The sequence below is a fragment of the Netta rufina genome (assembly GCF_964035555.1).
Source record: "Netta rufina genome assembly, chromosome: 3".
NCBI lineage: Eukaryota > Metazoa > Chordata > Aves > Anseriformes > Anatidae > Netta > Netta rufina.
In genome coordinates, this window is record NC_140125.1 from 101982991 (window position 1) to 102271348 (window position 288358).

The 288358-nt window shown below is 36.2% G+C and overlaps 2 protein-coding genes across 4 annotated transcripts; both read right to left on the reverse strand.

The window, feature by feature from the left end:
* Positions 1–269: 269 nt before the first annotated feature.
* On the reverse strand, positions 270–86750 carry PXDN (peroxidasin). Its single transcript, XM_084283550.1, has 23 exons — positions 86481–86750; positions 61587–61658; positions 60389–60460; positions 52910–52981; positions 42567–42638; positions 42024–42095; positions 40578–40747; positions 39235–39352; positions 36041–36210; positions 35270–35542; positions 33805–33921; positions 32455–32613; positions 29893–30005; positions 28884–29040; positions 25595–25703; positions 24999–25156; positions 21101–22604; positions 20110–20244; positions 17096–17304; positions 7839–7959; positions 5133–5265; positions 3709–3822; positions 270–3110 (listed from the first exon to the last, which is right to left on the reverse strand). The coding sequence occupies exons 1-23, from the start codon at positions 86696–86698 to the stop codon at positions 2988–2990; spliced, it is 4461 nt and encodes a 1486-aa protein (XP_084139676.1). The 5' UTR covers positions 86699–86750; the 3' UTR covers positions 270–2987.
* A 16703-nt stretch (positions 86751–103453) lies between these two features.
* On the reverse strand, positions 103454–235764 carry MYT1L (myelin transcription factor 1 like; the record flags this gene model as incomplete). 3 transcript variants are annotated; one of them, XM_084283981.1, is made up of 20 exons in its annotated part: positions 103454–103594; positions 103912–104055; positions 108574–108677; positions 109530–109621; positions 128332–128553; positions 130017–130100; positions 134957–135019; positions 160608–160676; positions 161621–161742; positions 163497–163733; positions 166009–166256; positions 172130–172341; positions 175528–175635; positions 177892–177982; positions 180544–180678; positions 185383–186354; positions 207144–207514; positions 235115–235177; positions 235494–235527; positions 235710–235764. In XM_084283981.1, 20 exons carry the CDS (start codon positions 235762–235764, stop codon positions 103454–103456), a joined length of 3567 nt encoding a protein of 1188 aa, XP_084140107.1. The 3 variants fall into 3 exon arrangements, with proteins under 3 accessions (XP_084140107.1, XP_084140106.1, XP_084140108.1); XM_084283980.1 differs by having other exon boundaries at positions 185377–186354; XM_084283982.1 differs by lacking the exon at positions 103454–103594 and having other exon boundaries at positions 103900–104055; positions 108568–108677.
* Positions 235765–288358: the final 52594 nt, after the last annotated feature.

Here is a 288358-nt window from a genome sequence, read left to right on the forward strand (position 1 = left end):
TAGATGATTTATGTGTCATAAAGAATCTATCTACATAATTCATTAGCTCATTCTTTTTTTATTGGAAATGGAGTCGTAACTATCCTGCATAAGAGAAGTGCTATAGTTCTTTGAATAAAATCTTCATACTGGAATCTTCAGCAATTAATCTAAACAATATATCTATCAAGAAGAAATCATGTTTACTTGGAAATGTGGCCCATTTTATTTTAACTGAAAAGCATTCATTATACAGTGCAAACAGTTCTTTGGTAAATTTACTGATTAAAATAAAAACAACAAAGACTTTGCTTTAGGTAACATTAAAAAAAGAAAATAAATATGTAAATTTTGCAACATATTACAGCAATATTCTCACAGTGGATACTGAGAAAATGGTCATCTAGCCATTGGCCACTGTTTCAGAAATGTTAAAATTAATGCTGATTCTGCAGACATGACAATAAAACAAGCACAATCCATGACTGATTACACTTTAAACTGCGTAAAGACGTGTTTTTCCTGAATGGTTTATAATCCGATGGACAGTGGAAAATAACTCAAAATTACACTTATTTAAGCATATCCAGACTCCTAAGCCCATTTTATATACCATATGAATAAACAGTGAACATCGAAGAAAGCCTCCCTCTTTATTCTGGAGGCTGAAGAAAATGAACAATCGGATATATGTTACTATTTTATAATGTATAAATGGAAACTCTTTTCTTCAATACGTGGAAATTTTGAGAAAGTTTATTTAATATGAAATTGGAATAAAAGAATGTAAGTAGTAACCAGCTGGATGTATTACTGATTTATGTATCTATTTAGACAGTTAAATTATATTTGGTTCAGCTCCGCAATCCTTCCTCTTTGAGGAATTCCTGCTATAGGTCAATGGGAGTTCCATCTGAGTTGGACTTACAGGACGAGACATGTGGTTTGGACTCTCAGTAAAAGTCAACAAAATACCAGAGTATCAAAGAAATACAGGAATGACAGCCTCTAGATATGATACTCAAACATGCTCGCCACACACAATTTCTGAAAGTATTAAAATAGAAAATTACATAAGTCAAAACATTGTATATAAAATCAATTAAAATATTCTAAAAAATATAAATTGCAGTTCTATGTGTACCTTCTACCACACATCTTTAACACACCACTCACATGTACATATTGTTCTTACTATAGTATGAAATGATTTTCTTTAGCAAGCTTTAAAGATACACCAGAGTTTGAATGTGTGGCATGGTATCTGATTATCAAATTTGAAATTATTAATGTTAGTAATCAGAGAAATTATGTGCCAAAATATAATACCAGAACTTATTTAGTTGTGCTAGGTTAGTTATTAGACAGGTATTTGACTTATCATGCAATAATTAAGTATTCAGTTTGTTTGCATAATCTGAAATGTTTAAGATGAGAATGTTAAATTTTGTGCAGAGTTCTTTGATTCCAGATCTCTGCTCCCTCAGTTTGAACAAAAAATTCAGAAGTCAGTGAAAACCTGAAGAGCTTGGTTCATGTTAGTCCTAACTTGGGAATTAAGGACAGAGCCATAAATTCTAAAATATTAAGTAATTAGGGAGAGAATAATTTCTGAATAAACAAAAAACAAACAAACAAACAAAAAACTGTAAAATGAGGTATGATAGTTGTCCTTCACTGAATATAATATATAAGTCCTGGTCAAAAATATGCAGTTTGTATTCTAAAAAGTATACAACTTTGAAATGCTAGTGTAGACATATACTCTATTATGTTAAACATTTATTAAATGGGAACTAAAGTCCATTGGCAGACCATTTTTAACATGAACGATAAAAATATGAGGTAAAAATATATATGCATTAGATGAAATTGAACAAAAAAATAAAAATCAAATACCTTGTCAGAAAAAGTAGTCAATCCACAATTAATCATGATGCTTGATTTAGATTCTTTTTTTTTTTTTTTTTTTTCAACAAACAGTGCCACAATATAATCAGGAACATATGTCTATTGACAATATGCACAGAAAGTCAGTAGGTATTTTTGTATATAAAATGGCATGTGACGTGGTTTCACATTCTCAAAACAGGGCCATACAAATATGTGAGCTGATCTGAGATTAAGAGAAGCATGCTTAGAAACGGGACTGGATGGTCATGTTACAATGATTTAAAATAGATGAAACAAAAATAAGTTGCCAAGCAATTACATATGTTTTGACATAAAGATTATGTTCATGTTAAGATCAAATGCTACTCTGCCATGTGTGTTTTCCTAAAATGAGGAACACTGTCAATTATACCTGTAATATACATTCAATTGCTTTTTCTATCTTCCAATTACATTTACTCATGTTCCCCTAGTAATTCCAGCCTTTCTAGTTCGAAAATATTGAATAATTTTGCTCAGTGAACAAGAGAATGTTGAAAGGTGCACTCTGTTTTTCTTTATTTTCTTGATGGTCCATACGTAGAAATGATAGTGTGATTCAACAGCATTTCCATGCATATGTGGTTTGCAGAAACTGGTCCTCTATTGCATTGGTTTGGGTACAGTGAGTGACCTTTTGCTTTCCCATCATTTACTAAGTAATAATAAAGAGCTAAATTTCAAGTCAGACTGGAACTGAAAATGGAACTTTCAACATTACTAATCATAGATGGGGGAAAAGTGTTCATTTTAGCCTAAGTCTGAAGCCCAGTCATTTTGGATACCTAAAACTACCTGACAGTGTTCTCTTAAAGTAGCACCAGTTTTTAGTTTGTCTAACCTGAGAAGCTTAACACACAATTAACTTTGACCTGTTTGCTAGTTTCCCTTTCATTAATTTTTGCATTGTGATTACCTTCATGGGCAGAAAATACAATGATACATTATGTTATACTGTTACAGCACCATTAGAATGTTGTAATCTTGATTTCTTGCTGTTTTAAGCCTGTAGTTTTTGCCATCAGCAGGCATTGAAACAAAGAGTATGCACCCTAAAATCTAAAAAAAAAGAAGACTTATGGCTTCTTTTTATTAATATTTTCTTTTAAGCAGACTGGACAACAAGCTCCTTTAATCTTCACAGGAGCTTCACAGTCAGCTGGCGGGCACGACTCCACAAAACAGGTAATCTGACCAACCTGTGTTGGGAAAACAAGGAATGAAACCAGACCATACTTAGCTACATTTTCCAATCAAGAAGTATCTTTTTTCCCATTATTGAAGCATGTGTTTTCATTCATCCCCTCTAAGATCTTGGTTATTAAAAAAAAACTTCATATAGTTTACTTCAGTATCAATTGATATTGAGAAGGCTTTTTGTATTATACCTTCTTATTATGCCTTATAGTACCTTCTACATTATACCTGAACAGTATGTCATCTTATTTAACATTCAGGCATGAAACTGGGATGCCAAGTGCCCCCATATTTCTTTGACTACATTTTTTAAAATGCTAACATAATAAAAGAAAATGAAAATTTAGCAATAAGCTAGATATGCTTTTATTGTTTTTCAAGGATTTTAACAGACTTTTTCAAGAAGTGCAATTAATTTTGTAGCTAATTTTGCCAGTACCATCCATAAAAATGGAAATATAATAAATATTAAAATATTTAATATTTAATAAATGGAAATATAATAAATGTAAACAAGAGGTGGATTTAAAAACATTGTAATGGGCAGGGATATGAGAACAGAATCTCTTTTTGCACCAAATAACTGAAGTACATACTTACTTTGCATTCACACACAGTACAAGGGTCCCTTTTCCAGGTTTCATTGCTGGAATATGATTTACCCTTTTCATCAGTGCAATCAGTTTTACTGAGGCGTGATTCAAGTTTTTTTATCTGTAAGTATTAAAAAAATGAGTAAAAGCAAAGTTTTTATTTGTGCAAGGTATTCTGTCTTCTCTCTTATGCTATGCCATGTATGATAAATACTTGTCTGGGTTTTTCTTCTATCTAGTTTGCATAATGCTAAAAACCTGGAAATGTGTAATGAATATGTAAACAGACTTTCAAAGGAAACCTAACAAAGGATACATCTTTCCTACCATTGGAATATACATCTTGAACATACAAAGACATGCAAACTACATCTGACATATATATATACTAAGGCAAATATAAACTTTCCAAAAAGTCTGAATGAGAAGGAGCTAAAAACCCCCATAACCTTAATTTAAAAAGTTATCTTGGATCTTTGACTGTATTTTTTTTTCTTAATGATGAAAAATAGGGGTTATATGATTAGTATAGCTAGCTGGTTGTGTGCCATTTGAGAACAGTAAAGGAACCATCTTTAAAAATCCCTTGGTCCTTTTGACATCCAAAAAAGACAGAAAAACAGAATGAAATGTAATAAGACTTAACTTGGCCTACCAAAGCATTTCCACTGTCAGAGCACTCATTGATGATGAGTGTAACAAAGATTAAATAATGCCATCAAAGATGGAAGCAATCTGCTATGTAAATAAATACACGATGTATATTTATAAATTACATTGAAAAGCTAGAGCTTACTTTTCTAGGCAAAATCTTTGGCCTATTTTGGATTTATCTGTCCTATACAGAATCCATTTTTGAAACCAAGTTCTTATATTATTTTGATATTGAGTCATTATGTCTGAGTTATTCTGAATGAGGAAGCTATGCTGCATCGTAAAAGTAAGTGATCTAGATTTTAACTATGGCAATCTGGCATATGATTTCTTATGGACTCCACATTTTAATCATAGTTTTACTTAGATTCTATGCCCTGAGCATAGACTTAAATTTAGAGTATAGACTTAGAGCACTGATTCTATGCACTATGCATTGCATTTCAGATTTAAAAAAGAGATTTTTTTTCAACTACACACAAATTTTTAGGGCAAGATTAATCTCATGTTTAGAATTCAATGTTTACAGAAAGCTTCAGGTTCAAAAGTCAAAAATATCTATAGAATAGATCAAATAATATTTTAATATGATTTCAGAAGAATATAGAAATAAAGAATAATCACACACCATGTTCTGTGTTGTGTTTTGTTTGAGATACTATGTGGTGGTTTTTGGCTGCAGTGGATGTCTAAATATTAAAAACATAAGACAAGTGATGTTAGGAGAACATTGTAAATTAAATCTAGAGTTAGAAACTATTCTGTATAGCACCTTACCTGGTTTCTGAGGCTTGAAATAGTTTTTTGCATTTCCAAAACAAATTCTTTGAAGTCATTCACTATGGGCATGTTTGCATTTTCATCAGATGCTGAGGTGGCATTACGAAAATATTTACTCTGTTTCATAGAACTGCAAGAAATTGATGCCATGTCAATTCACCTAGCTCATTTCTATCTGTCTTGATATTTTAGAACACTTAGCACAAATGTAAAGAGGAACCAACAAGTGTAGGCAGTTGGCCACACTGAACACCAGTGAGCCACAACAGTACACCAGACCCACCAGTGCTGATGACAGACTCAGGTCAGGTGAGTTATGGATTACTGTTGATGTCACTAGTGACAATGAATTTCTTCTGCTGAGAAGAATAATGTATGTACACAATGCACGGGGAAACACTAAGTTGTCATTTGTGACACTGTAGAGCATCACCTTAAATCATTGGGAAAAGAGCCTTAGAATCTCTTGAGCCTTAAATAGAAAAGCAGACTAAACTGAAAGAGCTTTAAAAAGTGTTACTTCAAAACATGAAATTCACCTTTCACATTAAGATTCATAGTTTTTTTTTCCTATTTACTCATTAGCAAACAATGTATTTAAAGAAATGTCTTTAAAAATAAGTTGGTTTTCATACACAGGTGGGAAAAAGCGCTTTTAGATATAGACACGTTCCTGTGTCCAACGTGATTAACATTTGAAATGAATGCTGTTTATCATAGACAAAGTCTAGAGTATTCTGACTATAGCACTTCTAGCATTTTCCTGATAAGCGTCATACAACACTAACTTGTGTTACTTGATTCTCTCTGTTGATGGGAAAAATGTATACAGTTATGAAAGGAACTGTCTATAATATATAATACATTATTTGGCAAGATTTAAAAAAACTAATGTATTCAAAACCAGGAAAACACTAATTACACTTATTACACTAAGATCTCTGAATCCATACAAGCATTCCTATTCTGTTAGCATGTCTTCCCCAGAGCTAAGGGATACCCAAAGAATGAACCTGCAAAGTACTCTTTTCTATATTAGGACTCATGATTTATCTTCCTGTATAAATTAAAACTGCACTTATTGGCAGGTGTTCAAGCTACTTAGTTTCCCATACTTTTTCATCTAAATTAAAGAAAAGGAACTCAAAACAACATAACATGCCAAAGTTCAAGTAAACCAGCTGCTATTTTGTAACTAAATGTTTAATCTTCCCCACCTGCTTATGTTACTGAAAATGAGGAGGAAAAAAAGAAAAAAAGATCTCACCAGAAATGTAATTTAAATACATAAGAATTGACAAGAATGTTAAAAGAATGTTGTTGCTCTAGCTTTTTTTATGCTTTAAATAAAGTATTGTAACTTTACAATTTTGTAGTCCTAATTAACACTTTGACTGTTGTAGATCTATGAACTTCATTTCTGAAAAAGTTAACAGTGTGTTAACAAAAACGAGCTGTTTCTCAGATACATGTTTATATGTTTATATTTTCTTGCTTACGTTTTTATGCAATTTAACCCTTCTGCAGCTTTATATAATTATGGGACTATTTTTTTAAAAAAATGAATTACATTAATTTGTAAATTCAATGGCTTCTAACTGTTCACTTGCATAACCACATGAAACATCCTCATTCAAGGGTTCCTTCCAATGAGTCTTTCTTTTCTTCTTCTATTGTCTCTAAGTAAGCTTAGACTTAGCTACTGCCTTTTCTTGTTTAAGATTAGAAACCTTTTACTCTTAACATCTAAGGGCTCTGTTTCTTCAGAACAACTTCCTACCAATTAATTGAACTATAATGCTGGTGTATCTTCAGTACATTCAATTGAATATTTGAAACTGCTGAAATAAACATAACTTTCTAAATATCTATCCAGATACTTTCCTTGCCTTGAGTGGGTAGACTCTGGCTGAATATGAACCAATGTTCTTCTCAGTCAAGCAGATAATTTTATTTGCTAAAAGAACACATATATATGGAAACAATGAAGAATGTTCGGTTAAATAAGAGAGTGAAGGATCTCCATTTATTTTCTTTATAAAGTGTCCAAGCAGGACTCATTTCATCACACTAAATCAAAGATAAGTTTTGGTTCCTTGGAAACTGTAGGGACACTATGTAGATTATTTGTGACATTGTGGTTTACTTCCTTGCTTGAGGATTGAATTTTGAGGACCTTGCTTGAATTTTGAGGACCATAGAGTTATAAACAGCATTGTCTCTCTGCAGCACCCCTGCCCTCCACTGCTTCTTTGAGGTACTAGAAGCAATCTCTATTAATTCTATTAATCTCTATAATAAATGTTTATGTTCGTTTTATCTACACTTGGTTTCCTCTTACTGTAGGAGGACCTGGCAGCTCTGAGCAGAAAAGGAAACAATACAGTCTGGTTGCTACAGGCACAGCAGGGCTGTGGGATTCCAAATCCCTCAAATTACACTTAATACTAGCTTTTTTTCCTGTACAGCACAGGAAGAAGTACTACACTGTGTCACACACAAAGAGACTTAAACAATTTTGAGCTTGTAGTGGCTATGCATGCATAAGTGTCAGAATGAAATACATCAATGATAAACTGAAGAAAGCAGAGACTGGAAAAAAAAGCGGTATGCACTTATAAAGAAATACATCAGTTTCATTCCATTTTGAAAACAAATGCTTTCTCTTACTTTAAAAACAAAACAAAGCAAAAACCCTCTCACCTTACTGTTTTGGAAATTTTCATTTTCTTCAAGGGCTTGTCCTCTTGAAAGCTGTAGTCAAGAGAACGTCTTCCCCGAAAGTGATATGAAAATGCATTAAACTGTCCTCTAGTTCTACAGTCTGAAATTAAGCAAGAAATTAAACATTACAAACCATACTATATATAATATATTTTAATATAATTTATATTATATTAATATATTTTCACAGTATCTTCTGAATTGGCAAAGGCATATCCCTATGGAATCAGCTTGAAGGCAACTGAATATCTCTGAGGGATGCAATACTTAAGTCAGCTGGAAGTAGAAAATTTTATTATTCACAGACCAGCTTTTTTTGCTATGAAACAAAGGAATAAAGATTTTTTTTTTTTCCACAAATGTATCACTACTACTTTAACTGTCCTTTTCATATCCAAAATTTCCACTCTTTTGGCTTTTAACTATTTTCTTCTTTTGGAATGAGATAGTTACATATGGAGGAAAACAATAATAGAAAAAACAGCCTGTTGCTTTCTCATCTATTCCAGGTTTGTTATATTTGGCATTTGAAAGAGAATATTTAATTAAATCCTGAAGAACATCTGCATTCTTTATTGGTTGACCAGCCCTATGTACAAAGGTAAGAGATTTGAAGGTATCACCAGTCACTAAGAACTAAAACACTTTATTCAGTAGAGTAGAAGTCTCAAGCCTGAGGACAATTATAACAGAAATTTTCTCCTAAGATCCAAAGAGGATGACTTCACAGGATGAAGTATGTCTTTCCAGTTATTATTTAGCCTTCCAAAAACAGTGAGTATTTGAAAGGAGTCCCATTTAAAAATAAATAAATAAATAAATAAATGGAACAGCACTTTGGAGAGGAGAGAATAAGAAAATAGAAGTTTTCTTATTTCTGTTTGCAGAAGCTTTAAAAACAAAAAGTCATCGCAGGCCAGGATGTTTCACAAACCAACAGCACGTTCAACTATTAGAACCAAAGAGTATGCTAACAAAACAAAATGGAAAGCTGAATAACAGGATCCCATGGATGTATTATCCCAGTTAAGCCTGGTATTAGCAGAATGAGCAATGAAAGCAACTGAATAGGGGAAGAAGATATTTTCTTTGATGTTTCTCTTAACATGCAGCAGAACAAGTTTGGTTCAAAAAGGCAGTAACATCTTAGCAAATACTCTTTTCGAATTTAGCAGTACCTATACCAAATACTTAAAGTATTAACACAAATCATTGCACAAGTTTCAAGTCAAGAAAGAGTCTCAAAACACTGTTGAACTGAGCAATGTGAAAAACAAATGTAAAATTCTTGTTCCATGTAAATTAAAGAAATCATAGAATATCCCTAGTTGGAAGGGACCCACAAGGATCATCAAGTCCAACTCCTGGCACCGCACAGGTCTACCCAAAAGTTAGACCATGTGACTAAGTGCACGGTCCAATCACTTCTTAAATTCAGACAGGCTTGGTGCAGTGACTACGTCCCTGGGGAGCCTGTTTCAGTGTGCGACCACCCTCTCGGTGAAGAACCTCTTCCTGATGTCCAGCCTAAACTTCCCCTGCCTCAGCTTAACACCTTTCCTGCAGGTCCTATCACTGGTAATATATTGGTTGCTCTGTGCTTATATGAAAATATGTATCTTAGATTATTTTTATTGTTTTTGACTTATATTTAAATAAGACATAATCTCTCTGTTACTTTAAAAAAGTTTGTTCATGGTTTGATATTAATGAAGACGGGGGGAAAAAAAAGCCCTGATTAATTTTCAATTTGAAAGCAGTACCTGCAAATCATTCTTGAACAGTTTATCCAGTTTATCAGTTCTCCTTCTCTTTTCCTTCCTTTCAGCATGTTCCCTCCTTGATTAAATTTATTCCCTTCCTCCTATAATAAATGCAGCACTAAAGAACTACATGATATTGGCTGCCAACATATTGTTCATTCTTCTTGTGTGTTCTGCTGCTTCTCACACAAACGTCTTGCTGCTCACTCAGAAACTAAGCTCTTTCAGATGGGAACAGACTGCTGTGTCTGTAAGATACTTGCCATGAAGACATTTTTGATTACCCCTAGATACTTCTATATTTAGTGTGATGAGAAAAGGGTCACTTTGAAGGGTCACTGGAAAAAGAACTAGTTTTGGTCAGAAGAATTTTTTTCTTAAAGCAATCTGTTGCTTAAAATTTTCCTGAATGCCATAGAAATTTTAGCTTCTTTTGGAAGTCATTTCTGAAAAAAAAAAAAAATCACCTTTCTTTAATAGTTGCTAAGGTCTTCTCTAGATTTTTCTTTGGTACAAAAGCACAATGGCCTATTCTTTATTTCTCATCCTAAACTGGTGTTTACAATCAAAGCACCAAAATCCTGGGAAGGATTTAGCGCCTTACACGGATAAATATGAGAAACATATGTTCAGGGGCAACTTCAAGTACCCAGACCTGACATTTCTGTAGTTTTTAAGGACTTAAAAGTGTCAAGTTGCCAAATGAACAACTCTAGTTCTTGGTTTCCATTTCAGACGAATAAGGGAGAAAATTGTTATTGCTGAGAGGTGCAGGACAAAATGCTTTAGCTTTCAGAAAGCCTTAAACAAGAAGTTTATGTGTGTGTGTGTGTGTATATATATATATTATACATATATATATATATACATATATATATGTATGTATTATATATATGTGTGTATATATATATATGTGTGTGTATACATATATATATGTGTGTATATATATGTATTATATATGTATATGAACATCTTATCAGTACTGGCAAATTAGAAAAATCAGCCTAAAAATCAGCCTAAAGTTCTGCTTAAGTTCTGCTTTTTTTTTTTTTTTTTTTTTTTCAGTCTACCTAAAATTTGCCCAAATTAGCTATAAGCAGACCAATTCATTTTCTGTACAAAAAATGAACAGGAAAATAAAGGAGAACCTTAGGTTATTGAAATAAGGAAAAAAAAAAAAAAGGCAAATATAATCTTCTCAGAAGAAAAATTAAAAAAAATATAGTTTTAGAAAGTTATGCAGATTAAAACCACATATCTTTGGACTACAAAGAACAATCAGAAAAGGTGGATTCAGACAGACAGATAATACATGGGCTAAATAGAAATTTGCAAAGCAAGAAATTTGCCAATAACTGATCTGTACATAAGACTGTGATGGTATAAGTGTCTGAGAAAGATAGTAACAGTTCACAAATAAAGAGACTCAGATTGCCTTGTTTTGTTACAAATCACTGAGACACCTACATTAAGATGCTTTCCTACAAATGCTTCTTTTACAGTCAATGGACAGAGTAAAAAAAAGGCAAAGTAAAAAGGAGATTGCAGCCTGAATTGTCCTGTAGAAACACCTCTTTCTATACTGCCTGCAGTTGACTTCAAGAGACTGGGGTCTTACCTCTGGGGTTCTGGAGTGTTTAAATGGAATAAATGTCAGCCTACTGCTTCCCCTTGCTTTTCACTAGCTACAGGAACTACTGGCATGAGAATCCTGCTAGCAAAGATGCAGTACTGTCAGAGGACAGAATTGTAGAACTGTATGCTACTCACCATAGGTAGAAAAAATAATTTTCTTGATTGGATGAAATATTAAAAAAATATATACATTGATTCTCTTAATAAAATGTGTTATCATGCAGATATGATGGACTATAATAAACAAAATTCTGTTCAAAGAAAAAATAAGGTTTTTAAATGGTCTTAAAAGGTCTTTAAATCTCAGACCACGGAACTTCATTTTAGTAGTCTGATATACTTAGAAGTTTTCTGAGGCTAATAGACACTGTCTTTAAATGTACATTTAAATGTAAGAAGGTACATTTAACCATAGAAGACACATATAAATAAGATATGACAAAAGCAAACCTCAAGATCTCTGTGAAAAGAAAACATGGCCAGGCATGAATTGTATTTTGATATTTTGAAGATCTCTTGGTAAACAATTTTCAGTGTTACAAAAGAACTTGCATTCTCACCTTGAGACTGCTGTTAACATTTCAAAATTTGTAAAGTCTTCCACAACATTTAGGGCCTAGCCCAGTGTTAGTTGGTATTTTCATTGAAGACAAAAGGGCATAATAAGAAGAACGTAATAAGATATGATATTAGAAGTAAAAGTCAGACAAGCTGTAGCTTGGAATAAAGCACAATAGTTAAAACAAATAGTTGATGCCTTCCTGAAAGACATGCTTAAATTAAAGAGATGAATGTGGTCAATGCAAACATAAACTATGACATAATTCATTGTCTGGTTTTAAAATGCAAGAATCCATAAATTTAGGTCTATCCCACTGGAAGACCATATATAAATGGTCTCAGAGGAAGTATGTGTCTTAACCGGTGGGATTTAAATATGTTTAATCCTAATTTTTATAACAGTGTCTTCCAGAATTAATCCAAAAAGATCATTATCTGATTCAGAAGATATGTTGGTTGCTAACTGACAAACTGCTAAGGAAAATTGTCTTCCTAAACCAGTTTATACTTAGGGGGGTAAATTGTGCCTTGACTGAATCACTTCCTACTGGGTTATTATTTGACATTAAAAAAAAAAAAAAAAAGAAAGAAAGATTAAAGATATTTTTCATTATGATTTATACAAATTGTGCAAAACTTTTAAAGACTCACAATGGACAACATTTCCACTTTACATATTTTGAGTAAAACCATGTTTCCATTTGAGCCACTCTGTTTGCACATAATCTCCGTTCTTCTTTTTTTTTTTCATGTAAGTCATCTCAGAAACATTTGTCATGTTCAGAATAATATGCTCATCTTTGAGGAAAGAGATAAAAAAAGTGGAAATAAAAAGTCAGTAACAGTAATCACAGAAACTATACTGAGTACTTTTTAAAAAGTCCTTTTTACACTAAGCCTGAAATAAAGCACTAAAAGTGCTTCTTTGGAAAATCTGAAGTTTGGATGCTCTTTGCTGAAACAAAGAGCTGCAATAATTCTTCAGTAACTTCTGTCTCCAACAATATTTTCCAACAACATAAAGAAAGATAGAAAGTGAAGGAAACCAGAAGAAAGTCTTGTGTACTTCAGTGGAATTCATGTGTTTTTTTTTCCACACCATAAACTAGCAATTCTGTTGTATGATTTGTTAACTGAAATGTAAAGGTAATCTGGTATTGTTATTATAAAAAGGAATAATGTTCTGCTTTATAAGAAACAAACACTGGCTTTACTCAAGAAATGTAAGAAGTAGCTTTTTGTAACTAAGAAGTTCTATTCTTCATGTGGAAAAGTATTTTGACATTAACAAAACAGGAAGGATAACAAAAACAGATGTTTTATAACCAAACTAACACAGCTGAACATATGGGTCACTTATTAAACATACATAAAGTGCAATGATATATTTAACTCAGTACACTCTAGAAGAATTTTAATTATAAAATAAGCAGTATTTTAAATATGGAAAATGAATATGGTTTAATTTTTTTCATCTAAATAAACAAACAATAGTAATAAAATCAAAGAAACAGTACTGGAAAATCATCAGTTTAAAAGCCAAACTGCAACATTAAATCTTTTTGCTGGTTCATTTGTTTTACACTTTTAATGACACAAGATTGTTGTCATGGTAAAGACATAATAGAACAATTCTTCATTAGTAACTGTGTCTGTACTAGGTTGAAGGGACATCCTCCATCAGTTTACATTTTACAGTTAAACTGTAAAATTCTTGAATTCTGAGATACATCACTAAAAGACTCTCTGTTCCTCAGGATACTTACTTTTTTTTTTTTTTTCCCCCAAAGGAATTAAACATACACTACTGTGTGACTGTGTGACTGCTGTGAGTGTGACTGCTTTCTCAGAAGTACAGTCCACTGGTTCTTCATCCATGCACATCTTTTCACTGAATTTTACTAGCTTATTCAGCAGCAGTAAATCCAAAACAATCAGCAAAAGAAAAGATGAATATCTCAGATCAGAATATCTCAGATCCAGGTACCTCTCATCAGTGTTTCCACATACTACTTGTATTGAAAGTGAGGTTTTTACTCAGTAAATTTTAAGATACTAATAATCATGAACAGATAATACCATTATCCTTTGTAAAATTATTTATTTATTTTTTTACAGTTAGTAATTTGTTTGATGGTAATTTCTAGATGAGCAGAGTTCCACAGAAAACTTCCTGACAGGTGTTACACAAATCCCATGCAGTGGTATAGGCTTGGGGAAGTGTGGCAGCTGGAATACTGCCTGACAGAAAAGGACCTGGGAGTGCTGGTCAACAACCAGCTGAACATGAGCCAGCAGTGTGCCCAGGGGATCAAGAAGGCCAATGGCATCAGAAATAGTGTGGTCAGAAGGACTAGAGATGTGACTGTACCCTTCTACATGCACTGGTGATACCGCACATTGAGTACTGTGTTCAGTTTTGGTTCATTCACTGCAAGAAAGACACTGAGTTGCTGGAATGCATTCACAGGAGAGCAATGAAGCTGGTAAAGGGACTAGAAAACAGGACATGAGGAGCAGATCGGGGAACTGGGCTCAGGGAACTTAGTTTATTCCAGAAGAAAGGATCTTGTGTGGAGACCTCATAGCTCTCTACAGCTACTTGAAAAGAGTTAGAAGTGGCAAAGTTGTCAGTCTCTTTTCTCAGGTGAGAAATGATATGAGGAAAACAGCCTCAAGTTGTACCAGGGGAGGTTTAGATTGGATACGAGGAAGAATTTATTCTTGTAAAGGGTGGTTAGGTATCAGAACAGGCTGTCCAGTGGAGTTGCTACCTCTGGAGGTACTTAAAAGATGTTGTTAAAAGATGCATTTAGAGATGTGGTTTAGCAGTGAACTTGGTATTGTTAGGTTGATGGTTGGACTCAATGATCTTAAGTGTCTTTTCCAACCTAAATAATTCTATTCTATGAAATTCGTGAATCTACTTTTTCAGACATGAAGATAACAATCAAGCTTCATCATGAGAAGATAATACTGTCAAGGAGAGCTCAACAGAGAGATGTCATCGTCCTCTGAAGAATGTTGTTGTTGATGCTACTGCAAATCATTCCGTAAATCTGTATGATGCAGAAGATACTCTTGGGAAGGGATCTTCTAACTGTGTGAAAGATGCAGTAACATCTGATGTGCTGATGCTTAAACAGAGGTCATTCTGAAAATCTGTATGCAACATGGGTTAGAGGCCAATATTTTGGCTACCAAGCATCATGGGATTCTCGATTTCTTTTGCTACATGACAACAGTGCTAAGTAAACTCTGTTTCTGGGGAAAACTCCACCTATTGCTGAAGAAAAAGTTTTCCCTCTGTCCTAAAAGCTGAAGGAGATGAAAATGAATAGGAATGTTTGTCCACAAAAAGAGGAAGACAGGAAAGCAGTTATCTACAACATACACTGCTCAAATCTATGTTTACCGTGTGCAGTTTAATATATGAATGATCACTCATTACACAAGGCTGGTGGTAGCTGTTTAGCTGTTTTCACAGAATCACAGAATTGTCTAGGTTGGAAGAGACCTCAAGATCATCGAGTTCAACCTCTGACCTAACACTAACAAGTCCTCCACTAAAACATATCACTAAGTTCAACATCTAAATGTCTCTTAAAGACCTCCAGGGGTGGTGACCCCACCACTTCCCTGGGCAGCCCATTCCAATGCATCACAACCCTCTCAGTAAAGAAGTTCTTCCTAATATCCAACCTAAACCTGGTGCAACTTTAGCCCATTCCCCCTCGTCCTGTCACCAGGCACGTGGGAGAACAGACCAACCCCCACCTCACTACAGCCTCCTTTAAGGTACTTATAAAGAGCAATAAGGTCATCCCTGAGCCTCCTTTTCTCCAGGCTGAACAAACCCAGCTCCCTCAGCTGCTCCTCTTAGGACTTGTTCTCCAGACCCCTCACCAGCTTCATCGCCCTTCTCTGGACTCTTTTGAGCACCTCCATGTCCTTCTTGTAGCGAGTGGCCCAAAACTGAACACAGTACTCGAGGTGCAGCCTCACCAGAGCCAAGTACAGGGGGACTATCACTCTATCACTTCCCTAGACCTGCTGGCCACACTGCTTCTTATACAAGCCAGGATGCTGTTGGCCTTCTTGGCCACCTGAGCATACTGCTGGCTCATATTCAGCCAACTATCCACCAGTACTCCCAGGTCCTTCTCTGCCAGGCAGCTTTCCAACCACCCCTCTCCCAGCCTGTAGATCTGCTTGCGATTATTGCGCCCCAGGTGCAGGACCCGGCACTTGGCCTTGTTGAACTTCATGCAGTTGACCTCAGCCCATTGGTCCAGCCTATCCAGATTCTCCTGCAGAGCCTTCCTACCCTCGAGCAGATCGACACATGCACCTAACTTGGTGTCATCTGCAAACTTACTGAGGGTGCACTCAATGCCCTCATCCAGATCATTGACGAAGATATTAAAGAGGACTGGCCCCAGCACCGAGCCCTGGGGAATGCCACTAGTGACCAGCCTCCAACTGGATTTGACTCCATTCACCACGACTCTTTGGGCCTGGCTATCCAGCCAGTTTCTAACCCAACGAAGCGTACGCCAGTCCAAGTCAAGAGCAGCCAGTTTCTTGAGGAGAATGCTGTGGGAGACGGTGTCAAAAGCCTTGCTGAAGTCAAGGTAGACCACATCAACAGCCTTTCCCTCATCCACCAAGCGCGTCACTTTGTCATAGAAGGAGATCAGGTTCCTCAAGCAGGACCTGCCTTTCATAAACCCATGCTGACTAGGCCTGATCACCTGCTTGCCCTGCAAGTGCTGTATGATGACACTCAAGATAATCTGCTCCATGAGCTTCCCTGGCACTGAGGTCAAACTGTCAGGCCTATAGTTCCCCAGGTCTGCCCTCCAGCCCTTGTAGATGGGCGTCACGTTTTTTATCTTATTTCATTATTAACAAGGAAGGAACATTATTACACTTATTTCCTTTAAAGCTTTGCAGTTACAAGAGATAAAAAGGTGATCTCAAAGAGATTGTTCAGCATGAAAGCTGATCAGTAGCAAGAGAGAATCCATCCATTGGTAGAATGTCAGATGAATAGACAACTCCTTAAAGAGGACACTTCAGTAAAAAAGAATCTTCCCCACTCTTTTTCTTTTTTCTCTTAGGAAGTTAAATAGCAATGTGCTCCAAATCTGAGTTTGTAACCATGCAATATATCTTAACAAAAAGTGAATATGAATCAAATATCTTCTTAAAATGAAACGAACCAACACCAAACAAAGCATACATTAATACACTAAAATCCACCTGTGTACTGACCTTCACAACAATCTTGCCACATCCTGAGATCCAGTTTAGGAATATCTTCACAGCTACTATATCCATGTGGGAATTCAGCCACCTTAAAGACATCATGTTGTACCCGGGTTATGTTGTCACCATTGTCACACAAAACTCTGGCAAGAGATGTCTGCTTGATCTGAGTGAGTTGAGCAGGCGTGAACACACCCGGGTTCTCATACCATAACCTGTAATCTCACAGAAAAGACAGGTTTTCTAGTGAAAAAAAAAAATACAAAACATGCACAGATTTTGCAATACTGTATTCAGAATTAAATTAATTATTCTATAGGTTCAGTTACCAGATATCTTTACATTAGAATAGAATAGTTCAGTTGGAAGGGACCTTCAAATATCATCTAGTCCACTGTCTGACTTCTTCAGGACTAACCAAAAGGTAAAGTATATTAATGAGGGCATTGTCCAAATGCCTCTTGAACACTGACAGGCCTGAGGCATCAGTCACCTCTCTAGGAAGCCTTTTCCAGTGTTTGACCACTCTCAGTGTATGGAGATTTTTCCTAATGCCCAGTCTAACCCTCTCCTGGAACAGCTCTGTGCTGTTCCCTCATGTCCTGTCATCGGTGACCAGGGAGCAGAGACCAGCACCTCTATGCGTCCCCTCCTCAGGGAGCTGCAAAGATCACTGATGCCGCCTCTCAGCCTCCTCTTCTCCAGACTGGACAACCCCAGGGTCCTCAGCCTCTCCTCACAGGACATGCCTTCCAGCCCTATTACCAGCTTTGTTGATCTAATCTGGATGCTTTCAAGTATCTTAACATCTTTCTTATATTTTGGAGCCCAGAAACACACACAACATTTAAGGCGATGCCATATATAACTCTTTGGGTTTGCATTAGCCTGAGCCTATGCTCCTTGGTTCTTTGGCCATAATGGGCACATAGTGGAATGTATCTGAGGGTATGATCCAGATACCTAAAGGTAAGCATTTGGTGTCACTTCAGCCCCACTTTGTTTTGGGTTGAAACTCTGAAAGGGACCAATTTTGTCAACAAAATCTTTGACATATTTTCTTGCTCCATTTTAATGTCTTGGATACCTTCAGACATCTAAAATGCGTAGATTTAGATGTCATCTAGACTACCAGGTTCAAGGTTCTTTTAGGGTAGTTTTAGATTACCATAGATTTTTTTCCCAGACAACTTTCCTATAGGTAAAAAAAATATACATACATACATATATAGATAGATAGATAGATTAGTATTATAATATAATATAATATAATATAATATAATATAATATAATATAATATAATATAATATAATATAATAATAATATAATAATATAATGTAACAATATATTATTATATATAGTATATTACATAATATATTATATAGAGAGAGAATTGCTGAGAAGATATGTAGATAATGGCTAATCTACACATATTTTAAGATTAAGATAACTGAGATTGTTAAATTTACTACAGAAATTTATTGTATCATTTTCATAAGGTGTTGGATAGTAGCCAATGTAATTCCAAGCACCAGAATCAGAAAAACAGATTAAGGAATCTCCATCTTGACATCAAATTAGGCTCACTTCAAACATTACTCCTTTTCCCTGCACAGGCACATTTGTTTTGCGTGGTGCTGACAGCTTTGATCCTCTGCCCATTGTGAGGGTTTTTCACAGTGAGAGTTGCTTTCACTATGTCTAATAATATTTTACTATTTGCTGGCAGGTTGCTTCAAAATATTTGTATTCTTTGGACAGCAGAATCCCATTTCCTAAATATTAAATGTTTTCCTATAGTTACTAAATATTGTTTCAGGGAGGGGGAGAGAAATCTTTTTCTGGAAAAGTGCACACAGACACAAAAAAGCAGTATCATTATCCTGTTGTGACACAAATAGGTACTTGTCACCAGCAATCTGGAATACATAATACATATATATCTACTTTTACTCTTTCTGCCTCCAGGCATGAGATTTTTATGTTTTACAGTTTAACGTTAAAACAGATTTTATGTAAGAAAGTTGTTTTTACAAAAAAAAAAAAAAAAAAAAAAAAAAGCATACAAAAAGACTTTTGGTATTGACTACAGAAATAAAAAAAGCCTTTATACTACCTTAAGTAGTAATTATATAACTAATGTAAAGCAAATAATATTAGATAAAGTAAATCACATCTAATTTCCTAATTCATCCTCTATTTCTTTTTCAACTAGGACAGAACTAATCAGTACAAGTCTTTCAACCATCATGCCATGTAAAAAACAGGATTGTAGGTCACAAATGATGTCAAAATGAGGAAAATGACTTTCAAATTCCACATGTGTATGTTGAATTTACCCAGAGGAGTTTGGCTGTGGTAACAAAAGCAATGATTATTTATTTATTTATTTATTTATTTATTTATTTTTAATTCCTGGTACTGTAGAAACTCACAATGAGAAATTGTTCATAATTTGCATGTAAAGTAATTTAAGAACAAAAGAACAAAGAACAATTATTCAATTGTGTATTTCGGGACAACCTGCTTTTAATGCACTTTAAGTGCACATACTGCTTCTGCTTCTACTGAAATATATGGTGTGGTCATATACACAGAAAAGTACTTTTTTAACCTAGGCTTAGCAGCAGAGGTGACCAAGGGGTCTCAACTATCCCAATTTCTCTGCAAATAAAATAATTAAACACTAATAAAAGACAAGTAACACCCACTTTGCAGAAACTTAAGTGACTTGAATAACTAGTAACAGGAAAATCATGAATGAACTTCTAGCTTACAGAACCATGCTTGATCAGCATATGTTGGCTGTGGTGTTTTTTGGAGCTTGGATACATTCATCATAAAAAGTAATAGATTTAAAAAATGAATTAATCACAGCTTGTAACAAAGTTTTAAACCTCATTTCTTCACCTTTCCAATGAAAATAAGAAATGTGGTTTGATCTTGAAACAAGACATTCAACTACTGTTAAGCGTCCTCTATTTAAAATTACTTTTGGTTTCCATGGTATTTCAATTTACCTGTCTCCATCCCGAATACGCCTGAACTGGGTGCTTAACAGACACATCAAAGTCGGCCCCAGTCGGCTCCCTGGAACTAAGTCTTCTACCATTAAAGCAGGAAATAGGTCTATGTTCAGTGGGGAACCATACAGCCTAAAAAAGAATAACATGAAGATTTAGTACCAAATATTATTCATTTACAAAAACAAAACAACAGTAAGTAAGAAAACTAAGGGGAAAATATATGAATAACACACAATAAAAAATGACAGTGGTAGTGCTACATTTTTTGTGAAGAACCTATGTTCTGGTGTACTGAAATCCAGCAATGTACATTGCATATACATGAGCAGTAGCATGGGGGACTGTATGTCTACTCCACAATTTCATTTCTCGCAGTAGATTTCTTTTGATTCCTAATAACTTCCCTTTTCAATAGCTTCTCTTTCCTGCCCCTCTGAACACTTTTCCTTTTATGCTACCAAAGACTTATTCTCTTTTATTTTGTGTAGATAAGCAAGAGATGGAAGGTAGCTGAAGGCTTAGTTTCAGACTTTGATCCTTCTAAAGAAGACCAGATTACTTGTGGTGAAGGATGTACACATGAAAATACAGTGAAAATAGAGTGATTGATATTCTTCTCTTAGTTTAGTTCTTGTTTAGTATGGAATGGATGAAACAGAGCATGTAAATCTTTGCATGAGACTGGCATTAAATATGACCTTACCTTAAAATAACATTCATATTTAGCAGCAGTTATAAAAAGTTGTTTCAAATCAATACTTTCATGAATGCATGCAACTTCATATTGTTCACTGGGCTCTAGAAGTGGAGTAATTAAATGCATGTGGGAATTTTCCACATCTGTTTCCTGATATGGTCAGAAGTTTCTTTAGAAAAATCTCTTTACCACTTTCTTAACAAATATTTTCTTCCAGATAAGACATTTAGCTACTAATTTCACATGCACACTTAGATAATGGATTATTTTTCTTCACCTCAGGCTCACCTGCTAAGTTTCTCCCTGATTTCAGGATTCTTAATTTCATTTTTCAGATCTTCAAAAGTCTGAGCTGAAGAAAGATTACAGTAAACTCTAAAATCATGGTAGGGAGGAATTCCATGATCTCTGCCTCTCTGAATATTCATAGCTGCCAGATCTAAAGCCACAGTACGTGCCATGGAGAAGAGTCTTTCTGTTAACTCTGTATTGAGTAATTGTGATGGGACACGCATCTTACCAGCAACACCAAACAATCCCCTTAGAAGTGGATCAATGCCTCCTTCATTTACAATCCGAAATGGAGAGAAGAATGCCTTATGAAGAGGTAGATGGCCTTGTGGAATAGGTTCAAAATTTTCATCCAGTCGATACAGAAAAGGATTAATGAGTGTGTGACCAAACCTAAAAGCGGCAGTTGCAAACTCATTAGTTATGCCAGAATTAACACTGGGATCATAACCTTTATATTCGCCAAGCATCTTCATGCCTACCTCTCCAAAGATCTTAGGTAGCCAGTGGCTAAATGTTATGTGTTGCATTTCTGCACCAACAATTTTGCGTGTTTCATGATATATTGTGTCACCATCCCAGTGTGGATTGAGTTTCAGTAGCTCTGTGGCAATTCTGTTGTGTTCTCTAAACCACAAGGTGTGGATACTGGTAAGACCCAGCTGTTCATTAGAACGCTGATCACCAGCTAAGAAGCAGGGAATTGGGCTCTCATTTTCATCCCTCATACATTCTGTTGGTGGGCCAGTAGCAAATGGAAGAAGGGGTTTGCCAGATCTTTGTACAATGCCCTGTCTCAGAAGACCCCTTTGACTTGCCAAGTCTCTGATTTCTAGTGCTTCATGGTCTGAACTGCCATACACATTGGATGCATCAATATATGAAGTCAGCTGGTTGATCTGTTCTCGTGGGTACACAGAATTCATCAAGAGAGATGTCATGCCACTTCCACAAACTGGACTGGAGCGTACAAAAAACATGCAGCGTGCACCATTTCTAACTCTGGGATCATTTGGTGGAATCATGATCGAAAAGCATGGAGGATCATTTGTGCAAACTGAACTGCAATGCTGACCATCTGAAAACCTGGCCTCACTTAGGGCAGCAACGGTGAGGTCAAGGTCATGATCAAGAAACTGACCCCACTGCATGAGCATGTGAGTGTACTGGTCATCAGGAGTTACAGTTTCAGTTCCAATCAGAGTAGTTGAAACCAATCGAGGCATTGGGAGTGCATATCCATTAGAGAGCCTCCTGGGTTCGATTCCCCGAGGCAAATTAAATCCATTTTCATAGACTGATTTTAACAGACGTTCAAAGGCTGTCAGAGAAGCGCCCCACATAGGATGCTGCAGGTTGTTGCATGTTCCATCGTGTGTCCTGTACTTCTGGTGAAAGCACATATCTGAGCAATTGTTCACTCGTCGGTGGGCTGTACAGCCTGAGAGATTAGCTATCAAATTCAAGTACTGTGGAGATACAAGGTCATTATAGTGATAACCTGAAACCAGAAGAAAAAAGAAAGAAAATCAAAGATTCATAGACTCATAGTCGCCAAAGATCATGTGTTTCTTTGGAAAGTTATTTTATAATACTGTACTGTCAACATGATTAATACCCTTACTGTTCAGAAAAAAAAAAAAAAAAAAGAAGAAAAAAAGGAAAAAAAAAGAATAATCACATACATATATTAGAGCATTAGGTCATTTGGTCATTTGAGCAATGACTAATATTAGGTCAAGTTGAAGAATTGCAAGAAATTAAAAAAAAAAAGAACAAAAAAACACATAAAAAATTATGACCAACTTAGATAAACAGAGGAGTGGTCTCTTAGACAAGTGATATGGAGTAATCTGCACTCACGTTATTCAGAGCAGTCCACTGTAAAGAAAATTATTGTTTGCATAACACTTGACACAGATTTCCTCTGGGATCCATACTATTCACCTTTGGGACTATGACATATATATTGCTTCAAGTTCAAATTCAAGTGGGAGGTGACATCTCATCTATAGGTTAGATTCAACGGCTCCTGCTTGAAACAAGGCTGTCTCTAGCATCAGGCCAGCTCAGCTGTACCTTGTCTAGCGGTCTTGAAAACCTCCAAAGACTGAGACTACTCAGCCTTTCTGTATAAGTAGCTCCAGTTCTGCATTGGCCTCCTGGTGAGAAAGCGTTTCCTACCATCCAAGCTGAACCTCCCAAGCAGCAATTTGTGGCCATTTCCCTTGTTATATTGTCTGGCACTGTGGAGGAGAATTTGGCTCCATCGTCTTTCCTTGCAATAGTCCAAGATTTTTCATAAAAGTCTCTGAATAGGAAATTGTCGAATTTCTCAACTATTCCCAATGCAAACGTGCTAAATAACACATTTCATTGGGCCCTGCATTTTGAAATAAAACCAAGTAAGGACAAATATGAATACCAAAATCTGAATATTAGGCTGTTTAAATGAAAACAGATTTATTTTATTATTCAAGTTTCTCTAAAAGCCAGATTCTATAGATTTTGTAGGGCTGAGAAGTAAGTTTTGGTTGTGAACAGAATTTGCAGTTTGCAGAATTCCCAGAAAGTTGCATGATTTTGTGTTCATTACCTTGTATTTGCATGCTTTAATGATAATTTTTAAGGTGATGTAAGCCTTAGGTGATTGATTTCCTCTATTACAAATACTAGTGAAAAGCAGTCAAGCTATCAGATTTTAGATATCCTTACTGTTACAATGCGCTGTGTCAGTATTATATTTGATATATTTGCACACCCACCTAATCAGATAGGCAAATTAAATTGTGTGCTCTTATAAAACACAAACCTTTAAAGAATTTAGTATAAGTTTTTGTGGTTAACTTTATCACAAATTATTTACTCAGCTCTAATAATGAGTAACAAGCTTCTTTTACTATCAACTGTTACAGTACTCCACAAAGCCTGCAGTCTTTGGTCTTATAAATACTTGACTAGTTCAGGGTCAGTCAGAGTTAACATTTTCGGAAGTTACAATAAATACTCAATTATAAACATCAAAAGAAATATAATAAGAAAAAATATTTCCTCTAGATTTTCATTGTCGCTTTTGGCTATGTTTCAAGTCTCAAAAGCTCTCCTAAAACTCCATCATTATTTCCAAATACTTCAGTCCTACGTTTCAAGCATTTCCTCACACATATCTACACACACATGCTAGTTATATATGCTCCATCTGGACTTCATGAATTTGTACTTGGGAGTTCAATACCTAAAAGGTAGAAATACTAAATACTGCATTCTTGCACTGTTTTTAAAAAAGCAGCAAAAGAAATGTGGTTTTCAATACATGAGATCAGAGTTAAAGCAAACAATTAGCTTAATTTGATACAGTACTTAAAGAATGAGTAGCAAATAATTCTTTGAATACTACTGAGGCAATTGTGGAAGCACTGTTTCATAAATAACATAAATCCTTCTCATTGTATCTTTATTTTTTATTTTTTTTTTCTGCAAGATGATACCAAATTTTTACTTAAAGAAATAGCAAGTACTGATTCTTAATACATAACAGAGGTTTGCAATGAAATAATGATCCTAATGAATTAACACACAGGATACATTAGACAAATCCATTATACCAAATATGATCAGAAGAAGAATCTGAACACGACTTTTTCCCTAATATGTCAATGTGATGAAAAGTAGAAGCACTCTACTAGGAGAGCTCAATCAAATCAAGCTTGACCATAATGTAGCAGTGTGCAAAACAAAGACTGAATAACATAAACATATTTCTCCTTGTTTTGTGAAATCATACTCCACTGATTTCAACGTAAGGGTTCTGCAATTGGGACCCAGATTCTGAAAAATCTCTTTTGAAGATGACTTAAGAAACTTCATCACTGAAAAATAAGGAAAGAATACTGACTTGTTCCATTCAGGTCAACCATTAGACCATCCTGTACATGATCTTGAATAAGCTGTAATGTCCTTTCAAATATTTCCCCAGCTCTTGCTTGCTCAACCGTGTATGGATCCCTTGGGTATCGAAATAAGGCGAGCAAATCATTTGGAGAACGAGGACGACTAATAGATAATTTGGAAAACAAACAAACAAGTAAGTGCACACAGGAGTTGCAACATAACACTGCATACTATAAAAGTTCAACATGATTAGAACATACCTTGGTCACTCATCTCAAAATGGAAGGCAAACAAAAACAAACATATATGTTTAATAAAAGAATATGGAAGTAAACATTTACTAGACTTTTATAACACACTGTTTCCCCAGAAAAACTACTTCAGTGAATAGAGATCTCAACAGATAAAAAATTTGTTCTCAGCAACTTAGTGTTTAAGTAATAGGGATCTTTCCATGCTAAATGACTACTATTCCCAGAACTAACCAGATGTGTTAACATTGTCATTTCAATAATAAAATGGCTTCTTGCTTACTAAATGTTTCATTATTCCTACTATATATATTAATTTTGACTTCTCAGTTAAAAAAGAAGGGGATACCTGTCAAACAGGTGTGTACGTGTTGAATTTATAGCTCTGTCAACAGTTGCAATTGCTTCCACAATTGATGTTTGTACAAAAGGATCTCCATTTCGGCTGACATTAGGGACTACAGGAAGAGGAATTAAGGTGTTATTGCAAAAATTACCACACACAAAAAGATACTTCTATAAGACAGGGTGTAGACACGATATCATTTCAGGTGTGTAAAATAAACTTCTGTTCTTAAAGCATTAATGCAAGAATTTAAGGGGTTAAAATGAATGTCTTATGAGAGGAAAATACTTATATAGATATAATAGTAATATAGTAATAGTAATAATATAGTATAAAATACTTATAATACTTATATACTTATATAGACTTATTTTTTCCTTTTAGAATATATAAATCACAAAAAATGGAAGAGATTTCATGAAAACATATAAAACACTGAAAATTAAATTGGAAAAAAAAAAGGGAGGGAAGGGGGAATACAGATGTGCATATGTTCCCAAACAGCTACAATAATTACCACTGCTCCTGTCATGATTTTACTCTGATAAGCAACACATAAAAATTTCATTTTGATCACTACTTTGTTTTCCATTTAAAAATTATCTAATGTTATAACACTACATTAAAAATCACATGCTTCTATGATTCTATTTACAGCTCTTCTACTCATAGTACAGGAACGTTGAAGCATGGGCCTATTCATCTGCTTTTTTATGTGCTGCTCTATTGCAGCTGGATGTTTGTATAGCGTATCTAAGACTAATAACCTTCCATTCAGCCTAACCTAAGAACTACCAGATCCAGGGGCAACAGCTAACAATTTCCAGTGTTTGTTTAGATTGGAAAACCCACACAGGAAGAAGGGTAAAGTAGGGAAAACATCCAAAGCAAATACACTGAAATAAAATCAGCAGATGTACAAAATCAGCTGACAAAAAAATTGTTGTTTACACGCTTTTCATGACTTTTTTTTTTTTTTTTTTTTTCTTTTCTCTCTCTTTTCTAGGCAAGATTTCATTAATCCTTCATTACTGGCAGCTTAGGTTATATCTATACAAGTTTCAGAGACTAGATCTGGGCAATCAAACTCTACCACCTATAAAAAAAAAAAAAAAAAAATCAAATAAAACGGTCGCTGGCACTGTATAGGTGGATTTGGTGCCCCTTGCTCTGCTCTGAGGCCAGCTGCCTTAGGCTGTTGAGAATACACTCTCAGCATCCAAAATGGTCTGACCTAATGGCAATAATCCTCGATCCATGCTAATTACCAACTGCCCTTCTTGCTTGAGAGCTTCATTTGCATAACAGCCACATAGACACATAATGAGATAAACCACCAATTTTAAGAAATATTTACAGCTTTGCTACCTTTGTTTGAATTGTTTCAGAGAGTGCTTGCATGCCACGAACCTTTTTAGCATTTCAACATTATACATATAAAAATCCAGTGGCTGTTTACCTTCCCTGTGGCTGCTTACACTATGTGTAATCTCAGCGTTGACCTTAAATACGTCTCCCACAGGGTTATCTTTCTAATTAATGGTGCATGTGGGCTGAATCATAAACCTTGGTCAGATGTTAACTATACAAACCCTTATTTTTGTATGAACTATTTGCTGCCAGTAGCTCAGTTTTTAGACTAAGAAATATTAAAAGTTAAAGTTACATGCAAGCCTTTCAGGCCTTGCTTTTTTTTCAGGGGAAAAGAAAAATGGCACTTTGTCTGTTAAAAGCAAACTAACAGTTTTTAAGCAACAAAAACATAATCTACACACACCCTGTCCTAAACTTAACCTAGAGGCTTTTACAAAACATCAGCAGATAAGGTCAGAAGAAAATGACAAAAGAAAAACATATTTAAAATGTAATTAAATGTAGCCAGCAAAAACTGCCCTGCAGCTTATATGCATTTGATTTTTTCCATCTCAATGGTAAGAAAATATACCTATGTATTAGAAATATCTATAAAACAATAACTTTTTATAAAAGAAATATTGATATGCAAGTTTTTACATGCTCCTGGCTACATCATTATTAATACGATCCAGATAGCAAGTACCCAGTACTGATAATCTGCCCATTTGTCTCCTTGATTCTCTGACAGCTTCATTTTTAATGGCAAAACCAGAGAAGCAGTATCTGATATCCCACTAATTTTTAGAAGAAACATCATTTACAGTTACAGATTGATTGCAGATGAATCAAACTACCCATCCTTTTCTTTCTTTGCATCTCCAGAATGGCCAAGATGAACTGAAATTTTATGGACTTTACTACATTCATACATTCGCACACTATAAATGGAGATGAAAACTCATCAGTGAATGATTCCCAGCCCTGCAATTTTTCTCTCAGAACTCAAGATACCAGGTGATTGATATCTCATGATAATCAGTACATTTAAAAAAATCACTGATATTTATTCATTAATATAGTAAGCAAAATACAGAACATTAGACATACCACTGGGAAACAATATCCAATATGTTAAAGAAATCATGCTCAATAGTCATTTTCAATGATACAGAAATATCATGTTATTTCAGTTTCTACTGAAAGAAAAAAAAAATCACATGATTTCCTTAAGATTTTCAATCAAAATAAGACTGGAAAATCTGTTTGTATGATGAGTCAGGAAAACACTGGGATCAGTCTATGTAACAAAGCTGTTTCCTTAGGTTTTTTGACTGCTTTATTACAAACAATTACGTATAATAGTTGATATTTATTATTCATCATTATTACTTTCAAATAATTATTATAAATTCATATTTTCTGTTTTTGTTGTTGTAGTTTTTTTCCTCTCTATTTTCTCCTTTAAATTCTTAAGAGTATTACAACTTTCCTGAACTCTGTCATAGTGGTTGCAGCCCAGTTTTTAACCAATAGCTGTAAAAGTCCTTTGAAAGATGTCATTGGAGTTTCAGTCAAGTTATCCCTAAAATTAGACTGTGTATTCAACAAGAAAATTTGAACTGGTCCAAAATAAAAATCAGGAGGAAAATAGCATGACTAACAGGAGCCCAAAACATTGTTTGTTTTGAAGCTTAAGTCCTAGAGACATTTTGGCTGTCATATTCCAATCTTACTCACATCTGTGTGGATAATTGCCTGAATTAAAAATAAATAAATAAATAAATAAATAAATAAATAAGAGAGGTTTAAGGGAAAGGTTAAAAAAAAAATGGATAAAAGAAAGAATTTAGCATTTGATGAACTTTTTGCATCTTACAAATAAGCCAAATTCTAAAAGTAATCTAGTTCATACTTCCAACTGATTCATATACCTTACCGTTAACACTAAGCACCATGCTAACAGAGGAGTATCCTATGGTATTCCGGGCAACACATTCATATCGACCTTCATCAGCAGTTCCAACATCACGAATAGTAAGAAATCCCTCTGGACTAACATGAAATTTTCCACTCTCAGTTACCTGTACTCCATCCTGCAGTAAAGAACAGTGTTTTTTTCATTCTGATATATCCAATCCTAGTTTCCAAACCTGAATTTCTGTTCTCTTTTTCCTCTAAGAGTGAGTTAGTAAACAAAAAACAATAGTGAAGTATATAAATTTATATAAAATTCAACACACGGTTGTCATGTGTGACAGGAGGACTTGCATGTAGATCTAAATCATACAGTGTAATAGTTTACTTTTAAAAGCACTCATTATTATAAATGAAAGTATTTTTAATAGTTTTAGGCCTTCACCACATAGAACATAAGCCCCCAAAATAAGATAGCACCTCTTGAGAATATGTACACATTATCTTACTCAAAATTTGTCAATCTTTTTAAAGATCTCCAGAACGCATGTCAATTCTTCATATACTGTGCATTTAAGATACATTAAGGTACATTTATTTTAATGATCACTAATTGAAGATAATCAAGAAGACTGAAGATTAATATTAGAAACCCTTTAATACACCAGTAATTCTACCTTTATAAATGTTTAATTTAACAATTGTTGCACTGACGGAAGTCAAACCAAGAGCTGTCACTGAAATATATAGGACTATTAATATCTATATTACTGATTCTGGTCTGTATAATGTTTCCAAAAATTTGCGTAACCATATATATGTCTGTGTATACACACACACACACACATATCTAAAATTCAGGTTTGGTATCTATATACATACTCTGTATTACAGCTGATTTGCTGATCAGACTGAAGGTAATGTTTTCAGAATCAAAGTGATCATTGTGTTAATTTGCACCTTAAGCAGTTAGTTATGAAGAGATGGAGAGGCCACCGCCTTTATGAAACAACCAAAGAAATATCTGTTACCTTATTCCATGTAATTACTGGCTCTGGCTCTCCTTGAGCACTGCATGGGATCTGCACATTTGTGCCAACTTCTACCGTCATGTCACTGGGAACACTGGCAAATACAGGAGTCACTAAAAAAACAAATGACACATTGATAAGGTATGAAATACAACTTCTACAAAAGATGATCTAAAAAGGGGTCATCATTGTTTATTTCTTTCAGTTATCCAACATTTCTTCATTTATAATCCTATTCTGCTTGCAAGTTTTACCTGATTATAACAATACCTTAAAGACAATGTTGCTTATTTTTAGTATCTGCTTCAGACTGATTTTTAAGTGCTCTTAACTTGTAACAAAACAGGCTAGTAGTTGCCAAAAACACTAAGTTCTGTACACTAATAGCTCTGAAAAAAAATCTGTAAATAGGTACCTTTGAACAAAATCACCAGAATAATAGGAAATTCCCCATCAGCTTCTGCCATAATTTTAAACTTTCAAGTTTTAAATAGCAACAACAGAGATTTCTCAGATGATTAAAAGCAAAACTTTCCAGAACTCACTCAACTCTAAGAGCCCCAACTTGATCTGCTGGGGTGTTAAACCTTCACAAAACTGCTGTGCATCTGAAACCAATGAGCCCTGGGCCTTAAACATCAACTGACCTTTGATTTTAAGGGCAGAGGGTGCACAACAACCTAATTCCATGGTGAAGAAAATTAATGCATTTTTAATCCTAATTTCCTTCAAATCCAGATGGATGTAGATCCAGCACTCAGATGAGTTTCATGAGAAGCATGTACAAGATTATGAAGATGCTTACAACTGTATTTCTACTGGAACATATCAGCACTTTGCAGGGAGGAGGAATGGGTCTATGGTTCTACCAAGAAGCATTTGGCCACACAGCCTGCTACCAAACAAATCTGGCCTTGGTGTTAAATTGTTTGTATGGTCTCTTGCAAACGAAGCATGGTTATTAAGGAGTGGAGACAATTTCAAATAAATTGTCTGCACTGGGATGTAAGTGTCTAGGAGGATGTGCGGTATGTCTTGTTGAGGACAAACAGTCTTGAACCTTTAATCTGTATTCATTAATACAGATTTAGCCACAGTGAGCACTGACTAGACATTCCTGAGATGAAAAGTCCCTTTGTTATAAGCCCAAAGGAAAACGTTTTCTCTTGTTGCACAATTAAAAATATCATTGCAATGAATGTATGGAGAGCTCCAATTTCAGGAACATATATGTAGCCTTCAATCTTGTATCTACTATCTTTTGATGACTGGATTTTGCAATCTGAGTTGCACAAAATTAATTTTATTAAACTTAAGCTCAGTGAAGTTTAACACAACTGGAAACCCATAAAACTTTTAAAAATAGTTTTGTTTTGTTGAATTTTATCCAGCAATTTTATGTAGGTGAACAAAATCTGTACTTTGACAAATCAATCTCCCGTTATTATTTTTAACTAAGAAAAATCAATGGATTTTTTTTTTTTTTTGGACAGATGTCTTAGTTTAGGAAAACTACAATACTCTTTTACTGAAAAACTGTTTTAGATATGGTCACTACCAAGAAAGTCTTTTAATTAACTGTTTAATCTCCTTCAATGTAATTTAACACCAAAGTACTTAACTAAATTATAAATATTAATATGATTCTCATTATGGAAGTAGCTTACTTAGAATTTACTTGAAGAAAAAAAAAGAAATTGTAGGGTTTTTTTTCTGTGTTAGCTTATTTTAGGTATAAGCAATGGCATTTCATTGTGAAAGTCATTCTGGTGTTGTAAAATGAACCGTTTTGTTTCTGGACATTAAAACATTACGTTAATAACACTATTTAGTTAGCAGCATAGAGTCTTATAAGAAGTTAGTCTAACATGCACACAGAAAAAAGACAACATTTTCACAAGAAAAAATACTTTCACAAGCACAGGAATACAGTCATCCACAAAGCAAATCTCCATTCTTTAAAAACAAAAGTAGATCAGATGAACTTGTTTCACAGAATACAGTTTGTTCTAAAGAAATGATACTCTGTTCAAATCCTAATAAGTATCCATATGTTATTTATTAAAAAATACCCACAAACTTTTTTTAAAAAAAAAAAAAAGATATGCTTAGAAATAATGATCAGAAATGTGAAATATGTGCAACACCCTGAACAACAAGTTTTCTAAATAACAAAAGATAATAGTCCTGTTTTAACAAGCTCTTATCAAAAAAGGCCAAGCTTAATTACAAGGCTATGTATTCTCCAGATGACTTCGAACTAAGTCTGTCTGGGCACACTGACCCACATGCTCAATTTATAAGAGCTAATAAGACACCTTATAGTGCAAATCCAGCAACCTAGAATTACTGTAATATTCAGTAAAAGTTCTAAAGAAAAACCCAAGCACTGGGTTTATTTAAGCTCTGCTTCAAAAGCTTTTTTACTTCTAAACTAAGATAAATTTAACCTAAATTTAACTTCACATTCACATACATGCCATACTATGCCATCAAAAATGATTAATTCTGATTCTTACATTTTAGAAAAAGAGAAGAATAAATCAAATATGGAGAACATACCTCTAGGCTGCACAGTCAGGTATACAACAATCCTCTGAGATCCAATAATGTTGACAGCTTGGCATTCATACTGTCCCTGGTCATGCAGGGCTACCCTGGAAATCCTTAGGGTACCAGAAGATAGAACTAAATGTCTTCTGTCAACAGACAACTGGCCTCCTGAAACACAGAGCAATAGCATTTTGGTTTTTACAGCAGTACAGAACAAAGTCTCTTTGTTTCAGAAAAAGGGAAATCTGGAAGTATTCAAATTTGATAAAACATTGGAAACAAAAGTTTCTTAAAAAGACAGAACTGGTGAAACCTTGAATTCACAGAATACGAACACACAAATATATGTATGCACACAGTCATAATCCTGATCTCTTCCCCTTCTCCATTTGTGGCAGAGAGAAGTATTTCCATTTAAGGAGCACGACAAAGCATCTTAACAAGAAGGCACCAGAAGAATGGCAACAGGTATTACTGTTAATTTCATATTATTGTTAAGTATGAAAGACACTCACAATTCATCTGCCTAGACCATCTAGACAACCAATAGAAAAATACATACAGCTCTGAAAAAATGGAGTATAATACAATACAATACAAATGAAATGAAAGGCACAACAGTGTCTGTACCCTGTTCTTCCTTTCTGGACATTTCATTTGATTGGAGCAACCTTGGCAGAGGGAGAAACAGGGACATTATCAGCATTAAAATGATCAAGAGTTTGTTAAAAATCTGCTTTATGTACCATAATTTAGAATTCCTTAGGAGATGCTTTTCCTTCTAGAGCTGCTTCACTTGACTCAACTGGCATACCTACTTACATACAACATCCACTGGAGTATTTCTTCCCACTGCATTGGGCTCAATGCCTTTACAACCCCAACCTGATACAGCAGTCAGCAGAGTGAATCCCAGTGTTCCTGTCAATCCCCGTTAAGTGACAGAAACACAGTACACAGAATTTGTACTGATGCCAGGATGGACTGTTCTGGTTTCTGAAGAGGGCACATCCAGACTTATTTTAGATCTCATCAGTGATGGTCACCTCGATTTCTGTAGTAAATTGTCAGTAATAAGTATTGCCACATGTGATTTGGCTTGCATTTCTTAAACCTTTATTAGCAGGAAATTGTGATGGAGACATACATTTTAGAGACTCCTTTTTACTCAATACTGAAGAACACTTGGACAACTAGCTTCTGCTGGATATTTTGCCTTTTCTAGCTAAAGCAGAAAAAGATGAACCCCATTTCCTTCAGGACTGAAGTGTCTGAACAAATACATGAATTTCCTTTCAATTCAAGTGTCATTACAAAATCTATTCTAGCAGATTAAAAGTACGTCCAGAACAAATTTACCTCCTTTTGTCCAGGCAATAACGGGCTGGGGATAGCCTTGTGCTTCACAAGGGAAGTCAACAGTTTGTCCCTCAATCACTGTTTTGTCTTGAGGAGTGACAGTAAACTGAGGTAGAGCTACAGAAGAGAAAATAAACTGGTAAAAAAAAAAAAAAAAAAAAAAAAAAGAACTGAAAAATATATGACTGTATGAAATTGCATACAATTTCCTGCATGATGTGAAAAGCTCATATTGGTGGGAAATGGGATGCTGGTGTTTTTACATTCTATTTAATGTAGAGCTGAGATTTAGGGTAATCCCTTATGCAATAGGAACATCCCCATCAATCACATTGTGCCCTGGTGTCAGTGAAGGTCTCTGGTATCTATTGCTGTATAAGATACACAGTAAGACTTAAAGACTGTAACATGGAGTGTTCCCTAGATTAAAAATACTTTCTTCTTTTTCTATCTTTCAAAAATTCCTCAGCTAAATTATGAAGAAAATGTAACATAGTCAAAATCCTCCTTAGCTGTTTTGTTTGTCTTTATTCAGAAGGAAAACAGTAAGTGGAGTGCAGGACAATTTCTGCATCATGACATTATCAGTGTGAGAAGGAATTTGTTCAGCTCTCAAAACACAATAATCCACTGGTGAATGATAAATGAACAAAACACATGGACAAGTTATTTTGTGTAGCTTTAAAAACTGAACTAATTTACAAAGCATTTGCAACCTGAACTGTTTGTCAGAGATCTTAATGTCTTAAAACAGAAATTAATTTAAGTTGCTCAAAACGTTTTGCAAATAAAAGTTCCAGCACTAAAATGTTTGCAAAAGAAATATTCTCCACATATATGCATAGAAGGTTTTTTGATACTTTGTCCTTAAAACACCTTATATTCTTACTACTGACATGCAATACCAAAGTTATTGTGGTCACAATTCATTAGGAATTCTCTGACTTTCACTTCGCAGAAACGCCTCAGCTGGTAGAGTGACTGTTTCCATGAAACTCAGAAAATGTGCCCACATTCACCTGGCTATCTACAAGGGAAAGGTACCATGGATCTATACTCGAAACTCCAGTCTAGTACTCCTGGTATAAATCCTAAACTCTAGGACTGCTACTTGTTACAGAAAAAAAGTACACAAACTGGAGATTGCATGTTTTATTCATACCAGCAAACTGGCAAAAAAATTAAAACATTGCATGTTTTATTCATACCAGCAAACAAAACTATAAGCATTTCAAAACACAAATGTTAACTTCAGTAAATAATCAATGGAATTTAACTTTCAGAATATTGTCTTACTCTGGGTGAAATATACAGCAACATTACTATGGTTATATAGTGTAATTAAAAGAAAAAATCCTTACGGTTTTAGTTTGGCTATGGCAATTCCAAAAAAAAAAAATTAATACTTGAAGTAATATACTCTTCATAATATGTTTTACAGCATGTCACTGCAAGTAATACTCACCTTGGACTATGATGTATGCAGTTGCATGGATATTATCTATGCTGTTAGTTGCAAAACAGGTATACTCTCCGCTGTCCTCCTGCTTCACATTTTGTATGTAAAGTCCTCCTGATGGAGTTATCGTGATGCGAGGGTCACTTGGTAAAGGGGTTCTGTCACCTTTGGTCCATGTAATTCGTGGCTGAGGGTGCCCAGTTGCACTGCACTCCAAGGTAACACTCTCTCCAACTAATACCTCTGTATTTTGTGGGTGAATCACAAAACTTGGCCTGGCTGTGAGAAAATAACAATGCCTAAATATGACTTTTAGCTGAGAGTACTAATTTGGCTGAATATTGCAATAGTTTGGGGAACCAAGTTGTTTTGGTTTTCTATTTTAATAATAGCTCTGTTCCAATGTACCTCTAATCTTGGTGCAAACTCTGCTTGCTTTAATCCTAATCTTTTTTCCTTACCCCCGCCCCCCGTTTAAAACAATTATTAATCATATCCTCATTTACTGATGTTTAGAGACGTAGACACTGAGACCCAGAAAACAATCTGGCTAAAAGGTGCTATGGGGTGCTCAAAAAGAAAGAAATTACTAAGTATTTTTTTCCCAACAGCATGTATACATTTAAATGACATTTTAAGTTCGCCTGGTGGTGAGTATACAAACAAAATTTGTCAATGTCAAGAAGATACAAGAAGCAATACATCTTATTTTTAGCAATCTTATTAAGAAAACAATTCTCTTTAGAAATGCAAAATCCAGACTTTGTTTTTTTTTACCTGGTGATCCAAAGTATCTAAGAGTAACTTCCTGAGTTTTCACTTCTCCAGCCACATTTTTTGCCATGCACTGGTAAATGCCCTGGTCTGTTTCTTGAGTATTCTGAATCATTAAGGTGCCATCATCTAGCAAGTTTAGACGGGAATCTTCTTTCATACTGAGCTCATTACTGTGAAGAAAAGAATCTGCTGGAGTTAAACCTTTAAATCATGAGCACAGAAAACTGTAAAATAATAAAAACTTAAATATATTACCCAAAATATATGGGAAAAAAGTAAGCTTTACCGTGTTATGTAAAATAATAGAACTTTTAGTTTTCTCCTAAAGAGAAGAAGAGTACAAACAAAAAATGAATCGATTTTGCTTATGCAAGTATTACACCTTCAAAATGAAAAGCCAAAATATTTTTATGAGTAAAAGCTTATGGGGAAAAAAAAAAAGACAAAATACCTGGTCTCATTCTCTTTTAAGAATACAAGCTGTTCTAACCAGTAAATTGATTTCAAATGTTTCCACTGGAAGTATACTAAGTTCAATACTCAAAATACATTCTACTAGAAGAGGAGTTAGTTGCTTAAATTCCTGGTGCCAAGGTCTCTCTGGATTTTTCAAGGAGCACTTACGAACATGATTGTAATTTGCTTTGGCTTGAAATGTAAATTAAAATTAGCTCATTGTGCTATATCATGGGTACAACATTTCTGTGATACGATGTAAGTATATTTAGTGCATTTTATTGAAGGAAATGTTTCTCACTTCATCCCTCACATGATGAGGAAAGCACAGAAGTGGGATGAGGAGCTCACCCTTTGTGTACAAAATGCTGAGCAATTATTTATGCACCCCATCCCTCCCTGGTGGTCTAGTGGTTAGGATTCGGCGCTCTCACCGCCGCGGCCCGGGTTCGATTCCCGGTCAGGGAAAAGTTTTTTGATGGGCAGAGGCCAATGGGATGAAGTCCAATGTGGCTAAAAGCCAGGTCCTGCAATTTGTACACAACTACCCCATGCAATGCTACAGGCTTGAGGCAGACTGGCTGGAAAGCTGTGCAGAGGAAAAGGATCTGGGGGTGTTGGTTGATGCTTGCTTGAACATGAGCCAGCAGTGTGCCCAGGTGGCCAAAAAGGCCAACGGCATCCTGGCTTGTATCAGGAATAGTGTATCCAACAGGACCGGGGAGGTGATCATCTCCCTGTACTCAGCTCTGGTGAGGCCGCACCTTGAGTACTTGTGTTCAGCTTTGGGCTCCTCAGTACAAGAAGGACATCGAGGCCCTGGAGCGTGTCCAGAGAAGGGCTACGAAGCTGGTGAAGGGCCTGGAACACAAGTCCTATGAGGAGTGGCTGATGGAATTGGGCTTGTTTAGACTGGGGAAGAGGAGGCTCAGGGGAGACCTTATTGCTCTCTACAACTACCTGAAAATAGTTGTGGGGAGCTGGGGGTTGGCCTCCTCTCACAGGTAACTAGTGATAGGACTAGAGGGAATGGCCTCCAGTTGTGCTAGGGGAGGTTCAGGTTGGAAATTAGGAGATATTTCTTCTCAGAAAGAGTGGCTAGAAATTGGAACAGGTTGCCCAGGGAGGTTGTGGAGTCTCTGGTCCCTGGTGGTGTTAAAGGAAAGGTTGGAAGTCGTGATTAGGGATGTGATTTAGTGGGTATTATTAGTGATAGGGTGATAGTTGGACCAGATGATCTTGGAGGTCTTTTCCAACCTTAATGATTCTGTGATTCTGTGTGATTGCTGATCTACTCAGCATTCAGCAATTGCTCAATAGGTTAATGCCTTTTGACTGATCTTGCCATATTCAACTACCTTGCAAAGAGTTTTCTCTCATTCATGCAGCCAGGAAACAAGCCAGAATCAATAATCCCACACCCCAAGCTCAAATTTCCTCTTAAAACTCTTTCATATGTGTATTCCGAATAAGTTTTCTTTGTTTATTATAAAAAGTACATGAGCCAAAGAAAATTTTAATGAAATAATTACACCATCCAAGTTTAAGGCTCTGTTCTTTGCATACTCCATAAATGCTCTACCCTTGCCTCACGCAGGGATCTTACTGAAATCGGCCTAAAGCTACAGAAACAGGACTCTATGTTGTTCCATTCTATCAACAACTAACAAACTAAAATGGTTCCCTTATTAATATATAACGTTAAAGAATTTGTTTTCCAGATCAAGTTCTTCATTTGTGTAAGAGAATTACTCAGCCAAAGTCTGATTAAGCTGGTGGTAAACTCACAAATAATGTGCCCGCTGTAAATTCAGGTCAGTTTTGGGGAGATGATGTGCTGCTGTGTGGCTAGTTCAGCTATGATGTGCGTGGCTCTGCTGGAGCAAGCTGGGATCTGCTTGCTCAAGCAGCCAGGGTGGCTCATTGGCTCCCAAGGGACACACATCCTTTATAGACCCTACCCTCCTAAACAAGGAGAAGCATTTGAGCAGGTTGCCCAATGAACTTGTGCCATCTCCAGCCTTGGTGGTTTTTAAGACCCAAATGATATAGCCCTGAGCAACCTGGGGTGTTCTTGTAGCTGTCCTTGCCTTGAGCAGAAGGCTGCAGTAGAAATCTGCTGAGGTTCCCTCTAACCAGAATTACCCCAAATAATCCTGTGACATAGGCACTTGCCTGCCTTGGGACTGATATCCCCTTTTGTAGGATGAGCTACAGCTCAGATGAAAGTTTACTGCTTTGGAGGTGGGGTTCAAGGAAGCCTCTGAAATCTAACTCTTCTCCAGCTGGAGCCCTTTAAAAAAGCAGCTATCGCTCTGCCTCAAAATGTAATATAAACAGACCTAGGCAGCATATGCAAACACCAGCTAAGCCCACAAACCACATGTGTGACATCTCCTTGTTGGATTCTCTGGTACTTACATGTAAGTGATTTACAGTTTTACAGTTGTGAGCAACTTTGTATTTATAACTACAGTTGAAAAACTTACCAATAGTATTATATATATGTAGTCATAAATTAGGACTTTCTAAAATCATCAGTTCTTAAGAGTTTAGAATTACTAATAAAACAGATCTGGGCCATTATTACTCCATATACTTCTTTTTATTATAATATGTTTCTGCTGTTACTATTCCATATGTTAGCATGTAATGTGTATGGCCATGCATCCAGAAATGTACACACACACAGACAAACATACTTACATCAAGTTTCTCTATTCCTCTTTTAAACTTACTTGTTTCGAAGCCAGATAATTTCTGGTTTAGGATTGCCTTCAGCTCTGCAAGTGAAGTACACTGTATTCCCTGAGGTAACGTCCACATCCTGAGGCTCTGATGTAATTCTTGGCCTCTCTGTATCAAAAATAAAATGTATAAGGAATCCTTACTTGTTTCAACACTACTAAAGAATGGTAAATAAATATTTTTTTCTATATACCTTGTAGAAAAATATTTTCCACAAATGTTTTAAATTAAAATATTTATAAGCTTAATCAGGATTAAACAGAGTTTTCTTCATGTAAAAGTGACGGCTGCCTTTCTGACCTCCATTGTTTCCTAGGAACTTTTAGCAGACTGGAAATAGATTGTGCAAATTTGTATCAGGTTCTAAAGTAGCTGTTTTATTTATTTGAACAAAGGCTCAATTTGCTTATGAGGAACAAACTTTAAAGCAGCAAGCACAAGTGCCATTTAAAATAACTTCCTCTAGATTAGTATCAGAGCCTAACCTACCTCCTACAGAATAATTCGTCCAGCTTGCTTCCTGCAGTTTCCATATTCAGGCTGCTTAGATGTGCAGAGAGTTGGGAGGATGCCATGTGAATTATTCTCGCACCAAATCCCCTTTTACTATCTTTTCCAAGAACACTGTAGACACTTATGATTATAATTCCCCTGATCAGAATTATACCCAACATATAAATAAAAGGTCTATTAGTTATTTTATATCTTCTGAGGCAAACACCCATTGCACGGTGGAAAACCTGCTTTATGGATTCAGAAAAGGAGAGGTGCTGAGGCCTGAGCCCTGGGGTGTCCATTAATCCTGCAGTGACAGAGGATTTCAGTGCCCATATAGGGCATATAACCCAATAAATACAGATGATTGTAAAAGAAATCCAGTGACCTAACCTAACAAAGTCAGCAAGAGTTTTAACAATAAATTCTCTGAAATTAGAAGCAATTATATTTGTTTTCATTCCTTCTTCTCCTTTATGTAAAAGTGAATATGGGACACCGACAACTTTAACATAATACCAAAGACCCTAGTTGACAATCAAATCTGAAATATAAAAAGGAAAAATAAACTTCTTCTGGATAGTCACATTTAGTTTCTTAATGACAAACTCCAAACACATGTTTCATTATACTTGTTTCATTAAATATAGGCTCAGGGATAAAAATTACCAATTCTGTAGGAAGAAGACAAAAGACCGGGAAGGAACACAGAGAGAGTTCTGGAAATACTCAATATTAACCAGAAGTAGTCAGTGTTACCAAAGAGAACAGAAGAACAAATTCTAAGCCTGGGTGTGTTTAACACATTAAAGAAGTCAGCACGAAGTGGCAAACCCACCACAATTAAGTTCCTCTGGTGTTATCGTGGCCACTGATCGTCCCTGGATCCTTCGTGGATACTCGCAGGTAGCGGCTGCCTGGGCATTTCCTGACTCCGCATACGTCTTCAGCAGCTCCGCTAGCCACAGGATTTCACAGTCGCAGTGAAGAGCGTTTGAATCCAAACGCCTGCATAAAACAAGAAGTGGCCACCGATCTTATTAGCAAGCTTGGGCTATTTACAGACAGAAGGCAATCTTGAATGCAGTTGGTGGTCACTTGCTTGTATGCATTCTGGCAGTCTTTATTACAAAAGTGCATATAATTTTTACTGCACGGGTAGAACTGTGTTCAACCTAGCAAGCATATGAACAAGACTTCTTTTCTAACTCCACATTCAGTGAAAAAAACTGAACTTATTCAGATGTTGTACAAACCTTCCTAAAATAAGCAGCATATACAATTCTCCCCCCATTTTTTTCCTGCTTAATACTTATTCATGCAAAAGGATCAGTTAACTTGACTTTTTTACAACTTTCCATTTTGTTGGTAATGTAACTGAGACAAAGACCCACAGTTTTATTTAAGTGCTAAGCTTAATAAGTTGCTCATTGAGTTCAGTTAGTAACCTCCTGCAACAGGAGCCTATAACAAGATCCATAAATTCTGTTGACTTTTTCTAGTTACTATGTGGGACATTGTGCTTTCTAGTGGAAGGCCCTGTAGGAAAAAAAAAAACAAAAAAACAAAAAACACAAGTATGGTAATCTGTACCATTAAATATATGTACCATTAAATATGTAAACACTGGAATAAAAATTGCATGACAAAGTGACTTTAGTGTATATTTGGGGGTAGTTACCTTTTTGATTATTTTGACTAATATATTGACTAATATATTTTCACTATATTATAAATATATAATATATATTATAATATACATATATATATGTATTTATAATATATTTATAAATATATAATATATGTAATATTATATATATATAATATATATTTGTACTGTATAAATATATAAACATAAAGATTATATTATATTTAATAATATATTAGAAAAGCAATCAAAAGAAAATATCCAAATAATCAGATACATCATGTAAGGATAACCTAGTAAGACATAGACAAGAGGGTAAAAAGGAAGGAGCTGTTTTGTATATTATTTAGTCTACATAACAAAGTTCTGATAGTGAACAAGACCATACGTCTACACATAATTTGAAGACAGTAAACAAACAAAAGGAATTAGTCACTAGAGATGGCAGGATATGAAGCAATGGTCTCACTCTATGTAAGTAAACAACTGCAGCACCGTTTAGGAAAAATGATTTAATATTTAAAATACTTCCATAACAAAAAACCTTGTCAAAAAAGATAAACTTTGCAAGATGAGATACGCTATAATTAGATTATTCAAACTTTCTTTAGTTTGATAATAGTTCAATTTACTTACAGTCTCTTCATAGATTCTAAGTGACTAAATGTTCCAGGAATCAAATGAGCTATTCTGTTGTTATGCAAAAATCTGTCAAAAAAAAACAAAGAAATATGCATGTAATAATTCAGATTTTGACATGTACACATTTTATTTATATTATTCTTAAAGTTAATTAATGGAAAATAATTTTAGAATTTTTTTTAAAACGTTTTCCAGCAATTCACTGATTGCTAATTTTTACCTAATTTCTAAGGTATATTTGTTGATCCCATATGGGAGAAAAGAAGCCATAGAATGATAAAACAACTAAAAAACTAATATGGAGTTCAAAAGCATTCAAATGAGCAACTCAAAAAAAAAAAAAAAAAAGTCATTCTGCTAAGGTAAGCCTGAAAAGATTTTATTGGAAAAAAGTTACTTAACAATTAAAATAAAATTTTTAGCCTAGAAATAATTTACAGGATGATAAGAACATTATTTTCTGATTTTTAACATTTGATTTTATTCAAAGAAGCAAGGTGACTCTTCTGCATCTTACCCCAAGGTAAACAAACTTACAGCCTTTCAAGTTTTGGAAGATGGGTAAAGGACTCAGGTTCCAACGTTTCTATTTGATTAAAGTGCAGATACCTGAAAATATGTCAAATAAGAAGAAAAATGCTGAAACAGTTTCCTTAACAAAGGCAAAATATTATAAAGCATTTTGCTACTGTTTACATGTTTTACACATCTAAATGATGACCATGATGCAGTGGCCTAACCTTCTTTTGATATCACCTGAACTCTGTACTAGAAAATGAAAAATACAGGAAGACACTAGCAAGAAAGTTTAAACACTGCTATATATCATGTGTGTGTGTGCACATATACTTGCAAAAAAACTGTCTGATGACTTTTACTTTGGAGATTTTGGAGATACTACTTTGAGCACTCTTTTGCAAAGTCTGGTATGCATGACTATGCATCCTTGCATATATGAAGAAAATAGTATTTTAATAGGGAAATGTTGCATATTCTTTTTAAAGATATTTACAGTTTCCAGTAGGATAATGTATAAATTTCAATAATAAAGAATACATTGAAAATTTCAAGATGGTGAGAATGCTATGAATTTAAAGCATTTAAAGCTACTAGGTCTCTCAACAGCTCAAAAGACAAAAAAAAAAAAAAATAAATCATAGCATAAAACCTGAATCAGTCCTAGAGAAAGGGTTCCTAGCAACTAGTGTACAATTAACCACCACAGCTGTGCTCTGGTTGATGCTCTGTTGATGCTCATGCAAGCTCTTAATATTATACAGCAATCTATACATACAGCTATTAATCCGATAACATGGAAAGAGTTTAATGGAATGGGGTAATCAACCAGATTATTAACCTGCAACTGGTATGGCAAAAAGGACTTCAAAGGCAGGCTCATACCAGTCCTGGCTGTGAGGACTGAGCTGTGTAGATACCCCACAGCTTTGCAGAGGAGAGAACAAAAATGAATTGATGGAATTGTGAGAATGATTTATAGACTTCGGATCCTTATTATAACCAAATGTATCCTCTAAAAGTTTCCTGTCTGACTGCTACCTCTGACAAACTTGGAACATCTGGAGAGATTGTATACGTAGCAATCACCATTGGCTAAAGAATGATAAAGCCCATCACTTCAAAACAGAGAGAAAATCTCAGACCACCCAATCTTCTGAAAAATAAATAAATAAACAATCCCACTGCACAAAAAGTAGGAAGGCGGCGGCCATGGGAGCTCCCTTGTACTGCTCTGCTCCCTGACCTAAGCTGCACGGCTGCACAGTGCAAGGCCCAGAGGAGATGGCCGTGGATGCTCTCGTTCCGGCACAGGCTGGAAGACGCGTGGCGTGCTGACGCCAGGCACGTGCCTGGCAGCCTCCCAGCTCCCTGCCAGCAGCACGGCCAGAGCACAAGCCAGTGAGCGATGCCAGGCAGCAGTGAATGGGGATGGCAGGAAAAATAAAATAAAAAAGCCAATAAAGCGGCACGGATGTGATCAGACACATCGGAGTGTCAAGCCTGCTTACTGCCAGTGCAACGTGTGGCCACGGATCATCAACAGATTTTGATCCTGTTTGCATAAAGAAACAAGAAATGTGTAATCATGCTGTGCCTGCCAGTCTTCAGCTCCGTTTTGAAAATACTGGCCAGCTTCATCTAAATTAAAAAGACAGACATCTCAAAGGCAGCGATCTCCTGCAAACTTCATTCAAGTCAAGAGCGGAGAGAAGAGTGACCCTGGCTAGTTCCAGTCCTGCAGAAAGGCTGATGGGACAGGGACGGTGCCTAAGCCTCAAGGCACTGCTCTCCCACCTCCACCGCACCAGCAGCTCACAGCTAGACAGAAGCAGGAGTTGTGGCTTCTTCTAAAGCAGCTTTGCTTTTGGATAAAAAAAAAATAAAAATAAAAAAAATATTCCAGGCACCATTTTTTTCCTGTACAGAGAGCAGGGTGGTTTTTTTGTTTGTTTGTTTGTTTGTTTGTTTTGTTCGTTTGTTTTTTTGTGTTTTTTTTTTTTTTCTTTTTTTTTCCCCCTGTTTTAACATAGTTAATTGTCTTTGCATTTTTATCATTCAAGTATCTCTTGTATTTCTTTGGCACTAACAAAGCAAGATTTGTATGCATGAGCAATACCTCTAACTAGAACTAACTAATAAAGGTGGGGAAAACAGGCACACTGAAGCACCCAGTACCTTCCCCAGGTCTACAAATCAGAAGTGATATTAGCAAAGACAGAAAAAGAGAGGGCACCTCTCTCAGACTGTTTAAGTGACACATATTTAATTAAACCCAAAGCAACACCTCCTAACTGCTGTTCAGTATTCCAGTCAACAATAATTAAAGATGTAAAGGATAGCTTTTGTGCACAAAAACTCATTTATTTTTTCCAACCAAATTAATCAGTTTAATTAAAACAATACCTCTGTTACAAACCTTGCCTTGTTTATACCCTCAGATCATCACAGATACAATTGCAGTGATCAAGGCACTGGAACACATTGTAACCGTCAACTTTACCTCATCAGAAACCATGCTGACTGCAGTAGCACAAAAATCAAATAATGAAGCTCAGCTAGGGAATGCTCTGAACTGCTTATATGCCTACTTAAGCAGGGCTTTGCAAGCTTTTAAAGGTCTCAGCCTTTTTTGAGGTCTCAGGCTATTTATGAACAGAATGAGGTGTTAAGTATGTAGACAACAAATGTAACTGCAAAAAAATAGTGGCAGAAACTAGACTGTATTATAGGTCACACATTATAAGTACAATAAAAAAGAAAAAAAAATTCCTGGCTGCATGATCTACTCTTAACTCACATTTTATCATTTAGTTTACTTACATTCTTTTTTTTGTATGAACCACAGTAATGCTTTTTTTTTTTTTTTTTTTTAATGGATTTTATTTTTTAATTAATATAAGAATTTCTTGGGACTGGAAATTCATCCAGAATGTAATCATATTCAAGAAATAATCTCACATTGTCATGTCTTTATAGACATCTTTTATATTCAAAGTGTAACAAGCACTTGAAAAAAAAGCAGTATGATGGAATGAATTTGGTATTAAAATGCTTTCATACTGCAAATTAAAAGAAAAAGCATGCAAGACTAGTTTTTAAAGATTTTTGTGTTTTCCTTTTTTTTTTTTTTTTTTTATTCTGAATTTGTTATCAAGTAGGAAACAGAAGGAAAGGAAATATTTAAAGAAAAAAAAAAAAAAGAAACACCTAGAGGAAAATAAAGATTTGATCAAATAAGCACAGCACAGATTTTTTTTTTCTTTGTTATCATTAACCTTGGAGGATGAACTGTATTTTAAATTCAATATTGGTGGCATTTCTCTTCTTCCATAGGAGTAAATTTCAGATCCTATCTTCCTTCGTAATATTATTGTAGAGGATTACTTTTACCATATATGCCAACTGTTCATTTCCAATAGTATAGCCACTTCTTTGGAAAGTACTTAAAACTCATCAGTAACATATCAATTATGTTCTAAATAAACAGCTTGTTTGCCATTTTGATTATTTGAAAGAGAATGAACAAACAGATTTTCTTGCCCCTCTCAGGCATATGACAAGAATTAACAGCTTAAACCACAAGGACAGAGATTCAGATTAGACATTACAATAATGGTATAAAGTACTCAAACAGAATGCTTAAGGAGATTATTGAATCTGTTACTTAAAGACATTCAAAATAAGGCAAGAATCCAGCCATTTACAATGCATGACCCCAGCTAATCTTATTGTAGAATAATAGTTACTGTACTTCACATAACCCTCTCTCAAATTATTTTATTTTACTTTATTTATCTCGTTTTCCCTACCATAAGCATTTTAGCAGTACATCAAGACATTAATCAAGCTCCACTGTGTTAAATCTACATAAAACCTCACGTTTATGCAACAAGCAGGAACTCGTTGTAATATAAAACTTTTAAAAAACCATAGCAGCTTTTGACACCAACTGAAAATTGAATTGAGGGAAATACATAAAATAAATAGAAGAAGCTGCATCACGGCATGTAAGATAACAATTTTATATGTTAATTTCCCCAAAGACATGTATATATGAATACAATCTGCAGCATAATTCTAGCAATATCTTACAAAGAACAAAAATAGTATGTTACTGTGAAAGTTAAAAGAAAATGAGAAATTAATATTCCACTAAGAATAAACATTTAAATTATTCTGTGAATATCTGGGACTCCCACTAGCTGAGGACTGCAAAGAAAGCATGTTGTATCATGAAAATGTCTTAAATGAGATATTGAAAGTATAGCAGGAAAGCCAACTAACAAGTACATGCATTTGGGAACAGACTGAACTTAGAGCTCAAATTTACAATCCAATACCAAAAACTCGTAACCTCCCAAGGCAGGTATTTGTGACGTTTCAGGTGGGAATCAGTGGTCTATGACTAGAGGTCTATGCACTAGTGATGTAGGCATAGAGAGGCAGCTTTGGTTTCCTTTCAGGCACCCTGGCTGACTTCACAGAATCACACAGAATCACAGAATCACAGAATTTTCTAGGTTGGAAGAGACCTCAAGATCATCGAGTCCAACCTCTGACCTAACGCTAACAGTCCCCACTAAACCATTTCCCTAAGCTCTACATCTAAACGTCTTTTGAAGACTTCCAGGGATGGTGACTCCACCACTTCCCTGGGCAGCCTGTTCCAGTGCCTCACAACCCTTTCAGTGAAGAAGTTCTTCCTTACATCTAACCTAAAACTTCCCTGGCTCAACTTAAGCCCATTCCCCCTCGTCCTGTCACCAGGCACGTGGGAGAACAGGCCAACCCCCACCTCGCTACAGCCTCCCTTGAGGTACCTATAGAGAGCGATAAGGTCGCCCCTGAGCCTCCTCTTCTCCGGGCTGAACAAGCCCAGCTCCCTCAGCCGCTCCTCGTAGGACTTGTTCTCCAGGCCCCTCACCAGCTTCGTCGCCCTTCTCTGCACCCGCTCAAGCACCTCGATGTCCTTCTTGTAGTGAGGGGCCCAAAACTGAACACAGTACTCGAGGTGCGGCCTCACCAGAGCTGAGTACAGGGGGACGATCACCTCCCTAGCCCTGCTGGTCACACTGTTCCTGATACAAGCCAGGATGCTGTTGGCCTTCTTGGCCACCTGAGCGCACTGCTGGCTCATATTCAGCCGACTATCCACCATCACTCCCAGGTCCTTCTCTGCCAGGCAGCTTTCCAACCATTCCTCTCCCAGCCTGTAGCTCTGCTTGGGGTTATTGCGCCCCAGGTGCAGGACCCGGCACTTGGCCTTGTTGAACTTCATGCAGTTGACCTCAGCCCATCGGTGCAGCCTATCCAGATCCTCCTGCAGAGCTTTCCTACCCTCAAGCAGATCGACACACGCACCTAACTTGGTGTCATCTGCAAACTTACTGAGGGTGCACTCGATGCCCTCGTCCAGATCATCGATGAAGATATTAAAGAGGACTGGCCCCAGCACCGAGCCCTGGGGAATGCCACTAGTGACTGGCCTCCAACTGGACTTGACTCCATTCACCACGACTCTTTGGGCCCGGCTATCCAGCCAGTTTCTAACCCAACGAAGCGTGCGCCAGTCCAAGCCAAGAGCAGCCAGTTTCTTGAGGAGAATGCTGTGGGAGACGGTGTCAAAAGCCTTGCTGAAGTCAAGGTAGACCACATCCACAGCCTTTCCCTCGTCCACCCAGCGCGTCACTTTGTCATAGAAGGAGATCAGGTTCGTCAGGCATGACCTGCCTTTCATAAAGCCATGCTGACTGGGCCTGATCGCCTGCTTCCCCTGCAAGTGCTGCATGATGACTCTCAGGAGGATCTGCTCCACGAGCTTTCCTGGCACTGAGGTCAAACTGACAGGCCTGTAGTTTCCCGGGTCTGCCCTCCGGCCCTTCTTGTAGATGGGCGTCACGTTTGCTAGCCGCCAGTCGATTGGGACCTCCCCCGATAGCCAGGACTGCTGATAAATGATGGATAGTGGCTTGGCCAGCTCCTCTGCCAGTTCTCTCAGTACCCTTGGGTGGATCCCATCCGGCCCCATCGACTTGTGCACATCTAAGTGCCGTAGCAGGTCACCAACCAGTTCTTCATGGATAATGAGGGCCACATCCTGCTCCCCATCCCCTTCCACCAGCTCAGGGTACTGAGTATCCAGAGAACATCCGGTATTGCCGCTAAAGACTGAGGCAAAGAAGGCATTGAGCACCTCCGCCTTTTCCTCATCTCTTGTAACTAAGTTTCCCCCCGCATCCAGTAAAGGATGGAGATTCTCCTTAGTCCTCCTTTTTGTGTTGATGTATTTATAGAAACGTTTTTTGTTATCTTTAACGGCAGTAGCCAGATTGAGCTCCAGATGAGCTTTGGCCTTCCTAATTTTGTCCCTGCACAGCCTCGCTACTTCTTTAAAGTCCTCCTTAGTGGCCTGCCCACTTTTCCAAAGCTTATAAACCCTCTTTTTCCTCCTAAGATCAAGCCACAATTCTCTGTTGAGCCAGGCCGGTCTTCTTCCCCGCCAGCTCGTCTTTGGGCACGTGGGGACAGACCGTTCCTGCGCCATTAAGATTTCCCTCTTGAAGAGCGCCCAGCCTTCCTGGACTCCTCTGCCCTTCAGAACCGCCTCCCAAGGGACTCCACCAACCAGTGTCCTGAGCAGCTCAAAGTCAGCCCTCTGAAAGTCCAATACAGCGGTTTTACTGGTCCCCTTCCTGGCCTCGCCAAGAATAGTGAACTCCACCATTGCGTGGTCACTCTGCCCAAGACAGCTCCCGACGATCACGTCCTCCACCAGTCCTTCTCTGTTTGTGAAGAGAAGGTCTAGCGGGGCACCACCCCTGGTAGGTTCACTAACCAGCTGCGTCAGGAAGCTATCTTCCACGCTCTCCAGAAACCTCCTAGACTGCTTTCTCAGGGCTGTGTTGTGCTTCCAGGATATGTCAGGGAAGTTGAAGTCTCCCACGAGTACAAGAGCTGATGATTTTGCAACCTCTGTCAGCTGCCTGTAGAATTCCTCATCCGTCTCCTCATCCTGGTTCGGCGGTCTATAGCAGACCCCGACCAGGACACTAGCCTTGTTGTCCCTGCCGATCCTAACCCAAAGGGACTCGACCTTGTCATTCCCAGCCTCGAGTTCTACAACCTCGAAAGACTCTCTAATATAGAGAGCCACACCACCACCCCTTCTGTGCTGCCTGTCCCTTCTATAGAGCTTATAGCCAGACATTGCAGCACTCCAGTCATGAGACTGGTCCCACCACGTCTCCGTGATGGCAACCAAGTCGTAGCCTGCCTGCCGCACGATGGCTTCCAGCTCCTCCTGTTTGTTACCCATGCTGCGTGCATTGGTGTAGATGCACTTCAGCTGGGCCATTGCCTTATCCTCCGGCCTTGCCATTGTTCCCCCTAGCACAGCCCCAACAATCCTAGCCTCAGCCCCATCCCCCTTCCTACCTAGTTTAAAGCCCTCTCAATGAGCCCTGCCAGCTCCTGGCCCAGGATCCTTTTTCCCCTAAAAGATAGGGACCCGTCTGCGGCCATCAGGCCAGGTGCTGAGTAAAGTGCCCCATGATCAAAAAACCCAAGATTTCTGCGTTGGCACCAGTCCCGGAGCCACGTGTTTAACAGGTGGGCTTTCCGTGTCCTCTCTGAACCCCTCCCTGCCACCGTAGGGATGGACGAAAACACCACCTGCACTCCTGCTCCATTCACTAACCGACCCAGTCCCCTAAAGTCCCTTTTGATAGCCTTGAGGCTTCTCTCTTCGATGTTATCACTGCCCGCCTGGACTATCAAAAGGGGGTAATAGTCAGAGGGGCGTACCAGGTTAGGAAGCTTCCTGACAACGTCCCTGACCCTGGCCCCAGGGAGACAGCAGACTTCCCTACGGGAAGGGTCAGGCCGACAAATAGGGCCCTCTGTTCCCCTAAGAATCGAGTCACCAACAACAATAACCCTCCTGTCTTTCTTGGTGGAGGCAGTCCTGAGGCGCGGAGTTGACCTCCTCGCCCCAGGCATCCTCCTGGGAACATTTGCTACCTCTTCCTCACACACCGGCCTCTCAATCTCTAGGGCCTCAAACCTGTTGCGTAAGGGCACCTGGGAAGGTGGGGCCGGAAGGGGAGGGCATCGCCTGCGATGTCGAGCAGGGACCTGTTTCCATTCCTCCTCAGCTCCCAGATCCCCTCCCTCTGCCCGACGGGGACAGGGCAGGGGGTCCGCCCCCATTTGAGGAGTCTCACCTCGGCACTTCATTCTGCTGCTCCAAAAAATACAGATTTCCTGCAAGTTTATGTCATATTTTTCAGACCCAAACATACATCCTGCAGGTTGAGAAGGGTCTAAACTGGTCTTAAGTAATCACTTTTAAACAAATGTCTTTCTCCCTCCACACTCTGCAATGGCTGAAGAGTTAGGCAACAAAATATGCATGGCTCAAGTTCTCAGTGTGTTCAAGCACCCAAAAAAATGCCAAGTGTTCTCAAAATTTATTCTACCACAAGTGAATTTCAAGGTCTGATTCAAAGATCTTATTGTCCTGGCAGAAATTTCCAAGGAAAAAGATATTTCTACTACATCAGCAGCAAAGAATTCTGTCGTGGAGGTTTAGTGGGATACTGCCAGCAGCAGTATTTGCGGCTGCTTTTCTTTTTCTTCCCTTATACATGCAACAGTCCTCTTAAATCAAACTGTACATACAGTTTCTCTCCAGTATTACTACTGAAGAATGAAAAAAAAAGTATAATTATATTAATTAAAAAAAATCAACGGTCAGTTTCATTCTGTTTCATTGGAGCACAGGAAATTACTGTGAAACAAGTGTGTTCTCCTGAGGTGTGGAGCCACAACCTCTCCTCTGAGAACCTGAGCAAGAAAGGAAAAGAACATTTGGCTGAGCCAGTGCATGCAGGTTGCAAAATGTCTTTTGACATTTTTTGTGCAGGTCACAGTAGCCTGCAACTTGGAAATGTCATACTGAAGAACTGACACAGTCCCAAGGTGAAGCTGGAGAAATTGGGAAGGTGTTGTTTGGTCTTGTGAACACAGTATCTTTCCAAAGATAATGTGATAAAGCAGATCTTGTACAGCCAGGACCTATTTACGAGACTCTAACTTTGTTTAAAATTTGATTTTATGTAGAGTAACATTGAAGTGATTCAATAAATATACCTCAGTGTTTAAAATTCTACACAGAAAACAAGAATTGCTATTAGCATGCAACTAAGCCCTACCAGTTGCTGTCAATATGCTGTAGTAATCATTTCTAGAGCAGGAGGAAGAGGAAGAGAAAGGCGTTAAGGGAACAAATGACATTTATATATGTTTTATAATCATCACTTTTGTTTTGTGCAGATGCTCTTCCTTCAAAAGGCATCAACTGCCTTCTAAAATGAGCTTCCATGATTTGTACACCATCTGAAGTATTATTTTACACACTATGTCCACTAACGTCTGTTAGAGGTTTATACTACGAAGGAAACTGGTACATATCATAGTAGAAGAGATTTTCAGCCCCCAAAATTCACGTGCTACAAGACTCGTCAGTTTAGAATTGTTATTTGGCAGTCGGATTCTGAAATAGCGATGCATTTCTGTCTCCTTCTGTTTTTCTAAACATTACCATCATGCATACTAATGCTTTCTGTTTATAAAACAAAACATAGTTAAACCTAACAGAACCAATACAGTCAGTTCTTGTAATGCTACTGCCTGCATTTTCATTTTCAGCAGAGATTTATCTTCAGTCATTATAGAGGAAAAAGTGTAAGACTAATCAAGCTAGAAGACAAAGATTACTGAAACAACTGCATTACAAACAATGAACTTTCTTACTTTCTAAACATCTGTATATGGCAATCATTAACATGTATCAATAATAGTAAGGTCTTAATTTTAAAATCTCTAATTGTTTATAAAATACAACAATACTGAGATAAACTTCAGTAGACCAATTCAGCTTTAGTTACAGTAAAAAACAAAGTAACTGCTGTAGTCAAAGGAATTGCAATGTTAAAAAATCTACAGAAATGAAATGAAAATCTTTCTCTAAGCAATACACATTAGTTTTCAACATTTTCCACAATTGTGCTCTTTCTTTGTCAAAGCTATTTCATAATGTATAGGGACACAGGGAATGCAAATCCCCAAAAAAAAAAAAAAAAAAAAAAAAAAAAGACAAACACAGAAATGAGGAATTTGACACAGAGATCAATTTTGTTTTTCCACATGTCCACATGCAGGTGATTACGGGGCTCTCTGACTAACAACCCATTGAAGGCAGACATGCAAAGCATGCAGGCAGGATGTATGGATCAGAACGTGCACTTTTCCTCTGCAGGGGAACCATGGAGATGACAGCACAGAAGAGAAAAGGCACTTACAGTTGTTCTAGAGAGGCAAGTCCTTTAAATGCTTGCCTGTCAATTGACTGGATTTCATTCTTGTACAAATAGCTGAAACAAGAAACAATCAGTAATATTAGTACACAAACAAGAGCTACATGAAGGTGGAAAAGAAGAATTAAGTTGACACATGAAGACAGTTTTTCCACTACATATTAGGAAAAAAAATACAAAACAAAAACTAAACACATACACATAAAAATACTTTGTCCTTGAGAATTCATTCCAAATGTTTGCCAGGAAAAACAAAAGTCTGGGGCCTTGTAGGCTGTCACCCACATGGTCTTTGGCTTCCCAGTTCTCACTGTTATTACTTACTGCTTCTTTGCCCCTCAGTTTCTTGGTAGGCTTGCCAAAAGTCAAAATAAATTAAATTTAATGGGGCAGAATTGCATCAGGCTGCCTTTTCCAAAACACACCAGGGTTGCCACTGGCCTCTTGTTTTCTTTAAAACATTTCATATGAGTACTGGTACAAATATTCATGTTATGATGGAATTTGTCTTTTGACTCAATTTAGAGAACAGTGAGAATTTCGATAACTCCATCTGTGTCACCTTTTGAATAATTACAAAAGAAAAAAGTACAAGTCAGAAGATTGCTATTGCATCAATAAAACAGGATTGCATATTTGTTTTATCATTTATAAAAGATGGACTTTAGGTTGCCATTGATAATATAAACAGAATAAACATATGCAGAGTACCAGTATGTTCACAAGTGATATCCATAATTTTTCCACAGAAAAAGTCCACTGGTTCTGGATGGATCAGTGTATGTGCTGAAGTTCATTGAGCTTTTAACATTAAGGACAGATGGTTTAGCGAATATGTTTGAGAAAAATCACACAGTTTAGCTGATAACTTCAGTTTCTGCATGGGGAGTTTCTGCCACTCTCTTTTTGTGTTAGGTTAAGAACAGGTTCTCAGTAAGAACTTCCTCACAATTCAAACAAATGGTTTGAAATTGAGTTAATCAGGCATGGATGTCTATGAAAAAGGGATGACGAGACTTGGTACCACAAATGGCTTTATTAGCTTTATTAGTAGTGTGTTTGGCTTTTCTATTGTTTGACTTTTGGTTACTTACTAGAAACACCGAAAACTTCTTTGGAACTAGATGATCTTTAAGGTCCCTTCCAACTCAAGCCATTCTATGATTAAAGCAACAGATAAAATACTTGCCCTGCTGGAGCTGGTGACAGCTTTTACACCAACTTGAAGGCCAAAACTTTACAATAGTCCTTAACAAGAAATAAAGTTGTAGGCATCTGATGGTACCTCAAGACAACTTTGGGGGATGATATAGTGTCTTTCCCTTGAGTCTTAAGTTTTCCACTTGACAAGGTCTGAACACAATAATAAATCAATAGTCCTCAAGAATTCAAGAGTTCTCCATTACCATAGACATGCACCTTAACAAAAAAAGTACAGCTCCTCCAATGACAGAATAACTATCAAGCAAAAAATTGTGAGGTTTTAAAAATGTCCAAAATTCAGAACAAATTAAACCAGAAAAAATAATACCATCAACTGAAATGCCTATAAAAAATAAAAAATAATTTGAAAAGAAAGAGAATAAGTGTATCAGGCTTATTTTGGATGTGGGATTAGTTTTTCTTCTATTTGGGAAAAAAAAAAAAAAAAAACGCAGAGAAACTAAACCAAAAATCTTTCATAATCTTTCATTCAAATGTGTGTTTAGACTAGTGTGAGATTTACCAACTCATCTGAGTGTCAGTAATATTGCATAGTCATTATGATTTTGTATCTGTTTAATTTTCCTGTCTATTCAATATTAAATTCCTACCTTTTTCTCCAGTGAGTATTTTAAATACACGATTTCTTCTCACCGATTAGAAAATTTCAATGACTGAACAGCCGAAGTGCTATTTACCGTTCATAATACACTCTGTCTAGCAGTTTGGAAATTCCTTATTCCTCTGAGTCCTAAACTTCTGATCAGAAACAGGAACAAGACTTATTTTAGATGCCTTGACATCTTAAGGCATCTTGACATTTGCATTTTGCATTTGAATTTGAAAAATTTTATTCAAGAAATAGAATGAAACTGAATCCCTCCCCCCCAAAAACAAAACAAAACAAAACAAAACAAAACAAAACAAAAAAAAACTTTTATTAGAATTACTGCTGCAATTTTTATTTATTTTTCTGGAGACCAAGTAAGGCAGAGTGAAGAATAAGGGGCAGTTAGTGAAAGACTGAGAAAATGGCTTGCAGTTTTTCAGACATTTAGCACCACAGTGTCGGGAACTTTTTTGTCCACATTTGGAGCTCTTACCAAGCCCTAGTGGTGGGACTTTATTCAGGATTCAGCTTTAAACTACATTTTTTTTCCATGTTGATCAGAAAACCCTCAAATTCAGGACGGTCAACTGACCTCAGTCCAGCATGTTCCCCAACCACAGAGAAACCTCAGCAACACCAAGGCTACAAAAAAGTATATATGTCCTGTGACATACAATAACCACACTTTGATTTAGTTGTGTATATGTTTCCCTGAAAGTATCAACAGAAAGACAAAAAATAGACTAACCTAATGAGGAAATGAGGAGAGAGGTGGCAGAAAACAAAATGCAACTCAAAAAATATTTGTCTTTCTAAAATGCTGCTTTGTCTAAGCAGGAAACTTTGCAAACATTGCACTAATTTTAATTCAAAAATAAAATAAAATAAAATGTATTATTATTATTTTTTTATCACACTAGCAGAAAAGTGATCTAAAGTAATATTAGGCACAAAGTCATTTATTATTTGATTTACATAAAAGATTGACTAATACAACTAAATCATTGGAGTTCTTTAGAGGATGAATAAACAGTGAATTAAGATGACAAGGGAATATCTTCTATATGGATATTAAATTATTTTCTGGCAGTTACTAGTATTTTCAGAAGGGTTCACAAAAAAATAGCTCTTTACAGAAATTCAAACAAGGCTGATAGTGGCTAATTACTGGTCATAGACTTGGGAAATGAACAAACAAATAGGTAATCAGTTATCAAAAAATTAGAAAAAAAATAGCGCTTTTTTTTGTTTGTTTAAATCTGTTAGATTTATGAGAAAAAAAATATTTTTTATGGACTATCTAAAAAGTCATGTCAGCATGAAATGCAGAGAAATGAGATCACAAATAACGGGAGGTGTTGAAGAGAAAAAGTACACGACCGTGACAGCAAAAATGGCAGAAGGCACAGAAGCACATGTGACGTAGTGTGATTTTGGGAAGGGTGAGGTAAGCGAATCTGCAGTTTGGCAATCCTACAATGGATCTTCTATTTTGCACTATTGCTTCATTCACCAAACGCAAAACAAATCTCACTGCATGTTCCCTCTTTGTATTTCCAAAACTGATATGTTCCATGCAGTCTCAACTCCCATTTACTATTTGCATAGTGCAACTTTGTCATGTCTGATTTCTGACCTTTTCATTTTTTATTAAATGAACATGCCTCAACATTGTTGCCAAAATAGTTTTTATTCTCCATTTTTATTTTTGAAACTGTCCCCCATGATATCCTTATCTCTAAATTGGAGAGACATGGACTTGACAGATGGACCACTACGTGGGTAAGAAATTGGCTGGATGGTCAAGTCAAAGAGTTGTGGTCAACAGCTTAGTGTCCAGGTGGAGATCAGTGAGGAGTGGTGTTCCTCGGGGGTTAGTACTGGAACAGATGCTGTTTAACATATTTGTCAGTGACATTGACAGTGAAATTGAGTGCACCCTCAGCACTCAACTGTCAACGTGCTGGAGGGAAGGGATGACATCCAGAGGGACCTGGACAGGCTTGAGAGGTGGGCCTGTGCAAACTTCATGAGGTTCAACAAGGCCAAGTGCAAGGTCCTGCATCTGGACTGGGGAAATCCCAAGCACAAATACAACTTGAGAATGGACTGAGAACAGCCCGGATGAGAAGGACCTGGGGATGTTGACTGATGAGAAGCTCAACATGAGCCAGCAGCGTGTGCTTGCAGCCCAGAAATCCAAGTGTATCCTGGGCTACATCAAAAGAACTGTGGCCAGCAGGGTGAGAGAGGTGATTCCCCCCCCCACACTCTGCTCTTGGAGTCCTGCACCCAGCTCTGGGACCTCCAGCATAAGAAGGACAAGGAAGTATTAGGAGTCTGGAGAAGGGCCACAAAGATGATTAGACAGCTGGAGAACCTCTCCTATGAAGAAGGGCTGAGGGAGTTGGGGTTTTTCAGGGGAAGGGAAGGCTTGGGGGAGGCCTTATAGTGGCCTTCCAGTACTTAAGTGAGGCCTACAGGAAAGCTGGGGAGGGGCTCTTTTTCAGGGATTGTAGTGATAGGACAATGGGTAATGGTTCTAAACTAAAAGAGGGGTAGTTTTAGATTAGATAATTAGGAAGAAATCCTTTACTGTGAGGGTGGTGAGACACTGGAACAGGTTGCCCAGAGGAGCTGTGGATGCCCCATCCCTGGAAGTGTTCAAGGCCAGGTTGGATAGGGCTTTGAGCAGCCTGGTCTAGTGTTCAAGGTGTCTATGCCCATAGCAGAGGGTTGGAACCAAGTGATCTTTAAGGTCCTTTCCAACTCAAACCATTCTGTGATTCTATGATTTCTATCACTTCCTTCACACTAGCTTCTAGTTTACTGCTCAGTAAAATACATTCTCTTTACCTGAAAAGTTCTTTGTAATTGCTAACCTATATTTTACATTTTTCCATATCTCCTCCCCAAATCATTTCCTTTTTTTGTCTTAACCTCACTCTTACCACTACTGATTGCAAATCTTCTAACATCTCATACGTCAAAAGCATATTCCTTCAATTCCCAATTGTCCCCTGTCTTGGAGAATAAGCTGTTGACTTTCAGGATCATGAAGGATCTTACACAGTTTCCATAAACCTGCCTATAGCTATGTTAAAAGGCTGGGTAATTTTTCTTTCTCCTCTTCCAATAATAACTAACTCAGTTAACTGAATAAGCATAAAGTTGTTCAGTAAACTGAACAAGTCAGAGGAAGTCAATTAAATATATTCAGTGTACCATATACATCATGGAACAACATGGTTGTATATGTAGCAGCAACAAATTACAAACATTACCAATTGTTTTGCTCATATTAATACAACTTTATAGAAGTTTATTTTATACAGTAGTGTTTACATTGTCCTTTGCAGAAGGGGGAATGAAAACATTATACAGAATTACTAAAGTGCAGAAAAAAACTATATTATGGATGAGGTCCAAGCTAATAATGCTTTTTTCATTCTTTCTAAGGAACCAGATTGCCAATACTAAGGTAAATGAAATAAGAATGGCAGAAAGGCAGAAACAAACCTCTTGGTTTCATAGCAAAACAAGGATAATGACATATATTACTTTCCAACTTCGTGTATATGGATTCAGACAAATTATTACCACAAACAGCACAGCAAGATCATGAAAAACTTAGGCTTATAGAACTTCAGAACATGTTTATATAACTGTAAAAAATTCAAGTACATCAAGAAAAAGAAAGCAAATAATCCTAAAAAAATAAGCATCCAAAATTGTATGTAAATAGTTTTGTTTTTATAATTTAAAGACCAACTTTTACAATTTTTTCTTCAGACAGATAATTCTGAAAATAGGCACACCTCATAAAGCTATAAGCTCAGTTTTAGAAATGAATAGTACAAAAAAGCAGTTGACAATTCTGAGGCTTATTTGAGATTTCCTTGGAAAAGTTTTGTCTGAAAGCTAAAACTGATCTGCAGTAAACACACAGGAATGGGCCCTGATGTCTCTTATAGATTGGCTTACTAAATTTTTATTATATATGCTGTATTATGTTTTATACTTGCATATTTTATATAGCAGTATATATTTGCAACTATTTTATACATACTTATATAAATGTATGTAAGTGTTAATAAATATATTTCACTAAATCAAAACCATTGAGAAATGACAGACTTTTTAGAGCCTGTGAAGCCCAAATTTTCAAAACCATCTGCCACCCAGTACTTCAGTTCTCATAAAGACACATGTAACACCATGGGCTAATAATATCATTTTATGAAATAGAAGAATACAAGTTGTGTTCTTATACAAATATTCATAGGATCATGCTACCCAAACCCACAATTATTCTGGATGATTTGGCTACACAATATTAGATTCCAAACAATATTATAACTTTGTGGAAATAATATAGTCTCTCCCCCTAATTTCTACTTCAGTTGATTGTATTGGGAAAAAGTCTGTTTTGTTTCCTTTGTTCCATAGAATACACTTAGCATGTGCTTACTCAACTGAACTTTTCACAGCTAAACTGTATTCATTTCGTACATTTGAGCCTTCTGTGCTGATATCTGTTCAGTACCAGCACTTTTATAATGCTACAGCTGTACAGTCCATTTATATCACAGCCAACAAAATAGGCAAAAACATACTCTTAAAGTCTATTTTTTAAAAATGGGCAATGGTTTAAAGAAGAGCTCACTGTAATTCAGTGAACTACCACATTTAACTTTGTTTTCAAATCTTACAGTGAAGAGGAAGAGAAGAAATCTTCCTCTTAGCAATGTAGGTATCGTTTAATACACAGTATTATAAGTATATGAAATCAAGCATATTATAATATAGTTAACTCTTTTCAGTCTTTTATTAAACTGAATGGAGAGCATAGTTCAGTTTTATCTCAGATTTACTACAGCTTTGCAAAAACAAGCATGTGAAAATAATGAACTAGTTTGAACAGATTATTCTAATAATTAGAACAGCTACTTCTGCATAGCTGCTGGCTATGGAAAGAAACCTAGACATCCTGAGTTAGGAGACTTTAAGTACTCCACTACTAGATAATTTGTATCTCAACTTACAAAGCACCAGATTTACCACACAAACATGTCTTGTAAAAATAACGGATCATCATGAACTTTAGTAATTTATTAGGGATGCTCTGTTCAATATCCTCTTTCCTCCATTTCTATGGAGAGTACACAGCTTTATTACTGCAAGACAACACATATAAAAATGAGACCAGGAAATTTGGGGTGCTCTTTGCTTATCTGGATAATTAATACACTTGATAAGTCTGTTAAAATCATTTATTTATTTAATATTTTATTCTCAAAATAAACAGGTTGCCTGAAGACATAAACCTTGTGGTCAATCATATAGGTAGTTTTTCATTTTGTTTGACTTTTCTCTTATTTCTAAGTTACATATAGTTAATAGCAACTAGTAAGTCTTTCAAAATCTACTGCATACAAACAGATGTTGAAGTCTAGAAAATTTCAAATCACCTACTTACAGAAATGGGTTCACAGTTGTCCCTGCCCCATAAATTAATTTCACTAATTTTCAAAGCAGTTTATCACCTTAGATAGTAAATCAGATTAAAACTCAATATCAGATTAAAACGCTTCCCAATAAAGAAGTTCAGTTATGTATTGATACAAAAAAGTGATATTCATTTAACTTACAGATATTTCAGATTTTCAAGGTCTCCAAATGCCCCACTCGGTATTCTTTTAATTTGATTGTTGTTTAGAAGCCTATGAAAAGAAATAAAGAAAAAAATATTTTAGCATACAAGAACAGTATGAAAAAATGTGTAATGGTGTAAATGTAGCATGAAAACGTAAAAGAAATAACAAAACAAAAGACTTTTTTGCTAACAGTAACTGCTAGAAGAAAAACTGCTAAGTGTTTACAGATCCTCAGTCACTGCCTTGCAAGAGAAAAGTCTGGACAAAATAAAGAAAAAAAATCTAAAAACTGAAATAACATTCCTTAGATGAAGGAAAATAAAATCCTGGTGCCACAATTACACAGAGGGCTGAATTTGATAAAATTGACATTATCAAAGAATTGTCATTAGCAGGTGCATTTAAGTGACTTTCCCTGAATATTTCTTACTATTCTTCTATGTACTAAGGTCTTCACATCACACACGAACACAACTGTCTGCATTCACAAATGTGCAATCACCTATCAGAAACATGCTTGCAGCCATTTCAAAAGTGATGTTTGAAGGAAATACAAAGGAAATACTAAGTAAAAAAAAAAACTATAATGCCCATATAGTGTTATGGATGTGTAAAAAATGTCTTTTACAAAACATGGTCTTCTCTTTACATACATACACAGTAACCGAGATCTCAAAAGGAAGCTCAGTAGGAATAAAACTTTCCAAATTCTGCCATCCTGGCTGGTATTAGAATAAGAAAGTTCAAAACATTAGAAACAGAGCTTATCAAATATTTTTTAACTGCAACACATTTGAACACCTGAACCTTTGAACAGCTTTGTTGTGACTACATATTACATCATATGTGATATTACAACTAAAATATTTATCACAATTTAGAAACAATGATATAGTAAAGTTGTGTGGTGTTTTTTTTTTTTTTTTTTTTTTTGTATTTGCAATTAAAGAATGTTTTAATGTTAATAAAATATTAGGATGCAAATACTTTCCTTTTTTATTTTAACAGACATATGCCTGGTGTTGCTTTCAAATACTTTGGACTTAAACGTTATTTCCCTCACCTGTGTAAATACTACAGCTGAAATTTGTTAGACTACTTACCTGTGAAATGTGAGTAAATTTGGCACAGTATCAAGTTAACCATATTAAATCATAAGGGAAAAGGGCCTTAGGGTTGAAAAATAACTTACAGTGTGTTCAAGTTTTTAAGCCGTCTAAATTCTCCAGGCTGGATTTCTTTAATCCTATTAAATCTTAGATCTCTGTAGAATAAAGAAAAAAAAATCATGTTATTTAGAGTAAAGCAAACAAACAAAAATGATGTATTTTTTCATAAGAAAAACTGAACTAAGCACAAGGCTTTGGGGACCACTGTGACCAGTCTCCATCCATAAACCTTAAATATGGATAAAGGCAGAAGCAAAACAATTCTAGTTTGACAGTGTTTAGCAGAGGATTCACCAAATACAGCCTCAGCAGTCAATGCTTAAGGCTGCATCTAGGCTATTCATGAAGGATATTCTTTTCCACAATGAAGCATCTTGTAATGGGATGTTGGCTTTTATTTCACTCAGTGGAATTGTCTTCATATTCTGAAAGCTGCTTGTAAATAACAGAGTAAAACTCTAGAAAGAAAAAAAAAAAAAAAAAGATCAGGAAAAGGAAAAGGAAAAGGAAAAGAAAAAGAAAAAGAAAAAGAAAAAACAGCTTTCAAGACTTCTAAGCTACTCCACTCTTCTGTTCTGGATAAGGAGGCATGGGTGCCTTCTGTTGGCCTGCAAACCTGTAAATCCAGTTGCTTGAATTTGTTTTCTTATTTAATTATACTTTCTCCTAACTTTTAATATGTCTTCAACACCTTCAGCTTCCAGCTATGAGAATTTAGCTTATAGCTTAATGAGAGTTTCTCCAAGAAGCAAACTCCAATTTTTCAGGTGAGATGCTGAAGAGAAAGCAGTGACATGGAGCTCAGAAACAGATTCAATCAACTCATTTTGATGATCAACAGACCCATGCAAAAGAAAAAGAAAAAGAAAACCAGGAAATAATTTTCTGCCTGATTAGCATATTGGATTGGCTTCCTGGAAGGTCACAAAAGTGAGAGAGGGACTGCAAGGAAAGAAGAGGACCTGATCTGGTCTGCCATCTTCCCTAGCACCTGATGATGGATGTGCATAAAGAAGGACCATGTCATCTCTGGCAAGCAAACAGAAGGGAAGCAAATTGAAGTATGTAAAATCTGAAAGATCACAACCATCATGCTTATTGCACTGTTATTTTTAGAACATTACCAATTGCTTCAGATAAAAAATATAAAGAATACTCCCCTTTTTTGTTCTCTAAATTGTTATAATTATGCTTCATGAGCTATTTCTTGTACACAGAGAACAAAAAAAGCAAATTCATGACCACTGTAGATTTCTCAAGAACTGTTTTTTTCAAACTGTCTTAATTTCCATATCTAACAGGATAATAAACCATGAACAAGGAAATAAGAGTATACATTATGCACGTTAGTTTGGGGTTTTGATACAGGCCATTTATATAAACAAACCAGATAAATATGGCTTGGAGGAAATTTCTATAAAACAAGTGTAAAACAAAATTGGCAGGAAATAAGATAGAGAATAAGATTAGTTACTGAACAGAAAAGCCGTATCAAGTAGGACTAGGCAGAAGTCTGACATAAGGTATTAAATATTTCAAGACAATGATGGTAGAAGGAAAAAGTAAGGTTAAAAGTAAGGTTCATACAGATGCTGACAAGTTTGGAGTGACTAAAAATATTTTGGAGGATGTTTGAGATGAGAAACAAGCCTGAAGTTATAAATCCCTGAGAAGTGGAAATAATTAACTGAACAGCAGTGAGACAGTGAACTACCAGAGAGCCACTAGATTTTCAAGTCAATAAAGGCTTGCGTAAACAACAACAACCAGCCTCAACCAACAATGCTGTACCAGAGTGGAGAAAAAGCATGTACAACACAAAACAGGAGCATTGTTTCTCAGGCCTGAAGTATCATCCTCCCATAGGTCATGTTCAAGATCAGCCCTGAAAACTGCTTTTCAGGCGACAGGAGCAAAAAGCAAGGGACCTGATCCCTTGGATGGCAGAAATAAAGACTGTGTTAGACACCTGAATAACAATTTGGTAGCCTAAGTAAGACCATTATGATACAGATCTCCAGAACAAGTATATTTTGTGTTGCTGAAATCATGTGGTTAATCTGCAGGATGAGGTTCTTTGCCCCTTTTTTTCTGCCCAACCATGTTGCCTACTTTCCTGTTACTCCCCAAAGCTTGTTCCCTGTCCATTTGCTTCTCTTTCACCTTTATGGGTTTTCCTCATTTTGTCTTTACAAACCAACTGAATCCCTTCTGTATGCTCAGCATTCCTGACATCCAAATCCTGCTACCTGCCAGATAGCAATGGATAGTGGAAGCCTGAGGCAGTCCACCTCAGTTTTTGACTCTTTTTTTTTTTTCCCTTCCTCATCAGTTACCAATTATTACTGAAAGGAAAACAATAAATGAAACTGTCAATAAAAATAATGCACTTATGGTGACAGCATGGGATTTTAGAATACTATAATATTTTTTGAATAAATATCTAAAACTGTTATATATTCATTTCTTGTACATAGAGAATATGAACAAATTTAGTATACCTGCCTCCTAATTCAAGTTATTGCCTTTATTACATATTTACAGTGAAAATATTTATTCTTTTAAATCATACCTAGACAACACAGAAATACTTTTAGGGAAAAGGAGGCTACTGCAACTTTCTTATATTGAATTATCTGGGCTTCTGTTCCAGTACCTAAGCATCTTCCTTCAGAGCAATTCTGCCTGACCTCCCTAAATGCTTTCCTAATATTGTTATTTCTTTGCTCTCATTTACAAACAGTGTCAACTATGCATCGTAAACCAACAACTCCCAGGATTACTTTCCTGGCCCTGCGTCATCTGCTCCGTGCTAAGTCATGGAGCACGAGCAGGAAATGATCGGGCAAGCGTGAGGTTGCGGGGGCCAAGAACGTGCCAGGGAGCACGCTGACAATTTAGCACTTGGACGCCCTTGGAGGCGCGCTCCAGCGCCTGCAAGCAGGCTGGGTCCCACAGCTTGCAGATGCCAAGCAGCACGCAGCAAAGGGAGAGCAACAAGCAGCTGCTTAGCAGGCTTCCTTTGCCCGTGTTTTAATGCAGATCTCTAAGATCTAGTTGTATAGCATGTAAACAAATGCAAAATGAAATAATAGCTCTAAATAAAAAGTTGGTTTCATATGACACAAAATGGTGAATGCTGTATATCTAACTTCAAAATTTGCTGAACTATCTGAAATGATGCCTCAGGTTTGCACTTTCTTTGTGATATGTTAAATTTTAACACCAAGTATTTTTCTTTTTTGTGTGACAAAGAGCTTGTATTAGTAAGCAAATGAGTTGGGCTGCAGATACATTTTGTCTGGATGAAAATAAACTCTAATAAATTCCTTATTTGAAGGAAACTATTTTTAACAACAGTAGACATATTTCCAAATTAGCGATCAAAAATAACTTTTAACAGTATTTTTATATAATTAAACAAGATGAAAATTTCTAAATATATAAAGAATATTATGCAGCTCCTACTGTCATACATAAACTAGTTTTCCCATGGCAGCTCTTACCACTCCACAATAAATTTAAGTTTGCCCTGGCAGTACACAGTAATGAAAACTGAGCTCTCTGTTAACACATTCTAATGAGCAAGACAACATTCAGGCATGTAAATGCATTGCAAGTTTATAAAAAGTATTTTATAGAATACATCAATATATACTGAAATGCATTAATGACTATTTGGAGCATGAAAATCACACAATCGAATATACAGTGAACTATACAGCTTTGGAATATACTGAACTTAAAAATCAAGCAACTTACAAGAAAAGCCAATTTAAAAAGTTTGTTATTATACTCTGAAATACAGGAATCCCTCCCTACAAAAGAAGTGCTTTTATTCAGAACAAACCATGCACTAAAATTAAAACAAACTTTATTTTTAAATAACTTTTTATTTATTTATTTTTTAAACACAAAATCTACACTGTTTTTGTTTATCCTTTTCTAATTATTGCAAAACAACGTCCTAAGAAGAGAGTTAAGGCTCTACATTTCATTAGTTTTATAAAAGAAGAGACTTGGTGTACTTCAATAATCCTACTACAGATTCTTTTTGGTATATATTTGACTTTTAAAGGTGCTGTTTTATCCTCAAACTAAAACAACAACAACAACAAAAAGAACTGTTCTAAATAAAACTGGCTAGGCTGTCAACATGTCACATACTCCCATCATACACCTCAAAATGTGGTACCCCGGGCATCCAGTTGCGTATATCCAATGTCAAAACAAGTCCTCCCCCTCCAGTTGCTGGTGGTAAGCTATTTACTGCCAGGTAATAAGCACTCACTAAGCAGCAGCTCATACAAAAGCGGTGTCCCCAAATGGGGCAAACAGGCTAATTCCTCATTAAGTGCAGAGGAGAGCACCAGGACTTCTCCTCCTGCTCCACCCCTGCCATGACCTTCTCATCTCAGCCTACAGACTAGCTACCCTGGCACTTCACTTTCCACAAGGGATTTCTTTAAAATCCCTTAACAGCTTTATACAGAGTATATTGGAAAAGACTTTTTATGTTTTTCAGTTTTAATTCATGTCAGAAATAAAGTGATCATGATGCAAAACCATATTAAGATCTTTAATAAGAAAGGAAAAGTAAAAAATAACCTGTTAAACTATTGTTTCATTCATAGATCTCTCTCTCAATATATATACAAACATAGTTGGCCGATTTTTATCCAACTTATGGATATATAAACAATGTATCATGTGATGATTTACTTTAAAACATATCTTGTGGCATAGTGTATGTATGCAATCCACCATCAGGGCATTAGTAAAGAACTCTACATCTCACATTCGCACCTGAGAGAAATGGTGAGATTAGAAAGATTTCAAATCTTGTATCACAACTACAGGCATTCTTTCCATTGTTATAGGTTATACACAACTTTTATATACAGTGTTCTATGAATTAATTACATTGCACTTAAACCTCAATACAAAAGCCTTAGAACATTATCATTAAATAAAATATTTCATAACAGCAAAGACAGCTGAAAACATTCAGAACTTTGGTAGTGCATCTTCCTGGGTGCAAGATGGAAACCAAAGCAAAAATTAAACTGAAGGCTCATTGCTAGATATAACAGTAAGACTTACAAAACATAACATAAATAAATATAGATTCCAATTTTAATAACTGGAATCACCAATATACCTCTCAATCAATGATGTCTTCAGAATATTAGACTAATGGAAGTGATAAAACTGAGTTTACTTTGGTCACTTTTTGTTCTACTGTTACAGAGTGCTTGACAGTACTTCTCTATATTTAAGTGGAAACTTTTAGATATGATATGTAATTTCACCATCTGTTTACAGCTCTCCTGAATTTGGTAAAGATGAATGTAAACCTACACTACAAGCCCTGCTTCCCCTGCAGATGAGAGGATATTTTTTGAATAATACATTTATTTGTTATTGTTTAGTGTTGTGGCTAACCAAGCATGGCTTGTACTAGCTTCAAATAATTCTGTGACATGAGACACTTCCTTTTTTAATACTTTTTGGTACACCTGCTGTTCCACATCACCTATACTACCAACCTGTAGAAGATCCCTTTAATCATTTGGAATCTACCAGCATTTTTCATAATTTTTTCTTGTCCAAAAATGAAAAAATATTACTTTACTTTAAGAAACACTGCATAGCAATTGGATTAAGTGAAACAAACAAACAATCAAAAACATAAGTTCCAAACAAACGTAGAACTACTAGGTTTCTGCAAGAACAGCTGCTGTTTGAAACATGATGATGACACATTAATGACTTCTATTATCTTCATTAGAAACCAAACCAAACCAAACAAAACAACAACAAAACACTGAAATGAAATTAAATCTTGAATCTTCATTAGCAGTGAAGGTAAGTACCTCATTACATACATCATTTCACAGATTAGATGGTATTTTAGCATTGATTTAGGATATGAAAGTTTTTAAATTCAAATCCCTGCCAGGTATTTTCCTGAGATATTTTCCTGAAATATATTTCCTCAGTTCAAGAGAAACAGAATCACCACAGCAGCAAAATGGAAATATCTAGAAAAATCCTACTCTCCTAAATATCTTAAAACCTGGAAGCTCTCAAATGCAAAGTTTAGACCATAAAAGTACAAGCCCTACACCAAAACCCCACCCAGAGTGAAAATCTCCAGTGAAAATCATTTAAAGCTAAAGGGTTTGTAAACTGCATACTAATATAATGTTTATCACTTAAATCTGAGAAATTAAAAGGAGGTGGTGGCTTTGGTTTGATAAGAATCAACAGGAATAATGCAAAATGATTTCAAACGATGGTGTCCTTGTTACTATAATCTCTCTGAAACTCAGAGATATAAAAAGTCTGGAAGAGATCTAGGTGTGAAAGCCCATGTATTCACTTGCTCATCTGTTAAGGGTAGCTAAACAGCACCAATAATAAAAGCCAAAACAGAAAAATAATAAAAGCCAAAACAGAAAAATAATAATTCCATCAGCTGCATAATATACACTGAATCAAGAAAAAAAGTGCAAACCAGTTATTTTCTTTCTCCTTTACTGAAAGAGGAAACAATTTAATAAATGAAATAAATATTAAATTGTTATATCTATTTGGTTTGATAGGTTAAATTAATAATTTTATTTAAAGAGTGACTATTGCATTGATCATTTGTTTACCTCCCTTTAGATGTTTTGAAAAGGTAGGAATTGTCATAAGGGGATCATGTCACCAGTGGCAAATTCAAAAGAATGTTTCAAGAGAAACATTATTTTTTTTTCTAATAGTTGAAGATTAGTTACAACCCAGCAGAAATAACCTATACCATAAATGCCAAACTACTATGTTTCTCAACACAGAACAAAAGAATTGCAAATGCCAGCAAGACTACATTGCTTATGTCTACTTTATTCTTATTCTTTTTTTATTCAAGGTCATCCCAGCAGGAAATGAAAAACAGCCATCAGCATAGTAAAAACATTCAAACAGAGCAGAGCATGAAAATTGCACAAAAGAGGTTATATAATCAAGTCAGAGCAGTAACTGGATGATGTCAATGGCACTTTAATGCTGCTTTAACTACTGCCCTGTAAAAAAATGTGTCACTTTGTTGAACAAACAAAGAGAAGTCCTCCACTTTAAAAAAATAAAACCCAAACCCACTTTCAGCTATAGCACTACTTATATTAATCCTCCCTATGAGCAACATGCCATTTTCTAGAATACCAGAAGAACCAAGACTTTTTTTTTTTTTTTTGCCTGGTTTTAAGATTTGACCTTAGTGATTCTTTTAGAAACAAAATTATATTGTTCTCCTTTTCTTGGCAATCCCTTTTCTGGATGAATTCTACCCCAGTCTAATTACTACATATAGTACATGATTTTCTCTAATTTGCATTGGGAGATTTTATTATCTGTACATCACCATTCAGCACATTAGATAAAGCCACTGAACTTTTATATGGAAAAGTAAAACATAATTCTTGCATGGTAAGTATCTATTACAGTCAATATTATTTATTTATTTATATTTATTATATCAATTATATTTATTTATATTTATTTTAGTATACCATAATTCTAGTAAGAAAAGTGAATGGCTGGATCATAAATACGTTGAAATTTGTCGAATTGGACAGAGAAGATTTGGCAGTACTCACCTTGATAATAAAACCATGCTTACAAAATATTTTTTAAAAATCTGGATGATATTATTATTATTTAAATAATGCCTGATTTGGTCAAATATGTAAGATTTGTTGAAAGGGACTTTCAATTTATAAGCCTTAAAAAATATCAGGTGCAGTTTTGGTGAATGTAAAGCTTATGATCTCCAAGCCTTCTCTAAGAGCTGAGGATTTGTTTTAACTAACAATTATTTTGCCATTAGAGTTGAAAGGAAAACATTTAAATGTGAACTCAGTGAAACGCAATGCAGTATTGTCTTACTAAGTCTGTAGATCCCTTTGCTGCCTTTGTTGCCAATTTTTCCAACCAGCTATGCAGTACCATTAATAAGACTCAAGTGGGATTTGCTGGTTCAAAGTTTTAGGCACATAGGCTTAACTGACATGAATTACATGTGGAAATTTTACTTGGTGTGATCTTTGTCTTATCTACTTTCAGAGTTTTCCAAAATCCATCTGCTGCAGAAACACTGTATTTTGAATGTATAAGTTTTATTTTGTAATTGTTTCTAATTCTCATGCTATATTTAAGGAAAAAGAGAGAGACATAAAGAGTGTGAGAGATTTAGGGGTATGGCTAGAGGTAATGTTATTTGTGCATCCTGAAAAAATAACAAGGCAAAATCTAATTTTAGTGCTCTCAGGGGTCACTGTTTCTAAAACCAAACAATTAAAAAGGTTATTGATACTACAGTCATGACTCACAGCTGATTATTTTTGACACAAATATCCTCAGGAAAGGGCTATTTTCTTGCCCTGTGCTTATGCCATGCCCAATAAAATTGGCCAGAATATCTGTGCATGGTGCTGCATTAAAATAAACACTAGATGGATAAGGTCTTGGATCAAGTGAAGAATGAACTGATGGTTGGCAGAATCAGTATTGCAAAGAAATATTGATACATTGAAAAAAATTAGAGAATTAGATAGAGAGCTTTTCAGTTTCTTTCTCAATATCTACCCTGTTTCAAATGTACTTCTCAATTAAAAAAGGAAAAAAGTTTCTTTTCTACAGTACACTACAGAAGGCAACAAAGAGGGAAGTGTATGGCATAGCAGGAATCACTGACACAAGTGCTGCAATATAGTTTTGTAGTTAATAGTCATCTAAGTTATTACAGTGAAAAATCCACAAAAATAGTGCTTTTATGTTATGATCATATATGAGCATTAGTTCTGATATCTACCATTGTGCAAAATAATATTTTTGCACTTTTCTTCCTCGCAAAGATGCTTAAGTTGAAATTCTTCATCTATGAAATACTGGTATTCTCAGAGGAAAGAACTGAAAGCCAAAAAGAAGCATTATCATCCTCTGAGTTCCCACACAGGACATGTCCCAGAACAGTAGAGAAGTTCCTGTCTTAAGACAATTATTTCTGATAGCGCTGAACTACGCCTTTGAGAAAAATATAAAACTGTGATTCAAAAAGACTATGAATCAAGTGAGAACCTAAAGTAAGTCATTCTGGTAGTTAACTTTGTTCACTGTTAAAAATGGGACAATCTGACCTTCCTTCCAGCTTGAATGGGTTTATCTTCAGATTCCATTCACTCAAATTAAAAAGCTGTAAGTGAAATACAGCATTGATTATTTTTTCTTAAAGTACATCCAAAGGAGTTAAGGAATGAAGTTCATGCGTCATATTTTTTTCAGTAATTCATTAAGACTAACAAAGATAAATTAATTTTTAAAATATATATCCTAAAACACCAAAAAGGTTGAGCCGGAAAATACACTTCCAATCCTTTGTAACAAGGGTTTTTCTGATTTTGCGCTGTGGGGGATTAATTCTTTCTTTCCCGTCAGGAAAACGGATGCAGATGCATTACAAGCTACTGCATGTTCATAGTCACAGAAGAAAACACGCACTGCTACACAAGTTACCTCAGTTTCACCCAAGCGCCAGAAGTCTGATCCCTTCCTAAGCCTCCTTGTAGCTCTGCCATTTCAGTCTCCCTTACAAGGGTACTCAGGCCATGGATGGAGGGCAATCAGCTCCAAGTGTCAGCAGATCTTACGGCTGAAAATGTGGACGTAAGTGAGAGCTGAGAGATGTAATGAATGGCAGGTAAACTAAAAAATATGAGCACAAATTGTCATTTTTCCTGTCAGTGCATTTTCTGCACTTGTCTTTCATCAGGGAAGGCAGTTTCACTGATGCAGTCCTGTGATCTTGCATTATAGTCATTATACCAGCAAATAATGTTCCATATCTACAATGCCAATGACTTTCCTAAAGAATGTCTATTTTGCCTCCTTCAATTCAAAGTCTTTTAATACAAGATCCATATCAAGCCAAAGGATGGGGAAAACTGAAGGGATCACTGCAACTAAATCTAACATCTAAATCTAACTCAAAAGGCTTCATTCATCATAAATCCATGCGTCACTCTCCCTCCCTAAAAGGCAGATTTTATCAGAACATATTTCCAACTGTTAAGTACTTTCCAGTAATTTCTAACATAGTGATAGTCGTATTGTGTTCAAACAGACTCAGAGGTGTTAGAATTTATCCGGATGCTTGTTGTTAAGGAAACAAAAGACATTTTACTATTCCTATGAAAAGCATTAAGATCAGAAAAACAAATGCAGGTATTCTGTCACTTGGCTGCAGCCTGTCTTCCTGGTACCTGACAAAGCGACTGCTCTTTGTTCCACTTAATGGAAAATTGCAGGTCAGCTCACTGAGAAAGCTGCAGCTCTTGGGATTGAATTGTCTGCTTCCTGAGGCTAATGACAGGCTGCCAGAGTAGATAAGTTAGCAACTTTCATGTTCTGCCTCCCACTCCTCCTGCTCCTGGCCAGGCAAACTCTGAGCAAGAACCAGGAGCGTTGAGGCTGTTAGGCCTCCTCCCAGTATTTATCTCCTCATTCCTCATCAGTGCAGACAACCTCAGCACAGGAATCTGTGCATTCCTCCCTCTGAGGAGGAGAGAAGTTGTTTTCTGCCTATAAAGAGCACTGGAAAAAGACTTTTAACTGTAAAATACCCAATGGAGCAGTTTTAGGAATGGGAATCTCTAAGAAAATCTAAAAGGATTTTCTTCTTGCTAGGTCCATTCTAACACCTATATCAAAATTCTAATAATAACAACAACGAAAAAAAACTTTAAAAGAATTTTAGAGTCACTTGTCATTTTCCACTACTGCTCATTTCCCACTCATGTTTCCTAATCATCAGGAAACAACCCATGTTACAGAATGTATCAAAAGAATAAATATTAATAAGAAATATTACATTGTATATGTTTTTATCATATTCCACATATTCCACATATTCGTAGTGGAATCAACATACACCTCATTTTACCTCTCAATTCCTGAAAACTGTAGATGTGTCTGAAGTTTCCAAATCAGTGTTACTAGTCTTGTACGTCTTCGTTAGTTTTTCTACATTACAATAGTCTCTCAGGAGATGACATTTGTCTTAAATCATGCACCCTTTCTTGCACTTCTAACATTGCCACTACTAAGTCAACAATTAATTAAAAACATTTTTTCTTCTTTTTTCTTTTATATTTCTGTAATTATTTCTTCACTTTAACAAAGTCCTAAAAATACCAGAAAAAAAAGTATGAAAGCTAGATAAAAATTGTTTTTACATGTTATTCCTAAGGCAAAAAAGTTAATTTCTGAATATAAGTGAAGGTATCTGATAGAATACACTCTGCTACTGCAGCCTTCACAGTTTAATGCCATTTTAAAGTTGTAGTTCAGTCTGATGTTTCCATTTTGAACATATTTCAACTTGTTTTCATCGCTCCTTACCAGTTACAAACCAACTAAGATGATATAAATATCACTTGGGCCCCAATGCTCTCATTGAGTCTTGAGCTCTCAATGAATCTTACTGGTGTTCAAACAGAAAGAAAAATGCTTTCAACAACGTTCATATGCAACAAAAGAGGAAAAGTCAAAACATTTGATTATTCTTGAAAAAAATAGAATGAAAATAGTAGAAATACACCTGAAAGGTTAATTTAAACATCAACCTGCATTTTAAAATATGCAGATGTTTTCAAATATCCACATAAAAAATACCGAGCATAATAACTGGGAATAGTATTAATTAAAAATGAATTTAGGAGTCAAAGCTGTAGACATTTCCAAAGCAATAAATTTGCTGTTCCCAGGCAGCAGGCATGAGGAAGTGATGAGTCTCATCAACACAGGATGAGACCTCTTTAGCAAGGAAATCCTCAGCAGTGCCACTTATGATTCCCATCCCTCTCTCTGCCTGAACATGGCTCTCCAAGTTGTTTTCCAAAGCTGGCTTATTTTTAAGGTTTTCCCTGAGGTCAGGACTATTTTGGTGACAAAGAACAGCCTCATGGACCAGTTAACAGCTTCCCTCAGTGGCAGCAGTGGACGATGGAGTTTCTTTCCTCTTGCTCCTTTCCAGGCCACCTCTTCACTGGGGCTATTACCATTGTTCACAGGTATCACAGCACACAAAGATCAGGAAAATGATTCAGAGTGAAGCCACATATGTTTTTCCCTTGTTTATTTTTCAACTAATTCCACAAACCAACTAAGAAGACAAAGGACAGAAATGAGCAACTACTGCTGGCAGCCAGCACCCAAAAGAAACTTAAGAACCTCTCATAGGGTGACTCTGTGTTATTGTTTCTTTTTTTTTTTTTTTTTTTTTTCTTGTTTTCTTGTTTTTGTTTTGTTTTGTTTTTCAGTTTGGTTTTGTTTTGTGTTTAACTGCAAAGAGGTATAATCTCTATTTTATAAGTTAAAAATGATGCGATATTTCCCAAACCACCAAAGAGAAAATTCAAACAAATCACACAGGCACATACCAGTGTTAATAAACTAAATAGGCAAGCTTTTTAAATACATCAGACTTACAATTTTCTTTTAGGGGTTGGACTCTATGTTCCTTGTGGGTCCCTTCCAGCTTGGGATATTCTATGATTCTATGATTTTTAATATACAGTATAAATAGCCGTCTCAAAATATATATACATACATATGTTCATGAGTACTATCTGCAGCCAAATATTAAAAAAAACTTAGTTTCAGTAACAATATATACTCACAAATTATTCTCAGCTATGACTAATAGGTCTTTAAAGTTACCTTTCAAAATGATATTTTTACACATTTTGATGTGTAAAAATGTGTATAATTTGCAAGTACTCCATTTGACTAAAAACACTGCCATACTGCTTAGAAAACAATGAAAACATTTTTATTTTTTATTTGCTAGGATTATTTGCCAAAGTTCAAGTTCACCTGAAAAAAATCCCCTGGACCTAAAGTACCTTTGCAGTAAAACTGGTCAGAAGGACAAATATATCCTCTAATCCAGAGGCATACAGATGCCAATTTTAAGGTTGGGATTTCCAAAAGCACTTAAGGTGTCTACCTTAAGTAGAATTTAAAATGCTGAAGAGTCCAAGCCACAAAACCAGCACTTAACGTCTTAAGCACATAAATTTCTACTGGTAAAATTTCCTCAGACATCAGATGCTGTGCTACTACAGCAGTAATGTCACTGAAATCTCTCCTCCTGAGGCTCTGCCTGCTCATATGCTTGCTCTGGTCTCCAGAGGGACAGATGCTTCCCATGCCCAGACATAGGGCTAAAGACAAGCTTGTGCTGAATGGACATTTTATTTCCCAACCACTGAAGCTTTGCTGATTTGCAGTTAAAAACACCGGATTTATGAAGCCAAAGAGACACCAACCGAAACAAGATTTTTTTTTATATATATATATATTTTTTTTTAAATACAAGGAGGCATTCAACAATTTTTTTCAAATCCTGATGCCATTGGAAATTTGTTGCATGTTGTCCTAGACCTTAAAAATAATATAACTTATGGACATCTACCATCATGTTCAATTATCTCCAAAGTTCAAAAGTAAAATAAATAAGTTCCATCCAAATCATCTGCTTGTTTTCATAAGATTTTTCATTTGTTTGTTTATACTGTCCAGAAGATTGGCACCTGAAATATGAAATATCCCTGTGAAGAAATCCCTGTGACCTTTTCAAAACAAATTCAGCCTGCAAAAGCCGGTAAGTAAAAATAAGATATTTTCATATTTAAGGAAATTATATTTGTACTGGGTTTACATTGCAAGAGTTTGGTGAGCAGAGCCCAGAAATTGCCCCACGTCAGATCAGAGCCAGCTCCAGCCAGCTCCAAAAGGGACCTGCCACTGGCCGCTGGGCAGAGTTGAGCCAGGGAGCAATGCTGGATGGGCCTCTGGGTGAGCAGAGTGATATATATATATATAATATATATAATATCACTATAGAATATAATTATAGTGATAATATAAAGAATATCATTACTGATAGCTATGCCTTCAATCTACATGTAAAACTTGCTTTATCCATACATAGACATCTAATAAGTGAACATTTTACTTGATTTACTTCAGCTAATTCTACCCCTACCTGGGTGCTATTATAATTACTAAAGCTTCAGCTAGACCAAGAAAATTGAATCGGTAAATTAATGACTTGAATCTGGCTGGAGCAAACCACCTGTTCCCATAACCACTCTGCTCTTGCTGCACTTGGCACCCTGTCACAGCTTCTCATTTCTTCCTACCCATTTCTGGCACTTGAAACCAAATGTCTGGGTCTTCTCATATGGAGACTGAAAATGTCACCCAAGTCAAAAACCTCAATTTTATGATTCAGCTTATGTCTTGAAAAAATACTCCTACTTTTCAAGTTTCTCAGAGAAAGTTTATCAAAATGCCATCAAACCAAAACCTCTCTCTTGAACTCAAATTACAGTTGTTATCCCCAATCTGAACAGTGACAACATATCCCCTAAAAAAGGCACCTTGCTCTGATAAGCAGCCTCCCATCAGTGAATAATCACTCTATATGTTTTACATGCACATACCACACCACCACACTACTGCTCCAGCTTTTTGCATTATCTGAGCAGACAGTATAAGGAGATTGACAAAGGTTTTTTTTCGTTTGTTTGTTTGTCTGTTTGTTTGTTTTTTGACAGGCTAACTAGAGTTACCTGTGCACTAGACCACACACTGCTCTCTGGTCTTTTTTTCAAAAATACTTTTTTCAAAACTATTTTTGAAAAATGGAGAAAAAATGTTTTCTTACCATTATAAGACATTATAAGACATTATAGACTTATAAACATTATAAGACTTTGATTCAGAGACACACTTTAAAGATCAGAATATTGATGACAGGTTTGCTGAATCAGGCATAAAACAGAATCCAACATCAGACAACAAAAGTATGATTTTATATACAAATGGCTGATCAAAATCATGAAGAGACAAAATATTTACCTTCTGTAGAGCACAGTGGACCTTGGACAGAGGCTACAAGCCTTTGAATTTAACTATGTTGAGAAGTCTGAAAACCTGCACAGATTTTCATGTTGCCCTAGCTATGATGCTTATGATAAGCTTATGTTATGATAAGCTGAAGCAAGCACAGATGTACTTATGCTATATTTTATCTCCTATATGGGAAACTGGCAGCCAAATAGCTATTAAAAGGCTACTGAATCCAAGAGTCTGGCTAATGCAATGCTGACACTAAGCAGTCATCATCCTGCTTGCCAAAAGCAGTCATTACTCTTGTGTACAAAGTAATACTGTTTTCCTTTTTGAGAGCAGCCAGGCAATGAGCAGAGTGTTGTAATAGGTGATTTAAGGGGAAAGAATGCTTATACAAGAATTTTCAGAAAGATCTGGGGAGTGGTAATTGGAAAGAGAATAAAAGATCTAAAAGTCCAAAGAACAGATCACACCAAAAAAAAGGAAAAAACAAAATAAAACAACAAAACAAAACACAGAACACTACAGAACACTGTACCAAAGCTTACAGCATTCATTCTACAAGCTTTTACAACATTCAAGAAGCCATGCCAGGAACTGCACAAACTTTTAAATGCCCCAATCTTTGCTACAAGTGACTCGTACCTGTAAATATACATTAAACAAAAAGAAAGGAAGCTGAGAGCCCACATTGATCTTGTGGTCTTGTATCTTTCTCAAGAGGCTTGACAATCTTTGTAATTTACAATAAATCAAACATTTATTTTTCTTTAAAAAAAAATCACTTGATACACGAGCAACAGTTATAATTCCATGCCAAAAATACATAAATAAATAAATAATCCCTCAGCCAGATAAGCAAAAGGAAGCAAAAGGAAATATTTGAGTCACTGTTCCAGCTCAGCCAGCCCTCATTGTACTATCTCTGTGGATTGCCTTGAAACTCTGCCCATCTTTACAGTAATAAAGCCTGAAAAGTTATTTTTGTTTTGTTTTCATCAAATCCAAAATGGAACAAATGATAACGACAATTTGGCTCAATTGCTTCCATTTTACTGTGCCTATATGCATATACACACACATATATGCTATATGTGTAGCATGTATATGTATAAACATGTACATCACACAAGTTTTTAAAATATTAACTTATTTGTATACATAAAGTTCTCCAGAAAGATAAGCAACTATAAATACTTAGCTTGTGCAATACAACTTTTTAAATGTCACCTTTATAAATTGACCTTTTTTGTAAGGTGAAGTCATAGCCTATGAGGACATAAACACATAGTTTGACTTGCCAGAAAGAGAAGCAGCAAATATCCAGGCCCAGGAAGAGTCAGAAGCCTGGGCATTATTCACGTATACAAAGCTAAGCATAAGCTCACATTTGCAAGATAAGAGCTAGAGTGTTTTGATCACAAAATACTGTATAAAGTGGGGAATAATACTGTAAACAAACTACAATAATCTTTAAGTCTCAGAAATATGATTCCAACAAGAAGTAACTGAAACAAACACCATTTTGAGAGATGAATCAAGATGAGTGAAAGTTTACAGTTTGTTTTTCCATTGTTCAAAATAAGATTGGGGCTTGAAAATATTATTTTAACATTTTCATTATATCCATTACACAGAGTAAAATTTTCCTGTAAAAGTACATTTTGTAATTCAGAAAACATAAAATTGTGCAATTGTGCACATTACAAACACTATTTCTCTTATTTTGTTATTTTCTGAATAGTTGTTTGTTATTTTTTCATTTCATAATAGCAAGAACAATTTATTTTATTACATTATGGTGTTTCTTTCCACAGCTTCTGTCTTTACCCTGAGCTCTGTTCTCTTCGTTGTCAGCTATACTTTCTGCTTTATTTCTTCTAGACTCCCAATGCTTTAATTTAAACTTAGTTTCTTTACAAGCCAATCCATGAGCACACATAAACAGTGTAATATTTATTTAATATCTAAACGGCCAACTTACATGCGAGAATGGCACAAAGTTGCACCAGGAGAGGTCCTGACTGGACATTCAGAAAAGTTTTACTGTGAGGGTTATCAAACACTGTAACAGGCTTCTTAGAGAGATAGTTAATGCCCCATGCCTCTCAGTGTTCAAGTAGCTTTTGGAAAATGCTCTCATTAATATGCTTTAACTTTTGGTTAGCCTTGAGAGTTCTGATCTTTGAAGGTTCCTTCCAACTGAACTATTCTAAGTTTCCTGCTTGTTAATGACACCCCCATCTTACCTCTTAATGAGCACTGACCTCACCTGGGAGATAACTCAGTAAGAGCTGCTCAGAAAATGGAGGAGGTTGGAATACTTATTAGTCATATTTTTCTCTTAGGCTTGTATTTACCAGAATGTTAGATGAGACATTCACCCCTCTCCTTGTGTCTTGGATACAGCCTCTCCTGATGATGCATGGGATAGGCACCTCCCTGTTGTTTTTCCACCAGTCTTCATTGGGAATTAGGACAGAAAGAGTATTTTCAGTCATGTCCAAGCATTCATTTCTTACTCTTTCCAGTGAGTAATCCCATGTTTGCCTATGCAACTCATAAATTTCTTATTCTCTTCAGTGTCCCTCATGCTTGTAAATTCCCCAAAGCAATGTTGAAAAATAATATAACTCATCACTTTTAATTTTGTTGTTGTTTGGAAAAACTGAGTAAGAGCAGAAGCACTGAAACTGTGTGTCAGCAAAACTGGGAAAACAGAACACTTAAAACCATGATTTTGAAATGTGGGTTTAAACAGCAACAGTAAGTGGTCCACAGATACAAATCACCTTTCTAGCCTTCCAAAATGTTTTAGTAGAACAAATAAAAAAATCTTGGACTGACCATAGTCCAAATTCCCAATGATAAGCTTTTGAAGCAGCTAGAAAGCAAATGTCCTACACAGTCCAGATGATCATATGAAGAGAAGTTGGCAGTAAGTGGTAAATTTTCATAGGGGAAGAAGGTCACCTGAAGAATTTCAAAGATCTGTGATGGGTTCTGCATTGTTCAATGTATTCATAAGTAGAAGGGGGGTGAACAATGAGATGATAAACTGCTGCTTATCATATTCATCTATTTTGACAAAGTCTGACTAGGAAGAGATGGACCTGTCATCAGTCCACGAATGGCTATTAAAGTGTAGACCTAATGCATGTAAATACAAAGTAATGCACATGGAGAAAACACTCCAAACTTCCCAAATAAAATGGTGTGCCTAGACCTGATGATTACTACTCACAGACAAGATCTTAAGCTACACTTGATGATTCCATGAAAACAACAGTTCAAGAAAAGAAAATATGATGCTGAGGATGATTAGGAAAGAAACAGAAAATGGAACAGAGACCATCAGAGTGCTGCTTTATAAATCCCATTAGCTCACGCACCAGATCTGTCCTGCAAATACTGTGGAAATGTATAATTCTCTCACCTCAAAATACAGTAGAGTGGGAAGGGGGAAATTCAGATGAAAGCTCAGTAACACTGACCTTTCAGTGAGAAGAGTACTTCAAAAACAGGCTGGCATTGAGACAAAGGAAAGGGATTAAGCATTCATTATTTCTTCCAACAGAAGAAATCACAGAATCCTATAGGTTGGAAAAGACCTTCAGATCATCAAGTCCAACCATCAACAGGACCTTCCAAGCCCCATCGTATCCCTAAGTGCCACACCCACACATCTTTTAAATACCTTCAGGAATAGCAACTTCATTTCTCTAGGCAGCCTATTCCAATACCTAACCACACTCTCCATGAAGAAATTATTGGAGAATAATGTTCAACCTAAACCTTCCCTGGCACAATTTGAGGCTGTTTGCTCATGTTCTATCCTTCATCACCTGAGGAAAGAGACCAACACCCTCTTCACTTTAATCTCCTTTCAGGTAGTTGTAGATAAGGTCTCATCTCAGCCTCCTCCAGGATAAACAACCACGATTCCTTCAGTCACTCCTCATAACTCTTGTTTTCTAGTCCCTTCACCAGCTTCCATGCTCTTCTTGGGAAACACTCTCAAGCAACTCAATGTACTTCTTGTAGTGAGGGACCCAAAGTTGAACACAGTTTTGGAGGTGCAGCCTCACCAGAGCTGAGCACAGGGGGACAATCACCTCCCTGGCCCCGCTGACTACACTGATACAAACCAGGATGCCATTGTCCTTCTTGACCACCTGGGCACACTGCTGGCTCATGTTCAGGTGAGCACCAATCAGCACCCCCAGATCCTTTTCCTCTGCACAGCTTTCCAGCCACTCTGCCCCAAGCCTGTATTGCTGGATGGGGTTGTTGTGGCCAAATTGCAGGACCCAGCATGTTGAACCTCATCCCATTGGCCTCTCCCCATTGATCAAACCTGTCCAGGTCCCTCTGCAGGGCATTCATGCTGCTTATTCTATCAGCAGGAAAGACAGATTGCCAAGAATGGCTTTAGCAGGATTCACATACTACATATCCTCCAAGGCTGTTTTTCTAGGGAGGCTTGGTGTCCTTTGTAGCACCAATTTGGTTTGTTGATACTCAAAGAGTATAGGGTCTAATGGACATGCCAGCAGAAATATTCTCTTTTTAGCTACCTTTAAAGTAAATTACTTTCTTCATTGTGTATTCCTGAGCCTCTGACTTTTGCAAGTAGCCTGTTTCTGTGGAAAATATTAAGAAAACATCCTATTCTGAAAATATATTAAGATTCTGTTCAGACAAATAAACATCAATATCTACATATAGATATTTAAACTCCCATTATTGTCAACAGAAGACTAGTCAGCAGTCAACATAGGCTGGAAAATGATTCAATTGCCCATATAGCAGCAGCTTGCTTCAGTTGCCCAAGCAGTTTTTTCTGCTGTTGGCCTAGATGTCATAGGCTGAAACATCTGCTGGGAACAAACAGGTATGACACAGTGACACAGGCCCAATGGGAGATCTATGTTCTTTTCAGAGGAGCAGATGTAAACTAGAAAAGATTCCATTAGACAAATTCAAATAGACCTAGATACTTACAGTTAGCAAATGAATCAAGTCTTTGGGGTGGCCTGATTCTTGCTCCAGAGTCAATTAACTGCAGTGGGTAAGTTAGGGAACCCTCAGACACCTAAGATGGCTGTGAATTCCTAAGCATAGACACATAAATGTAGGTGTTTTAATCTTAAATTGAATTCTGCACTTGGTCATAAAATTACTATGAAGGAAGACCTAAGATAATTTTATTGAAATAAACTTATACTTTCCCCCTGCTTTGTGTAATTTGAGGAAATCGTTGTTGGCATCTACTGCAGTTTGTGGCCTAGCCAAGAGTCTGACAAGATCTATGTCTGCATTCAGTTTTTCTGAAACACTTCAAGTAAACCTCCAGTATCTATTCATCTTTTCATCTTTTTTTTTTTTTTTTTTTTAATGTTAAGTATATACAGACCTTCATGTTTTAACTGAAATCTTATACTAGCATCACATGTCTTGACTGTCTCCTATATGTGAATTGATACTCAGCAGACAAGTGACTGAGCCTACTCACAGCCCAGATATGACACTACAACTCTTTGTCCTTCCATGTCAAGGTGTAATTATTTGCTGTCTTGATTGTTTAGTCTACAAAAAGTTTCCTAAAAGACTTTCAAAGATCTTACATGGAACAATCCTGCATTTTTCAGATGAGAATGACGTGATGCTTTGTTGACTGTTAGCACACTGTTTGCAAATGGCAGATCTGCAAATAGCATGCATCATTTCACTATGATAGCCCAGAGGCTCCTGCACTGACAAAAATCATACATATCACCCATTTCTTTTCCTTAAATGCCTCTTTTAGGAGGGATGTTATCACAAATCAACAAATCAACTTCAAAATGCAAAATGTCATTAAGTTTTCATTACCCTTACCTCTTTGGTAAATCATATACACAAATCACACATCTCTTTGGAGTGTAATTATTATTTTTTTTCTTTCCTTTTTTTTTTCCTTTTTTTTTTTTTCAATTGTATTAAGACAGATGCTCTTGAAAACCAATAATGATTTTCACTGGCATTCTGAGTGCACAGCATCTGATTCCATGAAAATTATCACAGATCTCTGAAGAAAAGGTAAGTATTTCTTATCCTGCTGTCTAGAAACTTGGAACTGATTTTAAAAATCTAGCACCTTCCCCTTTCCCTTTGGATGGATCCTTGACATTTGCACTACAACCCAAAAGTTAAAAATAAAAATAAAAAAGGAAAAAACTCTCCAATTTATATAATGTGTTGGAATCATGTAAACAAAAGCATTACTGAGTGACACCGTTGCCTACAATTTCATCTCAGTGACTACCTTCAAAAGCTACTCACGTGGAACAATTGTGATTACAATTTAAAAAGTCCTACTAAGCTCTGACCACTTAAAATTATACTCACTTATTGAAAAGGTATGCTATTCATAACATACATGCAAGAAAGCCAAAAGTAATAATTGCTTGTAGCAAATATTCTTACAGGTGACTTATTTTGAAATGTAATTTTCTCCTTAAAAATTTCTATGCCATTCTTAATGCAGATCAAGTCCACTTGCTTTTGTGACACATATTTTTGGTCAATTTTAACCTGGTCACAAAACAAGTGAGATTCTCTTGTTCAGCCTTTGAAACCCAACTGCAGTGAATTCAATCATGCTCATTGAACTAGCAAAAATATCTGAGAGTGTCCACTTGCTACAAAGAAAAACAATGGACAACTTTTAGTATTGGTCTGACTAGGTGTACCTATGCCTGTAGACTGACGAGTTTTGATCATGTTGAGGCAAGGCACAAATATTTTTTTTTTGCCTCAACACTTAAAGGCCCCCTGTCAGAATTACAAACACCATGAACTAGAAATGGCTGTAAACATAGAAATCCCTTCTGGATTTAAAATATCTTCCAAATAAATGTTTATTTAATATCTAATAATAAGATATTTATATATTTAATATCTAATAATAAGGTACAATCAGGGGACAGTAATAGTTTCATATCCAGAATTTTGCATTCCTCAGCCAGTTAAATAGCCTAATACAAATATGTTTCAGCAACTCCTGTGAGTACACCGGCACTCTGTACTCAGGGATGAAAGAAACCTTCCAAGACAATGCTGAAGGCATGAAGTGGTTTTGCAAATGACTCCGGAGGTGGGTCTCAAGAGACAGCAGCCCTGCTGCTACAAAGAGGGGTACATCCTCTGTATATGTAGGAGAGCAATCATATACTCTTGGGTGGAACCACATGCTTGCACAAGGCTCCACAAGCACTTCTGAAGCTGGCAGAAGCCACTGTGCAGAAATCTAAACCATGGATCCCAGCCTGCAGCAGGGAAGGGGAAGTGCCAGAAAGTGGGGGAAGCAGGAGAGAGTGAGAAAATGTACAGCCAGAAGTAGCACTGGCAAGGTCAGCAACCAGTAATGTTATGAGCAGTTTTCAACAGCGAGACTGAGATTAGGAGTAGACGTTTTTGATATGTGGGGGGAAAACATTTGGCTGCGGTGTTATTCTGGCTCCATGCTGTTTTAGTCCACAGAACAAATTATATGTGAAATAGACCAAAGTCAACTCTGCTTCCAAAATGGGACAGTTTTCAGAACCAACACTTGTAAAAAGCAATATAAATATGTTTATACATATTTACAAGAAAAACAAGAAAAAACTTAGTAATGTTTTTACTTCACAAATAACCTGTGTCTTAAGAAAGAAAGAAAGCAGACAAGAATGTGTAATTTACCAATGCCAGTAAAAGGGGGCTTAACCCATCAGCAACACAGTTTGCAGGATTTTGTAAGGCCATATTTTAAAGGGGAAGCTGTTCAATTGAAATTAATTCATTGTTTCTAATTGTTTAGCTATCATCACCACCACTAAAAAGAGTGTACTTAATGGAAGCTCTAAATGGCAGACAAACTGTGACAATCAAACTGGCAATGAAATAAATGCTTCATGATTCCATGCTTAAAAAAGAAACTACTCCTGAATGTAGGCTGTTGATTATTGTACTCTGTGGCTGATGGACTACCTCCACAAAGTGCAGGTCTACAGAGTAGTAAGGTAAAAATTGTTGGCAAACTACAGAGTAATTCAATGAGTACTTCAGACAGATGCAATATTTTTTCTCAAGCACATCCTATAGCTAAAGGTAAGCCCTTTATACGGAGTAGGCAAGCTATTTATGTACAGATGCTATCTTCAAACGACTCATTATTAAATAAGTTGTATCACTGTTCTTTGTCCCAGAGATACGTATTGCCTAATTACCTTCTGATCCATCTCCTCCCCATTCACTGCCATTCAGAAAGAGTTATTGCATCTTTATAAAAAGTTGTATTACCAAAGACCTTAATTTATTTATGTGTCCCCCAGTCAGCTGGCAAAAAAGAATACCAACAACCAGACGAAAAGTAAGGCCACCATTGTGTTTTGAAGAACGCTGGTCATCCACAGGCCTATTTTGAGAATTATTTTTCTTTGTCAAGCTGGAAAAAAAAAGTAACTTCTTTTTAATTGATTCTGTTGCATTGTAGGTTGCTTTATGCCAGAATGATCATTCAGATTTGGGATACTAGACAATTTGATATATTAGTGGGGTTAGACGAGTATAATGCTTTCATTGTTCATACATTCTGCTCTGAGTCACTGCAAGATTATAAATACCCACCGTAAGGGGAGCTCCACCCTGGCTAGGTTCATCTAATGCTTTTTGCTGTTGCAGGCCCTTCTACTGCTAACATGAAATCAAGCCATTAAGATTTGACTCCACATTCTAATGATTGCTTTTTTTTTTTTCTTTTCTTTTTTTTTTTAATATCCTTTTTCTTTTCTTTTTTACATTTAAAATGATTCACACAACTAGTTTTACACAGTTTCCTGTAATCTCAAGGCAAAAGGTGCTCTGTAAATGTACTTTGTTTCAAATGTAAGAAACATTAACCGCCCACTTCCTGTATTGTTCCCTAAAAGGTTTACAAGTACTGCAGGACTAATCGGATTCTGCCAAAAAGGCTGAACTTCTTGCCAAATAGGGACTCAGTTAATGCTAAATGACTGTAGTCTTCACATTAAATAATACTTGGAAGCTAAAACACACCGAGGCTTTATGAATCCCTTTTGAAAATATCTGACAAAGTCGCAAGTCAATTTATTACAGGAGGCCCTGCAAGAAAATTCCCAGGGCCAAGCTCCACTCGGCATCCAGGGCTGCGTGTGTGCAGGGGAAGGAGAGGGCTGATGCCAGGAGCCTTCTGAGCCCAAGCAGCGCAGAAGCGGGTCAGTGGAACAAATCTTGTCTTCACAGCAAGCCTTGAGACAACACGGCATGGGGTGTTCAGTTAGGTCTTTGCGTTTATTGTAAGGACAAAAATGGATGGACAGGCAATCGTTTCAGTGAAATCCATGTGATTGAGGTTGATCATCCACTGAGTTTTATTACCAGCACAATGCTGCTCAAAATAGTTGAGCCCGCGGCACTTCGACTGCCACTCTGGTCGCGCCTGCTTTAAAAAATAGGACTGCGGGCCGTAAGGTCGCATGTCCTTAGGCTCTTGCGGGAACTCGAACCGAGTGAATCTTCGGCAAGCCGAGAAGACTTGGGGTCCCGTGGGGGTCTCGGCTTGCTGACCCACCGTCACCACGCCTCGGCACCGAGCAGCCTCCCCATCCCTCTGCCAGCCGAACGGGCTGAGGGCACGGCAAACTCCTTCCAGGGACCGCGAAGCCCGCAGTGCCCTCAGGCTAACCAGGATGCCTACCTCTACCCGCACAACGCCGGGCGGGGAGCCCCGGGGCTGGGGCTGGAACCGGGAATGGGGGGCGGCGGGGCCGAGCCCCCTCCCCCGACCGCAGACAAAGAGCCGAAGCTCCACCGCCCCCCAAAGTGCCTCCCACCCCAGGTATTCCCTCCTCCTCCTTCTTCCTCCTCCCTCCTCCTCCTCCCCGCTCCCTGCCCGCCCGGCTACTCACAGGATGGTGGTTTGGGGCGACACGGCGGGGACGCTCTCCAGCATCAGATGCATGCAGCGCACGGTGGTGCGGAAGCAGAGGCAGCGGCTGGGGCACCAGACACTTCCCCGCTGCGGCGGGGGCTGCGCGGCGGCCGGCGGGGGGGTGGTGAGCCCCCCGCCGCGGAGCAGCAGCAGGAGCAGGAGGCAGAGCCCGGGGGGGGCTTCGCGCCGGGCCATGCTGCACGGCTGCGGGGCAGGAGGAGGAGGAGGAGGAGGAGGAGGAAGAAGAGAGGGGCTCCGGCAGGTCCGCGTCGCGCCCGGCCGCGGCTGCCGCTCTGCTCGGCGGCAGAGGGGCGCTCCCGTCCCCCCGCGCAGGATGGAGGAGGGGACGGCGGTGGGACCGCCCCGGCCGGCGGCGGGATGGGACGGGACGGGCTGGGCTGGGCTGGGCTGAGCCGTGCCGGGCCGTGCCGGGCTGGGCTGGGCCGTGCAGGGCGACCGCTCCGCCGTGGGGAGTTCCCCCCAGCCCCCCGCCGCTGCACCCATGGGTGCTGCGGGAGCCGTGCACCGGGCCTGGGCTGTCCCCAGGGAGGGGAGAGGAGGGAGGAGAAGGGAAAAAAAGGAAAAGGGAAGGGGAAGAAAGGGAAAACGAGGGGAGATGGAAAGGGAAGGGGAAAGAGAAGAGAGGAGGAAAAAAAAGACAAGGGGAAGGATAGTAAAAAGAAAGTCGGTGGTGATGCCCAGATACCCCGCATGAACTCTGCTCATGGCCAAGCCTCATATGTCCCCTTTGCTCCCGGTCCCACGGGGCACAGACAATAACAGTGACCTCACATTACCCTTATGGGAAGAAGCAAGTTCCACACAACTAAGTCACGCTGCTATCCTGCTCTGGCATCATGGACACAACTCCTGGACTGCCTCATCTTAGCGCGCTTAGTGCTGGCCTGGGCAAATCTGACGGATTTCACCAAAATTACACACCACTGATGTGTTTGGGTATGCTGGCCAGGAGGTGTAAGCCCACCAGAACATATTTGTACTTATGGGAATACTGTTTGCATCCTCAGCTCCCACAATCTCAACACTTCCTCAAACCAAATCCTGCAGAAGAATACAAAATTAGATTCCCTTTGAGTTTCTTTCATTGCCCTAAAATCATTGTCATTCTTCTGTGGAGTCAGTTCCAAAGTAAGCAGACTTCAACACTCTCCACTCTGACTATCCTGGGTGAAGACATTGATAAGTCATTTCTGTAACTACTGTGGTCACAGCTAACCTATTGAACGTAACAAAAACACATTCTTTTATGAATTACAAGTGTCAGCACCTCCAGTTCCACCCCAGAAATAACTCAGGATACTTCTGCAGGGTTGCCTCTACTCCTTTTTCTTCAGGAAACCACATAGAGGCCATTCTTATTTAAAAACACCACTGTGATTCTTCTTGCTCTGAATCTCACTGTGAGAAATTGATTTTAGCATGTGAGTCAGGTAATGAATCTACTTCACCTCCCACCCCTTCCACCCCCCTCCCCCCACCCCCCCCACACGATAGAATACCTCATGTGAGAAATCAGAGCCTGGAAGTGTGCTACAAGTGCTGGAGGTCACCTATGGGCTCAGTCTCAGAATCCACATATGTTGAGATAAGTCATTTTCTGCAGCTTGCTTTCTGCATAAATGCATTTGACTAAGTTTTTCCTGAGACATCACATCTCTCTTCTCTGAAGTGTGATGTGACTCTCCATCTCTTAAACAGGAGTTAGCTGATGGAAGCATGGATGTTTTTTTCTCATTCTAAAGAGCCCTGAGCCCTTTAAAACAGCCTTCAACCCTCCTCGAGCAGGAGGCTAGCTAACTGGCCACCTGCAGGATCTGCCTGGAGGAAGACAGGGGATGCTCACTGGTGTGCAATCAGCAGTACTGTTTCTCGGAGAAGAGGCTCCCAGAAGACTCTTGTCACTCAGATACACTTCTGAATTAGGCACATTTCTAAATGCTGATGCAGAGCTGGGCTTAATCTCTTATTTCAACACACTGATGTGCTCAGAAACTCATATGTCAGCTGTGTCTTACAGTGGAGGATATCATACTGAAGTAGAAGCGAGGCTTGTGAGCGTGTACTGAAGCAGCAGGTTAAAAGGTGCATCACCTCAGTGTCAACTCAGCAAGCAGCTGCTATGTATATTGCTACCTCCGCATTTGTAATCAGTGCTGGGCTATGTGCATAACCTGAAAATTAAATTTGTTTCCTGGTCCAGGAAAAGCTCAGACACTTTTGACCTACAACTTGCAAGTATTGGCACAGTTGCCGGAAATGCCACTCACATTAGGACATCTTGGCTGTCATCAATCTGCTGTCCTGCAGTGCCCATACTAAATGCAGCAGAACATCTGAGGTTAAATAATTAAATGCAATAATATAGAGATATCACTAAATAGGAATATTTGTAACATTTACAAAAATATGATAGTGGTTTACTTTGTGGTGCTGTGGTACTTTATGATGATTCTTGTCCAAAAATAAAGTACACAGTCAAAGCTGATTACGATTTCTGCAGAATGGTTCTGAAAAGTTTTTACTATTTGGGAACTTGCTAGACTATTGCCTTATGCATTGGAAATATCTATGTTATACATATGCAATTCCAAGTGTAAGATTAAAAGGATATGGATATTTTCCTCCTAATTAGGTGATTGAGCCTTAACATGTTACATAGCATCCTTGCCATTTACTTTATGTTGCATGTAACCTCCAGGCTCTTGGCTAATCTATTATGAATTCCTCACAAGTCATTTCCTTTAGACTTTTTTCATGCCCTGTGGAATCTGGTAATGTATGGGGTGGCATGCAATTAGCTCAGCACTAGACACTGGGTAGCATATTAATGCATCTAATTAAAATATAATGCAGATTAATCTGACATTCATTGAGATGCTGAGGCAGCAGTCAGTTCTTTCCCTGTCAGTGCACTGATGAAAGACCCAAACATAAAGACTACATTTTCCAAGGCTAAGAACTCTATCTTGTTGTCAGTCTATAAAACACTAGCTTGGCAGGGAAAAGAAGAGAGAAATATGGGTAGATTGAGAAGTCATCTTGGACATAAGTAAGAAGGTCCAAAAAAGCTTTCAAGAGATTTTCTCAAGTAGCAAAGGGGGAGTTTAAAAAGATGTTTAAAGAGTGGGTTAAAAAGGAAATCCATTTTATTCAAAGCTGTATAATAACGCTATCTACAGTATTATGTGTCAATTAATCTTTTTTTTTTTTTTTTGAAATTATCATAGTTTCTTAACTGTTCATCATAAACTTTCTTTAACATGAGATGTTTCATCCCCAAATTATGATTTATTTTTTGAAATAAAAAAAGTTAGAGTCTTGTGGAAAAACGTATTTTATTATGCAACTGAAGACTATACCAGTTGCACAAGGGAGAAGACAAATTTCTGGTGTTTCCTAAGTTTTTATGTTGTTTGCTTTTACAACCTCATAATCTTGTCTATTTGTTGTTGTTGTTGTTTTGTTTTGCTATAAAGTAACTAGAGTAAGAAGTTTGTTTTAATCAATCTTGAGATGCAAAGTGTTCAGGGCTACTATAGCTGAAATCAATGAGAAACAGTTCAGTGACTTCAGCAAGAAGATAATCAGGCCCAAAGGCTTCTTCTATATGACAGTTTATCATATTCATAAAACCGTAGCATGGAAAGATTGGAGAAAACCTTATCCTTCTGTGAAATTAATTTAAATCTCTTTTTTTGATCCTTGCATGGTTTTGGTGGTACAAACATAGACACCACTATGTAGTCTCCCTTCCCTCCCAGTAAAAAAATAAATAAATAAAATAATTTTTTAAAAATCTGGTTTATTGACATCTTATTTTCCTTCCATTTGAATGCATTAGGGGAAAAAAAAAAAAAGTATAGAATATAGAATAGTAAAAATATTTGTAAAATGTGTAGGGTCATTTCTGTTGACCCTACATATAAATATCCATGAAAAAAATGACCTCTGTTTCTGATTTCTCTAGTTGAGCAGTTCACCTATCAAATATATATATATATATATATATATATATATATATATATATATATGCTGGAAATGACAGACCTTTCTTTCTGAGTGCTGGGAGAAATATTTACCTTACAAATAGATATAGTGTAAACCTCCATTTCTTTTTAAGTTTCCTATGTCGAATACATTTTAAGCTTCCTTTGTCAAATACTGCCACTTGCTGGTTTTATTCCATACCAGTAATTTAGTTTTATAGCTTTTGCTTAGCTGACGTAGTGAAAAAAAATCTTTTTAAAAGATCAAATAATTAATATCTTTACCTTTGTTTTTGATAAAAATTCAGGTATAAGAAATACAGGCACAGATCCTCTTTGTTTTAGTTTATACAGTTAATATTCTATCTCTGGATATGAAATGAGGCATTCAAGACATATTGAAATGTCTTCAGATATGTGACAATGGAAACGTTCCATTGACTGTGACAGACACAGAATTGTGACCCCATTTATTGTTTAGGTTCATTTTGGTCATCAGTGACTATAACAGTTAAGAAGAACAGACTGTAAAAATAGCTGATAAAAAAAAGCACCATAAAAACACATGTAGTGTTTCTCTTATAATATGCTAGCAGAGGACTCTGAAGCTTAAACACATCTGATATTTAATCTTCCAAAAACAGAAGCAAAACTCATGGTTTTTGAAAGAATGTAATCATGGTTTTTATTTCTATTACATATGCAAGTGAATGTTGTGGTGAAGCTGGATGGCTTGTGAACAAGTATGCTAAACTCAGGGTACCAGCCAAGTCAGTTATTTAAATTCATGAATACTTGTTTGTAAGTTTTTCTCAAATATCCAGGAAAGCTTATTTTATGCACAGATACATACTTTATGAAATAGTGCATGCTTTTCCATAGTCAGATTAGTCAGAGGCAATATAACTTCTCTAACCATGAACTTTCAAGAGTTTATGATATCTGCTGGCCCAGCAAAGGCTGAGGATGTTGCCTCCACAGAAGCTGGATTCACATACCCTTCTTCCTCTCAGCTGGGACAGCGATTATGTTGATATCTTTTAAAGGTAACATTTTTATTTCCTGTGTATAAAGTTAATCTCCAGGGAAGATTGCATCTTGCCCAATTACATTTTAAAAAGGGTTCTGTCCCAGTTCAAACAAGAATGTACTGTTCTCTCTGGCACGTGCTAGGACATCTGTAGTTGCCTCATGTTTTGGAGATCATCAGAACATACATTGTTAGTTTCTTTATAACAAGAAATTCCTTGGACAGATTCTATATAAATTGGCAAAAAAAGTACAGGTTCTCTTCCAAAGTATGTTCATCCAGCCTACCCGGTGCTAATATATGTGCCCAAGGAAGGATTCTTATTGTATCTTAAATCAACCAGTGGTAACTTATGTTTGCCAGATATTTTGGGGTTTTGGACATTCTTTCTTAGTGTGTCCTCACTTTCAAAGACAGCATTTTTTAGGAGTAGCTATGGTAGGAAACAGACCTCACTAACCCACTATCTACTATTTAGTGAAACACCCATCACCCATCGTCTTTATTTTTGTATAACTGTGCAATATGAATCTATGAATCTACTAGATAGGTTTATTTATTTATTTATTTATTTATTTATTTATTTATTTTGATATCACAGAGAATGCACTGGGAGTAAAAATATCAGTTGGAGAGTCAGGTAGTCAGGTTTGAAAAGTAGATAGTGCAATAGGATAACACACTTTCTATCCTTCTGTTTTTTTAAATGATGGACTAGAAAAATAATATTAAATAAAAATGAAAAATAATACTAGGAATAGCTTTAGCAAGCTGCTTAAAACTTCAGAAACCATAGGTCCTTGCTCAATAGCTAGCCAACATATTAATGGATGAATTTTCCTAAAGGAAAATAAGAAAAATCCCCTGAAGAAACTTTCCCAAAGAAAAATGCACTCACACCAATGAGCTCCTGGTTTACCACACAGTAGTTTTCCTTAATATCAGCATAAAGGGAAATTGGGTGTTAGTAGTTTAATCCATTGCTTACACTGAGGAAATACCTTACCTGGAAGAGATTTCAGGCTATTATTTGTTCTACAGCTGTGCCTGGAGGCTTTAGCAGAAATCAGAACCACCGGGCCACATGATTCACAGACATAAATGAAAAACAGTGCCTTCGCTGAAGACAGACAGTGGAGCAGGACTGTGCTCATTTCTTAGATGCTTACTGACTGTCACAGCTCAGAGCACACACCCCCTCCGGGGCATGTGGCTGCTGGTATGCAAGGCCAGCCTGTGAGAAGCAGAGTTGGTCCCTAAAGAGAGAAATCTGCTGTGGGGAAAGTCAGAGCACTCTGTAAGGGTCCACAGCATTTGATGCATGTGAGGCTGCACCTGGAAGGACACATCCCTTCCTGGGCTCTCCAGATCAAGGGGGATGTTGAGAAAACAGCAGAGGACTACTCAGATGTCCAAAGGCCTTTAGTGCATGACCTATGAGCAGATGCTGAGGAATCTGGGCTTGTTTCATCTGTTGACGTGGGGGCAAGGTTAGTCATAAGCAACCTCACCAATATGACACAATTTGAGACAGGAATGGCCTTCTCTAGTCATCATGGTCTCAGCTTCCAGAGAAATGCAACAGTTCTTCTGGAGATTTTAATCAAAGTAAAACAGTTTGGTTAGAGTAATAGTTAAAGAAAAGTCTCTGAGAAAATGAGAAGTATTGTAATATTTCAGTGTGAGATTCAGATGATTTTTATTGTTGTTGTTGTTGTTTTACATAGATTTTTGTAGTTAAACATAATAAACCAGAAAGATAGAATTCTTTAAACTTTCAGATTATATACCAAACTGCACTGAGATAGGAGGGTGTGCTCAGAAAGCTTGCCTGAGATGTGGGCTATCAGCAGACCTCCCTCAACTCATCCATGTTTTTCTAGATGATCAAAGTCAACAGGATGGTTCAACTAGGGTGGGCTAGTTCAGTCCTGCTCTCTCCCTCGGGGTAGTTTTGATGTCGTCTAATTGCTCCCTGGATTACCTAATTCCTGTTTGATCTTTCTCCTTTAGTCACCTTTGAAGTTCTGTTGTTGTTTGTTACAGGATCTCTGTTTAGGATTAAGTCATTTTAGAGAGTAAGACATTCCTGCAAAGTGAAATACAGACAAATAAGTGCTAAAAAGAGAACAAAACCAAAATGTGTTATTTGCTCCAGGTGGCCAACTGAATTACCATGTTTGTGTTACAGGAGGAGTGAAAACAGGGGTCTTGACTTGTAACTGAGGTTTTTGTTTCGTGCCTAAATTTCAGGTCCACTCAGTTAGGCTATCTTCCTATTGGCACTTGAATTCTTGAATGGCCCATCAAAGAGCACAACAGTCATTCCAGATGCCAGGTTTAGATAAGACTAAGCAGAACAGACAGCCTACTCAAGAAGTAAATGGAGAAAAAAACACTAAGCAAAATAGTAGCAATGTTAGTCTCTTTTGCATGCAAATCAACACAATGGAAAATTTTCTTCAGTTACATAGACAGCAATTATTTTCTCAATAATCCACTTCCCTCCACTAATAATTTTGTCCTATATTCATCCACAAAATAGACATTAAACTGTTTGTTGTTGTTGTTGTTGGGTGGTTGGTTGTTTTTTTTTTTTTTTTTTTTTTTTTTTTAATTTGTTTGTTTGTTTTCTTTGCATAGTCTGTGGAAAGCAAAACTATTCCCATCTAGTTCAGATTGGAAGTGATGATACCTTTAAAGTGAGGTTGGGTATGGGAGTTAAGTATCTATCCCTAGCATCTAACTTGAAACTTCAGTTACCTAATTTCAGTTAGGTAAAGTCTAATCCAGAATTTTGTGGAGAAGGAAACACAGAAAAAAAGCATCTGTTCTTTGACAGGAATCCATTAGCAAACCAACTACAGACTGGCATTTAAGTACAAAAAATAGACCTTAAAATAAAAGATAAATCTCAGTATCATTCATAAAATCAGCATGAAAAACATTCTTTCAGTATTTTAATTTGTAACTTTTTCAGAGGCACCAGGATTAAAAGGATGCAATCATTAATTCTTCATTTCAGATTTTCTTTTTCATCCTTCTTAATGTTTCTCCTGCCCTTTTTCTCCCAGGCACAGAGTTTTTAGGTCTTAGATTTAATAAACAGAGTATTAGAAGGTGCTCAAGTGACTCCTAATTCAGTTTCTTAGTTTTAAGTCACAGTGCTCATTTTTTCTCGATTGTTACAAATTTCTGTTATTAATATATATATAGTGGGGAAAGTGAAACCCAGTGGCCCAGAAGCAGAGGAGTTGTTCCTTCTTCTGGAAGCTGGAGAAGCCAGAGGAGTCATAGTAAATTGCTGAGAGCCACGTCTCAGAGAGGGTGCAAAGAAGCTTCCTGGGACTAAGGGACCTAAGAAAGGAGAATGAGACTCAAAGAGTCATTGCTTAGCTTGGAAGTAAGGACATGGGAACACATGGGAACATCTGTGTAATCCTTTTCATTTCTCAACTAGGTGTTCTGAGCCTCCTCTGTAAGAAAAAAAAAAATATATATATATATATATATAAATTATTTTTTTCAAAACCTGTCTTCTTGTGTTTAATTTTTGTTGTTGTTGTTCTTTGGAGACTTTAACATGACGAGAATGCCTAGGCAGATCTTCATCAAAGCCAGCCACAATCATGTTTTGAAGTCCTGCTCATTAAATTCATTGTTTCTCTTGACTTCAGTGAGACTGGGGGTGTATGGGAGCACTTGGTATGTTTAAAACAGACTATTTATTAGAAGAGTATTAATAATAACATAGCATATATATTTTATCTTTTATCTGTGGACTTGTTTGTAATAAACATTTAATTAAGTGTATCACATCTCTTATGAAATAGTGGGTGAATTCAATGTGCATTTTGTTTTGCACATTTGCACAGTTTATCCAGGATTTTCAAACTGAAGCATGTAAGAACAATTTTCCAGGGTGTTAAGCACCTCTGTTCAGACAGCTTCTGATCATGTGTAAACAAGATGTACATGGGATGGTTTGCATGATTCTATCTATAGATAAGGTCACATCATGTGCAATGTTAGCAGCAGCGCTTGAATCAGCATGTTCAGTTAGAAATACAACCTCTTCCATGAATATCACTTCTTGATTATTTACATACCTACTCTGAAAAAAAAGATTATTTTTTTTTTTCTGTGCTAGGTAATTCAGAAGGGATTATAACTATGCATAGTCATAACAGTAATGAGTACACAAACTCAGCAGTTCAATTGATCATGAAATACCTGTTTCCAGACATTTTTCTATACATATATCACAATTTCACTCTTCATTCTAAATGTTGTGCATCAGCTCTCTTACAATTGCTTAAAAAGAACACTCCTTTCTTTCTCAGGGAATGAAATATTCTTCCAAAAAGTATGTACTCCATACCTGCCTCCTGGTACATACTACTCCTCTCCTCTCCTCTCCTCTCCTCTCCTCTCCTCTCCTCTCCTCTCCTCTCCTCTCCTCTCCTCTCCTCTCCTCTCCTCTCCTCTCCTCTCCTCTCCTCTCCTCTCCTCTCCTCTCCTCTCCTCTCCTCTCCTCTCCTCTCCTCTCCTCTCCTCTCCTCTCCTCTCCTCTCCTCTCCTCTCTCCTCTTGTAACATAGAAGTAAGAAAGTGAGAATAAGAAAATTTGATGCCTGCCAGAACAAATTGAACAGGCTTAAATTTGTTAAATTTACTGCTATTGCTGTTGACATGTTGACATTTGCCTGGGTGGAACTGCAAAACTAGATTTTATTATGAACACTTCCTTCTGCACTTTACCAAAAGTACCTACCTGTGTGAGTGAAACGTGAGCTAAAAAATAAAGTTCTTTTCCTTATCCAAGAGGTATACCTGATCCATCTTTCCTTAAGAAACTCAGCTCGAGTTGTGGGGTATTAGTATATTTCATCACATATTAACTCTAAAAATGTGGGTGTATAGACATGAGAGGTGAACAGGTACACTGTCATGTGTAGTCAAAAGAGCTGAAATGCCTATTTCAACAATAAGGGTTAGATATTACTCAAGTCAGAGCAGAGTTCTTACTTTTTACCTAGGCTTCAACATGTCTGTTGGTGGAGATTTTATATATTTAAATATGAATGTGGCTCGTGTCTTGGGCATTCAGCTGGGCAGAGCCTCAGGGCTCTGGGGAATGGCTAGGGATTTTGTGAGCAGCACACTCCACAATTTGGGATTATGTGCACATATTCACACACTAGTCTTTTGTGTTAATGTTACAAGGAAACATTAAATTTATAGTTTCAGGCATGTGAATAATAAGTCTCTTTAGGAACAATGCCTCAGGCAATGACAACATAGTCCAGAATGAGAAAGATTTAAATGTGTAAAACTCTCAAAAACTGCCTCCATTTTGCTACTTCTCCTTAATGTATAAATCCAGTAATGACTAGTGCACTACTGTTGTCTCTTTGTTAAAGCTATGGTCAGTGAAGAATGGAATAGAAGCAAATCTGTAAGTTAAGATGCCACTGAATATCTCATTCTGTATAAACTGTTATTACTAACAGCACACTCCTCAGATCCTATTGAATATTATGTATTTACTTATACTAATTCAAGTAACAAAACTATTTAAAATGACCACAACCAGCTCATGATCATCACAAAAAAAAAAAAAACAACAGAGAAAAAAATGCAGCTGCTTGTACTATTCCAATTATAAGTAGTCTCTGTGTATAAAACAATGACACTTTTTCATGACAAGTAACCACAGAGATGAACTAAACTAAAAGTGTTCTCTAAAGCCTAGTTTGAAGCAGTTAGTGCTGTGGTCATTCCAGTGCCTCTGCCACAGCTGCTGGTGTCCCTGAAGCTGCTGCAGGTCCTACCCCCTCAACCACTCCCGGACCACTCAGTGCCTGCAGCCCCAGAGCTGGTGAGCCATAGCAAGACAAGCATCACTGGAGGAGTCAGGAGCAAGGGACATTCTCATGTGAGGCTACATGACCCAATCATCCTGGTCCAAGGCTCTGTTCTTCAAGGAGATATTAATTCTTTCTTGAAATATCAAATGAAAATTGTGTGCTTTAGCAAAATTGTAAGTGCCCACTAGTATAGGTTATGCAACACACAGAGTGTCTGGGCTGCAGAAAGAAGCTGTTAATCTGCAATCCCAACAGTACAGTTGGTTGCTCCTTAGATGTGCTCATGTAGAAGTGTGTGTGGCCCTAATGTCTGGTGTACAGTGGGAAACAGTTGTTTTTGGTTTGATTTTCTTTTTAGCGAAGCATTGTTTGACTTTTCAGTGTTAAGATCCTATTTTCAGATCATAAGGAGAGGACCCATGTGAAGCTAAGATTAAAGCTTTTCTTATTGACAGCCTAAACTGTGTAGCAAAAGGAAGAAAAATTTCAGACTGAGCAGAGCCCAAAGCTTAATGCAAAAACAAGTAATAAGTGCAAGTGTTAGTATGTGAATCTCAGAAAAACAAAATTACTTTTAACAACTTGTACTGGGCATATGTCTGCATGCTTTTTCTTCTCCGAATAGTTTTGAAACTGCAAATGTTTCTGTCTTTTGAGTTCCTTTCTCCAGTTTTTATGCTGAAAAGAATACCCATATTTTTGATGGTCTGACTCTGTCCCCTTTCCTTTGCATTTTACTGACCCTGTGTACCTGTTCTTCAGCTTTTGATGTCTCTGTTTTGATCTTTTCCACAGACAATTTGGCTGCCCATGATCTTTGGAAGCATTTGTGAGGAATGACTTTCAATGTGCAGCCAGTGAACTCCAGGGAATCCACAAGTTGCTCCTAACAGTCCATGGGAGGCAGTTAAAAAAATCAATTCTACAGTTGGCAGGGTTAAATGTTCCATTTGAGATCAATGCTTCCATTGAAAAAAGTGTCTGCAATGCAAACTCTTGCTCTAGATTTATATTTGATTTTCTCCCAAAAAGCTGTTAAATGAATAACTGATTCCACATGCAACATTCCACATCATCTCTCCATTTATGATGGAAGTAAAACTTCTCTGCATATACGAGTGACAAGAAAGGGTTTGGAGTTGTTTGTGAATATAGTTTCTGCTTTTTTTTTTTCTTTTTTTTTTTTTTTTTTTTCTGGTTTTGGTATTATTGAGGCAAATAATCTTATTTGTGATCTTAAAATTAAAATCCATGAATGACCAAAAATGATACATTATACATGAAGAACTTTATGACTTTAAATAAAAGGGGGAAGACTGGAAGGCTTGGGGATAATACAAAATTCTTGCAGTATTCTGAAATATGATCAGAATGTAATGGTTGATCACAGGTCTAAAAGCCATTATTAACAGACAGGAAAGAGAAAAATATAGTCTTGAGGGTATAAAAACATGTGGGAGGTTTCTGGGCAATAGCAACAGAGGGATTTAGCATAACATATGAAGGCATTGCTTGGTATACTGGGCACAGTAGGCTAAAGAAGGATTAAATCAAAGAAAATTCAGGAAGGATTAAGTCCACAAGCACAGAGAAAGGCCTGTTGATCACAACAATGGGCAGATAGTCTTATGAGAGTAGAAGAGTTGGCTCATGTCCTTTGGCAAAGGGATTTCTCAGAGGAAATACTAATGCATGCAGGAAACAGAAACTGGGGGTGGGCATTAACTACTTCTGCTACCACTGATCAGTTGATTACAAAGGTAGACAACATGCTACTATGTGTACAACATGCACACCATAACGAACTAGCCCAGTGGTGTAATGAATTAGGTTTTGTTGGATGTACTTGTTCACTTGGTCACTGTGCCCAGTGGTGATTTTATTCCATTTTATTGGAATGAGGTAACAAAATTACAAGCTTTTATTTATAGCTAAGTATATCTTTATATTTGATATACAACGATTTGCCTGTTTACCAAGATTGAACACTGACATAGTTAAGCCATTTTTCCTGGAGCTCTAAACTGCATGTGAAGTGTTTCCTACTGTGAGAACATTATGTCATGCATTAACAGTAATAATTCTGGTAGTCAGATAAAATCAGGAATCATTTTATAAATATATAGGTATATGTGGTGCAAAAATATTTGTTTCTTGGAAAAAAAAAAGCCTCATGCAAGAAGGCAGAATCAAGTTCTAATGTGAAAAACTTTCTATTGCTTCATCTATAGCAGTTGGTGATAATTCCATAAACCTAACAAGAAACAGAAAAGATCTGGAAGATAATGATTAATAGTAAACTTTTATATATGGTGCTAAAAACGGTGAACAACTTTTCTAAAATGTTGACTTACATACACAGATACAGATATACACTGCATTGTGTATACACAAGCTCATGTACAGAATTATATTCGTTCTTTTTGTGATGTCCTTAGTTAACTTACTTACATGACTTTACTTGCCTTTTGATTTTGCATTCTATTGTGCAAATTGTCCTGGACCCTCTGTATCTACTCTCTTCCCTCAGCTGACTAGTGTTTGCTAGGGTCAGAGACAGCCTAGAATTTGCACAGCAGTTCCTGTCTTGGTCACTTAGCATGATCTCAAAGGAATTCAGTTAAGAATAATGGCATGCAGGGATAATATACAGAATTAATTATTGATACCACTGCATAATGCCAGACATAATATACAGTCAATATATGAACAAAGCACGTGGTAAAATTATAATTAAGATCATAAATCAATTAATTGCTAATCCCCTGCATAATTACTTTTGTTTGTTTCACAGGAAAATGTTTTTTAATGAGATTGTTTAAACATGATAATGAAATCTAAACCATTTGTTAGGTAATGTCAGTTATGTCATGGTGCAGACCATGGTTAATATTACACATGACTGCAGATACTGATGGTCACTCTTCCTGTCACAGGAAGTGCCAACCAGAAGTGTGAACTGACTGCTGTCATTCGCCTCTTCTGCAGGCTGTTTTTAAACGTTCTAGTGCAAGTGAAAAGCAATGGAAAATCTTTCCATCTGAAGTTCATTTTCAATTGGCTTATTCACTATTTTTGAGTCTTGAAACTTAATTATCAATGTATTTCATTTTAAATATACTGCACGCAATTCTTCAGTTGCACTTCTCAGGCCAGGAAAACACTATTAAATTACTTTCTAGGAAGTTCTGAAATGTTAGAACAAACTTCTCCTTGGTTTTACACATTTCTGTAGAGCAGGAAGTGCATAAATCAAAGAGGCAGTCTGGAGAATTCAAGAAATCAGTGACCAAGACTCCTTGTTAAAAAAGGTCTTAGAATTTCTTTGTTAGCGATGCCATGTATTAAATAAAGTGGAATTTTGAAAATGATCATAGAACCACTGTGCTACAAATGTGGCAACACATTTTTTTATTTATTCAGAGTAAGATGTGTTAACATCCAGCATGACAAAATTTGTACAAAGTTCACAATTTAAAAATGAAGTATCACAGCAACTTGTGATTCCACACATTTATAGCAAAATTAAAATGTCAACAAATCCATGCCGTGTAGTACAAAAATAAATCAAACTTCAGTTCCACAGAGAGCACAATAAATAGTTTATACAAAATTCTGTCTTAATAAATGATTACTTAAATTAACTTAGAAATGAATATGAACAATAAGTTATAATAAATAAACTCTGATGACTCACAATAATTTAATATGAAAGGTCAGCATTCTAATATGTGACACTTTTGTGATCCCTATATAATAGTCACAGATAACTTTTGATTTGATATTATGTACCAACATTAGATGAGCAGCAGATTTGTGCTTAAAATCCCTTTCCATTGTACATAGGTGATAACAATAAGAATCCAAAACTGATACTATCTATTACTCTACTGAAAGCATTACTATATTGGCAAAGAAGCTGCAGACACAATGCAGTGGAAAAATGCATATGCCATTATGAACAATGAAAGCCCTAAAAGGAGGCTAGGGCAAAAGTACAATATATATGGCAGAAGGTGAACAACAAGCACCTTGCTTCAGCTCTCAAAAAGGCAATTCTGAGCATGGCAGCTACAACTAATAGCACAACAGAAAAAGGGCACTGTACAGATAAGATACTGCAGAGCCCCAAAGTAATTACATAATCTTTTCCCAGCTAGTTATTAAAGTCCTCGTGGAAAACTGTAAGCTTTTGTACAGTGAATAGTATAAAGTGCCGCTGGGATATACATATATTTATACATATATATATATACCGAGGTTGAGTATTGTATCAGAATATTTGTTGTGAGATCCCTGTAGTCTCCCTTAGCAATATTACTGGATTGGCCATAATGGCTTCCACTATAATTTGTTCAGGTTTAGTGTCACAAGGCTAATGACACAAGAAATTGCACACCTCCGTATGGATATATAGGGCAAGGTAAGTGCAAATAGTCAACTGGCACATTGTGGGGACAATGACCCTGTAAGTCCTGTTCTGCTAAAAATATTTTATTTTTTACAAAACCCATCTTTTTCATAACAAAATTTTAAAGTACTTTTGTACTTTCTGCATAACATCAAGACATGGAAGGAAAAGATATGCTATCAAATTTAAATAAATTCAACATCTGTAAAACACAACACATCACCAAATTTACTACTTAAAAAAGAAAAATGTAGTAATAAAAAGTGGTCTTATGCATACATATAGTGCAGTCATTTTGAAGAAAACAATCAAATCTTGAAGGTACAAATAAGTTTTATCTTAAAATGATCCAGTTTAAAGCAAAAAAAGTGCTGAAGTATATTTAGTTACATTAAAAATTTGATTGCATTCATTTTTGCAATAGGTAATAGTAGAACAAATACAAAGCATATGTGAATGCTGCAGTAATGATTGTTCTCCAACTAAAAGCAAAACATAAATGCTGAAATACTAAAAATGGGATCAAATGTTTGGCAAAGCAAAAGGAAAAATCTTTACTGAACTGCATTCCTACTACAGAGAGCAATGAATACAGTTCAGTAAATATAATAGATGCAGATCATTTGTGTTTATCCCAAAATTAAAGATGTGAAAAGGCAATATTAATTTTAAAATATTGTCCTCCATCTTGAATTGAAAACACAGAATTTCTGAAAGATGAACTACATTGCTATAACAGATAGTCAGAGGGGCACTAGCAGTCCAGCCGAGATAAGAGAATGTTGGCTCCAAAGTTTATTTGAAAATAAAAGCTGAAATCTTCACGTTGTCCACCTCTGATATAGTTCTTTTCATAATGGAAGTTCCCATATTCATACCATGTAATGCTTAGAAGTTAATTAAAAAGTGCTGTTTAAGCTGCTTTGAATCTTCTGTCAAGTTTCCATGGCTTGATGTTGTCTTACAATAAATTACCCATTTTGTATCTTACATCTAATCCATGCCATTTTCTTGGAATTCAAAAAACCTCATTTTATTGCCCCCACCACACACCATCCTCCAAAAACAAAAGTCACATAATATTTTCAAGCATTGTTCAAAAATAAAGCATTTTTGCAACCAATTCTTGCTATGAAACAATATGCACACAAAATGTATTTCTTAAATCCCATAAAATCCTCCAACATGAGGCAAAATGATAGTGTTTAAAAAGTGGCTGCAGACCGCAACATTGTCATTCAAAGCTGTTTTTTTTTTGTCCATTTCAGTTCAAAATACTAAAACATTTAATCACTAAAGCATTAAAAAGAATTTACACTCTATTTATTTTGATCAGCTTACCTCTTCAGAAATATATATACCCCAAAAATGTGCATACATTAGCAGCTATAAACATTACATGGCATATCACACTATGTCAGCTTATATGAAAACGTACAAAATGTGAATGTATTCAAAAAACTATTCTGCAGTTACTATCTTTAAAGCAAGACATAAAATCATTATGAAGTCTTGTAAGCATAACACTGTCTCAAACAGAAATAAATATATAACACTTTCTGGTAAATTACAGCAGCAAAAAACAAGAGGCATCCTTTTTTTTAAGCAAGACTTTCACCACTATAGCAGCTGTTCAGACCTGAATTCCTCTCACAGCCTGCTTTATATTTTCCAGTAGGGCTTTATTTTCTGGACTCTGATAACGATCTTGATTTGTATACATGTCCGTCAAAGTGGTCACGTAAGCATCAAAATTTTGTTCATTGATTGGTTCCTACGAGATATTAAATAGTAGTTCATATACAACTTTTATTTTCTTAACCATATATTCATTTAAGCATAACATATTATCAAGGCATATTGCCACCATTTTTTATAATATTTAAAATGCCTATTTAGTTCTTACTTAAATTTACAGGATACACTGGAACAGGCCCTCCATGTCTTTGTTAGCAGTTAAATGTATCTTTATGGTTTCACTGTTGTTACCACAAATATCCAACTGGTTGATATAAACATAAAAAAGACATCTATTGTATGAAGTGAACTGAAGATCGCCAAATTCCTTAACTTGTGCTCTCAATCACTTACCATATGTGGCAGCTGGATATTAGCTAGACTATGAATTAAAGACTGGCTTAAATTGGCCAATTCATGAAGAAGAGACTCATTTTGCTGTTCAATTACTTTGTTCTCCTCTTCTATCGTCTTCAGGTTGCTCTCCATTGTGGTAATCTAAAATGGACAAATTTGTGTACAATGTAATATAAGGCAAACTATTATTAAGCATGTGCTCATCAAAGGGAGTGATAACAGATATACCAGAGAAAGGAGAGAAAAATTGTAAGATCATTCACTCAAATTAAAAATGGCTTGCTTGAGTCTACAATTCTTATAATTGTAAAAGGTTTCTAGTTCCAACTGTAAGTTGTTTAATGGCTTGTCTTTTTAATATTGGCAATAATGAATGGACTTGGATTTTTGGATTTAGTTCCATTGGTTTAGAGCTTTTTTTTTTTTTTTTTTTCAATTGAAAGACATTACAATGGACCTTAGCTCTACACATTTCTCCATGTGGTTTAACACTTCCACTCCTAGCAGCCTACCATGCTCTTAGTCAATGGGACATTCTGCAGGAAGTCATTTATTTCATATATTTTTTGCAACACATGTTTTGCTAGTTAAACATGCACTCCTTGCTGCCCAAATGCAATTACTCTTTGGTAATTGTATTTTGATTCTGTGCAAATTCACAGGGTTGCTTTTGAAAGCTGAACAATGCACAATATTTCAATATATATACAAATTCTGAAAGTGTTTTAATAAATACAACTTGCAAAACTGAAGAAAATTTGCACACAGTGAAGTGAGTGGATTTTTTGGAGCACATCCACTTTTACAGTTGAATACAACTGAGTATGTGCTGCTGGTATTCAAGGTGACCAGCCACAAAATATCTCCAGTCTTGTGTGGGGCTGGGCTTGAGCATTGCAGAGGCAATTTACCAAGCTCATGTAGAGCATAGTACTAAGAAAGCTATAAGGATTTCAGATGAGCATTGGATTATGTTCAACCCATCAAGAGCACATGAAGAGCTCACTCGTACCTGTTAACGTTTTTCTTTAGAGACTTGTCCTTACTTTCCACACTGGATGACAACTGTTAACAGTTATTACAAACTATGCAGTGTGTGCTTGTATATGTAGGTTAAAATAAGCATTGACAAGAGGGCAGAAAAAGAAGCCAGAGAAGTGGAAAAAATGCTAAAGAACACAAGGTTTTAAATTCCCAAAATAAGCTTAATCCATTTCTACTTTGGCATAGAGGGTGAACAGTGGGAAGAATCAATAGAATTTAAACACTGAGCTAAAGTTTGTGTTTGTGCAGTAGTAGCAGGCAGAAGGGGAAAAGGTTATGTGAATATTAACTTGACCAGGGTCACTATATTTTGGCAGTTTCTGTCATAATCAGGTTGTTAGATGCCTCGAGTTTTATTGTAGATCCAGAGTTTTACTCTGCTTATGGAAATATAAGTCATTGGTTGATAGACATAACTTTGACAAGAGATGTGGCAACATAATCTTTAAGTAGCTCTGACTTTGACTACAGTTGTATATATAGCAATTAATCCAACCTGTCAGTATTGCAGGGGCTTGATCTGTCATAATTAATTGATGTTGAGTTATTTCTACAACATATTATAGTAGACAAAATACTTTTCTTCAGCGTTGGAACTGGAAACACATTCTCCTCTCTTGTTTTGCTTTCAGTTTGTGCATGTTAGAGAGCAATTCTGTATGCAGACACAAAGCATCATTCATAGGTGCTTGTTAGTCAGTTGTGCTCTGATATATACCCTAAAAACTTTTTTATATTACAAACCAGCACAAAGAGCTTGAGGTCAATGAAGGCCCATTTAAATACGACATGGTGCTGCTGTCTCATGATAATTTAAGCAGCTAGAAAATCTATAAAAATTTATAGTTGAGCACTGGCACCTGAAAAGATTTTTTTTTTTTTTTTTTTTTTTTTCCCACTGGGTTGTGTCATGTCACATGATGACTATCTGAAAATAATTTGAAGATTTTTCTTCCCCTCCTTACCCCCCAAACATATGTGTTTCTACCCCTCTCATACTTTCAGACTGGAATGTTAAATTAAAAAAAATAAAAATAAAAATAAAAATAAAAATAAAAATAAAAATAAAAATAAAAATAAAAATAAAAATACTAGAAGATATTAATTTAAAAATGCTTTTTTTTTTTTGAATTTTTTTCAAAAGGGCAACTGAGTAGAGGAGAGTGTTATAAATGTCCCAACTGAGAAAAAGTCTGCAGCATGACTTCTCACTGTATTTAATATAAAAAATTCTATATGGAAGGGAAGTCCCAGGTGTAGGAAAAGCTTTCACTAGCATTTACAATCATATGGAATGAAAATAAATATGAAATGTAACTTTTGCTAGTTCTGGTGTTCACAGAGTTATCACTATTTTACCATTGTGCATTTCCCACCTGTTAAGTTTTATTAAAATACAGGCAGATGCAGGCGGTATGTTTTTTTTTGTTTGTTTGTTTGTTTGTTTTTAGGGTTTATCAGTAAACATTTTATTTTACTTAATATAATTTTACTATTGAAAAAAGAGGGAACTGTTGACTTGGATCTTCTTAATAGATTGATAATGACTATGATATAACTATGTGTTGGAAATGTAAATTTCTTATCTTAGGAGAGTGCAGTAATTCAAAAGTGAAGCCTCCGAATTTTTGTTTGACTCAGCTGGGATTTTCCCAGCATCAGCTGGGATTTTCTGATAGTCATCAGTAGCTACTTGGGTTAGAACTGCTAAGTATTAGACCAGACTGGCCAAGGTGGCTGGGGAATCTCTGATATTGTAGGCAGTAATGAACAGGTAGAGAAGCATCTGCCAGAACTGGCTTAGGAAGAGCTACAGAGCAGGGAGGGAAGAAGACAGGTGGATAAAATAACCTTTCAAGGTCTCCTATAGCTCTATTTTCCAGAATTCTAATTATTTTAATTTATTTTAATTATTCCATTGCCAATCATTTTACCCTTTTCCTTAATTTGTTGCACCAAGGTGTGAAAAACATCCTCTGAACTTGATCCAAGTTCAAGTAAAATCATCAGTTGAGCGTTTTTTGTTTTGTTTTGTTTTTCCAACACTATCGAGTGCTCCCAGGTAGGGCCTTATCTGATTTCCTAAGAATATGCAAAGTCTGAGGTGTGAAAAAACTGGATTTGAGATTACTGAAGTACTTTTTCTGTACTCATTTCAGGTCAAAACGTGATGTGAAACTACTGGCTAAATCTATTAAAATTTATGCATATTTCATGTTTGTGATAGTGTCTTCATGGCTTTATTTATTTTATTTTTTTTTAATTTATAGGGGCACAAAACAAAAATGCAGAAAGTTATTGAAACTAGAGCATTTACTTCAAATACATTTTAAGTTAGCTAAACTGCTTCAAGTTTTTAAAAATTTCTATTTGAATAGCACCTAAAGCACAGTATTAAGCAAAAGAAAACAAATGGCAGCTTCCAAGCTGCCAGATTCAAAACTTGGGACCAAATCCTGCCAGTATTATATATATTGTTTTCTGCCACTGATTAGTCTTCTTGCTTTACAGTTTTGCAGATTTTGTCCTCATTACCCTACAATTATACTTGATCACATCAGAAAAATGTGAGAAACACAAGTCAAGTGTTATATAAAGTGCAATATAAATTTGGCTAACACTGGAAGTCAAAGAAAAATAGGCTGAAAGGGACATACCCTGCCCCTGCTTATGAGTATACAAGAGGATGAGGACAATGGACGTGAGACTCTTCTCTGCAAGCAGTACACAAAGAATTGGCATAGAAGAGTCACCTCTGTTTTTATCAGTATCAATGGGCATTCAATTACTATGATCATGGACTAAAGACTGATAAACAGTGAGAACTGTAGCAAAGCTTACTGTTACTGTCTGTATTCAAATCATGCGTAGATAACAGCACCAAACACTAAGTTGGACAATGGAAAATGTCAGGGAAGGAATTCAATTAATTTCCTTCTTTTTCCTTTTCCATTCAGTGTTAGGACTGGTGAAAAATGAGAGTAAAATGAGGCTTTAAATAGTCTAATGTTAGCTTTTCCTTGTTTTTTTTTTTTTTTTTTAACAGATTTATGGGAAACCTAAAAGGATTTAAGCTGGATCTGTGAAACCACTTTTCCTGCCAATGGCTGTACTTAGTGTACTAAACAATGAAGTGAAACAGGTATTCACTTCACTACCTAAATTTCATTTGTAACACAAACCTGACAAAAGCCATTTTATTCATCTGGGCTCCTTTGTCTTGCAACTTATGTTAATGACCATAATCCAACCTAACATTTTAACTGCTATTAGAAATCACAGAAACACAGAATTGTAGGGGTTGGAAGGGAACTCAAGAGATCATCGGGTCCAACCCCCAAATGTGTATAGAGCCTTAGCAAGGGGAAATGCAAAGCTGAACTGGCCACTGTTTTAGACAGTATAATTTGCTAAGGCTTTTTTTCTTGTTCCCATAGTTGTAACTGATGAGAAAATTGCATAATGGATAGTTTACCGATTTTATAAATCACTCACATATAAATATGTGAGGCATATGGAAGCATATATGAGGCATATATTTCCCATATTTCTTTTATTTATTTATATATATTTTTTGAAAAAGCATCTGAATTTAGGGCTTCATAAAACTGTTACCTGAGTTCTGAGTTTAATCATATCAGCTTCCATCTGGGAGTTGGATTCATTTAGTTCCTTGATTTCTTCGTCTAACTGTTTAATTTCTTCATCATTTTCTATACCTATGTGATATAAGAATAAAAGGGATGTTAAAATAACTAAGCTTTAAATTGTAGTTCAGCAAATTAATTATTTCCATATTTGAAATTAAATTTATTTCAAGTCATAGTACAAAAGAAAACAAATATATAAATAAAACATTCTTCAACCTTGTGTTCTGAAGTTAAAACAATGTGTTTTCCCACTACTTTTAAAAATTGCAATAATTTTCCAAATAGAGTGATGAAAATGCCCAGAGAATCAATTACACCCTTTCTCTTTTTATATACTGATTTTAACTTTGAATTAAAAGAATGATACCCGTAGCAACAAATTCTGCTGCACTGTCATAGTTAACTTATTTGAAAGATTATGTCCATTTATAGATCTTCCGAAGGAAAAGAAAATATCTTAACATGTTCTCTTCATATGGCAATGTTTTCAAAATAATTTGTAACTAATTTAGAAGATTTTTTTTTCCATAACACTGTGAAATTTTGTTGATGCATTAGGATATTGTGATTTGTCTGTTGCTTTTAATAATTTAATATAATTTTAATAGTTTTTGAATCCTGCAACAACATACGACCACCTATCCACCTTGGTGAATGAGATATGAACTGGAAAATTACAATCATATATTTTACTTAGAAATATTTTAGTGTTTTAGATCTAGATAGGCGCAACAAACCTGTCTGTCCCACTCCACTGTAGGTTCAGATTTCCACTTCATAAAGCCCAGTTTTAATTCTACTGACAATGAATTCACTGTTTTTACTACAAAGATTTACACAAACAGAAAAAAACCCATAGAGTAGTGATAACTTTAGCTTACAAAGAAATAATATTTAAAAAGGTGATGATTAAAAATTTACCATTACTGGCCCGCTGCTTTATTGTTAACATTTGTTCTCCAGACAGCTTTGCTTTCTTCATTGCCGAAGTAGCTCTGGGGCATCCTGATAAACTGTGAACAGTAAAGAGCCTGTTAATTTCGATAGGTTATTGAAAATAAATGTGTAATCCAAAACTGTAATAAAATCAGTATTAGAGACAGTTTATTGTCGCTGCACAGCACTGAAAGAGTGTGTTAGTCAGAAAAAAAAAAAAAAGACTTACCAGTAGAGATTTCATGGTTTTATTCTTCCATCCAAATTCTTTTTGTATAGACAGCTAATATAAAAGTCAAATACATCTTGTAAAAGTATAAATAGGGAACAACAATCCTATGTCCTATGTTCTAAAGATGCAATGCTCTTATTAAAAAGATGTATTTTAGAAATGTTACTGTGCAAATACTGCCCCTCAGATTTACATGCCCACTCTTTGAATTTCCACATATTTTAATTCACGCGTTGAAACAGGCACCTGAATGCTGACAGAAGGGGACATGAGCTACTGGTTGCATCCAAATAACTAACCCTTATAAGCTTTGCTTCTCTTTGTGAATATCACCTAAGAAGCTACATAAATTGATTCTTGAAAAAGCAGTAACTGCATGTTAGTTTTTCTGCTGAACCCAAAGAAAAGTCATTGCCCTAAAAACAACCTTGCTTTGGGATATATCTCTCTTATAATGTACATTTGTTACACTTATATATGTAGACTCAGTTAATGCTCAGTTAATGCTCATTCCCCATGTTGCCAAAATATTAAGTTTTTTATTACATTGTACAAATGTAATAAAAATTTGATAGCAAATGTGATCTTAGAGGGCTTATTGTTAAATTAAAAATAATGATCAGAAAGTGCTCCTATTTCATGTATAATTGTATACACCAAACTATCCTAATTTTCAAAATCACGTCCTTAACACACCATCACAAGTAAGATGAAATACATATCCAATCTATTTCAAGATGGAAAACTTTTGAACCTTGCTAAACAAGTCCATATTCCTTCAACATTCAAGATTTCTTAACCACTGAAACTGAATAATGATACACACATCTCAGAGCATACTGATAATATCACTGCAATATGGAACAAATTTCTGAGGAAGAAAAATTAAAAACATTTATTTAGGTATAGACCCAGCTAAAAAAAAAAAAAAAAAAAGTCTTCTGACTTAAGCATAATGTTAAATTATTGAAAAGGTTTCTCTAAAAAGCCTGGGCTACTATTATCAAGTGCAGCCATCTAAAAGAAGTAAACTTTTACCAGAAAAATGTCTAAAAATTAAATGTTTTCTCAGAAGAAAAAATTGGTTTTTGTTTGTTTGTTTGTTTGTTTTATTAATCCAGAGACATTACTGAAAAGATATGTAATACAACAACACTGGTACTATCAAGAAATAGCAAGACTTAGTAACTTTTTACTGTTGCCTAAGCGGTTGCACACAAGACTATTATTCCAAGCTCTGCTACAGCCCCACTGCATAACGATAAACTAATTTCCCCTTGAAGTGTAAAAGGGAGTCTTGAGGAAGGAGGAGAGGAATAGGCATTTGGGGAAAAAATCATCGATGCAGGGACAGGAATGAAAGATAAGAGTATATGCAAAATTTCTGCATCATTTAATTGGCTTCATTTTTTGTATCATCTTATTTAATGAATTTCCTCATATTTTTCCTTACTCTTTTTCAGGAGTTAGGATCATTAGGCATTGTAACAACTGCATTAGTTTACTCTTATTTTGAACCTCAGCCTTTTCCTCCCTAAAGGTCTTAACAGCTAGGTAAACCCTCAAAATAAAACTATCCCCCAAAACAGCCCATAAATTCAGTATTCCTACTCTATGCAGAGCAACATGAAACCTGGGTGCCTGAATTGCACATACCTGAAATTATGGAATAATGAAAGAAAAAGTACAGTCACAAGTATCAGAAATTTACTGTGACATTCAGTGTGCTTACATACAACCTTTCATGCTTAAATCCCATCTTATTCCCAGGGTCCAGTCAGACACACCTAGCTTGCAGGACTGCCTAACCTTCCCAGCTTGTCTGAAAGGCTACCTCCACTAGCGTGTATACTCCGGGCTTCTCAGATTATGCTCTCGTGCTGTGGCCCCAGGCATAACGCTTTATATTTACACTATAAAGCTTTCTTACTTTTCAAAAACAGAGCGGTCACATTCCAGCTACCTAGTATAAGCAGTCTCTGGCCTGTGCTGTCACCTTTGAAAAGCTATCTGTTGGAAGGGTAGGATATATGCCTCTGCTGCAATTCAGGCATATTGCCACTAGGTGTCTTCTGCCTGAACTTGAAACGGAAAGAGCTGGGTCCTGCAAGAACTGAGGGAGAGTTGCTTTACATAGATTTCTTGCCTTCTCCTAGAGGCGCTGTACAGCCAGATGAGACATGGGCTAGTGAGGGGAAAGGCAGAAGGTCTGCTAGGGAAGATGCAGAAGGCTTCTGTATCCTGCAGCTAAACTGATTGTGTTCTTCCTCACTAGTGATCTAATAGGCACAGATGGAGGATGACTTTGACAAAAATGTCTTTCTTTCCATGATACCGTGTCCCCAAATACCTGACTAGAGCCTCCTTTGACCTTTTTACCCTTTACACACATGGCTATAATATGTGCATCATTGCAGTGCTATGAATACTTTTAGTTTGTTGTGTTATTGTCTTTAGAAGAGGTCATACATGAACAGAAGCTCCTGACTTTTCCTGTAGCTTTGCTTAATTTAAGAGAACATTCTATACTCCCAGAGGCACCATATTCAACACATGGGAAGATGCCAAAGTCAGACCATGCCATCAACTTCCTCTGCAGGTCTTTATTATCAAATCTGTACCTCCACTAGTTGTATATGGTAATGTAAGTGGACTAGTTCAATTTCCAGGCACTTAGGAATTCAATGAATAATATACTAAAGTATATTTCACTTCACTACATTCCTCAGAAATAGATAAAACAAGATAGTTATATGCATCCTCTTTGCTCAGCTATGTTGTTAAGTTACCTAAAAATACTTCAAATCATTCAAAAAGTAGCTGAGGACTCTGGGGAGTTTCTGCTCTACAAGAACATTCTACCACTTCCTTTCTATCTTCTTGACTATGCTTACTTGTCCTAGAAAAACAACCAAAAGAGGACAGGACATATGGAAAGATAAGAAGAGAAGAAGGGCTAAGTCAGCATTACACCAGAAGCAGGCTGTTGTACAAAAGCTGAACCTCACTATGTGGGAAATTACCCAAAAAGCTTCAGCTGAGATTCCTGTGAGACTGGGAGTAACTCCAGATTTCTAGGAGACTACTAGACTACTGGGGATAGAATAAGACAGAAGACTACTTCTGGAGACAGAAAAAGAGCAGGTATGATTTTATTTGTCTCAAATATCATTAGATTTTATTTGTACAAAAGAGTAGAAGTGAATTCCATTTCAGCACTTCAAGAGTATACTGGTTTATAGTATACTGTTTTTATTACTGGTTTTAGAGTAATTTTCTTAGTAATTTTCCTAGTAGCTCACATGATTCCATGTTTTGGATATGTGATGAAAAAGTGGTGATAACACTTTCATGTTTCAGTTGTTACAGAGCAGTGCTCACACAGAGCCAAGGACTTTTCTGCTCCTTGTGCTGCCCAACCAGCAAGGAGGACAGGAAGGCACCAGGAACTCTGAGGGGACACAGACAGGACAGCTGGCCCAGGCTGACCAAAGGAATGTCCCACAGTGTGTGGCATCATGCTCAGCAATAAAACTAGGGGAAAGAAGAAAAAAGGGGAGGAAGTTGGGAGTGATGGCATTTGTCTTCCCAAGTAACCTCTATACATGATGAGCCCTGCTTTACTGGAAAGGGCTGAACATCTGCCTGCCAAAGTGAAGTATTGAATGAATTCCTTATTTTGCTTTGCTTGTGCACACACCTTTTGCTTTACTTATCAAGTTGTCTATCTCAGCCCATATCTCACTTTTACCTTTCTGATTCTCTTCCCCATCCCATTGGGCAAGGAGCGAGCAAGTGACAGTGTGGGACTTACCTGCCAATTGGCATTATACACAAGAAAGAGTTAAGGAAAATATGCTGTAAGAATCTAAAACAAAACAAAACAAAACAACAACAACAACAAAAAAAGACCAAGACAAACATGCTAGCTAGTAGTTTTGATAAGGATAATATCAAGTTTAAAGTCTATATAGTTGATGCCTGTGTCATAGGCTTTCTATTACAAGTGAAATTAGTATGAAATCCTGGTTTGGTTTATATTTTTATTTTTCAATAAAACTTACACTGACTTTTAAACAAATATGGAAGTCTTCTGCTTGTTTACTCTAGTAAAGAACTTGTAAAATTAATCACAGTTATCTTCCTTGCTGCTGCCATTATTCTCATACACATGAGAAATCATGCAAAAGAAGACATAAACATAATTGAGCTTTCTTTTTGTAATAATAATAATAATAATAATAATAATAAGTCTTTCAACTGTCATTGCTGGGGGTATGTCTGTAATAAATACAGTATAAAGATACTGACTGTACTGGCTCTGTACTGGGTAAAACCACCACATTGACACAGCATTTCTCTCTGTCAGATTGTGGATACCATAGGGCTTGAAGTTACATCATTTTAGGTGTGGCTGTGAGAAGCACCAATACCCAGCTCTTTCTTCCCTCTGAATTTCTGATTCAGCAGGAGCTGTGAGCTGCTACTGCCACAGAGACAAGTCACCAACAGCCAGCTGGTCATTAACACCATGTCTTCTTAAGATGCCATGCCTTTTGGTTCTCACTGAATTTCTACTGTCAGGTTTAATCTCTAATGTGAGAGAAAACAAAACAAAACAAAACAAAACAAACAAACAAACCCCATAAAAAGTGCAGTCTGGCATATCATCCTAGAAAGACAACCTCTGCAATAATTCATAAAATACTGTGATAAAATACTGTGAAAACAGGCACAATCAGCATGGGTTCATGAAAGGCAAGTCCTGCCTGACCAACCTCATCTCCTTCTATGACCAGGTAATCTGCCTGGTGGATGAGGGAAACTCTGTTGATATAGTCCACCTAGACTTCAACAAAGCCTTTGACACGGTCTCCCGAAGCATTCTCCTGGAGAAGCTGGCAGCCCATGGCTTGGACAAGTACACTTTTAGCTGCATTAAAAACTGGCTGAATGGCCAGGCCCACAGAGTGGTGGTGAATGGAATGAAATTCAGCTGGTGACCAGTCACCAGTGGTTGTCCCCAGGGGTTGGTGTTGGGACCCATCTTCTTTAATATCTTTGTTGATTATTTAGACGATGGAATTGAGTGCACCCTTAGTAAGTTTGCAGATGACACCAAATTGGGGGGAAGTGTTGATCTGCTGGGGGGTAGGAAAGGCCTGCAGAGGGACCTGGACAGGTTGAATCAATGGGCAGAGGACAATGGGTTTAGGTTCAACATGGCTAAGTGCCGGGTCCTGCACTTCGGTCACAACAAGACCATGCAATGCTACAGGCTTGGGGCAGACTGGCTGGAAAGCTGTGCAGAGGAAAATGATCTGGGGATGTTGGTTGATGCTTGCTTGAACATGAGCCAGCATTGTGCTCAGGTGGTCAAGAAGGCCAACGGCATCCTGGCTTGTATCAGGAATAGTGTAGCCAAAAGGACCAGGGAGGTGATCGTTCCCCTGTACTCAGCTCTGGTGAGGCTGCACCTCGAGTACTGTGTTCAGCTTTGGTCTCCTCAGTACAAGAAGGACATCGAGGCCCTGGAGCATGTCCAGAGAAGGGCTACAAAGCTGGTGAAGGGCCTGGAACACAAGTCCTATGAGGAGCAGCTGATGGAACTAGTCTGGAGAAGAGAAGGCTCAGAGGAGAACTTATTGCTCTCTACAGCTACCTGAAAGGGAATTGTGGGGAGCTGGGGGTTGGCCTCCTCTCACAGGTAACTAGTGATAGGACTAGAGGGAAGGGCTTCAAATCACGCCAAGGGAGGTTTAGATTAAAAATTAGGAGATATTATTTCTCAGAAAGAATAGTCAGGCATTGTAACGTGTTGCCCAGGGAAGTGGTGGCGTCATCATCCCTAGGGGTGTTCAAGGAAAGGTTTGATGTGGTGCTTAGGGACATGGTTTAGTAAGTGATGTTGGTAGTAGAGTGAAGGCTGGACCAGATGATCTGAAAGATCTTTTCCAACTTTAATGATTCTGTGATTCTGTGAAACCCAGTCATCTGCAAGTTATGCAGAAAGACTTATATGCACAAATTAGGATAAAGTATATATATATGCACCACAAATATGTATATACATATATATGGTGATCACATTTGTTAAGAGTTGAACACAATGGGAATAATTCATTTTATTTCTTGTTTAGGAATCTGGTAACATTTCTGCAACCTATGCCTAGACTTATATTCACAGGATTTAGAAAATAAGGTGAAATTAGTCCCCAGATAAAAGGAAAATTACTGGAAGGAAAAAAAAAAAAAGTTTGAAAGGGATATCTCAGTCTTAGTACAAGTTTACCAACAAATCTAGTTTAAAACAAATGTGAGCTAAAATGCTGAACTGCTTCAAGAATGTAATTGCACTGTATTCAGGGATACAAACAAGAAAGGCTAGCTGAGTAGAGGGATCATTGATCAAGTGGAGTGATTGTCTGGGTGACTGATTTTAGTTATCTGGGTTTCATCTGTGCTCTGTTAACTTTTTTTTTTTATTATTATTATTTTTATTTTTTTTTTTTGCCTCAGCAGGCAGATGTAGTCTGGGTCTATCTTGAAGCTGAAGGAATTGTACTCAGCCTGTCAAGTGAAGAAAACATTTCCAAAGAGGGAAGGAGGGATGTGGGAAAGGAGACATAGGTCAAATAAAAGGCAACTTTTTTATTTGGTGTGTGAAGTGCTGAATTTTACAGATAAAAAACAGGAAGTAAAGAAAACAGAGTCTTAATCTGGAGTAAGCAAAAAGCATCCTGAGTGATAACTTTATAAACATTATAAGATCTTAATGGATTCACTACCACAGTGTTTTTTGTTTGTTTGTTTTTTCAATCTTAAGAAAATGAAACATTTTACCTGACAAGTAGCGTCATCCACAGACTAAAGAAAGAGAATGGGACCTCTGCTGACTAGAGATAGATCCAAAACAAGCCCCACATTAAATCCTTTTGAAATGCTGGGAAATATAGATCACACTAAAAACTACTGCTTCATTTTGTTAATGGATGAAACCTTACTCTTAAAACTAAGCTTCTGAGCTGTTTGGTAATGTTTGAAATTCAAGTTAAGTGATCAAACTCAGTGATCAAAGTGGCCCTTTCCTTGGTTTAATATTAAACACATCAGCCATTCATTATTTTTCTTTCTATATTGAGGAGTATCAGCTGTAGAGATTTCCTTATTCCCGTGAGTAAACTCTGCTACACACCTGAAAAGATGAAATTCTCTATGAAAAACTCCAGCAGAGATAAAAGAACCCTTCCTGCCCAATATTCATTTTTATTTACACTCAAGGGTGACTGACTTATCCCCAGCTTCTTGCTGAACTGAGAAGTCCAGACTGAAGGAGTCCAGAATTGTTAGCAGTAGAGAGGTTCTGCAAACAAGGTAGTTTTGTTTGTGTTTCTGCCTAAAGAATTTTTGGGCGCGTTTCCATTTCACGCCTGAATGCTGGCGTAGAAGAACTTTCAGTTAAATTTTCAGTCATGAGGAAAATACAGGCTAAGAGGACTAAAAGCCTGATGCAATGTAGAAAGTGGCAGCTTCTAATCCAAGCTGTTTTCTGAAGCTGCTAAAGAATGATGAGATTTGATTTTGTTTAAATAAATCTTCTGGAACTTAGAAGCATCAAAACACAACTCAAGTGGCTAAAGAAGAAATATAGGTATTATGATTAAAAACAAAATGTAAACTTCTCAATATTTTAATGATACCAGATCGTTGTTTGTGAGAGACTTCCTATAATGAACTGCGTTCTTATCTTGGAGGGGAGGGTTAAAGTAGCATTAAATCAGGTTGGTCAAGTAACAAATGGACAACAATAGAGTGAATGGTCATGATACCCACAAGCTGAGAGAGTATTTTTTTTTTTTTTATTCGAGATTTAAAAGGCAAAATAGTTTTATAGTTTAATTATGCCTACCCCCCTCCCCCCCCCAAAAAAAAAAAATATATATAAAATAAAAATCAAGTTATAAATAAAACAAAATAGAAAATATGCAGAACTGTTAACATTGCCAAGCTGAGAGAAAAGGCTATGGCAGAAGGCTTAATTTGAAAGGAATCGCCCTGGGGCAAAAATATACAACAGGAAAGAAAAGAGTTATTGAATCTCAAAATGCCGCAACTTTAAGAACACTGCCAAATTTGCCCTTCATCTGGGCATGGCTACTCCTGAGGCAAATTTACATCAAGTTTTGTTCATTGAAGTTGCTTACTCAGCAAAGAGGCTCTGTGTGTGGGCTTCTCACATGTGCTAATGAATGTTGACCTGTATCATCCCTGAACAGGGAAAGGGTTTTTGTCTGTTGTCCAATGATGTAATAGCTGTGTCAAAAATCCCTCATTACTCTCAGGTGAGGGAGGAAATGTTGCAGCATGTTCTGTGATTTGCAGGTGGCCCTAGCACCTGTTAAGTTGCAGGAAAGGAGTGTGCACTTAATACAGCAGCATTGAGCAGAGTCTCTTAGGAGCTGGGGGACCAGCTTTGGCTACTGGAAAATGTATCAACCTTGCTCCTGTTTTATGACTGCACATAACAGGACAGATGACTTGAAGACCAGTGAATTTACTGGTCAGTCAAACAGGGCACATAATGTTGTGAAGGAAAAGATAGGCTGAGACTTCCCTGTGTATAAATAGGTAAGGTGTATCTCTAGCTAAATGTCTCTGATTAATGTGCTTGGGTGAGCAAAAATTTCAAGTAACCTGTTTAGTGAACAAGCCCTGCTAACTTTAGACGCTTAAAATGAAGCACAGTTTCTCTAGGCATGACACTAAACAACAGAGAGAAAAAAGTACTTCAAGAGGAAAATTTGTCACACATGAAATCTAAAAAGCCATACAATCCATACAGTGATCTCTACTTTTTTTTTTTTTTTTTTTTTTTTTTTTTTTTTTTTATGGGCTATGTCTGTAATGAGGACAAACAGGCTCATAACCTGAGAGCTTCTGCTAAAGTGCCTGGAATCAAGGAGATGTGCCACTGCAAGCACATGTACAAATTACTCTCTGCTGTCATTTGTCAGCTCTGCTCAGCAAAATGATTTTTCTTGTTTATATTATGCTGTCTGCTTTTCCTAGCATGAATTTCATATTATTTTCTCCTTGACTTTCCCAAGGTAAATAAGCCTCTTAAGTCCTTTCAGATTAGCTCTCTGTTAGGAGTCTTTCAGTTTAATAGACTGTATATTTGATTATAATGTTATTCCATCCTTCTTCTAAATTGTAATGAAAAGAGCTGGCAGAATGACCCACAGTTTAAGAGCCCAACTCCTTCAACGACCAGGCTTTGCTTTTAGTCACTCCTGACTTATGCCTATTTTTAAGTGATCTGACTGCAATCATCCACACTAGGTGTCTGCCTCAGGATCATTTTTTTTTTTTCCAAATGTTATAGGAAAAAAATAAAAATCAATTTCTCAGAATATATTTGTATACCCTTGTTTTGGTAATATACACTGTCTTGTCCATATTGAGGGGGAAAAAACAATAATTCAGTGAATATTTCTAATTGTCTATAAATTGGAGTAAGACCTGACATTTCATGAGGTCTTGTTCTGAGTTTAGAGATATATTCTGCTGTCCTCATGAAAGTGTACATGGATTTGGCAGAGTTATAAGCCTCTGACTGGACATGTTCAGTAGATAAGTGTTAGCATTTGGGCGCTAGACACTTGGTATATTTTGTGTGCATGGCAACTGAGAGCACTCCAGGCCTTTCTCTGCCATCAGGTCTGTCCAGGACAGCAGGGTGCAGGGAAGAAGGGTGCTTGCTAGGAACAAAGTTGGTGAGACCAACTGACCTGTTTTGCTGGTGCTCAGAAGAAACACATTAGAAGACTGATGTCTACTCAACCAGACAGGGCCTGGACATGGCCTCAAGCCACGTCTAAGGCTCAGGCCAACTAGCACTCTTCCCAGCATTGTTCAGGCACCATTTTAGTACATTTAGTGGATTTAGTAGACTTTATTGCAGTCTACGGTCACCAAAAGACAGCTTATATACAGCCACTATAATTCTTATGTACAGGAATGGGTGTACAGACATGAAACACTGCACATCTGGGTATAAAAAAGTACAGACATGAGACACTGCACATCTGGGTATATATGCTCATTTTGGCATAGCCTGGGAGTCTGATTTTAATACCTGATGAATGGAAATCTGGATCAGACTGTATTTTTTTCTTTTTAGTTTAATATTTTTCTTCTTTGTTTATATATTATTACACTCAATTTCCATGTTTCTCTCCTTGCCTTCTTAGAAATCTGTCAGCACATTTGCATGTCTCTCATCTTTCCATAATGTCAACATAATGACACTTGTCACTGTTGTAATTACTGTCAAATACAGTGAGTTTGGTTAATTCTTCTATGCTCTTAACACTGTATGACTTTCTCCTGCTGAATTGCAACCTAGTGCTTCTAGGGAAAAATATAAATAAGTAGAAAGCAGCAAAATAAACCTATGGCAGAGAGTGAACAGGCAGATAAACAAAGAACAACAATAAAAAAAAACAGATTCAAAAAAACTACTTAGTGAAATAATAATAATCAAGAGTGAATTAATGTTGGCTCAACTGTGGAAGTGTATTTGTCAACTTACTGTACTAACAAATAAAACAAAGGACAAGAGTTGACTTGACAAGAGGATTGGCTAGAAATATTAACAACCAAATAACTGAATGAATTGCATATTAAAGTCTTATATATCTGTAGCCTGACCGTATTTATGTTTAATAAATATATGAATGAAAGCTTTCAGCATCATCTTCAACATAGCATATGAATAGCTTTCATAAGTAACTTTTAATCTTTTTATTCCCCATACATATAATTTCTGGACACAAATTCCGTATAAGTGTGATGTTTTGGAAATTCAGAGAATTTGTTTATGTTTTTAAGAATACTCACAATTATTTCTTTGTTGTTTTTACACACAATATTTTATAATGAAACACATCATTTTTGCACTATGGCTCACAGCACTGTAGCTGTGTATCTTCTGATGTCTTTAATTTGGATTAGTCCACAGTACTTTGTATCATATATATATATGACCTGATCTAACTTTATATATATATATATATGGTTTTTTTTTTTTTTTAACTTAAGAATCTGAGCTTAACTAAAACCTTAACTTAAGCATCTGAGCTTAACTAAAAGTCTTTTCATTTATTTGCAAACAACAGATTTTATTATTATTATTATTATTGTCATTGTTATTATTTACATTTTAGCTTTTATTTCAAATAAGCTTTCTATTCTGACAAAGAGCTGATTCCTGTCAGGAACTGATTGCCTCCATCTAAATTCTAGGCACTTTCATTTCACTATGAACTGACAGGAGAAATGGAGAAATGAACTGAGATACTAGCTTTTAGTATCTCAGATGACTTAAGGTAATGTAAGTCCTGCTGTCTTATCTACAGGCCTCATACTATACTGCATCAACACAAATGCTATTTCAAGTCCAAGGCTCTGCAGGAATGTTTTTGTTAAAATGACAGAAGTTGCAATCTTATATAGGAAACATTAAAAAATCATAATAATCTGAATTCTCCTCAGGCTCAGTCATTTAACAAGGGGCAATGATCAACTTCCATATCCCTCCTGAGCATTTTTCTTCTAGGCTGCCACTGCTCCTTTTCTCTGTCTCCAACTTGACATGGGTGACTTCCCTCCCACACTTCTGTACTGGGTCTGGTTGGGATGGAGTTAACTTTCCTGGCAGCAGCCCATACAATGCTGTGCTCTGCACTTGTAGCTAGAACAGCCCTGTTATCACATTAGTGTTGTGTCTATTGCTGAGCAGTGCTGGCACAGCACCAGTATTCCCTCCAAACCCCCCAGAGCCAGCACGATGGGTGTGGGCAAGAAGTGGGGAGGGGATATCACCAGGGCAGATGCCCTAAAGCAACCAAAGGGATATTCTATGCCATATGGTGTCACACTCAGCAATAAAAGGTGGGAAAAGGGAAGGAGAGGGGGGCTCTTGTAGTGAAGATGTCTGTCCTCCCAATGTGGCTGAACATTGTTCGCGGGTGGGAAGCAGAGAATATTTTTTTCCTCTCTCTGTGCTTCCATGTGGCCTTTGCGTGTTATTCTCTTTTTCCCCTCTTTCTTTTTCCTTTAACCAAATTATCCTTATCTCAACCCATTAGCTTTTGTTTGTTTGTTTGTTTGTTTTGTTTTGTTTTTTGTTTTCCTCCAGTGTACTTCTCTTCCCCTTCCTTCTTTGAAGGAGGGGTAGTGAGAGAGCAATTGTAGTAAAGTTTGATTGCCCATCAGGTTAAAGCCACCACAACTTTCCACCTCTACATGCAGTCAGCTCCACACAGAGCCTTCTCTCATGGTCTGCTGCTGTAGCCCTTTGTAATCAAATAGCTCATTTCTAAATGCTTCATTCACTGAGCTAATGCCAAGTATTTTCTTGCTTTCAAATGCCAAAGGTGAAAAACACTGATGATAAGAGAGGATATGACTTCCAGCACACAGATTGAAAGCTCTAAACAACTTAGAAACAAATTTGCAGCCACTAGCACATGTCCGGAGGTGTGAAGTGTCTGGATTATCGACCTACTTCCCCTTCAGCACTCTGCATGCAAACAACACCCACAGATAAGCCCGTTGGTAAAATGTTCTTTGGACACAGGCTCAAATTACAGCCCTGAGCACCAGATTTGTCCATAAGCAGCACTTGCAAGCCTGCCCTTCAGGAACTGGTCACGTTAAAGTTTTTTTTTTTTTTTTTTTTTTTTTTTTTTTCAGACAATATCTGTTTCTAGCAAAAAAATAATGAGAAAAAGGATCTGCATATGAAATTTTACTGTTCCATCCTTCTTTCCTGACATTTATCATTTCCTGGATGCTTTGGGAGTTCAGGAACTCAGTAGTTCTCTGCAGATCTATGTGAGTATAGATGTCAGTCTGCTTCTAGCAAGCAGCTGCTGAAGACAATTCTTGCCTTGAGTTTTCATCTTTTCCTAACCTGCCTGTTTCCAGGCTTAGCAATGCAACTATGCTGCTCAGAGATGTGACCAACCTAGAGTTTTCAGAGGAAATAAGCCCTGGTGCTCCTTCGCCTCAGGATGTATAAACAAGATGCTGAATGAACTGAATGCACTGCTATTATCTTCCTACAGGCTTTCTGACAGCGTCACAATTAACTAGGTCTTCCTGTGTATAAAGTAAATAGCCCAAAACAGCCCTGTGTTTCTCATAACCACATCTCAATTTCTATTTACATTTCTTCCAAAGAGAAAAGGCACTGGATGATGTCTGCAACCCCTTCCAGCATATTTAAGCATTTTGCAAACCTTGTGGTGTGCTCTTGCTGGTCAAACACAAATCCTATTCTATAAACTTGTTTACAGATCTTGGAATCACACTGTCCTCAGTCAGGATACACGTACACTAAAGAAAAATTCCCCTTCTTCTCATTTTAATTTCTGTTTATTACTGACATAAACTTTAGCTTGTAATGGGGAAAATACTTAAAAATTAACAATCGCTGATATATTGTAGCTCTACCAGAATATGTTTTCCATGGTAAAGGAAATTTGAAAGCTACATTACCAAGTTTGAAATCGGTGAATACTGATTAAAATAAAAACAGGCACAGGGACAAGAACGTTGTCCTAGGCATTTGTGACTGTAATTTCCACTGAAGTCAACCCAAGCCCTTCAGTGCTAAGAAGCAGGACTGCTATATCCAAACATACTCTGAAAATGTCCCAAATAATTGTAGTATTAGAAACGATTCAGTCCAGAAAAATCTTAAATAAGATGATGCAAAGGCCTGTTCAAGAACCAATGTGGAAAGCTGCAGTATAATAAGCAAGTTACATTTCATTATAATATATTTCATTTACCTATTTACTGACTCCATGATTATATATATGCCTTTATATATATATGCCATATATATATATATATATTTATATATATATTTATATATATGCCATATATATATATATGCCTTTCAATTACTTTTCATATCGTTAATAGGTCACCTTATTTCACAGTGGCCTTTGCTGCTGGCACTGGCTCCTTTGTGAAGCACAGTGCTCCATGTGATAAATTAGTAGGGGTTTGTTCATTGTCCTTGAGAATTTAAAGAATCTACTGAGGAGATAAGGTTTCACAACTCACGGCATTGTAACAAGGGGACAAAGCAAGACATCCTGTTTTGCCCCCACCTGAACACAAGCACAACGCATGATCACTGGGGGAAGAATAACGACCCCCAGCAACAGACTGCGCAGTCTCAGGACAGGTCTCGACAAGTCGACAAGTGGACAGGTCTCGACAGGTCTCGACAAGTCTCGACAAGCCGGAACTTCAATGCTATAAAACAGCAACACTGGAAAGGGGAAGTTGCGTGCTGTTGCGGAGCGGAGACTCCCCAGCCGCCCAGCGCTGTTTTGCTTGTGTCTGCTTACTTGATTAATAAAATAATTTCAATAGACCAGTAAATTGTGTGGTCTAATTTATAACACTCCAGATCCTGTACTTCAAATCCCTCCTGATAACCCTCATTCTTTCCTATGCAAAACTCCTTGATGAAACAAAACTATTCATAGGAATTTCTGAGAACAGGAATGGCAAACATTAAATAAACAGAAACCTCTGTTAGTGCCTTTGTTCATAGGGTAGGAGTGTAAGTTTACTGAAGCTTGTGACTTTTTCTATTGACTACTTATTTCTTCTTCAGAAGCATGTATGCATATATTTAAATTCCAGACAACATGATACCAGATGGAGAACAGATTTGCCTGGTCTTGTGGATCATCTCAAGTCCATTGTTATCAGTGGAATTACACCTTGTGTACAAGATGTAACAGCAGCTCTAAGAAATCTTTGCCTCAAAAACTTCTCTCTCTTTATATATACATATATTAATTGATTCAATGGTTGTCAAAATTTTCACAAGTTAGTTTGCTGTTCCAGTTTCCAGATAACAACACTAACATCTTGGATAACTGCTTGGACAACAGCACATTAACATCTGTTTACAAGTGGAGGATTATAAAATCTCAACACATTAAGGACACTATCGCATATAACTAACGTCTACTTGGAGAACTGTGCTCATAGAGAAGTATTTGTACTGGGAAAAAAAAAATCCTATCAGGAATCCTATCTCCCAATCAGGAGAGAAGTGAGCTGTACTTGCAAAAATGAAAACTTAACTACTAATTTACTGGAGGTTTTAGCAACTTGCTTAAAGCCCATAGCTCTGCTTTCTCCCAATGCATGATAAACACAGCCATACCTGCAAAAGATTGTATCACAAACTTAGTCTGAGTATGTAACTGTCACAACATAGTTTTTCTTTAGAAGGCAGCATTTGAGATTTACAGACATACAGCTGTATAGCAAAATGTTGTTAGTTGCAGAGGATGAGACTATAGCCTGTTAAAAGGATTGCACTAAAAATAGAGGATATTCCATCCTTAGATAGGAAATGCATAGTCTGCAACTTATGTGGGACTAAGCTTCAGATTGAGAAACATCCCATGGAGCTCTGGAATGCTGGGGCACATTCATTTAACACATTGAGCAGCTTTCCAGTTATCCTGCATAGCATGTTTAGTTCTCAGATGTCATAACTAAAGAATAGGATTATCTCACAGGTCTTCTGTCATTTTTGCCAGTCCATTAGGGCCATCTTGCATGCCCCAATGAACACTTCAGGCAAAAAGTACCTATCTGTAGGTAGGGGAATCCCACTCTGTTGGTGCACGCAGTGACATTTGGTGTACAGCTCTGGTCAATGGAAGATGTCTACTTCACAAGGTGAAGTGAACAATTCTCAAGATTCATTGACAACACTCACTGGAAAAAGATCAAAACCACCTTGTTCACAAAAAGTAGATGCTTAAAGTAGGTGGGTTGTTCTGAAAATCAATTTTACATGCAGAGATCGATGCACACACAGGCATGAAATACCATTTGAAATACCCTAGAGCAATGCAGACATATCTCTAATGCTAGTAAACATAAACTGGACCTATTACAAATCTCTGCCTTTCTGAGCAACTGCCAAGTAAACTATCCTAAGGCATCCAAAATAGCTCCAGGCATGATTTGTATCCTGGACTGCATAAAAAAGAACTGTGGCCAGCAGGTCAAAGGACGTGATTCTCCCTTCTGACCTGCTATCCGGCTCTGGGGTCCCCAGAACAAGAAAGACTTGGACCTGTAATAATGAGTCCAGAGGAGGGTCATGAAAATGATCAGAGGGCTGGAGGACCTCTCCTGTGAAGACAGGCTGATGGAATTAGGGTTGTTTATCCCACAGCAGAAGAGAAGGCTTCAGGAAGCTTTAGAAAAAAAAAAAAAAAAGAAAAAAAAAAAAGGCCCTGAATGACAGGACAAGGGGTAATGGCTTTAAACTGAAAGAGGGTAGATTTAATTGTATATAAGGAGGACTTTTTTCATCATTTAGGTGGTGAGACACTGGAACAGATTGCCCAGAGAAGCTGTGGATACCTCATCTTTGATGACGTTGAAAGTCAGGATGGGGCTTTGAGCAACCTAATCAGTGAAAAATGTCAGGGGTTTGTCCACGTCCATGCCATGTCCATGGTAGTGGGTTTTGAACTAGATAATCTTCAAAGGTCCTTACCAACTCAAAATATTCTATGCTTTTATGATACTTTGTATGAGCAAATAAACTAAGCCCTTTTAACAACATCTTAAATTCTACAAGAATTAATCATCTTTTAAAAATATGACTTGTTATTAATATTGCCTTAGTTTACAGAAGCTTCAAGAAATATAATAATTTGTTCACAACAACTTAGAATGTTGACTCTTTGTTAAGTCAAGACAGTTAAGTAAGATTAGTCTAATTCAGTGTATCTTTTTAAACAACCTTTCATTTTCAGATGCTCTCCTCTAATAAAGGACCACGTGGCCCAGCACCTAGTCTTACAAGGTATGATGTTTACGTCTCAGTTTCTGTTTAAGATAACAGAGAAAGCACATGGCTACTACATGTCTAAATGTCATATTTAGGTTTTTCCACTGACTTAAAAAAAAAATCTATTTTTTTTTTCTTTAAAACATTCCTATTTAAAAAAAGTTTAGAAACCATTTGCCCCATATTCTCAAGGAACAGTTAGATTTAGTATCAGTAGATTCCTTTTAGAAGTTAGGATTAGTTGTTGAAACAATTTTTTCTACATAAAAACTCCTTGAAAGCTACATTATTATAGTTACAATTATATTGTACCTTCAATAAAAGATAAAATCACTTCAAAACTTTAATGACAGATATCTGTAAGCCAAATAAATGTTACATCATTACGAAGTAAGCTAAAGTGAAATATGAACATTAAAACTGAAATTTTACTGAAAGTCAGAAATTTAAATCCACATGTGTACATCTGCAGAAATGGCCAGGGCTTCTGTATCTGTCACTCCCTAAGACCTGTGTGAGCTGCAGGCTATTTAATGTTTGACCATCTGAGAAGCGCCTCAGGTCATGGACCAAAATCCCTTCACTGCAGGTACTATATGAATACCAAGTAGAAAAACAGCTCTGAACATAAAAAATACAAACTATGTGCACATAGTTTAGATATGTTGCATTAAGGGTAGGTAGTTTAGATATGTTGCATTAAGGGTAGGGCTTTTGAGTTAAGCTGTAAAGGAAAAGAATCAAAGGCATTATAGGCATGTGAAGTAATAAGTAATATTTTCACCTCTATAGTTAGAACTGAGTACAAAACAAGAACAGTTTGGTTTAGTTAAAGTACAGAAGTACAGAAGTTCAACTAAGGTTTGCAAGGGTAACAAATTAGGCACATTGACTTGACATATTTGAAGTAATACAGTTTTATATTAGTTACTATGGAATAAAAGAAGAGATTTACCTTGGCATTGCAATCATGCTCATGGTACAATTCCAATACAAAGACCCAAAAATATCCTTGCTTATTTGTGATCTAATATTTAAAAAGGGGACAAGATTTATCCCTAATAGACTAGCCACAAATGTCTTAAAAGCTATGAAAAATATCATCACTGAAATCTCTTCTTTTTGTTAAGTCTATGAAAAATTTGAGCTTGTGTTTCTTTTGTTAAATATTTGTATTCTGTTATTTTTAATTAATATGCTGTATTGTTTGGACTTTTATTCTGTACTTACTTTTTTTTTTTTTTTTTTTTTTTTTTGTACTTAATTACTGTTTTGAGTGAACATTTTCATTATTAAATGAGAAAATTACATTGTATTTATAGAACCGGTTCCTGAAAATTCTTTCATTCCATGCTTGTTTGGGAATCAACAGTGTGTTCAACATCTCTGAAAATTATGTGGATTCAGATGAGTGTTACAAAGTCTATTCTAAAGTAACTTGTCCAGAGTCACTCAATAAAGCAATATTTACAGTTATTGTCATGCACACTTATTTCTCTACAATCTTTTGAGTATTATAGATTCAGATTCAGGTCTCTACCTGCAAAGACTTGCATTTAAAAAATCACAAGTCTTGATTTTTAGTCACCCAAAACTTTTTTTTTTTTAAGTGAAAAATATAAGCTATAGCCACTCACCTACGATGAGTAAGAAAACTACCACTGACATGTCCTGAGCCATCACATCCTGGGGTTGGACATGACATTCCTTCCGTCTTCACTGACTTCCAGGAGAACTGTGAGCCATTTAGGTACCCATCCTTTTGCCTTTTGGCAGCTAGAGGACACCCTGATGCACTGCGATGTGATGCATATTTTCCAGTTATATGGCCCTGACCATCACAACCAGGAACTGGACATCTGGATAGCAGATAGATGAGATAAACTTTATTGTCTTGCCATCATATACCTGGTAGCCTCTACAACAAAGTCAAAATAAATCCGACATGAAATTAAAAGAAAAAGCCATGCACTGTGGTCTTAAAAATGCTCAAGATACCCTTTACTGAGTAAAATTACAAACAGAACTTTATTAAATAAATAAATAAATAAAATTGTTCTTTGATAAACAATAAGGAGGCTAGCCAGTAGATGAGGTCACAGATTTTGATATCATGCAATACCAACAAAAGGAGTGATATATATGTTTGAATTACCTGTGTTCATTACAGTAAATATCACACTGGAATTAAAATGGTGACTACTGAGCTTGACTCAGTAAGGAAATTGCCCATGAATAATCTCTAAGCACTTAGTATTATTCTTGTTATGTTTTAAGTATGTGTATGGAATCTCAAGAAGACTTGTCTGAAGTCATGAAAATGTTAGATATAAACAGAGTTAGGTATAAAGCGATACATTTCTGCACTGAAAGGATGTTGCCAGGTTAAAAAATCAGGAGTCAGATTATGAGAAATAATATGAAATCATAGTGCCTACTACATCAGAAATATGGAGTACCTTTAAACACTCTCTGAATTGGAAAGATCATAACAAATTATGTGCTACAGCCTAAAGAGATCAAAGAAGACAGTTCCATATTCATCTGTTATTTGGGAATCCCTCATTCATTTGCCTTGTATACTTCCAAAAAAACAAATAACTATGGTCAGAAGGAAGAAGTTAGAATCTTCAAAGTGAAATGAGTAAAGAAAATAATTCAGTAAGTATGCCACTGCATAGCACATGTCAAAACAAGGCTGGTGACTTCACTGTTTGTGCTGCACTACGATATTGCTGCAACTGTACATGGAGGATCCGGTCCTGAATGGTTCAGAGCAGTCAAGCTTCTGAGTGCTGCAGCCACCAGATTCCAGAGCACTTTTCAAGAAAACACAAAGGCCTGTATGTGAGCATTTGTTCCTCTTCTCGCTAATTGCATAAGCAGTCAGATTCTTAGTGGCAATTTCACATAAATATTCAATTTTCTATTCCTATTACTACTTTGTTTAGCATGTATGGTTTGTCTGTAGTATACAAACACTTTGCATTTTTTTTTTTTTTTTTTTTTTAGGAGATAAGGATTTAGCTTTTGAATTTCGTGTGAAAATTACACTTAAACTGTTTTTAAATAATGGAGTATCCTATCCTTGGCTAGCATAAATCAGCACAGATCCTGATTTGAAGTTCAGTCACTGAAGTCAATGGGGCCAATGCAGAATTCCTTAGGATTTAGAGTGCTATATATTTTTCTTAAGCAAAACTATTTCAAACCTAAACCATCTGCTCTTGGATAGCTATAAAACAATAGAGTTTATCTTAAAAGCTGTATATATGGCCTGTTATACAATGTATGAAGGTCCTTTGACAATATATGTTCTCACCTAATTGGTTCTTGGTCTTCTTTGTCTTCCTTGCTTTGTGCTATCCTGATTCCACTTTTCTTCGCTCGCGGACAGCCTGAAAGACTGATTGAAGGAAAATATTTTAAACAATTTCTCATTTTGGGGTACGATCTACAATGGATACACGTTCTATAATAAAAACTGGCAGAATGTGTAATCCTGTCCCATTTCCAAAATCAAAGCTCAGTAGTTTAAACAGGGAGAGTTGTAGTATACAGCCACGAGGGGGAATCCGAGTATCTCGGTTTGTGATGGCGGGAGAGGACTGCAAGCGCTGTGCAGGCCACACACAGGCAGTCCTTGAGAAGGCAGAGAATGCTGCTCTTAAACTCTCCGCCTAATAGTCCCTCCAGCTGACTCAGCAGCAGCAGTGGCAGCTTTGAAAGGAGTAGAAGGCCAGTGTTTAAGTGCTGAGAGTCATCACATATTCTGTATGTCTGATAGAGAAGGAAAAAGAGGCTCAAAAACCAGGTGTCTTTGTATCTCTTAGTAGGATGAAAGATTTCTCTAGAGGACACATTAGAAACACTATCAAACCTTCTAAAGCATCATGTAAGAATGCTATAGAAAGGTTGAATTAAAAATATGCCAGAGCTCAGAGTTGTATGGTGCCTTCCTGGGAAAGAGTTTAAGTGCTCAGAACACATCCAGACAAAAAGATTTAGTAGAGACAAAGTTATATGTTAGGCCAACCAATATTACTTTTAAGTAGACACTGAGAATGTCATTTTTACTACTAAAGATGGAAAAAGATCACCTATTCCAGGATCTCACAAGTTCAACTTTTTCACACTAAGCAGTTATAGAAACTGCTTAGTACACTTGACAGTGACTGTAGTAGATATTCAATGACATGAAGGGATTCTTTTAAGTAGCTGCTATCCCTACTGAGGACACAGAAATGTCTATCCAAAACCCATGACTTATGCTCTATTTAAATGTGACATATGAACAGATAAAAAGAAATCCATTGGTAAGAGCAACACATTCAAAATTACTGAGATGAAAGACAAAGTAGTGTTACAAAAATTTGCCTCAGAAAAAGAAACAAACTAAGTAAATTTTTTGTTTCCAACATGACAAAATGTATTTCAGTGTTGTATAGTAGGTCCTGTCTTCAGGAGGAAGAGACAGAAACAGTGGCAGCAAAAAAAAAAAATTGATTATTTTGTCTTAAAACTAGAGAGGATTATGTGGAACAAGTAGTGAAAAGGTGATGCAATCATGGATGAAAATCTGTGTTGGTAAATAAAAAATAAGCCATGGTCAAAAATGAGACTTTACATGCTGTAAAGTCATAAATACATTAATTAAATAAAAGGAGGAATGTTGTCACAAGATACTAGCACAGAGTATATTACCTGGCAACATTTAGTGAGATGGCATGGCTACATCTATAGTGGTAAACAGAAGGGGCCTAGACCTATTGTCTTGACCCAATACCAGCATGGTCACATCCACACAGCTAAGCTCTCTCTGTAAAACAGGACAGCCACACCCATACTGCTTTGATAGAATGAGCTGGATCCAACAGAGCTCCAAGTCATTCCTCAGAACTGCCTGTGAGATTTTCACTGTCCATACGTCAGTACCATGTCAGGAAATGCTCTAACAATTTAATAGTGTTGGCAACTCTGCTGCCTTTGTGTAGGACCAACAGAGTAACCTGTGCTCTTGCCCCATTTCATTTCCTATTACAAATGTAGCTGGTCATTTTCCTTTTAAAAGAAAGCTACTGTTACTCTGTGTACAAACTAAATCTCATAAATCCTGTGCCATTTAAAATAGTTTTACATGAAAATTATAGTGTCATAATCTGTAAAAGACCAAAGGCAAGAGGAAAAGTCTAATGGATTTAGAATAAGAGGAAGCAGGCTAAATTGGTTCATTGACCCACATATAACCCAGACTGCAGAAAGTGAAGGGGATAGGACGGGAGTTATGTATATCCTTAGATAATCTGCAAAACTAGTTTTACCCGCTGTGTGAGAATTAACAGGTTTTACATCAGAAAACTAAATAGTTAATAGAACTGCCTTAGAGAACAATACTTTTTTAGTAGATGTGCAGATGGGTATGCTTGCAGATTATGACATTTTCATAACAAAATCTGAATGAAGAATTTCTGCCTTGACTAATGGTTTAATGCTTTCCCATATTAAATCAATACAATTATCACCTATTGGTTGGTATTTTGATGCATCATCTTTTTGCAATAGATCTTTATATTCTGGCATTATGATTTATTAGAAAATTCTAAGACCTTTCAGATCTTTTAAACAGACATTTCCAACAGACAGCTTCTGAGGATATGATTAATTCATTTTCCTCTGACAGCAGATTCACCAAGAAAACATATGTCAAGGATGAGCCTTCACTTTAAATTTTTTATCCTGTGATAACCAAAAGCTATTACTTCATTTTTGTATTAGTTTAATTCCTTATCTATGAAGACAAAAATGAGAGAAATTCAGTGATAGTATATGCCAGTATAACATCTTGCATACATTGAATGTCTGTATGGAACTGCAGAAAGTTATGGCAGGGTTAAATCTGCCTTTATGTATGTTAGGCATTCAGCCATTTTAAATACAAGTGATACTTAGACATCATGACAGCCATTTAGGAGGAAAGTTTATCATTAATTTCCTTCTGAAACTGAGTGTTGTAAGTGTATCAAATACAAATAAAAATGTTAACTCAGATGCAAGAAGAGATAAGTGCTAATTTTCAGCATGGGAATTAGCTGTGGAAGTACTGTGGAGTCTTTCACACTCAACGATTCCAGATTTAGGCTACTGGTTTGCTGCCCTTTTAAAGACGGTGCCTTTTGCCAGCCTCACCAGTTTAAGAGAGTGACCTTGACAAACTTCATGAACTGAACAGTGTGGGGCTGCCTTGGTTTAAATGCAGCAGGTCTCCCAGGGCAACACCAGCAATTTTAAGCAAAAAAAGGTGTTACTCCTTCCCTAGTTCTGTGTCAGTGTTCCTGTGCCTGAAGGCAGTCAATGACCTGCTAGAGGCAATGGACTGCTAGAGGCATTTTGGAAGAGAAATCAAGGCCTACTCTGCTGACTTATGTGGCCAATACAGAAATGGAGGTGCTTCAAAAGGCTGAATGTACTGAATTCCAATGGACTGGACAAATTCCAGATCACTTTGTTCTGCAATATTACTTTTTATATCTTTATATGTACTGAGTATGATGCATATTCAGATGAAAACTTGATCCAGCACTCATCTACAATGAAAGAACATAGGAATGAAGAGATTAAACTAGGTAACACCATACAGTCCTAGAGTAGTCAATAGACAATGTCCAGAGAAAGAATTTTAAAAACAAGCAGGCATGCAATGATACTTCCCTGCTAATATTGCCAGCTTTTAGATTTTTTCTGTTTGTGACACTTTGGCTTCTCTGCTACATTGTACTGAATCTTCACTGTCCTGTCTGTTTCTGGTTAAACAGTTAACCAAACATTAAATAGTTAACCAAACACTAAACAGCTTCCTAAAATAGCAAAGTTCAGGCATATCTACACCAAACATAGCATTGATAGAGGTATGAGCTGATAAATCCATGCATAATTAAATGTAGCTATGAATTTGACCTTAAACTACTTTGAAAGTGTGATTTTATCTCCTACATTGCATAAGTGCTTTTAAAAATATTTACATCTTCTCCTTTACATATTTATTTGTACTCTGGATAGTTCTCTGTGTTTAACAGAAAATAGAGTTGATATTTTGATCAATCATTTTTACAGCATGTGAAGTTATGGCACATTTCTAATGTCTATGCTATTTATCTTTTGACTTTAAACTGTTGCTTATACTTGGAATACATTTAAACTGGAAGTATGTGCATTGACTTGTTATAGGCTATTGTAAACCTAGGGACTTGGTGAACCAAGCAAACATCCAGACTCAACAGCATTAATATGCATGGGAGAAAAGAGCCTTTACTAACAAAAGAGAGGTGGACTACACTATTATTCTTTGATTAAATAGTGGATAACTATTTTCAAAATATAGTGGAGCTCATCTCCATTGATTTATAGTTGTCAAATACCCACAAGGGCATTGCTAATTACACAGCATGTGGAACATTATCTCTACTGTGGTACCACAATAATTCATTTTGGGGTTACCAGCAATACCTTAATTAGTAAATGTGAATCTTTCTTTGGTCCTTGGTAAAGATCGCAGTTATAGTTTAGACAGTCGAGATAACAGCTTTTATCCATAATTTGCTCTTTCTATTCTTCTGACTTAACATAGTTATATACAACATATTGTGATTTAAAAGCAAGCCAAGTTATTTTGAAATATATTGACAAGACTATTGCATATTAGATGCAAGAGGTGTTTTTTTTTTTTTCACTCTGTTTAACACTGATAAAACTTCAGCTGGGAGAGGAGTAAAAAATGAGCTTCATTTCACATTTTAAGAAATAACGAGAGTCAGAAGGGATTGACAAGAACAATCAGGAAACAATTTGCAGGAAAAAAAATGCAGAAACAGAATTTAGTCCAGAAAAAGTAAGACTAAGGTGAATGGTTAAGTTATTCAGAATGTAAAAGAACATAAACTTATAAATTTTTAATTATTTCTCTGGGCTAACAGAGAAGGAAGAAAACAACAACAACAACATCAACAACAACAACAACAACAACCATTAATTTTCTACAAAGATTTTGCTAGATGCTAGAAAAAGTCTTCTTGTCTATTTGGGTAGTGAGCTATGCTAAAACTGAGGAATGTTATTCATTGTATGTAGAATGAGTTAGATCAATGTATGGCTACGTAGAGCACTCAATTCTAGTTCAGCGCTGAGAGAGAGAAGAGAGGCCTGTTGAAGTCCCTCCTAGCCCTGTGGTTGTTTGATTTCAAGAATAAAAACCATCTCTTTACATACCTTCGATGTGAAGCATAATTTCCAGTAATATGCCCAGAGCCATCACACCCAGGGGTGGGACACCTAGAATAAAAATGTAAAAGATATAGAGCAGTGTTACTGACAGGAAAGAAATAGCTGCCCATTTTATATAAAATATATATTTATATATATATTAATTGACTCGATAATTGTTTCCACAGGTGCCTGCCTTGGAGAACTCCAGCCATTGCTAAACCTGAGCTTAATTCCACACCAGGGACAAACATACTTTTCTCATTCATAAAATGTTTTTATTAACTACTCATCATCTGCCCACTCAAACACTTTCTGGATACCTCTTGTATCAGCAAACTACTGGAGATTTCCAGCAGCAGTGTGACACCCCCACACCACCAGAAATGAGTAGGGTTGACAGCAAAGATGTATTATTAAGTAATGGCTAACATTACAAGTAAGCCATTTTGTTTTCTGGTAAGGATCTTGCTCTAATCCCACCACAAAGTGTCATGAGACATTGGTGTACCTTTGTAGGCACCCTTCCACCTCTCCATGAGATGAAGAAAATGCCTAAAGAAAAGGAAATGTACAGACTGGGAGGTAAAGTAGTCTTCTTGCATAGAAATGGTAACCCACTTAGCATTCCCAGACATCAAGCAAACAGATACACTCATCAGTGGAATTTCTAATAGTTGAATGACAGTAGAGTCATCAAAGAAAATGCTTGTTTTTCTCTACATTGTGAAGATGATTGTGATCACTACAGAATAAGCTAAATTATAATGCTAAGTATAATCATTAGCTGGTATTTGAACTTCTACACTAAATCACAGAAAAGACAAAAAGAAGAATTATTTTACACTCATTTTAATGAACTGTCAAATGCTACATGAATTCCAAAACCTCATTTTTCCTGAGCCTCAGTTTTGATTTTTAGCCATGCAATAAACCTCATTTTGAAGAAAATATCCTAATTTAAAAAAGCAATCTCCAGATGCTGTATTCTGAAACAAGAGATTTCCGTAACATTGACTTCAGTGATTATTTGAATCCAAAAGTCATGCAGACGTTGTCTTTCACCCTTTAGTTACGTGTGAGCTTTCCTCAAAGTTGGTACATACTGGTAAAATGCTTTCATGGAGGTTTCTTCAAACACTTGGATGTTTCTTAAAATCAAGAATTCGAGTAACCTGGAATTCAGTGCAATGTTACTGTCATATTCTATTAGGCTGACCTTTTGCTCTTTAAATCTAATAAGCATTACCTACTTCTGAGGAGCTCAGCAGGGCCAAACCTCAAACACGATTAATGCAACCTTGAAAGAGATAAGCTAAACTGAAATTTGTTAGAGTTCTCACATGGTATTCCACTGGACCAGTTCAGTTACTCTATAGAAAACAAAAATGCTTTAATGCTTCTAGGGTGTAAGCTGGTAAAACCTCTAGGCTTCACTAGATCACTTCCTATAAGTTTCTGGAAGATTCTCTTCTATATAACAAAGATCCTGTGTGCTTTGGATAAGGAATCTAAACAGCATCCTTAAGGATAATTCTCCTTTTCTCTCGTGTTATGTGCTTACTTCACTTACATATTAAGCCTTTGCCATAATGGCACTTTATTACTACATCTTTGCACAGGACCAAGTATAATAAACCCATGATCTTGACTAGAAAGTATAAGTAATACTGTGAGTCTTTGTGCATCTTAATATGTAAAAACCAATAGACTTGCTGACATCACACATTAATCTTTCTGCTTGTAGAAAGATTAAAAAAAAAAAAAGAAAATTGCAGTTTCTTCTCACATAACTAGGTAAAAATATGGTGAACAAGTCATAGTTCTTACCTGTATAGCCCTTTCCGTTAATTCTTTGCTGTGGCTAGCCCAAATTTTGGAATATAGGCTGGCTAGTACTTTAAGTTAAAAAATAAATGGGGGGAGTCTTATGTTGAGATTTTAAATGTTACATATATATAGATATTTAGATGGTTTTCTTATGGCATTTTGTTAGACCTAATGAGAGAAGATCCACTGCTTCTTTTGTGTTTTTCTTTCTTTTTGTTTGTTTGTCTTGGTTTGTTTTTTAATTACAAGTATCTTCAGTGATCTACAAAACTTATTTCCTACTTCCATCAAGACCAGATATATCACTGAAGCCTGACTGAAGCCTCTAACGATGTTGTATCAAAAGATATGGGAATAAAAATTAATTAATGAATTGCCTAAACTTTGACTCTAAGTGTCCATTGCTTTTAAATGAATAATGGAGAGCAAGAAGCCATTAGACTATTCCTCTGCAGTTTCTCTGAGGTACTACAAGGATTCCTTTTTTATGAACACATAGTGTTTGAAGCCTCTATTTTTGTCCACATATTCTTCAAGCCTTTTGAGTATAAGTTATTATCAAAACAGTATAATGGTTTTCTCATATTTTACAAGACTTTTGCTACATGCAGGCATGATTAGTGTCTTAACAAAGAGGATTTGTAAGGTATACCAGTATAACTGATCAGTTGGTCTCAAGATTATACCATTACACCTCAACCATTTGGACACTTACACAATTTAAAAACTAGGCTATTTCTGCATCATTTGGAAAACAAACAAACAAACAAAAAAACAAAACAACAACAACAATAAAAAAAACAAGCCCACAACTAAAAAATGGAAGCAACTGATATAAAAGAAGAAATCATTTGCTGTAAATTTGAACTGAGAATCTTTAGAAATGGCTCTGTACAGTTCACACCAGTTTAAAATGATATTTTTGATTAAACTAGAACAGATTTTTTTATATAGGCAAGGATTTTAGAAAGACCTTTTCAGATTTTGGTTTTAGCATTATAATAATTGTTTTCTAGTCTCATAAGCTGATATTGACCTAAATGTACAATATGAAATGAGAGTTTAGTGCAGTTGATAAGAACATTTTAAAATCCTGGAACATTTCTATTTGTTCATGTTTCTATTCTATGGGAAGTGTTTATAACTACTGTGAAATATGAGATAGTGATATGAAACAGTTTGTTTCAACTACAAAGTTACTACAATATTTGCTATCCTAAATAGATTAGATAAGGAGACAATTACAAGTCCCTGTACCATTAGAATTGTGTGTCTGGATTTTCAGAATACCTTATCATACATAGAACTTGCATATACTCTACTGCTTTGATATCAACTACTAAATACATGTGAATATTTGACTTAGAAGATTGTACATGCTGGCAACAGTGCCTGAAAAATATACGTACAAGTGCTTATAAGAGTGAAAGTGATATGAGACCTATTGAAAATGAATGCTGGAGTAAGTGGAAGAAAGAGAAATACAGTTTTCTCAATTACTTAAAGTGAAGGTAATTTGGCAGAATCGGAAGCTTACTTGCAGGCTCTACCTAATTGCAGCAAGGAAATACTTCAGTACTGCAAAGAGTGAAGTGACAAAAGGACTTCTCTTTTTAAAGAGTGAAGTTCAGTCTGTATAACACTGGCACTTTACACAAAATCAGAGCATCAAGAAAAAGAGCTTGTCAGTGATGGGGAGTGCAGTCAGCACTGCCTTGATGTCCCATTCAGTTCACAGAACATCCCAGAGAAGCTTTTGTAGGAACATAAGCATAAGCAGAAAGCAGGAAACACAGCGGAACAGCAACAGCTGCAGCAGCTGGATTCAGTATTGGGCTTAGATTCAATAGCAGGAATGAAGAAAACGTGAAAAACAGAGATAAATAAACTTAAGCCCTATCACTCATTCTTCACAGGAAGAAGGTTTGAGGGTGTGCAGCAATTAAAAAATGCTTCCAGACTATTGAAAGAACTTAAGGAGGTTGCTGGGACTGGGGAGGAAATGGATGCAATGCCCAAATGGGTTCTGAGAGGGTTTTTCCAATGCCAATGCTTAAAAGTCTTGATGCAAGCTCAGCTCAGAAGAAAAACCAGCCTACCTCAGTACAGAAGGCTACAAATAAAATATACATTTAAACCTATATGCCCAGGTTTTTATTTAGATCTATAGGAGCTATATAAATTGACACACAACTTGCATATTTAAATAATTTATAAATCGGCTAGCATGAAAACAGAAAAGTTGTTACACAAAGGTGCTAATAATGGACAGAAGTAGTTTTGTCCTTCTTGTTGTGTATAGCTTTGGTTGACTTACTTTTGATTGATTTAAGATGTAAATTATCTCTAAAATTACAATAAAACAAAGATATAGTAATCTGTAATGTAATGGATAAGTTTTATTATTTTTTTTTCCTGTCAAGAATTTTTACCGCAAAATGACAATGGCTTTTCAGAATCAGAAGGATTATACTTCCCTTGTTAGAAGGCAGAGCTCATGGAATTTTTTTTTCAGTACATGCAGTCTGAGTATAGCCCAGGGCCTGGGCTCAGGCTTGGGCTTGGGCTCAAGCTCAGGCTTCCTCTCTCTAAGAAACACTTGTGTTACTGGGATTCAGCAATATGGAGAATTCTGTTTCCATCTCAGTCAAATCTTTTCTTCAGGGTTTGGCCAGTTTATATACATATATAAATTGAAATGGAAACCTTGGATGTAGAATTATACAAGCACACATTCAGCACACCACCCAAACAGAAGTTAGATCACATGATTACATTTTTCACTAGTAGGGTGATAATTTTTGATTTAAACATCAAGACAATTCTAGCAGCTGTAACCAAGTATACCTTTTAGTCTCCCTTTCCTCTGTCTCTTTCCCCTTCAACCACTCTTCTATGGCCTGCGCCAAACCCTCTTCCTCAATACACCAGATGGTCATTTCAGCCTCACTGTCCTTATCAGTAAGGCCAGTTCACCTGGTTTCCACTATGGAAAGGACATGTTATTAAGTTAGGCTGTAGTTTTCACATGAATTGTCAGGTTTGTATCTGTATCAGGTTTGTCTGTACTTGTTTTTAGCTATAGCTTTCTGGGGATTAGTAATAGCACTCAGTGGACACTCTACAAATAAAGAAATAAAAACAGCCACTAATAAAGATGAAGAGTATTGCCAATAATGGCTATGAAGAGTATTGCCAATAATGGCTATGGCAAACTCCTTCTATATTGTTTCTGTACTGAGGATGTTGGATTTCTTAGAACTGAAATAAAGCCATTATTTTTTCTCACACTGGTGATGCCAAAAGCCATCAGATGGTTATTCTTTCTAGGACTTACCAAACTATACTAGGATTCTATTGCAATGGATAGATACTAAATATCTTTCGTGACCTGTTACTAGTAAGGTAATGTAATCAGTTCTAAAGTTTGAAGTTATCTTTGTTTTTTTGATTATTATTTTTTTGTTGGTGTGTTTTACACCACTTTGCACCCACTACATTGTGGATCCAATCTTCCCTTGAGCCTTAAGTGACTACCATACACACAGAATATTTATCCTATAAATTAGTCATTAAATATTTAAAACTGATGTAGCTAGCAACCCAAAAGAAAGATCATATTGAATTGAGATGGGGAATAAGCCAGTAAGTTGTACAAAAAAATCAGAATGGACCTTTAGAATGTTCCACACTGCAAAAGAATTGGAATTTAACAGAAAATTATATCTTCCCCATAGTTTTATTTTGACCATGCTGTCAATCTCTATAGTAGAGACGTGATTTTCTGTTGAAGACTCAGAAAGCCTAGAGAAATATAATTGTTTCCTGTGGGATTTTTTCATAGCAGAATGTAGAATTTTTTATTGTCTGGTGGTTTTCATGTATTTGAAATTCTGTTTTATTTGACTGAATCACCAGGAATGGAATTCACAGGTTGGGAGTCTGGAAGACAGACACAATAATACTTTGCATTTCTATCTTTCATCTGAAGATCTGAAAGCATTTTACAAACATTAATGGATAAAATCTCACAATAGTGCTTTGATGAAGGAAAGGATTTAGCAGACAAAAACTGGGGCATAGAGAAGCTAAATGACTTTACACAGAAGAAAACAGGCTAGAAGAGATTCTTATTCACTGCTCTGTTTGACGTTATAAAGCCATGTCTCCTCTGAAACTACATTTAGATTCAAAAACAAAATATTGTTCTTTTCTAGTCAGGTAGTCCAGAAAAAAATGTTACAAAAGTAGAACTGTGAAGATACGGTGTTTGCAGTTCCCTGAACTGAATGTGTGAGGAATGAGTGAAAAAGGGGACTGAACAAGAAAAGGAAGGAATGAAAAGATTTCTCAAATGAAGAAACAGAGTTTTGAATAAGGTCTGATAAGCTTATGGTATGTCTATGCCTCTACAAACTTGAGTGCTTTTAAAAAAAACAATATGTGCAGCTCTTGATAAACAAGTCCCATGTTTAACTCCAAAGAGGCAATGAGATAACAATAATAACCTGGTTCTTTCCTATACCACACACCACTGACCTGCCGGGAGGACTGCAGGGGAAGATGAGATGATAAATAGAGCTGTGCAGTCCTCAGAGGAAACTTTTAGGCCATAGGTGTGTCAGTAACAGTCAGGGTTGTGGCTACTGTTATGAAAACTCCTACTTAGAAGGAACTGGATTGTAAACAGCAACTCACTTTGCATTTACCTTTCTGAGCAGAGTAACTCTGCCAGTAAGTACTGTCCTACATATTGCTATGAAGGCAGTATGTACAGATGTATACATGTAAATCTTGCAATCTTATTTTCTGTCTCAGGCACTGTGGTAGATTGTCAAGCTCTAATTAGGCATGTAAAGTTGGAACATTGATGATTCCTTTCCTCAAGAAGCCACAGAAAAGACAGTCTATTGTATCTCCAGCAGGAACACAGATGCGTTTCCACTTTTACCCTGTTGTTTCTACTTTAGTGTTGTTACTTCCATTCACTGCCTAGACAGAAACCCTCTATCTATACAATCTATTTGCAGTGAAAAACTGTTAAAACTGTTCTGCTAGGATGGATTAATTTTCTCTTAATTTTCCTCAATTAAGCTGCACATCTACATACTTTTATCACTTCTTCTTTTTCATATTTTCCACCATTGTTTTTCTTTCTTGATGACTCTTTCTCCTCATTTTCAATCCTTTCCCTTCAGTGGAACAAGGACTTCCACTTAACTTTTGTCTCCAGTTTGCTTTCCATCTTTATTCCTCCTCAGTGTTTTTCTTCTACATTTTACTTCTGCCTTTTCCAGATCCTTTTCACAAAATCTTAGAATCACAGAATGGGTGAGGTTGGAAGGAACTGTTGGAGATCAGAGGTCCACTGCCCTTTCACCCCATTCCCGCCCCCTCCCTCCCTTTCCCAAAGTAGGGCCACCCAGAGCAGGTTGCCTAGAACCACGTCCAGGTGGGTCTTGAAAATCTCCAAGGAGAAGACTCCACGACCTCTCTGGGCAGCCTGTGCCAGTACTCCATCATCTGTTTTTTCAGATGGCACCTTCTGTGTTCCCCTTTGTACCCACGGCTTCTTGTCTTGTCACTGGGCACCACTGAAAAGAACCTGGCTTTGTCCTCTTTGCACTCTCCATTTCCTTCCTTATTTTCATTTATTGTAATTTTTCAATTTTATTTTTCTCCCTTTTACATTTTTCTTCCATATCCCCTTTGGCTGTTGTCTTCATTCTCCGTTCCTCCCTCATCCTTTCCTCCTTTCATGACTTTAATAACCTTGAAGTTGACAGTTTTTTATTCCTTTCCTCCTTTTTGTTGTTTCCTTCTATCTTCTCTCATCACTCTCCTTGTCATCCTGCTTTTTTTCTCCCAGCTGATTTTATCTTTCCCTTAGTCTGCATCACATGTGGCCCTCTTACATAGTTGAAATGACTGGGTACACATTGCATCTTTGTGTCAGAGGAGAAATTTCTCTGTGTGGTGAAACCTTAACACTGAATTTCTTGACTGGCAAGACACGATGAGTCACTTTCTTCCACACTTCTGTTTGCATTAAAGTCCCTGCAAACTTTATCATTGGCTTCAAAGGGAACACAACCAAGCTAGCAGTGGGTGCTGCTGAAAATTACATTCACAGCTCATTTGAAGCTTATTTAAATTGGTTCAAGATGAGACAAAAACTCTGTGGGACAGGTAATGGATAATCTCAGTGGACCTTCAGTCTATGATTTCATATTCCAGGCAAAACATATGATCTACTCCTCACAAATATACTTAAGAAAGAATGTGAAGTTAAACACTTATAAATATCAAAGTTTCACAAAGATGCATTGTAAGCCAAAAATAAAAAGGAAGTTAAATTTAGATTCATATGTTAATTAGTTCCTTGCATTCAGCCTAACAAGAAGGAGAACTTAATCACGCATATTTAGTTTTAGCAAAAGTGCTAAATGCTACTTTTTCATATGTAAAATATTGCTAACATTTCTTACATAGCAGAATACTGACATGAAAGTCCTTATAGGACTTATAGGTAATAGGAAATTAAAAAAAAAAAAAAAAACATAAATAAATAATCCCAACCCCCCAAACCATAACAGGTATAAAGGAAGACAATTTGAAAAAAGGACAACAGAGGCTGTCCCCATTCCCCTATCCCCCATCTCCTGTCATTTGTGTTGGTATGGCAAATGAATTAATTGAGTAAAAATCTATTTTATCATTTATTCACAGGGACTGTGCCCAGTGCAGTTCCAGTGAATGGACAAGATATCAGGGAATCCAGTCAAGGATCATTCCTGGAACCAAGCCCTCTCAGAAGATATCGAGAGATGTTCAGGTTGGAAATTGGAAAGACATGGCATGGAATGACTTGTTGTTACCACTTTCATTGTACAGTCTTTCTACCCATAAGGGAATGATGCCAGGCCTATGGAGCTAGTCCAGACATGAGACTAAAATAATTTTGGCTCAGAGGGTTCATGGAGTAATTTCAGTCATTTCTATCTCTGCTGAGAGATTGCTCCATCTCTCTCTTTGCCTCTATATATCCCCAGCAACTGAATGGTTCTAAACTGGGGGTGGCAGCATACACTCCTCCTTACGTAAAATTTAATTAATTCCTTAAATTTTTGCATGTATAATTTTTGTGTCCTTAGCTCCTGGTACTATCTGCATTGCATTTCTGCATTTTTTGAACAGTGTGTGGGTGAGAAAGAACATGATATGATTCTTAATTAAACTGAAATCCATTTTCCTATAAGCAGACTAAAATGCATCCTGCTGGCATTTAAAATATCACTGTGCACTCGCATGCACAGATACACATGATGCTTTTAAATTAATTATATTGCTTTAGAAAAAATACTTCTGTGCTTTCAGTTACCACCTCTGCATGCTGTCTGTTCTGCTAGCAGTCAGGACTTCCCAGCCTCTCTGCAGCAAGTGCAATGGTGTGTTGCCCGCTGTTCTCACATCTAGCACCAGCATATACTGCCTAATATGCCAGTTGCCAAAGGCGTGGTAAGTGCCTAATGTGAAATCACTTCTGTGCACTACCCAGGGGGTGTTCCGTTCACAGAAGCTGCCAGGGGGAAGCTGTGAATCAGCTCTCTCCCTGGGCACCTTGCCCACACTTTCTCTCCTGCCAGCATCGCCTGCCTTGGAGGCAGCACTGGCCAGCTGCACATCCCATCCCTGCAACAGCGAGCACTTCCTGGCACCAGGGATGAATCAGTTCCAACATATGCAAATTCAAATGTTCATTTCCAAACACCTCATGTTTTGAAAAAAGCTTCATTTTTATAGTGAAGGAATAACACAAAATTATAGAGGCACGGAGAAAAGTGCAGGAGGAGATAGCCTTAAGACAACACATCCTACAGCTAGGAGCAAAGCCATGCAAATTCTCTGTCTCCTAATAATACTGCTGCAAACCTGTAATTCAGTGTAAGGGTAAGTATGATTTTGAAATACATGGGCTTTTCTTCAGTAATTCGGGGTGGACACATTTTTTTCTGAAGAAGAGTGTCCTGTTGCTGGTTGGTCTTACAAAATGGGAACTACTAAGCCTCTCAAGAATATCTGCCACTCAGTCACTGCAGAGCAAGATTTCTAGTCAGGGTTTGCAGAACAGCCAAGAAGAGTGACTTATTTTCATTCTTGTATGTGAAAAGAGGTCAGAGAGAAGCAATTGAAGACAATAGCACAGGTATAGCATTTTGGAATTCTTTACCTTAGAAGATATCTTCAAAAGCTCTTGCAACTGCTCTAGCTTTTCTATTTATGATGTAATAAAAATTTTAACACAAATGTAAATTTATATTATGCCAAATATTGAATACTTTAAAAATGCATTATTTAAAGTAGAGATTTTTTTTCCCTGTTAATGGATTTACATTATGGTTAGGTCAGTAACCTAACTGGTTGCCTTGAACACCATAAAATTATCAATAGCATCATTCTTGAACTGCTGTCTCTATGTTGCTACTTCAGACGATTCATGCTCTGCTCTTTTGTACTATGTACATCTTATCCTTGGTGAAGAAAATGCCAAAGGCTCTAGCGAGAACAGCAGTTTGACCTTGAATGTGTCCTTTCCTGAGTTTCCTGGAGGTTTGGGATGACTTCAAAAGCTACAAATCTGGAATACTCAAAAAGTTCAGCACCTCCACAAGAAAGACTCAGAAAAAAAAGAAAAAACAAGAAAAAACAAACAAACAAACAAACAAAAAACTATCAGATTAGGGCTACTAAAAACAGAGGAAACAAATTAAAAACTTTTAATAGTCAATAAAAAACTTTCAATAGTAGCCTTAACAGTCTACTACTGTTGTTGGGAAGAAGGTTTACTTCCTGGCTTTAGACTTTCCTTAGTTATTCTGTTTATCTGTTTTTTCATTTGAACATAACTGTTCAACTTGTACACTCACACATAATTTACCAAAAGCAGTAACCTTCTTTTCACCAAAAGAAGTAACCTAGGAACAGGGATAGTTGGATGTAAAGTAAAAAAGAAAGGAAAGGCTGAGTGGGAAGGATGGAAAGAATAACAGCTTGAAGAAATTCCAATTTATATGCTCTCTTTCAAATTAGTTCATTTAATATTGCTATGAAAGACTGAGCCTACAGAAACATCTGTGATATTTCTAGCCCTTTATGATTTAGAAAGAAACAGGAGTCCCATCTATAACAAGAGTTCTGTCAGCCTAGCATTATGGCAAAGCCATAAATGAATAGGATGATAAACACCTTTGAGTTATATGGAAAACATATAATGGGCTGAATGAGGGCTCATAAGTTGGGAAAAAAAAAAAAAAAAGCCATCCAAATAACAGAAATGTAATGGGCTTGAATTTTCTTCATGTTATTAACAGCTCTTTTCTTAATCTTCTGTTTCAAAAGAGAAATGAAGATTATTTTCAGTGCATATTCAATAAGGTAAAATAAATTAAGCCAGGAATTTAGTGTAAAATGTGTTTATGAGACTAACTGCTCCATAAGGCTAAGAGGTATATTTTGTTCCATGCACACTCACTATGCTGTAACTATTAGCAATGTGAACAAGCATTATTTCACTATAAAGTTCCTATATTGGATGGACTTTTAAATCTCTTCTGAATATATGGCTTCTATCTGAAAACACGTGCCATCCAATAACAAGGACAGGCTAACGTTTGGAAGAGGGGAGCAAGCCCTCAAGGGTTTCACTTCTCTAGACAGATGAAGGACAGGAACTTTCTATTTTGGGGGTGAAGAGTCAACAGCAAAAGAGAAAAATCCTTCAGTTTTTATCTTATGAAAACAAATATCTTTTTCCCTCTAGGCCTACAAACATTTGTCAAAAGCCCAAGTGAGGATGTGAAAATACTGAGTGTGAATTATATCATACTGTAAGAAGCAGTCTGGTCTAGTGAGAAGGCTAATGAACAGTACAGCTAAGAGAAATCCACTTTTGTTACTGATTTATCATGTGAGTTTATACTCATTTTGAGCAGCTTCTCAGGCATGCTGTAAGTTTTGGTGTGATTGACTTGAGACCCATGCTCCATCTACATTGACTTTTAAGTATAACTTCACCATTTACTTGATCCTTAAATTACCTTAGGCCTGCAATGTTAAGCAAAGCTTAATGGCATACTGAAGGGAAAATTCTTATTGCAAGTCCAGTCAAGAACCTATCTGCAAGAAGGACAGGTTAAGCACAACTAGAGCTATGCCTATCCCTACAAGTACTCCATCCTACTGCCTTGAGGTAGCCTCAGAAGATAGGCAGTGGACAGACAAATCAGTCCTAATGAAGTAATACTCAGGAGTGAACAATGTCTTCTGCACGCTTCCCAGAACTCTAAGAACTATAAACACTTAGTTGCAAGTCTGCATTGCTGCATGATACAACAGGATGTTTAGGGTCTTGGAGCACTTGATATATGAGGCTGCCAGAGCTGGGCTTGTTCACTAGGAAGAGAATGATTTTACTGTGTAAGAAACAATCTTATTTCTGTCTACAAATACCTAACAGGAGAGTGTGGTGAAGGCATAGCAGAAGTTTTCTCAGAGGTGCACAGCTGAAGAATAAGGAGGTAGCAGGGACCAGGTTCAGCACAAGAAAGTTCAACTCATTAAAAATAAATAAGTAAATACCACAAGGCTGGGCAAACCCTGGAACAGGTTGTGGAATCTTCAGCCTTGGAGACACTCGACAAGGTTCTGAGCAACTTGCTCCAAATGGATTATTGGAGCAAACTGAGCAGGAGTTTGGAGTAGATAACTACTGGAGGTAATTTTGCATTATTTTATAGGTCTGAATGATATAGATCCTCAATGCTCTATCAGAGAGCATACTGTTTGGCCTCTTATGGTAGCACAGACACAACTTTTCATTACTGATTTCCGGAAAGACCAAGCCCTATTATTCTACCTGATTTCCAACCCTTTCTTGATAATTCAAGTTCAACCATCAGCTAATTCTTTTGTATAAAAATTTCAACAATTCTATTTAAAATGATTATGAAGTCCAGTTTGCCTAGTTAATGAATGCTCAGAGAGGGACTGTGTAGCCTGAGATAACGTTCCCAGTTTCTGCTCCAGGCATTAAACTGCCTCTGCTTCTGAGTTTCCTGTCCCACTCAACAGGGTATTGCAGCTGTCTGGATAGCAGTAAGAGAAACAACTGAGCTTTCAGCATGGTACTCAATGACCTGAAATGGGTGCTATTTCACCCTAACCTGTCAAACTGTATGAAGGAGTTTGCACTTAATGTGAACAAAGGAGACATCCTTTCAGTCAGGGCAGGAACCTCTGATAAGACCATTAAGACTGTTCCAAGCTAAACTACTCCTTGTGCTGGAATCTGAGACTGTATTTGAACAGCACTTCAGTAATAATTCCAGCTTTATAAGAATGTTCCAAGGTATCATTAACTATAGCACTCAAAAATGAATTGTGCTTTTTATTGTCAGGTGATATTCTCTAGTGTCTTTTCTTACTTTGTCCCTCCTTACTTTCTCCTTAAAGTTAACAAAGGCAGAAAGGCCAGGCTTTTGTACAGTTTCCCCTTCTGTAACTCCCATAAGATTAGGCAGTGCAAGCTTGGTTTATACTGTAAACATTTCATGAAAGAACCACTTTAATTTTGTAGTCTAACAGCTTCAGGAATTGCTTCCTAAACAGCTGTGCAAAGTGCTGGAGAAGTCAGAGGTTACAAACAGGGATAAATGGCTGTATAGCACAATGGCACTGTGAGGCTGCTGCACAGTGCAGTGTATAAAACAGCTCTCTCTCTCCCAGAAACACTTTGCTCCCAGTTGGGAATGCAGGCAGAGAGAAGTGTTCATGCTCTATTATATCCTAGGGTTCAGAGCTCTCATACTCTGTAGAATTAGAAAAGTAGAGTTGAGTGAGAGGCTAACAACTTTGTCTTACACACTTTTTATAAGAAAGAGGTTTCCTTCTTATTTTTATTTATTTATTTTAACAAAACACTTCCTCTTCCAAAGTCACTTGTTGCTTTTGTGTGCTTATAGCCAAATATCCCTGAGCATCTATTTACTGCTCTTTACTCTCATTTCTAATTCACTCAGTTAGTTTTGATGCAGATCTCATGTAAACATTGATCAATTATTTTCTCTCTGAAGGTTTTCTATTTCCAAGGTGAGTATTTACATCTTGTATTCAAACAATTTTATTTATTTTTTAACACAATATCCTCATAAAGATTCCTGATAATTAACTGTCCCCTGACAAGATTTGGGAGAATAATACCTGGGCAGGAACAGAGCTGAAACACAAATTCTGTGTCTTGATTAGCTCAGAAGTTGTGATCTTCAGGTATATACTACATGGAAGAAGAGCATCTTATGAAACCCCTGGCAATGAATCACGGATAGGCAGAATTCCAGTCTGAGCACCCATACAGCCACAGGAAATTCATAAATTTCAAGATGATTACAGCATCTCAGGAAAGTCAAACAAAAGACTGTGGAACAGGTTAGTCATCAAACTTCAGAAATTTTTCCTATAGTTTGCCACTTCCCAGTACTCATTGTGTACTGTACCTCTCATACAGAATTTAATCCGTTAGTTGTGTCTTTAGAATGTGCTCTATTTTCCTTTTTTATGCTAAGGGAAATTTTTGAATGAGACTTTGTCCAAGGGAGAAAAAAATCACTTTTTTTTTTTTTTTTTTTTTAATACCATAAATACCATAAAATTAATTACAGTTGCTTTACTTTGGAATGGAAAATATTTTCACTGATGTGAACAGACAAAAAGCTTTTCTTAACCTTAAAGACATTTCCACTTCATTCTTGATTATATAAGGATTTATATGAAAACATACACACATTTGGTCTGTTATACATTAACGATCACAAGATTTTTTTCAAAAAACGGAGATGAATGGTCCTTCTATGTTTACTTATTACCTATTTTTAAACAAGTAGCATTTACTGTGCGTTCAGTATGCTTAATACCATTATTTTCAAAAAAGAATTAAAATCAGGTAAAATATGGTTAAAACATTGTATTCTGGATATAAATTTTGTATATAAATTGGTAGACAATTACTTCTCATATGAATTAAATATTTATTTATTTATTTATTTAATTTGTGGAGGTTTATTGTATTAAATAGAAGTCAAATAAAAGTTAAAGAGCTTCCTTACCAAGATTTTATTAATACCTCTAAAATGTTTTCTTCTAAAACAAGTAATGATTTAATGGGACCCTGCCTATGACAACAACATGAAACTGCTTTTGTCTAGTGTAAGAAGTGCAAATTCTGCTCATGGAATTTGGCCTTGTAATATTGTTCTCACTCCGTTAGAAAAAAAGCTGCTCAGGGCCAGCTTTTTACAACTACCAAACATAATCTCAGATCCAAAGCCAACTAAGTCTGGATCAAGTCTCAGTCTCTCTCAGAAACATTGGAGGTCCTTTTCTGTAAATGACTGCTGAGGATTAAATTTTTATCTGTCTTTAAAAAATAAAGAAAAAAAAATAATTCTGTTCTTTCAGATTATTACACTTAAGTCACAACAAGTGTACTGGGTGTTATTAAAAAACAAGGCTTGCCCTTCCTTCACTGCACCTATGCTTTTGGAACATACTTACGCTTTCCTGACAGATGTTTCTTGATTAGTGCATCAGAGGAAAACAAATCACCACCTACAATGGTTCCTGGAGAAGCCTTGAGAAGAAACCCATAATCTATATTTTTAAAATGATTTTGTTATTTAAATACAAATTTTATGAATTCCTTTTTTTTTTTTTCTTTTTTTTTCTTTTCATAATTTATTTATAACTTTTATTCAAGGGAAACAAAAACAGCAATGTATCACTGCAGTATCCAGAGAGCACCCAACATTCACAGTTTTTATAACCAAACTTATTTGGGAAATGTAAAATGTGTATTGAATTCATATTCTTTAAAATAGGATAACCCAGGGTTAAGTATAATCCTGGTACTTAAATGAAAAATATATAAATATTTGTAAGAATTGTCCAACATAGTTTTTCATTTTTATATCTATCATATGCTCACATCTGCATTATAGATTCAGATCATATAGCCAAAAAGAAAATTATATGTAGTTTACATATTAAACTCTAAATTCAGCATTCAGTAGACTGCATTTAATACAGGGTCATTTTAGCTCTTTTAAGTATTGTCAGTTTATACAAGCAAACAACAAATCCCTAAGTTCATTCATTGTTTAGCAGGAAAAAATGAATTGAATTGTGATTTTCATACACTAAGCCTGCTTTATTTTATTTATTTATTTATTTATTTATTTGGTGTGAATTATGTGTTCAAGAAAAGAGCCAGACTGACTGGCCTGGAAAAAAATATTTACCTGTAAAAAACAAAAACAAAAACAAAAAAACTAACAAACAAAGCAAAAGAACAAAGAATGACTGTGTTTTGGTTTTCTTATAAACTGTGTCTGTATGATTTGATTCCTTTCCTACTTAATACAGAAGTGCTCCAGTATCTAATCTTTTGAATAAATTATATTTATAGCTCTTTTAAGCTAATCATATGCTTTCATAATGATGTCCCCATTAAACTGCAGCCTAAAAATTTGGAAACAGTATTCCATTCATCTCAGCATAATGCTATCTCAAGTTTGAAGATGGCATTTTAAATATCACTCTGATTGACTACTTTACAGCTGATTGTTTAAATAAAACAATGTAAATAGTATAATTCTGGAAATCACTTTTTTTTTTTTTTCTTGTTCTTTTTCTTTTCTCTCTTTCTTTTTTTTTTTTTTAGACTCAATTATTTTCAAGGCTCTATCTTTTTCCCTTTTTACCACAGTCCAAAAAAATAAATAAATAACAATAGTAATGTGCTTCTCCAGCAGTCCTCCTCTACCTTTTTTTTTATTACAGAAAACAGATACTGCTGGAGCTGAGTGCAGTGTAAGCACAGTCGAGCTTACACATTATAAAACTAATTAATGATGGCCAGTGCTAACACATCCCTCAAAATCAAAGGTTGTTTCACATAGTGTACACCAAATAAGCCCATGCTGAAAGAGCACAGTGTTATCTGTAGGAGAGAAACCAGTAGACTTTGAAGCAGTGGAAATTCTCTGTGTGTTAGGGTAGAAGAGCAATTTTTACATGCAGATGAGCAAATGTAAATTCCACTTACTGGGAATACAAAAATATTGTAAAATAAGGTTATGATGAGGTGTTTATGAGGGATATGGGATATTTTAGGGATATAAAACATTGATATAGAAACTACAGTGCTGCAAAAAATGTGTGCCACATAAAGTCCCAATAGCAATTAGATAAAAAATAAAGGGGTGAACTTAACCACATGGCAAAATTAGATGTTACTGTGCAGATACAGACACCAAGTAATCGAGTTAGCAATTGGCCACTCTAAGAAACCAAACAATGCAAGGGATTTTGTACCTTCAAAGATTTAAATAAGGCAATCAAACATGAATGCTAACCCAAGAGAGCAGCTGAGGGCATCTGCCCAGATCATCACTGTTGTATTTTAGCGTAACTCCACTGAAGGCAATGGAGCTATGCTAATTTACACCAACTGAGGATCCAGGCAATCATATTTAGGACTTCAAGTGACAATATTACTTTTATTTTGTGGTATATATTAAGGGTTTTGGCAAGTCTGACCAAACACAGAAAGTGCAAAACACTGCACTTTTATTTCCCCTTTTAGCAACCGTGTAGTTTACGCAACTTCCCATGGGGATTGCCTCAGCACTTGGGATATACCACAGCATCATGTTGCAGATCTTTGCGGATCTGGATGGAATGAGCAATTGGTTATGATCTGTTGGTTTGAAGCAAAAAATGGTCAACATCACAATGGGAGTTTGCACAATAACCAAATTGTGCCAAAGAAAAGACCCTTGAATTGAATACAAGCAAATGCCAGGCTGAATGAGATTAATTATGTAGGACACATTCAATGACAAAGAGATATGACCAAACCCAAAGAAGGCAGAGGTAACTGTACAAATGGAAAGACTCCAAAACAAGAAGGCCTTAGAGAGATTCATTGGGCATGTTAACATAACTGAGCAAACTCATTGATAATTAATCACAATTAAGTGCTCCTCTCAGAATAGCTGCTTAGGGACTGCACAGAATGGCACTGGAATGACTGACAAGAGAAAATTTTTGAAAATTAAAATGAATCACCAAATAAGCATTCACACTCAAATAACTGTTGATTAGTGAAGAGTCTTGGAACTAAGGGTAGCATCTTCAAAACTGTTTAAGTTTATTGCAGACACTAAATTCCACTTTCAAAGTTAGGGATATAGAAGTTGCAGGGATGTGGATTCCCAGTGCTTACATTCTTTTTGAAAACAAACTTTAGATTCTTCATACAGGTTGTCTGAAAAAAAATTATTCTAATTCAGTCAACATTCATCTGAATTGAGACTATTCCAGGTTCCAACTAAAAGGCAAAGGCTTTAAAACACTGATTATAATCCAAACAGCAGCAGATGTATGGCTAGCATATCTTTTATTTTAAATAATTAAGTGCATAGAGAAGAAAGAGGCCATAAACTATTTGAGTATTTTAAATGCCATTGTGCACATTAAAGCCTCTAATTCCAGAGTGTTTCATGGTATTGAAAACTTGCTAAGGCCCTGATTCTGCAAGGTGCTTCATGCAAACAATTTTGTGCCTGCATGGAACATTTCACAGTATCAGAGGTACTGATATGCAGATGACTTATAAGGAGCTTTTTAGAGAGTACATGCTTTTAAGACTACCTTTCAGTGATGAAAACAATGATGAAGGGTCTTATGTAAACAGAACTCAAGTATTTTTCATTTTGGAGACAAAAGTTGACAAAATTAAGTGAGAAAAATGGAATGACTCAACCTTACCAGAGTCTGAATGAGTTATTCTAACAGAAAAAAGCCCAGCCACTTCCATATGTAAAACTTATTGCGACTATAGAGATGAGGTTGCTGCAGATGATGGGTTTCTATACAAAGGACATTATCATAACACCACACAACATGAGGTTGGAAATGCTAGGTATAACCTACAGTGCCCATTTGAGTATTGAGAAGTGCAGGAACAGAGCCCAAGGTGTTCTGTTCTGGCCAGGCATGCATGCTGCCATCAAAGATAAGGTATCCAAGTGGAAATCTGCAATAAATACAGGAAACAAAAATGCAAAAAAAACCCACTGAAACCACATGAGATTCCTAATTTCACTTGGCCCAAGGATCTAGTTGAACAAAATGGGAAAGATTATTCCTTAAAGGGGAACTAATATTAGGGATCTATGTTCCTTGGTTTTGTTTTTAATAATTTAAATTAGATTTTCACACTAACTTGCAATTTAATAACACATTGTAAACTGTAGTTTATTTTACCATAACATTGCAGACAAGTTAATAAAATACTATTCTTTACAAATGACTTGCTCTAGTCATTTTTAACATTACACCAAATACATCATGTCTGGTCCTTGCAATCACATTTTCCATATAGAAATTAGATAAAACATCAAGAAACTTAAAAAATTATTTGAAGAGTCAAAGAATACTTACTTAGCATCAAGTATTGAATTGTAACATAAAATCACTTACTAGGCACAACAACTTTAGTATTCAAGAAAAATTTAAATGGCAACTTCTACTGAGTTTCCCACATAATAATAATAATAATAATTAAAAAAAAAAAAAAAAGATGAACAGCAGAAAAATAGGGAAAGGGAAAAAAAAAAAAAAAAGGATAACATGAATGGAAGTGATTATTACTCTTGAAACAAAGAGTAGTTTTCTAAGAGAAAAATGAGTGAAAACTGTATAATGGGTCACAGCCTTCGAAATGTCAGTCTTGCTGAGTTCTTATAAGAGGACAGATTCAGTCTAAGCAGGAAAAGGAAAGGAAGGGAAAGGAATGGGAAGGCAAGGCAAGGCAAGGGCAAGGGCAAGGCAAAGCAAGGCAAGGCAAGGCAAGGCAAGAGGTAGTACTCCTGTACAGATGAAGCAACAAATATACACCCAGGCAGTGAATTTCCTTCATGTAAAAAGTAAAATTTTATCTCAAGTGGCAAACACGGGATGTAGGTGGAGGAACCACTTCAGCAGCTAAATAGATCTCTGCAGAAATAACTGTTCTGACTAGAAAAAGTGACTGTGTATTGGGAGAGCTATCAAAGTTTAAAGAGGATAGGTACTGATCAATGCCCACTAATAGTCTCGTTATCTGTCTAAATAGTCTCGTTATTTGTCTAAAGATGGGAGTGTTTCCACAGTGTTTTATTAATTATCCTATTTATTTTTGTCTCTACATTTCAATTCTGTATTTGGAGAAGGCTTATTATATTTATTTATTTATTTTTTTCCAGATGACTGAATTGAGGAAGCAAATATTACTTCTTTTCTGGTACTATTTGATTTTATATATTAATCATTATAAATAAAAAATCCAAATCTGTGAGGATATCCCTTCTTCCAGTTGCCAGTTTTTGCTGAGAAAACTGCAGTAAAATTACTTAGTAAACCAATAAAAAGTGAATATTTAAAGTTATACTAACATGGAAGATTTTTCCTATAACTGAGCTAAGCTAATCCTTTCTATCCAGAAAAGGGTACTGCATGTAGTTATTCCTCCTTGAAAAGTTGTGGTGAACCTTTTAAGTCAAGGAGAGCTTTAGAGAAGCTCATTTTTCCATTTGGACTTAGTGAAAGACAATGCTAGGATGACACAACTGGGAATGGGGAGACAAGGCTAAAGGGAATATAAGAGAAAGAGTAGAGGATGACCACCAAGATATGAAAACTAGTGCAGAGTGACAGGGAGAGAAGGAGGCACATAAATTCAAAATCTTTCTTTATTTTAGAGAATGCACAAAACCAGACTGAGTTCCTAACTTCCAGTTAAGAAAAAAAGTGGAAAAGAAATGCTTTCAGGCTTCATTGCATAGGCTTTATTTCAGGCCATATTGCATGAAATGAGACTGTCCTCCTCCCTGTAAGTGCTGTAGGGTAATGCCAAAAGATGTCCTCCACAGAAACAATAATGACATGCAAAATCTACATAAAGACATGGATGTTTGGGTTCTGAAGTAATGGGAGTATTATATATCATCCATGTATCCAGACTCGTAGGCACTTGGTTGAACTGGAAATCTTTCTGAGGTTCAGAATCTTTAATATAAGCACTAATGTAATTTCCTGTAAGAAAACTGACCCAAAAGACAAAGGGTAAATGTTGATAATCTGACAGTCAGTTCCACAGTAGTGCAAGATAAAGTTTAGTTACCTTTTTAAGAAGTATCAGTATTTTTGCATCAAAGTAGGATCAGAACTAATTTTGTCATTTCCATGGACTCTCTGGAATCAGGTTCTCTGGTTAATGGGCTGCCAGTTCTCTGAGTATAAATGTTCTCTGTCAGCATGATGCATTTTGTCTGGGATTGATTTACTGATCATCAAAACATTTATTTTAAAACATCTTTTTTTATTTTAAATAAAATTAAAAGAGCTTTAAATGTTGCCTTTTATAGTATTTATAATTCTACAATGGGATTACAGTTCTGAAACAACTGTAAGTGTTAGGAAGAACTTCTATGAAAAGAAGCTAATAAGGAAAAATGATGAGGAAAGGCCTCTAGGTAAACTGGATTTAATTTATGAATATTTTAATATTGGTAGCTGTCACTAGGTGGGCTGTTAATTGCTTTCCCATGATAGTCAAGTTTACTCGTCTATATAGCATTACTAGATCTTTTAAAAATAATTTGCTTTTTACAAGCATTATAATTCAAATCTTAATGTTGGAAAGGCTTGTATTCTTGACAGGCATTAATTTCTTCAGAGACCCTTAAAGCTGTTGACATCCTTTTTACTACACCAGTAACTGAGAATTCAAACCACATAGAATATTTTGCTATTTCTGTTTTGTTATGTCAATGAGATCATTGACCAGACTGTGTAACTGCTTTGGCCTGTCAACAAACTATGCACAAAGACTCAAGTTTTCAGTCGGACTTTCGGTCAAAGAAGAGAATCACACAATCTGCTCAGTAACCCAAATCAAGAAGCCTTATATCAGCAAAGTATGGTTGACAAGGAATAATCAGGACAACCTTGGAACAATTTAATTGAAAGTCACAACATTACTTTTCTCGTAGCCAGGAAATGTAGGTGATGGAGCTTATAGAACCACAATAACCAAAAGGCAATACAGTGAACATAATTATTCAGCAAAATATTTTTTCTCTAAGCTTTACAGATTCTCCTGTTACTTTGATTAGGAATAGAATATGAACATTATCTGAAGTCTCCAGTGTCTGCTATTTTTAATTTCAGTTAGGTCTTAAAAAAAATCTGAGTGCTAGCAGAATTCTAGTTAGGAAGGTGCGTTATACATGATTTGTGTGTATTGTTAAAGTACACACAATAATATTGTGGGTTTGTAGAATGTGATATGAAAGCTATACTAGCACATATGCAATATTTTCTACATGAGCTATGCATGGCAAAGTGATAAAATTATGAAATCATCCCACAATATGCACTTTCTGAATATGCAATATGCATCCCACAATATGCAATTTCTGAACTGCAGTTCAGAAATTCAATCCCTATATTATCATCTCTTCTACTGCACTACCAATTGTTCGCTATACCTCACATGTTAGATAAATATTTTCCAGAAATTTTACAAAGGATGAGGTCTTTATGGATGACTGGAAATAACTATATGAAAATCAGAACGAGGAACAAAATATGAAGAGAGAGGAACAGTACAGATTGGAAGGAACAGGACAGAAGGGAACTCAGCCTGGGATACAGGCAAATAGTGTGTATATATTTCTCTCTAAAACCTGAGGCTTTAGAGATACTCACTGATACTCACTACTCTTCTGCTATCAGCAAATATGTATGAAACACGTTAGCAAAGTTCCCACCTCTTTCTGGTGCCAATCCAGGCAGAATGTTATACCTTTTACTGCTGTTTACTATCACAGTAATTCAGTTGACCTGCGTAGCAGATTCCAAAAGTTCTCATGATGCTAGTGGCCTGACAGAGTGCCAGGAGGATCCCACATTATGGGAGTTGTGCTTCTTTTCAGCTTGCTCTTTTTAAAAGCAAGGAAATTATACCCGCAAACCTCACACATGAAAATATAACAAATGTAAATGAAGTACTTCACAGTTAAAAATTCCCAAATCAAAGTTGCTTATGTAGCTTTGGTTTAGCTGCTTCGTGCATATACATAATCATTTACATGATCACATCTTCTCTGCCATTAGGTAGAGAACAAGAGCAGAAATGAAAGTTGTATAAAGGATGCTGTCATCCATAGGATTCCCACTTCCCTGTTTTTGAATACATTTCTTTGTACTAATTTCAGCATGATGGCTAAGAGGCAGAGAACAATAAAAATATGAATATGATGGAGACGTATGGGCTGATTAGACAAGGAGCTTGAGACAGAGTAATGTAGAAAAAAAATGATAAAGAAAACAAGACAGAGTGAATGGGCAAAGTGGAAGCTGGGACTGAATAAAGAGTCTGAGGAGGAGGAGAAAGGATATTCCTGTTGCTGTTCTGGAACACTGGACTCTATTCTGCTTTTTTTATATAGCTCATTCCTTTTCACAGATGGTCAAAGACTCAATGTATAGAGCTGACGAATTCCTACAGCTTCAAGAGAATTCAATGGGTATTTAACTTTCAGCATATACAGTTCTATATATCATGAAGAACCCTGACAAACTGAGTCCTAGATGTCTCAAATTGAGCTATCAAAATTACGTGTTTAAGTTTTCTGTCTTTAAATTAGTGATAATACCAACCCTGACTTATTTCAATGTATAATTGCAGGTGAAAATAAATGAATCCCCTTATAACCAAGATATGTTAATTAAGAAACACTCAGATGCAATGGTAGTGACAAATATGTGAGTGAATTAGTAGATATAATCTGAGAGTACAGTTTGAGAAAAGTGCAGTGGATAACAGACGGGGCCACACATGGGATAATGAAGAATATAGAGGAAATACATTAGTTGTTTATGCAGTGACTACTGGCTGTCCTGTGCAACATTATTTGTTGTCCTGTGGAAAAACATATGATCAGAAACTGAAGGATTGCCTTGTAATGAAAACGCAAAAGAGAATCAAGTTAAGTTAGCCTATTTAAAATTCTCTCATTTCCTGACTTTTGAATTAATCTAACAGAGTTTTAATGTATTCATTGGGTACTATGATAACTGCTAAATAATCATGGATGTTAACCTAAACTTGTAATTTTAAGTATGTATTAATCTTGTTCTCTTTGCGTAGGCAAAACTCGCAATAGGTAAAGAGAATAGCATGAAAAATTATTGGAACTCAAGTTCAATCTATCTTTTATTCACTCTGGTCTGTATTGGGTAGGCTTGACTATAGATGCTTTAGAAAATTAGAGGAGATGGGATAATTCAGGAGCACTTTCCCAACTCAAGTGTAAATTTTATAAATGGTTAGAGCATCAAAGTATGTGCTTAAAGTATTATTCACGCAGCTTCAACAGTCTTGTCTATGCTTTGTTTATGTAATTACAGTTTCTTGAACTACTTGACCCGTCCCAACCCAAAATACAGGCCCAAATCCGAGTTTCTCTGGGTTATTTGCCTGTATTCTGCTTATACTTATATATGTTCTTTGATCTCATTTACAGCCTTTCCACTGGCATATCACATAGCCTTGTAGCAGCAGATACTACCATGATCTGAACTGGTTGTTCAGAAAAGATAGTTTCGACTGGAGAGGTAATACATGTGATTTTTGTTCCTATTGTTTGCAATTAGTGACTAAATTAGATAAAACTAGAAAGAAAGCTAACTTCAGTAGCTTTCAGTAGCTTTCTCTTGATTGCTTTCTCATCTTTCCCATGAGTTAGTTTTGTTGTTGTTGTTGTTATTGTTTTTTTTTTTTTTTTTAATTATTATTATTATTTTTCATCCAAGTACTGAACTCGAGTAATGTTAATTAAGGCACTCATGTATGGTAAAGACAGAATATTGTTTATTTGTAGTAGCATAAGCTATTCATTCATATTTTCCCTACTCAGTTTTCTCTTGTTATTTGTGAACATCTTCCATGTTACCCATACTACCATCTCAGGAATACCACTAACTCATAGCACAGAGAAATGCTATAGTTCTTCCACATACAGAATTCCAATCAAACATATGGTGCAGGAAGACAGATCAAAGCTAAGTCTCACAATTCTCTAACTTTCATAGCTCACAAATGTCATTCCAAATAACTGCAAGGAAATTTGAAAGAATGTGTGTTAAATAGGGGAATAACTAACTAGACACTAAAAAACATAGTCAAATGAGAAAATGCATTAAGCTGTTAACAGTGATACAAACCTGGGGAAGATTATGCAAACATTTGGAATAAGCAGATTGCTCTCCCTTCCAGTCTAACTCTGAGAAGCTACACCATTTTACTAGTTGTGTAATCAGAAGTGTTTCATTAGTCTAATCCCATGAGATTTTTCTGTTCTAACTAGTAAGCTCGAATGTCCAGAAAAAAAATGAACAGGAGTTTAAATATCTAGTTTAAACATTCCACCCCTATCACTTAATGAATACACAAAAGAAAATACTATGTCATCAGACTTATGCACAGACCCAGTCTGTGTGGAATTTCTAGAGAATTCACATACTTTCCAAGCATGGATCAACTCCCTCTGCATCATCGAGCAGGTCTCCAGACACATAGTGTTTCTAATTTCTGATGTAACTATACACAGTTTGTGGTCAAATAAATATTTATAAAGAAAATATTTGTTTTTTTATATCTTACTTGAGTTCTTGTGAGCTTGTGGCCAGCATACTTCGAATGCTTTTGTCAGCCAAGGGACAGCCAGATAAACTGTAAGACATGGTAGAACAGACAAGTAAGTTAATCTTCTTATTAACTGAACACTTTCAAACAAACACAACATAAAAATTAAAAAGTAAAAGTTTGTAATGCAGAAAAGCGATGGGGCAAGTGCTGTAATATTGAAATTTGTAATATAGTTAACCCTCTGAATATATTTAGATATCAACATTACTTCCAAAATTACATACTATAAATGTTCTTTTTTGTTTGTTTGTTTTTTGTTTCTCTATTAACTAGTAAAATGTAACAAAAATATTTGTGGTTCCTGGGTTAACTACTTAAATGCTTAAGAATACTTTGGAAATTTTAGTAATCTATTTAAAAATAAAAGACGTTTATACAACACACAAATTAGCATGCTTTTAAGATCAACATATATTACTCAAAGGGTTAACACATAGTTCAACATTTTACTTTGACAGCATTGTTGAGGTAAGCTGAAAACAATAAATTGAAAAGACAGAATCCACCATGAAAAAAATGAAGTCACACCTTCTATGTGAGGCGTAATTACCAGTCACATGACCACTCCCATCACACCCTGGTGTTGGACATCTGCCACCAAACAAAAACAAAAACAGCCAAAATAGTAAGTATGTTAAAAAAAAAAAAAAAAAAAAAAAAACTTTTAAAAGTTTCATTGTTTCCAGTTTAGCTGCAATGACTGCAAGGGGTTTTAAGCATCCTAATCGAAAAGCTGCAAAATGAACAGGATTAAATGAAAATGGCGTCTCAATACAATATAGCATCATTAAGAACAAGCAAATACACATTAGCTTCTCACTTTGCTTAACTGGCAGTTTGAAACATTTATATGCTGCAAATGTTGCATGCTCATACTGCAAGGCGTATATGTACTCGTTTGTTTAAAAGAAGACAAAGAGAGAAAAGTTTAAAAGGAGAAAAATAATTTCACCTCACATTATGCTTACGTTATTAAATCCTTTTTGCTCTCTTTGCATTGAGGGTATTTGGGTTTAGGACTTGGGATTGTAACTTCACCAGGATACCTTCTTTCTTCAAGGGCCTCTTGGAAAGGATCCAAATCTTCTGGCTACCGGCAAATATATGAGAATCAGTTTCAAATAGGTGATGTTACAACTTACATAAAATAAAGCACAGTCATCAAACACTATCTCCTTCTTTAACCTAGTCTGTCAGAGAAAAAATAACTAAATTATTTTATATACTTTCACCTATTAAACCTTTAAATAGTACTTAGACATTTTTATGCAGACTTCACAATATATAGAAATTAATTAGGTTATGTTATTAGGAAAGAAAAAAAAGGCAAACCCCAGCTTTCTATATAACTGTCATAATATTTTCCTTGAAAAGAACTGATTTTTTTTTCTAAAGTCACTGAAAAATTGAGGAACAGGAAAAAAGACTAAATGCAGCATCAAAAAGCCATCTTAAATAATATTTTTTAACATTTTAGAACAAGTCAAAGATGAAACAGGAACAATCTTAACATCTGCTCACAGAATTTCAATTTGGAGTCTGGAAAATTATATAATTATATAATTTATAATTAACTTTATTGGTGTATTCAGAAATTCAAAAGCATCTATTTCAGGAATGAAGTGGCTGAATGCATTGATTTAGAGATTCCTGAAGATGGTGCTATAAAAACCGTAGTAGAAATGTGGTGATCTGCTTGCTCTGATAAACACTTCATACTGTAGGTTTTACCTCGCATTTCCTTAATAATGACAGATTTCCTAATTTCAGTGAAATTAATAGCAAAATTGTGACTAACACTGGAACTAGAATGTATTCAGTATACCTAGTGAAAATGCTTCTTTAATGTAAGTTTCAAAGTTTGGGAAAACAGATTTAAGTTTTAATTAAAATAGGCAAGAGGTAAGTCACACACAAATAGTTAGCCTAATTTTATACCATCAAAACAAAACAAAAACAAAACAAAACAAAACAAAACAAACAAACAAAGAAAAGAACAAAGAACAGTCTACAGAAGTCTCTCAAAGTCCAAATTATATTGAATGCAGTATTGTAAACTATGCGAGTGGGTAAGGGTTGAAGCTTGATGAACAATTTCAATTCAATTAAAACTTTTCAGCAGACTTTTTCAGTGTTTTGGCTCACACCAGAACACATCCTACATATTCTAAGTTAAATTCCCTAACTTGTTTTCCTTATTTGCCTCTTCGGTTTAAAGGATTTTGCTGTTGTCTTAGTATCTAAATTGAAAAGTAACACCAGTTTCTAATATACTTTCTTTGTACGTATTCTTGAAACTAAGCATTTCATTAATACAGACCCTTTCACACACAGAGTTATCAGAAGTGTGTTAGTAATCTACAAGATTAGCTAAAATAGTTGAAAGTTTATATACTCTGCTGCTTTTATTTAAATTGATATCTAAGTAATACATCCTTTCAAATACTCAGCATGTTGTCTATGGTTTTCAAATTCAGTGGAATATCTTGCCTTGAGAGCTGATTATCCCCGTATTGCATGGTTATGTCAACTTGCTTATATGGAGTAGAATAATCTGGATATAGTAAAACATCTTTACTGAAGAAAATGTTTGTTATCAAGATGATGCTGTTTAGAAAACATGATTCACATTCATGGTTCAAATGTTGTCTTATGGAACTTAGTCACAGATCAGATGTGTGCCAGCATGATATATTTCTAAAGATTAATTAGCAGAGATCCTTTTGTAGAAAACCACAATTTTTATCACCTATTTATTGTTTCCTCTTTCCCTTCAATTTTCAGAAATGCAACAAATTACAAAAAGTAGATTACAATGAGAACTAATAGATGAAAAAGACATACATTAATCTCTTTGGAATCATCTTCATCTATCCTACTGGGCTTCATTTTAGTGTAGTCCACTGGCAAGTCCCAGCAGTCACCCTCATTCAGTTGGTAACACCGGTTATTCATCACAGCTTGCCGTTGTGGTGACATTGGCTCCAATGGTGTCAAAATGGTACAGCAACCATCTCGCTGCCTCTGCTTATTCATGCTCAGATCCAAGGTCCCATTTTCATCGACTTCCATATCAGGATTCTGTTAAAATAAGAAAAATATTGTTAATTCAGCTTCACACTCTAAAACTGCTAAACTGCTACCTCTTTGTGTTCTTCAGTATATATGATTGCCTAGCAGAATGATAAAACACTTTTCCATTCCTGAATAGATTGTAAGCATTGAGCCCCCTCCCACACATAGCATGATGCTGTTACACAACATTAATGCTGTTCAAGTAGATTGCTTCCTGAATGGCTAATCTGATATTTGGGGGAACAGGACGAGTCTTCATTACACTCTCCTGCCACCCAGAAAACAGGTGCAAAATTTGGGGTGAAAATGAGAAATATCTAAAGATATTTTCTTGTCGTTGTATTTTTGTTCTTGGTCTACTCTGTGACAGGTGAATATCTTGAGTATCTGTGAGTTAACATCTGCATAATTCTTGTTTCCAGTCCTGTCACCTGTCTGGGTGTTCAGAGAAAAAAAAAAAAAGAAAAAAAAAAAAAAAAAAAAAAGAAATCTTTTCTTTGTAAGGTACCCAAAGAAGTCCTTTTGGACACCATTTGGTTTTAGAAAGAGAAAATGCCTACAAATTTCACAGTTCCTTCACTGCAAATACAATTGTATTGGCATTTTGTATACTAACTCTTATAATCAATAAATTTGGGTAAAAGAATATTTGTGACAATTTTTGTGGCAACTGAAGTATTGTGAAATTGTGAGTACAAGCTCTGACTTTTCCCTTTATAGAAACAAACAATTGTTCTCCATTTTATTAGATGAGGGGAAATAAGACATCTTAAATGAAAATGAATTTTAAAAAACTAAGAGCAAATAGAATAAAGGTGCCCACAAAGAATCCCTCATTTGTTCAGAAATAAAACACTCTACAAGAAATTTGGTTTCAAAAGTGGTGTAAATGCTACTGACTCCTCATAAGTCTAGCAACTTTCTCTCAAGTAACAAAAACACCATGAATGCAACCCTTTTTTTTTTTTTTTTTTTAAAAAAAAAGGGACAATCCCCTCTTAGAATCATTTATTCCATTTGACATAGGGTTAAACATTAGGAAAGAGGCCCCTTCTGTTTTTGACATGTAAGATAATAAACATTTTATTCCAGCTTTTTCCATAGCATTGATAAAACCATATTGTTTACATGCCAAAAAGAGATTTCCCTCCTAGACAGTATTAAATAAATGAATGTAAAAAGAAGCATTTGAAAAAAAGTCATGAATCATTCCAGGTTAAGTTATGTTTTATTACTAATACCTACTGTTAAGGGTTTAGTTTGTTATGAACGGCTTTGCACAATGGGGGCAAGAAAACCTTTGTCTATATGCAGAAGAACAGAACATGTCTGCCAGCTCAGAAGCTCTGCTATAAGCACACTAAAAACGTTTCCTCTGCACTGCATCTGTCTACTTAGCCATCTAGTGGTATCCTATAGGTAGCACTGTACTGTTTGCTGGTGCATGTTAAATAATCATTTTCAACAGCTATCAGACTCAAAAGTTAATGTTTATAATTCAAAAATGAGTATTCTGCTCTTTAATGAATGTTGATAGTGCACTGTTTCTCTTTGATTCTGTGATTCTGTGATTCTTTATATATAAAGCTTAAAAACAACATCTATAATTTTTGTCTCTAATTTTATAATATATTAAAACTATGAACATACAAATCATCAGTGACCCTGCACTATTTTTCAGCACCTTTTAAGTCACCTGTACAGGAGGATTTATTGTTTGTTTCAAATGTCTTAAGCAATGACTTAAGAACTGCAATATCACAGGAACACATAGCATACAAGTACCACAGTTTTCTTTTTACAAGATCTTACATTAGGCTTCTAAATGAAATTACATCATTAAATCTTAATATTTTCATAAAATGTATGAATCAGACAGTGTTTAGCAAAAAATTCTGTAGTGAAATTAAGAGCACTTAAGCAACTCAAACATCTTTTATAATTATAGATCTCACTACTGAGACAAATTAAAAAAAAGGGGGGCTGGAGGGGAGAAGAGTAAGTACATGTTATCATGTTATCAGTATAAGCAGTTTATATACTGATTGGAATTTCCTGAGATACTTCTCTCTCTTTTTTTTTTTTTTTTCTTTTCTTTTTTTTCTTTTTTTTTTTTTTTTCCTGCTTAAGAGAGCCACCACATTATGTTAATTTTGAGGAAAATGAAAAAAATAAAAAGGAAGATGTACTAAAGCTGTACTAAAGCTTCTTTCTATCAAAGGCACAAAACTAGTGCAGAAAAGATGAATCTTCATCAACAAACAGAATTACTTATTTTTACCCTTGCACAGAGATCCTGAGGCTTAGTGGAGAGGTTCTGAGGCATCTCCCTGCAGCGGGTGGAGAGATTCAGAATAGCAGTAGCAGCCATGTGCGCTGCCTCCATGTCATGAGTATAGTCAAAGCTGCTCTTGCTGCAGGTACTGCTGGCACTGCTGCCTCCACCACAACTCATATTGCTGCTGCTGCTAGGGGCATAACTGCTTGTTGTGCTGCTGGTTGGACTTGAATTCTTACAGTAACGTTTAGCTGTGGGAAGAAATATGACAAGGATGACTCAAAAGAACTAACATTCTGCATAAGTGAAAAGAAAAACAAATTGCTGGAGGTGAAATTTATAATGAACAACAGTAACCATGCCCCCACCCCACCCCCCCACCAAAAAAAAAAGTAAAAAAGCAATAAGAATGATGGCTGTATTTCTTGATTTTTGTCTGTGATTTTATATGCTAAACATGTGAGTTTGTATGAAATAACCTCCTGCACAAATCTGTATGATGTGATCATGAATTATTCTGACAAACAGGCTAGATTTAGAAAAGAATAAAAACACAAAGAAACACTGCTTTTACCCCACGTATACAGTCAGACAGAAGGTAGGATCTGCTCAGGTCACTCAGTTTTGTTAATGAAGAGCAACACGTTACCATAACATTATAGGACTTTTTTCATAGTTACATGAGCAAATGTAATTGTAAGGCCTAGACTCCCCAGAGCTACTGGAGAACAAGCCCATTATAAAGCTAATGGGCTTGGGTCTCCGGGCCAAAGTGCTAACCATATGTCCTTAAACACTTCACATTTCCTAACAGGTTCTTCTTACACCACATTAGCCATCAGAAAGGAAAGGAGGAAGAGAACATGATGAAAGTAGAAGGAAGCTGGATCCACACCACGGATCTCACAAAGGCAAAAGCAGTGACAGTATAAATGGAAACAAATGTAAGTGAAACAACCCCACCTTCAAGCATCTCAAGTGCCTACAACTCTGTAGAAACAATGCAGGCCAAACATACTCACTCCTGCTTTCACTGAGGACAGCGGCACTCAGCTGTATTCTGGCTGGCAGAAACCACTAATACACTGACAAAGCTTACTTCCATCCCATTTAAATACAATGCAGAACAGTTGCTGCTTTTAAGAACTACTCTTTGCAGCCAAATGTATTACAATAGTAATGCAAAACAGTCCTATTAGCCCACTTATTTCTTCAACCTTCTTCCCAAATTAACTATTTAAAAGCATTTCTATAAAATACAAGAAAGTGTTGTCTGGTCTCCTAAATCTAAACGTTTATATATTTTCATATAAAATAAATGTCAAGGTCAGAGGATACATACATGGATATTACAGTGACTATTTCCCCTTTAGAGAGAAATATATACTGCAGAGATCATACCATATAGCACAGTATAACAATAACCAACTAGCATGCTGATTAGAGAGCTATACAAAAAAAGGTCAGACCCTAGCTAGAGCTCTTCTGTGATGGGTTCCATTTAAATGCCAGACTCTTCAGGTGTATTTGTCTGAGCAGGCATACATATAATAATCTGCTCCTATGAGCACAGCCCATTTGTGAACCACAGGCCGCTGTGGTAGACAGGCAGGGTTCAAAAGAAGAATCTGAAAGCAAAATATCTCTGCTAGAGCTTATGTCATCCTTCTTTCTCTACAAAACTGAAAAAAATCATGGCACTATTTTTACTGTAAAGGAAATAGCATTTCACTTAATTCATAACAGATGGAGTTTTCTCAGGAATGCCACATAATGCACAGGGTGTGATTTTTTTTTTTTTTTTTTTTTTTTAAGTGAAATGAATGCTAAACATTCATCACTTTTCTTTGTTTTGAACACATAGTAGCACTACTCTAGCAGAGTACCCACTAATAATAAACCTGTGAACAATTCCTCCAGAGTTTCATCTTTAATATAGTAGTCAGTGGTGGTCATTAAAAATTCAGCATTTATCCATTGTTACTTTGCAATTGTATCTAAGACACAAGAATTTTCCTATACTTCAGGAAGAAAATAATTGAATAATTCAATTTTTACTGTGTTAACACAGCAAGCACCCTGTACCACTGAACTTGTCAAATCAGAAATATCTTTCAAAATTCATATGAACAAATAAGACTTCTGTTACTAGTAAAAAATGTTAGTCTTGTAGGAAGTCACATTTAAACAAGCATAAGAGACATGCTATATTGGAAATCATATATATAAGAATGTGTGTTAAAGAAAGGCGGGGAAACAGGCAGCTTTATAGATAGGACCAGAAACTCATGCATGCTCTGATACGGACTCCTCTGTGGCCTTGGTCGACCTATATTATCCCTTGAACTCATTTTCCCTATAAATATAAAATTGCTTCTAAAATTTAGTTGTGTTGTGATTTACTTGCATAATACTTTGAAGGTGTAAAGTGCTATAAGCATGCTACACAACTGCTAGATTTTAGATTACCAATGATTTAAGCAAAACTTGGAGAGAAATGGCCATGGTCATTTTATATTTACTATAAGTGTACATTTTAAAACATGTCACATAGCCCAGTCTGTTCATTCCATGATAGCTTTTCAGAAGAAACAAAGATGACTAATTCATAATTAATTAAATCAAGTCCATTTCTAAGGAAGGGAAAACTACATTGTTTCAATACCAGGCAATTCTGCTTGCTAGTAGCCCAACTCTGTGGCACCAGGTTTGAAGATCTGCAGTCCAGCTATGCTTTATGATCCAGCAATGAAACCAAATGTGGAAAATGTTTTTCCTGTTAAATAATAGACGCAAGTCTAACCAGCTGCATATCCATCCAGCATGCTGGCCTCCCACTGAGCATGCCCTGGGGCTGATTACAGAGAACCTCTCTAAATCTACAGGCTCCTCTTGCTAATTAACATAAGAGTGGAAGAGATCCCAACAACTTAAAGAACTAAACTCAGGTATTTGGTATGGAATTAAATTTTACCCAGCCACCCTCATCCTCAGTATTGCCTAAACGTGGAATCTGTTACATAAATTAATTACAGTTTCAATATGTTTTATGACTCACCGTGACAGATTCATCTCACCTAATTTCAGGTATCTGACCTAGTCATTTCAGGCTTTCTCTAATAGCATGGAAAAAAATAGGAACTTTCAGGTGGTGATTCACCTGGTCAGTTTTAAATAAGTACTTCAGGAGGAGATCAATTGCATCAAAGAAGCATCTATCTTCCTCCATGGATTTAAAAAGGGTGACTAGCTCAGACAGAGGTGCTACCCATTGTAAAATTCTAGACATGGTCAAATGAATCCCACCCTTAGTGTTTTCTCAGTGTTTTGATAGAAGGTCCCAGTATTGTTTGTGGGAAGAGAGGAGCTCCTGTCATCACCTGAGAAACTGGAACAGTTGCTATCTTCTCTGCCTGCTGAGTCTAGATGTTCTTATCTCTGTTGTTGTATACCATAAACCCAGTAAACCCAAGATGTGATCCACCATGAAAATGTTATCAAAGACAAAGCAAGTCCACAAACACAAGCAGTACTTACTCCTAAACAATTATCAGAGCATCCTATCTCACAATATAATGTATTCATTTTCTTTTTCTTTCTTTCTTTAAAAAAAAAAAAAAAATACTGAAAAAAAATCAAGAAAAGAATCCAGAGGAGCTATTTATGTTCATGTAACTCACAACCACACACTATTGAACATATAATCCTTTTCTCTGATGATGAAAATACAATGCTTGTTTACAATTAAAAAAAGATTGAAACACAAGGCTATTGATTTTTCATATCCTTATACTATTTGTCTCATCTTATATGGTCAGAAAAAAATAATCTGTTGCATACTTAAAAGTACTCCAGATAACTTTGACTTTCTCTCAGCTTTTTCAGTATGACTTTTCAGAACTAAATCTGTTCTTATATAAATGTGTTTGCTGCCATACATAATAGGTGTGCTCTCTGTACCTCCATAATGGCTTTGGCATAATTTATTTTACACCCGACTACAAAATCAGCTAGAAATACTGCAAAATTTCTTGTGGAAAAGTGGCTCTTTTAAGTGAAGAGAGTCTTCCTGAAATCACCTTCATATTCAGTTATTTCCAGTAGTTATCATCAAAATCCAAGATCCATTGAAAGTTGGTGCCAAGAATTTAGTTAATCATTCTATGACTTTAGGTGATTTTCTTGAGGAACTTTAAAGCCCTTTGCATATTTAAGATGAACACAACAGAGTGGCTGTGCAATATTAAATACAGGGGGATCCTAAAGGTTTCATGAATATCACTGATTGGGTACAAAGAAAAACTCAAATGATGTTCTGTGTCTGAGACCATGTCAGCATGGTCAAACAGCACACACATAACTTGGAAACAGCTACAGCATATGCCACCTGCTGCAGAGTGTGTGATATTGAGTAAATCCGTAGGAAATTTGCCTTTATTTAGCAAACAACCTGCTCCAGCTGTAATTGGCATTAACTGTTCTGAGTATAAAAGAACAACATATACTTGCTGTACCAGCATGAATCACATGTATCAGGGTGCCTCAGTCCTCTCTGACTTAGAAAATGGGGCAGTGAAACAATATTGTACAAATCTAGCAAGATTCTCAAGTAAAAATTATTATTATACTTATTTATGTCAAAGGAAGATGAGAGTGTAGAAAGACAGCAGTATCACCCTAATCTTTCATTTTTTAAGGCCACTGTTGAACTTGTATTTGATGTAACATGTATTTTCAAGTTCTGATGATTTGGAAAAAAAAAAAAGTGTAATTTTTAATTCTTTGCTGAAATAGGGTCTTAAATGAGGAAAAATATATATTACTTGCTTAAAGCAAACATCAGTAATTTGATCCATAATTATGCATATCCACGGCTTCACTACCTATACACTGATTCTTCCCCTTCTGTAAAAGTAAACAGAACATATACACAAGAGTTAATATCTCATTTTTTATTATATTTACCTTATATCATTAGGTTACTAACTGCAGTTAGAGCTACTGCATTACCCTTAATAATGTTCAAGCTCTTATTCTGACATAGGCAAATAAGATGAGTGTATGAGAGAAGAAAAAAGGGCGTTTTTATTCAAAAATGTGTTGCCTTTCTCCTTTATGCTATAGTGGAAGAACTTGCCTGTTGATTCTATGAGAAAAAAAAAAATCCAAAATATCAGAAACATGAAGGCAGGATCTGTAAAAATATTCCTTTTCTCCACTTACCTACTTTTGAATGTCAGAGCCTGCATTCATATGTCAGCATAAATTGTTCAATATAGTATATTTCTTTCTGTTTTTCTAAACAAAAATCTGACAACTGCTTGAAATTTCCTATGGTAGTCTGTGAGTAGCATAAAATATTTTAAAAATGACAACAAAAAGATAAAGGCACTGGTTTATTATTATATATATAACTTGTATTGCTCTGAAAAAATCTTGAAGTCCTCAAGAGCTACAATCCAATTCCTATATTCTTTATGATGTAGTTCATTTTTTTTTTCCCTAAAAAAATCCTCTTGCCTGATGGACACCATTTTCTTCTCCTAAACTGAAGTCATGTTTAGCCTAATTTTAAACATATAACTGAGGTTTTCCAGAGAATTCAACAGGTGTATTCACAAAGACAAAATGAGCAGAAATGCCTCATTAAATAAGTAGCAGTGATTTCTGAAAGTGCAACGAGATACAGGTTTTCTACTTCCACGTCCCCACAGAGTAAGTAAGCTATCTTTATGAGTTACCTGACCTACTGTACAGAAGTGAGAATACTAATGTGACCCATGAGGCCAGGTCTCCCAGATGGCAACATAACACACTGCTCCTACACCACAAGAACTAGCTCTATTATTCAGCTTTTATTGCAATCTCAACACATCCCAGGAGCTTAATAGCTGGAGGTGTTCTTTTGCCAGTGCAACAATTGTGAAGCAAGAACCGAATAAAACAACAGTGTTTTTTTTTCTTTTTTTTTTTTTTAAAGCCTTTAAAATATCTTACACATGACAGCATTCCTCATGATATTATATGAACATGAAAACATGTTTTAATTGTATGAAGTTTACATATACAACAACAAGATTAACTGCAAACTTGTCTCTCATGTATAAGAGTGTGCACCTCCTACCATCATATCCTTTGGGGGATATATCTCTGGATTGCACCTTGGGAGCTATGGCTCTCTTGCCATAGGCATGGTTGTCATAACTGTTATATTCAAACGTAGTCTTAGAGTATTTCTCTAGTTCCTTGGCCAAGTTGGAGCGGGGTGTGGTGGTGGGGACATTGTTTCTGTAGCCATACTGAGGGATCTCCAATTGCTTAACAAAGCACATGGGCCTAGAAATTAAAGATATGTAAAGTTTGTTAGATGCAGTTCAGTTTAATGTGTTTGTGCATAATTTATAGCTCAAATTAGAAATTCTTGTACTCAAGAGACAGCAATATATTATTGCATTTGCTTGGTTTGGTTATTTTCAGCAGACAAACAATATATATTTTCTTGAACAAAGCCTAGACAAAACTATTTCTAATACCACTAAATGTATCCTGTAGCTATTTTAAAATTCTGTTTTAAAATACTTCAGGGTTTCCCTTTCCCCATGTAATTGCATCACATAGCAAACATTTTCACTTTTGGGAGTTGAAACAAAAAGGGGTAAGTGGACCAACAGGAGAAGTTTGGACAAATTTCTTTAAATGTCAAAACCAAAAATTAGCAGTGGAAGCTCTATTTAATCAATAGAGTTTCCTCTAAATTTCTTTCAACAGAGTTGTATGCTGTTTTCCTGTATGTTTTCCAAAAGAGTTAGTCCTGTTTCATCCTGTTTCATTCTTCAGTATACAGATCCAGGTTAATTTTGAGAAATACACATGAGATTCTCACAATCTCTGTGGACTTTGAGCCACTGCCTCACAGATCCTGCTAACCCTTAAATGAAAGTTTCTGGCAGGAGCTGCAACTCTTGTTATACAGATACATGCATGAAGGAAGGTTCTGTGAATGAATACAGAACAAAACTATCAGCTAAATTTCTCTTTCCTTTAGGGTCAGAGAAGATAACCAGGAAAAGCCCCAACTGATCTTTCAGGTCACTGAAGTAAGTTTTGAAATAGTGAAGGAATGCTGTAGTGAACTCCTCCACTGTCACGCTGTCTTCTGCATGTGGACACAGAAGTCATCATCTCTCAATGTATAAAGCAAGTAAATAAAGGTCAGATCCTGCATGCTTTACCTACATAAGAAAGTGTTATATAAATGAAGAAAATGCTACACAGTGATGCATGTCTACCTGCTGCATTTAGCAGGAGGTAAAGATGATGAACAACAGACCTGAGGTGCTTCTTCTGGAATCAAGAATCATCAAGCTTGTTTTTTTTATTTTTTTATTATTATTATTTCTTTTGTTTTCTCTACTGCGTTTATAAACAGAGAAAATAGAAGGAACATTCACAGGATCACAAATTCAGTCAAGATGAGAAGAATCATCATTCTGGCTGACAAAACGGGATGTGGTGTCTAGTAAGAATTAAGTTTTGAATACCTATATCTATATCTATCTATATATTTTTTTTTTTTCTGGAAGAATTCTTTTCATATAATTTAGTCAGGATGTGTATGTAAAGATCAGCCAAAAAAGTCATATTATTCATACTATTCCTTTTGACTTATGTATGCTCATTTCTTTAGATAGGTTTCCCTCCAAAATACATGTACACAATGAGCTGATATTAATAGTATTTTGATCCTACCTCAAGATAATCTACACTTAGCTAAAAAAAAATGCAGCTCAATTCCTGTACATTCAGTGTAAAACCAGAATTTCTACAGAACAGAAGTCTTATGAATTTGACTTCTTCCAAAGAAATTTTAAATGCAGGTGGGATGAAAACTGGCATGAAGACAAGTATGCGAGATTTACTCTTGGAGCATCTCTCTCTCCATCAGACAACTGCATGTAAATATTATAAATAACTCCCAAGTTCTTCATCTTAAATACTTCAATGATTTAATGGTAAAATGGAAAGCAGGAGATAAGATGAAAGTTTTGGGTGAACTGCCTATAAAATTTGAAACACAGGGCAGACTCACAAGCAAAGTTAAAACTGCTATGCAACTTCCTAGGGAGTTTGCCAGCAAACTAGATGAGCTTTTGAGCAGTTGCCTTCTTTGTATGGCATCTGACTTCAGTGACTTCTAATCAGCATTGTTAAAAAACAGTGCATTTTTCATTTACCTTTTTCCATCAGTGAGAAATTATATTATTCCCTCAAAAGGTCTTTTTTATTAGCAGGTTTTAAAGAACCTTTCTCTAAGAAAACTGTCTGGGATGCTATATGAAAAATAGCACAACCTGAATTAGGGACAGTTAAAACAAAGCCCATCAAAAATAATCCGAGGAACATAAAAAAGGTCAATAAGCTCTACAAAAAATATTCTGCAGATGTGAACCATAATTCTGTGTTCTTAGGTTTATTGGTGTATTTTGTTTTTTGAAAAGGTCATCAAGATTAGATGAAGTTTAAGAGAATATGCAAAGAATAATGTTAATATAGTAAAAAAATTTCATTTTAAGCTACCCTATCAAATTTTAAATCCAAATGCGAAGAAACCTACAAGATCAGCAGGAAATTCTGGGAACTAAAGCTGTGGTACTTCCTTCATGTTCTTCACAACAGCTGAGAGGGATGTACCTAATCTAGCCCACAAATATCTCAGTATCCATGGAGAAATTCTGCAGCTCTTGGGGCATCATCAATATAAGGCTTGTAAAATCATGCAGAGGTCTAGTCCCTTTACGTGTATCCTTCACACTCCTTAGAAACAATATTTTTTCCACCCACATATCTCAAAAGAAGAGACAATAGCACAAAGCTGGATACAGCTTTGGATAAATGCAGAATCCTATGTGGATGAAGAAAATGGGTATAATTATGTCAAACTGGTTCAAGGTCCTTCCCATTAAAAAAATTAGGACAATTTTTCTCTCTTTCCATCCTTCCTGGCAGTGAGTGGGGAAACAGAGACAAAGAACTACATCTGACTTTATTTTGGAATCTAAGCTACACACGTCATTTTTCCACGTGTCCTATCAAAAGGTCTACTATTGTTTTGGTAATGCAAATAGGGCTTCTGGTTTAATTTAAACTGATATTTACTAGTAAAAGCCTGCTGAAAAAACCAAGACTTACCGGTAAATATTAGTTTATTCCCAAAAGATACCAACTTTTTTCACATTGTTCTTAGACTTTGCACTCCAGCAGTCATCTTTACACCAAACAATGCCTAAGACAAAAATGAGCTTTTCAGCTTTACATGTATTTGCCAAAATAATTACCAACCCTCCCCCATGTAAATTGAGTGGGAAATATATTCTGTGAGAACTGGATCCAGAAGCCCTAATTCTAACTCTACTTTAAAGGAGATATATATGTATATACAAAGTATATAAATATAAATTCTCAGATTAGGTGAATGTGTGATGAATTCTGCATAATAATAAGTATTATAGTGATTTCTAATACCTTAAAACCCGATCTGATGCCTGGTTTGATTTTGACACATCACAGTTCTGATGCTTCTCTTGAGCTTTAGCCAGTTTCTCTGCTGCAGCAATAGGACATCCAGAGAGGCTGCAATTACAGAAAGGAAATTTAATTGTCTTGTCCTGCGTAGTTTCACATTATAGCACTGATCCAATTACTCCTTCTCCTCCTTAGCCTGCATCAGGAAGAATCTGAAGGAAAAGACTTTCCAAAAGCTTTTTGGTCATATGTATTTTCTCTAGACTTCCTTTCTTCTGTTTTCAAAGTTGCATGGTAGATCTTATAACTGCTCTTCTTCTCTGACTGTATATGGGTAGATTATTTATGGATGTCAGCCAGTGAACATACCAGTAAGAGAGGAGAATATAACCTGAAATCTACTGTGCAGCTCTGTTAGCAGACTTGTGACCTTTACACATCTACAAATGTTGCCAATGAAATGGCTGCTGAAGATGATTAAATGACAGTACCATTTAGGCCAAATTTTGTGCTACTTCACACTTCATTCAGCTCCATTAACTCCAATCTTTTTGCAAGGCATATAAATGAGTGCAAAATTTGGCCTAGGGTCTCTAAATCTACATCTCATATATGTTATACTTAGTGTTTGTTCATGAATTTCAAGCACTAAGGTATGTTTCCTAATAGTAGATGATGTAACATGAAAAGAAATTTCACTTGAATTAAAATTCAATTAAATTTGCAAATGCTGTACTATTATTAAAGTGACTAAAATATGTCTGATTCTTCTGGAAAAGATTTAGAACATTGAAAAACAAGTATATTGATGCCAGCAGATGGTGCTCTTAGTGAAGCTGTAAAAACCTGTGACCTGACAATGGAGGGGGTTCTTTCCTTGTCACAGTCTATCGAACACTTATGTGACCGCAGCTCTCTGTGTTCTCCACAGGAAAAGAAATTAAAATGAAAGGCAAATCAGCGCATTCCCAGATGTTCCTTTCTCCAAAGGGAAAAAAAATAAAAATGAAGCAGAGCAAAATGCCCCAAAAGCTGCAGAAAGAGGTGAGCACAGACTGCAGACTGCTCCCCTCAGCCCTCCCTCATTGTCCTAGATCTGCAGAGGGGTGAGAGTGCTCTGGAGTCATACCAGAGGGCAGCTGCTCTCTGTTGACATACTCTTCTTCAATCACCTCCAATATTCTAGTAGATATCCAACCAAAATTGAATGCTGCTTCGAGCAGTATTAAATCCCTGAAAACCTTCTCAAAGATTTTTGCTGCATCTAGTAGCAGCGTCACTACAGAGAAGAAAGGGGTACCCAAGTTTCTTGATGAGTTACCCATGAGAGTCCAGGAGGCATGTAAGGGGGCAGTAACCCATAAGACTGAACATCCAGCACCTTAATAATGTAATCCCTTAAACCTTTATGTTACAATTAACAGTAAAAAAGGAATTAGATAATAGGAACTTTGCATGCTTTTACCCTCTACTCGCATTTCCTGGATTTTTTTTTTTTTTTTTCCTAAATTGTAAGAAAATAAGCAAGACCTCGTTATTTGTGGAAAAACTATGACATACTAAAATTTCTAGTAACTTTTTTTTTTTTTTTTTTCTCATGTGTGTCAGAATTTAAAAGGCAGTGACATCCCTTGTATAAGAATCAATTATTAATTTTAGGAAACTATAGAAAAGTTGTATTTTTTCTCAATCTTCCTTTGCTTGACTATTTATATTGAGCATTTTTTGTTTTTAATTTTTAAATTTAATGAGACATTTTCATAATGTTTCTTAATCAAGCAATATTCTACTTTAATTATATCTGAATAAAGATTTGGGGGTTGAGACTTTTTTTTTTTTTAGTTGAAAAGTTAACTCTTAGTGTCTGTGTATTCAAAATGTTGTTTCTTGTGTATAGAATATCATTTTTAGGGGTAGAGTGGAATTTTTCATGCAAAATAGTCTCTGAAGAGAGTGAAGTGTGGGGACAAGAACTCTGCCCTAGTCTTGATGATATTGGCAGACTCTTCCTCGTCCCTGCGACAGAGAAGAAGTCATACCATTCATTTTGCATCACTGCTAATACCAATACAGAGAGAAAAAACAAACAAACAAAAAATCACCACACCCAAAAACCTAATGGATGATTAAAATGTCTTCTGTGAATCAATTCATCCATTCTGAAGCAAATGAATACTTGTCCTCCCCAGAAAATACATGAAAAAATGTTACTCTTTAAAGCATATGAAGCACCATCTGTCAATCTTAGAAACAGAACAACAGAACACACACTCACACTTCCCCCCCTGCCAATGGACTGCTAGAAGGGCTGCAGTTCGGAGGCACTGTTCCCTTTAGATTGGTGTCCAGTGATGGAATCCTTACCTTCGGTGGGAATTCCTGTTGCTATTTACGTGGCCCCGGCCTGTGCAGCCTGGTGTAGGACACTTAAGAACATTTTCATGCATGGCAAGAACTTGACAAGGAGAGTAAGAGAAAACAGCAGAGTATGAAAACAAGAAAAAAAAATCAAATCCCAGTATATATGAAACCATTTTAAAACAAAGCAGGATTCATTAACAACCAGCATTCCTCAAAATACACGTGACACACATAGCCAATAAAGCCTGATGTGGGAAGTAAGGATCGTGACCCTATGCTCTTTAACACAGGGCAACAGTGAAAGTTAGGTTACTGAACCTATAATCAAAAGTATCTTCAGTGCAACAATGAAGCAAAAGACTTCCAACATCTTCTTAGTAAAAAAACACTGAGCAAACACCAGCTCAGTAGTAAACTATGAACTAGCAAAAATCCAATTAAAAATATGGACTCAAAAAATTCTTTCAGGAAACGTATGTGCTCAAAATATACAACTTTATATACACAGTATCAAACTCAAGAACGAAAATCTGCTCTCAAGTTATACTGGTAGAACACTGAATTATTTTAAATATACCTCAGCACAACCCTGATTAGAATTTGATACTAACTATAAGACAGTCCAATTGATCTAGTGCCCAGTTCTGCCCATATCTACATAGAAATACCATTCATGTCTATATGACGAGCAGAACTGGTCATTTTATTTTAACTTGCATTTTCCACAGATGTGAAAATTGCAATGGATAGATTATTATAATTATTATTTTAGAGACTGAAAAGTAAAAAAAAAGAAAAAAAAGAAACAATTAAAAATTGAGGGATGGTGGAAAACAAAACAAAGCAAACAACAACAACAACAAAAAACAACCTTTGTAAAAAAAGAAACAAGTGGTACAAGCTTAAGCAAATAAACTGCTTTACATCTGCATCCATTGCAAACTGGATAGAAAATTTACTCCCAAAGCTACTCAGAGCAGCTCTTTTTGGAATCATAAAACTTATGCTGTGAATTGCCAAATTATCAAGAGCTTTTTGGTAACACTAAATAGTTTTGTATGATTTGAGACATATTTGAATCCATGTCTCAGAGCTGGATTGGCAGTATATCACTATGGAAAGAGGCCATCCAGCTCTTGCAAAATCCTGGTTTTCTCATACAAGAACTAGTCTGGAAGCCTGTATTTAGTTCTCACTCAAAAAAAGTTCTAATAAAATCAGTGAATTCCTTGACTGAGTAAAGAACTGAATAAAAGCTGTTCAGAGACTTGAGAAATTAACCACATATACTGATTAGAAGATAACCATCATCATCACCTTCATCAGCGTACTAGAACGTGTATAGATGTAAAAGCTTTATTCTGAAATTCCTACTATTCAAAGCTGTTCTTGAAACATGCTTCACAAGGCCAACATCACAGGAAAAAATAAAAAGATGAGCTCACCTTTTACATTTTATTAGGTACAAGAGCATGCAAACAGTTTAAAGCTATATTCTTCTTTGATTTACAAAGTCTTCTAAAGAGCTTTTTATTTACCATTTATAAAAATGAGAGAACTTTGAGCAACTGAAAAAATATTTGTGCTTCAGAAAATTACAGGGTCTTGCAAAGGAGAGAAATGAATCTATCTGTTCTACTGTATTCAGAGATCGACCAAGATGCAGCAGTTTCCTAAAGCACTTCCTCAATACAACTTGGCAAAGCCACTCTACCATGAAAGAGGAAACTTCTTCTGTCTGCTACTCTTGGTGTGCAGACCTATTTCCACTTTTCTGTCCTTCAGAGTCCACTTCCCTTTGGAAATTGGGGAACATTTAAGTCCTGTCTTTAATGTTTCTTTTAGTCATCTATAAATCTATTGAGATTAGTTCTGTAAGTGCTGATGGACAGTGGGGATTTTAGGCTATAGGATTCAAAGGAATAAATAAATTTTTAAATTAGTGTGAAAGAGAACTGTATCTTAGGTAGATGCCTGTCTGTCATATAGCAACATAGAGCAATTAGCTTCAACAGAACTATGCCATTTCTACCAGCCAAGGAGGTGACTTCTAGAAATGGATCTCTCTGCTTTCTGATTAATGTCTGTGTCTGGATGGGTGAACCTCCCTCATACAGAATCCATTGACAAGGCAGAAAATTCTAGCCATGTAAATTACAGGGGAATATTGCTCAAAATCCTGAGGTGTGTAACTAAGTAAACAGTCAGATTGTTATTATTAATAATATAAATTAGTTTAAAATAAACTATGTTTAAGACAAAACACCAACAAAGGAAAGGGGCTGCAATTTTTTCAAGTACAATTATTCCTGTACGAGACAACAGGGACAATTGATGTGACATCAGCATGCAGAAGTAAAAGCAGTGCACATCTTCTGGAAACCTTTTTCTCTGTTGACTGAATAGATCTATTTAAAAACAACCTAGCATTCTTAAATCAAAGAATACAGCTTTAAAAGTTGTTCTTTCAGTGTAAAAGTTAGTAGAGAATAGAAATGATGGAATAAAGGAAAAAGTATAACACAGAACAGTTGACTAAGTTGAGACAAACCATACTGAAAAATAAAATTAATTTTTAAATAAAAGGTTTATAAAGCATGCTAGAAAAATCTTTGTAGTTTTATCCCCAGTTTCCATGAAACAATGTGAACTTACTTTCTGGAGGGACCCTATCTTTGTGTGGGCATCCTGACAAACTGCGGTGATGGGGGTAAAGCCCCGTTACATGGCCAGTTCCATCACACCCAGGGGTAGGACATTTGCTCTCTTTCTTTTCTGTTCTTGAGGGATCTATAATTTACAACAAATGTGTCAAGTGAATGATGCTTTACACATTTCTGTAAGAAGGTTCATTTAATCATGTCATTTACTCTTTGGTAAATGTTTTTTTTTTTTTTTTAAATGAAAACTAGAAGAAAAAAAAAACAAGTAAACAAAAAACCCTTCTACTTCTTAACACCATTTTGTCACTTTTATCCCATTATCTTCTTTTCAGACTGCTGGCTCCTATGATCATAGCATAGATCCATTCAGAGTGATTGGAAAATGACCATTTTATAGCAAAGCCATACCACTGTCAATCAACATTCTGCTGGCAAGCATCAGCTCAAGGGTGTAAGGTCATTTGGAAACTGTTTAGTTGGAGTTTCCCTTCTTTACATTCTTATTTGCCTGATTTATTAAATTCTGCAAACTTATTGTCATAGAAGTTCAATGTCCTTAGAGTAGCAAACCGAGCTCTTTAAAATAATGATTCTATGATTCAGCATAAATAAATCCCTTTTCCAAGGTTCTCTGAGCAGATGATTCTCTTTTCTTTAAATTAATTATAAACAGTAAAATATTTCTTTCTCTTCAATAAGTTATGGTGGGGTAAACATTGTAATCAGAATTACTGAAAGTACCACTTACTGTGTAAATTTGCGCCATTACAAAAATGCATATAATGCTATAATATTCATATGCTTAAAAGGTTAATGATCTTTTAGAATGTCGTTGGATCTTCTCTCTACAAATCAGTGAAAAGTCTGAATAGATATTTTTTCAACAAAATAAGGTTTTCTGCCAAGAAAGTAGTGGAACTGCTGATGAAATTTATCTTGAACTAGAATTTGCTAACATACTTTATCAGCTTGTTTATTTTACAGAACATCTGGAAATAACATTCCTAGCTTTCCAGCCCAGCACATGATACAAATCATGTATCATTTTGATTAGAGTTGTCAGATTTTGGAGACTATTGTAAATATTTATACTAGTATTGAAGGAATAAAATTCAGGATACTCTAACTGCTACCATTCTGGATCACAATCCCACAGCATCCCCTTTCTATCTTTTTTTCCAGCCTCCTTTCAATACCCAGTCTGAGCTATCCTCATCTAAGTATTTTTTGCTGCTCTTGTCATTGCTCTGCTTCAGGAATTATGCTTTCTTCTCTGGAAAATAAGATTTTGCTATGTGTTTTATACAAAGTTTTTCTTACATTAAATTCCATCCCAGCTTTAATAAATGCAATCCTCAGTACAATCAGTGGAAATTTCAGTACTTGCAGACCTTCACACACAACCCATTTTTTTTTAAGCATGAATAAATAGAATCCAGAGCTCATGTTCAGTTGTGGACTTATTTTTCCCTGATTTCCCTCTAGTAGTTTTATATGAATATACTTTTACATTCCAAGTCCATCCGAAACGCCTTCATTTTAGAGAAATTCTTCAACTCTTTTCAAATGACTCTCCATGTTTTAAATCCATTCTTCAATTTTAATGTGATATTTAAACCTTGGATTTTGCAAATGGAATCCCTAATTGTGAAAGTTTTACTTTACTTAGCCTGCGTGTTAACTGTAGTATACAGTTCTTTTTTTTTTTTTTTTTTTTTTTCTTTTCTTTCCCCACGCTCTTTAATGATAAATGCACATACATATCCATCTTCAAAATGCTATACAATTATCACAACACTCTTGGAAATACCATAATCTTATACTTCAGGAAATTGTAACAAATAAATCAAAAAGTTAAACCCAAGGCCACAAAAGGAGTGAATGTCAGAGGAGGGATTAGAATTCTTGCCAGATAGGCCTGTGCTGAGACCACTAGAACAGCAAGCCCACAGCTACATACATACACAACTCTAAGCAACTCTTCATGTCAAATACTTTGGGATGTGTAAAAGTAGATATGTGAATAAATAATGTAAATGAAATATAAATTATGTAAATATAACAATATTCAAAGACTGAAAAAATGTAGATGATTAGTAGACCATAATGGCTTTTTATACATTTTAAACTAAAGAAACTTTAGCTATTCCATGTTGTTGTAACTCCACTGAGGTCAATGAATGCATTCTAATTTAGAGTATCTGAGGATCCGGACACTTAACATCTTACAGTGTCAAATAAATAACCTACAGTATTCAGGTCTTTATGCTGTAAGGTTATAGCATGATATCAGATCTTTAATAGCCTTTATGGTCTAATGAGTCAGAAAAGATGCTGTATACTATTCTTAATGATTTCAAAACTCACATAAAATTGTACTTGCAAAATTTCCCATTGCTTTTAATGGAAGACGTCTGACTAAACTTTCCATAACTTTTTACAAAGTACTAGATACTCTTTTGTAAGTCCTTTCCTGCTAAAGGGGAGAAATATTGCACAGTTTTATTTAATTCTGCAACATTTCTTTGTTCTTTGTCACAATGGGAGTATTGGCTGAGTGAATGTTGCCAGAGGACTCAAAAGGTCTTAATCATAAACTTCAGAAGAAAGTTTAGACAGTTGTTTAGACAGTTTTAAACAGCAGGGAAAAATTAGTTAGTGGTCCTTTAATGGTTGTTTCACTGACTTCTGAAAGCAGAACTCCTCAAAACAAAAGGCAGAGGTATTTCTCACTGCAAACCTGCATATCCCAAAAACTTCTTGACCGTATCATACATCTCTGTGGATAACACTTCCAGGAGTATTTGGAAGATAATACGTGAGTTCAGAACAAACAATATAATCAATTGTCTTACTTAAAGCTTACTCTCTCAACAAGTGCGATAGCATTTCTTATGTTTTTCAAAGTAAGGAAGGATTTTTTTTTCTTTTTTTCTTTCTTGCCTTAAAACAAAACAAAACAAAACAGAACAAAACAAAACAAAACAAAAACGAAGTGTAGAGCTATCCACTGCACAAAGTTTCTTGGTCCAAACTACCACAACATTTAATGTTGTCTTTTGTGTCCTTGGCTGGGGTTTGGACCCATTATTGATTCAGCTGCCAAGGGACGGAATGGTTCAAAGAAGCTTCAGAATTTACTGAAATATTTAGTCCATACTTTTGTCATTGTTAGAGATTATACTGTCTTTTTGGAGATCAATATGCAGAAATACTTTCCTATTCATACAGAGACTGGAAGGGCTGGACATTACCAGAATTAAAAGACTTGAAAAAATAATAATGTTTTATTGTGTTTTCTGTGGTTTTATTAGAGACACATATCCAAAGGGAAAAGGCACCTAATGTACGTCATATGCGAACAACATTTAGAACAACATCTGCATGGCTATGCAGTAATACACTAACTAACATTGTCTTCCCCAAGTACCCAAAGTTACTAAAGCATTCACTGGACTATGCTTTTTTTTTTTTTTCCTTTTTTTTTTTTTTTCCAAAAAAACCCAACAACAATACTTCACTAAAATACATAGCACAAGAGTATTTAACAACAGTAAATTCTATGCTTTTCTAAGAGACTGGACATTACTTTTCTTTAAGTTTTGTAAAAGAAGATCAAAGCCTTTCTTGGACCAAGAGATTGCCTACCTGAATGATACAGGGAGATCTTATGGAATTACTTTTTCAAAACAAGGAATTATAAAAAGGAAGAAATTGCCAACCATCTCAGTTCATTTTCAGAAAGGAATCCAAGTATTGTTATAACAAATATAAGATGAAACCAGTCCCTGCTTAGCAAGTCCTAAGAAATACCATGTCCTCAACTTCCACTAAAGTCAATGGGAATTAAGGGTGTTCAGTGAATCTCAGGATATACTGAACAATTTATACAATACAGCCCTACATGTACAGATGTCGACATATTAAAGAGAGGTGTGGTAATATAAAAACACCATCACCAGGATAATCCCATAAATTAAAACAATTAAAACGCATTCTAAAGGTAACCTTTAGTCTGTTTTTTTTTTTTTTTTTTTTTTTTTTTTTTTTTTTTTGTTTGTTTGTTTGGTTTGGTTTGGTTTTGGTTTCTTTTATATTGAATTATGGTCAAGGCAGCACCTTAACTGTTTCCACAATGGAATGAAACCAGTGAAGTGGAATGCACATAAGAAAGAAATTGCTATTGATCTCAGCCCAGGCCACACCATGCCTTGCATAGCAAATTGTTTCCATTACCTTACTATCTTAAGATAATTAATGTGCAGTCACTGCCCCTATCTTATGTTATCGGTCATTCTGATACTGTTCAATTCCTATCAGGCAATTCTACATTTTAGATGGGAGAGGCTTCATCAATAACTGTCGTTTGATGATAATTTTATAAATCACGATGCCACCTACCCAATACAACCTGTAAAATATGCACTTTAAAACTGATTGACTTCCTGCTACATAAAACCCCACTCTCTTATATAGTTTGTTTTTAGTAATTACTATAAAATGTATTAAATGCTTGAGAAAAATCTTTGCCTCTTTCAACATGATCTCTTATTTGCTTTGTTTCCCTGGAAAGTTATTATTATTATTTTTTTAATTTAGCCAAATGGTATTCACTGAAATACTGTACATATTTCTAACATTGCAGAATGATTTTTTTTTTAATAGTCACAGCATGACACTATTTTACAATCATGCCATACTACTACAATTTAAACAAAGTTCCCATTTTGTAGAATTAATAACTTCACTTCAGAATTCTACGCAAAACTTAACATGTTAGCTCATACTTTCTTATGACATAACATACGGTATATAGAAATATTACCTTTACCATAATATGGCTTTTTGACATGGCCGTCACTGGGTTTAGGCTTCCTGTCATCCCCAGAAAGTTGTCTTGGAGACTGTTCCTCAAATGATCTCATATTATCCCTCCTTCCAGCTTCCACTGCCATTTTTTCTCTCATGGCTTTTGCTCTCTCAGTTTCCAAAGCAATTGCTTTCTCAAGAAGGGTTAAGTTACCTTTTGTCATATCAAACACTTCTTCAGACCTATCTGAAGTAATAGAGGTGGTATCATCGTCTCTTTCATGACAACCATCCTCCTTTGCACAGCTAGAAAAAGTCCTAGATCTGGGGCTCAACTGTTCTTCAAGCCTCATTAGGTTCATCATATCAGAGTAATTCCGGTCTGGTGTTCTTCCTTGGAAGTCATCTTCTTGCCTGACATGCTGACGAGTGTTCATGTTTTGTTGTTGATTTCTTTCCTGTGGGTTTGTCTCACTGAGTTTCCTAGCCAGATCAAAACACTGGTTCCTTAAGCACTCCAAACTGCTGAGACACACCTCTTCATCACTCTCCTCCACCATTTTTTCCGTAAGTCCATTGTTCACAGGCTTCCCTAGCATTACAAAGTTCATATTCCTATTATCTTGCTGTGAAGTATTGTCTGCATAATTTCTGTCATTAATGTTTTCTGATAGCACTACACCATGTCCTTGTGCTAGTAATTTAAGGGAGTCCACTGTTTCCCTAACAACGTCACTGTCTAAATCTAAACTCAGCTCACTTTTCCGACCAATATTTTCATTTTTGTCACTATCATCTTCCAGACTATTAGATGTATTGCTGTTCATTTCTGATTCTGTCCTGGCTCTGTATGCAGCATCCTCTGCAATTTTGCCAAGATTTAACAATGACTTGGCCACCAGTTCATCGTAATTATCATACTCATCATTATTGTTATCGTCTTTTTCTGTGTCTTGCATTATTCGAGTATTGTGACAATTCATTTGATGGTCTTCTGCATAAAAAACAGAAACAAAGAAAGAAACAAAGAAAGAAAGAAAAAGGAAAAGAAAAGAAAAAAGTGGCTACAATTGGAACTGTTGTTGCAATCGCATGGACAGAAAACAAACTGCATGTCAAATATTGTTAATCATACAGCAATTCTATTACACTAAGGCCCATGTGCAGTTAAGTTTTATTAAGTGAATTTCTCTATAGTCCATGAGGCTATTTTTGTTTATTTGCTATTCACATGAATTTCTTTCACAAGTATGATAAGAAAAAGACAAATCAAAATGCTAATTACTATTACTGCTAAAGTATTATGGCATAGAAACTTATGTTTCTCCTTTCATTCCTAGAATTATAGTTTTATGGGGTTTTCTACAATCATATCACTAATATGACATAATTGCACAGGTTTCAAGCTTTTCTCACTCCTGTATCTCTTGTAAATGTGGAAGGTGGCAATGAAGTGAGTACTACTGGATTTATTCTCTTAATGGTGAGTAACATTCACCAAAAGAGAAAGAATATACAAGAAACAGATTTTTTTTTCTTTCTTTCTTTCTTTTTTTTTTTTTTTTTTTTTCACACCATACACACCATTAATACTAGATAACCAATAACTATATGCAAAGATCAAAATAACATTTTACTTAGTGGATCCATCAGTAGAAATCAAAATCTCTCAGTTTAGCTATGTAAACTGTGGAAAAGAATTTTAAAGTAATTGTTACATGAAGGGAAGATAGAAGCAATGATATGTATAATACAATTTTAAGTTAATATGCTAGCCCAAATTATATGGTCATACTTGTATGGTAGGGCTGTTATTTCTACTACCCTGAATATTGTAACAGAATGGTGCAAAGTTACTATGTTTTACTTAGCTTTGCCTTAGTAACTGCTGAAAAATAGGGCGGTAACTTAATAAGATGGAGTCAATGTGTAGCCCTGAGGGTGTGATTCATTTCACCTGACTTTAGATATGAGTGAGGCAGGCATCCATACATACCCCAGTAAGCAATAATCCTGTCCTTGGTCAATAAGAGAAGCAGACACTTTAAGGCTATAATCCACCTGATTTGGTTGTCTTCCTCAGAATAAAATGAATCACTTACTAGAAGTGCTTGTTTCTCCTCATTGACAACGAAGGGGCTCAGAGTAGATGCCTACCTTAAAGATATCTGTATTTGGTCAGATGAATATCATCCAGACATCATTTTCTGATATCTAATGTTAACTCAGAAGTTATCTCATTCTTAGACCCATTCTTAAAACAGATATACATTCACCATTATTTACTAATGAACATCTCATAAATTCTGTTTTATTTATCAGCTACCCAAGCAATATTTAAATATTTAGCTTCACAACTTGAAAAGAAATTTACTAAATGTTAGGTTGACATGCTAGGCCAGTTTTTCAGCTGGTACAAATTGAAAGAAATCGGTAGAGCTAGGACAATTAACACCTGCTCAAGAGCTAGTCCATCAATTTGTAATATCATCTTTTCAGCTCAGGTGTATTTGCAATACTGTTACATCTAAATATGTAGAACTTTCTAAAGTATGACTTTTATGTTTTAGATAAACAAAATAAAGCAGAAAATTGCAGGTTGTAGGTGGCTTTGTATACTAACATTTTGATGATAAGAAATGTTTTTTTATAAAAATAATTTTTAGGTCAGTGGACAAGATAATAAATCAGTGTTTTAAATACAAAGCTCAACAGCACAATAATTAATGTTTCAGCCAAAAGATAGTATGCCTTCTACACAGTGGTTAGGGATCCTGGGATGATAGTAGGCTGTAGTTAAGCGGCAGACCTGATAGATGACTAGGCTATGTCTAGGAAAAACAAAAACAAAAAAAACCCTCTAAGTGTATAGCATTATATATAGAAGATAATTAGCAGGGAAGGATGTTTGTTATTTTTACATAACAAGTTATTCTAAGTCAGTAATGGGTTATCTATTTATTATCAAAAGTGGTTTTATTTTTGTTGCTCAAGATAAAAAATACTCATATTTATGTTTCAGTCTCTAAAAAATTAAGTATATCAGAGTATCAATTTGTCAGTATAAAAGTAAGGGATGTCACATATGCTTCCTATTTGAAAAAATTCTACCTTGAATGTCTGCATAGAAGTAGGCAGTTAAGGATTACTGGATAATTAGTTTGTACCATTTGAAAAGCAAATGTTTTAATACATTGATGATCATCTTCTAACATGAAATGTACAAACAAATCCCACATTAATTTAAATATTAAAGCTAAAATCTATTGCCAGGAAGACTGCTCAGTAGAAACAGCTGTTTTTACGGGGTGCAATTAGTTATTTCTGATGGGCAATCAGATGTAGAAGAAAGAACATCAAAGTAATTAAAGAAGAAGTAAGTTATATGTCCAGAACTGACAGTGCCTTTGCATTTAGCATGAGGCATATAGAAACACTGGTGAAATAAGTCCAAATCAAACTTTAGCAGGATACTGAAGTATAGTGTAGGAAGAAATATTTTCTTGAGCCATCCAGAGAATTGTAAGGTATGTAGTAGCTATACTACAGAAATTTTCAAAATGTGAAAAATTTTGAGGATTTTTTTTTTTTTTTGATAAGGGCTTTTGTGTTTACATGAATGAGGGTCATGTAAATGATCATCAGGGGAGGAATGTATTCTGGTTTGCCTCCACAACAGTGAAAAGTCAAAATATGAATCACGTACTGTATGAGTGAAGACATGTAAATTCCTTTTGAGTAGGTGAAGCTGGGTGAAAGCTGTAACTAATATTTTTATTCTGTTTGATTGGTTATATCCTTTTCAGGGCTCCTGCCCGTTCAATCCTAAAAAGAAGAAGAAAAAAAGGTGGTGGAGGAGAAGAAAGTGTAAAGCATGAATCCTTGATGAAAGAGGCAGGAAAACAAAAATATTTTAATCTAGTTTCATTCCTCCTCTTTAATTTTTGTCCTTTTCTTGCATTTTCTACTTTCTTTATCACCTATTGTTTCCACATTTCTTATCTTCATGAAGTAGTTAATTTCAATGAAAAGGATATCTATGTATACTGTACCCATCTTCTCCAGATAAGAGTCTGTTAGATTCTGAGCCTTCTGGCCTGCTCTAGTGAAGCACCTGTGTCACCTGTTTATTAAACCAAATGTTTGAGTACTGAATTAGTTTGCGTATTAATTAAGGGTACTTCTACAAAATACGCCAGCCCAGCAGTTCTGTGTGAACCTGTGTCTTTTCTTTTATTCAGCTCTGTAAAAGAAAATCTTGTTTTCACTTAATTTTTCTATGCTTCCTAACATTTTACCTTTAACTTGGTACCAACCTTTATACTATATTGTTTAATGGCTATGTGCTAAATAAAAGCATATAGCTTTTAGTAAAGCTTATAGCACTAAAATACCTACTCTACTCCTTACAGAATTTTTGGAACCATTGACTCAAATTGCAGTTTTTATTTTGAAGAAGCATCTGAGTTTGTCTCAAAAAGAAACAAGTTAGCCAATCAGCTGAAGAGTGAACAAAGTCATCATCTCCCTTTTTTTTTTTTTTCTGTAAGCTTTGGGGTTGTGTGGAAAAGGAATATACAACATAGTCTAAAAAGAACATCAGATTATTTTAACCGTCATTCCCAGAATACCATGACAATTTAGATATTCTTATTGCAATATTTGTTCTGTTTAACTCTCAAAACATAAGACAACTGACAGGCAGGGAAACTATAGTGGAGGATATGTGGAATAGCTTTAAAGAGCTGGAAGCCTTCAGCCACCTGAACACAAATGCACCTTTGTATGGCACTAAAAAAAAAGTGAATAATTTGATTTCTTATTGAACCTTTCATCCAAGGATCTCAAAGCACTTTACATACATTATGTTAAAAAGCCTCACAACACCCCTGTGAGGTAGGTATTTTAAGCCCATTTTACAGATGGGAAATTGAGATACAGAGAAGGTGAGTGACTCCTTCCATGTCATACAGTGAGTCACTGGAGAATAAGGACTATAGCTTCTATATCCATGATTGCTTCCTCTCTTTGTTGCTATCATATATATATGTAAACAAATTTTTTGGCAGAATAAATGGCTTGGTATGATTTCAGTGTAGGGAGTCATGAAAAACAGCACCCTCTTTTTGAAAATGATTATATACAGCATTTAGTTTGAGAGATTCTGCAGAGAGAGGCAATGATACTTCAGTTAAAGCAGCTACATTCCTATCAAAGACCAAAGACTTCATGAACAAGACTTTCCAAATCTGTGTGTATCAAATTACTCACTTTCTCCCAAGCATGGGAAAACACGATGGCTAACAAGCTGAACCTATATGTGGTTATATAGGCTTCCTGCCCAGAGAAACAGTTTCATTATCCATGCATCGTTGCCTGTTTTTGAACACTTCACTGCTCTTGCTACTGCCACTTGTCAGTTCCTAAGTTCTTAGCGTATGATACTACTGTGCTACCATTTTTCTCCTAAGCTGTAAAGTGAGGTGCATGCATATTTAGCAAGTCAGTCTTGGCACAAATGAATCCCAAATCTTGCAATGTTACAACATCATATGGGGTAGGGGGCTGTTTGCACATTGAATACTCCTCTGGAAAAATCTACAAGTAAGGAAACTGAGGACGTACAAAATATAGTGAGCTTCCAACAGCTGACATGGTTTTGGTTTCAACTTCACTCCACATTGAAGAAATAGAGCACACATATAATTCTACTAAACAAAATCTCTAGAAGTCTGAATACTCTTATTGATATGGTATTTGGAACACAGCTCAAGCTGTCAAACTTTTCTGTTTCAGGTACACACTGGAAACTGAAGTTGACCATGTGCAGTTCTTCATCTCTGCAAAAGTTCTGGAAGTACTTACTGAAGTACTGAAATACTTCCTGAAGTATTAAAATAATAACCAATATTCAAAGCAAAATAAATGAAGAGTGGAAGTCATTAAGCATGGCAAGGAAGGTCTGAGCTAAAGAACACAGCATATTGCAGTAAAATTCAGTATAGGAAAGTAGGAATGAGGACTATAGAAAAAGCCCATACAGACTTTCAAGTATTGTACATAATTTGCTTGCTTACTATATATTTTTACCATTTTTTTTTTCCTGTTACATTTTGATCTTTTCATTTTCTATCTTTTAATTTTCTACATATTCCACTTTTTAACTCGATTTGCTCATTGGAAAAATAATCAATACTTTTTTTTTTTTTCTTTTTCTTTTTCTTTCCCCTCCTTTTTTTCTTTTTCTTCTTTTTCCTAAGGTTTTAAAGGGATCTTTACCTATCTGAATTTCTTTCCTGCTCAGGAGTGTTTACTGATATACAAAAACATTCCTTTTTTTTTTTTTTTTTTTTTTTTTCCCTTTTTGGTATTAAAATACATTTGAAATAGAAACAATGAATATTGATAAATTATTTTGGCATATCAGCATTTTCAAAATTTTTGATTTCTACACAAACCAGTGTATTCTCATCTAAGTGCATAGGTGTTTGTATATAACCAATGCCATGATATATTATTTTTTCTTCACTTAACCTATCCTTGCAACCTCTTACTATGCCTTATCTCTGCTAGACCTGCATGAATAGCATCCTAATTTGTAAGTATTCACATGAGGTATTGGTAGAATACAGAGGTTCTTACTTGGGTTATTCCCACTAATAGAATCATGCAGGAACTTCGTGAGAGAGAGAGCATCAGATAATCCGGAAGAGGGGCTTCTAACATATTTTTCATATTTTTTTTTAAATGAAGTATTTTGTTAATCATCCCTGTTTTCCCACTATATGTCCCTATGAGCCACCTGATACAGGTAGCTCTGTACAGTTTTGGAAAAAGACCCTGAAAGATACCTGATGAAGGTACTCTGACCTTGACTGTGATAGTGTTGCTTCTAGTGACAGATATTGCAAAATGTTATTAAAAATTGTCAGTTTCCTGACAAACTAATGTGCTTAGTTATGATTTCCGCTTTTTACCACAAGACACTCCTTGCCTTTCTCTGATTTTAGAGCATCTCACACGCCACTTCACATTGCATTGGTGTCAGAATTGTGAGATAGATGAGATTGGAAGGGACCATTGCATATCATCTGGTCCAACTCTGGCTCAAATAGAAGCCATCAGGTTCTCAGGGCCCTATCCAGTCAGTCCTTTTATGAATATCTTCAAGGCTTGAGATGCCACAGCTTCTCTGGGAAATCTGTTCCAGCATTTGACCACCCTTACAGTGATTTTTTTTTTTTTCTTCTAAATGGAAGTTCTTTCGTTACAATTTGTGTCTGTTGCCCTTCTCCTCCTCAGAGTGAACAAACACATTTCTTTCTTTGTACATTATATGTTCTAGCTTTTTAATCATCTTGGTTGTTTGTCTCTAGACTCCAGTGTTTTAGGTCTTGTACTGCTGAACCTAAAATGAAATCTAGTGCTCCATATACAATAGCATAAGTATTAAATAAAAGGGAATATCACTTCCCCTGTTTACAGTCTCCAGCCTTTTGATCCTGGCAGACAAGCATTATTTCCAAATAGTCAAAAGGCAATGAATATGCTGGGGATTTATTTATTTATTTATTTATTTTTGTTCCACAGAGATTGCAGAAAATACTTTTCAGTTACCTACAGGAACACCCCAAAATAAGTAAGGTCATTTGGTATGAAATCTTCTTGTTGGCTTTGCAGCATCTGAAATATTTGGTATGAAGGTATATATTTAGGTTTGAGAAGGAACTCACTGAGAATATATGTGATCAGAGTTGGATATGCTGGGTTTGCAAGACCAGTACAATTTAGCCAGTCATCCACACCTGGTCCACGTTTCTTTGAGAGCCATAATAAGTTCAGTCAGCACTTAACTGTTTTAACCTGACTTCTGGCTGGGCAAATAATGAGATGGCTTTATCTGATGGCTGGTACTCATTTCAACTTTTGCTCCCCAGGAAGTCTATATGAGGGAGGGGAGACACTTTCTCATAGCCTTCTAATGACTCAGCAGAGCATGGCAGTTTCTTGCTTTCTCTCAGGTTTCCAGAGCTCAGCAAGGCAGCAGGCAATGAAGCAGCCAAAGCTATTCTCCAAATACTAAGATACAGCAGGGGATCAGAGGACCAGCTGCACCAAGGGGAGAACACCCACTCAGACAAATCTTTGATATGGAACTTCTACATGGGGCTACTCCAAAGGTTGCTTATGAGACAGTAACCCTATCTATATCCCTCTCTATGAGCATTGTTTTGCAAAAGATGCAACCTGGAGAACAAATTTTCAGTTCATAAACTAACATCTTCTTTTTCACACACAAATCTCTGAGAAAGACAGGTTGGAAATTCTTACTGTAGGGATAAATAATTTGTTTTCACTGTTTTTATTTAGATCTCTGACTCAATGCAGATGTCCACATTCAAAATGTCTACATATGAACTAGCCATCCACACCACATATTTAGGCAGTGGACAAAAATATGCATCTTGAGATGAGATTTATTTTATCCTAAGTTTGGTATCTGGAGTGGATTGGCTGAGTTATTCCCTAAAAGTGGCTATTCCTCTTGTCTGACTATAAATGAAATTGATGAGATTAATTGTATCCTAATTATTTTCACTCAGAGTTTTCAAATTGCGCTTTGCTGAACTTTAACAATATGTCTAATATGACACAGAAAGAACTGCAGAGAGCATGGAATAGAAGAGGTACTTGAAAGGAACCATCTTGAGGTTTTGGACACAAACAAACATATAAGGAAGTGTTGGCTCAAATGGGATGGGTGCTTATGATTGCATGAGTTACATGGATGGAGTTAATATCCTACTGGATTAGTCTGACCTCCGCAATAAGTTTAATTACTTATGTTTGGTTGTGTTTCATTACCAAAGGATGCTTGTTTGTGCTTTGATAATAATCTGACCTAATTGGCAGAATACACAGAAATACATATCATGAACACTCTGGAGCATGAGAACTGCAAAATACAATATCTCTGAAATTTCTTCTTCCTATCTGTCTTTCTATCCCCACAGTGATTTCAGATGCAAGATATCTGGAAGGGAAGACTCCTGCATGCATGAGTGACAGGCTTCACTTCATTTGAAACGTACGACTTTTTGTTAGGGGGGGTTATTTTTTTTTTCTTTATCACTTGATCCAGCTTCTTGTACATTTCTCGTGTTTCCTGTCTTTTAGTGACAGGGAAGGCTTAATAACACTCCATAAAATAAGGAGAAAGTAAATATAAAGGGTAATTTGTCTCTTTGGTTACAGCCATTCCAACACAAGCTAATCAGGGACAGGACATGAGACCATGCAGTGGCATGTGATTATTCATACGGTTAAACTTTTAGTGAAACACTGGCATGATTTTGATTTGATCGACTTAGCATCCTTCCACCAGTGTTCAGGCACAGTGCAGTGGTGCTAGTTAGGGACCGTTCCCAAGAAGCAGTCCACATGTGGTCACCCTATTTTGGGAGGTTAAAACTTAGCTGTATGGACCCAAGCCATGCTGCAACAGTTGAACTCAGTTTTAGATGAATGGACTATGGCCTTTCTTATTCACTCAGATAGATGTGGCTTTGATTACTGTGATTAAAGAGAAGGGGAACAAGGCAGCAGAATCTGTAAGGTGGAACCCTTGGAAAGCACACTGTCATCTGTAACTTCAGAGGAAAGAGTAAGGCGAATTGGAACCTATTCTTTTAACCACACTATTCCAGTCAGTCAAGTATGCAGTGGTCCTCACAAAACAGAAAGTAGTGATTCCATAGTGAAGCTAGATCCTAGCTAGTTATGGAGAGTCTTCATTATGTCTTGTTTATTTTCTATCTATACTACACGTACATAGTGTATGACTTATAGGCTTATGACATTGGCAATGTCTAGGATGGAGATCAGAGTACCAGAGACCTGTCATATGTAGGAATTGTATGAGCTGATAACAGATCTAAAAAAGATTTTTCTTTTGCTGCTGCATCTGCAAACATATTTCCAGTGAGGTTGTTCCAGCTATCTGCCCACCCTAAAAATGTACAACACCAACAATTTAGAAATTGTCAGTTCCTCCTTCTATAAGAGATTTCCTACTGCTGTTCAGATCTGCACTGGAATATCTGTCCTGATGATGAAAGCTTGCCTCTCATAAAAAGAAAACTTTTGTTGGAGAAATGCAACCATCTACATATTTACATAAATTTGTATATATTTCTAACTAACGATATGCATGACAGCTAAAATGGCAGTGACTTCATAGTCAGTTTCACAGTGCCTACATTGACTAGAGCAGTGCAATCTCAGTGCATGACATCTCTGCTGGAACTCTTGCTCTAACTGGTTGTACAGAAATTACAAACTTCAAAGTGGATCAGTCCAACAAACGAATAACCACAGTAGCCAGTTTTCCAAGATACATGCACAAATGCATAGATAGAGAGATACTTATGCTGCACAAAACTAAATCCTGAGTCTTACTCTGGTCTCACGGAACAGCACAGGAACTGTTTTACTGGCGTTCACTCATGAAAGTAAGGTATATGAGATCAGAGTCAATTCCTCTACTTCAGTGTTCTGTATTTTTTTCTTCAAGTGTTCATCAGGTGATTCATACCGCAATCATCCTAACGTATTGTTCCTCCTCAAATATATCTGTAAGGATTATTTTTAGGCTCTAAAAAATGTCACACATTGAAGTATCTGAGCAACTCAAGAACCAATGAAATTAATCTATCCAACATGAACTTTTTCCCTCTGTCCCTTCAAATATGAAGCACTATGGGACATGGTTTAGTGATGAGACTCAGCAGGTCAGATTAATGACTGGACTTAATAATATTGAAGGTATTTTCCAACCTATATGACTCTGACTCTATATCTGTTGCTGTATTATGTTTTATGACTTCCAAAGTGGAACTGCATCAAATAGTTTCTTAAAACTCAAATAAACTGTGTACATTATTTCCACACTGCTTACTTTCTTACGTCCAGGGATAGGGCATCCACAGCTTCTCTGGGCAACCCGTTCCAACGCCTCGCCACCCTCTGAGTAAAGAATTTCTTCCTAAAATCTAACTTAAATCACCCCTCTTTTAGTTTAAATCCATTACCCCTTGTCCTATCATTACATGCCCTTGTAAAAAGTCCCTTTCAGCTTTCTTGTAGGCCCTCTAAGTACTGGAAGGTTGCTGTAAGGTCTCTCCAGAGCCTTCTCTTCTTCAGGCTGAACAACCCCAATCCCTTCAGCCTGTTTTCACAAGAGAGGTTATCCAGCCCTCTGACCATCCCTGTGGCTCTCCTCTGGACAACAGCTCTCTGTCCTTCTTAATCCTGGTTTTCCACATTATAAAATGGCTCAGAGAATCAACACATTGTATAGCTGCATTTCTATAGTCCTGATTCTAGTAATGGAAATTATATAAAATGTCATCAGTATAGTATAAGGCCATACTACTGCAAAGGATGTTAAATTATACTACATCATGAATAGTCACATATTAGGGATACAAAAATAGAACAGAATAGAACTATGTACTATTTGGATGTAATGTATTTGGATGTGGATATTTTGTCTAACCTTGATCCTGATCAACTATTCTGTAAAATCACCCATCTTTCTTAAAGCCTTTGCATTATTATACTAACAATTCTGCACAGTGCAGAGTTTAGATTGCTGCTTTAATGTCTTCCTCATATCCTGTTGTCCCAGGAAGGAATGCTAACAATATATTTCACTCTGCTGTACTCCCATGCTGGTCTTCTAATCATTTATTTACGTCTTTCTGCATTCCATTTTTTTCTGAATAAGTCCTGAACTTCCTTTTACACTTGGATTTTTTTTTCTTTCAATTTCTGTGTCAGAACACCCTCCAGCTCTTGAATCAATTCTCCTTATACTTCTCTTTAATGGTCATTTCATTTGGAATCACTTAAACAACAAGAACAAGTTCTTATGAATAGCAGCAGAAATGTCTACATCATTTTCAGACTGGAAATCTCACGTAAGAACAGTCACATAGGAACAGGAACATAGGAACAGTCACATTTCATTTTCATTTGGTGATACAACTACTTCTATGTTCATTTGAGACTTAAACCGAGGATATATCTGAAATCAAAACTGACGAACTCAAAACACTGATCAGTTGTTGAAGGCGCTCCTTCTAATCCTAACCAAATACTCCCAGCCTTAAGAAGTTCTGCACCCATGTCCCATTTAAACCTTGAAGAATTCTAGATACTGGCCATCTTCATATCTAAGTTCCCAGAGAGACCCAATCTGTCTAATGCACTTGGCAGAAAAAGGCTTCTCATGAACTGTTGCTTTGACTGGATTGCTTTAAGTTATAGTTAAGGGAAAAACTGCCAGTTTCCTCCTTTATTTCCCTCCCTCAATCACCCTTTTTCTCATTGATGAAATACGTAGTTTGGTAGATCACTTGCTAAAAAATTAGAAGACCGAGAGTAAAAGTTCTCCCAATTTGAATGCATTCAATATCACATCACCCAAATGCAATAAAAGCTGGACTGAATGCAAGCTTACTAGGAAGCATGGAACACAAGAGACCTATAAAAGTTTCATGTTATTTGGGTCATGCAAAAATATACTGTCTTCATTGTGCATAGTTTACAAGGTCATTCACCTACAAGAGAGAAGTAACATTTCTGATCCCTGCACCCAGGACTGATTTTGTAATCTAATATTAAGCAGCCAGTATATAAGATGTTAGAGTGTTCTTCGAGCACAGAAAGGAACCCAGCAAGTCCTGCTTTCCCAGAAGAATGACCCTCCTTGGTTTATTAGTTTTTTTTTGTTTGTTTGTTTTTTGTTTTTTTTTTTTTGTCCCCCCTAGGGTGTGAGCATTGCTTATCTAAAGCAGTCTTTGATCTAGTTGCTAGCCCTCCGTGTCAGACAAGAAGGAAAGGTGGTGTTGAACTCACGTTTTAATTCTCACACTCAACTCAGGTGCCTGAGTTACTACAGTCAGTGGCAGAATTTCTTTCTATTCTGAAACATGTATCTCACTCCATCAAATGTATGGGGCTCCCAAGAAAATATTCTACTTTCTGTATACTTAAAAGTTACCCTTCTTCACTGTATTTTCAGAGAAGAACATTCACAGACTGCTCTCATTAGGTAATAAATGATCTCTAATATAAGCATTTTTTTTTTATACTTGTGTACTTTTGTATACTGTACAAGTCCAGTACTATTCCTAACATTCTGATAATAATTACCTGTTATTCTGTACTTCTATTGTTAGTTATATAAATATGTATTTTATTTGATTATTTAAGAGTAAAGTTTTATTCAGCATATCACAAAAGAATAAGAAAATAAACTTTCTGTACGGTGCCAATCTTTGAGTTGAATGATGCTTTATTTACTGTAGATGATAAAAGACAACTAAGCATTAGTCTGTACAGACACCTTTACTGTGTTTCATCAGGTGTCCAAGAAACCACTTAGCCTTGTATAAGCATCTGTATCTTGCTTATACAGAACCTCTGTAAGTTGAGGTAGTCGGTGAAACAATAGAATTGATATATAGAATACAATAGAAATCAGAAGACAGTAGCTGCATAGCATATCTTAATAATGTATATGACAAACAAAGAATGTCACCACACATTCAGTTAAAAATGTAAGGAAAAACAGCCTGATGTGGGCCTGTGCAGCTTTGCAAACTCTCTTGTATTATATGATGGGATGTGTTCACGTCACACAGACCTTACACCTGTTACTTTCAGTAGTCCGTGTCTAAAGAGTACAAGGAAAAATAAGGCCTACTTGCTTTTTGTTTGTATGTTTGTTTGTTTGTTTATTTGAATTGTAAATGTAGCTCTTGCTTGGAGTTTCTTCAGTGTCAAACAAGACTGTTACTCTTCCTATTAAAAGTATAGCCTGCAAAATCAAGCTTTTGGGATAACAGAACTATCAGGTATATCAGTTCACCTAATCAACCCACAGTGTTATGGATACTTGACACACTTACTGTTCTCTAAGAAGCCTTTTTGTGCCAAATAATTCTGAGGTAACAATAACAACAGTGACCAAAATCAGGCTGATTCTATAACCACATCAGTGGCCTTTCTAATTACTATTTTACATCCTTTACCAAAAGCCTTCAGCTAGTTTCTTTCTTAGCATTAGCTTCTCCATCTTTTGCTAAGTGACTAGACCATTCTCACTGTCCAGCTAGCTAATTGTAGGTCCCATAGTTTGGTCTCATAGAATGTCTGTAGAATAAATTGAATCAAAGAAGGGAAAGAATTGTCCATGGTATAAATGGACTATGTCATGTATGGTACATGTGACAAACGAACACAACTGAATCATCCTGAAAAGTAAAATGAGGAGGAAATGTTTCCATAATAAAAAGTATTCACAATTCATGTAATCACAGTATCACACAATGGTTAAGGTTGGAAGGGACTTCAGGTCCAATGCCCTTGCTCATGCAGGGATACCCAGAGCAACCATGTACAGGCAACTTTTGAAGATCTCCAAGAACTGCGACTCCGCAACCTCTCTGGACAACCTGTTCCAGTCCCTCATCACCTGTACAGTAAAGTGCTTCCTCATGGGTTTCTTTGGGTTTCTTGATGTTTAGATGCAATTACATATATACGTTCATTATAAATCAATGCTTTTGTTTCTAAGTGTTTTCTTTCTTTCTTTCTTTTTTTTTTTTTTTAAAATGTTGTTGTTTTTATTTTTCAATTTGACAAAATTTCTGTGACATGAGGAATTTGCCAGGACTGTAAATTTTAGTCATGAAAATAGATAAGGATGAGAAGAAATTATCAATCTGGTCTGTAATTTTATTTCATTCTAATATACCCTGGAGGAAATGTTGCAGTGAAAAATTAACACCTGTAGCGATCAAATAAGGTTCTCTGCTTTTCAAGGAGAAAAGTTGTCACTTGTGTTCACTATTTTAGGAAAAAACACTTTAAGACCAGTGAGAATAAATATGATGATCAAAATTTGTCTTTAGACCTACAGTCTAAACACAATAGGAACCTGAAACACTAACAAAGCAAAGTTTGTTGTTTAAGACAGTGTCAAGAGGGATTCAGACAGAGTCTGTAGACTCTGTCTAAACTGTAGTACAGTCTGGACAATGCTATCTGTGAAGAAGCACTGTGAAAGGCAAAGGATTTCAAAGAGATCATGAAGAATTATTTTTTGCACAACCCATGAATATGTTGAATATGGCACTTCCCTAAGTGCCATATCCCAGATGTGAGACTATCTATAGCAACATCCAGTCATTATGTTTGCAAATATGGATGAGGAGAGCTGATATATCACTGAGTTCACTATTGGCTCTTTAAAGCACTAAATAGCAAAAGCAACTAGCTTCTTGGCACAGTTGTGCCAAAATTAGAAGATCATTGGGAATGAACTGTTTACAGAGTCTGAGTGAGAATAGGAATAAAGTTCTAAGGCTTCAGCACTTTTGTTCGGAATTTCTTCTCCAATCTATCTTATTTCAGAAAGAATTAATTTTACAATATCATCTGCCAGACAACAAATGAAAGAGGGGAAGTCAAGGATCCACTCTGCATTTATTTGCAGATAGAAGGATGCAAAAAAAATATAGAAAAGGCAACCTCTGTGCAGCCTCTTCTTGAGGACTGAAATGTGTGAGAATCCTAAGCCGTACTGCTGAGATATACGATTGCTTTCCACATCTATTTCTCTGTCAAGACCAGGTAAAGGTTTAGTTACAATAAGCCCTGAAACAATTTGCTATTTGTTTATAGATCAACATCCTATGTTCAGCTAACAAGGAAGGAAAGAGCTTGTGAATTAAAAATACAAGCAAGCAACCCCATGTGTAAGTGAAATAGATTCAGAATGAAATAACATTAAAATCAGAATGTGTTGTGTGGTCAAAGCCTTTAGTTCAAACTCTGAACTCCTTAATTATCCCAATGTCTTCTACAGAATTTCTGCTTACATCAACAGAAGTTGCATATGGCATAGATCTGTACCAAAGGTAAATGATTAATGATGATTAATGATTTCTTTACATTGCATAAAGCTATAATTTAATCTTTTTTTTTTTTTTTTTTTTTTTTTTTTTAATTTAAGAATCATATAGTTCACATATCTTTTAGGGCCTATTATTTGTAGGAAAGGAACTAAATATTCAAACTCCTATATCAAAAGGAAATAGTCCTAACTTTCAACATAGAAGTGGACTACTAACAGCTTAAAGCTGTGTATAAGTGTCTAGACAGCCTGAAAAATTCTGATCTTCAGAATCAAACATTTATACAGAAGGATGTTTTTATAAATAGTTTTTCAAGAGAAGGAAAAGTTATGTATAACATACAACACCATCACACATAAATGCAACTCGTGATGCAAATGAGCTCAGCTTCAAGCCTTATCTCACTTCAAAGAATTAAAAGTGATGTTTAAATCAAGACCTAACCAATCATACTGTTTAGGAGCAGCACACAGTAAACACCTTGAGAACAGAGCAACAAGCAAAAATTTACTATGCTAGCAAAGCAGCTATGTTTATGCAATCCACCAACCAAACAACTGCAAACATAAGAGAATTAAAATAAATAGATCTGAACCAATCCCATGAGAACTGGAGGTACCTACTTTTCCACTCTGAACAACCTGTTCCAAATCTTTTAATTATATTTCCAATGAAAATTTTCAGAGAAAACATTTAGTCTGAATGTCTCCACATGAAATAATATAAATTGCTAAATATCAAAACAACTTGCAATCTACGTTTGTATCTTCAATGCAGAAAGAAGATGTCAATAAAAATTGTCTTATGCAGTGGCTCAACCCAACCACTTCTAGGCTTGTGTAGTTTGTAACTAGATCAGTAAGACAACTTTATCTTGGTATCTAGAGGAAACCTTCATGACGGTTAGGATAAATTCCTTCCAGATGTAGCTATTTATTTATTTATTTTCTGTTATTCGTACTGTTACTTGTGAGATACCCTAAGCACAGGGTAGTTTCTTTTATAAAGGAGTTGAAATGATGCTGCAATAAAGTCTAGTAGCAAAGGGTTAAGATCTGCTTCCCTTTTTGAGGCCATCAGGTATTTATTAAATTTTCCTGGGACGTGGAAAATGCAATTCTTTCCATGTATCTTGTTGTAAGTAATGAAATGATACTTTCTGGCCTCTTCATTTAAAACTACAATTTTCCTCTATTAGGTGTTTTGCCTATGAGGTACATATAAGTCCAGCTCTTTGTTCTGTTTATTACTGAACACTCACTGTGTTCACCAATAGTGAACCACTTTCCTGCTAATAATTTAAATAAATGGTTAGTGGTCATTGGGTTGGACAGACCCCATTGATAATACAGATCTGTCATCTTTATTTTATGAAATGTTGAGTGCCTTCAGTTGCAAGGACAGCTGGAAAGCTGTGTACTAGCACTATTTCCTCAGCATGTGATTGGTGTTTGTGTTTCCTCTTGAAGTGACAAAAATAAGTGGTGCAGAAGCATGATGAAGGCACCAGGAAGACAGAGGAGGGCATGGTACTCATGTTGACAGGTGGACTTCAAATTATGAGTGCCTGTGTGTCTGTGTCTAGTTTATGCTAGTGGAGGAAAAACAAAAAACAAACCAACCAAAACAAAACAACAACAATCAAACCCCAAAGCAACCAACCAAAAACATTTTACCAGATTATTAAAAATAATCCTGAAATTTAAAGAAATGTGAAAACTGGTACACCATCTCTACTTTCATGTAAAAAGTCTTCACTTAAAAACAAACAAACAAACAAAACACAACCAAAAAATGTATTGATACTGCTATTTCTGTTTTACAGGTATTTTCTCAACATGTTTCACTTGATAAAGTAGGTGCAGTACCACATATTAGTATATTGTATATGCCAGCTATCTTGGTTTTGTTAGAAAATGTAGGGGATTTCTAAAAGATTTATACATCCTTCTATACAATTTCACCTTCTGAGAAACTGCATTCAGTTATGTAGTATTGTTTGTGAAATGGATTTGATTGATGTATTGAGTTTCTTTAGATCTCGAATAAGCCTGACTCCTCCTGCCCCTGGCGGATTATGAAATACCTGAAGTACAAGCCATCTTGAATGTCTTCATGTGATATGGGCTAAATGGTGCCTTGGAACATCTGTTCCTGGAGCTCCTCCAGCGGAGATTTCTTTCTATAATAGAAAAGCTTTGTGAAACAGTCTTTGGAACCCAACTACCTGAAGTGAGCTCAGGAGAAAGCACTTCAGTTTGCCTTGCAAATCAAATGTGCCCTTCAGATTTTCAGCAAAGATTTTCAGCAGTCACCATCATAGAGAAGGGGCACTCCAGAAGCAGCCTTTTCTCTTACTCTTTCTTTTTTACTTCCCATTCGTATTATAATTTACAGGTTTGGCTATCTTAACAAAGGTCATATCTGCTTTTTTTTTTTTTAATTATTATTTTTTTTTTTCTTGAATATAAGAGATTGGAAAGATTCATCTTTCCTCTAAAGGTAGAGCTGAACATAAGGGCTTCTCAATAAATAATTGACCCATAGATGATAGATACTCGTTCTTAAGGACATTCGGTACATTTAATGGAAACTGAAAGAGGATATGTTTTGCCACTGCCAGGGAATTATAAGCATTAATTTTAATTCAATGGACTATATAGAGACATATGAGCACAGAATTTGGGAGTCAGATCTAAAAGAGGGGTTTTGTTTTGTTTTTAATTGGTATTTTGAGAATTGTAAGAGTGTTGCTTTAGGATACTTCCTTATTTCGCAAGTCCTTTAGTTTATCAATGACAAGGCTAGAAAGATGTGATTTTCCAAAAGGATGAGATGTTTTCAGTGAATGCCCAAGGTTTTCAGTAAGAATTATATACCTGTATTACATACAATCCTCTGAGAATCCCATCCAAAATTCACTTTAGTTTTTAAAAAAATATGAGCAGTGAGATGCCAGTGTGTTTACTGGAATTTCTCAAGATTAATCCTTTTCTAACAGAAAACTGAGTTTGGTCTAAGAAACAGCAAAGTGCCTTGCTTTTATTTTTTTTCCCCTTAATTACTGGGTCTGTAATTCTGTACTTGTTGATGGAATTCTTCTATCACTACTACTTATGATGTTAGCTGTATTGTCCACAGAGTACATTTACTTATGGTTGTAATCTACAGCACAAGTGACAGAAACTTTGATTAGAGCTGTGCAGGTATTCTAGTGTCCATTGTTCAATTCTACGTTTTGTTTCTAGGAAAAGCAACAGTAAGATACTTCCTGCTAAGATGCCTTAGAAGCTGGATGGTGGTTTACTACAATATCTAAATTGTAGTGAGCAGTGAGTGATTCAGACTACTAAATTCAGAGTTGACAGACCTAATTTTCCCATACAGTCAACAGATAAAGGCAAGTGCCATATTCAGCCCATGTATTTTTAGAACTCCTAACTTTGCACCTCATTTCTCTGGAAAATCAACAGTCCAGATTCTACCAGTGTTGCTAATGTTATAAGCAGAAGAAAGTAAAACATCAGGATCCTTATCAAAATAAATAAGAAATAAACTATCTAAACAAATCTGTTTTATTAATTAGCTTCTAGACCTCACCAAGAACAAACTCTGTTATTAATCTCCCCACTCTCTGGCAGAGCCATAAGGAACTCTGTATTACCTTCCTCATTAATTAATGCTAACTCTAATTAACTAATTAACTAATTAACTAATTAACTAATTAACATTAACTAATGCTAACTTGTAAATCAGCTGTACTCTAACTGGGTTTGTCCACATAATGATTACTATGTTGATTCTTATCTTATAATAATAAGATAATATAATAATAGATATCTAATAGATAAAATAATAGAAGATCTTATAATACTTTTCTTATAAAATTCTATTATCACTTTTCACATTTTTGAGCCTTTTTCCTAATGATTGATATTTGACATAGAAGAAATACACATAGATATCAATGAATATGTGTATTAATTCCAGAATAACATGGGATCCTAAGAAAAACTTAACCGGTGTAAGTTTTAATTCCAAGCATTATGCAAAGCAGCTAATACAGGCATCTTTGCAATATTCTTGCAGTTCTTAACCACAGCCTACTATTTATGGAAGGAAAGCAGTCAAAAAGCAATGTCAGCCTCTTTAGGTTGATTAGAATGGCTAACTGCATGTGTAACTGTGTTGGAACAAGTAAGCCACTGTGTTTCATAATGATAGTAGAAGTAAGCTGAGTATCAAGCCTGATGGCACACCAATAGTAATTTACTTGAGCTTTTGAGTTTCACTTATTTTTTTCCTTATATTTTTGATAGTGTAGATTTAAAATTTTTCATGTTAGCTGAAAACACAGCAGCAGTTGCACCATGAACTAAGCATTGAAAAGTTCAGTCACCATTATATCTTAAAGGAACTGCTAGACTTCCTCCACTTGCCCATCAGAATAGCAGTAGCAATTGCACATCAGATTGATCTAATACAGCTTCTCTTTCAGATTCTGAAAGAAGCAAAGTTCCCTGCAAAAGGAAATGGCTTCCTTGTTGCACCAAACTTTTGAAATTGGCCATGTATGTTCTATCAGTTTTGCTGACAAATTTAAGCAATTGAGAATATGCTATAGATTCAGGTACCTGAGAAAATGCTTATAGCCACACAGCTAGCCACCATCTTGCCCGAATGGAAAGAATACTTTCAAAGTATTCCTATAAGATTTAAGATCTGACCTTACAGAATGCTGAAACAAAAGTCATACAACTTTCATACCTGGTTCCTAAGAGGAATCCAACTGAGGAGTGCTGAAAGCTTTTCTTATATTTTTATTGGTTAGAAAGGTGAATCTACCCAACCAAAAACGTGTTCCCTGGAAATGGGAACAAAATACTTTTTAGATAGCTCATTAATTTTTGCATGATTCTTCAATTTCACCCCAGTGCATTATGATGTCTGTCATCAGCATAAGGATTCTCGAGTAAATGGACACTGATTATATATTTTGAAAATACTGGTTATATAGAGTCCAATATCCCCAAGAAAAGAGTGTTTCATAGCTTACATTACATTGCTATTACATCAATTCACTTACTACCAGTGACCTGTATGTATAAAGGGCACTTTTGCCAAGGTATCATAACCAATATATATCAATTTTAGAAGGACTTTATCTATTTAAACCTCTCTCTCTGTATTTTCAATAGAATCAACTAAAGTACACAGCATCCAAGTCTCAAAGAACCAAAGTATATCATAACACTTCATTCTGAATAGTTTCTTGGTGGAGGGTGGGGCTGGGAAGTTTGGGACAAAAATTTCAAAGGGGAGAGGCCTGTTTTTGCTCAGAAAAATTATGTGAAAACTTGTGACAGCATTTATGTGGGCAATCATTGACATTACATAAGCAGATCCAGCAAATACATTTGCAAATGATCAGTACAGGCACCCAGCTGTAGCTGATGCTTTGCTTGTACCTTTGTGAATATTCTTCTGGTACCTGCATGCATTAATCCACTATCAGGATTACATTTTATGCAAGTATTTTTTACACAAATACACCTCCACCCTCCTTGTTTGAAATGTGAGTGCTGGTGTATCAAAAATATTTGGAAGACAGACATTAAAATAAATGTTAAGAGAACACAGTGGGGTATATTTTCAGTGTGGAGCAGAGAGATTTAACTGCATGACTTCCATTAGCTTTAATGAGAACTGCACAGCTAAATCCTCAAACACCACACTAGAAGATTAACCCAGAAAACACATAGTGTTTACTTTTTACTAATACTCTGATTATTACCACGTTCTTCCTCCTCCTCTTCTTCTTCCTCCTCCTCTTCTTCCTCCTCCTCTTCATCCTCTACATCTTCACCTTCCTCTTCATCCTCCTCTTCTTCCTCTTCAATCTCTTCTTCTTCTTCTCGATCTATCTCCTCATCTTCCTCCTCTTCATCACCTTGCTCCTCATTGTCATCAGAATATTCCTCCTCTTCTTCATCTTCTTCCTCCTCTTCCTCTTCCTTTTCATCCATCTCCTCTGTTCCATCAGTTTCATAGCACTCATCTACTGAGGAGTTGTCTGCTTTAACCACAAAGGGTTTTCTTTTGGGAGCTGGTTCTTGTGGTTGCTTATCTTGCGTTTTTCGTTTTTTTGCCAAAGGACAGCCGTAAACACTGTGGAAAATAAAAGATGCAAATTATTACACTATCCTAAAAATTTCTGTAGGATAATTCACATCATTTAGCCATTTATTCTAATTTCTATAACATGATTGGTTCCTGTTCTCAAAATGCATGTTTTCAAACCAAAACTTTGCTTAGGCAATGATGACCAGGGTGGAAGATATTCACAAAACCTGTGAACTTGCAAATAATTATTATTTGCTTGAAACAGTGTAGATACAAATGTGTGTTTTTCCTTCTTTTTCTTTTCTGTTTTCTGTGTGTTAGACTTTTTTTTTTTTTTTCTAGGGCAGATTGATATGTTTAAAAAAAAAAAAAGCAAACAAACAAACAAACAAAATGGCACTACCTGTTAGCTATCAATATAACAATCAGGAAGAAAACAATGCTTCATAATTTTCTAATATTTAGAAAGGTTTTGATCATTTAAAATGCATACATGTTTGAGTGGTATTTAATTAAAGAAAATACAAATGCATTTTTAACACTTTTTGTTGTTATTATTACAAATGATGAACTGCTCTTAAATTCTCCACTGTTCATCTTCATTATACGTTACAAGGCTGAATAAATGGGAATGAAAGCTCCCCAACACAACCAGAACTAACAGTTTAATGGACAATGCTGAAAGTGTTGTCACACCAAAAAAAATGAAACAATATATTAAATCCTTTGTCAGTGAAGGAAGTAAATTTTTTTTTTTTTTTTCAAAGCTGAGTACATCTTCTCTTCACATGTTAGCACATTTTAACATAAGCAAAATTTCAGAGTTCTGGTCTTCTACTGGAGTAGCTACCTGTTTCTTAAAGATGTATGATCTGTGTTTGTTGACTGTAGTCACCTCTTGTTGTAACCACTATCACTTTTTTTGTTTAAAGAACTTTCTCTTTTGTCTTCTTTGTTGTTTGATTTTAAGTGCTACTCAAACCACATTGCTTTTTAAACTGTTTCTTCAGAGTAACTATTTTTTGTGACATTCCAAATGTGTTTTTTTTTTCTAGCCTTTTATGCATATCTACTTATATCTTCCTTATTACATTACATTTTTATACCCTTTATCAAGATTACAAAACACTGAGGATCTTTATCATTTTCTTCTACTGTGTTAATGCTTCATTTTCTATTAACAGACCACTGAAAAATAGGACTTGTCACAGCATTTAGTACTACAGATGTGCTCTTTGTGATGTCTGCATTTTGGTCTGATTTAATCACATCCTGGCAGCTATACATTCCAATTACTTAAACTGCTATTTAGGTAACAAGCAGCCCATTTTATCTAAGTGCCTAACTTAACCCTTGTCTTATGTGAATTTTAAAGCCCTTGTTCACAGTAGGGCTGGCTCAGTCAGCCTGGCTCACATTTATCTAAGGATCAGGTGCAGTCACAAAAGTTGGTTTTCATAATGGGAAACACTGTTAGAAAATACAGAGTAACACTTAGATACCTCCATCTAGACAGATCCCAGTTATCCTCATTTTGCTTTTGAGCATGTGGATTGGATTTACATAGGTATGTGGGGTGGCCTCTGTGAGGAGAGGCCTGAAAATGGCTGGTTCCAGCTGGCTCCAACTGCCCCAGTGTAGGGCATGGCTGGGCTTAGTTTCCTCTGAGAAACATATTTAAGAAAGATCAAAAAATACTATGCATCAATAAGAGAGAAGTGAGGAAAACAAGAGAGAAACAACTCTACAGCCAGAGAGGTCAGTGCAGAGGGAGGGGAAGGAGGTGCTTCAGGCAACAGAGGCAATATCCATGCTGCATCCCATGGAGGGCCACATGCCGCAGCAGGTGGATGTGCTCTGAAAGCAGCCTGTGGAGAAACAACATGGGAGTAGGTTGCTGGCAGGAACTGCAGCCTGCGGAATTGTGCCCATGGTGGAGCTGGGGAAGAACATGAGGAGTAAGGAGTGGCAGAGAATAAGTGCTGACATCGACCCCATTCCCCACCCCCCAGTGATGCAAAGCAGGTAAGGAGAGAAGGAATGAATTTGAGCCTGGGAAGACGTGGTGAAGGTGTTTTCATTTTGTCTTTGTTTCTTACTCTCCTTCTCTGTTATTAATTGGCAATAAATAATCTTCCTTAAATCAAGTCAGTTTTTCCCATGATGGTAACTGGAGAACGATCCCCCTGACCTCATCTTGACCCATGATTTTTTTCATTATATTTTCTCCCCATCTTGTTAAAGAGGTGGAGTGAGAGAGCAGCTTGGTGGGCACATGGCAGCCAGTCAAGGTAGCTAGTCAAGGTAGCACTGATGATACATAGTTTCCAGAAATCAACACAGAGGTTCAGGACTAATGGTGTTGGCTAGAAGGGGAATAGACCTCATACACGTTCCAGATCCTAGGAACAAGCTCCAACCAGCAGGTTGGAGCATATCCTGGGGAAGAACACCCCTTTCTAAAAGAAGAGCTCCAAGAATCTAAGTCTGATACACAGTAAGCAAACAAAATCTCAAACCCTTACTGCTGTTGTGTCTTAAACCTGGGAAGCTTCTCTTTCTTTCTTTTCTTTCTTTCTTTCTTTCTTTCTTTCTTTCTTTCTTTCTTTCTTTCTTTCTTTCTTTCTTTCTTTCTTTCTTTCTTTCTTTCTTTCTTTCTTTCTTTCTTTTTCCTTCCTTCCTTCCTTCCTTCCTTCCTTCCTTCCTTCCTTCCTTCCTTCCTTCCTTCCTTCCTTCCTTCTTTCTTTCTTTCTTTCTTTCTTTCTTTCTTTCTTTCTTTCTTTCTTTCTTTCTTTCTTTCTTTCTCTCTCTCTCTTTCTCTCTTTCTCTTTCTCTCTTTCTCTCTTTCTTTCTCTCGCTCGCTCTCTCGCTCTCTCGCTCTCTCGCTCTCTCGCTCTCTCTTCTCTTCTCTCTCTTTCTCTCTTTCTTTCTCTCTTTCTTTCTCTCTTTCTTTTCTTTCTCTCTTTCTCTCTTTCTCTCTTTCTCTCTCTCTTTCTTTCTCTCTTTCTTTCTCTCTTTCTCTCTTTCTCTCTCTCTCTTCTCTCTTTCTCTTTCTCTCTTTCTCTCTTTCTCTCTTTCTCTCTTTCTCTCTCTCTTTCTCTCTCTCTTTCTCTCTCTCTTTCTCTCTCTCTTTCTTTCTCTCTTTCTCTCTTTCTCTCTTTCTCTTTTTCTTTTTCTTCCTTCCTTCCTTCCTTCCTTCCTTCCTTCCTTCCTTCCTTCCTTCCTTCCTTCCTTGTTTGTATCTAAGCATGCTTCAACATGAAGTCTACATGTTAGGCAGAAATCCTTGTCCCTAGCTTCACACTACTGCTGACTGTCCTGACTCTTGCCCTGTGACTCCTACTCTTAGTAAACACTCAGCTGCTCAGAGTCGAGTGGAATGGCAGAAATGATTTTCATGGAGAATATCCCACCTTATCACAGTCAGGGCAGAAACAGGAATTAAATCTAGACAGTGTCTAAAACTTGTGGAAAAAGAATGCTGTTGTAGTTCTGACCACTCCAGGTTTATTCTGGAGCATCCCCTGGTGCTATGGGAGGAGTTCAGGAACTGCATACCTGAACTATCTATATGGAGCTCTGACTTCTAAGGCAGGCATTTTTTTCCTCAGAACTAGAATTTCAATGTGTGTGTAGTGCCCAGGGAAATGGTAACAGAGGTACCTATTTCAGTTAGGTGCCCAGCAGGTTGCAATCCTGGAAAACAGGTGTAAGTCACAGCTTGGACATTATGCAGATTTTAGAAACTTGCATTCAGTGCAATTTAAGAAGACAGGATAACATTAATTGAGTGGATGTGTCATGCTTTCTTGTCTTGGTTTTGTTCCTTCTTGTGATGTATATTATCCTCATTACAGCTTCTTTAATGCCAGTATCATTAAGTGATATTTTCACAAAACCCTGATATTTATTTTCAAAGATGAGAGTAGGCTTAGCCCCAACTATCTCCAGCATTCCTTTTTTTTCTCTTATCATAACATTAGAACAGAACAGAATGCAACAGATCAGAATAAAATAGTTTAAGTTAGAAGGGACCTACAAAGATCATGTCCGACTGTCAGACTGCTTCAGGGCTGACGCAAAGTTAAAACACATACTTAAAATCATTATCCAAAACAGTTATTAAACATGAATCAATCAATAAACATCAACCACCTTTTCAGAAAGCTTTTTCCAGTGTTTAACTACCCTCTCAGTAAGCAAGATTTTCCTTCTGGCATAGCTTTTAGTAGTACTAAAAGCTAGTAGTACTTTAGTAGTACTTTTTTTTTTAGTATTCCCACATGGCCTGTCACTAGATACGAGGAGGAAAAGGTGAGCACCTCGCTCTTCACTTCTCCTCAAGAAGCAGAGAGCAATGAGGTCACCCCTCAACCTTCAGACTAAAAAAAGCAGGTGACCCCAGTCACTCTTCATAGGACATGCCTTCCGGTTCTTTTACCAGTTTTGTTACCCTCCTCTGGACATTTTCAAGGACCTCAGCATCCTTTTTATAGGACTGAACACAATATTCAAAGGGAGGCCTCACCAACACTAAATATAGTAGACTGGCTAGTTATGCTGTGTTAATGCACCCCAGAATACAGTTTGTCCTCCTGGCCCCCACAGCATGTTACTGTCTCATGTTGAGCCTACTGTTAATTGTCATGCCAAGATTCCTCTTTTGTCAGGGCTACTCTCCAGCCACTCATCTCCCAGTGTGTAACTGTGTCCAGCATTACTCAGTCCCAAGTGCAGAAGCCAGCAGTTGTTCTTGTTGAATTTCATGCTGTTGCTGATGGTCCAAAGCTCCAGCCTACCTAGATCACTCTGCAAAACCTCTTCTCCCTCAAGACAGTCAACAGCACTTCACAGTTCATTATTTTCAACAAATTTACTAAATATGCTTTCAATTCCTGCATCCAGATCATTGATAAAAACATTGAACAGAACTGGCCCTAACACTGAGAGCTGGTGAACACCCCTAGTGTGTTCACAAGCCAGATGTAGTCTCATTCACTCCAATCTTTTGAGCTGTACCATTGTACCATTCAGTCAGTTCTTCCAGCATATCATAATAAGAGGTGCTGATGACACTTTAGGCAGCTCTGAGATAAAATTGTCAAGGCTAAAGTGCAGAAGTAGATTCTTAGGTGTGAAAACATTTGACCATTGGAGATGATGCAAACTTAAATTCTGTCACATTAAAGCCAGAACACTAGTCCCAGCCTACCACATTCTTTGACTAAGGTCATTAAACTGTGAAAACTGTTCATCTAGCAGTGGCCCCAAATAGCGCCCTTTAAAATTTCATTAGTTTGGGGACTGGGGAAGAAGATGGTAGGGTAACTCCATCTGCTTTGATTTGAAGTGCTTAATTTTTGCATCTAAATACTATTCTATGGCTCTTAGAATATGAATAATTGGTCAAAAGTAGAAAGAAGTTGACATTACCAGTTGTGGTCATCTGTTATCTCTTTTTACAGCTTTATGCTTTTGTGTACAATATTTTATAAAGTATGTGAGAATCAAAGACATTACTCAGGATTCAGACCTGGGCATAAACAGCAGTGGAAATCAACATTGGTTAGCTACTTGGTCTGGTTTACTACTTTAATAAATCTAATTAAATAACTACTTGTAACATAAATATTCAAATAAAGTTGTGAATTTGACTTTAGCTTTTCAATCATCTATTCTCATTGTCTTTTCCAAGGAAATCACTTATATTAGTTAATTATGACTCAGCTTTTGTAAACTCTTTCCCAATTAGTTCCCAATTCTGCTGCCTATTTTGTCTACAGTCCTGATTTTTTTTTTTTTTCCTGTGCTTGGATTTATAGTTTATAAAGCTACCATTGCCTGTATTATTCTCATAAAACCTTTAAAATACTGTCTTGCACTGGAGCCCTTCTCTTCAGCTATAAACTTCATATACCTCATATTTACCTCATATATTATAGACCTCAGAGTCTGTTGAAAAAAACATATTATTGAAGTCTTTCAGAAGCCTGGGAAACAGGAAACCAAACTTAGAACCTACTATTTAGCTGTCCTATTTTCTTTTTTTTTTTTTTAACCTGTTCTGCTATCAGCTTTTGTTTCATTAATTTTTCAGATTCTGCCTCCAGGACACTTCTCTGTTTCTGGCATTTTCCCTCTGGTAAGCATGTCGAGGGAAAGGAAATGTTCAGCTTCGCAGCAGTCTTCAGCTTCCCTTCATCAGTCACTGACTTCCCCTCACAATCACATACAGAGACTACAGTCTCTCTCATTGACCTCTTGTTCTTCATATATTTGTAAAATCTGTTATTGTTTTCCTTATAGCTCCTGCAATTTTCAATTTTGTCGTTTGTGATCATTCCCTTATTTGCTTATATTTGAGACTTGTTCATCCCTGCTCATACAATGACCTCATTGATTTATCTGTCATGTATGCCTTTATCCATTCCTTTATTGCTCACAGTATTTCCCTGGTCAGCTATGTTTGTCTTATTTTCCCCTTAAGCTTCAGTTCTCATGGCTTTCAGTGCAATATATATTTGGGTTTCCTGAAATACACTTTTGAATATTCCACACTTCTTGAATGTATGTCTAAGTCATCTGAGTTTTTTGAAATCTATCATGAATAATTCCTGTGGAAAGAACATTGTTGACTTTCATAGTGATAAGCTCCAAGAGACATTAGATATATAGACATTAATAACTGAAGAAATTGAAGACATAATATACGAATTTATATTCCTTAGTTAGAAGATGATTTATGGTATGTTTTTAACTCTCAATATTTTTTTTTCTTCATTAAAAAACATTTGGTGTCACTCACTCTTACATTTAGGAGGATTCTTCATCAGAAAATGCGTATTTCTTTCAGAGTTGAACTTGATTGTTAATGTAATGTTTTACTAATTTAGTTCTAATTCGCAACATAATTAGTATGATTACTATTTATAAACTATAACAATTAAACATCTCTAACTATAATTGTATAGGATCAGAGAAATATAGGAAATTTTCTCAATCAAATTATTGATTTATATTCTCTAAATGATATCGTACCTCACATATGAAAAGTGGGACATGACATCTATATCTGGAGGAAACTTTCCACTTAGAGTGTCTGTTTCCCTATATGGATTATAAAGGGAGAATATGTGACAAGTAATAATTCAGTCAACTTTAAGTACCTAATTTAGATAAAGTGATTACTATTTATCACGTTTACCAGTCTTCTTTTTACATTTGTATCTCTTTTCTATTGAATCTCCTATTTCAGAAGTCTTGTGCTATAATACCTAACTCAAGAAAATAAGATGATGGCAATATTATGTCCTAAATCAGAATAACACTGTATTTTAGAGGATTCTCTCTTTTTTTTTTTCTTTCTCATTTTTTCTCATTTTTTGTACTGATTTAGTAATTTGAAAAAGCTTAGATTTTTTTTTTTTTTTAAGCTAAAAAGTAACTCCAGAAACAGTGCTGCTACTCATTTATTTATTTATTTATTTATTTATTTCACATCAGAATTTATTTTAATGTAAAGCATAACCTAAAAATGTACTATAGACATAAGTAGACTAAGGTTATCAAAAAACATTTAATAAACCACTTAAGCATATGAATTGGTACTGAGGTGGAATTGTATACAATTGAGGATAGGAAATTAGGAAGAGTCTGGAAGCAGACTTCACCATAACGTTACAGGCAGAAAGTTCCCAGAGCACTTAAACATATCCTACTGAATGCCATAAGTATTATTTTTGGTTTGGTCTATATAGCTTTCAAATCCATACCTGCAGATGAAGTATTTTAGGGTATACAGAAAATAGGAATTTTGCAGATAATTGTTCTAACAAGTCTTCAAAGAATGAGCAAAGCTAATTAATTTGCATAAAACTTTAAATCACTCTCAAAGCAGTGACTACCTTTGGCTTTAAGGGACTTATACTATCAGTTGTTACCAGTAGACAAGAAAATAAGGTATTTAGACTCCACGAACACCTATGGCTTGAACATACACTCCCTGCACTCCAGGAGGATGCCCTTCCCAGCAGACCATGTGCTATTCTAAGGAAGAAATGGTAGCACTGTCATTGAAGCTGGACCACTGAATTGATAGGATTGAAAGTATCATAAATTCAGAGAAAGAGATTTACTCCAGTCTAGCAATTTGCCTACTCAATTGTGAGAATAAAATCTGTCAGCTGAGGACAATTTTCCTTTCCCATTTGAACAACTGATTGCTTAAAGTATGCCAAATTACTACAGGCATGAGCAGCAAACTCAGTGGACAGTGGTAACAGACTGTAGAGTCAAACTTCCTTCTGGGAAATTACTTTTGCTTTCTAGGCTGTACTGATCAGAAGACTTCTCTACCCCAGAGATGTCCAGCATAGTGCCCAAGTACTGTCATGGAACATGGGAGGTATTGATTCAAATCTTCCCAGGCTGGGAAGGGTAAAGAACTTTGTCCAACACATTAACCACTAAGCTACATAAGAGAAAAAGGAAAAGCAACAAATCAAAGTTCAAGAAGGACATTCTTTTTTTGAGTCATTATTTCACAGAGATGGCTAATTGCAGATTATAAAACAGAGTTAGGACATTGGTTTTAGTACTTCCAACTGGCTGGATTAAAATTCTTTGTACCCTGCCTGTTAGGAATCCCAACCTAGAAGAGTAGTTTACCTTAATCTGCTTTCCAGGAACCTGCTGGCAACTGAGCCAGAGCCTTGAATACTGTTCCAGAATCAGGCATGCTTCTTGCAATCATTGCACTACCAAGCACCATAACATCTAATACTGCTTACAGAATGACTGCCCTCACCCCTATCTTTTCAGTGGGAGTCAGGCACAAATCCAGAGTCAGTATTTTGAAAATCTGTGTTCCCATCCACATTTTAAATGCTTGAATATTTTCCTAAAAGTGGGACCACATTAATATCTATTTAAACTGTAATAAAAAGTTAAAAATGAAATTTAAAATATGGTAATCTCATCTCTGCAGCTTTGCTGTGTTTCAAACTTTCCTATGAGCTTCTGCTTCTGGTTCAATAAATCAGATTATTAAAGACAAAAAAAGTTTTCTATGTAAGAAGTGTCAAAACACTACATCTTTAGTTGTACAGATTAGGTGTGTATATAATGGTATTGCAGTTAAGTGAAAATTATTAATAGACCTGAACAGGTATGAGCATGACCAATATGAATGGTGAAATGTAGAGAATTTGATTATCCCCTTTATCCTTCTTGAATTTCAAATATTTGTGTACTCCATTACTGACCAGTAAGAAATATTATGGAAGCATCCAGAAGCATGCTGGATCTCAAATGTAAAGGTACCAGATGTTATATTTACTTCACAGAGCTCTAAAAGGCAAATCAATCATTTTGCACCTCAGAGCATTTTTAAGCATATAAGTAGCCACAAATATACCACAGATCTACTCATGTGTATAGCATAATTTAACTAACTAAGTACTAAAGAATAATTAGTATTTTTAAAAAACAACATTACAAAAATTGCCTGGGAGTATCAACAGGAACATAGAATCACAGGACAAATGTGAAATGAATTAATGGAGCCCCAAGTTTGATTTTAAGTGTTTGTTTGTTTGTTTGTTTTTTGTTTTAGGAAATTCTAATATTGAAGTAGGCGTTTTTAAACAAAACAAAGAAGGCTATCTTTGATGTAGTCAATACAGACACAGTAACTTAAGTCTACATGAAGATCTTTAACTGGATCCTATGCATCTTAGATGTTCGGCACCTTCCCACTCTAATTCACTGAAACTCCATGATGAACAGTGGCAAACTTAGTGGCTCATTTAGCCTCCAGATACATCATTTTACCCATCACCAAAGTATCTCTGCTCTTGGGACTTGACAACTGAAATGAAACTTTTGGTTTTGTGGCAATTGACCCATTTAAACAATAGGTTTATTTAATTAGTTAAATCCCATAGGTGTTCAGTGAAGAAAAATAAGGCACAGTAATGGTGTTGTACAAATACACTGGAAAAATCTCAGCCCTGGAGAGCTCATTTAAAGCAAGATGTGAAAAACAAATGTAACAAATCATAAGACTGAAAGCCTAAGTGGCAGCACAGGTTAGCAAAGTACATGCCCTGCAGTTGCAGATTATTCAAAAGTATTTATGTAAATAAATCAATATAATATCTGATTGCCCCATGACTTATGATGTCATGGATGTAACCTACCCCTAGGATTCTAAAACCGAAGTCTATACATGTCATGTTAAGTTTCCTTTGTAGTCAATGCAGAGAAGCTGGAATCTCTTGGGAGACAATTCATCTCACCTTTTTTAGACACTTTGCCTATCTCTTGCCACTGAAAATAAAGGGAGTTAATGGTGATTTAGCTTACATTTCTACCACTGAGGAATCTGACATATGACAGAAATCATCCCATTAGATCCTCTCATTATTTTAAAAGCTGTATGTCCATCCCTAACAAATATAGTACTTAGCAGATTTTATAAACAAGCACTACAATATTTTAATAAAGAGAAAAACAAAATTCAGCCTACTTCCTTCACACAGCTGCCGTATAACAACATGAATAATTCTCCTCCCTATATCTTGTCTTTCTTTCAAAAAATATCTGCCTGATCTAATGTCAAACAAATTTGTAGCTGTACAAATCTTAGAATGGCAAATACCCAACTGTGTGTAAGAGCCAAAAGTCACAAGAGACTACTTCTTATTGCCATTGCCATTGCTTGAATACAGGGAATGACCAGAGAGACTAGGATAATCCAAAGAGAACAAGTTTAATGACTCATATTGATTCTTTAGGTGAAATGCAGATAATCAAGTTTTTCTAAGTTGCTATTGATTCTGAACACTCTGATGTTTATTTAAATATAACCCAGATATGTAAGAATTGAAACATGCAAAGCCATGGACAATTTCTGCACTAAATGAAAGAACACTGGTTTCTGCACTAAGGTCAAATTGTAAACTTTATTTTATGTTTATTTAAGAAACCTGAACTAGAATAAAAACATCAGGAAGGAAAAACCTCTGTTTTTCTACAAACAGATAAAAATGAGATTGGCTACTTTGAGCTAAATCAAAGCACTATGCAGAGCTGCTAAGATGTCCTGATTTGTGTGCATCTTATATTTTCAACCTCAGTGGTAATGACAATTCTGTTTACAGATAGAGGGCAAAACAGTTTCCCATTCTTTTTTTTTTTTCTTTTCATGATAATGTGGTGTTGTAATATGGGAAAAGTTCAGAATCAATCTTTCACCAATCTGAAAGAGTTAGAAAATACTACAAGACTGCATCTATCTGTTACAACAGATCTTTGCATAGTCATGATGTTTGAGCCTTGGACATAATATGAAACATTTCTATTCCAAAATGTTAAAAGCAATTGCTTTTAAGATATTCAGCATGCTCAGTTCAAGCATTCAAAATTCAAGGGGAATAAACTGTTGGAAATCAAAGGCGATTCATGTTGTTATACTGTCAATCATTTAACAACACGGCTAGATACACATTAGTACAATCAACACCCTTAGACACAGACTCGATAGATCATATTTAACAACAACACAGCAGGTCAAACTATCATTCTAGCATGTACTTAAGTATTGAGTAACAGGGTATGCTGTCATTTACTGCATCTCTAATGTAAGGCTACTATAATGAGACCATCAGCTATTGATTTCTATCATGAATACTTGTTCTGTTATCTCTACATGAATATACAATAGCACTATCTCCCAACTTAATTTTAACTAAGAAAGATATATGGCAGAGAATTAAGAAAGAGGATACACCAATTTTCCCGTAACTATAGCAATAAGTATCTTACTTGTTCCAAAAAGCTAACAGCTAAGGAATACAGACAATGAAAATAATAATACTGTGGACCAGTCTTCTAATGCAAGAATGGGACTGTCATCAGTAAACATCTGAAATAACATAAAAAAAAATGACAAAAACAAAATGATACAAGCTGCAACCACTTCAGCGCTTATGTACTGGATTCTCACTTCCAACACAAGCTACAGGACACTGCTCTTTGTATTGCATGGCTGGTTAGGAGTCATTCAAGTGTGAAATATTCTAAATTCTGGTTGTTAGAGGATTGAGATGTTTAAATCTCCCTATTTTGGAAAAGAAAAAAGAATGTGCCTTTCTGTAGTACAGAGAAAACATGATTATTCTAAGACAGAATAGAAATGACAGCATTCCCTGTACTTTATGCATTATGGAGCTGCAGCTAAAATTAGTCTCTTTGTAAAAATGTTCATCATCATTAATATGCATTTAGAAAACATGTGATTATGAGGAAGCTAGAAGTTTACCCTCTACATTATCTTTAAAGGTGCTTTCTTTCTTGGTGGGCTCTAAACCAAATAAATAAATAAATTAAATTAATTAATTAATTAATTCACATAAAAATCTGTTTAGCATAAAGAGAATTTCTAAAATACCTTTATCATTATACCTGCTTGAGCTTTCTAGGACAAAATTTTGATACTAGCCATTGTGCCTTTCTGCTTACTACTCTGCGCAAGGTTATAAACACAAACTTGTAACCAAGACTTTATGGTAATTGCTGTACTATCTTGTAGGCCTCTTGGATACAGCTATTTTAGTATTACGTACTTTTCAACAGTCCCTATTAACAGTTTCTGTTAGAGTTACATTAGAGTAATGCAACCCACACAGTTGTCCTGTCCTAACTTTAGCTCAGTGTTGCAGTAATGGGGCATATACCTCAAGAGACACAAATATAATGGGTTAAGCTTTTCTACCCTGTGCAAAGTAGGCATTGGAGAGTATTATTACATCCTCAGAGAGGATGTTATTGCACTCCCCCTGCTCCCCCCACCCCTGACTTACAGCTTGAAAGAGATATATTTGCTTGTGCTGATAACCTACGAGACTAGTCTCCTTCTGAAACACATGGTGGTTGCACTGTTGTAGTATCAGGGAACTCCTGATACTACCTGCAGGTAGTATTTCCACTACTATACAAGGTCACCTGTCCTAGAGGAATTGGCTTGTGCGATTGGCAAACTCAAGGGACAAAACTGTCTCTCTTAAGCTCAGTTCATTTTTATTTATTTATTTATTTTCCCCTCAAGGTTTACTAATGACTAGAAAAAATGGAAATACTCTGTTCTAAAAAATAAAAGCTTACCTATTGGCTTAATCACATGACTCCAAAAGCAAGATGCCTAGAAGGGCCTAAATGGCCTTCCCTTAATCTGGCCTTTTTTCATATATGTGATGAAAGGAAGGATGTCAGTTGAGGCCAAAAAAAAAAAAATCTATTTAAATTCCATCGCATTCCAGTCCAGGGTAGTGAGGCTCCAACTTGACTCATATCACGATTTAAAAAAAAAATAAAATACTACAGTATATTATGTTACTTATTATAGCTGACATTGAGTTCTATTAGACTGTAGAAAAGTCTCTGAAGCAAAATGAAAATAGCCTCCCAAGGGAGTGGAAGCCCCACACAGCATGATTTAAATGTGGCAGCTGGGTTGTGGGTGGAAATGGCAGTTTCCATTGAAAATCTGCTGCCAATATACCTCCTATGGCTAGATTTCATAGGGAAATGCGGCAGTTATCCCTCTCTGAGGTTCAGCTGCTCAGTTTTAAAGATGCACAGACAGGAAAGGCAGCAAGGATCAGAGAGTGAAAAAAGAAAGGGGAAATGTCTGGAAGTACAAATGTAACAGGAAGATGGCAGGAAAGGAAGCTGATTTTTCAGTTTTAAGAGATAAAAGGCATGTTCTTAGAAAATATATACCACTCCAATGATTACTTCTAATTTTTTGAATAGTTTGATGCATTTGATGTTTAAAGCTTATGTCTCATTGAAAGGCAGTTAGCAATTTGTTAGTCACTTTTAAAAATGGTCCCTATATAATTTGGGGCACAGTTCTATAATGGGAGTAGTTGTGGTAAAATTAAATGTCATCACACTTAACTTTAAAGCGCTTGAGTTTAGATGACTAAGTTCCTTAGTGAATAAATTCTCCAATGAGAATATATAGATACATAAGCATGGGAGTCACTATAGCTAGCATGCAGACTGTGGTATATCTATGCTAAGAAATATAAAGCACCATGGAATGAATATTTTTGAAATCACTTCTCTGTCTCTTGTTGACATAGATCTACTTGCAATTCCTACTTAGGCATCATTTTGAAAATGTGACTCATAATCCGGAAAGGCAAATTCCAATGCAGCTACACAAATCATGTCTGTAGTATGGATGCTACTTTATTGCTGTGTGTTTAGATACAGACAGTGCAGTACTGTTTTCTGCCTGTTTTTTTAACAACGCAGGTTGTTTTTATTTTATTTTATTTTATTTTATTTTATTTTATTTTATTTTATTTTATTTTATTTTATTTTATTTTATTTTATTTATTTTTTGGAAGTCAATTAACCTGCTACAGCTCCAAATCTGGCCCCTCAAGAGGAGTCTTTAATCATTAAGCTAGCTTTCTCTCTCTTTCTCTGTTCTCCTAGAAAACATTGTACTCCTTCCTGCCTGCAGAAGGGGCAGAAAGCAGCCTGATCCAAGCCAGTTGTCATCTGTTGTTCTTTTGGTAATGACTCTGGCTTGGGAATTAACATTGTGCTTCGGTCCACTCAGGTTGATAGAGAAAGTGACAGAGTATCTTGTTTCCTGATGTAGCATTCTCATTGCTGGTCCAGCAAGGGGATGTGACTGCTATGCTATCTATAATCAGTGTTGTCCCCTGCTTGTTAGTGTGACCACACATAGCCTACTACCTCTACAGGATCAGAAGATGCTGCTGTAGATAGATGTAGTATGCATATCTCAAATGTTCTGGCATGTTAAAAGCACTGAGCAGCACAGCTCTCCTAAGCTGGCTGCACCTCTAGGCATACATACATGTAAATAGGTTTTCTATTACAAGCTTGATCAACTGCAGACTCAGAATTTTTGAGGATCTTTCTCTTACATTTCAGTATATAAGGTCTATGTAAGTGGTGCTGTAGAAGCTTGTGGTTTTGATGTTGAATTGCTTTTTGTGAAATCAGATGCAGAAATTTAATAGTGGAAAACTTTTTTTCTCTCATTCTGTAATTAACAGGTAAGTGTTCTAAATGGAAGGTGATGCAGGTGTCAGAAAATGTTTTAGTGCCCATAATACCTAGAGGGTTTTGAAGGAAGGGATAAGCTTTCTTCTTGGAGATCTTCAAAAGCTGCCTGGACATGGTCCTGAGTGACATACTCCGGCTGTCCCTACGTGAGCAGGGGGTTGGACCAGTTGACATCCAGACGTCCCTTCCAACCTCAACTATTCTGTGATGCTGTGGTTCTGTATGTACATGGATAATATGTCACTTCAAATTCTTTGTTACTGTGAAAAGGTATACTGTAACTTTTGTCTCTGAATGAGATAATTGTAAATTTCACTATAGGTTAAAAAATAGTGAGGTTGATACTAGTTCTGTTTTTTCAGGACAACCAAGAAATTTTTGTCTTCCTGGGGAGTTCTTGTTTTTACAGACTTCTAGAGCAACATAATCATAAACTAGACTAAGTGTGCCTTAGTATAAGAGGAATGAAATTCCATTCTTGCTTACATAAAAGATCGGTTTAATCCATAGTGTACATAAAAAGTGAAAAAAGATAAGTCTATTAGCAAATCTAAATTAACCATGATATTTCTGATGTGGTTCTGCCAAAGCTGTCCAATAGGCTGTGATTTTTAAATCTGACAACTATAATTTTCACTGATAAGTTAAAATCATAGTAGACAGAAAATGCTGAATGTTTTATCTATGGTATAGTTCTGCTTAAATTCTGACCTTTTAAACAAGTGGTTCAATTTCTAGTCAATGCCATTTTAACAGTTCAGTCTTTCCTCCTACATCCTTTTAATAACCGGAAGCAGCAAGGCTGAATACTAACATATAAAGTTAACACAGTAATCAGAATTTATTTGTTTTATAATTCTGACTCAGTTTCTGAGTCCATCTTTCTCTGTGAAGTTAAGTTAAGCAAAGCCAGGGCACGTCAGTTCTGAGTATGTCAGTATTTTCAAGGAACACCAAGGTGCTGCAGAGACAGTCCTATGACTCAGAAATATGCTTTCCTTGCCAGTAGCACTAAAACAAATTTTTAGCTCGCCATTGTGGAAGGGACAGAAGACTGTCAGGCTAGTAATATCTTATATCATATGTAATTAAAAAGGAGAGATAAGTGTATCTGTTTTAATAACCAGAAATGTTAATTTCAAACCTTTTGTTGAAATAAAGTCATGCAATTACATTGTCAGAATTATTTTCAGAGCTATAGTGAATCTTTTCTCTTTGTTTTGTTTTCCCATTTTTCCCCATTTCAAACTGTTATGTAGTATAACTGTGCACTGGTAAAAAGTTTCTATGACCAGTCTTGTGACTCAATGTGTTATTGCAAATGTATTACAACATCATAAGCAATATGACCTTTAGTGTCATTTGAAACAGCACACTTAAGTGTCATCACAAAATGCACTGAGGCTCCTGTGTTAACATTTGTGAATTGTTTTGAAATTAGCAGTTCAAAAAGCTTTGTAAGAATAAAATACAGTTATTGTAATAAATGGGCTGCAGAACAGTCATCCATCTACTAGTTGGGACTTTTTATCTGCTACCTCCCTTTACAAAGTAAGGGGTATCTAGAGAATTCTCTGAGACATAGGTTTCAACCTCCCCCCATAAGACTCACGTCAGAGAGAGTATTCTTGGAGATGTCTGTTTGTCCATTTCTACTGAAATAGTCCTTAAGGTTATTAAGAGCCAAGAAACTATTAATCCTAATTGATTATCTTAGAATAAAACATGACTGTGCAAGACCTACATTATACAGCACATCAGTAATTCTAGCACATTATTCTTATTGTCACTGCCCATACTCAATAACAAATAATCATTTGCTAATCTTTGTATAAATGAACTTTTAACATAAGTTGCATGGTCTAAAGTAAAAAGCGCTGGAGTGGAATTCAGAGGCATGACTCAACTTCCTACTGTGATGCAGATTTCTCATGTGGTAGCAAAGAGTCACGAACTGCTGGTTTATCAAGGGAATGAATGCATTACAGCTTTCAGTTTTTATGCAGAGCTGCACAGCAGAATTTTAACATCCAAGTGAGGTACGTCTGCTCCTGTCCTAATACCTAGGGAAATGTAAGCACTTAACACCCACCAGAATTTAGATGCTGCAATCTGGAATGGAGGAATCTACTTCCCGAACTGGGGGATTTCCACTCACAGAATTAAGTACCTTAAGGCTTTTTCCTTACAGAAACAGAGGTGAATTCAGATGAATTTTCATTATGAGATGATCAGAGGAGGAATCACGATTCCAGCTTTAATATGTGAGAAATTTGTTTTCATTTTTTTCAGTTTTCACTCTTTTGCCAGTGGTAACTGAAACTTCATTCTACATGTCAAAGAAGAGTGCTTACTCAGGAGATTTTACAATAATCTGGGTTTAGAGTGTGCACTTTGCTAATACTTCATGCAAAAGACAACATTTACATGTTCTTTGCTATCTTGTCAAGACTGCATTCTGTTCCTCTCTAAAACAAATGTGTCTTTTATATGAAGTGCTAATATTGGGTCTGGAATCAGAGTTTCCAGAGTCTATCCAGAGAGTCTGTCTGTAACTCTATCCTCAGAGTGACAGAATTCCTTCCCTCTTCCCTTAGCATATATTATTGTCCATAAAACAAAAACAGATCAAGAAAAGAGAGCAAAAAAACGTCCTGATATATTAACTTCGTTATAGTCAACAGAAGTTCCCAGAAGATGGGAGATATATATTCTAACTTCTATTGACAAATCATAAAATAGTGTGTGAGTGCTATGCTTGTACAGATCGCAAATTGGAAGACTTCAAAAATACTTGCTACATTGAAACCAGAAGATAAGATATTAGAGATGTAATAATTATGTTATGGATTTAATACAAGATAGTTACCAGGGTGCCCAAATAAATGCTTCCTAGAAGAATATCTGAAATTTGATGAAGATTAATGTTTACAGTATAATTCTATACAAGTCTACTTTGACTTCAGAGTTAGGCACAAAATCAGAAGCAGATTTTGAGGGTCCATTTTTGAGGGTCACCACTGGGTGATTTCAAGGAGAAGCCAAATTCCTGACAGCTTTTAGCTGTAGCTCTTAGCTTTAGCCTTTATTCTGAATGCCTATTTCTTGTTTACCAAACATGGGTAAGATTTTCTCATGGAGACATTATGAGGATGACAATTTTATCATAAATTGAACTTAGTTTAAAGCACAGGCCTAACTTCTTTCTCAGGAGTATTTCCTCTTAGACATTACACTGCTTCACAAGGATACAAAGTGTACTTAAAGTGTGGCACTGCTGATCCCTGCAAATAACAAAAAGGCATTAGATTCTGCAATCTCTTTTCATGTAATCAGTGTACATCAAAATTTTCTTGGAAAGGTGATTCAGGTGAATAACCAGGAGACTAATTCGGTAGGTCTAGTCATCTGGTTAAAGTTATATTCTAGAGTGTCCTAAACTGTATAGTGCTAAAGATTTATTCAGGAGGTATTTAACCCCTGGGCATTTGATTCTCTACAGTGGATATATTTATTTAGTTTTATTATTGTCATCAAAGATATCTCAGGAGTACCTCTCCTTTCCCTGTCCTGAGCTGACACGACTAGAAGCAGGACTTCACACCAACCACTAATAAGAAGTGATGTCTTTGAAAGAACTGTCTCAACTTATTGAAGAACTTCAATGAAAGTCTTTAAAGACACATCACGGTTTATTTGAGGAAAAAAAAATATCCAACAACCAACAACTATTCTTTATTGTCTTTTTCCTACCAGCTTGTTTTTATTTTCTCACTTCTTTACCCTTTTATGCCTCATTTCTGTCCTTTTTCACAGATTCAAGGAATGGTTGAAGTTGGAAGAGACCCCTGGGGCGGACCTAGTCCATCCCAGACACCTAGAGCAGCTGCCCAAGACCATGTCCAGGTGGCTTTTGAAGATCTCCAGGGAGGGAGACTCCACAACCACTCTGGGCAAACTGTGCCAGTACTACGTCACTCACACAGTAAAGAAGTGCTTCCTCAGGTTCAGATGACACCTCATGTATTCGAGTGTGTGGCTATTGCCTTTGTCCTGGTGCTGGACACCACTAAAAAGAGCGTAGTTCCATCCTCTTTGCACTCTCTCTTTAGGTATTTAGGTATTTATAAACATTAATGAGATCTCTCCTGAGACTTCTCTTCTCTAGGCTAAACAGTCTCAGCTCTCTCAACCTTTCTTCATAGGTGACACACTCCAGATTCTTCATCATCTTTGTGACTCTACATGTCCATCAATACGGACTATTCTGCTATCAACGTCTAGTGATTAAGACCATGCAGAAGATCCATGTAGACCTTCATATCTGGTTTCTTCATATTAGAGTGGGTTTCTTGATTTCTTAGCTTCTTTATAATCTTTTGCTCATCAGAGTAATACTAAGGTGTCTGATCTCATAAGATCTGAACACTTGAAAGAAATATCTGACTTCCTCTACCACTTTTTTAAAGGATTTTAGTAGAATTCAGATAATTTCTTAAGAAGGAATTTCAGATAATTTCCTCTTAAAATAAGAAGTATGTAGGCAGCTCTACAGTATGCTAAAAGCCAGTGTCCAGTGTAGCTCCAGACTTTTCTGATGTAGTGTAAGGCTAATAACTATGACTGTGTTATCACTAAAACACACACGTCTTGATGCTTCCAGCTTTTTAAATCTCAGAATCAACATTTTTACATAAAAGCATGAAGTAGTAATTCACAAAATATGAAGAAGTAATTCACAAAGTATGGAATAGGGAAACTGTAGTTGTTTCTAAATGTAAAATTGTTGTTATCATTGCAAATCAGTTACTTTTGCTATATCATCCAGAAAAAGCTTTTGATACAGAAAGTACTGAAATGTAAGGTTAGACGTCCTCTAATATCAGTGCTCACTTAAAAAGTCTTTATTTAAATATTCAATAAATAGAGTTTTCACCCAATATATGCTTCTTTCTTTACATCTTAAGATGCCTGAAATTCTCTCCCTGTTTACAAGTGGGGAAACAGAGTCATAGACAGATGAAATGTCTTGCCCATCATGTGTGAATGGACTCTGTAGATCCTCATTTTCATTATGAAAAGCACAAATTATTCAACTTTAAACAATTTATTTCTCTCCTAAGAGAAAAAAATGTTCTCAGCAAAGATAGCAGGCCAACCAAATAAATTTCCCATAGGCAAAGAAAAGTATGTATAGCTACTTTCAGGATCTTCTTCTATCGCTGGGTGTGTTTTTTGTTGTTCTTTTTGATGTATTTATTTATTTTTCTTTCCCATACTTTCTGCATGTTATTCATCTATTTTGTGGCTGATGGCAACATTTCCATACAGACCTTTCCACAGAAAACATGGTGGCTGCGAGTGGATTTCTGCATGAGAAATCCAGTACCCACCACTTCAAAGAAAATGAGCATATCACCTGAGCAACATGCAAGCTTAGAGACCCACTGCAGAAAAGTCATCCAAAATCTGCTGTTTACTTTTACTGTTGGATCAACACTCTTCTGCCTTTGATTTTTATCCCTAGTACTCCTGGCACATGAAGAGACTTGCTGCCACTGAAATTGTTATTCCCAATCCATATGGTGGTAGAAGGAATTGAGCTGTGGTTCTTTTATGTAGTAAGCTGTAGATAATGGTCACTAGCATGCAGAGCCACATGCCAATTGCTGGTGTTACGTCCGGTTGACGTTTCAGACCCAACTTTGTACCTTTCTAATCATTAATCGACAATCAGACAAAGAATATATTGCTGAATCCAGACAGCAGCCAATACAGAACTCTAATACATTATAGATTCTCTGTCAGCACATTTATTTATTGTTTGCAGTGTTCTGTTTAAAAATCCCTATGCTCTTTCGTTTTATTATTTATTTATGTGTTTATTTATTTATTTCTCTTTAGCTGGATTTAACAAAGCAGTGAATCTCCATTTATTAACATCTCCTACAAATACTGAATGGTGAATTATGTTGTATAAAATACAATTATAGTATTATTCTTGGTATTTACTACTACTTACCAAAATCTTTAGCAAATATACCATTAAATGAAAGAATTAAATTGCCTAGGTAGAGCCAGAGTACTTTTTTGTCCTCAGGTAAATACCCAGTAGATCATTTTATCGTTATTTAACATTATATTAAAGGTTGGTGATCAGCATTGAGAGAAATGAATATGCATTTTTCTATACTTCCAACATTCAGTATGATTTTTCACAGTATCAAAAAAAAGAAGGAACCATAAGGACTGTTTTGTGGTTAGGCTTTAACACAAATGCATCAGTGGACCTCTGGTTCTGCACAGCATGCAGCCATGCTCTGCTATCAAATTAATGTTAAAATATGTATGTCCTGGCTTCTGATTTATAATATCATTGACAAATAGTAAAAAGGACAGGCGTGCCATAAAGTTTATGGATGGAGCGATGGCATGCACAATGATGCCTCATAAAGAATAGAGGGGAAAAGTTATTTATTCTTGTGGATTCAAGAACTAAAATACAGATAGACTGTCTGCGTGCACAGAATTTTTCATAAATATCCCACAGTGCACCCTGTTGTACAGCAGCCATACATTAATTAGAGCATTCAGCAGACACTGCAATGTGTTACACTCACCCAAGTGAATCTTCATTTTTCACATGCAGGGCCTTACTAATTAAAATCAGCTTTGCAATTAAATGTAGAAAATTGTGTTAAACTTTCAAGCGTGGTTTAGAAAAAATGTACTTATTTTTAGGGTATTTTATTTTGATGCAAATGAATTTTCCATCAAAGTGAGACCAGTAAAAGGGAGGTATGAGGATTTCTCTTTTTTGTATTATAGATGCTCCTCTCAGTTGCAAGTTGCAATGCTCCACTATCTCTCTGCCAGTACCTGGCCCTGTTCCAATGCTTTTAGTGAGTGCTATCTGTCAAGGCATGAATAATACAGCCCCTAGGCTGTCGGCAGAATCCAAATGAGGCATACATCAGGAAGCAAGCACTCAACTTTAGCTCCAGAACATGCTCCTGTGAAGACAGGCAATTATTCACCCACGGCTGCAGCCATGGCAATCAAACTGGTGGGTGAAAAGGTATATGAAATGAAAAAATTTGAATAAGAAACATGGCACAACAAGCCAGAGAAATTCAATAATTTTCTAATAAGAGAGAGACATTTGAGTCTTTTAATTTTGAAGTTTGGGAGTCTGAATTATTTCGCTCACTCTATTCTAAAATATACATATAGATGACTTAACTGCAGTATATAATGTGAAGGTAATACAAGGGTGTGTGGGGCTTTTCCTGATCAGAAGAACAATGCTAAATTCTACGTTGTTTATAAATTTAAGTAAATCAAGTGTATCAAGTGACAAATCTCATGCTTAAAAATTAAAAGATGATCAAAATTCTATCTGTATAATGCAATAGGTAGAAACAGACAGTTTCGTAAATCAACAAAAAAAAGGCTGTAAAAAACGGTGGTAAATTAAAATATAATACATTTTATAAGGCTAGGGACAACTCATACATTATAGATCCAAACATTATTTTAAGATCCCTCCTCACTTTTGAGGCTTGCATATTTTTGCTAGACATTGTATCAGTAATTAATGAAACCAAAAAAAATAATATTTATGCAATATGAATGAGAGAAAAGTTATGCAAAATTCCTTGGCAGATGAAGTCTTTAAGATGCTTTATTTTACCTGAATTATTATTTTCAGGAAACAAATTCACAATATATTGAGAGCTCTATACGTATTTATGTTTTAAATTAGAAAGACTTATCATTTGGCCTTAACAATTCATTCTTCACTTAAATTTGATGCATATTGTTTAAGAATAAAATTATGTTTAGATTGAATTTCTATTCAATATTTGTACCAAGCTACGAGCTTAAAGTTCCTTTTGGAGCACTTATTTGTTAAAATTTGTTTCATTCTGAAGCATGTCATATTTAGCAAGTGATTAATCCATTACAGAATCTAATTGCTTTTGTTATTTGAGAAAAAAAAAAAAAAAAAGACAATGTTAAGATGCTTTTAAAATAGGCCACTGCATGTAATAAGTATTTATTTTCATAGAATCTGGTTAAAATTTTTATGATGCATCTAAATACCTATTTACTTGACAAACCTTAGACAACCTTAGAGAGGATGTTTTTTGTTTGTTTGTTTGTTTGTTTGTTTTTGTGTGTGTGTGTGTTCTTTTGTTTTGTTTTGTTTTGTTTTTGTTTATTTGTTGTAAATAATAAATGCATAGCAGCACAGTAGAGAGTAATACTTCCAAAGACGTCATTCACATCTACTTGGCAAATAATACAGGCCATAGTTTATGCTCAGTTAATTTAGAGTAGCTATGGAATTTTCACCTGTGTATCTTAGAGATACTTTTGTAAATCCACTACTGTGACCAGAAGTTGGACTTTTGCATTTATAGTTGTATACATAAAATATGAATCCTTTTGTCTTTAAAGTTTACTAATGAAACTGGCTAACGTCTGACTAATCACAAGGAAAGAACATTCAAATATTTATATTTTTCTTCAGAGAGTTAGCTGATAGATGTCCCAAAAACATGGTTCTGAGAGCACTGTCCTAGTGTGCCTTGGTTAACTGCAATATAACCAGACAGGTTGTTCGCAACTAACTGTTCAAGGATCTGGATCATGTTTATTCTTCAAAAATACACAGTTTTGCATGTGTAAGAGTACTGTTCATTATTATGCTACGCTCCACAATGGGCCTGAAAAGCTATTAAGTGAATAAAATAAGCAGTGTCAGGAACATGGTCCAGTAAGAGCCTCTGCTTTTCACTTAAAAGATATGAAATCTTTTCATGTCTTCACATTTTTCTATGTGTCACTCCTCCCACACCCATATCTTTTACTTTTTTTTTTTTTTTTTTTTTTTTTTTCCCAACAAAGGTATATAAATTTCTTTAACTCCATGAACTGTGGGTATTCTAGTTGACCTTGGTGACTACAAACACATACATCAGATACTGAAATCTTACTATGCAATCTTTAACATCTAGGCATCATAGCTGCTGCTAGAGGATCCATGATAACTTCAAGTTTCTAGCTATTACTAAAATACAAATAATAATAATAATAATAATAAAGATATGACACTGCTCTTATACTACCTAATTTTGGGCACTTACACTCAGACTGGAATGCTAATATTTTTGAACATTTTATGCAGTCACTGGAGAAACATGCTCCCTCAAAGTTAATTTTAGAGATCCTACCTGTCTTAAGCTGCCCTGCAGAGCGCCCTGTCCATCTTAGCTGACTTGTTAACATGCCCATCTAGCAAGCTAAAATAAGCCCTGTACTTCAGATCTGACAGGAAAGTATTCACTGTCATGCAAAGTTTAATTTTACAGCAAAGTTTGGTACAAAGAAAAATTCAAATAGATGGAAACAATGCAACAAGCTGTTACCAGTATTTTCTTATCCTAGTACCTGTCTTTGCTACACCTCAATGGCTTATAAATTCTGCTTGTTTCCCTGGTTAAGCGTAGCATTGCAGGATTATGGTTTAGATTTGTGAACCTTAATAACAACTGTTTTATAATTAAATGGGATACAAAACATATGATAAAACTCTCCTTTAACTTCTACCTAATATTTTGTCACCAGAACATCTTGTCTCCTGAATCTGTCTGAAAATTTGAAAGGATCTGTATATTTCATTTCAAATTTAATGTAGTATCTGAACACCATTTTCACAGTCACATTGGCATTATAAAGATAAAATTATATTGACAAAAATAAAATAAAATAAAACAAAACAAAACAAAACAACAAATCTACAGCAAAACCAGAAATTCCAGAGACTTCAAGATGTTATAAAAATAAATAAATAAAATAATGCTACAGAACTCTGAATGCATCTAGTGGAAGCAAACACATTTCATTTCTTATAATGAGCTAGTCTGATATTGTGAATGGAAAGGTCTTAACCTCATTAAAATGCTCTGTAGGCCTAAACGGAATTGAGTTAGGCATCACAATTCCCTCAGCACATGACATTTTTAAGACAGTCTGATTTCCTTGGAAGAAATGTTGGAGGGTCTTTCCCAGCCAAAAAGCAAATTAGAAAGAAGAAAAACATAAAAAATTATTTCAAAAACTTAAAATTATTAGGTGTTGATTGGACAAGATTAAAAAAATTATATATTGCTATTTCAGAAAATAGGTATGCTGTAAATTTCAACAATGAATTTTGTTTTACACTAAGTAAGACATATATTAGTTAAATATATTTTGATTCATGGATTGATAATCAGCATGGCAAGAAAACAATTTAAAAACCATACAAATTCCTTAGTCATTAGAAAAAATGAATTTTTGATGTATTTCCAATTTTTATTCTTTGTGCATCCGCCCCAAAATTTCATTTAATTAACAGCTCTGAGATTCAGTCTGTTCCTGTACTGACATACCAGAAGGTCAAGAAAGCAAATACAGAATTGATGTCTCCAAACTGCATGTAATCTTTCTAAACCTTACAACTATTTGTTCCCCCTACCTCAAAAGAGTGATGTTACACAAACACATAGACATAGGTGTAAGTTAGCGTAACTCATAAGATTTATTTATTTATTTATTTATTTTTAAGTTAAAGAGTTTCCTTCTGTTTGGTTTCAAAATTATTGTTTCTGAAAACTGCATGCTAGCTGCATGTAGATAACAATCTTGTAAGTAGAAAGGGCATTATAATCATGTCATTTAACTTTGAGTGCTCAGGAAATTTGTGAAGAAGGATTTGGTGCTATTCATTAATTACTGATGAAGCTTGTATTTACATGGAGAAAATGGACAAAAGTAAACATGGTTGGAGATGTCAATAGCGGTTTTAAGAAGAATCATTTTGGCTGCTTCTAAATCAGTGCTTCAATTTAACCAAATCCTTAAAATAACCACAAAAACATTACCATTTTTATGAGGGAAAAGGATTAGAAAAAAATATCTGAATATAAATATTTAATGTTTCATATTTTTAAAATGTAATTCAAAAGAATTTTAATATCAGGTACAACGCTTTCTTGTTTTAATTTTGCGTTGTCTTGACTTGTCCCTAAGCTTCATTTTCTGTTAAAAAAATGATACATCCAACACTGAGTGGACAAATATGTCACTGTTTTATATTTTGCATCTTTCAAATAAATGCCTTAACCACAAATGTATAGAATGGAACAGAATGTAATGGAATGAAAAAGAACAGAACAGAACAGAACAGAATAGAATAGAATAGAATAGAATTCAGTTGGAAGGGACATATAGAAATCATAAAGTCCAACTGTATAATTTCAATTTAATTAATTAAAAACAAATATCCTCATTACAAATCAGTCATCTGATTTGGTGCTAAATATGTATTATAAATATTATAAATATGTGGTGTGTCTTATAAACACCACAAGTGCTTTAAAATCTGAAAAAGTCAATAGTGAAAAAAACGTTAATTGTTTCAGGAGACTTTGATACTAGTTTGAACATCTCTCTCTTCAGATGGCCAAAACATCAGCCATTTTACAATAGAGGCTGCTGTATAAAATACGTCAAATAAAATGTACAGCACATGAGAAAAAATAATGCATTTTTGAGCTTAAACAAATTTTCAAAACATTGTGTGAGAAATTCATGCACAAATGATTCAGAAAACGAGTGTTGCTTATACAGAAGTATAAGACAATATTGAACATGTACATTGAAGACAAATTTAAATACCGAGTTCTAAATAAATTTGAAGCACATTTGTATGTATGTATAACAAAATGCTACTTTGATATATTATTAACTATAAACAGCTAAACACATTTTCTTATGAGATCTCTCCACATACCATAGTTTAGAAACTGAAGTAAAGATAAATATTACACTACAGTGTAATATTTGAATCCAGAAGTCTTATTATCAGTGATTTTGTCTTAGGCTTCAACCTTTAACTCTAACCTGATTATCAAATTTACAATGTTCATTCAGTTATGAAATACATTAACAAAAGTCACACTGGCACCAACCATGTCAGTAAGGCCAAATTTTAATTTGCCTTTACATGATCAAGAAAGCTTCATGAAAAAAAAAATAAATGAGAGAAGACTGAAAATGAGAACAAGTTTCCTCAGCAATAATGTGGTTTAGATTTTGTGTGATATTTACTTACTTACATGGTTAGGATGGATAGAGTAGTCCTATAGGTATGGTTTAGGTTTTAGGTCCTGTAAGTATGGGTTTAAGACCTGTCCTCATTTGCATTTTTAAAGGTTTTAATTTTGTGAGTCTTACTCTTGATGGAAATTTGGAAGGTTTTGAATAGCATAGCACCATAAAGACAAATGAAATGCACTGCCTTAAAAAAAATAAAAAATAAAAGAAAGCAAGAAAACAAGCAAGCAAGAAAGAAATTTGAATCCAAATAGCTTCTAGAAGGTCCAATTTCAAATTTTTATCATTGTTTGGTTTATCAGGGTCATGCCAGCTGACTTGTTTATCAAATCTCTTCACTAAATTATGAAAAATTACAGATATTACCTTCTGTGCCTTGCATATTTGCCACTAACATGACCACTGCCATCACAGCCAGGCGTGGGACAGCTGAAAAAAAAAAAAAAAAGAGAGAGAGAGAATTAATTATATAGATGCTGCTGTGTTGCAGAAAGATTATACTAAAAGCAAGCAGTAAGTATTACAGAGATGGAGGGCAACAAAGGCAGAAAAAAAGAAATCAAATAACTGAAGGGAAAAAAAAAGAGGGGATGCTTTTTATTAGCAAGTCTCGAGGGAATTAATTTCATCAGTGCAGCAGGGCATGAGCAAACCACCAATGAACTTGAAAGTGCATTATACCCATTAAAACGCATGAATTTTCTAAATTGCTAATGGGGATACATTTTACACTCAGAGCACTAACCTGAACAGCTCTTGTATGGCTGGTTCCACGGGAACTGCAGAGAGATGGAAAATATATAAAAATTTATCATCTATTACAAGTACCCCTCTTCTACAGAAAATTACCAGAAAGGTTGTGTAAAAGCAAGGGTCAGAATGAATCGTGCAAAGAGATTCTGGAGGATGAAGGTCACCCTGAGCGGGGGCCTTGAGTGATTTTCTGAAGCAAGAGACGTACCTCGAACACCTTTGGAGCGTGTGCGATGGCGCTTCTCGTCTGCATCCACCTCCATCTGGGAATAGATTAGCAGGCAGTCAATGTTCTTATCCTGCATGCACAGACTATCAATGCACAGACTGATACAGTCTCTCACACAATTTATTGACACTATTTTAATTCCATTTTATCCCATAAGGGAAAGTCCACCTTACAAAGGATTTTTAGGATCTTTGAGTTTGTTTAAAAACAGAAAATGCAGTGATTTCTGCTTTAATCAGTCCATTTGCATTCTCTGGTTTTGTAGCACATTTTGTGCAGCTGAGTGCCAGTTCTTTTTTTCTAAAGTATATTCCTGACAGAAAGCCCTGATTATGCCCATATTTTGAAACAAGGATGCAATACACTTCTATACAGTTAAAAACTAAAGTTAAGAGTTCCACACTATGGGTTGCTTTCTACACAGATACTTTGCAGTGGGAAAGAGAGGAAGAAGTAGTGACTGAAAAGAGTCATCATTAGAACTTCATAGATTTCACATTATTTAATATGGCACTAAAGCCTTTGCTAATGTGTTTCATTGTCCAGATGCACTTTTCAAGCTTCAGAAATGTGCTCACTTGCTAAATATGGCTAAATCTTTATCTTTGTTGTATAAAAAGCATTTCTATCAGATGTAACTTCTTATACAGTGATAAATATGCAGCAACCTTGAATCTTTAGGCAGCATCAGGGCTGCTGATTAGACCTCAGAGAGTATAAACACTGATCTGTTGTAGTTCCCATAGGGCCACATGGATTCTTATAATCTTCCATATACTATTGTCACCACATTTTCAAAGGTGAAGTGAATAGGCTTGGTAGTGTTTATAATTTGGTACAACACAAGCAGAATGCACTGAACTCTGCTGAGACAGTGTCCCTGAAAATGTATGCAGTATCTGTATCATCAGCTACTTTGGATTTGGAAGAATGGGATGATAAGATGGATCTGTGGTGGTTCATACATAGACATGATAATAAAAAGTTTAGGAAGCCTGGAAATGTTGCCCCAGTTATGACAGTCTGTGTAAATTTAGAAGGGGCACACAATGAAATGGATTAACCTGTCTTTTGAAACCAAAGGAAGCACTCTATTTCATGAATGCTGTGAGTATGCTTTCAACTACACTGGCAGTCAAAGAAAAGATCACTAAGCTGGAAAAACCCCTATAGGATCCATGAAATTCAGATCCAGAGTCAGGGCAAAGAGGTGAAAAAAAGACTGAAAAAGCTGCAGGCATGCAGTACAACTTTAAATTTCATTGTGTATTGTATGTAGCCTGGTACTTCTCCATAAAGGCACAGATGTGTCTTTTTCTGTGACCTAGATATCTTGTCATATATGACAATGCATGTCTTCGATGCTCTAGGACACCTCAAAGTACCTATGTTTAGGCAGTGGAATCTTACTTATATGTTCACTAACAGATCTTCAAGACTTCATCTGTCATATCAAAGCTTCAACCTTCATCATCCCACATATTCAATGTTTGATGCTGGGAGCAAGCAATTTCCTGAAATTCTACATGACAATCATATTGGTTATGTGAAAGGACAGTCACCTGCCAGCCTACCATAGCAGTCCCCAGATGCACTTCTGGCACTTACAGGCCAGGGAACAGTAGCTCCAAAGCCTATCATTAGCTCATACAAATGTAGACTTCCTCACAATTTTTATATCCAGAAAGAGGAAAGATCAACCTTAGCAACTCACATGGAGTGTATCTCAGCTGATCTACTTTATTATGACATGTTATAGTTCTGCAAAATTGTAAGTTACCATTACAGAGGAGAACATGTGGACACTGAGAACAGGCTAGCTACAGTTAGTTTTAGCCTGGCATCTAAGAGGAGAAATCTTAAGGATAATATACGAAAGTAAAGAGCACAGCATCAGGAGTAGGAAGAGACTAAATTCCTAAGGTGGCAACAGAGAGAGGAATTCTAGAAATAGAGATAGAAAGGTCTAAGGTTTTAATTCAGAGAAAAAAAAATATTTAATCTTGTTAGAAATAAAACTTGGCAAGTCATCATTAAAAATAATCAACATATTTTGGAATGATGGGCTAGAAGTAGAGCTAGGAGCTGTCTATCAACATTAGGTGCATTAGCAAGGCCCTTTATATTTATACATCTGTGTTCTTACTATTAAATCCAAAGATGGGGTATCACAGAAGATCAATTATATTGGAAGGTATTTTGTAGACTACCATGTAGAACAAGAAACAGGTTGAGTAACAGAACTGTAGAACCATAGAATGGTTTGGGTTGGAAGGGACCGTACAGATTATCTAACTCCAACCCCCCTGCCATGGACAGGGACACCTCCCACTAGACCACATTGCCCAAAGCCCCATCCAGCCTGGCACTGAACACTTTCAGGGATGGGGCATCCACAGCTTCTCTGGGCAACCTGTTCCAGCGCCTCACAGTTCTCATAGAAAAGAATTTCCTTCTAATGTCTAATTTAAATCTCCCCTCTTTTAGTTTAAAGCCATTCCCCCTTGTCCTGTCACTCCACCCCACTCCACAAAGAGTCCCTCCCCAGCTTTCCTGTAGGCCTCATTTAGGTACTGGAAGTTTAGATACTCATTTAGGTACTCTAGGCTGAACAACCCCAACTCCCTCAGCCTGTCTTCACAGGAGAGGTGCCCCAGCCCTCTGAGGGTCTCATGGCCCTCCTCTGGACCTGCTCCAACATGTTAATGTTTAGCTTCTTTAGCACTGGTTGATAGGAAAAAAATCTTTGTTACAGCGAAGGATTCTTGTGGAGTGGCAATTGAATGCTATAACCAGAGTTTTCTTGACCTTTCTAAAAAATTTATCTGATAGATTTCTCATATCAAATAATAATAATAATAATAATAATAATAATAATAATAATAATAATAATAATAATAATCTGTAGTAAACCCAATTTTTTCAATAAAAATAAAACCACCAACAAAACCCTCTTGTGGTCACAAGGGTGCAGAAAATTAGGACAACTACTTTTCTTATTTTCAGAATCTGGTCTCAATAAATAAATGCAAACACAAGATGTTTTAAAAACAACACTGTATGAAAGATGGAAATAATCATAAGCAGAATCAAGGAGAAGGATTTTTTTTAACATAAAATTATGATTAGAAGCAGCTGAAAAATAAAAAGTGTCAAATAATAGTCACATAACTTTGTCAGAAAGATACAAAGCTGAAAAAAAAAAAGAATTTATAATTCATGAGGAACAAAAAAATATATGAATGCACATACATACAACAGTTTACAAATAAATATAAACTTTTGAAAATGAGAACTACAGATGTTAGTGAAAAACAAATGTTGAAAGGGAAAAATGATAATAATAAATTACTATATTTTGAAGAATACTTATTTATTTAATTTAGAGGTAATTAAGAACTAGTATTAAAAACCACTGAGAAAAAAAAAAAAGTAACAAAGAGCAACTATTTATCTATATATAAACTATATCAGCTATATATCTATGATTCTGTGATTCTGTGATTCTGTATTTATCATTTTAAAAGCAGCAGGCCCAGACAACATTAATTCCCCAAATTAACCTGGTCTGATAGTTCTCCAAGACATTACTGTTGTTACATAACAATCCTGCAACACTTGGGAAATGCTTGAGAACTTGTCTTGGTTTCCTCTAGGATATAGTTAATTTTTCTCCTAGTAGCTGGTATGGTGCTGTGTTTTTGAATTTAGGATGCGTCTAATGCTGATAGCACATTGATGTTTTAGTTGTTGCTGAGCAGTGTTTGCAGAGAGCCAAAGACTATTCTTCATGCTGCCCTGCCAGTGAGGAGGCTGGGGTTGCACCAGAAGCTGTGAGGGGACAAAGCCAGGTTGACCAAAGGGATGCCCCACAGCATGTGATGTCATGCTGAACTATAAATATGGGGTGACTGGCCAGGGTCGGGGGGAGACCAGTGCTCAGGGATGGGATGTCCTATTAAACTGTCTTTATCTCAACTCAAAAGCTTTTGATTTTTTTTCCCCCACATAATTCTCTCCCCCATCCCACTGAGGGGGGAGAGGGGTGAGTGGATGGCTATGTGGTGCTGAACTGTCAGCCAGGTTAAACCACAACAGAACTGAAGAAAAACTGTAATTGTAACTGTCTAAATCAATCTTTACTAAGTGCTGAGAGGATGGTGTGGCTCACTAAGTTAATCTTTCTGACATTGACCCTTAATAACATCATACAAAAACTGATATGAGATAGAAGATGATGACATAATTAGCACCAGTCAACACTTTATCATGGAAAATCTGCAGTCAAAAACATTTGAAACTGCTCTTTGATGACATTTAAAAATTTGATAAAGGTAGCTATGTTAGGACATCATAGACACCTTTTAGACATTTTCCTTTCTCTTACTCAGCACTCAGATAGTAGAATAAGCACTCATAACATCAGCATATTTATAATGGTTTAAAAGTATTTATTTAAAAAGAAAGTTGTGTAAAATTTTCTTTACAAAAATGTAATCCTACAGGTATATGTTCTAACCCTATAATACTGAGTATCTTCACCGGTAGTCTGGAATGTTATATGCTACTGAAGTATGCAGATAACCCAAAATTAACAGAGTGATAAACAATGTTGGAGACAGGCCAATTACATATACTGGCCTGAGTTGCTTGACAGGTTTGACTCATCTAAAGAACATGCCAATTCCAATGTCCTACACCTATGAAAAAAGAATGTAGACCACGCTTGAAAGACCAAAGTTCATAATCTGCAAAGCAGCAACAGTGAAGAGGATCTGGACAGCCATATAAACATGAGCAATTACTGCACTGCTGTAGCTAAAGGGTAGAATGTGATCTGTAGCTGCTCAACCTTTAAGGCTATATTAATTTTCCAGAAAGTCTCATTGAGGTAGTCGGATATGGTCAGTAACTTTGATAACAGAGGGCAAGTTTTCATCAGGACCATATTTATTTTTCTGTTAGCTTCCTTGATACCTTGTTGGAGACTTCACGCTTCTACAGTATATAGATTTAGAGCTGTCAACCTCATCATAGACTTAGCCGTGACTAAGCTCTTAAAAGTTTCTACAATCAACAATGCTTTACCTATCTCTAGATAAACTCACATAACTACCATATGTGCTTCTTCAGGGCTGCAAACTGTGAGGGATCCAGAGCTTTAGGCTCTTCACCAGGACAAATAACAAATTTTGCTCGCTAACGAGGAAGTAATTCAGATTTTTCTTCTCTAGCAGGCAGGTAATTCTACAAATGACATTCTTGTTAAAATCATTTGAATTTCTTGCTAAAGGCATGGAGCCTGAACGGTTCAGTCTCAAGTTCCAAAACCAAGTTCAGCCAACACTTGCTTAGTGAAATATTCTAGTTTTCCTTTAGATGTAATGTATCAGAAGTCTGGGAAGACACGAAGGGGCTAAGAGCCTTATATCTAGACTTAAAAAAAAATAAATCCTACATAAGTCTGCAATCAGAGAGACTGCTATTATAATGAAATACTTTAGAAACTGTTAATCTCTTCCATGTATATACAGCTTATTCCACAATATATATTCTACTTTTCATTAACACAAACAGTCCCAGTTTGAAACAGTACTCATTAAACTTTTCAGTGAAGCAGCCTTGGAGAGGGTGATTCAATACTGGGAAAGGTCAGTAAAGAATTAAAACAGTTAGATTATATCTAAAAATTGTGATATACAGTGCAAAATTTGCAATATAGATTATTCAAGAGAAATAAGAAATTTTAAGAAAATTTACTTGACCAGGGTCTGCAAATGTCTAGAGTACGCAATGATTTCAAAGAAAAGGGAAAAAATAATTCATGTAAGAGGAAACAGGAAAAATTGTATTCTGATCAAAATCAAATGTAATCAAAAGATAAAGCTAGAAAATGCTAACACAGAATAAAGCTTATTTAGGAGGTCTGTGGATTCCTCCAATTAATCAATCAAATCTGGATTTCTTAAATTCCTCAAACTGGATTCTCAAGCCCCCCTTGAGAATTATGCAATAATTAATCAAGTATTTACTCTCTATATAATACAAAGGTAATAGATACCATTTATGACCTTAAAAATACATGACAAGTATTGGCAAATGCTGTGTAATTGTTATTGCCAAACAAGTATGTTCCTAAAAGTATTGATTTTTTTTTTCCCTAATCAAGAGTGTTTGAAATATTCATAATATTACAATACTTCAAAAAGTAAATTGATGAGACGAAAATTCTGATTTCCTGAAAATGCAATGAGTTTATTAAATAACAAAAGTTTGTAGTTTTAAAATCATCTCCTTGTGACCATAAAATTACTCAGTAAAGAAAGAATTTTAGCCAGTCATGGTGCAAGATCCAAATTTCTATATGTAAATTCTTTTACTATATTTACAGCGAAGTTGCCGTGTACACACGCTGACTAACATTAGTCAGTACGTATTTTTATAACTTTAAAAATGTTCTTTCTTTCAAATGTGTGGAAGTTAAAATGAAAGGATTTAAAGGTAATTATTATTATTTTATATCTTAGAGAGTGAAACAAAATGTGTCAAATGCATTTCCCAGAATGAAAGTGTTTCTATATTCTCAGAATCAAAGAAACATGAACTGGAAAATGATGAATAGGTTGTGTGAGCAGTGTATCCCATAATATGTTAACACTTTGTGCAGCCTTACTAAAAAAAAAATGTAAACAGAGCTCATACTACACTCTAACGTAGCGTTTTCAATGTCTTGTATGCCATTGCAATTTATTTTCTGATAAAGTTATTTATCAGTTAAGTAGTTCATATAACCTATTGTTCCTGATAATCTGAATATACTTTTCACTATCTGAAAGACAGTAACTATTCGCTTTTGGCATACTGACCTCCACTTTCAAATAATAAAAGACAAACATATCATAATTGAAAACAACACTATGTAAAATAAATAAGAAAACAATATTTTAAGCTGAAAGTACAGAACATATATTTTTTACAATGTATCTATTCATATACTTTAAGGAGCAATTCTGTTGTTTTGTGCAATTCTAATGAAGTTCTCTGTTAATATGAATTTATGCAGCATGACCCCGAAGAAAAGGCAATTCTATATAGTAAGAAGAAAGAGCATGTATATACTAATACAATTTAACTGAAAATCTTGAGTAAATTAATTTAAATTTATTTTTGACAGCTAAAGATATCAGTGCTCAGCATGTGATTTCAATTATACCATGGTACTTAAACATCAAATTATGGCATTATTCCAGAAATACTTTGAGATAATGCCATATGTGTTTCTACATTGTTCTTTAACGTAGAATGATCCAGGACTTAGGTACTATGGTTTATTATTGTTATTGTTATTATTAAAGTTTAAGTTGTAAACTATTTGACCAAAACCATGCCCACAGATGTACATGTATAGCTTGATCTTGTACAGCTTAATGTAATGCTACATTAAGCAGATGAGGAAAATGAGGTGAAGATTCTGGGGAATTAAAATATGCAGAGCAAGCTAACCTAAACCTGCTTTCATTTTATATATATATACAAAACCTTAACTTTGCATGTGACGGCAGAGTTTACTTCTAGAGACCTGATCCCTGGAGTCAGTGCAGAGCTTCCTACTTAATTGATTGAGTTTTCTATTGGACTTAGTGATGCAGTGCTTATGACAATATGCTGCAACAGATCTTCCTCTCTCCTAAGTGTCAGTGGGGTAGACTAAGCCTGAATTGATAACAATATTTGACCCTTAACTTATGCCTTACTAATCACAGTCTTGTAAATTAATTGCATCCTATGACTGCGTTTGTGGATGAAAGAAGAGCAGCAGATGTCATTTATCTCAACTTTAACAAGACTTTTGACACAGTATTCTTGTATCCCATTATGACTGTATGTGCACAGTCAGTTCTTTTAAATCAGTTCTTAATATTTCAATCTTCTTAATTAAATGAGGCCTATTATTGCTTCTGTCAGAGTAGAATATCATTCTGGATCTTGGTTGTCATAGAAAACTTGTATGATTCTCACAAAGTTTTTAAGTGAAGTTATTTTTGGTGATCAGATATACAAGACAAAACAGAGAAACTGCAAGATAGAAAATTACTCTAAGAAGCTACTGGAGTGCCTAAGGAAAGGTAAAGAAGGAGAAAGGGAAAGTGATTTCCCTGTTCCTTCAGACCCTTTCTCCCACCAAAACAGGTGCCCCCTTGGCATGGACATCTGAAATTTAGTTCAAATATTTTATAGCAACCTTTTCAATAAAATGTCAAGCTTTGTAAAGAATTATTATATTTGAATCTTTGCTTGAGGAAAACACCAATATACAGCTAGGTCCTCTTCAAGCAAAGTTCCAGAGGAAAGTCTGCAAAGATAAAAGTTAGAACTTGAGGTTGTGTGTTACAAAGGGACAGAATAGGCAGGCATGTGAGCAAATTAATGACTAGAATACGCATATCATGCTACTTTAAAGTGGGTGAATATGCAGCTGAAACCTTTGTGAAATTTAGGAAATGAGATGGCAGATTATTGAATTTATTTCTGGTGATTCTGAACAAAATTTGCACAAAATGTGAGTACAGTTGTTGGGGTCAGGCCATGGGTCTGAGCACATGTGTCCATTCTGCCAATGACTGGAGGCAAATGGAGGTGTGACAGTGAGTGTTGTCAATAGAAAAATCCAAGTTGGATGAATCTGTGAGCAGTTAAAGTGCCCTGGAAACAAGGGGATGAGTGGGTCTCTAATTACCAGGTCTGTGTGTGTCCCCAAGGGTGAGAGCACAGGGGCTGGCTGTGGGACCAGGGGAATCCTGGCCACATGAAGGCACACATGCATGTGTGTGCATGTATGTGTGCGATACTCTGCACGTGCAACTGGGGTAGGGCTGCAGCCTTGGGGCTCCTATATCCAGATGCGAGCAACTGGGGAGACTGAGACTGAGGTGCGGCTGTGGGTTGGATTGAGTGTCTCAGTCCAGCATATTCCCACTGGTGGACGTCCATCCTGCTCAGCCAGAGATGGGATAGGATGGAGCTGTTGGATGAAAGTGTTGAAGCATGTCTATGTTTGCATGAGTGTTCTGAGTATCTGTTCATGATCTGTGTGGCTAGCCATGTATATATCTATTTATGTATTTATGTACATATGTATTTATATATTTATATATTTTCACATGTAGTGTAAATATGTGCTTTGTGTGTGTCTTCCTGCTTCAGATGTGCTGCTGGTTGGACATGAGGACATGGGGCTGCAGCAGCCTTGCCTCTCTTGAGCTGTTGAGTTCAGCATGATACATTTACCTCTAACAATATTGTAATAAGTACAACATACAGTCATAAATACAGTGTGTTGAAAAATTACATGTATATGGTATCAGAAAGGTTACTTTTCCAATTCTGAAGATGCAGTGTAGCAATTTGTTATATTTTGCACAGGAACAAAAGCAGAAAAATAATGTAGTTCATGGCAGACTTAAATTAATCTATTACAGAAGAAAATTGGTGAGAGTCATAGGTTGCTTTAAAAGAGAAAATGCCTTACATAACTTAAATTTTTAGAAATGAAGAAGCCAGTATGACTTACTGACATGTAAAGAAATTATTAAATTTAACTAACATGGAGAAACTGAAAGGGATGTCACATAATATTTAATCATTTCCATTCCCCACTATAGCTACATGCTGTTGGTAAAGGTCCAAAACTATGTAAAATCAGGGCATGATGTTGTGGGGAACTAGGCTAATCTTCAGTTCAAGTTACAGAGCAATGCTAGTACATTCACTTCCATATTTGTGGCATTCTGGTCCCACAACTCCTGTCTTTCTTCTGGGTCATAAGATTGCTGGGCAGTATCTAACACCTTACGTAAGTAAAAAAAAAATAAAAAAAAATTGTAACTTCAAGTCCATATTATAATGCACTAGTCGTAGTTCTAGTTTCAGCTAGATCTGATGTCAGTTTAGCTCTGCTTATCTTTCCAGTGACAATAAAACTATTTGCACTGGTCTTGCATTTTCTTTCAGGATCAGAGGATATGGAACTTAAATGTGTTGCTAGATGGAATTAGTTGTAGGAGGTGTTCTGAGATATCTGTAAGTGGTTTCAGTGACCTCTTTGCTTATTCCCAAAAAAATGATCTTGGCTTGTATTCATCAGTGGTTGTGGCTCAAATAATTGGGATCATGTTCTATAAAAGAGTTAAATTTTGTATTTCAGAATCCACTAAGCATAAATACAAACAAACAAAACAAAACAAAAACAGTATCTTCAAGGGACCCAAAAGTAAACCAAAATTTTCTATACTTAATGATTATTTTGTCATTTGGACTGGAAAGAATTCCTCAAAAACAAACAAAAAAGCAATAACAAACAGTAGTGAATATCCACATTTTTTCTCAAATTACTCCATAGGCTTAAAATGGAAGTTTCACATCTGTCAGAAGTTATAGGGACCAGAGAATGGAACCAAGTAAACAGTTATAGATGGCAGCCAACTGTTAGGCTTAAAATGCAATAGAATGTGAGAGGGATGAAAGGTAGTTGAAGACTCTCTTTAAATATTAAGTATTTCCACCCTTGATATGATATATAGAACTTTACAGACAACAAATGCTTATGTGTACATCCTAAGGGGTAATACGCTCCACAAGACAGGTTTACATTTAACTCATGGTGTTTAACATTAAAGACAAATTTCACAAAACCTATGTTCTGAACAAGCATCAATATCTAAACGCAAATTACTTAAAGCAAAGTATATATAGTGAGTGGTCTTTTTGGTACAACATACCTAATGAAAGTGTCCATATTTCTATACGTCTAAAATTTTGAATGCATGTTTCTATAAGCATGTATTTTACTAGCTGAAATGTAATCATATTCAAAGAGCCATTAGCCAGTCTTTTCTGCAGCTCTTATACAATATATTAGCACTACACATTCTTAAATTATCATTAAAATTCTAGGAGAATAAATAACAAACCAGATATGGGACATTTTAATAACCTGCAGCAGTATTGAAGAACAAGTAATATTGTACCTATCATCATACACAGAACTAAGACCACTCAATAAAAATCCAAAACACAATCAAGGAAATTCAGGTCAAAGTGGTGGTAACTTTAGAGTTTTAGCTTTAACTTTGGATCTCCTGATGACTTTAATCACAGTCATGCTGTGTTTAAACCTCTTTGTTAGTTGGAATCACCCACATTCATTTCAGGTCTAGAGACCCTTTGATCAAACCTACCAGGGTTGTGCCTAGCATGCTGCTTGGAAAACAGCTCAAACCTCTGCAGAAATATAAAGCCACAGACTTGTTCCTACAGTTCAGACAGAAGCAGAGTTGTAAGTTACAGCTCTTAGGAGTTGTAAACCAAACAATCATTGTGGAAAATGAGAAGGAAAACAAAGACTTGAACTGTTCCTCTTTGCTTGGCAAATTTCACTTCCAGTTTTGCCACAAAAAGTGGCAGACACTTCCTCCTTTGATGAGGGAATAGGGTTTCATTTTTTGCATTTTTTTTTTAATCAGGTTGGGGTTTACTCTCCAGAACTTTTTACCCTCCAGAACTAGACTATTTGAGCCTGTAACTAAATTAAGAACTCTGTTGGTTTGTCTTAGATTGATTGTCCTATTAAATAGGTAATAAATAAAAGCATGCATTCTTCTGATGCCAAGGAGAAAATAGATGAGCTTTGAACATACAGTTTATACATATTGAGGATGCTCATGCATTCTGTTTTTCACTGTGAAACATACATATGTATGATCAAAGAACATAGAATCATAGAATATCCCGAGTTGGAAGAGACCCATAAGGATCATCAAGTCCAACTCCTGGCACCGTACAGGTCTGCCCAAAAGTTTAGACCATGTGACTAAGTGCACAGTCCAATTGCTTTTTAAATTCAGACAGGCTTGGTCCAGTGACTACGTCCCTGTTCCAGTGTGCAACCACCCTCTCGGTGAAGAACCTCTTCCTGATGTCCAGCCTAAACCTCCCCTGCCTCAACTTAACACAGCTCCCGTGAGTCCTATCACTGGTGTTTACAGAGAATAGGTCACCTGCCTCTTCACTCCCCCTCGCAAGGAAGTTGTAGACTGTGATAAGGTCCCCTCCTCAGCCTCCTTTTCTCCAGGCAGAACAGGTCCAGTGCTCCTCAGCTGCTCCTCATACATCTTCCCCTCCAGGCCCTCCACCATCTTCGTTGCCCTCCTCTGGACACTCTCCAACAGTTTAATGTCCTTTTTGTACAGTGGTGCCCAGAACTGCACACAGTACTCGAGGTGAGGCTGCACCAGCGCAGAGTAGAGCAGGACAATCACCTCCCTTAACTGACTAGCAATGCCGTGCTTGATGCATCCCAGGATACAGTTGGCCCTCCTGGATGCCTGGGCACACTGCTGGCTCATATTCAGCTTGCTCTCAGCCACAACTCCCAGATCCCTCTCTCCAGTGTCTCATCAGCCAGTCTGTATGTATTGCCAGGTTTGCCCCATGCAATAAATAAAAGATGTCCACAATGGCCAGGACATCACATGTGAAAAAAAAAAAGTGAATATAATTATGACACATCATTTATGCATGTAATATGTGTGCATATAAAACTAGGCTACCAGCTTTCAAAATGTGGATTTAATATTTAAAACTCAAAAACATGCCATAAATAATTCATATTCTACAGTTTGTTGATCAATCTACTATAGACAACAATAATATCTTCACTGACACTGAATCAGATTGACAATGTTTGAAGAAAAATAAAAACATATCAGAAAAAAGCAGACCGAAGCACAAAAAAAAAAAGAAGAAAAAATATTGAAAAGATAGACTGACACTTAAGATTTTGCTTAACTGTATGTTAACTTTAGTGGATTTAGCATATGTTAAATCTACTGGGAATATACAATGCAAAACCAAACCAAAACCAAACAATCAAAAAAAAAAAAAAACCAACAACACAAGTATTTTAGGCGAGCAAAGAGGAAACTCTTCTTAAAAAAAAAAAAAAAGAAAAGAAATCTGAAAACAATGTAGACCATCATATATAGCCCTTTCAGTTTAGTAAATTATCAGTGTTCACAATTAAAGCGGGATAGTAAAAAATATCTTAGTCTATTAAAATTGACTTATTATTGTTTGTATTAAGTAAACAAACTAGCATCCTTCATTCACTACTACACAACAATAAAAAACTAATTTTTGTTTTTCAGATTTTACCTAATCAGAGCTATGGCAAGGGTCCTAATTCAGAACTACATGGTATCAGAAATGCTATTACTGTGTAGAGCATTCTGCTTATCAAAGGTTATAAATAGCCTATAGTTATTAGAAATGCAACAATAAATTAATAAGAGAGACAAGCAAAATATCAATCATGGCACTGCTAACATGATTAGCAAACATTAAACAGGATCACAGATTACTGCAGCTGTTGCAGAAAATGAGCACCTACTTCACTTGTTCAATAACTTGCATACTTTTGATGCTAAAACTATACTGCACAGTGCTCAAAAGATAAAAAACAAACAACAACAAAAATAGTATCACAAGAAAGCAAAAAATGAGCATGAATTTGTACTTCTCTCCACAAGGCATATATAAAACAATCACAGAATCACAGAATGGCTGAATTTGGAAGGGACATCTGGAGGTCATCAGGTCCAACCCCTCTGCTCAAACAGGGCCAACTACATCAGGACCTAAGATCTCCAAGGAGGGAGACTCCACAACCTCTCTGGGCAACCTGTACCAATGCTCTGTCACCCACAAAGTAAAATTTTTCCTGATGGTCAGATGAAACCTCTTCTGTTCCAGTGTATGGCTATTGCCTCTTGACCTGTCACTTGGCACCACTGGAAAAAGCCTGTCTCTGTCCTCTTTGCACCCTCCTTTTTAGTATTTAGAGACATTCAAACAATCCTCCCCGAACTTTTTCTTTAGGTTAAATGGTCCCAAGTCTTTTGGCCTGTCCTCACAGGAATGATGCTCCCCTTGATCATCCTCATGGCCCCCTATTTGTTGGACCCTTTCCACTATGTCCATGGCTTTCTTTCCTGGGGACACCAGAACTGGACACAGCACTCCAGTGCTGAGTAGAGAGAAAGGATCACCTCTCCGGACCTGCTGGCAAGACTTTCCCTAAGGCAACCATTAGCCTTCTGAGCAGCAAGGGCACATTACTGGCTAATGTTCAAGTTGGTGCCAACCAGGATCCCCAGGGCTCTTTCTGAAAAGCTGCTTTCCAGCCTCTCCAGGTGCCTGAGAATGTTCTTTTCCAGATGCAGGACTTTTCACTTCCTTGTTGAATTTCATGACATTACAGTTTGTTGAGGTCTCTCTGGGTGGCAGCATGATGACCCTCTGGTGAGTCAATCATTCCCCCCAGTTCTGAGCCCTGAAAACTTGCTGAGCATATAGTCTACCCCATCATCCACATAATTAATGAAGATAAACAAGACTAGATCCAGTATTGACCACTGGTGTACACTGCTAGTTACTGGCCTCCAACTAATCTTTACACCACCTATCACTACCCTCTGTACGTGGTTGTTCAAACTGCTTTCAGCTGACCTCTCTGAGTGTTTCATGGAAAAAAACAACACAAAACCACAAACAAAACAAATAAACAAACAAACAACAACAAACAGATGAGTAGGAATTTTTACTTTAACATGTACAACAAAAACCCAAATGTCTCCTGAGGGCAGAGATGACAGCAAGTATAGTGGCTGTTTAATAAGTGACCTAGTGACCCATGCAACACCTCTATAAATGTTACATTACAGCAGACCCCTGGCATAGTTAACTATTTCAGTGTTTGCATGAGTTTTACAATTAAGACAAAATAATCAGTAAACCTTTAATTCCTAGAATGACAGCACAGCTTGGATTTTATTTTATTTTATTTAATTATTTTATTATTTTATTTTATTTATTTTATTTTATTTTATTTTATTTTATTTTATTTTATTTTATTTTATTTTATTTTATTTTATTTTATTTTATTTTATTTTATTTTATTTTATCTATTTCTTAATGTGTATGCACTATATTTTTCTATTTTCTTTCATTTGTTACCATCACTCTGATATTGGAGCACCTCTAATTTCTACTATTGTGTATAGGGCTGTTTTTAAAGCAAATTGAAAAGTGCAGTTTTTCTCTACTATGCACAAATAAGACTTCAGAAGTTTGTGCTGCCTGAACCAGTTTTAAGATCTAGAATGAATTTTGCTGATATTGTAATTTGAAGCAATTAAATAAGCAAATAGGTAGAACTGCCTACATTCTACCCTCAGTTAAGATTTTGTCTTCTGACTTCAGCTAATACTTACGCTCACATAACCCTGAGATTAATAATCTGAATAATTCTGTTCATGTTTCTATGATTTTAGAATTAAGATATAAGAATGATAACTGATACTTTCTAAATTATGACTCTGCATGCTTAATGTCATTTTGTGACATACTCTCCTATTATACAGCTACACAGGACCAGTGGTGTAAAGATTTTATTTCCTTGATTCATGTTGTAAAAATGGGAAACTGCATCATTAGGTTTTGTTATGACAACTAGGTGAAAGGACTGAAGTGAATAAGTGAATTCTGTATAAAAAGACTTCCCTTTTCATCCTTGAGCAACAAAGATAAAGCTAAGAAGATTTCTAGAAGTCTGTATGTGCACTGTCTTACACACACTCTGAAAGAGTTGATTTGGCAGGACAAAGTTAGGGTTGGAGAGTGCAGGTGCTTTTCCATATTCTCTCCTTCTTTTCTTCACGTTTTATCTTAAATGAAATAACATGAAATTTAAGATCTAAGGCAGGGTTTCTGGGGAGATAATATGCTTCTAATGCAGCTTTTCTGCTGTCTGGGTGAGAGAATGTTTCCTGGAAAATGCAAAGAAATAAATTTATAAAGGAAAGGAGTTCTGGCTTCTAAACACATTTAAACACAACATACAAAATTCTGTTTGTTCTTTCCACCTATAGGAAAGGAGCAGTGCCAGCAACAGAAGGGGAATCTACGCTTATAACACTTGAATCAATAAAAAGGCTTAGTGTTTCTCATTTTTGTAATTTTATGAAGTTGTGATTATCTTTTGCATAAGCCAGTGGCTGGCATGTCTGTAGAATACCTTGTGAACAAGAAAGGTCATTTTTAGTTGAAAGAATTATCAAAAGAATTCAAATAACACTAGATATTACAAATGTATAATGTGACATAATGCAAAATATTTTTCTAAGATAGATGTTTCAATGAGTGGTTGCAGTTATCACACAACAGGATTATATAGATAGAAAACTAAAATTAAGCTTGATTTTGAACCCATGTTATAAATATTCTCCACCTGGGGGAGGGTGATGGACAAGTGGACAGCTTGTGGGTAAGAATTAAGGGGTGGGCTGGTATAGAAGACACTGTTGTGGGGGTATACTACAGGTCACCAGATCAGGAGGAGGAGGTTGATGAGGCCTTCTACAAGCAGCTGGTAGTAGCCAGTAGCCTCACAATCATGATCACGGGCACTGGTTCTCTTGGGGGACTTTCAATTTTCCAGACATCTCTTGGGTAAGCAACTTGGCCAGGCACGCGCAGTCCAAACAGTTTTTACAATGTGTTGAAGAAAATTTTCTGATGCAGGTGGTGGAGGAGCCAACAAGGAGGGGGGTGCTCCTGGACCTTGTCCTTACCAACAGGGATGGGCTTTTTAAGGATGTAAATGTTGGGGGCAGCTTGGGATGCAGTGACCATGACATGGTGGAGTTCAAGATGGAACGTGGTGGAAGAAGTAAGGCTAAAAGCAGGATTGCAACCCTGGACTTTCGGAGAGCCAACTTCGACCTCTTCTGGGACCTGCTTGGGGATATCTCATGGGCTAGGTTGCTAGAAGGCAAGGGTAAGCAGGATTGCAACCCTGGACTTTCGGAGAGCCAACTTCGACCTCTTCTGGGATCTGCTTGGGGATATCTCATGGGCTAGGTTGCTAGAAGGCAAGGGTGCATGTGAGAGCTGGGCTACGTTTAAACAACACTTCTTCCAAGCTCAGGATCAGTGCATCCCTAAGAGTAGGAAATGGGGGAGGGGAGGCAGAAAACCTGCGTGGATGAGCAAGGAGCTCATCGATAAGATCAAAAGGAAGAGGACGGTCTATCAAATGTGGAAAAAGGGCCTGTCCTCTTGGGAGGGATATAGAAGTGTTGTCAGGGCCTGCAGGGACGTGACAAGGAAGGCTAAAGCCCACCTAGAGATGAGGCTTGCAAAAGAGATAAAAGATAATAAGTTTTTTGTTTATTTGTTTGTTTGTTTGTTTTTAAATGTGGATAATGTGGGTCCCTTGCTGAACAAGGGGAGTGTCCTGGTAATGGGAGATGTTGAGAAGGCGGACATACTGAATGCTTTCTTTGCTTCAGTCTTTGCTTCAAGGACTCCCTCTCTCCCCCGCCCCCCCCCCTCCCCAGCATTCCTCGACCCTGGAGGGAGGAGAAAGAGTCTGGGAAGTGGAGATCTTCCCCCTTGTTGACAAGGGAGTGGTTCGGGAGTGTCTGAGTGGGCTAGGTGCACGCAAATCCATGGGTCCCGATGGGATGCATCCATGTGTGCCAAGGGAGTTGGCAGAGGTGATCACTGAACTACTCTCTATCATCTTGAAAAGGTCCTGGAGAACAGTAGAGGTGCCTAAAGACTGGAGGATAGCCAATGTCATTCCGGTCTTCAAGAAGGGCAAGAAGGAGGATCCGGGAACCTACAGGCCAGTCAGTCTCACCTCTGTCCCTGGAAAGGTCTTGGAACAGCTTGTTCTGGATGCCATCTCCAAGCAATTGGAAGAGAAGAAGGTTATGAGGAGTAGTCAGCATGGATTCACCAAGGGGAAGTCATGCTCGACCAACCTTGTTGCCTTTGATGATGGCATCACCAGCTGGGTAGATGAGGGGAGAGCAGTGGATGTCATCTACCTTGACTTTAGCAAGGTTTTTGATACTGTCTCCCATGACATCCTGATAGCAAAGCTGAGAAAGTGTGGGATAGAGGAGTGGGCAGTAAGGTGGGTTGAGAACTGGCTGACTAGCCGAGCTCAGAGGGTGGTGATCAGCAGCACAGAGTCTGGCTGGAGACCTGTGACTAGCGGTGTTCCCCAGGGGTTGGTGCTGGATCCAGTCTTGTTCAACATCTTCATCGATGACCTTGATGAGGGAATAGTGTCTGCTCTCAGAAAGTACGCTGATGACACAAAGCTGGGAGGAGCCTTCTGCCTGACATGCCAGAAGGCTGTGCTGCCATTCAGCAAGACCTGGACAGGCTAGAGAGATGGGTAGGAAGAAAACAGATGGGGTTTAATAGGAGCAAGTGTAGAGCCCTGCACCTGGGAAGGAACAACACGAAGTATCAGTGCAGGCTGGGGGATGACCTGCTGGAGAGGAGCTCCGAGGAGAAGGACCTGGGGGTCCTGGTGGATGACAGGTTGACCATGAGCCAGCAGTGTGCCCTTGTGGCCAAGAGGGCCAATGGGATCCTGGAGTGCATTAAAAGGAGCGTGGCCAGCAGGTCAAGGGAGGTGATCCTCCCCCTCTACTCTGCCCTGGTCAGGTCTCAACTGGAGTACTGTGTCCAGTTCTGGGCTCCCCGGTACAAGATAGACAGGGATCTCCTGGAAAGAGTCCAGCGGGGCCTGGAGCATCTTCCTTACGAGGAAAGGCTGAGAGACCTGGGTCTGTTCAGCCTGGAGAAAAGAAGACTGAGAGGGGATCTCATCAATGTGTATAAATACCTGAGGTGTGGGAGACAGGGGGATTTGGCCAACCTCTTTTCAGTGGTTTGTGGGGACAGGACAAGGAGTAACGGTCACAAGATAGAGCACAGGAAGTTCCGCACCAACATGTGAAAGAACTTCTTCACAGTGAGGGTGACGGAGCACTGGAACAGGCTGCCGGTGGAGCTTGTGGAGTCTCCTTCTCTGGAGATATTCAAGGCCCGTCTGGACACCTATCTGGGCAGCCTGCTCTAAGGAACCTGCTTTGGCAGGGGGCGTTGGACCTGATGAGATTTCGAGATCCCTTCCAGCCCCTTCAATTCTGTGATTCTGTGATATGGTAACTGTCTGAAGAAATAAATAAAATAAAAATAAAAATAAAAATAAGAATAAAATAAAATAAAATAAAATAAAATGAAATGAAATGAAATGAAATGAAATGAAATGAAATAAATAAAATAAAATAAAATAAAATAAAATAAAATAAAATAAAATAAAATAAAATAAAATAAAATAAAATAAAATAATAAAATAAAATAAAATAAAATAAAATAAAATAAAATAAAATAAAATAAAATAAAATAAAATAAAATAAAATAAAAAACACCATGGAGAGAAAGACTTGTGAAAGATAAAGTAATACAAATAGCTTTCTCAAAAATAGACCCTTCTGTTTAATTCAGGAAAGTATTATTCAGACTGAAGGGTAAATATATATATATATGTACAGGAAAGAAAAGATTCAACTAAAAACAAACAAACAAGCATACAACAACACAAGACAACAAACAAAACCCCAACATTTTAAAAGAGATTGGAAAGCCCTTTCCCAAGATTGACAGAAGTCAGGACAGGATGATCTCATTCAGCCTTTTCCCCCTAAACTTTTCAATGGTTTTACAGTTTGAAGGTATGAAAAGTTTCTGCAGGGATTAAGATTCCAAATTAATGGAAAATATTTCCAAAATGGTAAGACATTGTAAACAAACTTGTTTTCTGATCTGAGAGCTAGTCAGAAGAATTTGATCTCCTGTCCCTAGCTCAAATTACAGAAGCTGACATCTTCAAAGACACTGCAGCTGAGCTACCTGAACAGAAAATGTACCTCTCAAAAGACTTCGGAATATACTTCTTTCCACCAAATAGATAAAATCTGAGACCACATCTGGAGTGCTGTGTCCAGTTCTGGGCTACCCATTATAAGAGACTTGTGAGTTCATTGAAGGGTCACTATGCTTGTGACAGGACTGGAACTTATCTCCTCTGAGGAGAGGCTGAGAGAGCTGAGATTGTTTAGCCAAAGGAAGAAAAGGTTCAGGCAGACCTTACGAGTTTGTATGCAAACAATGCCTGACGGAGACAAGAACAGGGAGCCAGACTCTGCTCTGTGGTATACAATAACAGGGCAAGAGGCAATACAGGATGAAAGTCAATGAGCACAAATAGAAACACAAGAAATTCCTTTTACACATAAGAAAAAACTTTTTTTTTTTTTTTATTATTGTTATAGTGGTTGAACACCCACTCAGGTTGCCCAGAGGAGCTGTGGAGTTTCTGTCCATGGAAATACTCAAGACTGAACCTGGCACAGTCCAAAGCAACCTGCTCTACTCTACCCTACTTTGCGGTGGTTTTACCATGCTAGGCAGCTAAACACCACAACCACTCTCTCACTCCCCCTCTTTAGAAGAGGAGGGGAAGAAGTAAAGCAAAGAATAACTCACAGGTTGAGATAAGGATAATTTAATTAAAGGGAAATAATAATAATAATTAAGGAAAGATTATTATAAACTAAACAAAATATAATTGTTTTAACTGAAAGCTTAGATTTTTGTGTAACCATTTGACTACAAATAGCATCAGAAAATCATCTAATATTGTTGACTGCCCTTTTTCTGTCAGGCTTCTTTTCATGCTTAAAACAAAGATGAAGATTCTTCCTATAAACCTCTTTTCTCTTGTTCAATGTTCTCCAAAGCTGATCCACAGTAGTATGTTTATGATATTAACTGGCATTGCCTAGCTACAGGATGCAGTCACAAATCTTAAATTGAACCTAAGTCCTTGAACCTTATGTTTACTGTTGGTGAGGCATCTCATAGAGCTGAAATCCAGAGTGTGAAATTCTAGGTAAATAAATTCAGATGTAGTTTAAGTTCTTTGTATTTAATCTGTGTTCTGTAGTTTTACTTATTTGAAATCACTGAGGACATCTATAGGTAGTTTATATAATAGCTGTTTTGTAACTAGTTCTTTCTTGAGTTCATACACTCTTGTGAATTTTAACATAACCAACCTGAAGGCGTAACTGTTAATATACATCTCCAAATTATTTTTTCACGTTTTCTTCAGTCATAATGTCCCAATCCCTGTGTTTTCGTTGTTAAAAAAATAATGGCATATCATAGAACAGATGATTTTGAAATGTAGACAAATATTCCTGCTAACACATAAAAGAAAGGAGTAATAAGGAGTAGGAAAGATTGCAGAAAACAATAGAATCAGTGCATTACTATCACATGCTACCTAAAGATATGAGTTGAATTTGAAAAGCAAAATAGAGAAAGCACAGAGATAGTAACACTAAAAATGGTTGCTCTGATTGGTTCTGCCTTCTCCTGATCTGTTTCTTCATGTTCATTTATTTGCTAAATTATTGTTCACCTCTATTTTCATCATCTTGGCTGCATATCTCTGTCTCACTCACAGCATTTGTAGTGCACCAGCTGCTCAGGAGGAAAATTAAATAGTTACATTTCTGACTTTTAGGCAGGAAGACACACATCTTAGGTTGTTTCCCTAAAAAGAGTATTTAGTTTTATTCATATATATTTTATTATCAATCCAAGAACCCACTACAGTGCTTTGTATTTGTGTTTCCTTTTGTTTAAGAAAAACCTTCAAAGTGATAGCCATTATAGTTACTTTGTGAACCAGTTATAATTTTCTTACACAAATGTGATTTTATTTTTGATGTATTTTTCTCTGAGCCGTATGTGCAGGTGTCTGTGTGTGTGTATGTGTGTGAATGTACACATATATGTATACACCTATGTATTCTCTTACATGCATGTTTGCCCCCAATAATGTCAATGAATTTGTTTATAGCTAAGTGTGGTTATGACATGAGAAATACAAAATTATGTTCAAATAAGAAATAAATATGAAAACTGAACACCTTAGAATATGAGTTTTAGAATTTAAACTCAGACAGACCTACAAATGCACTGGTATTCACAGGCACCATGATGATGTCTGCTTTTTCAAATAGTATAGTACTGTAACACAGCAATAGCTTCCACGCTCTATTCCTCCAGGCTTTCAGGTTTCCATGGAAATGAGTGGGAATCCCAACACAAGGGAAAAATAACAGGCTATCCATCTCACACCAAGGTGCTGGATCTCTGAACAGCTGATACACGAGGCAGTTGTCACAAGAATAAAAATACACATAATACAATACTACATATATTGCCAGAGACCAAAAAAATAAAAAAGTTATGATTGTGCCTTAAAAGAACACATGTAAACTACTGCCTTAGAAGATACATAAAACTCTGCAAAAATCAGGCTTTAAACAACTTTGAAATTGCACAGGGTACTAATACAGATACTGTATGGTGTTATGAAACTTAGTAATTAGAAAGTTATAGTTAATTAAAGTAGAGCCTAATTTTCCTGTTATTGATTTCACTACATAGATGGTTTATCAAAAAATATCTTCCTTTTAAATTGCAATTTAAATTATTTGTGATATTAAAATTCTACTAATACTAATGTCCAAAGATACATCAACTGCTGTGCAAGCCTTGCTTCTAAGAATGGATAGACCATTTACAAAAAATTCTCTGTAGACACACAATGCCTTTATTTGGGTTTTTAGGATTCATTCTAGTTATGTCTTTTTGCAAAAAGTTGCAGCCCTGATTTTTGCTATTTGATACTCATGTCTAGGATTCAGAGAATTGTTGGTATGGATAGATTGATTACTTTAGTGTTAATGAACTGTTGAAGAAGAAAACTAGCATAGTCTTTAACTTTCTTATATACGGAAAAACAAACAGACAAACAAAACAAAGCAACACATTTGTCTGAGTAAATTTTCTTTCCTTCTAACTGCAAGCAAATGGTATTTCTTTTGTTGTTTTTGCTTGAAATGCTCTGGGATTGCTGCTGGGTCTAGCACACTGTTCTTTTCAGATCATATGTGCGCAATGTTGGAGGTGTTTACAAAGTAGTTGGAGTACCTTTTAGCAGCAAGTCTTGAAGTGAACTGAAAAATATACTATGCATAGCAGGGAGGCTGCCGGATCTTGTAATATTATCTCATAGTCCTTATTAGGTTTGCCAGTTTACAACCTACATGGTTGGAAACAACCTACATGGTTGGAAACAAGAAATCATGAGGCAAACAAGATCTTTCACCCCTTACGAAACCCCTTACAAAATCCACCTTCTCTTAGTTCCCCTTTGTATGTTCCCGACTTCTCTCCTTGTTCTTTTTATTTGGATTTTGTCTTTGTTTTGCATGGTACCTATAAGCCTTATCTTACAGAGTTTGTATCCCTGTCATATGGAATGACTTGTTTGAAATGCCATAAATGTTATTCATGGAATCACAGAATTGAAGGGGCTGGAAGGGATCTCGAAATCTCATCAGGTCCAACGCCCCCTGCCAAAGCAGGTTCCTTAGAGCAGGCTGCCCAGATAGGTGTCCAGACGGGCCTTGAATATCTCCAGAGAAGGAGACTCCACAAGCTCCACCGGCAGCCTGTTCCAGTGCTCCGTCACCCTCACTGTGAAGAAGTTCTTTCACATGTTGGTGCGGAACTTCCTGTGCTCTATCTTGTGACCGTTACTCCTTGTCCTGTCCCCACAAACCACTGAAAAGAGGTTGGCCAAATCCCCCTGTCTCCCACACCTCAGGTATTTATACACATTGATGAGATCCCCTCTCAGTCTTCTTTTCTCCAGGCTGAACAGACCCAGGTCTCTCAGCCTTTCCTCGTAAGGAAGATGCTCCAGGCCCCGCTGGACTCTTTCCAGGAGATCCCTGTCTTTCTTGTACCGGGGAGCCCAGAACTGGACACAGTACTCCAGTTGAGACCTGACCAGGGCAGAGTAGAGGGGGAGGATCACCTCCCTTGACCTGCTGGCCACGCTCCTTTTAATGCACTCCAGGATCCCATTGGCCCTCTTGGCCACAAGGGCACACTGACTCTTACTTTATTATTTTCCAAGAATAGGTCATTTGGGGATAGTAAATATTTTTTTAATGCATTGAATCAGATTGTCTTATTTTTCATACATCAAATAACTTGATGTTAATAGAACTTGCATAAGCATTACATTAGTCAAGTCATCAATAAAAAATATCCAAGTATAAAAAAAGCCCCTTGAAATGAGAACATGTAATTTTCTCTGTAGATAAAGAACGTAGTGTAAGATCTCATCACTTCAGAGCAGAGATGGGACTGATAGGAGTGGAAGGGGTGATGCTCTATTTCTGTGGTGGTAGCAGGTGACATCAGTGCTGTCACTATGCTGGTCTTTTGTGTTGCTGACATGTGTCCTTAGTTCACTAGCACAAAAATTTGTTCAATGTAAGATGTACCTGTACAGTCACAGGCCAAGGGTGATGTGAAATATCCCTGGTAGAAAAAGCAATGGACCGTGCTGAAGGCAGGCACATTTTCATTGCATCTCCTCCTTCACCTGAAATACATTCCTGAAATTTTTTTTTCAATGCTTAAACCATGCTTTCAGTTCTGGTTCTATTTGAAGAAAAGCTAAACATGTTTTATTTTTTCAGTGTATAAAACATTAAATTCTTAATATGTTCCTATATATGTCTTCATTAATCATATGCCCATAACCTTTCTATATTATAATAAAGTATGATAATAAAGAACAGCAAATGGTATCTACAACAGTAATCATGTCAGAATATTTAATGGCTGAATTGGCTGAAATATTAAGTACTGTATTCAACACTTTTTGTATATTTCTTTGTAGAATGTGCATGAGAATATAACTAATTGTTAGTCAAAATTTGCTCAATGAATAGTTTTTGCCACTTTCCAAAATCTGTTATTTTTAATTGTTGCTTTATTATGATTTGGTTGAGTCTCATTTCTTTCTGCTGATTTAGCAAGGCACAGTCATACAGTACTTCTGAGAACCCTTCCTATGAGTTTTTGAAGGCTCTAGAAGTCGCCATACAGCACACTGGCCGGTCAAAAGCAGAAGAGAAGTCATCAGGTACAAGAGGTAGGTGAGAATTGGTTGTGGGACAAGGAGAATGGATCATGACCATCTATGAGGTTATTATTTCACAATGAAGGGAATTATATAGTATGATATTACATGCAAGTATATAACCATTAAATGTTGATTTGATCAGAGTTTTGATGAGTCCATGTAAGACAATTTGACCAGAGCCCAGGCCAGCCTAGTCTCTAACATTTGGCCTTAGGCTCTGCCTTTCTTCCCTGTTCTCTGGCTCCCTAGTAATATAGCTGGTGTCACCTGCCTTCATTGGATATCAGCCCAAATTATTTTCTCTCTTCATTTTCACCTCTCCCATGGCTGTGGAACAGGTGGGAGGTAAGTGCTGTGACTCTTCCCCTCATGCCCTCACTTGCTTATCAACTGTCCTCGTGTGCCTTTAGCACAAGAAATGAAACATAAACTAGATGAGGATACAAATATGGTGAATGTATGTCAGGAAAGAACAGGGATGGACTGCTAAAATACTAAGAAACCACATACTCTGGAGGTATAAGACCATTAAGAAGACCATTGACACGGTCAATGATGCAAGTGAAGAAGAGGGCCAGTACCATGAGTACCCAACAAAAATCTACAAGCAGAAGTAGGACAAAATGTCTCTGAGACAGGTAGGAACAGCAGTAGTAGGTAGGGGGTGGCTGACTGATAAATCGAAATAAATACAGCTGAGAGGTAAGAATCTGAGGAAAAAGTTTGAAACTGAAAAGGCTACCTTTGCACGTAGTGGAAGAGAGGAGAGGATGTGTGATGACCTCAAACATATGCCTACATTTTAAAATACACTGCTGCAAGATGTCCCCAGCTCCTTCCTCCTAGATAACACCAGATGAGCTAGTTCTGGCACCAAAGGCAGTATACTAATAGCAGGCTCTGTAGGGCAGTCAGACTAGTTAGAGCAATTAAAGGGAGGGATAATTAGTCTTTGCTCAGTCATGCTAACACAGTTATGATTTTTCTGGGTCACGAGCCTGCACAGCACTGCAGCATCATGCCACATAGGCACACAACATAAGGTCTAGTGTCTGTCCTATAAGAGCAACAAATATAAATGACCGTTTCCTTCTAGTATACATGTATAATACAAACAGTTGTAGAGATATTGCAAATTCTATGCAGATGGTATCAGAGCTACACAGGAAGATATGAGTAGCCTATTAGTAAGAGGTATGAAGACAAATCTCCTTCATTAATTTTGCTACAGCTGTCCCCTCTGATGAGCAGATATATGGTGGCTCAGATACTTTCCATATTAAGTATCAGGCATTTTGTGTGACAAACAGGGAAGAAATCAATGTATATGTTACAGATTGCAGAGGCAGACAGAGCTGCTTAGCACACCTGATAGCATGGTCAGTCTGAAGATCTGTGAAACTAATTATTTCTGAGCTCCAGTCTGTCAAGGCAATAAAAGAGACCCCCAAAACCCTTGAAGGAAGACTTTTCAGTGTTGACTGCCTCCAAAATCTGACCGTATGATAGGAACAGCAAAACTGCACAGAACTGTGGCAGTGCTCAAGTAAATCATTTCCATAAGTAAAAAACACCCATGGATGGTCCAGTATCAAGTGTAGGCTGGAACAGTGAGAGCACAACTGTGAGTTCAATCACCATTGACCCATGCCTGTGAAGTTACCGATTCAATGACTATGAACTCCAGGCAGAATCTCACTCCTCACTGTGGAGTAAGCATTTGGAAAGCAAAAACAACAATCAACCAACCAAAGACAAAAACCACAACCATTTAAAAACATTGTAACAGTAAAATATTTTGTCATGTTTTTGCAGCTTTTTAGAAATATCAATCACGATTTTTTCTAGATTATTTTTACTTTATTCAAAACAAATTGTGCAATAATATAATATTAAAATACCAGTTCTCTAAAATATTTTTCAAATGTAGACCTTAGGGCACTTTAAAATGGAAATAGGCATCATGGTGCCCACTTCAGAGTTGGAGAAATGAATTGTAAAGAGGCAGAATTGATAACCAAAAGGTACTCAGCATGCTAGATCTAACACTATGAACAGAGTTGGTATCTTTTGCTTCCCAATGCACTATCTCCCTTTTAGGCAGCTTTTTTTTTTTTTTTTAAAATCATTGTAGTTGGTTAACTCTCTCATAGCAGAATGTTGGCCTACACACCTCCCTGTCCCTGACCTTATGGAACAGCAAGGTCTATGTCTTGTACTTCCTTATAATGCAGTGAAGAGGTCACATTATGAAATCATGCTATGAAATCACATTGAAAGAGTTTGATGTGAGAGTACAGGCATTTCAGGTAGAATCACTCTGTAATTCAATATAACTGAATGCAATTAATACTAGATTACAACAGAATTTTTATGAAGTGTTACACACTGTTTCAAAATTAAGAAGAAAAGAGCTCATGACAATATTCTACTGAACACAGGAGAGTCACTAGAAAGTACATTTTGCTTTAATAAAATGCTTACAATTAAAATTAATGTGTTATGCAGGAAAGACATCTTATTGGACTACGACATAAGATTACCTTCCTCTGGGCATCTGACCAAGCCTTATTGGATAGCATTGGATAGAATTTACTAATGGTTGACTTCACCTTAAAAAAAAATTATTGATGAAGAAAGGATTCATGGCTACATATATGAAATAGAGAATATCTAGAATTGACTATCAGGAAAAATGTTTTTATTTTACTTATTTTATACACATTTCTAGAAGAGATCATTGGTCCATCTAAGCTAGTACTGTAGACATCTGATATTTCAAAGGCAGGGACTATCTTGATCCTAACTCTCCTAACTGTGAAGACATTTTTACTGGCTACACTTAATGATTAAACTGCAGCATAGCTTAAAACTCCTACAATTTCTAACCTTGGCTGTGTACCTGATAATGCAATGATTATCCAAACAAGATTTTATTATTATTATTATTATTTTAATTCTAAACTATATGACTTAACAGTGTAAAAATAAAATAAGGGATTCAAACTTCACTTGTCTTCACATGCACTTCTCCTCTTGTGCAACTTATGGTTTAACTTCTGTAGCATACAATTTTACGTAAAGTAACAATAAAATAGTTTTATCACACAGTTAAATTAATCAGTTTTAAAGGATATTTAAATGTAAATAATACACTAGCAGAATAGCAATATCAACTCCTGTAAACTGTAATGAGTTGCAATCATATGGTATCACTGACATTTTATGTTCTAACAAGCTTTTCTTGCAAACATGGCATGTCTAGGCTCTTTTAGAGGCCATTCTTTCATTGGTTTAAAAAGAAGAAAGGTGTCAATCCAGACACAGACTTTCTTTCTTTCAAGGCATTGGTCAGCAGATGGTAGAAAAAGCAATTCAGATCCTCAAAAGGACCTGATGTTCTTGTTTTCTCTCTATTTTAGGATGCCAGTCCTGTTATCACTGAACAGAATGACACTTGCAGCAGGTACAGCTGACACATGGAAATATGTTGGATCAGTCTCACTAATAGGATATATGCATTTGCTAAAGAAATCAAACAAATATGGACCATTTGGACAGGCAGGTTCAGAACCTTACTCACAGTCAATTTTCTGTGTGAACATTTGCAAGGAAAGACACCAGATGGCTTAAGCATGTATTACACTGACATGTACATAAATGTGCATGGGTATATATGAAATAGAAAGAGTTGTGACCAAATTAGGGCACTATATTGCATATGTATAGGACCAGGCAGTGACACAGGAGAGGAACCCTGAAAGACAGGGAGAAAGGTTACTAGTGCTGAAAAAAAATAGATATTATATACTCCCGTTTATTCCAGACATCCAACCTCCCCACACAGATATACTGTGTTGAGGATTTATGTAAGAAGTTCACTTTAACACCATGAAAATTATGTGTTAAAATCCTCCGTACACTGATTGGAAGACTGGCTTCATCAATCACAGGTGCTGATATTAAAATTTCTGGTGGGTGTTTCATAACTGATGTATCGCTTCACCGGGATTCACTTTGCCAGCCCAGCCAAAGCAAAAGTGCTATAGCAGCAGTCACCAGCACAGAAGGTTTCTTAAAAAGAAAAGTGACAGTCTCAGGATTGAGAAATGAGCAGCACTCATGCATGGATGTATTGGTAGGAAGGCAGTAGGGAGAGAAGAAAAGAGCACTTACTGATCTATCAGTCAGTAAAAAGTCATCCTAAAATATGCATTTATCCTGACAGACAGATCCAAGTCTTCCTCCCACAAGAAACCTAAGGTTTCTGAGTCCACCAAAGACTTAGAGTCCTTTAAATGAAGATCTCATATATATATATATATATATAATTTTTAAGAATGGCACTAGGATATCTGTTAAAAAGAACACTTTACTGAGTAAGGTCAGAATGTGTATCTATGAGCACACCTCATACCTGCTTGGTATTAAATATCATCTGCATATGAAAATAGCCAAGAATAGGTGTTCTGCACTTGAAAGAGGTTTTGTTTTTTTTTGTTGCTGTTTGATCTGATCCTGTTTCAAAGGAGACTAAGTTAAATTCTAAAAACAAAAGCAAAAACAAAAACAAACCCACATACAATGTGGAGGAAGACTAGCCACAACAATGGCTGTGGAGCTTTGTTTGTCTAATTTACTTCACAAATATGGAAAATTTATAAACTGACTTGGCTGGTTTTAGTGTTATTTATTGGAAAGTATTTAAAGTAAAATCATGGTACTTTTATACTTCATCTTCTGTTCTCATTTCATTAGCTTAGAGTTATATTTCTCTGTTAGTTCTGTATGGTAACCAATTTGTCTCTTGAATTCATTGCTGTTCCTTTTTTTGAAACAGCCTGTCTTGTTGCTTTTGATTCATGGCCTGTTAGTTCAGTTTGGCTATGCATTGGGAAGTCTCTCCTAACAATGCCCTGACAATGCTTATTATGATTGCAATGACTTCAGAGAATGACTAAATCCTTTCTAATGAGTCTGACTATAATTGAGCTCTTATACAGCATTCCTAGAGTATCAGAATTACAGCAGAAATGAACTTCAGCCATTTTAGCTTCCCAAATATATTACCTTTCTAATCATTGGTGAACATGTGTGTGATTTTGGCCTACCATTCTCTCAGAATACATGGGATTTGAGATTTGAGTTCTGCATGACTTTACCTCAGTGGGTCTCTTTCCTTCACAAACTAACCAGTTTTTGTGACCAATATGCACAACCAACTCAAGAAGTCAGAAACTTGTATTCTACTATTTAAAGATGTGAATCTTCAAAAGTTATTGCTGTGGAGGGGAGTTAAATGGAAATTTCTCAGGCCCTATTTCCTTATTGAACCAGCTTAAAATATTACATACTGGAGATTAAGTTAATCAGAGACAGGGAAGAGGGCAAGTTTAATATTAAGAATTTTAACAAATTCTTCTTAAGCTACTTGACATACCAGCCACTTCGGTTGTTTAACTTTGGTTTTCTGTCCTTTCTTCCACTCTCCCTTTTTCAATGATCCTGTTTTATAGGATTTGTATGAACTGAAACCAAAGCAAAACTGCTTCCATCTAAAAGTCTCAATAAAGGCCCAAACTGAATATCTAGGCTTTCATAGTTCGTTTACTTAATATTTTATCTAAAGAACTAAGAATATAGTAATATATACCAAATGAATTATAAGAAGGAAATCTCTGAACTGATTGCAAATGTATAAAATGTTATTCATAAATTTCCTGAGTATGAGGTCATATGATTTCAGAGGCACGATTAAAGTAAACAGATGGTTGATTTTTATTCCCCCCCCCCAAAATATAATGTGTAAATGTATTACCAACCATCATGTGATTTATCCAAAATGATATGAGCTTACTGGAAAGAATCACCGCCTTCAGTGAGTTTTGGGTTGTGTCCTACATGCAAAAGGGTCACTGAAGACAAGAACAATCAGAACTAATGGGCACAGTACTTCTGTTTTCTTTGCAGAGCAATTTGACTGAGCGAACAGTGCACAGGGATTCAGGAGGTGAAACCTCTGGCTTTGTTTTTGGAAATGGATTCTTAGGACATTTATTGTTATTGTTATTATTATTATTATTATTATTATTATTATTATTATTATTATTATTATTATTATTATTATTATTATTATTATTATTATTATTATTATTATTATTTACTGGGGCTACTGGAGCTAATTGTCATGCAAAATCTATCTTGTTAAACTTTGACCAGCAGGTACTTGTGATGTCCTGGCTGTAGCAGCAAGTTTTCCTTTCATGCTCATACTTCAGTGCCCACAGAATACAATGTTAATTTTACAGACATATCTCCCCAGGTTCAGCAGCTGAACTTAGTATGTAAACTCATGCTGTGTAACCCTCCTTCCAGAGAACATCTTTGCCATTACCACATCATATATGCTTAGGATGAAAACAACTTCCTGGCAAAACACTAAAAAGTAATAAGAAGGTAAAAGCCTGTAGGTATTTAAAGATGAGAAATATTATATAAGGCCACAGTACCATAGATTGGTAAAGGAAACAGAATCACTAAGGGTCATTAATGACAACACTTTGAAAGTTAAATGTCTGCAGTGAAATATCCTAAATCAAAACTAATATGTGTCCTGACTGTTTATCAATGTCCTTTGTTTCCACCTACATTGTATGTTAGTCCCATTCAGAAATGATGCTACACATTCAGTGATCAGGAACCTCTGCTGGAAAAGCTGGTCCAAGAATATAAAATTTAATGTAACTAAGTTTGCTTAGGTAGAATTGATAAGCAGGAGATGCAATAAAAACTGTATCTAATGGGATCAGTGAATCCTCTGGCATCAACACAGACAATTTAACTTCTTAGATGGTACTAGTTCCAGACTTCGGGAAATTTGTCTCATCAAAATAAGTCCATATGTAAACAAGTCACATTTTAATGAATTAAACATCACTGCAACCAAAGGCTGGGCTATTATTAAAAATATCTAAACAATGGAAAAATGGGGTCAGATGAGGAAAGTCCAATTGCCATCTGCCAGCAGAGTATCTGACTTGCGAGAGAGGTTTTAAGAAAACTAATTCTATCCTTTTGTTGTTTCCTTTTTTTCCCCCACTCGGATTATCAGTTTTCAAGTGTATTGACTGTGCCCTTGTACTTGTCCTCTGTGGAAGGTAGGAAGAAGACTACCCAAAAGACCATTAATTTATATTTTATGTTTTAATGTAATGGCTTATCTTTTTTTCTAAAGCCCAGCTACAAACATTTTTGAATTCAGGAAAAGGAGAAAGTAGAATCACTACCTATGCACAAATAAGACCTATAAACAATTTTCCTAGGCTTATTTATTTATTTATTATTTTATTTGATAAGGGGAATGGCTTATTTACCAGAGGGTCGTGGTGCCACCCAGAGGGTCTTCAACAGGCTGGAAAATTAGGCACACAGAAACCTCATGAAGTTCAACAAGGAGAAGTGCAAAGTCCTGCATTTGAGGAGAAACGTCTCCAGGCACCTGGAGATGCTAGGAGCCACTCAACTGGAAAGCAGTTTTTCAGAAAAGGACTTGGGGATCTTAGTGGGCACAAACTTGAACATGAGCCAGCAATGTGCCCTTGCTGTTAACAAGGCTAATGGAATTCTTGCCTGCCTTAGGCAAATTGTTGCCAGAAGGTCAAGACAGAGGATCCTTGGCAAGCTCTGATTTCATAGATTGAGCATATGCATAAATTCCACCTGTCAAACATGAAACTGCCAGATCAGCAGCCCCAGAGAGCAAAGTCCTCAGCTAGTGAAAGCTTAGATACAAAGAAAACAGGTGATACTGAGTATATTTTTCTGGTTAGGTGCAAAAATGGTCCTTTCAGTCTTTAATATCAATTTCATTGTTTTCTGTTAATAGTAACTGTCCTCACAGAATTAGGGCTGAAAACTCCATTTTAAAGTCAGGAACTACAAGTTAGCATAGTACGGACTGCTGCGCCTGACAAAACTAAATCCCAGGGGCTGAAAAATCCTTATTTCATAATTAAACATTTCAGCAACTCTCTTGAATATGTAATTTAAATTTGCTTCATGGGATCTTGTACAGTATGTTTGAGAAAAATAAAATAAAATATATATGGATACTTTGATGTTTTGACTCAATACTCAGTCTAATTTAGAAATCATTTTGGAAACAATAAGACCTTTTCTATGTTTCAAAATTCAACAGCATTTGAAAGTTCCTTGAACAGTTATCGAGAAAATAATCTATTTGTCAGTATGACTCTTAACCAGAACATAGACAACATAGATGTCTTGAAATTGCAATGCTGAAATGCTCGTAATAACTACAGTATTATACAAATATCAAAATGTATTTACTCAAAGTATAAAAGTATTTTCCCAGACTGATTTTGGTATTTCAATTTTAAGTCTGTCTCACTGGAAGAAGAGACAAATTCATTCACAAAACAGAATTTGTCATCAAAATGAATTAATATTATCGGTCCAGTTCTTTCTGTCTTATTGTACCCTGTAGTTCTCATAAAGGTAAGTTTGAGCTGGCTGGAACAAATGTTGTGTCCCAGTGAGTTATCCTAACTGGCCTGTCACAGCTGTACTGTTGCTTTCCTGTAAGCCCCAGCGTGGAAAGAGGTCAGATCATAGTGAGACAGATTAAAATAACAATTGCATCAATTTCATCCAGTCTACTTAGACATAATGAAAAGGCAAACACTACTTCTTGCTGCCAAGTTCATCTGTCTTGCTGAGGTGTATAATTAGTGTCTGGAGTTTCTGACTATGAACCAAGGATAGAAGATGTTCCTTCTGTGTACTTTGTAAGTACCCAGCAGAGCTGTAAAGTGTCCAATCTGAAGCACAGCTGGAAGCATGCTTTCTTCACCCTTTCCCACTGAGGAAGGGTTTGTAGTGGTCTCATTACTGCCAGATCTAAGATAAGGATAGCATCACATAATTAGTATAAGCAGTGATTACTGGATACTCTGAATGAAGAGAACACAAAATGGAAGGCTCCTTATGCCATGTGATACAGATAGCTTCCAATATGGTTTTGAAATGGCCCAACTGTTAATGGATCCCACTGAAACACACGTTCACTTAGTTTCATCATCTCAGAAGCAATCAAGTCTTTTCAATGGCAAACCATGTACAGTACAATAAAACCTTATCTTCCAAACAAACACAGGTATAAAATAGAGGATCGGGTAGTAAAACAAGACTTATACTTGATCTGTTGTCCTCAGAACAAGAGATCACTTCACTTATCTGCTTCAAAGATTCTGTGAACTGCTGCTTCCAAAAATTCTAGATCAATAGAAACAATTAGATTCTTCTGTCTTAGAATTAACAGTTTTTTTTTCCAACCAACATTTCAGACATACTTTATTCAAAATTCATTTTATTTATTTATTTATTTATTTATTTATTTTTATGACAAAGTACATCTAGGTCTTCAGAATATGTATTTTTATCATTAGTAGTGTCCCACATATTCAGAGACTCCAAGAATGGTTTGAGTAGGGAGAGACCTTAAAAATTATCTAATTCCAACCCCCCTGCGATGGGCAGGGACACCTCCAATCAGATCAGGTTGCTCAAAACCCCATCCAATCTGCCCTTGAACGCTTCCAGTGATAAGGCATCCACACCTTCTCAGGGAAACCTGTTCCAGTGCCTAACCACCCACAGAGTAAATAATTTCTTCTGAATATCTAATTTAAATCTACTCTCTTTTAGTGTAAAGCCATTCCCCCTTGTCCTATCACCACACTCCCTGATAACGGAGCGCTGCTTCTTTTAGTATCATCATTGCTACTACTTGAATACTTGACATATTTCTTCTGCAAAAATTAATCTCACAGAAGCACTTTTTTATAGTCTTTCACAAGTCTTACCAGATTAACAGCTGTGTCTTCCCTGCTCAGTTAGACCTGCTAAGTAGATTCAATCTTACTGTATTCAATAACATGTTTTATTTTCTATGTTTGCATTTGAAAACATCATGTCTTTTTTGAGGTGAAGGAAATATGCTCAGGAAAATAACCATGAATGAATTAATGCTTGTGTCTCTTCTTGTGTCATAAATGGAAAAAAAATAAATATATATATTCATTACATGTTTAGGTATTTTTAATATATATATAAATGTTTGTTTACATATATTTATTGTGTTTTCATTCATTTATATATTTTTAACACGATCTATGAAACCAATATGTATTTGAATGGATTCTTCAAAGTCTACACATTGTTTATACATAAGTAAGGTACAAAAATATACATCTTTATATATATATATGCTATAAGATACAGCATATCATTATGTTGCCAGAGATAACTATTATAGAAGAACTACCTTATTAATACAAGGTCTTATACTGGGTAGCCAGGATCTACCTATTCCGGAACTTATTTTCTAAAGTGACCAGAAAGAGACTTGTGACTCTCAGATCATGTTAAATACAGGTTAGGAACATAGACAGTGGTTTAAGAATACAAAGCTATTTTGTTTCTCTTGCTGTCATTCTTGACTATTATGTAAATACTGTTCTTCACAGAATCACAGAATTGTTGAGGTTGAAAGGGACCTCTGGAGGCATCTGGTCCAAGCTCCTGCTCAAGAAGGGCCACCCAGAGCAGGTTTCCCAGGACCACGTCCAGGTGGCTTTTGAAAAATCTCCAAGGAGGAGACTCCACAGCCTCTCTGGGCAGCCTGTGTCAGTGCTCCATCATCCACACAGTAAAGTTTTTCCTTATGTTTAGATAGAACCTCTTTTACTTCCTTTACTTTTGAATGCAGAGTCATTCTGGCTGATATTTACACAGTCTTTGATCTTATATGCATTCCTTACAAATACTGCTTGCAAATTCCTAGTAGGCTTTAGTATTATCTTTTCTCATAAACTAATATTAAACAAGTTGAGAGCTGGTTTCTCCAAATTTTGACTCCTCTTATCATCACCTCACACTGGGAACTGAAACACTATCCCTCTCACCATTAAAATAACTGAGTTAGGAATTGATTGTGCCACTGATATCTTCCAACACTGTGTACAGATTTTTTTTCTTTATCAAGACAAGTCATCTTTACTATATGAACATATAGACATCTTTACTATATGAACTCACTCCTACAGATATGAGTGTATAATCTTCTTCATTAAGAACTGCTTTCCATCATCTATCAGCAGTCATGATCATTTGGAGATATCCCGGATGACTGGAGACTTGTTAATGTGACACCCATCTATAGGAAGGATCGTAAAGAGAACCCAGGGAACTACAGGCCTGTCAGCCTGACCTTGGTGCCAGGAAAAGTGATAGAACAGGTCATCGTGAATGTTATCACACAGCATGTGCAGGACAACTTTGGGATCAGGCCCAGTCAGCATGGGTTCATGAACAGCAAGTCCTTTCTGATCAACTTCATCTCCTTCTATGACTGGGTGACATGTCTGGTAAATAAGGGAAAAGCTGTTGATGTAGTCTACCTAGACTTCAGCAAAGCCTTTGACATGGTCTCCCGCAGCATTCTTCTGGCAGCCCATGACTTGTACAGGTACATTTTTTGCTGGGTTAAAAACTGGCTGGACGGCTAGGCCCAGAGAGTGGTGGTGAATGGAATTAAATCCAGCTGGCGACCAGTGGTGTTCCCCAGGGGTTGGTGTTGGGGCCCATCTTCTTTAATATCTTTGTTGATGATTTGGACAATGGAATTGAGTGCACCCTTAGTAAGTTTGCAGATGACACCAACTGGGGGGAAGTGTTGATCTGCTAGAGGGTAGGAAGGCCCTGCAAAGGGACTTGGACAGGTTGGATTGATGGGCAGAGGCCAATGGGATGAGGTTCAACATGGCTGAGTGCTGGATCCTGCACTTTGGTCACAACAACCCCATGCAATGCGACAGGCTAGGGGATGAGTGTCTGGAAAGCTGCGCAGAGGAAAAGGATCTGGGGGTGTTGGTTGATCCTCCTGAACATGAGCCAGCATTGTGCCCAGGTGGTCAAGAAGGCCAACGGCATCCTGGCTTGTATCAGGAATAGTGTATCCAGCAGGACCAGGGTGGTGATCATTCCCCTGTACTCAGCTCTGGTGAGGCCGCACCTTGAGCACTGTGTTCAGCTTTGGGCCCCTCACTACAAGAAAAACAATAACACTCAGGAGTGTGTCCAGAGAAGGGCTACAAAGCTGGTGAAGGGCCTGGAACACAAGTCCTGTGAGGAGCGGCTGATGGAGCTGGGGTTACATAGACTGGAGAAGAGAAAGCTCAGGGGAGACCTTATTGCTCTCTACAACTACCTGAAAGGAACTTGTGAGGAGCTGGGGGTTGTCCTCTTCTCACAGATAACTAGTGATAGAAAAAGAGAGATTGATCTCAAGTTGTGCCAGGGGAGATTCATTTGGAAATTAGGAGAAATTTCTTCTCGGAAAGAGTGGCTAGGCATTGGAATAGGTTGCCCAGGGAGGTGGTGTAGTCATTGCCCCTGGGGGTGTTGAAGGAAAGGTTGGATGTGGTACTTAGGGTTATGGTTTAGTGGGCAGTATTAGTATTAGGTAGATGGTTGGACCAGATGATCTTGGAGGTCTTTTCTAGCCTTAATGATTTTATGATTCTATGATTCTTTGCCTGGATACAGTGCAACCTGTTGTACATAAGGCTATTCTCTCACTTCTTTTGGCAATTCTATTTCTACAAAGAATAATACACCTTGTAGACATCTGCTCTACTTATCAGTCCTTTTCTTTTTCTTTTTCTTTTTCTTTTTCTTTTTCTTTTTCTTTTTCTTTTTCTTTTTCTTTTTCTTTTTCTTTTTCTTTTTCTTTTTCTTTTTCTTTTTCTTTTTCTTTTTCTTTTTCTTTTTCTTTTTCTTTTTCTTTTTCTTTTTCTTTTTTTTCTTTTTCTTTTTCTTTTTCTTTTCATTTCTTTTATGATGTAGATCCGTTTTATTAAACACACACACACACACACACAATGACTATATTTTACCTCTCCTATTCATATACTCATATATTTACAGGTTTTGGTGTCTGCCATGTGACACTTCCTAGATTTATCAGAATTCTTCTCTTTTTTTCTCACTTGTATTTACCCTTTAATGGATTGATTGATGCTTTTATTTTATTGACATCCTTGAGAGGTATTTTTGATATACATGTCCTTCAACCATAGTAACTTAGAATCATGCTCCAATTTAATTCTGATAAATGATTTTTTTCCAGAAGGCTTTTCTACTCTGAAACTTCTCTACTGCTTATTTAGGCCTTCTTCTGTACACATCATCTTCTGGATAGCACTTTGAGATTTCGAGATTTTGAGAATTTGCCCATCTTTGGCTGAATCTGTTCAGAGACTGCATTTAAATTGTTTTATTTTACAATTTTAAATTCAGGTTTTAGGAATATTTTTGTTCTTTTCTACTCATAGTCCATGGCATATTCCATATCAACAGGTTCCTTCTGAGATATTCCAGGAGTTTATCCTGCGACCTGATCTTGTCAGAGAAATTCTTTACTGACTCTTAACCAATGAGTACTCAGTTATCTAATGTGCCTGTCTCATATTCATTCTTATGAACATCAGAATTCGGTATGCTATGTTTCAGTACAAAACAATGCGACTAATGTACTAGTAACTATGAAATGTGCCCTAACTTTCAAAAGAAATTACAACATATCTCATAAGTTAGAGGAGAGAGTTTCTGGGAGAGCAAGTCAGATAGAAAAAGAAGCTTAAGGAACCACAGGTGCTAAAATCAGCAGGGGACTCTCAGGTTGTCTAGAAGTATGACCTCAATCAATATTTCACAGGAAGATACATAGAAGAACCTCAAAAACAAATGACAGTGATTTTCATAACAGGTGCTCTGGATAGCAAAATTATTTACTTTTTTTTTAGGTTCAGTAAACCAAAACACACTAATAATATTTGTCATCTAGATCCACAGCTTTGGATCATCATAAGACTACCATAACTGCAAGGCACAATGAAATTGTCCTTCTAGCCAAGGACACTGTTCCCTGGAGGAAAATGTATCATGAAATTCCTGAACTCTGACTTCTCTAAAAGACAATGGTGGTGCACATGGACACTATGTAGTACTGTACTGCATACAAAACAGAAGAAACCTAGGGAAAAAGCCTTAAGATGTAAATATTCTTTTAAATGAAAAATTGTATAACTGATTTTTCCTTTGAAATATATTTTTTTTTCTGTCAGTTTTATTTATCAACAAACTTCTACTCAGGCTTGAACCATTCTGACCACTGCTATCATGCCCAAGAAATGCACATGATGTTATCATTTTTCAGTGAAGTTAATTAGAATAGAAAAGCCTCATAACTACCTGCCTATTCTATACATATGACATATCAGAGATGTGTATTTGAGTACATCTGAACCTCACTATGAGAAAAGCAGATATGAGAACAGAGGCAGATGACTCTCAGGAAGAATTGCAAAGAACCTAGTTATATTCATACCACTGGTGGACTTTGAAGACAGAAAATAATAATAATAATAATAATAATAATAATAATAATAATAATAATAATAATAATAATAATAAATTGTATTTTAAATAGGGAAAGACAAGTTAAAACAGCCTGAAGCTAATAGACTTTCTCCAAATACTAGCATTCATATTGTAGGAGCTGGTTTAAACTCACTGAGAATAAGTTGGTCTCATCATTAAGATTTTTCAAGGGAATAAATTGGTATTTTTACCATCCTTTAATTGTCATTTCTAATTTGAAAATAAATGCCAAAACTTTCTTCCAGTTAAGCTTCACACATCTCTCATTTCCCTGAACCTGTAGATGAGGGCTGGAGGATCAAAGTCCCTCCCACCATAAGTGAAGATTGGTTTCAAGACCACCTGATGAAACTGAACAAGTACAAGTATATGGGGCCTGATGACATAGACCCTGGTGTCCTGAGGGAACTGGCTGATGTAGTTGTCAAGCCTCCCTCCATCATATTTAAAAAGTCCTGACAGTGGGGTGAAGTCCCTGGTGACTGGAAAAAGTGAAACATCACTGCCATTTTGAAAAAGGTTAGAAAGAAGGACCTGGGGAACTACAGAGTGGTGAGCCTCACCTTTCTGCCTGTGAAGATTGTGGAACAAATCCTTTTGGAAGCTATGTCAAGGCAGATGCAAGACAAGAAGGTCATTGGAGACAACCAGCGTGGCTTCACCAAGGGCAAATCATGCCTGACCAATCTGGTGGTCTCCTATGATGGAGTGACTGCACCAGTCAACAAGGGAAGATCGACTGATGTCACCTACCTGGACTTCTGCAAGGCCTTTGACACAGTCCCACATGACATCCTGATCTCCAGATTGGAGACAAATGGATTTGAAGGGTGAACCATTCAGATAAGGAATTGGCTTGAAGGTCGCACCCACTGAGTAGTGGTCAATAGCTCTATATCCAGGTGGAAGCAGGTGATGAGTAGTGTCCCTCAGGGTTCTGTCCTGGGAACAGTACTGTATTAAATCTTTATCAACAACATAGACAATGGGATTGATTGCACCCTCAGCAAAGTTACAGACAACACCAAGCTGTATTGTGCAGTCGTTACAACAGAAGGAAGGGATGGCATCCAAAGGGACCTGGACAAGCTTGAGAACTGGGCCTATGTGAACCTAATAAGGTTCAGCAAGTCCAACTGCAAGGTGCGGCACTTGGGCTGGGGCAGGAGCATGGACTGGGAGAACTCATTGAGAGGAGCACTGAAGAGAAGAACTTGGGGGTTCTGCTGGACAAAAAGCTTGACATGAATTAGCAGTGTGCACTTTCAGCCCAGAAGGCCAACTGCATCCTGGCCTGTATCAAAAGAGAAGTGGCCAGCAGGTTGAGGGAGGTGATTGGCTCTGCTCTGCACTTGTGAGGCCCCACCTAGAGTGCTGCATCCAGGTCTGGAACCCCCAGCACAAGAAGGATGTGGGGCTGTTGGAGTGGCTCCAGAGGAGGGCTGTGAAGATGATCAGAGGGCTGGAGTACCTCTCCAATGAAGAAAGGCTGAGAAAGCTGGTCTGTTAAGCATGCAGAAGGGAAGGCTGTGGGGAGACCTCATTGCAGCCTTTCAATACTTAAAGACGGCTTATAAAAAAGATGGAGAGCAAGAAGAGAAGGCTCTGGGGAGACCTCATCGCAGCCTTTCAGTGCTTAATGGGGGCTTATAAAAAAGATGGAGAGCAACTTTTTGCTCAGGCAGATGGGACAAGGGGGAATGGTTCCAAACTAGAAAAGAGTAGATTTGATTAGATATTAGGAAGAAATTCTTCACTCAGAAGGTGGAGAAGTACTGGAACAGGTTGCCCAGAGAAGCTGTGGATCCCCCATCCCTGGAGGTGTTCAAGAGCAGAGTGGAGGAGGCCCTGGAAAACCTGATCTAGTGGGTGGCATCCCTGTCCATTGCAGTAGGGTTGGAACTAGATGATCTTTAAGGTCCCTTCCAACCCATTACAGAATCATTCCATGTAATGATTCTTTCACCTCAGAATTCTGAAAAGGTGATGCCATTCACAGCTAGCTGATGTTCTACTTTGGACTGGTGCTAGCCAGAAGTTCCTGGGATAACTCCTTACCTGTGGTTCACTAATAGTTTCTCTTGGGGGAGGGGTGCTAGTCGTAACTCCTGGCCACTCGTAATTAACATTGACTAATCTTTCTTATTTTTTCAATATTTGTGTAGTTATGAAACTTGAAAAAAATTATTGAACAGTTTAGACTTAATCCTTAAAGTTGTCTAAAGATCTTGACACAGACTTTGATGTTTACAGAAATAAATGGGGAATATGACCTGTGGGGCCTATAGTAGCAACCAGTTCTAGCAGCACAACTGTTGGAATTTTCCAATTTTCTTCTGTGAAGAAAAATTGGATTTTGTGCTGAATGCCAAAGCTAAGAGTACAGGGGGAAATCTGTCTTTGGTACTACTTGTTGTAGTTACACCAAGGATAAATTTTGTCTTTTGTGTCAGCAGCAGTTAGCATTCTTTGTTCATAAGTACACAGAGGTGTCACGTATAATACCTTGAAGAGTCAGTGGAGTTAAAAGGATGAAGTTGAGAAACCTAGCCTGCAGAATGCCTCTGGTCAATATTCGCTCTAATTTTGTTAACAAGCTGAGCAACCAGAGATCCCAAATGAGCATATGATTTTTGTTAGTTAGCCAGAAGAGTAAAAAATTCATACATTTGAAATATTTTTCTTTTTTGGTACTGTATGAAATCCTTTCAGTTCCCTACCTACCTCCACAAGTTATCATGTCCCACGTTTCCTCTCCTACCTTTTGTGAGGTGATTTATATATTCCTTGCCAAAGTTTGTGATTTCACGTGTCTGTTCAGAAAACCAAGGTTTCCAAGTTGCTGCTAATGAAAGAACATAATCATTGCTGTTTTTCAACTTCCTACATTCCTTTGTTTCATCATCCTTACTAGCTTCCTCCCTTCCTGTTATCCTGCTTTACACTGGACACCACTTTTTACCTTCTTTTTTTATCCCCCTCCCTTGCATTCTTCAAATTTCTCCCATTAAGTTCTTAATTCCTTAATTCTTTCTTCTCATACATCTTTGTTTCCTTTAAAATGCACTTTCTGGTCTTCTAAGTCTCCCATTTCCCCTTCATTTGACTGATCAACCTATCACCACTATTAAATAAGACTACGACAGTAACCTTCTTTTCAACATGGAAACTGCCTCACTCTCCATGAACTGTTCCGTAAATACAAAAAATTTGCTACAGCTAATGGCTCTCTCATGATCCTATTCTCCAAAAAGTCAGTAGGAATACTGTCACTGATTTTAAAGGATTTTTAAAGAAGTTTAAGCTAAATTTATTTCAAATTCTAAACACTCACTCTCACTTTCTTTTTTCCTTAGGTCTCAAGTTCAAACCCTGATGACAATAAAGATAACTATCATTACACTGCATGATTTTTCTTTAATATGATTGACTTCAAAAAGCAAACTAAATTTAAAATCAGCCTAACTTCCTACCAGCTATAACGTTATGTCCTTTATATATGTTATAACCTTTATTGATAACATGTACCAGAAGTACTCCAAAACACCAATTCTGTTTATTGTTTGTAAATATAACTTTTTAAATACAATGATTTACCTTATTGTAGAGCAATATTAGGATGTGTGTTACCGAAAAAATGAATGAAGGTGGTTATATTTTCAGTAATCATAATTATTATGTGGCAATATTAAATTATTGCATAATTGGGGTTAACTATATGCTGTTTTTACTTTTTATAAAAAAAAAATAATAATGTGACAGCAAACGAATTACGTTAACATTTTAATGATTGAAATCTCTGTCTGATGACACATTCTCAATGCAGTGACAAAAACTAGGGAAAAAATGTCGTAAGTTTAATCTGATATTTGTGACCTTAGTTGTAATAAGAATCAAAAAATAGTGATTTTCATGACTATTTGTACAACAATGCAGTAGACTTGGTCCTGTGACTGTCTGCCATTTTACAGAGATGAAATACACTTCAAGGCTTATCTACAGATACCTCAAATTCAACTTTAATATGACTTTTAAAAAGAAATGCTCATGATAGTAAACTATGTATGTGCACACTTTCCAAAACATGAAAAAAATAGTAGCAAGTAGTAAGTCACAATAAACAGAATTGATTGACAAAGATTTATATTTCTCTTTTCAATTCTTGCACCAGTTACAAGATAATAGCCCTTATTCAGCATCTATTAGTCCCACTGATTTCAGTGGAATTTATGCATGTCAAGCCATTTCTGCACTGGACCACAAGACCTTTGCTGTTGAATATCTGGTATTCAGCTGTACATGAATATCCACCCCTGCAAGGAAACTCAATTTGTTCAACCCCCCTGTCATCTCAAACACAGTTATAGGTCAGGACTTGCATAATTTACCAGAAGATGTGCATAACTAAGATTCATCATCCTAGTCTGATCTTCCAAACATTAAACATCCCCAACTATTCATAAAACTGAATTCTAAGATATAATCTGAACAGCAAGTCACAAGTTTCTGAAAGGCTAATGTTGACGAGATTATCACCACTTCAAAAGCAATTCTCTAAGTATGAGGTACACAGTGTGTACTGGAGTATTCTGTAACATTTTCCATATACGAATCAGTTGCTCATATTAAGTTTGGAGGATCAGGGAAGAAGAAATTATTTGTTGTTACGTTATGTTTACTTGTATTATCCTAAATTTATGTGTTTTGAGGACATTTTAGCATTGTGAGCTTACATTAGCAGGTGTACAACTTTGGTCACAGATGCTCATTGTGTCTTATAAATAAACAAGAGTGTGTAGAGAATATACATTCAAGTAGGAAAGACTGAAAAGTAGTTTACTTTTTTTTTTCTTTTTTTTTTTTTTTTTTTTCTTTTCACTTTATCTACATGAACATTACTTCCTTAACAAACCTTCACATGTCTTAGTGAGACTAAGGTGCAGTGGTGAAGTTTATTAAAGCTGACAAATTATTTTTGAACAGAAAATTTGAAAGTATATCTTCAGAAGAGACAAAATCAGCGGATAAAAATGTTTATCTCTGACTAGACATTTAGATTGATATTCTTACTACCATGGTATTCAAGTGTATAGGATAAAAGTCTTCCATTCAGTAAAATCAAATAATCCATATCAGATATGCATTTTAAATAATTCCTATGGGTTAGATTATCAGTGTTTCACCTGGGAATGAAGCAGTTAACAACACCAGAGCAAGATCTAAAGAGGAGACACAGCACAGCAAAGGTGAAGGCTGCTAGGCTACATCTTTGAACTCTCTGAAGGACTCTGTAGTATTGGAATCACTCCAGAGTTTAATTTGGGTACGTTCTGAAAGTCTAATAATCTTCTTCAGGGAATCAACCCCTGACCGCCACACTGTTAAATTCTAATGCTTTTGCTCTGCCTTTCTGTGTCTGATGCTTTTATTTTCTTTGAGGGCAATGGGGGTTGTTTAATTGGTCCAGAATAGTATGCCTTAGAAATACTACACTCCCTTATTGTTTGGGGTCTTTGTACTTACTTCATGTGGCTCATTTCCTTTATTATTATCACTAATAATACTGTAGCCTGCATTCTTGCTGTTTGTAACATTAATGTGAATTGCGTCACCTTACTTCCTGTTGTTATTAAATATTTTCAATTTTCCAAAAATAAATTGAACAGAAAAAAAAAAATAACAACACACATAGCCCAGTTTGCCTGTCGGTAGTTCTGAAAGAAGATATAAAATGTATCCCTAAAATAAAAGTTTGTGCATTTTTTTCTCTGTGTACCACTTTATCAAATATGCTCTATTATACATGTAAGTACTCAGTAATAAATACATGAATTGCATAAACTTTTAGTGATGGTCAACATCCAACAAAGAATAAAATACGTGAAATGACTCTATACTTAGGAAAATATTTTTTGATTATCATTTAGCGAAGGAAACTAGGAATCAAAATATCTAACCTGTATTTTCATTAGTCCACTAATGTAAGGTGTAACGATGAGAATGTATTTAAAGTTATGTTTTCCTTACGATAGTAAGAGGCTGTTATTTTTTACTTGCTACATAAGTTTATTTTTTTATTTTTTTATTTTTTTATTTTTTTATTTTTTTATTTTTTTTTCCAGTAGTATGCCATGGTGACACACAGAACAGAACAGAACAGAAGGATTATTGCCCTTATTACAATTTTTTAGTGTCACTGTGGAAACACATTCCTTTGTTCTCACTGTCTACAGCAACAATCATAGATACTGTTATACAGCTAAGAAGCTAAATTTAAACTGGAGATCTAAATTTGGGCAACAATACAGATTGACTCCCCACTTATCTTGAATCATAAGGAAGTAGGTAAGTGGACCTTCATGTGAAAATAAAGTACACCCACATATACTTTATCTCAGGCCCAGTCCAGGGATACTCTCTTCTTTTTCTCCATTATGAAAACAAAATTAAATGAAACAAAACAAAAACATATTGTAATACAGATTAGCTTTAAAAGCAAGGTTAACTACAGTATTGTATAATGTTGTTCAATATACTTAACAGAAAATCAGATCTCAACTACTATATAAAATGTATCAGTCTTCTAACATCAACATTTTAAAAGCTTTATAAAAGCAAAAAAAACCAATGTGTCTGTCTCAAATATCCTGACCTATATGCAAAACTGATCTGCTACAAATCTCATGACTATCTTAGCACAAGGGAAAAATTCACTTGTTGCTTTACTACTTTGGTTTTCCTTCTCACTCAGCTCCATTCAAGTGGAAATCCTTGTGTGGAGGCCAATTAGACAGTTACCATATTTTCTGTACTAGTGCTTGGGTGAGCCTTAATCTTTCATGCTACAAAGGATAAAAAAAGACATTGCAATTCCCTAATTGCAGGAACATTTCCTGTTTCTAGCTCAAATCTGTAGGAGAGACCTCCTTGGTTATATCATTATGAAGATTGCTTCCTAGATGGGAATTTCCCATGTGTTTATGTTGCAGGCATTTTCAGGGCATGTTGAGGACTTGTTATGAGCAAATACCAGGAATATCATATATGCCAAAAGCTCTCTTGTACCCTTTAGTAAGGTGTTTGTAGCACTTGGTGCATCCCCTACTTGTCTTTTCCACATCCAAAACCCTGAACTAGTGCTGAATCTACATAAAGGGCCCTATCCACCCCTTCCCTTCAGCTGCCTGTGGCTTTCCCTGTGTGACAATCTGATACTTGTGATGTGAAGATGAGGCAGAGGCCCCACTGTAGTCAAGGCAGTGACTGATTTACCATCTCCAAACTTGGGGCTACTATCTGTGAACAACACTGGTCATCATTAGCATTAAGTTCACCATGTCTTTTAAATGAGTCACTAACTTCAGAATATGAAAGACCACCTTCCTGGCCCTACATAAAATTTTGCAGTAGCACTAAAGAGACAGCATACCTTTTTCTATATCCCATCTCAGTAGAAATGCAGGTTGTGTTAACCCCTTACAGGCATTACCCTGAACGGTGGCCTGTAGCAAAGCAATATGAGTCTGGCAAGCTCACCATCAGACTCATCACAGAACACTGTGGAGCCCTGCACTGGCTAGCCACTGGCATTCAGGTGTATGGCACTCTTCCTCACAGTGAGCACCAAGGAAGCATCATTCTGCCACACTCTATGCCCTCATTGACCATAGTGTGAGAACTCAGGTGGAATGCTGGTCACACAACTACTTAGAGCTCCAGCACCTGGAAGCAGCTGAGAAGGTATTCTGCCTTTACTGACACAGTAACTATAGTCTGACAACTTTGCTGTCTGCACCTATTCAAATGAGATCTGAATTACTCCTGACTGACTGACTCCAAAGCAAATCTGTTTCAAGACCTGCTAGCACTCCCCACAAGGGGACTTAACATCAGAACCAATGTAGTTCACAGTCCACTGAGCAGTTCAGTCTCTGTGTGAATTTAACCTTTGTTTCACTGTAGTTTTTGGAAGACCCCCACTCATTAAATGACAGTTTTGTTTATTTAATTTTTTTTTTTTTTTTGTGGTTGGACATAGATAGACATAGTTTCAGAAATAAAAGTCATGCAAACCTAAATTGTAGGTACACTGGAGAGATTATTCCTTTATATCCACTACTAGTATTACAACTTTTAACTTACCTACTTCAAAGATTAAATTCTCTTTCATTCTCAGTTGATCTCTTGCCATTTCTTCTAAATCTTTCCTCCTCTTCTCTGAACAATTTTATCCCACATTTCTCCATTTACTGTCCTTCAAGACTAATGAACTCTTCCAGGTTTTGCTATAAAATGCAAGGAAATACAATCCAACCCATACCGAAATTCACTGCTCACTCATTAATGACTCAACATAGAAAAACAAAACCTGTTTCTCTCTCCTGTATTCTTTCCTTTCTGTCTGAAAGGGCTAGCACACATTTTACAGTGGAAATAGACAGATTTGCAGTCCATGCAACTGCTAAAAAAGTAAGTTTTATAACACAGCATTTAGCTGTACCCTAAGCTCCTCTGCACAAAGTCTTATACCTTCTCCACCATCTATATTCATACACATCTTTCACTATCCATCTGTTCCTGTTTGGCCTTCCTCCAGTAGTCATGCTAAAAGTATGACTATGAACCTGTGAAAGCAGTGAGTAGGCAACACTGCTGTGCTTACCACCTAGCATGGAGCAAAAGACAGTTGTCCCATGCACCTGCCAACTCTGAGTGCCTCACTGGAGGATGTCACTCAGACACTCTCCAGCATTTCACTTCCCTCCACATGCTCACTGACTCTGACGCCAGATGCCTCTGTTCTATCTTGCAAATATACTCTTGATTCATTCTCTCTTTTGGAGTCATGGAGTCATCTGAGGATGCTTTTTTTTTTTTTTTTTTTTTTTTTTTTATGCTAGAAGGCAAGAGCTTGACCCAGAATAAGGGTATACAATGCAGGCATTTGTCTTCCAGAGATGAGTGAAGAAAAGGTTAGATTTAAAGTTCAAATCTCATTAGGTCTAGAAAATAGCCATACTGAATTTTTAAAGTAGTTTTCAAGAAAACAATCATTACTTGCTTCCAGATACAAAGAATTATATAGTTTACAAGGAGTAATATTTAAAACACATGAATTACACAATAATTTCTCAGTCAAAGGCCTTTGGTGTAATGGCAATACTGTGAAGCTGGGAATAAGTCTTGTCAGTGGGAGTGTATCTCCTTTTTCCGCATGTGCAACTGACACCTAAAAATATTATTGCTTTGATTCCTTTGCCCTATATAGCTTTGTTTCCAGTTCCTCAAATTGAAAAGTCTTGAAAGGACTCACCAATATACTGCTACTTATTGTCTTATGTGTATATGTTTTCCCCACTGATTCTGGAGTGGTCTGTTGGAGCAAGTAAATCGTTAAGTCTATCTGTGTAGTCCACATCATCTAAAGTGGCAGGGGAACTAACTTAGCTGAAAAATCCTGCTACGAGCTAGTGGATGTCTGGTAAGTGATGGTGGTATCAGACTGGGAGGAGCAGGTATTATGATTATCTGAGTTGACTGCCCTGGAAGTAGGTGATGTAAACCTTGGGCAGTGTCTTACTGCCTCGTTATAGTCCAAGCCTGCTTATTATCCATTTCTGGAGGAAGATGTCTTACTGTTACCTGGGTTGGCGATATTAATACTAGAAGTTTTCTTTTGGCTGTACATAGTACGTGTATGATGTAGTTATGTCACCATATCAGAAGTTTCATCACCGTGCTCTTTGAAGGGATTCTTTGTGTCCTCTACCTCTTTCTTTCTTTCAGTCTTCCAGTGAACTGTATGGTTATTCAGTGAATATCTCTCTCCCAGGATGGCAACTCACAAGCTAAATGTCAGTAAGCTGAGGACTTCCTGCCTCCCTGTCCCAAGCAAAAATTGCCCTTCCTGACCTTTTGTGTTTCTATTAATTTCCTAATTCCAGATTAGTTGATCATCAGCTCTACTGGGCCAAGCAGACAAGAGTTATTTCACACAGGACAAAGCTGTGGCACTGACAATTCTCCAATGATAGAAAGAACATTTCCTCCAGGGACTGTGTGCTCTGGGTTAGCAGCTGCAGCAGTAGCAGGCCTGACACAGCAATATCACATTATTGTAAATTATAGGTCTGAATTTTCTGCCTAGACTATGGACTTTTGAAGAAGGATATTGGTGTCTTATGATAACATGGTAGTGCAAGTTATGCTATCTGGTCTTGTGCTGATTTTAATTTAAGACCCTTGAAAAGTACAAAAGGGCACATAAGGCTTGGATTCCTATATATATATATATACATATATTCCTATAATATATATATATATTATTATTTTTTTTTGTAGACATTCAACAATGCAAGTGTAGGAGAGCATTAAGGGTATTTAACTTGAGAAATGCTCTGTCAGGAAGGTATATGTGCAACTCTATTCTGTTCTGTCTTCAAGAAAGACAGGTATGGGATAAGATAGGGAAATTTTTGGCTGAGACTATGAATCAGAAATGATTTTACCATTATTTAATTATATGAACTAAAACTGAAATGATTTTAAGTAAGAAACTAAATCTATCTGAATACTCCTAGAATTTGGGCTAGTTCAAAACCGATTCTAATTCACAGGTGACAAGTTTTCAAAAAGTACATAATGCAAAACCTCTACCTTGGGACTTTGTATGTGAAACAGAAATCTAAGGAAGAGAAAGCATCTTTCATAGGAGAGGTTGAGCAAGATGGAACTGTTTAGCCTGGAAATGAGGAGGCTCAGGGTGGATCTTATCACTGGTTTTAGGTGCCTAATAGGGAGAAATAGAAAGAGGGAGCCAGACACATCTCTTCAGTGATACCTAGTGACAGGACAAGCAGCAATGTGTACAAACTAGAATACAAAAAATTCCATTTAAGCATTAGAAATGTAGGTTTTATTTATTTATTGTTGTTTTTTGTTTGTTTGTTTGTTTTTGTTTTACTGTGAGGGTGATCAAACACTGGAAGAGGTTGGCCAAGGAATTGTGGAATCTCCATCTATGGAAACATTCAAAGCCCTAGTGGACATGGGCCTGAGAAATCTGTTGTAGTTTATTCCAGTTTGAGCAAGGAAATTGCACTAGATCTTCATAATTCCCTCCAACTTCAGCTATTCTGTGATTCTGTAGTTCTACATATGGAGATAGAAAGTCCTTAGGAAAACGTCCATTTTAGAGATATTAGATGAGTTCAGTTCTGAATATGATTTTATGTAGGCTTAGTAATAGTTGGGGTGGTTTGTGGCTTTGGGCTAACAATAAGTGCCATATTTATATACTAGAATATATTTTAGTATACATTAGAAATATATCCAATATAGCTCAGTATGAGCTATATTGGATATATTATATATTATATATTATAAACAAAAGAATGGGTTCGCTGAGAACACAACCGTTGGTAACATAGAAATTTGAGCAAACATCTCAGGTTAGAACTGCAAAAACTCAAGTCTAAACTGATGACATATAAGTTAATCAAAACAATATTATGTAACAGTGATAATGAGTGCTTAGACATATAACATTTGAAGTCAGTGCCATATAGAGTGTGCTTGCCTGGAAAGATGAGTTCTAAAGTAAAAACTCCAGTCTCCACCATGCAACTGCGCATTTTACTAACAACCTCTGGCATTTCCATTAGGTTGTTTTTCATACATATGTGTTTCCCATTAGCACTTGCAAAGCTGTCTAATTATATATCTCTGTTCCTTGAGTCTTTCATTTATGTCGATGCTCAAGCAAGACCTTGACAAATATTAAGTCGCAGGTATACTGTGATCAGTGTTTACAAAGTTGACCAATGATGTCTTTCAGTTTGCTCAAATTTCATCAGTGTGCTTTCCATTAGTTATATGGTACCTACAGTCCTAGTTCTTTATAGTAAGGACTGTATTTCGGTCTATATTTGTCTTCCTTAGCTGATGCACTGACCTCTTTGTCCACAAGTTGAGACCACTGAGACGGTAAAATTAACAGAAGTTATAATGTTTATTAAACAGGTGGTAGTTACTCATTTAATATTACTTAGAGAATGTCTCCTTTAGGAGTGCTTATCTCAAAGATTCTTTACAGAGTGGATAGAGACTGCTAACCCTCATCTTACAAGGCCTTTCATGTGGCTTATGAGAACCTACTGAAAATAAAGGCTACACTTGTCATTTCATACTGACAATTTGCACATTAATACTAAAGTACACATCTGTTACACAGGCACATGCTCTGTACCTCACATCCAGGCACTGTTTGGTTCACTACATCAGACTGTAGTAGCAGTGCTTAGCTGGTCAATATTAAGTAAGTTTTTGAATGTCTGAATTTCATTGTGTATCTTGTCTCTTCATCTGAAATTTAAAACTGATTCATGCTCAAGAGAATATTGGGCAGTCTTGCAGAGGCAGGCAATTTAACATGGTAACTGGCCACTGTTCACAGTCAGTATACATTCAATCTCTTGTTATCTTTAGTAGCTAATATTCACAGTTTGGAATCTGAGCCTCATGCACTTCAATTAATGCAACATTTTTGGTTTCACTGGTTACATAAAAGATCATTGTAAACAATAAGTTTATATGATGGGTATCAGTGGAAACTGTTTCAAAAATGATCTTTAGTGTAGCTAAATTCAGAGGCAATTTAGACTGGTTGAGCTTCTGTCCCTACCAGAATAATGAACAGTGCATGATGTATTACTTGGTTTCTTTGTTTAAATAAACATAAGTCTTCTGCTACTGCACAAAGTCAATACATATTTCGTGTAAAATCTACAGGAGGATATAGTGTTAAAGCATTTTGCAGCTGTGAACTATATACTTTCTTTTCTCCTCCTAAGATTGTGCTAATACGTATAGTCAAATACTTTCTATTATTGCTATAATTGAGATATGTATACATGTTAAAACAGTGAAAATAAAAGCACTACAGTAGAAAGAAAAAAAATATAAAGAATTCTAATCAATGGTAGAAGGACAAACAAAAGGTTTTACAAATAGATAAGGATCAGGAGGATTTTGAGGGAGACTAGTCTCTTGGTGTGATGGATGGAGGCGAGTTGATGACAGATGAGGCACAGAGTGCTGC

Coding starts and splice junctions, on each gene's coding strand:
- PXDN (XM_084283550.1), bottom strand. CDS start 86,698: ATGGCCCGGCGCGAAGCCCCCCCCGGGCTCTGCCTCCTGCTCCTGCTG. Junction 17,305..20,109: donor CGTATTCGGGATGGAGACAG/GTAAATTGAAAT, acceptor GTGAGATTACAG/GTTATGGTATGAGAACCCGG. Junction 3,111..3,708: donor GTACTGTGTGTGAATGCAAA/GTAAGTATGTAC, acceptor TTCCCAACACAG/GTTGGTCAGATTACCTGTTT.